This window comes from Melanerpes formicivorus, unplaced genomic scaffold (assembly GCF_026170545.1).
Source record: "Melanerpes formicivorus ecotype bairdi unplaced genomic scaffold, bMelFor1.0.p_v2 SCAF_27, whole genome shotgun sequence".
In the NCBI taxonomy this organism is placed as follows: Eukaryota; Metazoa; Chordata; class Aves; order Piciformes; family Picidae; genus Melanerpes; species Melanerpes formicivorus.
Genome location: NW_027142379.1, coordinates 356,864 through 589,383, shown reverse-complemented (window position 1 = coordinate 589,383; position 232,520 = coordinate 356,864). Strand labels below are relative to the sequence as shown.

General features: G+C 50.8%; 5 protein-coding genes and 1 long non-coding RNA gene across 17 annotated transcripts in view; 4 read left to right on the top strand and 2 right to left on the bottom strand.

The window, feature by feature from the left end:
* Positions 1-1,349: 1,349 nt before the first annotated feature.
* SEPTIN11 (septin 11) lies at positions 1,350-55,742 on the bottom strand. 4 transcript variants are annotated; one of them, XM_068153792.1, is made up of 11 exons: positions 55,634-55,742; positions 26,277-26,391; positions 24,920-25,115; positions 22,708-22,894; positions 20,745-20,906; positions 19,018-19,114; positions 16,854-17,022; positions 12,267-12,399; positions 11,208-11,395; positions 8,953-9,015; positions 5,794-7,393 (listed from the first exon to the last, which is right to left on the bottom strand). In XM_068153792.1, the coding sequence occupies exons 1-10, from the start codon at positions 55,658-55,660 to the stop codon at positions 8,982-8,984; spliced, it is 1,308 nt and encodes a 435-aa protein (XP_068009893.1). In that variant the 5' UTR covers positions 55,661-55,742; the 3' UTR covers positions 5,794-7,393; positions 8,953-8,981. The 4 variants fall into 4 exon arrangements, with proteins under 4 accessions (XP_068009895.1, XP_068009893.1, XP_068009894.1 ...); XM_068153794.1 differs by lacking the exons at positions 5,794-7,393; positions 8,953-9,015 and adding an exon at positions 1,350-3,010; XM_068153793.1 differs by lacking the exon at positions 8,953-9,015.
* Positions 55,743-60,594: 4,852 nt separating this feature from the next.
* Positions 60,595-62,959, top strand: SOWAHB (sosondowah ankyrin repeat domain family member B). The gene has a single exon (XM_068154087.1). The coding sequence runs from the start codon at positions 60,595-60,597 to the stop codon at positions 62,830-62,832; it is 2,238 nt and encodes a 745-aa protein (XP_068010188.1). The 3' UTR covers positions 62,833-62,959.
* Positions 62,960-79,135: 16,176 nt separating this feature from the next.
* LOC137449004 (16 kDa beta-galactoside-binding lectin) lies at positions 79,136-81,695 on the top strand. The gene is made up of 4 exons (XM_068154086.1): positions 79,136-79,244; positions 80,507-80,586; positions 80,695-80,866; positions 81,322-81,695. The coding sequence occupies exons 1-4, from the start codon at positions 79,236-79,238 to the stop codon at positions 81,463-81,465; spliced, it is 405 nt and encodes a 134-aa protein (XP_068010187.1). The 5' UTR covers positions 79,136-79,235; the 3' UTR covers positions 81,466-81,695.
* A 4,179-nt stretch (positions 81,696-85,874) lies between these two features.
* Positions 85,875-93,925, top strand: LOC137448879 (uncharacterized). Of its 2 annotated transcripts, XR_010989251.1 has the most exons (3): positions 85,875-88,186; positions 90,558-90,638; positions 91,275-93,925. It is a non-coding gene; the product is annotated as an uncharacterized lncRNA (long non-coding RNA). The 2 variants fall into 2 exon arrangements; XR_010989250.1 differs by having other exon boundaries at positions 85,875-90,638.
* On the bottom strand, positions 90,665-220,955 carry SHROOM3 (shroom family member 3). 8 transcript variants are annotated; one of them, XM_068153779.1, is made up of 11 exons: positions 219,881-220,955; positions 191,859-192,013; positions 122,555-122,674; positions 113,786-113,917; positions 107,717-110,957; positions 103,772-103,848; positions 98,387-99,304; positions 96,736-97,236; positions 95,961-96,111; positions 92,418-92,690; positions 90,665-91,705 (listed from the first exon to the last, which is right to left on the bottom strand). In XM_068153779.1, exons 1-11 carry the CDS (start codon positions 220,037-220,039, stop codon positions 91,349-91,351), a joined length of 6,084 nt encoding a protein of 2,027 aa, XP_068009880.1. In that variant the 5' UTR covers positions 220,040-220,955; the 3' UTR covers positions 90,665-91,348. The 8 variants fall into 8 exon arrangements, with proteins under 8 accessions (XP_068009880.1, XP_068009879.1, XP_068009883.1 ...); XM_068153778.1 differs by having other exon boundaries at positions 96,736-97,239; positions 219,881-220,954; XM_068153782.1 differs by lacking the exon at positions 219,881-220,955 and adding an exon at positions 166,572-166,637 and having other exon boundaries at positions 96,736-97,239; positions 191,859-191,878.
* A 5,074-nt stretch (positions 220,956-226,029) lies between these two features.
* CCDC158 (coiled-coil domain containing 158) overlaps positions 226,030-232,520 on the top strand; it is a 20,962-nt gene continuing 14,471 nt past the window's right edge. The window contains 7 exon segments of the mRNA XM_068154040.1: positions 226,030-226,197; positions 226,582-226,691; positions 227,939-228,266; positions 228,562-228,644; positions 229,499-229,579; positions 230,004-230,118; positions 232,377-232,496. Coding sequence (XP_068010141.1) covers positions 226,030-226,197; positions 226,582-226,691; positions 227,939-228,266; positions 228,562-228,644; positions 229,499-229,579; positions 230,004-230,118; positions 232,377-232,496 — 1,005 coding nt within the window.

The window sequence follows — 232,520 nt, the reverse complement described above, 5'->3', positions numbered from 1 at the left end:
CCTTAGGACTCTGTTCCCCATGACTTTGCCTTTCAGCAACACCCATTAAAGCCCCAAACCTCCTGCCTCGGCAAGCTGGGATGAGCAACTCCCGAAGTCCTCTGCAAAGGCTGTGAGGCAGCTTTCCCTCTAGATCTAGCTGTGATGATGCTGTAAGGAGCAGGTCACCATCATAACTTGGGGACTTTGACACAGCATCAGGAATAAATTGGGGCTGCAGGGACCTCTAGAGGACATCTGCTGCAACCTCCAGCTCACAGCAGGGCTGCTCTCATCTCTCAGCCTTTCCCTCTCCAGGCTGCGGCCTCCAAGCCTTTGTGGTCTCACCTGGCTGGCTGCTGCTCCTTCTCATTTATCATTTAGTGCCCTTCTCTACCTCCACTATGTCCTTCTGGAGATATGAAGTCCAGAGCTGCATGCGGGACTCAAGACACCAGCACAGCAAAACTAGAGCTGCAAAATAAAGGCAGTTTGGGTGAGCGTTGGGCTTTGGGTTGTGCTGATCTCCTTCTCTTACAGAAAGCGTCACAAAACACATCTTGGGAACTTGAAAGTCAGCCAACAACAAGGGGGTTGTCCTTCTTCCCAGCCTTGAGACACAGCAGCACTGCTGGTGGGTCACCTCTTGCTGAGCCCCTCCAGCTGATGAAGAACAACCTCCAGGGACAGCCCAGCACTTGCAAAGGGCAGAAGAAATGCCCTAAAAAAGAAGGGCTCAAGAGCTGCTTGAAAAGCCCAGGGCTGACCCAGCAGGCAGGGGTCCCTCAGGATACCTCAGTGCTGCTGCAGATTTGGGCATGACTAAGAAGTCACACCCAGGATTTCAGAGCCCTGGGGCACACCGCGTGGGTAAGGGCAGGGGTTAGCAGCACTTGAAATCCTCTCTAGCTGCCAGATTAAAACACCTCACTGCCACCCAGCTTTTGTGCAGTAGAGCATGCCACAACTGAGCCTGGGTCCCCAGCCCAGGGCTGGAGCTTGACAGGCTGGAATCCTAGCACCAGATCAACCCATACTGCAATTTTTGTATGGAAACACCCCACAAAAGTCCAAGGAATGAGAGAAACACAAGGAGAGAATTCCCTGTCCCCAGAAAAGTGGCCCTGGGAAAGGTCTGACCATGCAGGATGCTGCAGGAGCCACCTGGGTGGGATGGCCTCTGAACAAGTAACCAGCAGGGTGTTTTGGCAAGTTGAAGACTCCCATGTATGGAGTTGCAGAAAGGGGGCACAGCAAAGCCAGGGATGGGTGGCCTGTTGAGCCCTCTCAGAAGGGACAGGACTCCCTCCTGCAAGTGGTGCTGCTTGCTCCCAGCTCACAAAGCACCCAGAGTTCTGCAGAGTAAGAAAAGAATTCACACAGCTAAGGTTTAATCCAGCAGCACCCTCCAGGCCTCAACCCATGAGGAACCAGCTACCTTGTTTGTCCTCAGAAGGTTGAGCCTGAGTTCTTCAGATCTGGGCTCTCTTGTTGCAAGCACTGGTGGCTGGCGAGCAGAGCCCCCAGCAGCTATCACCTGAGACCACTGAAGCCTGCAGAGCAGGCTCCATTTTTGGTATTACTGCAAATTCTGTGCTAAGCTACATTTGTGCAAATCCTCAGATCCCTGCAGCAGTTCCCAGGTAGGTTGCTCCAGCACATGCACAAGGCCAACAGTCAATCACCTTCCCAAGTGTCTCTAGAAAGTCACTTGGCTGAAAAAGGTTTCCAGGACACAGAGTTTTTTCTCCCACTTCAGAACAGCAGGCACCTGGCTGGAGTGAGCTCCCAGTGATCCAGCCCTGAAAACTTTTGTGCTGCTGAAAGAAACCCAGCAGGTCTCAGCAGCTTGTGCTTCACACCCAGGTTGGAGGAGGCAAACCCTGGATGATTTAACAGTCCTTCTCCCACAGCAGCTTGGAGGAGGTGAATTCTTTGATTAAGAGTTCACAGGTGAGAACAACAGATCACTAGTAGTCGGTTAAAACAAAGGCAAGTGCATCACCTCAGCTGGAGAACATCCAAAGAGGAGCAGGCTGCATCCTTCCATCCCAAACCAGCTGGAGGTCACCACACACCAAGCTGAGCAGCTTTGTTTTTACCTTCAGACAATGCCTTTGGCACCTCTCAAGCTTTGTGACTGAATTTGCTTCCAAAGTCAGCCAGTCAGAAAGTTGAGCAGCAGCCCTGCACTCAGCATCCTTAACGAGCAACAATGCTATTTGCTAACTGGGCTCCAGGAGGCTAAACCAAAGCCCTCAATCCAAGTGCAGGCCCAGCTGGACAAGAGAAAACACTTTCTTTGTTTCTCATAAAGAGGTAAATTAACCTGAAAATTGTGTTCATTGGTTGCCCAGGGAGGTTGTGGATGCCCCCTCCCATCCAAGGCCAGGTTGGGTGAGACCTTGAGCAGCTGGGTCTAGGGTGAGGCGTCCCTGCCCATGGCAAGGAGGTGGACCTGGATGATCTTTAAGGTCCCTTCTGACCCAAACCATTCTATTGTTCTATGAAAGTAAGGCCTTGAGAGTCCAGAAGAGGCTCCACCAACACATCAGCCACCTCCACACAGCTGCACGCTGAGAAGTCCCCCAGCTCTGAGGACTTGCTCTCAGCCCATCAGAGGAGCAGAGGCCACACTTGTGATGGAGCTGTGGTGTCCCAAGTGGCCAGATGTCATCTTTAGAGGCAGAAATGAAGTCGTCCAGCCGTGCACTCGCCCTCACCCTCAGTCTGCGGCTGGATTTGTCATCACAACACGGCAAAAGGCAACGGGGAGGGAGGGATGGCACAGCCAAGGTCCCTCCTGCAGCCGTTCCCTCGGTGACCTCTGGGAGCCGACAGACGCGCAGACAGACAGCACAGCGCACCCGCGGGGTGACAGACACAAAGGGGAGGAGAGTGATGGAAGAATGAGATGGCTCTTCTCCTGCCAGGGCTGCCCGGAGCAGCAGGCTCTTCCAGTGCCCTGCTGTCCACTGGGAGAGAGAGGGTGTGGGGGCTCTGGCAGGATGGTGGCTACATAAAGAAGAAGCTACAGAGAAAAGAGAAAAACAGAAAAGAAAAGAAACAGAGGTTCAGAATTGAAATGAGAAAGGGAGAGAGGAAACAAAAATGAGGAATAACATCTTAAAGGAAGTGATTCATGAAGGGAGGAGTGCACTGAGGAGGTGGTGTACAAACCAACTGCACCTCTCCACGTAGCTAACAACAGGACAAGAGGAAATGACCTCAGGCTGCACCAGGGAAGGGTTAGAGATCAGGAACGATTCCTTTGCTGCAAGGGCAGTCAGGGATTGGAACAGGCTGCCCAGGGAGGTGGTGGAGGCCCCATCCCTGGAGGTGTTCAAGGAACAAGTAGACATGGCACTTCAGGACATGGTCTAGCAGTCATGGAGGTGCTGAGTTGATGATCTTGGAGGCCTTCTCCAACCTTAATGATTCCATGATTGAAGACACCGTCCGACGTGGAGGGCAAGCTCACAACCACCACAAAAAGCAACAGAACAAACAGCAGCACAAACCTACAGAGGCACCTCAAAGGCACAAAACCACCTGCTGGGAATCCTCACAACGCTCTCAACCCTTCCTGTCACAGCCTCCCAAAACAGCAAAACCAAGAAGTCACAAAGGCCAGGTGAAGACCAAAGCATTTGGGTAAAAAGTGTATTTCCTCTCCCCTCTTCAAGCACTGGCACTCTTTGTACAAGGGACCTACAGCATGGGCAAGGAAGAGCTGAGCTGATGCTAGAAGGGTGATGATGCCATCTGTAATTCAATCCTCCCCAAACATTTTCACATCAGATAAAGTGACAACATCTGCCAGAGGCATACAGAGGGTTGGCATCAACACTGCACAGGGGGTACAGAGGCATTCAGTTACAAACAGTGTGTGTGGGGGGGATTTTCCAATAGCAAGGTAGGAAAGTACTACACCTATGGTTTAAGGCAATCAGGAGGTTTAGAGTGTGTACAGATACAACATTTCTACTGCTGTTCATAGCTTTATTCTCTGTCAGTTAAAAGAAAGAAAAGCCAAACGCAGCCCTTTGTCTTTGTGCAGCTCCGTGCTGATGGAAGTCACACGCTGCAAATGCAACCAGGGTGCTTGGAGAAGGGATGAACACACCCAGGCTTTAACACCACCTGGGAAGGGCAACTGGATTGCAATGGACAGCTCTGGTCTGATCACACACAAAAAAGCCATCTCCATTCTCCCCTGGACCTTTGAGGAGAAGCAGGATGAGACTACCTGGAGCAACACCAGGCTTGTTGAACAGAGACACTTCAAGAGACACCGAGCTCCTGGAGGGGATTTCAGGCTGTCAGAAGCACACAAAGGGGGTGGGCAGCTGACAGGAATTGCTATTTCCAGGCTGTAAAGCAGCCCAGGCTGGGTCACTGCTCGCTCCCCTCCCCAGCAGCACCATTTGGTGCATGCAGCTAACAGCCATAGGTTCAAAGGGCACCTTCTGCCCTCCCAGAAAGGAGCCAGGCAGCCCCAGTGAGGTTTGGGAGCCCAAACCTTTGCTCATCTCCACCCCTCTGGCTGACTGCTGGACACACACCTGCCCACCTCTACAGAGCAATCATGGCTGCTCTCAGTGAGCTGGATTTGGGCTGTTTTTCCATTCTGAGGAGGTGTTTTGTGCCCTGGGGGCACCAGCATCCCAGAGATGTGTTTCAGTGAGTTTTCCTGCCTTTTTTATATTATTGTAGGCTCTGAAACCCACCTGTGAGGACCATGCAGCATTATCAGCCAGCTGTGGTCACTGTGCCATGCACAGGGAAGGCTGCAGTGCCTCTCAAGCAGGGTGTCTGCCCATGCAACCCCGTCACAGCTTCACCAGCTGGCTTGCAGAGCAGCTGTGGTGGGCTGCTTTAGGAACTGGATGCTGTGCTCCCTGTGGCTCCTTCTCCACCATCTCAGCAAAAGCAGGTTACTGCAGAGGTGTGATGCTGGGTGAACCATGCCACTTGTAAAGAAGTGGACTCAAAAGCCAGCCTCCCCCCAGCCAAACACAGCTGGTTTCCTATCAGCAGTGAGGCAGGAAGGGTGAGCTCTCTTACTGCTCTACTCACATGCAAAGGTGAAAGCACACCAGCTAGATTGGAGTCCATAATTCACTCCATGCTGGGAAAAAAGGCATAAAGGAAAGACAAGAAGTGCAGCATCAGCAATAAGCTAACCATGGCCTAGGGGGTTAAGGGGAGAGTTATCAACATCTCCTTTGGCAAGAAAACCCAAACCAGTACCTTTAACTTGCACAAGTTTCTGGCTTATTCCCAGCTTCTCCAGAAGAGTTTGTTTTTTTGCTGGAGAAAGCAACTCAATCAAGAACACATGAATGCACTTGGCCTCAGCTTTCTGTCCAAAGGAATGGCAGAGAGTAGCTGGACTCAGCTGACTTCCCCTAGCAAACGTACCTCCAAGGGCTGTTAAATGAAGCAGGACAAAGAAACGTGAAAACGAAGTTTCCTTCTTGGCACCAGCTGCTGGTAATTAGGAGGAGGACATGCACAGAGACAGCTGAAGCAAAGCAATCTGCCACAAGCACTCAGTGATGTGCAGGATGATGTGGCTGTGAAAACCTCCTGCCAAAACCCAAGCTTCTTCCTTGACAGCTCGAGATTTAAGGAGCTGGCTTTGCCAGAAGCCTCAAGAACCAGCTGAGTTTTTCCTAGCAAACCTATTTATCCTGACAAGATGTGCATCATGGTTGGGAAGAGCCAGGAGGTGTGATGGAGAAAAAAAACCCCAACAACACAACAAACCACCACCAAAACCAGCCCAAACAACACAAACCCAACAACAAAAAAAGGGAAGAAAAGGCTCAACTGTTTTATTTCCAGCTTTTTTCATCTCCAATCAGTCAGGTTTTGCTGTCTGTCCAACACATGACATTTAGATATTCTCTTCCCAAAGCCATGTTCAAGCAGGGAGGGTTAAAAAGCAAGACAATCCCCAAACACACTCCCCAGTTCAACACTTCAGAGATGATCATTCTGCCTTTTGGGTTTGGTCTTTCCCTCCCCTCTCCCAGAGAGACAAGACATTTCATTCCAGAAATAAGAACTGCAGGGTGTGAGGCTTGGGTAGGAAGAGTGGTTTTTAAGGAAAGGAAGAGGAGACTACCTAGCTAGGAGGAGTGGAACGCTGGCTGGGCATCAGCAGAAGAGAAAGAAATGCATAAGGCACAGGGTAAGCATGGCTTGCCACTTCTTGAGAAGGATGGGAAAGACTCTGTCCAAAAAAGCAATGGTGTAGAAAAGACATTGATCAGACTCATCTCCACACCACGAGGGCTGGTTCTGCTACATCTCCTTTGCATGCTCAAAGGGCATTGTCCCTGGTGCAGGAGGGCTGGTGGGGAGCACAAGGTCCAGGCCCCCTCTCTGCCTTGCTGTGAAATTCTGGACTCTGCAGCTTTGCAAGCCTGTCTAGGTGTGTGTAGGCATCCTCCCCAAAAAGCTCTAAGAGGCCTCTGAAGGATATCTTCCACCCCACCCAGGCTTTTGATTCCATATGGGCTGCTCAGATCATGCACACTGGAGACCAGGTGCTCTTTGAAGTGAGGTTTCAATGGTCATGGCCAGGCAGGTAACAGATGGAAGGGGCAGTGAGAAGTGGTGCTGCTCCCAGCACCTGCAGTGCCGCTCGGCTCCCACCGCAGCATTCGGCAGGTAGCTGCTGGCCTGAGCTGGAGGGGTGGCTGCAAAGACAGGCCAGCAGGTGACAACCACCCCAAGCCAACCACTGGGATCAAGGCAGGCAAGGAACCCAGGAGCTAATAAAAACATCATGCAAATGTAATGGCATGCAAGGTCAGTGACAACTGTGGTTATCTACACACACAGCCTCCCCCCCCCCCCAGCAGTGGGACTCCAGTTGCTCTAACATCAGAAGGAGCAGGGGCTGGGTTAAACCCAGGGTCTGTGATCCCTGGGCAGCAGGAATTCCCCAAGGCTGGTTTCTGTGGAGCCTTCAGCACAGGGGACACTGCAGCCAGCTCTCCCAGAGCTGGATAGGCCACCAGCACCAAGGACCTGAACCAGTCAACAACGCTCACCCGAGCTGCTGACATCCAGCCCTGACTCTCAGTTCCACTTTGGGGCCAAGAATGATTTCCTGCTGCTGGTTTTGATGAGGGGAAAACCCATGGGATCATCACCTTGCTCCTTCCCCACCCTGGAGCTTCCAGTTGCATAGAGTCCTGCACCCAATCCTTCTCCCTTCTTGCTCCCACTATGTTATTAGGTGAGTTAATAGTTATTTGTGTTAAAAAATGGAGGAAAAAAAAGGGGGGGGAAAAAAAGAGACTAAAAGGAAAGAAAACAGATGGCAGAGACACATTACTGCAAAAGCAGGTGAATGCAGGAACATCCTTGGCTTGCCAGGCTTTATGTGAAGCTTGCACTGCAAGTTAAAAAAAAACAACAAGAAGAACAAATAAACAACAAAAAAAGAGTTAGCAATACTTGAACTCAAAATAGGAAAAATAAACCCCAAATGAAAAGGCAGCTGAGAGAACCAACACCAGCAACCTGCTCTGCTGGCTGGGCATGCAGGGGGGTGATGGCAGTCCAAAGGAATTAACCCTTGAGGCTGGGCTCTACTCCAGCCCCTGACAAGCAAAAAGAAACCTGAGGGGCAGCAGCAGCAGCGACCAACCAACCACAAAGTTAGCCAAGGTGGTGCCTTTAAGCCTCAGCTTTTCAGCCTGTGCTTGGCTAGGAGGTGTGGTTGGAGGTGCCCAGCTTGGGGCACCTCAGAGAGGTGCTCCTGGAGAAGGCTCTGTGCTTAGTTTAGCTTTACCCAAACTCAGGTATCTCAGCCCTGGGCACTTCAGCTTGCAGACCTGAGTCAGAGCCTTCAGGCAAAGCCCTCTCTCTGCAGGGTGTTGGGCCAGGCTCTGACATCATTTGTGTTGCAGCTCAGATTGTAGCTGTGCTAGGGCTCAGGGGCTGCTTTGGGACCAAGCACAGCAGTCAGTCAGCTCAGGGACTGCTTTGGGACCAAGCACAGCAGTCAGTCCCATTGGACTGGAAGCTGGTGTGTAGAAAGGGAACTGGAAAAAAAAGAGAATTTTCATCTGCTTTTGAAATCAACAGAAACAGAGCCCTGACAGATGGTCCCAGCTCCTGGGGGGGGGGTTTGAGGGTGAGCAAGTAACACAACAGCATGTGCTGAGGCATGCATGTGGCCATCTACCAAACAACAGGCAAGCACCAGAAGGCTATTTGCTGCTTCTAGTTGGTTTTGCCAGGAACCATCTGCAGATGGTTCAGGTTTGAAGCACAGTCCCACCCCAGAGCTACAGCAGGGACTCAAGAAGCACACTTAGCCCCCAAGCAGGAAAGGGTTTGAGTAGGTGTCTGTACTCCAGCCACCCAAATGCCTGAGGCATGCAGACGTGCTGTCCTGAGAACAGCACAGTTCTGCCATCAGCTGCAACAAGTTTAGATTCCAAGCACAGCAACTCCTGGAATCTGATTGCTTAAAGGAATCTGGATTGCTTAAAGAAAAGGGAACAGAGACAACCTGTTCCCACAGGAACTGTCTGGGTATCAAGAGGGCCAAGCTCTCCCTCAAGGAGTTCAGCCAGCAGCAGATTTTGCCCCCATCCTTCCCTCTGGCTTGCACAGCACAGCAGGAAGTCTCTGTTGTCCCAGTTGGAGAATTCTGCTCCCACCCTGAGAAAGCAGCATTCCCAGGAGTGACATTCTGGGGGGCTACCAGGACCGTGCACGGCAAGGATATCCTCTGGCACCTGCGCAAGAGCCCCGCAGTGCCTGTCAGCAGGGAGAGGGGGAGAGCCTTACCTAAAGAACCTGCAGCTTTTGGTTAGAGCACAAGGAGGAAGGTAAAGCCTTTAGGAAGCCCAAGGTGTGCTACAAGGCTGGAGCATCAGCATTCCCCTCTCAAGCCTCTGTTAGTAACTCAGACACTACGAAGAGTTGAAGCAGTTACAGCACCTGGTGTGGAGCCACACTGAAAGGAGACACTACAAGAAGTGCACGTTCCTCACGAGTGGGTTTCTGTGAATGCAGCAGCAAAGCAGACACTGTGTTTGTCCTGGTGCCTGGAAACACCCCTGCCTCACACCCACCACGCTGCACCTGTGCCAGCCAACTCCACAGCAGCAGACAGCACCTAGCAGAAGTCACTCAGCTCCTCAGACCGTTCTATACTGCACTGGTCTCAGACCCAAGGGGTGAAAACCACAACTGACTCCAGAGTTCTCAGATATTAAGCTGCCAACTCTGTGTGAGAGACAAGAAAAAGGGTCTTCAAAATCTTCTTTTCAAGGAATGGCTTGCCATGCCTGAACTCTCAGCTGGGAAAAGACCAATGTCTCAGCCTATCCTACTGAGAGGCATTGTGGCAGAAGGGTATTCCAGCATGCATGGGCCTCAGCTGCCCACAGGTGGTGTTCCTGCAGTGCAGCATGGCACTGCTGAGCCTCTACATGACCACTCTACCCCAGCAGAGCATGCAGCACACAAGCACTCAGTGTATCTCAACAGGCACCCCAGGCCAGGTTCCCAGCTGGCATGAAGCAGCATGGCTCCACAGGAGCTACATCATCAAGTTACATCAGCTGAGAAACCAGGCTGAGATCCTCCCCACCTCCCCTGGGGAAGCCAGGGGCAAAAGCAACAAGTAGCAGGCAAGGAACCAGCAGCAGAGACAGGGGACATGCAGAGAGTGCCAGCAGAGCTTCCCAAAGGACAGGAGGACATGGGTATATGGGCAGCACAGCAGACTCCTGCAGGCTGCAGGACAGCTCACACCTGGTTTCAGTTCATTGGTCAGCAAGGAAGAGAAGGGTCTGGAGCACATCCCTGCCAGCAGCTTGGCTTTCCCAGGCCAGCTCAGTGCTAGTCCAGCAGGTGGCTGCCAGAAGGAACCCAGCCCTTTGCTACAGCTGTCAGAAGCATGTTGCTGTTGGCTGGGGTTGGGAGATGGGGGGAGGTTAAAGAAGTGTTTTCCAGGGAGATTTGCTGCCTCACCATCATTACACCTCTCCCAACTGCAGTTAGCAACTAGTGCAGTGTGGCCAGAGAGCCCAGGAAGGACCTGCATGAGCATCCCCTTGCTAGATATAGAAAAAGCCAAGGAGATTGTGCCAGGAGGCCTGAGAGCAGCCTCTGTCATGGAAACCTGACCTGTTGTGCTGCACAAACCAGCCACACACAGTCCACCTCTGCAAAGTGTGCCTGGCTTCACTCTGCACATCACACCTAAGAGGATCTTGTGTTGTTCAAGCAGGGAGAAGTAGCCAGGATTGTCTCATAAATAGGGATCTCCTAATCAAAGCTGCAAGGAGGAGGTTCCACCAATTTGGACCCATCTAGAGCTTGAGGTTTCCAGCAGAGCTCTGCAGTGACTTAACTCTGAGCTCAAGTCAATGGCAGTGTTCAGTGGAGTTTCAGTTGAAGCAGAGTTAGGTCAATACTGAGGACATCTGGAAATCCCACCTCTAAATAGTGACAGACTCTGTTCACAGGTACCCTCAGTGCCTGCTAAACTGCTGGAGGCTGCAGGGCTATAGCCCCAGCAGACAAAGATGAAACAGTATAAAACAGTGCCCTTATTCTCACCAAAAGGTGTGGGGGGGTTAGCTTATGTCGACTTGATCCCACCACAAATGCCCTCTGCCTGCAATTATGGTACCATGAGAGTTTGGGTTTGAAGAAAATGAACCCAAAAGTTCTTTTCTTTGTCTTTTTTGAAGCTTCCAAGCCTCCACTTTAGGCACCAGCATTTCCCATGTCAAAATAACATGGTGGGTTTGGGTTCTGATCTGCTTCTACTTCCAACTAGAACCTTAAGGGATAGGAGCCAGAAACTGCTCTGGGAAGAAAGGAAGGGCAGGTAGAGAGCCCATTAGCAATTCTAGCTCAGGCAGATCAATCTGGGTGCAGTACATCCCAGAGCTGTTCTGGAAGATGCTGGATGGATCACAGATCAAACTTTCACCATCCCATTGCTCTCCCATAGCAGTCAGACTGTGACATCAAAGCAGAAGGCAGTCTTCTGGAGAACAATTAAGATCATGTCCCTGGCCCACCCTTTAGAAAAAAATACTTTATTTGATCAGGCTGATAAAAGCCCAGTTTCCAGTCTGGCAGTGGGGAAAAGCAAATACAGACATGCAGCAAGAAAGAGAAAACAACCTCCCAAACTGTAACAAACCCTACAAAGGAGGTGGGTGACACCAGCTTACTTTTTCTTGTCCTTGTCTTTCTTGGTTTGTTGGGAACCTGCCTGCTGAGCCTGTGACTGTAGTAGCTGAGCTGCTGCCTTCTTCTTCTGAAAGTTGTTCAGCTCTTCCTCAAGTTCCTTCTTTTTGTCTTCCACTTTTTTCTTCTCTTCTTGGTGAGTCCTCTTTAGATGGTCAAACTTTTCATGAAGCTGCCAGGACAGAGACAATGAGAATTGGATGGGAAGAGGCTGGAAGTTTCATCCCCATCCCTGGTAATGATGCCTGAAGTGGCTCTGCTGCATCACTAACAAGTCACTGGCCTGTGCCAAGTACTTTGTGTGAACAGCCCTGCAATTGACACACACAGATGGTGGGAATTTAGGTTGCTGAAGGAATACAACAGGTCTCTGGACACTTCCAAGCCTCCATGTTCCATGCCTCATTGTTTTGCACCTAGGGACTCTCTCGTGCAAAGCAAGAAACGTGGCCATGGCATGTATCCTCCTCCAGCTGTCCTCAAGCAGGGAATGCTCCTGTTCTATTTCAGAGGCACAGAAAAGTGTCAGAGGACTTGCGTGATGGGCAAGCCCAAGGCAGGACTGGGAACTGAGCTCACACTTGCCTTTTGCAGCTCTTGATGTGCAGCAAGCACCTCTGTGGGCTTTGTGAGGTGGATGCTCACCTCCTTCAGGCTCTCTTGGAAAAGTCCCAGCTGAAATCCTCCCACCCAAGTTACAGTCTACTCACATCTTCCTCTGCTTCCTTCTCCCTACAGTCTACTCACATCTTCCTCTGCTTCCTTCTCCCTACAGTCTACTCACATCTTCCTCTGCTTCCTTCTCCCTACAGTCTACTCACATCTTCCTCTGCTTCCTTCTCCCTACAGTCTACTCACATCTTCCTCTGCTTCCTTCTCCCTACAGTCTACTCACATCTTCCTCTGCTTCCTTCTCCTTACAGTCTACTCACATCTTCCTCTGCTTCCTTCTCCTTACAGTCTACTCACATCTTCCTCTGCTTCCTTCTCCTTACAGTCTACTCACATCTTCCTCTGCTTCCTTCTCCTTACAGTCTACTCACATCTTTCTCTGCTTCCTTCAGCTCTGCTTCCTTCTCCTTCACTCGCATGACAAACATCTGCCTCATTTCATCCTCCTTCTTCTGGAGTTCACCCAGGAATTCGTTCCTCTTTGCTTCATAAGTCTCTTGGAGACTGTTAAAAAAAAACAGAAAGAAGTCAAGCAGTCAGAGCTGTGTTTCAAGTAGAGTCATGAATTTCCAGCCCCTGGTGACATCACAAAACGTCAGAGGTCTGTGACAGGGACATGAGCACCTCCAGCAGAACCAGTCCAAGTTTGCTAGGTGGCAGCAGCGGGAGAGAGCTGGCTAGGACAGAAGGAGCACACTGGTGGGGACGCTATGGATCAGTTACAGGCTGGGTGACTGCTCTCCAAAATCAACAGCCACTAGGTAAGCATCTACAGCACTCCCTGGCTACTCACATGGTTCCTGATGTGTCCTCACTTCCCCCAGTTTTGCACTTGAACTGAGGAGATTCAGGACCAGCAGTGGGAGGGCAGGTGGGACACCTGGCTTTAGGGAGTTCATCAAGCATGACACAGCAAAACTGAATTTTCACTGCTTAATGCTAATGGATTCAGATCAGAGGCTTCATTTAGGCAAGGCCACCTTGGGAGACCTCTTTCCCCTTTAGCTGTCAAGGGAGGCTAAGCCTTTGTGAACAAGCAGCAGTGTTCCTCCTCCAAATGACCACGTAACTGGACTCCTTCAGCCCTTTATCCCCCCTCTGCTGCTTGGCATGCCTTTATTTCCCCAGCACTGAGAGCACAGCAACCATCTGGGACATAAAACACATTGTCCATGCACCCTCTGAGATTTTCAGAGCCTCCCAGGGATCCTGGATGCCAAAATTCCTCTTCATTTCATTCCTTAAATGGATTTGGCTACTCAGCCATACTGACAGTGTAGGAATGAGAACTATTTCCCCCCAGATGGTTCTCTGGAAATGCATTTTTTGCAATGTAAACTTCCCTGATAACCTACAGACACCCTGCCCCTGGAGGAACACATTAACCAGTGGAACATGCAGTCATAGAATGCTCTGGGTTGGAAGGGACCCTCAAAGGTCATCTTGTCCAATCCCCCCTGCAGTGAGCAGGGACATCTCCAACTGGATCAGGTTGCTCAAGGGTACAAGTTTGACCTTGAGTGTCTCCAGGGCTGGGGCCTCCACATCTCTGGGCAAACCATTCCAGTGTCTCATCAGCCTCATTGTAAAGAGCTTCTTCCTGATGCCTAGCCCAAGTGTTGGGTTTAACGCTGCTAATGGAGAGGCACTTTGGCTGCCTCCTCAGACACTCCACAGATGGGCTGCCCAGAGCTGCTCTTGCACTGGAGGATTCCCAGTTCCAGCTGACCATGCCAGCTCCCCACACATGGAAGCAAACATGCTGATTGGATACAAACAAAAGGGACCAAAAAAAGAAGTCTTCTCACGGGAGAAGAGGGCAAGAGGCAGCTTTGGATTCTTCACTACATCACCAGACAGCTCAGCAGAGAAAGAGCAGCAGACTCAAACTGAAACCTCCCTAAAATTCAGGCTTGGAATTAATCCTCTGACCGTGGGCACAGAGCTGAATTCTTCAACCCTTCTGAAGGGTTTGGCTGGAGCTTAGGGAAGGCCTGAGGGCAGCTTAGCCTCAGTGCTCGGTGAAGCTTAATCTGCAATTAGTGACACCCTATCCTAGGGAGCAGCAGAGCCTCAGGGACTGGAAGGGAAAGCTCTGCACACTGCTAACTGTACCCAGCACTGCAAACACCTTCCTGCAAAGCTCATGTCCAAAAACACAATGCCAGGGGATGGAAAAGCAGGACAAGGCTACCAGGAGTTAAATTGTCCCAGATTCACTGCTAATCCCAGCTTCAAGTTCACTCCAAGAACGACAGCGAGGTGCTGGGGCATGTGCAGAGAAAGGCAAACAAGCTGGGGAAGGGTCTGGGGATCAGGGCTGGGGAGGAGCAGCTGAGGGAAGGTGGGGTTGTTCAGTCTGGAGATGAGGAGGCTGAGGGGAGAGCTCATTGCCCTCTACAACTACCTGAAAGGAGGTTGCAGTGAGGCAGAGGTTGGTCTCCTCTCCCTAGTCTCAGGTGATAGAAGGAGAGGCAATGACCTGAAATTCTGCCAGAGGCAGCTTAGGTTGGAGATAAGGGAAAAATGTCTGCTGCAAGGGTGGTCAGGGATTGGAGCAGGCTGCCCAGGCAGGTGTTGGAGTCCCATGCCTGGAAGTGCTCAAGAAACCTGTGGCCATGGCACTTTGGGAGACAGTTTAATGGCCATGGTGGTGGTAGGTTGATGGTTGGACTCAATCTTGGATGGCTTTTTGAACCAAAACAATTCTAGGGTTGTAGACTTCAAAATCCAGCACTACCCTACAGCCAGCAAGCTTAATTCTCTACTGAAGTGACTCCAGCCTCCAGAGGAGCAAAGCTCTCAGAGACAGCAGCCCAGCAGCTCCAGGCTGCATGTGAAAACACACGCTTCCAGCCCTAAGGAACAGCAGTCCAAACCAGCTGGGATCCCTGCAGCTTCTCCCAGACAAAGATGACAAGGGAATGTGCTCCATGAGTGCATAAACATCTGGACCTAGATGACAGGAGTAACTTGACTCCCCACACACTGAATGGAGCCCTTGGAAATAATACTTAGGGAAAAAATACATCTTTGGGGTAAGTTGTTCAGAGCAACAGAGGAACCAGTGCACAACAGAGAGGGGACAGCAGAAGGGTCTCTCTGCAACAGAGGACCCCACTTCAGAACAGATGCCTACAGGAGTGGGCACTGGTGCTCCCTGCAGCTTGGAGAGGCAGTGGAGGCTCTGCCAGCAAGGTGGGTCTCACAACCACCCCCCCAGCCTCTCCCTTTCAAACCTCACCCAAGTACCTACACAGCACCTAAGGTTTGCTGGGGTCTTCTGCCCTACTGAGCCTGGGATTTACTGAAGACTCCCTGCTCTTGGCTGAAGTACAGTGGTCCCTGTGGCTCCCAGGGTCCAGACCCATGGCAAAGGTCTGCTTTTGATCCCTGGTGTCAAAAGGAAGAGCAGGAAGAACCAACCCTGCTGTCTGCCTCCCTCCTTTCAGATATCCATCAGCCTCAGCCAAACAGCTTGGGATCATGGGGTTTGTTTGTTTATTGGAGGGAGAAGGCACCCAGACCAAGCTGTTCTGAACCAGCATGTTCCAGATGAAGGAATTCTGTACATTTTCATTTCCTTTCTACTTATGGCTTGGTCAAGAGAGAGGCCTCATGCACAGGAAGCAATGGAAATTCCTCAGATTCCTCAAAGGGAAGGGCTGAGCCCATCTTAAGCCATGCTCTCCAGAAAGGAAATCCAATAAAGCTTCACACTTGGGCTTAGGAACAGAACTGGGCTCCACTGATGCTGGCAGAGCTCCTGTGCTGCAGAAGAAATGCAGCTGCATCAGCTCAGCAAGTCCCAGATGAAGCCCTGAAGGCTCCGTGTCGCAGCGCAGCCCTCGCTCAGCTCACCACAGAGGGCTGTTGCCCAGACACGTGGACACAGAGCCCCCACTCCTCCTCCTGCTCTGCAGCCCACCTGGCTCTCCCCTGCTGAGGGCCACAAATGAACCATGTCCCTGGCTGCACAGCTGCCATCCCAGGGTTGGGCACAGCTACTCCTGACACGTGGATGGGTGCTGGGGCTAAACCCACAGTGCTGCTCACTGAACTGGGACTGCTGTCCTCTGGGAGAGAGGGGAGCGTGGGATGCTGCTGAGGCAATTATTGGGGAGAAGTTGGGGAGGAATGGGAAACAGGAAATGAGAGCAGAAAACAAACACTCCCTCCCAGTTCCCACACAGCTGTTGTCCCTGGCTAATGGCATGGGCTTCAGACCAACAAAGCTGTCAGACAACATAAACTCTGCATTTAGGAACGAGCCAAACCTCAAGCATCAGAGCACGGCACCCTCTTCACAGCACACCTTGCAGCAGCTGTGAAAGGCTCTCAGGGAGTCAACAATGACATCTCTCCCAGGATCTCCTCTTCAGGAAGCAGTTATGTCTTAACACAAGTTGCCACCCTCTCAGCACAGATACAGCTCTGCTTTTCAAGCCCAGCAACTGTACGTGGCCCTGACTTGGGACTGACAGCTGAGTCTGCAGTGGAGGAAAGGGGGCACCTGACCATCTCAAACCCTGACCCTCAAACCCTCCTCCAAGGGAAAACTGTATCAGGAGGGATTTCTGAAGTGATTAACAAGCTTGCTAACCAGCAGCTTCACTCAAGGCTCCAAGATGCTCATGGTACTGCCAGCAGGAAGAAGAGCCGAAGCTTCCCTCATGACTGGACAGCTGAGGGAGAGTCAGCAGTGCATATTTGATGCAGCAGAGCAAGAGATGCTCAGAGAATGGCACAAAGAATTGGCTGTCAGCCACCCAGGATTTGCCTCTGCTTCCCCTGCACAAGCCCTAGGCCCTGAGGACAAATTGCATTGCAGGAGGTTTTCCCTCCACAGCCACGTTTTGGATCTCAGCTGCCCCAAGTGTCCACAGCTATTCCCTCCCTAGCAAGTATCAGAGCCCCAGCCCTCCAGCCTCTCTGGGTGTGCAGAGCTGCTTCCCCACCTGAAGGGCTTGCTGTCTGGGTCTGTGTCCTTGAAGCCCATCTCCTCCAGCTTGCAGCGCCTGTAGAGCTCGTAGTGCCTGGTGTGTGTCTGCTCCCTCAGGTCCTCCATGTTCACTCGGATCAGCATCTCCCGCAGCTTCACAAAGTCACAGTGGTTTTCATTTTCAACTGCAATGCAGACAGAGCATCCACAGGGAATGTTAACCCCAGCAGCCAGGTCTCCCCATTTCCCTGGACCTGAGCCCCAGTTCAGCAAGCCTTGGAGCTCTTCAGCCTGCAGCTTAATGCCTCGGTGAACCGGGGGTGAAACCACCGTGCTCCAGCACAAGCACCAGTCCCAGGCCTTTCACTTGCAAGATCTCCCTGCTGCCACAGAGCTCCAGCCTCTCCATGCATTTCTGCACCAGCAAGGTGGTGATGATCCACCTGCACACAGGGTTTCACTTCCCACTCTAAATCCACATCCCCAAAAGGGGCCCAGGTGAGGAACCAAGTAGCAGTGGGGACAGGAAAGGTTATGAGCAGACCCCACCAGAGATGCTGCACCCTTTCCATGCCAGCTGAGCTTACCAAGGAGCCCTAAACCCCTGCTCCTGGCATTAAAGGGAGGCAGCACGTGGAGCAGAACGTGGCTTCCCAGAACAGCTTCTATTCTGAGCAGGCTGTGGTGTGTCACCATCAGCCCCTGGGTGCACAAGCTGTTCAGTGGGCTGAAGGCTGCACACTGCAGCACAAGCAAATGGTCTGGGCACCCTTGAAGACAAGGGATAGAAGTTCTCTCTTTAGGATGCAACAGCAAGCAGCAGGCATCTCTGCTGCTAACAGACAGCTCTGGAGCCTGCCTCCAGGGACACAGCAAAGCACTCCAGCTGCTCCCCTTCAGACCAGAGCAGATGCCTCTGCAAAGGGGCAGTTCAGGGTCAGATCTTCAAAGCCACTCTGGTACCCAGCTAAATCTCTTTCTCTACCTGATCCTGGTTTTCTGGGAACAGCAGGATACATGTCAAGTCCAAGGCTTCTTTCCTAGCAGCAGGTTACTCCTGGTGCTACCCTGTGCTGTACACTGGAAGTAGCAAGTCTGAAGCTGCCTCAGGGTCAGCTTGTGAGCTTGTGTTGCTGAGAAAAGTCTCAAGTGAGCTTTGCAGAACTGCCCTGAGAACATTTCCCTGTGGCTTTCTGGGCCATTCCCCAACTCAATACACAGCAGCCCTGCACCATCTCAACAGCCTCAAGCTGTGCCAGGGGAGGTTCAGGTTGGACATTCAGAACAATTTCTTCCCAGCAAGGGTTCTCTGGCACTGGAAGAGGCTGCCCAGGGAGGTGGTGGAGTCCCCATCCCTGGAGGGATGGAAAAGAGTCATGGAGGTGGTGCTGAGGGATGTGGTTTAGTGGCAGCAGCTTCCCAGCAGTGCTGGGGTTGTGAGCTCTGGGTGAGTGGCTGGATCTCAAAGGTCCCTTTCAACCCCAACAGCTCTATGGTTATCTCAGCCCTGCACTACTCAGTGCTGGTTGGGAAGGCAAGGACCAGCTGGGTCTCCAACATCCTGGGTTGCAAACACAGCCCTAGCCCATGTCTGCCCTTGGTTAGACTTTCTGGGGGGTTTCACACTTGAGCTGCACATCCAGTTTCTGATACCAGAACAAGCCACACCAAGCAGCCAGGTGTTGAATTAGTTGTGCTCCCACATCAAGCTGAAAAAGCAGAGCACCTACCAACCTGCCCAGAAAATCCCTCAGCTGCATGTTTGCATTCAGGCTTCTGTGCAGGGTCCAAACCAAACCACTCAGCTGCCCAAGCCCTCCCTGCTGCCCAAGCCCTCCCTGCTGCCCAAGCCCTCCCTGCTGCCCATTCTTTTTTGCTGGCACAAAAGCATAAAGAACAGAGATTTCCATCTTCATTCTTCAAGCTACTTGTTTACCATCTCCTAGCAATGCTACCCTGCTCTCTCCCAAAGCAGCACCTCGCTTGTCATCACCACCCTCCCACCAAACCCCCTCCACATTTAGATCTAGGTTGCAGAGTCTTGATTTTAAGGAGAAGTCTTAGAGCTGTGATCTTGCTTTCTCAAAAGAGATTTTGATAAGGACCATCCAGAGATCAAAGCAGCTTTCATCAGGCTGAGAGAGGATGACAAGGCCTTATTTGAGCTTCCAGTAACATACCCTGCACGACACCCCAGGGGTACTGCCTGGCTTTTGCCATCTTGTTGCCAATCTTCACTTCTTCAGTGCTGCCAACTACAGCAAAAGGAAGGTGGACCTACAAAAGGAAAGGGACAATGAGGTTAGGGATTTCCTTTGCTGCCTTGCCAGGGATTGTTTCTGAAGAAAGCTGTTTACTGTGGCAGCCTTGCTGGGTTGAAGTTGCTAAAAGTCCCTTGCAATTCACCTCATGTTTCAGAAAGAGCACCGAAGAAACCTGGGTGAGAAACCTGCTCAAACTTACAGCCCAAAAATTCTGAAGTCCTAAAAGGACAAGAGAGATTTTTTCACAAGGCATCTTGGAAACTGGAACTGAATTTGAACAGAGAGGAAAACTCACTGCTCAACAATGAGAACATAAAGTACATCCTCCCAAGGAAGGCAGGCTAAAAATGCAGGGGGTTTCTGCTGCTAGAAACAACTGCTACAGCTTCCTCTTAAAGAGGGCAAAGCTGTGAGCAAGGGGAAGAGTGGGGCTGACCCAGCCCTGGGCTGACACATCTGAGTCACTGTCCCAGTCCCTCCATGGGTGTGGTGGTGACAATCTGGGATCTGCTCCCAGAAATGTGGCTGCTGCCAGGGGGCAGCTGGCCTCTCTCTGCCCCGTGGTGCTCTCCCTGCCTTAGCATCCAAAAGGGCTGGGTGCAAGCTCTGGGAGTGGGTGCCTTGCTGGGCAAGCTGTGGCCACAGGCTGGCTGGGAGGGGAAGGAGCTAAGGGGCAGACAAGATGATTGAGTGGTAAAGGAGCTTCCTGGCAGCCAGGCTGCAGCAGAGAGCAAAACACACACTGCACGCTGGCAGAGCTCTGTCTCTTCTCTCTGCCAGCTTCTTGCTGTCAAGAAAATACCAGACAGGGAAGAGAAGCAACACAGTAGTGTTGAGAGAGGCCAACATCCAGCTGGATGGGACAACTGCCCATCTTCAAACAGTGGTGCAGGGAAACTCTTCAAAGCCTTCAAAAGTTGCAAGGAAATTGCTTCACCTTGCTGCCTCTGCTCCCTCTAAAAAGGCAGATAACTTCATTCTTCACTTGCTTTGGGCTTGACATGTCCTCCTGAGTGTTCTGTGCCCTACTAAGGCCACCCAAGGGCCCTGTTAGCACTGCTGTGATGCAAGCTGCTGTCAGAAACCTTGTGCTCAGGTTCTTCCCCTGATGCTCTCAGGCACATTGAGGGGCAAACTGTTTCTCCCTGTAAGCCCCACCCCAGCCCTGTCTGCCCTCAAATCTCATCACTGGAGGAAGGGAAGGAGATGGAAGCCAGAGCCCCTGCTGCTGATGGCCACTGGCCCTGCTGAGAGCTGGAACATCACCAGTGATGCCCTCACTCCCACCGGAAAACAAAACAAAGGCTGAAGTGAATCAGCCCCTGCTAAGCAGCAAGTGGTGCTTGAGACAGGAAACCCAAACCCCAGCCCTTTGCCCTGACTTGTGCTGGGGCCCTGCCTCCCATCCTCTTCCTTCCCCAAGATGGGAATCCTGCACCAGGGGAAGGAGATGAAAAAAAAAGTGCTCAGAAAAGAATCATCTGTCAGACAATGAAGTACTCCAGGCCAAGCAGCCCATGGGTGACAGGGATGTCAGCTCCAAAAGCCTGTGCTCAGACTGCAGTTTTAAAGCCAGAAGCATCATGGTACAATGTGCCCTAGCACCAGGGGTGAGCCCATGCTAACTAAGGTAACAAACATACACTCATGGTGGCATTGATCTCAGCCACTGTCTCTTCATCCGTTGGGAACTGGTAGATCTGGACACCATTGCTGACCAGCTCGCTCATGATTTTGCTCTTGAACTTGTGCAACTCATTCTTGGCAATGGTGTCAGCCTTGGCAATGATGGGGATGATGTTCACCTGCAAGACAGAGACAGCACCTCCAGATGAAGGACTGCAAGACAGAGACAGCACCTCCAGATGAAGGACTGCACGTGCTGCTGTGTCACTGGGAAAGGACAGAGCAGCATGCACCCCACAGCAACAGCCCTGTAAGTGCCACCAGCCACTACCCAGCTCAGCAGAAGACCTTCCCCAGGACTGCTGCTGACAGCACCACAGGATTTTCAGGCAGCAGTGATGATGGCCTTAAAAAGAAGTCAAATGCAATTTGGCAACGTGCTGCTTCCTGTCGTGTTCCCCTCCTCATCCGAATTGGCTGGTCAGGAAATGCTGTCATAGATTAAGAAAAGGAAATTACCATCCAGGCTCTGCTCCACACCACAGCAGGCTGCAGCACTGCAAGAGACACACTCAGACCTAGCAGCCTTTCATGGCTCTTTGCTTGGTTTCATCATCAGGGGTGGGCAGCAGTGCTGCTGTTAACCCCACTGGAGGGGTCTGCATTCACACTTCACACAGGGTAGGGGCTGACACTATCACCAGCATGCTTCCTCCACCTGTATGCCCTCTCATGCTCCCAAACACTGCTCCACTGCAGCACTGGGGATGATTGCTCTCTAAGAGAGGATCCACCAGGTTAACACAGAGCTGAGAGGTAAGCTGCTGCCACCCTTCCCTGGACAGGCTGTTTGCAGCACCGGCAGTAGGATGGCAAACAGCAACATCATCCAGGAGCTTGGTACCCCCAGAGCAGCTGGGTGGACTGAGGCACTGCACAAGTGTCTGCTTTGCTGGGAGAGGACAAGAACACATTAGGAGGAGGAATTCTGCTTTCTTTTCCTTCCTGCCCCCTTCAAGATGGGCAATTTCTCCTTCTGATCTTGCAGGACTTGGCTTTTCCTTGCAACAGCAGAAAGAAATTGTAGAGATGATGTTGATGATATTGACCCATATGAAGGGCTTTTAACTACAGTACTTGAAAATCCTCTTAATTCTGCTTAGAGGATGGCCTGGAGTTATGCAATCCCCCTTTGACATTCATGTTCTGCCTTTTGGCAATCAGCTCACTTTGGGTAAATCTCCATAACCCTATTTTAAGTGGAGCAGAGCAGGCATCCTTCTCCATCACTGCATAAACCCCAATCAATAGGTCACCCTGGGAAATAAAAGAGCCACTGTCATCACTTATCTTCTGCAGAATCAGGATTCAGTGAGCCAAAGGTGCAAGGTGGACTGATTTGAATTGCTTAAATCATGATGTAGAGAAGCACAGAGGAAGCTTAGTTTAAAAACCTCAAGTTTTACATCTGTCCCTTGGGTAATTTCCCCAGAAAAGAGACAGCATCTTCTGGCAGGCATCTGGTGAAAACTCCATGGTTTACACCAAGCCTGGTTCCCATTCTTGCTGGTCAGGGGAGCAGCTGAGAAGGCACATGGTGAGTAATGCATTTATTCAGATTCTTCTTTATCAGCTCATGGTTAGAGTAACAGGAGATCAAATCACTGCTCGTGTCTAGCTGGATGCAGTCAGAGCATGCAAACACAGCATTTTGATTTGTTTTGCATCGATTGGGAAGATGACCTCAAGTGCTTTTGATGTAATTCTCATCTCATGCATGCTTACTGACTCAGGTTTGGTACCAAAACCTAATTAACCTGATGGACAAAGTGAATCAGAGATGGCAACCACGTCTCTGAGGGCCAGAGCCAGCAGAGCCCAACCTCAAACTCTGATTTCACAGGATGCTTGGGGCTGGAAAGGACCCCTGAAGGCCATCTAGTCCCACCCCATGTCATTTATAACATGAGCAGTAAGTACCTTGCTGTCAAGCTTCTTCATGGTGACCAAGTCTAGGGACTTGAGGGAGTGCCCAGTCGGTGCAATGAAGTACAGGCAGGCGTGGATTCGGGTGTCGTGGTAATTGAACAGGGACCGCTTGATCTTCAGCTCCTCCTGCAAGTAGGCTTCAAACTGTGCATCGATGTATTCTACTATGGGCTTGTAGCTGGGGAGAGAAAACCACAGGGCACTGAGGGACACTCACAGAACCACAGAATGCCCTGGGCTGGAGCTCGTCTCGTCCAACCCCCCTGCAGGGAGCATCTCCAACCAGAGCAGCTTGCTCAGCACCCCATCAAGTTTGATGTTGAATGTCTCCAGGGATGGGGCCTCAACCACATTTCTGGGCAACTCATGGCTCTTCTGTGCATTATGGAACAGGTGTTGCTTTCAGGACCCCTCCTGCCCAACCTGTTGCCCCTCCTTATCCAGTGTCTCTCCACTGTGTGCAAAGGGCATATTAACAAGACAAAGTGGCACAGAGCCTGGACTTCAGGTGCATGGAAGCCACACAAGGCTGCTGCTGCCCTGCAAAAGAAGGTGCTTTGCAGTCTCTCCAAGCAAAGCCTGAGCTGCTGCTCTGCCAGTGTCCCTGAGAATTCCCTGATAGAAGGCAATTTAAACAGGACACCACCACCTGCCATGGCTTGTGCAAAAGCCTGTTTGTGATCTTAAAGAAAGGGGAGAGTCACAAAGGAACAAAAGGAGCTTGCAGGAGTTGAAGCTTGCAAGCAAAGCTCAGGAGATAACTAGAGAATGCACTGGGGGGAAACAGTACAAAAAGGACTGGGAATGGCTTGACATTGTGCCAGGGGAGGGTTAGGCTGGAGATGAGGAAAAATGTCTCTGCTGCAAGAGTGGTCAGGGATTGGAGCAGGCTGCCCAGGGAGGTGGTGGAGTCCCCACCCCTGGAGGTGTTCAAGAAACACGTGGACACAGCACCTGGGGACATGTTTTAGTGGCCATAGTGGTGTTAGGTGGATGGTTGGACTCAGTGATCTCACATGGCTTTTCTCACCCAAACAATTGTGTGATTTTATGACTCAAACCAGGAGCAGAGGGAAAATCCCACCCACTACAGTCATATGTGTGGGGACACAGCAGGAAGACAAAAGCTGTCCCTAAGCCCTGCTGCCTGTGACTGCTCCTCTTTCTGAGTGCCCAAGAGAGAAGCTGGAGGGCCTTCACCACCAGCACTGCTGGCTCTTGTCAGCCAGCTGGAGCAAATGCAAAGTGACTGGGCAGTAACAGGCTGCAAAGCATCCCTGCTCCCAGCACCTGCTCCTCCTCCCAGAAGCTTTTGTTCTTGCCCAGAGCATATGGCAGGGGCTGAGGTGCAGAGCAATCCCTCCAGCCAGCACGTGCCCCTCACCCATTGGGCTCTGCAGTGTTAGTCAGGGGCAGGAGCCACAAAATGGGGACAACAGTTGGGGTTTGGTGTCATGCAGGAAGGAGGGGGTACAGAAATCAATCACCGTGGAAGCTGTTGGACATGTCTACAGTTTTCCTCATGGAACAGGAAGCAGATCCTGCTCACTCTCCATGCTAACAGAGATCCTGGAGGGAGCTCTGATGTTAAGGTGCCCTCAGCTTTTGTTCAGTGTGCCTATCCCTTGGCAAGGTGCAGAGAAGAGGATCACAAACACCACTCCAGAGGTAGCTGGGATGACTGCAATGAGGCAGGTATGGCTCCAAGACATGGGCAATGTGTTAATTATCCATGATCACACAATGATCAGTTTTAACAGTGCAGCAAAAGTCCATATGGATGGACACAAGGGACTGTGTAGGCTGCCCAGAATATCTACTTGATGCTCACAAGGTGGAGATCAGCAGCTGGGAACAATGGAGAAGTAAAACCCACTTGGGCATGCCAGGGTGGTATGAACAGGAGCTGTGAGCTGGGTTGCAGCTCTCTAAGAGGTGCAATGTAACTGCAACTTGAACTTGTGCTTTCAAATATTTACACACTTCAGCTCAAGCAGAGACTCCAGCTGAGCTGCACAGAGACAAGGAGGGCAGAAGCACCACTTCTGTAGCCTGGCTGCTCTGCTTGTCCCTCACTTCCTGGTCACTTGTGCCTGTCTGGTGGGGACAGCGACGCCAGCCGCCTCTCCCGGGCCAGGAAACACACCAGGGCACACCGTGCCAAGGATTCCTCCTGCTGACAGACAGACAGACATCAAGGTACCTGTCATCTTTGTTGATCTGATCACCAAACCCAACTGTGTCCACGATAGTCAGCTTCAGCCGGACGTTGCTCTCCTGCAGCTCGTAGCTCCTGGCTTTCAACCTCACGCCAGGCTCGTTGTGCGTCGCAGGCTCGCTCTCAAACTTGGTGTTGAACAGAGTGTCCATCAGCGTTGACTTGCCAATGCCAGTCTCCCCTGAGCAGACAGAGGCTTGGGTTAGTGTGCTCTCACTGCTCCCCACCTGCTTCTCAGACACAGGAGCTGTTCCACTTGGGTAGCAGTGAATTACCCTTTGTGCAGGTGGCAAAAATAATCCCTGCGGGAACAGATGGCTTTGGAGACTGCCTCCATCCTTACCAGTCCCCCAGCACTGAGCCAGGGACTAGCAGCAGGTGACAGGACTAGTATCAAGCATTAGGAGAGGAAATTGTGCCAGGGGACATTGAGGTTGGTGATTAGGAATTTGTTTTTCCTGCAGGAGTGGTCAGGGATTGGAAGAGGCTGCCCAGAGAGGTGCTGGAGTCCCCATCCCTGGAGGGGTTCAAGAAATGTGTGCACATGGCACTTGGTTTAATGGCTGTAGTGGTTCAAGGTTGGACTCAATGATATTGGAGGTCTTTTCCAGCCCACAGAGAGAGGCTGGAAAAAGATGATCTTTAAGACCCTTCCAGCTCAAGCCATTCTATGATACCCATGATTTCCAGCTGCACAGTATCCACAGAGTGCCAAGGGAGCAGGCACCTCTCTACAGCCAAGAGAAGAAGCTGCCTCCCCAGCTTTCACCCTCTGAACAATCTGGGAGCAGTGACACAGTACCTCAGGTTCCAAACCCAATTTGCAGCACCCAGATGAGGCACAGCAGAGAACAGGTGACAGGCTTTGTTCTCCAGTACCTATCTGGAGACTAAACCCAGCAGTGTTTCCAGCTGGAGGAACTAAGAATATAACAAGGTAGGCAAAGCCTGGAAGGGAAGGAATGCAATTTGAGAAACAGCTTCTGTGCCCAACCCAGAGAAAGGCAGACTTAAATTAACATTGCTTCAAAAATACATTGAGCTCCCAAGTTAGCCCAGCTTGCTCATGGGCAGCCCATGGGATAAGCAGAACCACAGGATGATCAAAAGGGGAGATTGCAACAGCTGAAACCATCTGTTTTGAGGCTCAGGGGACAGGGTAGAGCAAAGAAAAAGAGGGATGCTGTATTTTAGCCTGGAGCAGCTCTAGGAAGAAGCTGTCACTTCCCCAGTCCCCACTGGCTAAGACCTTGCCCTCTGCAGGGGGCAGAAGCTGCTAACTCAAGGATTTGTCTGCACCCCTTGGCACGAGCTGACCACTCAGTGGTGCAGGATGACTTACCCACGCAGAGGATGTTGAAGCAGAAGCCCTGTGATGTTGACTTGTTGACCAGCTGATCAGGGAGGCTGTCAAAGCCCACATGGCCAGAGAGGGACAGGTTCCTAAGGTCATCATTCTGTAAGACCAAGAAGAAAAGCATTTAAGAGGGTTACAACACTCCTGTTAAGGAAAGATTGTGCCCAGCCCTGTTAGAGCTCTTCAGTTTGCCTCCTAACCATGCTCTCCTTGTACTTCTATGAAGATCTTTGCTGAGGGACTCAGGAGCTAACAACCCCAATATCAAGGCACACAAACACCACCAGACTGTTTCTCTATGCCTACAACTAATAAACCATGACCCTGCAGCAGCCTGCAACACCCAAACATCGTATTTCTGAGATCTCTGCATCACCTCTCCTGAGGGGTGCCCAAGGATTATCTATGCAGACACTCAGAAAGACACAGTGAAACATGGTCACAGCTGTAGACCAACTCCTGTTCAACTGCTGAAGGAGCAGAGTGTTTTCATGTCCCCTGTACACACCTACAGCAGAAAGCTGCCAGCCTCCCTCTTCAGGAGGGGAGAAAGCAGGGCACTGCTCCTAGTGTTTCCTGCGTGACCCTCAGAGCTCCCTGTGCTGCTGCTCCATGCCTTCAGCAGATAAAAAGTCAGGCCAGGCACTCCAGAGATGCAGATCATCCCTCAAGACCCACTCCTCCTCCTGGCTGCCTGGGGGGCCTGAGCTAATAACATCAAACCCTCCCCAGCTCTCCTGTGGAGGGTAATGAAGCAGCACTGACCGCGCAGAAGGGAGGTTTGAAACAACTCCAAGAGTATATTTAGGACTTTTCCACAACAGCTGGACAGTAATTCAGAGAGACTTGGAACAAGCAGCCAGCCCAGTTCTGTCTTCCCTGACAAACTGCAGATATGCCAACAGAAAACAATGAACAACAAATAAACAAAGAACAAATGCTGACAGCTTGATAGACCTAGAGCAGCTCTGCTGTCATGTCACAGGATCACAGAATGCATCAGGTTAGAAAAGACCCTCAAAGGTCATCTTGCCCAACCCCTCTGCAGTCAGCAGAGACATCTCCAACTGGATCAGGTTGCCCAGGGCACCATCAAGCTTGGCCCCCTCCAAGGATGGGGACTCCACCACATCTCTGGACAACCTGTTCCAGTGTCTCACCACCCTCATTGTGCAGAACTTCCTCCTGACATCCAACTAAATCTCCCCTGCTCTGGCTTCAAACCATTGCCCCTCATCCTATCATCACCACAAGCCCTTCAAAACAGTCCCTCCCCAGCCTTCCTGGAGGTCCCCTTCAGATATTGAGAAATGCAGCTCTAGGGTCTCCCTGGAGCCTTCTCTTCTCCGAGCTGAACAGCCCCAAATCTCACCAGAGGAGAGTGACAGAATCACCTCTCAATTTCACAGCAGTTTTCCTCCAAAGATACTAACCTTTCTCCAACCCCAAACACACTGCTGAGTTAAACACACTCGTGGGCTGCACAGTCTGGAAGCACCAGCTTCTCTTCCACCAACTCAGTGGGCTTAGGACCAGACATGGAAAAAGGACCTGTCTGGTTGTTAGAAGAATCCCCAGCGGAGGAGGAAGACTTCCCACTCTGCACAGTGGAAGGAGAGCCTGGGGTTTGTGCAGGCTGTGAATGGGTTAAATTAAGCAACTGTAGCATTGGTGTTCTGAAAATGCCAGTGGGCTTGGGGTATGATTAAGTAAAAGGCAGCTCAGAGCAGATCCCAGAAAGCAAGAGGTGCTCATGACTCACAGGCTTCACAGAAAGCAGTGGGTGTTGAGCATCTTGCAGCACAGCCCCAGTATCTCTTTCCCTGGTATATTTAGGGAAGCAAGCAGTGCCTCAGCACCAGTTACTCAGCAGGAACACAGCCAGACTCAGATCCTGCATCTCTGGCAGTTATTTTTTGCTGCATACCTTCTTTAGTTTAGTTTCCTCTCCCTCACTTCCCTCTCCCCCCTTCCCTGCAAGTGGCAAACACCAACAGTGGCAAACCCAAACTCTCTCTCCACTTTCTGACACCAAGTGTTTTTCACAAGCTGTGCTGCATACCAGGAGGCAGAAGTGTGGTCTAATATCTGCCCAAACCACTCACAGAAAGCTCAGAGGCCCAAAGCATGTGCACACATGAAATGCAAATCCAAGCCTCCCCCTACCTCAGTATTCCCCAGCCTGCAGCACATCTCCCTCAGTGGATCCAGAGAACATGCCCATTTCTGCTGAGGGATCACAGGCAGGCAGTCCAGACCAGGCAGGACTTGGATTTCTGAACACCTCCCTCCACACCCAAATGGAAGCATCATGCAATGCAACAGACAGTTCCAGCACAAGCAGATGGAGAGCTGGCACTGCTTGGGAGAGAAGGAGGCTGCTCTTCTCCAAGTGGGAGGATTAAAGGTGCATGACCTTCTCCTGTTGCAGCCTGGCCTCTGCTCCTGCTTTCACCCTCTGCAAGGGGATCACTTGCTCCTGCTCCCAGACTGCAGGGATGCTGCCACAAAGACACAAGCTGGACTTCCCTTCTCCCTTCCTCGCTCTCACAGCAGAGGTTTGGGCAGCAAGATGGAAGCTGCAGGACCCCAGGAGGCTCTGCAGCCCCTTTAGCCAAGGCACAGGTCCACCTAGGATGTTACTTATCAAACCCACCAGAGGCACTTTTACCAGTTAGCCCAACTGCACCAGAATGGGCAGTTCTGGCTTTGTCTGCTCAGCAGTGCTGCAGGCTTCAACCCTCAGCTGCCTGGCGAGGGGGCAGGGGCAAGGACTGGAACCTCTGCAAACTCAGGAGAATGCCATGAGCTTTAGCTCTGATCCACATGGAGAAGGCAGCTCTGCTGGAGAGCCACCAGCCTGATTGCTCAGTGTGCAATTAGCGGAACAGGCAAGTGATTCACGCCTTGGCTTTGGCAAAACAGAAGCTTTTGAAAACCAAGGGGCTGCTAAGGCAGATGGCCCTGCTGCTCTGGCTGTGACCAGCTCAACTGCACAGCATGGCACCTCCACACATCCCTGGACCCAGACACCTCCTTCAGATGTCACCCACAACAACACAGGCCCAAGAGACGCTTCATGACCACACAGACAAGTGTCTGTTTCTGCAAGCACTGACCTCTTACAAGCATGCTAACAGAGGAACTGTTTGCCAGGCACCTCTCCTTGTCTGCAGCTTCAGGAGCCATGGACAAGATCAGCTTGGGTAAAAGTGCAGCTCCACAGACTCGCCAGAGATCAGCCCATTCACACCGGATGTGCTGCTAGGCTCGGGGGTCTGGATCTTCTCAGATGTCAGAGAGCTGAAGGCATCCCAAGAATGCTTTACTCTTCCTTACTCATGTCTCCTTCACTGGACCCCACAGTATAGAATGAATCTTCCCCCCCCCCCCCTTCACATACCATCCAGGCACGGGCAGGAAGTGATTCTGAACTTCCCCAAGACTACAGAGTGTAACAGCAGTATTCACCCCCAATACTGGGGTCAGTTTTGTGCCTCTCGCTCCAAGAAGGGCATTGAGGTGCTGGAGTGTGCCCAGAGAAGGGCAACAAAGCCACTGAAGGGTCTTGAACACAGTGGCCCTTCTCAAGAACAACTGAGGGAGCTGGTGTTTAGTCTTCCCAAGAGGTGGCTGAGAGGAGAGCTCATCACTCACTACAACTCCCCAAAAGGAGGTTGGAGCCAGGTGGGGCTCAGTCTGTCCTCATGTGCAAGAAGTGACAGGACAAGAGGAAATAGCCTCAAGGTGTGCCAGGAAGGTTCAGGTTGGAGACAGGAAAAATTTCTTCCCAGCAAGGGTTCTCAGGCACTGGAACAGGCTGCTCAGGGAGATGGTGGCCTCCCCCTCCCAGGAGGGATTGAAAAGAGGCATGGAGGTGGCGCTGGGAGATGCGGTGTAGTGGCAGTGGTGGGACTGTGAGCTCTGGGTCAGTGGTTAGACGAGATCTCAAAGGTCTCTTTCACCCTCAACAGTTCCATGACCAAGTAAATGCTTGTTTATTAGGAAAGATGCTGCTCACTTTGCATTGCTTTGTGGAGTCCCAGGCATCCCAGGGTTGCTATTCCTTGGGTCAACAACAAGCTTTCAGGCGCTGTTATCACAGCTGTTGGTTTGAAGTCTAGCAGGGGAAGGGAGGGCGTCAGTGAAGCAGAGGCAGGCCCCCAGAGGCACAGCATCAACCACATACCAGCACTAGAGAGAGAGATTCATTGCCAGGACCCCACATCCTGGTGCTCTTAATTTTAGGGTGGGGGGGAAGCCTTGCAAAAGAGCAGAAAGGGCTTGCAACCTCAGAGCCCCGTCACGTCTACTCAGGATCTGCTTTTCATCACACATAGCTCCTGGTGGCAAAGGTTTTATAGGTCAGGCAATGCTGTAAGGGATGCTGTGGCACAGTGGTTTTGCCTGGATGTCATCCAGTGAAGCTTTATAAAGCAGTTTGGCCGAGGAGGCACGTGCAAGGAGAGCATCAGCTCATTCCTTCTAAGCCACAGCAACTTGGCAGAGCTAGCAGGAGTAAGGGGAAACCTTTTTGCCTCACTGGAGTCAGCAAGAGTAGAGGGCTGGGGAGGTGGATGTAAAGGTAGGTCTCATGATTTGAAATGAAGTACTTCTCTAGCATGAAATACAGAACAGTTTGGGTTGGAAGGGACCTTCCAGATCATCCAGTTCCAACGCCCCTGCCATGGTCAGGGACATCTCCCATTAGTCCAGGCTGCTCAAAGCCTCCTCCAGCCTGGTCTTGAACACATTCAGGGACGAGCCATCCACAACTTCTCTGGGCAACCCATTCCAGTGTCTCACCACCCTCACAGTAAAGAGCTTCCTAATGACCAATCTAAATTTCCCCTGCTCCAATTTCAAACCCTTGCTCCTTGTCTTATCACACAGAATCACAGACCCTCGTAATTTGTCCCTCCCCAGCCTTCCTGTAGGGCCCCTTTGCTACAAGGTCTCCTCAGAGCCTTCTCAACCCCAACCACCAACCCAACACCACCACAGCCACTAAACCATGTCCCAAAATGCCATGTGTACACATTTTTAGAACACCTCCAGGGAACTCCTCCACCTCCCTGGGCAGTAGGGATGTCCTTGCACTTCAGAAGGTAGCTGACCTAAGATTTCCTGGGTGGAAAACAGGAGTACCACTCTCAAAAGGCTGCAGTTATTACCCCATTTATTGCCTGCTCTCCTCACTCAGGACTTCACCCCAAGGGTAGCTGTTTCCTCCACCCAAGCAAGCTCCTGGCTGAGCCCCATCTGCTTGAAGGCTGCCAGCAAAATATTCCCCTTCAGCCCCTCCTGGCCCACTGCCGCTAGCAGCTGGGGGTCAGCTTCACACAGCCCCCAAAGAGTTAAAGAAAACACAAAGGAGCCTCAAATTCTAGAGGAGAAAAATGCTGGTATGCAAAACATTGAGTTCAACCACAAATATGAAGCAAGTGTTTAGTTATTTGAGGCCACACGACTTCAGAGGCACCTTCAAGAAACTCTGAAAGATTTTATTGTCAGCAGCTCAGGCCAGTTACACTCTGGCCCCAGTACCAGGAGCATGTTCCTGGGAGTCTGAAGTAATCTTAGATGCTGCACCCAAAGCCAGGGAACTCTCAGAGATGCTTCAGTCTGCCCAGATAGAAAGGTGGCTCAGGACAGAGCAGCGAGCACAGAAACAAGGAGTTCAGAAGAGATGGATCTATGGTATCCTCTTCTGATGTTGTTAAGTGTGAGGCCCCTGCTGGCAGGGCATAAAATATTCCCAGAGACAAGCTGACAGTTGAAGTTCCCTGAAACAGCAAAGCTTAGCCTTCCTTAGACTTCAGTGACAGTTAAACCCTTCATTCTCCGATGAGGAAACTCAAGTAGAATAGTATGGGGTGAAGACAAAAGGAGAGAACAATTCCTTTCCCCTCCTTGCCACAGTCATGCCCCAAGGAGACAGCCCATGGCTATCAATCAGTTAGTGAAGAAAGGAAAGGAAGGACTTCTGTTGTTATTTTAAGGCTGGGATAACCATCAGTATCACCAGCAGAGGAGGGACAGTTCCTGTCTCCATGCTGCTGCCTGACTGCAGACTCAGGCAGATGTTTCACAACCTACTCAAGGCTGGGAGGTTTTCTCCCACCCCTCTTTCCCCCTTCCCCTTCTCTTTCAACTCACCTCCTTGGGAAGACACATCCTCATTCTGGAGGTTAATGTGTCAAGCAAGCCATTAAGATGGATCAGGAAGGCAGGCAAGCTACCACCAACCCAGCCAGTGACTCACTGCTGCAGGGGCTGGACCTCAAACTGTCTTGTTCTTCTGGATAAAAGCTGGCACCACCACCAGCTGTAGTCCTCCAGCAACGTCTAAACCAGCAAGCAGCCAGGTCTCCCTACGCCCAGTAACAGGAAAGTGCTATGCCACAGCTGGCCCCCAGCTCAGTAGCCATGGAGGTGGCAGGGAAGACACAAAGGCTCTCCTTGAATCCGTGGGGCTTTTTCCTTTGAATCTCAGAGAATCAGGACAGTAGAAAAGGTAATTTTGTGGGAGGAAGGCTGGAAGCAGTTTGGACAACAAAGCACCCAGCAGCAGATGGAGAAGGGTAGGTGTGGGTCTCCTCCTTGCATGGAATATTGCTGTACTGATACACGAATCACAACCGTTCAGGTTGGGAAAGACCTCTAAGATTGAGTCCAGCCTTCAACCCAACACCACCATGGCCATTAAACCATGTCCCCAGGTGCCCCCTCCAGGGATGGTGACCTCCCTGGGCAGCCTGTTTCAATGCCTGCCCATGAGATGTTATCTGAGGGAAGCTGTCAGCAGGACAAGGCAAGGGGTTACCTTGAGGAGAGCCCCTCAGAGACTGGACATGCTTACAGTAGCACAGGCAATAACACACCAAAGCCATGGGGCAGGGAAGTTCTCTCCAAGGCTGGAATCCCAGGATGACTCCGGGGATGGTGAGCAGGTTTCACAAGCCACACCCTGCCCACGCACAGCCCACATCCAGCACTGAATATCCTGGTGGCCAGCAGCTTGCAGTGGCAGCCTTTGCCACGCAGCAAGGACAGGATCCCTGCAGCCTCAGAGCGTCTCTCCAAGGCAGGCCGGTGGGGAGGGCAGGGGAGCTGCTTACATTGGCACACTGCAGCAGCTCAGCAGGAGGATGGAGAACGGGGAGAGAGTCACATTCTTCTGGGAAGAGGGAAGTCAGCAAAATCTGACCATTCAGAAGTGGCTGCAAAGAGTGGGAATGAACATTTGTCTTCCAGGCAAATATGTTTGGCTAAGGGTCAGCACAAGCTCAGAGCACCAACAGTTCCCTCTGTGCCAAGAGCTGACATAAAAGCCTTTTTCCTCCATAGGTTTCCAAAAACCACCGACCCTTTCTATTTGGAGTAAGAGTGACTAATGCCTCTAGCAGCCCCTGATGTCACTAACTGCTAACCAGCACAAGAAAAAGTACCCAACAAGCATGCTGGACTTTGGGGATGATAAGGACCAGATGTGCATTCCAGCAAGGCTTGTAAACTCACTGAAGGGAAGGGGGGGGGAGAGGAAGGAGGAAGGGAGGGGGAGAAAAAGAAAGAAAGAAAAAACAAGACATAATGTGACAAACAAGAATGAAGACTATCCAAAGGCAGAGCCCAATGAGAACCAGATGCTTGCCTGGCCAGTCTCTCTGACAGGACAGCACAGCATGCAGCTAACTGCTTTTTTGAGAGCTTGTATGAGGCTGATGAAATAAAAAGGGAGTTACTGCTCAGTGCCAGGCTCCCCAGGCTGAAGTGCTCCAAAAGCAGCATGCCACTCACTGCCCTTTCCCCACTTTTTGTCTTCTGAGGTGCCACACGCAGGGAAAGGCAAACACATCCCTTTCAGCACCCCCAGAAGCCCTCTCTCAGCCAGGCATGGCGCAGAAGGTTGGATGGATCCTTCACAGCAGCCCTGAACAGAGCAGTTTCGGTGGGGACCACAGCCCAGCAGACCACCAGCTGCTGCATGGGGATGGAGCATGCAAGTCTGTGGTATTAGGCCAGCTCACACCAGTGAGTACTGGAGGAGGTCTGACTTTTAAAGAGTTAAACCCAGCCCAGATGAGTAGGGCAGAAGCTAACTGGGAGCCAGCAGGAAGGCATGTTGCTATACAACCATCAGAAATACTATTTTTTCCAGGTTGTTTTTTTTCTTCCCCTAGTCCTTCTGGCTACACAGTCCCACACCACCACAGATACAGATCTAGTCCATCAAGACAGTAGAGAGGAAAAGCCAGCAACAGCCATTTCCTTCTGTATTCCACTGACACGCACTTAAAATAGCTCTGAAACAGCTGCATCACAGAGGCTGTTAAATAAGCAGAGTGATACTTTGCTGAGAGCCTTTAGCTGGAGGCACAGCACAGTATGGGCCCTGACAGAGGGAAGGGCCATGTATGAACTGGGCCAGACTCCCAGTTACAGGGGCCACTGGCAGGGAGCTCTCTGGGACACTGATCCTGAGCACAAGGTGGTAAAGTTAACATGAAGCACAGAGCATCCGATCCCACTGCCAAGCTGTCCCTAGAGCAGTCCAGTGAGGGGTGTGAGCAGAGCCAGGGCAAAGCACAGAGACTTTCAGCAGGGAAAGCAGCCCATGGGGCTGCTCTGTAAAACTGGAACAAGGCAGCAGTGTTCCAGCACCTGAGTCACATTTAGGGCCCTTTCAAACATAACAAGCAGCAGCTTTCCTTGCTGAGGTGGTGCAGGCACAGCCCGGTAGGGCTGCCTTGCAGCTCCTTAACCCCACCTTTTCTTTCCTGAACGACTGCAGCTGCACATCAAGGGCACATCTTGCCAGCTCCCATTCAGCAAGCTCCAGGACTGAAAGGTGCCCCACATCGTGCTCTGGATAATTAATTAGCCCTGGGACTTACTGCCAGGATCTGCATCAAGGCTGTGCCCTGCTGGCTTGCTCAGAGGCAGGCGGGGCACCATGGCACGGTGCTGCCCTGCAGTTGTCTGCACAGACTCTGTTTCCAAGCAAGGCACACAGAGCTGTGTAGATAAAAGCTTCAGCTCAGTTATTTAATAGTTCTCTTGAGTCTGGAGTTCAGATTGCATAGAATCAGAGTATTGTTTGGGTTGGAAGAGACCTCCAAGATCATTAAGTCCAGCCACCAATCTAACACCACCGTGGCTGTTAAACCACGTCCCCAAGCACCATGTCCACACTGTTCTTGAGCACTTCCAAGAATGGTGAGTCCACCACCTGCCTGGCCAGCCTGTTCCAATGCCTGAACACACAGCAAAGTACCAAGAGAACACTGACACAAACCTGGTTTCTTCCATGCCCAGGTACCACACAACAGTAGCATGAAAATGGAAATACATTATTGTTCAGCTATGTGATTTCCCATGGTCAGGGCACTGAGAACTCAGATTCATAGAATGGTTTGGGTTGGAGGAGACCTTAAAGATCACCTAGTCCAAATCCCCTGCCACAGGCAGGGACATTTCTCACTAGACCAGATTGCCCAAGGTTTCATCCAACCTGGCCTTGAACACCTCCAGGAAAGTCATATTTGGCCTGGAGTTCCTGCAGGATTGAAATCAAGCAGGAAAATGCACTCCTTGGAAAATCCCTGCCAGGACTCCCAGGCTCTTATGAAGTGCTAGATACACACTGGAAGCCTTCAGGGAAATTTCACTGGTCCAACACCACCAAGGAAGTGCTGGCTCAGGGCAGCTTTGCTTAAATTCAGATGCAATGTGCCACTGAGGATACCAAAACAAAGGGCAGAGAAAACAGTTCTGGTTTTACTCTCACCAGCCACACATGCACTTGGGCATGGTTCTGACAAAGTGACACAGCTGACAAGGACAAAGCAGGAAAACCAGATTTTAGTGTGTTCATAGCATGGTCTGAGAGCTAGGACAGAGCCCTCATACCTGCTTAGGAGAGGAAAAGGGAAGGTGCAGAAGCCCTTTGGGATGTGAAGCTCACCAGAATGGCCACAGAAGTCACTCAGAATTAACAAGAGGAGGTCAGCAAAGACTATAGAAGATGACAGATAATGTTGTTTGCCTTAGTGGGCAGTCTCCTGCCTTCAGCAGGAGCAAGAGTGGGATGAAGCTGAACCGAATCTGCATGCAGAGGAGAAGGTCAAGGTTTACTGAATTATTTAGCTGACAGTTTTGAAGCATTTGTCCTAGACTTGAAACTCTCAACTGACTCAACCACAACAATGCTCCCCACTTGCCTTCAGCAAGTTTTTGCTTTCCTGCCTTTAAGAGGGAAAGCCTACACAGAAATTTTCCTAAGTAGGACATGGCTTCAAGGAGCAATTCCCTGCTTCAGCTGAAGCACTTCCTTCCCTCCGCCTCATTAATGCCAAAGTTTTGTGGTTGCCTTCAAAGACTGTTTTGTCTTTCCAAAAAGTGTTAATTGGCCAGAGTTCCTCCAGAAGAAGATCTAGGTCCAGGGGACAGACACAACACTAGCACCAGGAGGAGCAGATGGGACTGGAAGGCTACCCTACAGCAGGGTTTTTATCCCCTTGTATTTTGCTGCACCAATAGGCTGCTGCCAAGACTTTGCATTCTGGGACTCAAAAAGCAGTGCAAGATAAAACATTTCTCCTCTCATACAGCCTGAAGACAAGAATGTTCCCACAGTCCTCTCCACATCCAGCCCTTGCAGAGGGGCAGGATCACAGAGGCATTTGATCTTCACTGCAGTCCTGGTGATGCTCCAAGTCATAAAGAATCCCTGGACAGGACACCGGCAACTGCCCAACATCCACTCAAAAGCCTCTGAACTGCACATATGCAGAAGAGAGTTGGGCAGATAATCCTTCTGCAGCTTGAATGTTTAACTGCCTAATCACACAAGGAGCAGCTGTACAGCTCCAAGTTTTGGGTTGCTTCACAGGGAAGTTTTATTTCAGAGATCCAAACCAACTTCTCTAGACAAGCAAAATCCCACCCTGCCCCACACCTGCTTTCTCCTGGAGTTTATGCTGAGCTGCCACTCCACACACACCAACCAGGGAGAAGTCTTCCCTTGCACTCTAGCTACTCCTGACCTACAGCAGGTTACACAGTGGGAAAGATGTTGCAGAACCTCCAATCCCCACCACAGCACAGACCACCCATGAGGAAGCACAGCCAAACTCTGAGGCTGGACATTGCTGTCCTCTCCAAGATATCCTCAGCCTGCACTGCAAGTACAGAGTAACAGAGTGGTAGTGGTTGGAAGGGACCTCTGGAGATCATCAAGTCCAACCCTCCTGTTAAAGCAGGGTCACCCACAGCAGGTTGCACAGGAATGCATCCAGGCAGGTTTGGAATGTCTGCAGAGGAGACTCCAAAACCTCTCTGGGCAGCCTGCACTAGGGGTCTGGCACCATCACAGGAAAGAAGTTTCTTCTTAAGTTCAAGTGATACCTCCTGTGTTCTAGTTGGTGCTCATTGCCCCTTGTTCTATCACTGGGCACCACTGAAAAGAGCCCAGCCCCATTCTTATGGCTTCCCCCTCTAGATAGTTCTATGCATTGTGAAGATCCCCTCTCAGTCTGCTCCTCTCCAGGCTGAAGAGCTCCAGGTCTCTGTCTCTCCAACTCCCACGACTATTCTTTGCCTGGGCCAGAGAAGGTAGCTACCCAGTCACAGAGCTGTTTCACCAGGCCAGTGTCTCCAAGAGAGAGAGGAGACAGTAATCACATCTCCTGCTGGTGCCAGCCTGGGCAGCCCCAGCTAAGCACTAGAGGAAGGAAAACAAGCCTTTTTCCTCCCTGTCCCCTCAACCCCTGACATCAGACCTCCATGACTGCAGACACAAAGCATGGGCACCATCAACTTCATCTCCTAATTAACTCAGGAGGAGCCAGTGTCAGCAAGCAAACGAAGACAGCCCAAATGAAGTCAGACACCTCCCATCTGGAACGCATCAGAGTGAGGCTTTGCAGACGCTGCAGCCGAGGCAGAGCAACTGGGGCTGCCTCCCTGCCCTGGGTCATGTCACAGCACAAGAATTTAGGGAGATATGCATGGTGATGCCAGCCAGCAGCAGCAAGGGGCTCCTGCAGCCCCACACTGTCTCACCTCATGCATCACTGGCTGCAGGTGCCCCACAGGCAGGGATAACCCCTCGGAAAGCACTAGGAAAGTGGGGGCCCTTTCACAGAACCATCTCTTACACCATTCACAATGGCAGTAATTTCCTCCCTCCTGCAGACCCTCCCAGTGCTGTCACCTCTGTGTGACCAAGTGCAGTCAACCATAAGCCAAGAGTGGAATTTTCTCACAGGAGACAATCTGGGAACCTGGCACAACAGGGAAGGATCTGTCCCCCAATTACAGGCAATGACACCTGAGGTTAGGCTTGTCTGGCAAGTTTTGTGCAGGACCTGTTTTCCAAGCACTTGAGGCAGGAATTCCTAGGGAATAAACAGTTTCATTGGTGCAATTGGGAACACACTATGAAAGCAGTGAGGCCACAGCACAGCTCACTGGACACAGCAGGCTCCTGAGGCGCTTGACCACAGCTTCTACCCTGGGGCTGGACCCTGGCAAGAGGCAGCAGGTCTGTGCCAGCACAGAGGGTTGAAGGGTCACAACACCACCCCCAGCTTGCTAAGAACAGGAAGGCAGGATAAGCCCAGCCCTGGCACACAGCACCTTCCTGGCAGAGGCTCTGAGCCTCTCTGAGGTCTATTTTGGAGCTCTCAGCCTCCAAAAGGCCAGGCAAGCATGCCCACCAGGGCAAGCTCAGCTCACAGCAGCAGCCTGCAGTTCCTGCAGTTCTCTTCTGCTGCGAGGTAAGGGAAGCTGAGACATGTTTTAGGCCAGCTGCAGAACTTCGTTTCTGAAGGCTACAATTTTATCACCTCGAGTGAGAGCAGCAACTTTGTGTAAGCATTGTCTAGACGCTGCAGGGGAGAAAGGACCTGCAAAAAGCAGACAGCTCCATGGCATTCAGAGTGAGAGCCAGCCGATTTGCCTTTATTTTCTTGCACCTTTGACGGTATTCAGGCAAGAGCAGCTACTGAAGCTACACAAATAACAAAGTCTACCCGATTTGGGGGGAAACCAAACCTTAACTTCCCAGCAAAACGCCCGAGCACAGACAAACCTGTCATTTTGAAGTGCTGTGGCTACACACCCACCTGTTTTGAGTGCTATAAGCAGGCCTGGCAGTGACTAAGAGCTTTGGTATCATGAGCAATTGCCAGTTGTGACCTCAGCTAAAGGTCAGAGACGACTTTTACCTTCTCCCTGTCTGCGTGCTCTCTCCTTTGACACCTCTCACTCAATTTCTAAGCAGATCAGACACCCAGCATCTAGAAAGCCTCTCCTAGGGACCACAGAGCTGGTAACCAGCAGTTTCCTAGCATCAAGGATTTCAAGCAGATTCATTAGTTTAATCCTAATAATGCAAATAAAGCCGAATGCAAATCTGGCATTAAGCCACTGCATGGAGGAAACCTGCCCATGCCCCCCCTTCATGAGCCTCTGGTGACAAAGCTTGTGCAGTTACCCTTTTCCTCCTCTCTCATCCTCTGGGCACTGAGCCAGCAGGATGCTACCAGGGTGGGTGTGTGAGGGTGACAAGGCAGGCACAGGGGCTGTGTCAGTAACCCATTTCTCTCCCAGTAAAGGTACTGAGAGGCTGCAAGTCCCCCTGTTAAGAGAAAAGGCTCTGAAGGCTCAAATGATGCTCCCAAGTTGCACCCTCTTTCCCTTCATCCCACTCTCCAGGGTCAGACCACCACCGCTTAGGGTCCTGCTCACAATGCCAAATGCAAGGAGGCTGATGACTGTTAGCTAGAGGATTCTTCTGGTGGCTGGCATGAGCAAGGGAGGAGCAAAGCCTCTCACAGCCCAAGCAGCTCAAAGCCAGACATAACCATGGAGCACCCACAGAGGCTCAGGTGCTCTGGGCATGAAGCACAGCACCATGGCATTGCAACACCAGAGCTGGTAGACACCAACCATTATTAGAGGTTGAGCTTGCTCTGGGCACTTCCATATTTTACAGCCTGCAAGCTGCTGGCACAAACCTCAAGCTGTGAATAACCCCAGCCAGTTTCTAAGAAGCATATCTGGATTTCAGGGGAGGAAGCTCATTCTTGAAGAGATGAGACTAATCCCACGTTCAGCTTCCCACAAACACCAGCTATGCATCAGCACTCATGAGAGGAGAAAGAGGCACATTAAACCCCTGGGGCTGGGAAGGGGGAAATGTCTTCAAGACTGTCCAAGATGATAGGAGGAATAAATAAACCCAACCTCAAGGTCTCACACTTCCCCTCACGCAAGTGGGCTCAGATGCTACCAGCCCCTGGACCTTCAGCCTGTTTTCACAAGCTGAGCTTTTCTCCAGCAACAATTTTCATCTTTGCTCCAGCAGAAGTGACAGACAAACCCCCAGACTGCAAAGCCCAAGGGGAACAGTGGGAGAATGCAGGGTGTAAGGAAACTAGCAAGAAGGAAAATGTTTTGCTTGTGTGTGTTGCAAAGTTGTATCAAACACCAAGCAACAGGAAACAAAAGCTCTTAAAGGAAAACACTAACAGTGCTGCTACAAACAAACTGACACAAATGGCTGCACTCCAGACACTAATTAAATGCGTCCTGTAACCATCAAATTCTGTTCTTATTTAGACCTGGATCCAAAACCTACTACCAACATTAGAGGGCCCAATGCTTCACCCATACAAAGTCCATTCTATCAGGAAAACAAAACCAAACAAAGGCCTAAAATCCCCCAGACTCAGGATGCTGCACACTAACCCCAGGAAACCAAAGGATCTCCAGTCAGATCTCCAGGCCCATAGTCAGCAAGCCTGTTGTCAGACACCAGTCCCAGGCTACACGTGCAGACACAGCTCTGTTCTCTAGGGGCTGATCCTTGGTTGTCCCCTCCTGTCAGAAAGGGGAATCAGCCCCTGCTGCCCACTCCACAACACCTCCAGTCTCACCCATGCAGTAAGCTGATCAAAGACCTTGCACTCCAGCTTTATGGAGCACAGGGTCTTCAAGGAGCAAGCCATGAACTCACACTTGAGCTGGATACTGACGACCCAAAGGGGCCATGCAGAGGCTCTCATCACTCTTCACACCAGCACAGCCACCCCAGAGCTCCAGCAGCCCCAGGGTAAGGTGGGCAGCAGTTAGCACTGGTTCCTTCCCTACAGGTGACAGCCACAGAATTGCTATGTGCCCCCATTCAGGGCTAACAGCCTAACACCCTGAGGGTCTTTCAGGAGCTTCTGCTTGGCTGGTTTCCATATCTGAGACAAGAAGCTTTAGCTCCACAGACCAACCCGAGACAAGAGTTTCACCCTCCTCTCCAAAGGCCATGTCTCCTCCATTCACCAACGCAGGTGATGAGGCACAAAATGTTCCTGGGCTCTAACACCATCAAAACACCCCTGCAGAAGGCTCCAGCTGCTGAGATATAAGCACTGCTCTATCATGTCACCACGTCTGGAGGCAGAAGGTGCCAAGACATCCAGATAACACAGATTAACTACAGAAGGCTGCAAGGAGACTTGCTGTAATTATTTTCAAAGCAACAGAGATTCTCACAGCTAAATGGTGCACACAAGCTTTGCCAAAGAGAGCAGGACACTGAGAGCTTGCACAGGGGTAGCTATCATCCTAGATGCTCCTCAGCAGGTCTGAGAATACACTTTGTTATTAAACCCAACGAGAGGGGGAAATGCCAGGCTTCAATGGTGTTTTCAGCCCTGCCACAGAGTGGCTGGACAAGCAGAGAGCAAATAAGCCACAGTTAGTGGGAGGCAGGCACTGCCCCTGCCCTACATGCTGTTAAAGGCTTCCCATCCACATACCAGGGCTCCCCAGCGCCTTTGTGAGCTGGACCTTTGGCTTCTGCTATCTTGATCCTGCTCCGCCTGCAGTGTCGCGACACTTTAATTAAAAGCAGGAGGCTGAAAAGCTGGGAACAGGCAGGGAAGTGCTGCTGGGTTCACATCTGGCTCCAGCTTGGTGCCAAGGTTGGCCTTCCATTAATTCAGCTGCAGAAAAGGCACCCAAGGTCCTGAGCCAGGTACCAGGCCTGTGATAGCAGCGAGCTGCCTTGGAGCGGGAGATCAAGCCACCTGGCATGTGCCCAGACAGCCCAAGCACCTGAATGACAGGGAGACTGCAAAGGCTGCTTGGGAAGAGCTGCTAGCTAACAACTCTGCTCTGCGCTGCTTCCCACCTCTTTTCAGTGCATGAGGAAGACTCCTATTTAAGATTATTCTACGGCTCTGCTGTCTCTAGGACCTGAGCGTGACACTTCCAAACATTCCCCTGGCCTAATCCAATGTTATTGTTCCCACAGCAGCCCTCTGCTCATGAGACCATTGGCAGAGATTTGTGAACCCCTGGCATTTACCCATGTGCTCACTGGAGCTGTGTCCTTCCAAATTCATTAATTATCCCCCACACAGGCAGCTGCAGCAACACCCATTAGCTGTGATGGAGCCATGCTTAAAGGTTAAACTGGAGCCAGCCTGAATTCATCAGTGGGGTTTATGTTGGCCACCACATTCTGCTTTGACCATCCACCCCAACCATGCTTGTGTGCAAAAGCAAGCCAGATCCAGGCTTCCTCTCAATTTCTGCCCTGTCAAGATTTGTGCTGTATCAACCCCTGCACTGCTTGTGGCAGACTGGTGTTGGTTAAACCCACACTTCCCATGTTATTCCTCGCTGCACCTCAAAAGTAAACAGAGCAAATTCTCTAGCACATAACCCCTCTGAACAGTCCAGGTGCTCAAACATCTCCCAAACTAAGTTCAAGGAATTCAGAGTCTTGCAGCCTTAAAGAGTACAGACAACACATGCTGCACTCAGCTGAAATACATAGCTCAAGGACAGGCTCTGGAAGGGAGGGATGGACCATGTTGCAAGGCTGTTTCTCCAAATAACAAGCAAGAGGAGCTTGTACCTCCTGCAGCTACTTTAAGTTGTAGCTTTCTACACTCACCTTACTAACATTTCTCATTGTCTTTCTACCCTACAAGTTGTCACTCCAGAGAACTGTGACCTAGACCCCAGGTGCTCCAGCCACCTCTCATCCCACTGCCCTGGCAGGAGAGGGCAGGGGCATCTCAGGGCAAGCTGGATTTGTCAAAGCAGAAAGCAGGCCAACACATGGCCCTGTAAGCTAGGGTCCCCACAGGTCACAGGCTGCCCACACCAGATCCCATTCTCTAGGCTCAATCTCAAATCCATTTTTGCTGGAGGGATGGGCAGCAGGGCACACGAGGTAGCCCTCTGCAAGCAGAGCACTGGGCTGTTTAGCTTGGCCAGATAACGGTGCCAGCACAACAGCCAGGCACGAGTCAAGCACGGAGCAAGAGCAGCTGTGAGAGCTGAGCAGGCGCCGCTGTGCCGGGCTCCAGCTCTCTGCAGCAGCCAGGCTGCAGCACCTGACAGAGCAGGTAAAGCCTGTCACAGCTTTAGGGAGCCAAACCTGAGGATTTGGGAAGACACACACACCCACAGGCAATTCCAGCTGGCTCCAAGCACTTCCTGCAGAGGACCAGGCAGGATGAGGGGCTCCCTGGTTTGACAGCTCTGCTACTCCAGCACTGCAGACCTGCCTGTGCCAAAGTGGGGCACAACTCCCATCTGTGGTGCACATTTCTGCCCAGTTATTTCATGGGATACCAAAGCAAGTGATCTGCTGCTGCAGGTCCCTTCCCACCACTGCGAAGGCTGGAGGTGCAGCAGTCTCCACCTCTGCAGAGCAGCAGGTAACACACGAAGCCACAAGCAGCACTGCAGGGGTGCCTACACTCCAAAGCAGCTAGGCTCTGACAGATAACTGCTCCAGCAACCTGGTAAGCCTTCAAAAAGGAAGGCTAAATCACAGCTCTGCCTCCCTTCCTCTCACAACTGTCCAGCAGAAAGAGCTAGGTTTAGATGCTGAGGCTCCTCCTCAGCATGCCACAGAACCAGTACAGCACACGAGCTGGTCCCAGGGCACACCAGCATGCATCCATCCCAGCAGAGTCAGTGCAGGCAGCAGGGCAGCCCTTCCTCAGGTGCTTGATGGTTTCACTCCCATCTCCTTGGGCCCTTCAGTAGCCCCCAAGGGTGCAAACCAGAGCTCAACACTCTACAGGAGGAAGGACAGCATCCACCCAACTGTCTTCTCCCCAGTCTCAGGTGATAGAAGGAGAGGAAACGGCCTGAAATTGTGCCAGGAGAGGCTTAGGTGGAGATGAGGAACAATTTCTTTGCTGCAAGAGTGGTCAGGGGGTGGAACAGGCTGCCCAGAGAGGTGGAGGAGTCCCACTCCAGTCCCTGGAGATGTTCAAGAGATGTGGCCATGGCACTTGGGGACACTGGTGGCTGTAGTGGTCCTAGGTTGATGGTTGGATTTGATGGAGGCCTTTTCCAACCCAAACAACTCTGTGATTCTATGACCTCCATCCTCCTTCCTACCATTCACTGCCACTTCAACCCGAGACTCTGGGTCACCACCCACCTCTGCAGGGCACAGCACCAACTCAGGCCCCCTGCCCTGGCCAGCTTTCAATTGCCAAGGTATGTCAGGACACCCAGTCCAGAAAGACCAATTTAGCACAGTCATTGCAGCTGGGCACAACATCTGCACACTCCTCTCTTAGGACTCCTCACTGTGTATTTTACACAGGGTAAAGCAGTATTCTACATCCTGTGGCATGCCAGAAACTTTGACCATTGAGCAATGCTCAGCCTGTGTGAGCCTTCTATTTCCCTTCATTGCAGGCAAGCCTGCCTGGATTTATGCTTCTGCCTTTCTGGCTCATCCCACTGGAAGGATGCAGGTTGCTTGGTTAGGCTATAAAAAAAGCAGCTTTCCTGAGGTGATCTCAAACCCCAAGTAATGCACATCCCATGGCAAAAGCTCTTCTCTGAGCTGCAGTGCTGGCGAGGCCAAACCCGGGGGAAACGTAGCTGCGTTCAGGAGCAGACAGCAGCCACACCACAGCATCAAATCATGTTTTTGTTTGAACAACAAAACCAAAACACCTCTGGCTTTGATGTCTAAGTGCTTTTGGCCTGCAACAGAGAAACTCACCATGGCTTAGGAATGTTCTATGTGAAAATTGCCCTCAATTGCATTTATGTAAACCAGGGGAAACGAGGTCAAGGGAGTTACTCCCACAGCTCACTTCCAAACCCTTCTTCCTTAGTGAAACTGCTCCCCAAATCTCCTTGAAAGCATCACTTGCATATTCACCTATTTGAATGGTTGTTTCCATAAGAGTGGGTTTAGTTAAGCACATCAGCCTGGCACTGTTTCTGTGCCACAAGGTGCACTAGGGCTAGGTGTGGAAAGGTGACCCCAGTCAGAGAATCGTAGAATTGCTTTGGTTGGAAGAGACCTCCAAGATCATCCAGTCCAGCCTTCAACCTAACACCACCATGGCAATGAAACCATGGCCCCAAGGCCATGGCCACACACTTCTAGAACACCTCTGGGAGTGGGGACTCCTCCACCTCCCTGGGCAGCCTCTTCCAATCCCTGACCATTCTCACAGCAAAAAACCCAAACTTGTCCTCACCTCCAACCTAGCCCTCCCCAGACACAATTTCAGGCCAGCTCCTCTCCTTCTATCACTTGCTACTAGGGAGAAGAGACCAACCCCCACCTCACTGCAACCTTCTTTCAGGGAGTTGTAGAGTGCAATGAGGTCTCCCTTCAGCCTCCTCTTCTCCACACTGAATACACCCAGGTCCTTCAGCTGCTCCTCACCAGACCTGTTCTCCAGACCCTTCACCAGCTTTGCCCTTCTCTGGACATGCTCTAGCACCTTAGTGATGTTAATTCACCAATCACAGCTTTGCACCTTGCAAAACAAGGGAATGGGCATCTGCTTTGCACAGGGAGAAAGCAAAGCCTGTACCAAAATGAAGTCATTTGCCCAAGACCCCCCCAGCACATCAGGAGCTGAAACACTTGCAGCATGCCAGCCACACAAGCCCTAATCCCAAGTGGCTTCTGTAATTAATGGTCTGATGAACAAGTGCATAACTCCATATGCTGAAGAGCAAAAGTGATTTCCAGTAGGATGAATATTCAGCTACCTGGAAACACAAAGCCCAAGGTCCCCTGACACTACTACTTCTTGGCAAGTATAGATCAGAAATCAAACTAAATCATTCCAATTGTTCAGTGACCATCAACTGCGCATCCCAGAGGGGAAGGCACTTTGTCAAGAGGTCTTTCATTTCCCACTGTCAGCCCAGCTTCTTTGTAACTCATGGCATCAGGAAGGGTCTGTCCACTGCCTTGCTGAAGGGCTGCCCCGAGGCCAAAGCAGCAACTGACATGCAGCATAAAGTAGCTCCCAAGTCTGGAGCCGCTTTCCAGCTCCACTGGACACCAGGGGCTTGTGTTGCTATCACCAAAACCTTCCCCTTCTCCACAAGGCTGAGCCAGGCTTATGAGGAAGGCAGGAATGCTCTGCAAGAGCTCACTCAAAGCTGGGAAAGAAGGCTGCCTGCAGACTCTGGCCAGGAACTCATTTCACAGCTCCTAAAATGGGCCTGGCACAGTCAACACAGCACCCTCTAACCCTTCTCACAGCAGGTCCCCATGGGAATCCATTGTACATCAGCCTTGCAACTGACCAGCAGAGCACCCTCAGGCTCCCAAAAACCTGCTCCCCAAAGATACCTAGCACCTCTCACCCCAAAAGCTGCCCAGAGGATTGACCAGCACCAAGGACCAGGTGTGGGACATGGTTTAATGGCCACAGTAGTTTTAGGTTGAACTCAATGATCTTAGAGGTCTCTTCCAACCAAAACAATTCTATGACCTTCCCAGAAGCAGGCTGAAGGCTCAGAAATCCTGATGACTAACCAACCTCTGAGGACAGATTTGAGGGGGCAGAGGGAGAAGGGGAAAGAGGAAAAAAGCAAAGGGAAAAAACACACACAAACCACCCCACAAATTAGGTCAAATGCTGCTGGAAAATGCCAATTACTTTCTACATAGAGGATCACACTCAGATGCCAGTTAATCTCAGCTTGCTGTTGTCAGATATTAGCTGAAATCCCCTGCTTTGCTTCGGTTGCCGTATCAAAGTGCTAACATATTCAATATTAATGAGCTAGATGAAACAGGATGAGTCTAGCTTGGCATTTTCTGTGATAAAAGATACTTTGTGGCAGAAAAAAGAATTCATTTAAAGGCACTCAGGATTTCTCCTGCCTTGGAAATGGCACACAACATGCAGAAATTAACTAAAGCATTCTCAAGTGTAATTAAGGAATCTCAATCTTCTGATCCTAGAAGCTAACCAAAGGCATAGTTGTGGAATCTTGGTTCTTTTGTTAAGAACAAGGTGAGTTACTTGGCCACAACTGGGGAAAGCTTTACAGATAAAAGCCTGACACAGGACTCAGGGAAAAAAACCCAATCACTTCTCCCCCTCCCCCCCATTATCCACACCTTTGTGCTGACACAGGCAAAAAAATGTCAGAGTGCAGAACCCTGTGACTGGCTCGAGAAGGAAAAAGCACAATGGGACCTGCAGTGGCTCAGCCTGGATGTGAAACAGATTTGGAGGAGGAAGAAGCAGCAGGCAGGGGATGTGTGTGGTGGTGATGTGATTTACCACTAGAGCAAGTCACCAGATGATGCAGCAAAATCCCTGCTCCTCTTGGGGTCTTGACATGACGAGTTGAGGACCGTGCATATGTTCAGTCCCAGATGGCTGTGTTAAGCCTTGTAATCACTGCTAGCAAGATACCTGCTCACAGTAGGATGACCTAATCTTTTAGCCATAAAAGCTGAGAATGAAGGAGTTATTTAATTCTGAAAACATCAGTCTTGACATCTCAAGCTAGGCACAAAACCAAAGACTATTGAAATATCATTAGCCATGCTGCTGCTAAGTTCATCCTGCAGATAGCCAAGAAACTCAGTTCCATCAATGAACACAAAACAAGACAATAGGGAATGGGCCCCTCAGTTTAAGAAGGACATTGAGACTCTTGACCATGTCCAGAGAAGGGCAACAAGGCTGGGGAGAGGCCTTGAGCACAAGCCCTACGAGGAGAGGCTGAGGGAGCTGGGGTTGCTTAGCCTGGAGAAGAGGAGGCTCAGGGGAGACCTTATTGCTGTATACAACTACATGAAGGGAGATTGTAGCCAGGAGGGAGTTGGTCTGTTCTCTCAAGCAACCAGCACCAGAACAAGAGGACACAGTCTCAAGCTGTGCCAGGGGAAGCTTAGGCTGGAGATGAGGTTTTTCCCTGAGAGAGTTGTTAGCCATTGGAATGTGCTGCCCAGGGAGGTGGTGGAGTCACCATCCCTGGAGGTGTTCAAGAGGGGATTTGACATGGCACTTGGTGCCCTGGTTTAGTCATGGGGTCTGTGGTGACAGGTTGGACCTGATGATCTTTGAGGTCTCTTCCAACCTTGGTGATTCTGTGAAGCAAGAAAAGGAAAATCCAACCACATGTATACACCACCCCTTTGTTGGCAGCCCTGCACACTTCCCCCCACACATCAGGAGGATGTGGGGTTATCCACATCAGTGCACAGAAATGCCAAGAAAAGTGTTTGTGACAACCACACACTTTCACCTTTCCAGGTTGCAAACTTCTTCTTTCCAAGCTAGGCTGCTGCCTGCCAAATTTTGGCCTGGAAAAACCAAGCCAGGACTGTCACCCTGCTAGTCATTCATCTGAAAGCTGCCAGAAGATCTCAGGCTGACTCAGACTGGGAGGAGATGGGTTTTCACATGGAGTGAAAGGAGATGATTTGTGTGCTTCTAAACAGAGAGATCTGGCTGTGGCTACAAGTGGGAGCCTCCATCTGAAAGAGCAGCAGGCTTGCAGTTGGATCTCTGCCGCAGTTTGTGCTCTCCTACTTTCACTGTGAATCTGTCTGTGCTGCCCTGTGGAAGAGGGAAACAAGTTCAGGCTGTCACTGAACAAGCCAAGCCCTCTACCAAACATGCTCCTCTCCCACCTTAACTTTCTTTACAGAGAACACCAGAGGCTGCCACCACCAGATTGTCAGAAACCTAATTCAAGCCATGTTAATGTGCTTAAGCAAAGCATTCTGCATGCTCAGTGCTTCCAACACATCTGGCCAATGCTTCCACAGAACATTGTCTGTTCCTCTGTTAACTCCTGGTGAAACAGCCAGACTCTGCACAAGACCTCCAGACCCACAGCCAGCCCCAAACAGTCCTGCAAGTCATTTACAAAGATCTCTCTCAGGATTCAAAACACCATTTCTGCTCTTCCACTTGCACCACATGAGAGGTTAATGCAATTCCTGAATGAAATACACAAGAATTCCAGGAACAAGTCACAGGGATGGGTTCTCAAGAGCTACTGGCAAAGCAGCAACATCTGTGGCAAACCCAAAATGTTTCCAAAACAAGTCCTTGTCTATCAGCTTGTGCCAAATATTCGTGACCAGAGCTGGTAAATAAAGAACTCTCAGCACTTCAATTGCATATTTCCAGCAGCTAGATCCCAGCTGAAAATAACTCTGGGATGCAGAACCTGTAACAGAAAATCCAATTAGAGAATGGATCTAAAAGGAGCTATAGGATGAGATGGTACAACACAAACAAGAAAAGCTCTTTGCCATCACCCTACGTGGGATGCTACTAAAGAAAACAAAACTCCTGAGCCTGCAAGAAAAACATTCAGCTCCTCCATGTTTTCAGCAACTTCAAAAGCTCTAATTGCAAATTCAGACCCTAAAGCTACTCAGCCACTTCTCTAAACACAGGCTCAGTGGGGATTTTTAAGTATGGAGTCCCAAAGATAGCTCAAGTCTTCTGGATTGCAGAGCTCAGCAACATAACTGTGCAAGTGCAAGAGCAAGCCTTGGGACAGCCTCAAGCCAGCGGTGGGCACCACGTGTATTGGATGAGCAGAGGGCAGCCAGACAGAAAAAGCTTGCAGAAGGGCTGGGCATTCCTAGTGGAAAAACAAAGGGAGCTTCTCCTCCTTCCCATGGCTCTTTCTCCACTGCCTCCTGCAAGGAGACAAGAGGGAATGGATTGAAACTGGAGGAGGGGAGATTGAGAATTTCTTCCTAATCTCCAGTCTCAGCAGTGAGGGTGGTGAGACACTGGGACAGGGTGCCCAGAGAGGTTGTGGATGCTCCCAACCTGCTCAAGGCCAGGTTGGATGAAGCCTTGAGCAACCTGGTCTAGTGGAAGTGGGCTGGTACTAGATGATCTTTAAGGTACCTTCAAACCCAAACCATTCTGTGCATCTGTGAAGGCCAAGGGGGTCTTGCCTACACCCATGTCAATCACATCTGCCCAAGATGTGGATGAGAACAGCACTGGGGACTGCTCCAAGTCCTGGCCCACATGCCTGAACCAGGCACCATGGTGCAGAGGGGAAAAGGCACCAGAAGCAGCCAAGAAAGAGCATCCTCTTATTCCCACCTCTCTGAATGCATCCCACACAGCAAAGTACTCAGGAGGAGAAAGAACATTTGGGGTAGGTTTGTGTTAGTGCTGCTCTTAGCCAAGACAGGAAGAGCCTAAACTTGGTTTTCTGACTCTGCTCTGGAGCATTCTCAGCAGCATTAATGCTGAATGCTGCCAGCACCAGGGTGTTTGTCCGAGCCATCATTACACAACTCATAACAGCAGGCTGGAGAGCAGTTCATGGAGCTGGAAGCAAAGGCAGCTAGAGAGCACACCTAAAAAAAACTTCATCTACTCCTGGGGGCTTTTCTGGCTTCTTTTTAAATCACCTACTTGCTCCCAACTGTTCTAACCTGAAACTGCTTCACTCTCTTTGCTACAGACTCACTGTAACTCATGGGGCTGAAGTTCAGAGCCCAACCAAGCCAGCAAAGAGGCTGGACAAAACAGAAACACTTGCCAAGCCAGCAGAAGACCCTGTCCCCTTGGCATGTCTCCTGCAAAGCACACCACCACCTCGGAGCAGCCTCACGGCCAGGCTCCTGCTTTACCTCGAGAGGAAGAGGCACGCCAAGGGCACAAAAGAAGTGACAACCCTCAAATGGCTCCAGAGTGGGCAGCCAGCCAGTAAAGGCATCTCTCTCAGGGGCTGCAGGGGTGGAAAGGGGACATATAAACCATGCCTCAGCTCTGAGTAAATATTTTACTTCTCAGATTCATGCTGCTTACTTAATCAATCCCCATCATTATTTCAGAGGCCCTACCAGACACTGAAATTGATTCCCCATGACCTCATCTACACAAAATAAAGATTTTTCCAAGTCTCTCCATCAGATCCTGAGTTCAGGTCAGCTCATTTCACACTGGAAAAGCCAGAGGCCCTGTGCTCGTGGTGGGCTGGACACATAACCAACGCCACAACCAAGGCAAGGAGGCAGCAGGTTCCCACCATTGTTAGCATGGAGGGGAGCAACAAGAATTGTCTGAAGGAATTTCCTACTGCAAACAAGGCAGCGAGGTGAGTAAAGGAAATGAAGAGTTCACAAACTAAATTACAGCCCTGTGTGCACCGCCCAGGGCTGCTTCCCTGGCACGGCAGCTGAGCCAGCCTGGGCACAAAAAGCCACACTATGCAGCTGAAAACAGGCAAGAAGTCAAACCTACGGCCCTGGCCATCTCGGCAGCCCCTGTGCTGCCAGCCGAGCCCACGACACGACCTCGCTCATTGGAGGGAGAGTCTGCAACCCTGTGATGCTCCCAGGAGTGTACTTGATGGCAGAGACAGCTCAGCCTTGGGAATCATAGAATCCTTAAGATTGGAAATGATCTTGAAGACCATCAAGGCCAACCTTCTACCCAACACCTCCATGACCACCAGACCATAACCCCAAGTGCCATATCTGCTCATTTCTTCAACACCTTCAGGGACAGTGACTCCACCACCTCCCTGGGCAGCCAGTTCCAATGCCTGACCACTCTTGTAGGAAAGGAATTTTTTTCCCTGATATCCAACCTAAAACTCTCCTGATGCAGCTTGAGGCCATTTCCTCTTGTCTTGTAAGTTACTTGGGAGAAGAAGCCAACACCAACCTCACTTCAATCTCCTTTCAGGTAGCAGTAGAGAGCTATAAGGTCTCCTCTCAGTCTCAACAATCCCAGCTCCCTCAGCCTCAGAGTAGCCAGGGTACTGCTGCCCTGTGCCTGGAGGATACCACCTACTCCTTGGGTCCAGTCCCAACCTGCCTCCTCCCTCAACCTCTCTCTGCTCTTCACTTGCAACAGCTTTTCTCCCACCCAGTTGTACTTTTGCCAGGGAAGACCACCAGAAGCTCAGCCAACAGGAACACAGAAACACTCTCAGAGGCAAGGGTGTATCCCCTTTCTCAGTGCTCATCTCCTTGTCTAAAATCAGTGGTCATGGTGGCCCTGCTCCACCCACTGACACATGTAGATGTGGTTTCCAAGAGCACTGCCCCTCTGCTCTTGCTGAGCCTAGTGGGTGCCAGTAGATCTGCTGCTTGGAGACAAAGCACATCAAGCCCTCAGCTCCATCAGCCCCCCTCTACCTTCTTGTCTCTCATTCCCTCCCCTCCATGGAAACTGCCAGTCTCTCATCATCAAGTATTTTTAACACAGATGGAAGAAGACATTGTGCTGTTTTAATCTTTCAGATAAGATTTCTCCATGGTTCCCATCTAAAATTTGTATTCTAGCTTCATTTCCCATCAGTTTGTTTGGCTTGGAGAGAGGTACACATCAGGTTTGTTTCTTTAACTACACCAAGCTATGATTCTGCATACATTTAGGACAGACAAAGAGAAGGGTTGGGTGGCCAGAGCCCTCTTCCATGCTCTGAACTACTGAGAAACCATCCAGCAGTGGTCAAGATTCTGTGCATTCTATGATTCCAAGATGCTGGGAATTAACTCTGGAGGAGGATGGGGGTGCCCTATCTAACACATCTCAACAGTTTCCAGACTGCAAGTGGCTTATCTGAGCCCACATGACCATATGCATCCTTCCACCCTGATGCATATGTTTAAGCATATGCATGGCTTTCATCAGCCGAGAGGTCCCGTGGCAGCTCCCAGCCCCACTCCTGCCAGCACTGTGCTTATGCATGCCTTTACATTTACATACCATGCTCAGGCTCTCTTAAGTCAAACAAAATTAGAGGCAGTGCATTACACATGTGCCTTCACATCTGTGGGATCAGGGCCTGAAAACAAAAGCCACCCAGCCCACCACAACACGCCCTGCTCTGCCACAATTAAGCACAGACACTTCAGAGCAGCTAGCTCCAGCTCTTTTCTATGCATGCTTTTACAATTAACATAATGTCATTTCCTGCCAGGACCTAAAAGGTTGTGACTCAGGAATGTTATCATAGTTTTAAGTCAAACCGACTCGCTTTTAGTTTAATTCCTTTTCTTTCCTCCTACCCCATGCTCTAACAAGGGAACAACTCAGGGCTTTCAGAAAATAAGATTCTGTTAAAAAGCTTGATAAGCAAACCTTCATCAGCCTTGCCTTGCTCAACTGTTTAGTTAACTCTCTCTCCAAACTCCCCCCCATTCCCTAGCCACACAGGAGCAGCATGCAAAGTGGGAGCAGAGGGGATTCGATAAGAAGGCATCAGAGACAAAACGCCCCCAACATCTACTGAATGCCGGCCCACCAGCCTTTCTTCTCTTATCACCTCAAGATAAAACAGTTCTCTTCTCCAAAAAGCACCAGTTCTGGTGGGTCTGCTGCTGAGGAGGCAGCCAAGTGCCCTCATCCCTCCCTTCCTGCAGGCACATGCTTTGCACAACGAGGGATGCTTCATTCTGCAGCCAAGTCCCCTCGGACTGGACTCTGTGGCACACAGACACGAGCCCAGTTTAACTGGTGCAAAACCCTCTGTGAGTGCTGTGTTGGAATTGTTTGTGGATATCAAACCTGCGTGAGGCTGAGCAGTGGCATCAGTTTAATGTCAGAGAAATGAAGCAGAACGCATACACAAAATCAAACTGCAATCCCATCTTGCATAAAGCCACGTTCCTAAGCCTGTGTTGTGAAGCTGTCACCCCACACAAAGCAAACGTCTCTGCTCGACAGTACCCTCCAGCCTGCCCTAAAAACCAGCTCGAAATCCTGATCTCAAGGCATCTTCTCACAAGAGGCTAACTTCAATTTTCATGCACATTTCAGACCCTAAGATCAAAGAATCGTTTCAGAAGCAGCTTTATACACAGATAGTATCATTTACAGGCATTCTGCTGACAAACATCAGCTCCTGTTTTGTTTAGAAGCATAACTTCCCCCACCTCCAGTAACGCTAATAACCCCACCTTCATACATTCGCTTTGCCACATCAGAGGCAACGTACAGCCCTGCAGATCCACAGGCACAAAACAAAAAGAAACTGCCTCATCCCGGTCGCATCTTGAACACAGACCATCTTCCTACTATGAGAAGGAGCCGCACTTAAGGCCCCTGCTCATGGACAACATCTGTTTTACTCGCAAGCACGGGAAAAGTTGCTGGCAAGTCGATCAAATCTCTCTCCCTCCCCCGGCCGATACACAAAAGTGCATTCAGGCTGGTCACGGTGAGTTTCATTCACGCTTCTGCAAGCTGGATGCCAGAGAGACCTTGGCGGGTTTTTTCGGGAGCAGCATCTGTTAGTTTTTGTGGGTTTGGGTTTTTGCTTTGGGGTTTGCTTTTTTCCCCTTTCTTTCTCTCTGTAAAGAGAAAATCTTTTGTCTTTCTCAACGTGAATGAGAAACCACATCCCCAGAGAAACGGTCACGCCAGAGGATGCCAACCACGCGTGCCCCTCGGAAGCCTTTCACGCCGGGATTTTCATGCCTGTACCGAGCGCCCAAAGTCTCTCCCGAGGGAGTGAGTGCACTCCCGTAGCTGTCCCTCTGGCCAAGGCACAGCCCTCTCCGCTCCCAAACGTTCCCATTCATGGGAACCGGCGGTGCAGAACACCCGCCGCAAGTCACCGAGCCGGCCGCAGTCCCGGCAGCAGCAGCCCGGGGAACACTCGCGGTGTGTCCCCGCTGTCCAGGGCAGCTCCAAGCGAAGGACTCCGGGAGAAGCTGCCCGAAGCCGGGCCCGGCTCGGCCCCGCCGCAACAAAGAGCCACGGCCCCATAGAGGGGTGAAAAAGTTTTGCGCGGGCCCCCCACACCCCCCTCCCTGGCCCCAAGAAAGGGCACAGGCGGCGGCGAGGCGAGACCACCGACTCTTCCCATGCCGCATCCCCGCTGCCCTCCGCGGGCACTGCACTCTCCGAGCCCCGGCACGGCATCCCCGGAGATGCACTCCTGCACCGCACGCCGCCGTACCGGAGCAATTCAAACCCAGAACCTCAACCCTACCACCGCTTTGCACTGTTTTGCACGGCCCCCCGCCTCCCCTGGCGCCGCAAGCCCCCGGCGCCTCTCCCCGCCGCCGGACCCACCGCCGGTCTGCCCACGGCCACGGCCATGGCGCTGCAGTCTGTGCGCTCCCGGCCCGCCGCCGCCCGCTCTGCGCTGCCTGCTAGGACTGCAACATGGCCACCCGGCGGGGAGGGCCCATGCGCAATGCAAAGGGGCCGGGCGGCGAGGCGGGACCCCCCCGGCCCTCCCCCGGGGCCGCCGCGGAGCGCGGGCGGGCGGCAGGCACCGCCCCGGCTGGCTGTGGCCCCGCTGCAGCTCGAGGAACCCTGAAAGGAACCTGGAGCCCCGGGGAAGCTGCCCCCGGAGCGCAGGCAGCCCCCAGCAGTAACTGCAGCCCCCCGGGGAGAGGACGCGCTGCTCTGCCCGGCTGGTCTGGGGAGAGGGAGCTGCCGGCCGCTGACACCCGTCCCCGTCGTCTGAAAGGGTCCCTCTCTCTCCAACTCTGGCAGCCCCACTGCGATGGGGGACGGCTGAGAGCAGATACCCTGCCTGCTGCCTTGCAGAATCATAGAACGGTTTGGGTCAGAAGGGACCTTGAAGATCATCTAGTTCCACCCCCCCTGCCGCGGCCACCTCCCACTAGAAGAGATGGCCAACGGAGTAACCATCAAAGTCCTGCTGCAAACAGTTTGGTTAAGAAGGCAGATGAGGATTTGTCAAATAGATACTCTTATGTAATGAGACAGAAGACAAAAATCAGGCACCTTATTTCTCCTGCTCCTCTGAGTGCCCCTCTCCTCCTGGCACACCTATGCTCTGCTTCTAAGCAAACTAGGAATTCCAACCAGCAGCCATAGTGGCCAGCTGCTCTCCCACTCCAGTAATTGCCAGGATGCTGCTCCAGATGGCACAATTATTCCCCTTTACATGGAAAGGTAGGAGTCTTAGGGCTAAATTCAACACACCCACTCTCAAGTATTTCAACCAAGACAGCAACAAAGGGCAGACCTGCTGGGTTGGATCCTGTAACAGTCCTCAACACATAAAACCCCAAAAGGCTACCGAAAACCAGAGAACCAACCCACACATGAACTGCTGAGCCATATCAGAGCTGATGAGCACCCACAGAATCCAGACAGGAAAAAAGCCAAAAGGACAGAAGCCGAGAGCACCTCCAACCAGTAAGTCACCCAGGGTAGTAAGCAACTGGACCTCAGTGGTACACTCACCGTTCACACCCCCTTCAGCCTGGAGCTGTTAACTCTTCACTCTAAGAGCTGTTTCTGTACCACTTCAGGAGAGACAGCGCTGTTTGTAGTCCAGACACTTCCTCCATGTTTTGCAGGACTGAGAAGATGGCGTTTAAGAGTGATCACCCACACCTGCTCCCACAGCCCCCAAACTGAACAGGAAGGGGGGCAAGCCCAGGAGTGCTGCTTGAAGCTGAGGGTTTGCACCTGGGGCAGAAGCTCTTCATTGGGCACAGCTGCAGCCTCTATTAGCAAAGTTGCAGTACCAAAAGCCCTCATGGAGGTTGTCTCAGGAACGTTTTGCAAGCATGGTTGGTGTGGTGCTTTTATTACACTAATGGGTTAAGCATTACTAGGGAGGCTGTTATATTAGACTTATGTTCTTGCTCTTGTGGCAAATTCCTCCCACATGCACAGCTCCAGGTGAGGAGGTGCTGAGTGTGCCTGTACTGGGAAATGTGCTCGGACCAGTGCAGCCTCTGGTGGAAACCTGATGATCATATCTAAAGAGTTGCCTTCATTACACCTGTGGGTGAGGCAGAGACAGCTTCCCCTTGTCTGAATTAAAGGCATGCACGATACTCCTTCATCAGCACAACTTAAAGGACACAAAGATCTTCCATGTTTAGCAAAACCCTGGTGTGACTCACTGTGTCCTTCCTTGGCCTGAAGCTGGGAGAGCTGTGGCCACCTTCCCTCTGTGGTCCTCGTGCATGCAGACCTTCCTGGGTTCATGCTGAAAGAGGAGGGGAGAAAACATATCAAGACAAAGAAAGGTTTGGTATCTTTCTAGATCTCAGCTGGCATAGTTCCTTGCATTCACACTGTTCAATGAAAAGAAGCAGACTCCTTGGTCCTAGGAATTTCACAACTGCTTGTCCCCAGTGGGTGTCCACACAGAGGGCACTGCCAGTGCCTCATCCTGGAGCCCCTGCAGGAACTGTTCCTGTTTTACCAGAGCTGTTTTCCATCATTTTATAAATACAGCGCCACAGTGCTTCAGTAACCTTTTGTATCATCTGCGGGGCAATTGGTCAGACCACATGGTGAGAGTAAACACAGGAGCAGCCCCAGAGCTTGGGTGAATTTAACCTCCTGTCTGAAAACAAACATTCCTTAAAGGCAACATCTTCACGCACAACTATACACAACAACAGAAATATACAAGGCTGAGTGCTGGGCTTAGTGGGTTGTAAATGTTTAAGCAATGCTTGATTCTGCCTTCATTTTGTGATGAGCACGACTCATAACTTACTGAAATTCCACACAGAATCAGACCTGCCTCGTCCAGAACTCCCAAAGAGGGTGAGACCAGGATAAATCTAGCCATTCTGGAGGCTCCTACCCACAGCCAAAGTGACCAATCTGCAGAGAGGGTAAAGCCTAAAGGCAAACAAGAGCCTTTTTAAACCCCTTAGCAGACAATGAAACAGCTCCAGGTAGCAGGGCTGCCCTCCCACTCGCCTGCACGAAGCATGACACCCCCTTAATCCCAAAATGTGATTTGGAGCTCAGGCTGTGAGGGGCGAGACTACCAGCATTTGGTCTGCCTCTGGGTCAACAGGAGCAGCTCTTTCAGCAGACCTCTGCTTCTGCTTACAAAGGGTGTGAGCAGTCACAACCAACTGCTCCGTTAATGGCCCCCACCTGAGCTACCAAGCCAGCAGCGACTGTCAGTGAGACGCCTCTCACTGGAAGAAGCTCAGGGAGGATTCTCCCACCTCAGTAATGCAGAAGCACCAGCCACGAGTGTCAGTGTCAGCCCTGCAGGTACTGCAGCAGTCACTCTTGTTATCTGAGTGTGCTTCACTAACATCCAGAGCAGTTTATAGGGTGAGAGTTGACATCTTCTATACTTTTAGCCAAAGCCACACTTACAGTAAGCAAAACAATACCTCCAATGTTGTAGAAGTTAAAATGTTTCATGGAAAGCCTCCTGCCTTGGTCTATTAAACCAAAACACACTTCCATTTGCCACTGCTATTTAGGTGGATTTTTTTATCTTCCTAATCTACCCTCCTCCACTTTTTCTGTGACCACAATTATATCATTATGCTCCATTAATTTAATCTCTACTGCTTCTGCTGAGAGCATGCTGATATCAAACACGCTTCTGACTGCAATCCAGGGCCCGTCAGAAGAAGAGGGAGAGAGCTATTTATGCCTTGAAGAGCTGCACCAAAAGCATGTGCAAAAGGATAAAACATGAACATTATCCCTCACCCTGCTCAGATGAGCACCACTGCCAGGATGAAGCCATGCTCTCCTACAATACAGACCACAGGGAAAAGCAGAAGCAAGACCTGGCAGGGCACCTAGCGCAGTTTTTCTTGCTGTGCCGCTCAGGCAACCCAAACTTTGGCTCACAGGAAGGGTTCTGTGATACATTGCCTAAACTGTAACTTTGAGAAACTTGACAGTTTCTTTCTCTGGCTGCTCCCACCACCCCAGAGGTTACAGTTTAGCAGTCCTGCAGTTCCACGGGGCAATTTATCCTGAAAAGCACAGATAAAGTCCTGTGACAGAAACGAAGGGCTCAGAGGCAGCAAGCCAAAAGTGTAGCTTGCTCAGCGGAGAGAAACACCACTGCACTCATCCACTCTTGGAAGTGTTGCAGGGGCTGAACATTAAGTTATCCTCAGGCTCTGTGTTACCCAGTTCCCTGGCTGTAGGACAGAAAACCAGCATGCCCTCTGTCCCACACTTTCCACCCACTATTCACTCCCCAAACTCTTTGGGCTGGCACTTGTTTGGGGCATTCAGGGCATATTGCCCCCTGGGGCACTGATCTGTTTCACCCCTCTCTGTACACACTTGTGACAGCAGCATTAGCAGCACAGAGCAGCCTCGGATCCACACTCCAGCAACCTGTGGCCAGCCTATCTCAGCCACACAGTGAACACAGAGATGACAGGAGATCTAATTTGACTTCAGGCACTCCTGGTACAACCCCACACAGCCACCCTGACCCACAGCACATTCATGTGTCTTTATTGCCACTTTCCTTAAGTCACAGGGCAGTTCAGGCTGGAAAGTACCTCTGAGGATGATCTGGTTCAGCACCTGCTTAGGAGGGGTCACACAAAGCAGGATTGCAGGCAGCAGAGTTTTGAACATCTTTGAGCATGGAGACCACATCCTCCCCAGGCAAGATGCTCCAGTCCTTCACCACCCTCACTGTTCAAGAGTTTTTTCCTCACACATGGAGTATTTTGCCTTTGAATGTGTGTTCATCATCTCTGGTCTGTTCCCTGCCATGACTGGATATTAGGAAAAATTCTTTGCTGCAATAGTGGTCAGGCATTGGAACAGGATACCCAAGGAGGTGGTGGAGTCATACCCCCGGAGGTGTCCAAGAAATGTGTGGACATGGCACTCAGGGACATGGCTTAATGGCCACGGTGCTCTTGGGTTGATGGTGGGACTCCATCGTTTCCAACCAAAACAATTCTATGCTTCTACGATGACTGACAAAGTAGTCTTTGCCACCAAATTAGCCTGGCCCTTCTCAGAGCACTCGCAAGACTTCTCCAGCCCCTCTGCCCCGCTTCCCTCTTTTACCGCTGCCGCTTCTCGTCTCCGCCACCCCAGCCGGGCAGCTCCACGGGCTGTCACCCCGGGCAAAGGCAACCGGGGGTGGAGGCCCGGCCGAGAAGGAGGAGGAGGAGGAGGAGGAGAGGCCTGGCGCGGCAGGAGGCGGGTTCCCCGCCGCGCACCTGGGTGCAGCGCCAAGCACCGACGTGCAGCACCGAGCACCGAGGCGGAGCACCGAGAGCCGGCTGGCCCCGAGTATGGCGCGGGAGCTGAGCCAGGAGGCCGTGCTGGACTTTCTCTGGGCAGCCGGGGGCCGAGCCCCCAACGCGGCGCTGCTCCGCCACTTCCAGCGCTTCCTCCGCGACCCGGCGCTGACGGAGCAGCAGCGGCAGGAGCGCCGCGAGTACTTCAAGAGCCTCGTCAATTCCCTGGCCACCGTCCGGCCCGCCGCCGCCCCCGGCGCCTCCAAGGACATCGTCCTTCGCCGCAGGTACCGCGACCTCCTCGATGAGGAGCTGCCGCCGCCGCCGGAGGAGCAGGAGCAGCGGGAGAAAGAGAAGGACCCGCCGCCCCGACACGACCCCGACCGGCGGCGGGGCCCCTCCGGGGAGGCGGCGGGGAAGCGGCCGCCCGGTGGAGGGCAGCCCCCGGGGGCCGCCGTCGCGGGGGGCTGCTCTGCCCGGGGCCGCGGCGGACCCTGCTGCGAGTGCCGCCGGGCGCTACGCGCTGCCGCGGCTACCGCTGCCACGCCGCCCCCCCGGGCGCCGGCCCCCGCCGTGCCGCCGCACTCCCGCTCCCAGCCGCCGCCCCCTGCTCAGCCGCCCCCCTACCGGACACGGCCGCTGTCCTCGGGCCCCTGGGCGCTGCACCCCGACGGACCACCGCGCTCTCAGCCCCCGGCTCTGCCGTCGGGTTCTGGGGAGCTAGCCCCCACCGGGCCGCCCCGGGGCCGATCGCCGCCGCCGCCTCCCGCTGGGCCGCCCCCATATCAGACCCTGCAGCAGCCCTTGGTTAGATCGTCCCAGTCCCAGTCCCCGCTGCTTCCCGCCGGGCCAGCCCCGTTCGAGTCCACGCCACCTAGAGGGTCACCGCCTACCCAGTCCCTGCCACTGCCACCGGGACCCGGGGTGCTGCCTCCCGACAGGCTGCTCCAGCCTAGGTCTCCGCCACAGCTTCCTGCCGGGACGCTCCTGCCTAAGTCCCCCCTACCCTCAGGTGGCCAAGGGGAGCAGCCCACCCTCCGGCCACCCCAGTCCCCACTGCCGCCACGGGACCCCAGGGTACTATCTCCCACCAAGCCACCCCCATCCCGGTCTCTACAGCCACCCCTCGCTGAGCCACCTCCATTCCGGTCTCGGCCGTTGCTGTCCGCCCCGGGGGTGCTGCCCCTGTCCCGGTCTCTGCAGGCACTGCCCTCCAGCTCCTCTCCACCCCCACCGCTGTTCCCAAGCCCAGATGTTCTGCCCTCCACCAGGCTACCCCCATCACAGTCCAGGTCCCTGCAGCAGCTCCCCACCAGGCCATCCCCATCCCTGCCGCGGGGATCCAGGGTGCTGACCCTCAATGGACCAACTCAATCTCAATCCCTTCTGCTGTACCCACACCAACCCCTGCCACTGCCATCAGGTCCTGAGGTTCCGCCTCCCACCAAGCCACCCTCATCCCATTCCCCATCACAGACCTCCGCCCAGACGTCCCTGCAATCGCCTCCTGCCAGCCCCTCCCCATCCCAGTCCTTGCTGCCAGCTCAGGGCTCTTCAGGGCCCCAAGCCCCCGAGAGCGGTCCTCCAGCACCGCTGCCTGTTTTCAGGAGCATCAGGTGCCAGCTTGCTCTGTTGGACAGGCAGGGCATCCCCCCTTCACTGCCAGATAACTGCGGGCGGCAGCCCCGCACCATGCCCTCCAAGAGCTCCCCAAGGAACACCGCAGGCCGGGGGCTGTCGGTGCCACTGGGGCAGCGGGAGCACGCCTGGCTTGTGGCAGTGTCAGCGGGGCGCTGGGCTCGGGTGCGGGAACTCTTCCTGGAGGAGCCAGAGCTGGCCCTGAAGCGAGACTTCATGTCGGGCTTTACTGTCCTCCACTGGCTGGCCAAGCACGGCGACGGGCCGGGCCTGCAGGAGCTGGCGGCAGCGGCACGGCAGGCGGGGCTGGCCCTGGACGTGGATGCCCGCTCGGGCTGTGGCTACACTCCGCTGCACCTGGCTGCCATCCACGGCCACCAGCTCGTCATGAAGGTGCTGGTGCTGCAGTTGGGGTGCCAGGTGCAGATACGGGACAGCAGCGGGCGTCGGCCCTGGGAGTACCTGGGCAGCTCCACGTCGGGGGAGATCTGGCAGCTCCTGGAGGCACCCCGAGGCACGATCATGTTCCCCACGCGGCCCCTGGCTCACAGCTTGTCCTCCGACAGCAAGGTCTCACTGTCTGCTGGCAGGGCAGCGCTTCCTGCTTGCCTCAGGCCGCTGCACGGCCACCGAGCCAGCGTCGAGAGTGACTGAGAGACAGCTCACCGGCATCCCCTGCCAGCGGAGATGGGTACTTGGGGGCCGTCCTGCAAAAAAAAGCTGTGAAACAGATTGAAGGTGTTGAAGAATGTACTTCTAAATTATTCCAATGAACTATTGCCTGAGCTTCTGCTCTCCCTTCCATTTCTTGCTTTTCGACTGGTGGGAAGATGCAACAGCTGCTGGAAGCAGGCAGAACCCTTGCTGGGCAAATCACATGAACCCCACAGGGTGGCTGGGTGCAGCTAGAGCCACCAGCATCAGTCAGGACCATGGGTTTGGGGTCTCAGACTCAGGTGTGAAGCTCAAACCCTGACCCTGATCAGGGCAGAGCGTTTGCTTTCACTTACAGTGACAGATTGTTGTTGGTCCTGGGGTTTGCAAAACACTTGTTTACAGCACCTAAATTCTGGGGAGTAGCTGAGACTGCATCCCTCTGTAATCCCAACAGATTAAGGATGAGTCCCACTTGGAAAAATGCAGCTGATCGAGGTCCAGCCTTCCAGCAGGAGTCCTGAGAGAGTGACTGGCTGTGGCAGAGGGTGGCAGAGCCCTGAGTGGAGGAGGGTGTAACGCTCACCCTGTTCCTCAGCACTCCTTGCCCACCAGCCCAGGCAGGAAGGAATGCAGCACAGCACCCACAACTGCCCCAGTCTGCATGGCAGCACTGACACCATCCCCCCTTTCCTGCACCTCCAGTTCCTTTCCTCACACCTAGGAAGTGGTACCCATGCTGTGGCCAGAGCCCTCTTCCCATGCCTGGGAATGGAAAGTGTCACTACAGGAGTCTGCACTGGGCAGGAAAGGAGATGTGCTCTGGTGTGAGTCCCAGGTTTGGAGGAGAAGGCAGTTTCATAACCAGAGCTGTATTTCCCCAGGTGAAGAGATGCTCAGTGCCATCATTCCTGAGAGCTTACAATCAACAAGCTGGCTTTAAGGATCTCACTAGATTACACAGGTGCTGTAAGGTACTCTGCTCTCTGATTCATTACCAACGAGCTTCTAAGCAGTCAAAAATGCAGCTGGTTATTCTTACACCTGACCTGCCTCTTCTACAGGTCCTTTGTGAAGGCAGGAGGCTGAGTTACACAAGCCAGGGGTGCATCACCACCTGATTGATGCTCCTGCTGCTGGGCAACCCTAGACACAGACCTAGTGGGTACCAGTGCTTGTGGAACTAGGGCTGCTGGTTCTCCTTCAGAGGAGGAGGCTGGGACACTCTGGGGCAGACAGTGCAGGAGGTGGGACTGCTCATGTATTTGAGGCATGTGCCTGAATGCCTGCAGTTTCGGGGAGGAACGGGAATCAGGGCAGCAGAACCTGACCCTTGCATAACCTGCATGCCAGGGAATGCCTCGAGTCCTTGCTCAAGCCCTAATTGAGGGCTCCACTTTGCTTGGGGTTTACTAGAGGGAGGAACTCTTCCCCACAGAAGGGAAGCTACTCTGCCTGACTCTGTGGCCACAAAAACTTGTGGCTTTCTCCCAGTCTGGTTTTCTGCTTTCACAGGGGAAAGAGCTCAGTAAACCAAGGCGGTGTCCTGATCATTGCTCCCTGAGAAGACAACACAAGCTTGAACTCACAAGAAATTCAGCTCTGGGCTATTGGCATGGGCATGTAGGGAGCCCTCCAGGACTCCCCCATAGCAGAAGTAATCCTCTGTATGGCCTGTCCACTTGGCTCCATTTAAGGGTTATAGCCTAGATCAGGGTCACTAAAGCCTTCCATGACCCTCAGATAGAAGCTCTTACAAGCAAGCTGTTGAGAGGGACTGTCAGGGATGCCACCAGAGCCTTTGTTCACAGCGAGCTTCAAGGAGGAAACCCCAAATGAAAGAAATCTGTGAGTGGACTAAGGGTGTCTGGTGGAGAGCACACTCTTGCTCCACAGCCATCTACAGCTTCCACAGATAGAAGGTTTTCCCCTTACTATCTCCAGTGTTGCCAAGCCAGAGGAGGACAGTGGTGCCTTGGCATTCTCATTTTACAGCCTCTCTGTGGCCTTTCTCCGTGACGCAAATCCAAGTGGCACTTTTTTTCCCCTGCACTCTATTGAAGACCTTTGTCTGTCATCTCTTTCAGAGCAGATTTCTCTCCCTGGCAGTGTTTAGTTCAGCAGACAACTGTGAAATAACTCTGTGACCACAGATAAGCTGATTTCTCCAGTTTTTAAATGGTAAAGCAACTCTTAGGAAGTTTGAAACTGAAACTAATCCTTTTCCTACTGGATGCAGTGTGCATTCACTCATGTGTAGCCCCCTAGGATTACTTAGGAGCTCTTGGACTGCTGGTACTGGTAATGCTGCACAGCTCTCACACCACACTCTTAAAAATCTTGTGGGAATATCCCCCAGAAAGCCTCATCCTCCAAGTTTTCTGCTGGTGAAATATGTAGCAGCCAGGGTAAAACCCAGCCCCAGCCCACTGTGGAGGGCAGGGATGAGCCTTTCACCAGCCATGCCTGGAGGAATCACACTGCTGCCCTGGAGAATCAGGTACTGTAGGTTGTCCCCCAGGAATAATCCATCCTTGGACACACACATGCAGTCAGAGCATCCTGTTTGCAGAGCACTCCTGACCTCCTTACTACTTACTCATCAGCCTGCCTGGCCCCTTCCCTGCCTGTGCCTGCTGCTGTTTCCTCATTGCAGGTGGACGTGGCTCACACCCAGGCCTGGCATCTGACTGCACCACCCTGAAACATAGAGCATGGCAAGGATTAGTACACAGCAGGACTCTGCCCTCTCCTCTCACTGCTTTGGAAAACAAACCTCCCACTGACAGCAGAGGATGATAAAGTCCACTTCTCCAAAGCTTATCTCTAACCAACTGCTTTGTCCTCTGAAAGCCATGTCCTTCAAAGGAGAAGGTGGATTTTCACACAGTAGCCTTTGCCCATCACATACTGTCAAGCCTGTGAACTTGGTACAGGTAACCCTGGAAGTCCCCTCCCTTCTCACCACCTCCCTGTTCCTGGGGCAGATGCCTTCACACCTACTCATTAAACTGCAGGATATGGACAGCACAGGAGAGCTGGAACTTTATCTTTATTCATGTGGCTTCTCTTAAGGTCTTGGTTATGTTCCCAAACTGTGGCTCTGACTGGCTTCAAGCTGCAGCCTTTTCTACCAGAGGCTGTGCAGGTGAGCTGGCAGTCTGATGTCATTGCCCAGCTACTGCTGAAATCTCTCTTTGTTAGTCACCAACTGTCCTTTGCCCATAGGGTCTCTATCACTTAAGCCCAACAAAACAGCTTCTGAAAACATCAGCCCACAAGCCTAGTGCTTAAACCAGCTGAGGGGGTAAAGCCAGCACTGATGGGGAGTGTGTCAGTTTGAGTCCCCTTCTGTGGCAGAGCTGCTCTTTGAAGATGTGAAGCTCCTCCTGCTCAGCAAACCAAAGCTTTCCGTCTGAGAGCAGCTTTGCCCCAAGTGTACACTGAGCCTCCCAGTCTGAGGGCAGCCAGCTGGTAACAAACTGCCAGCTGCAGGCTGGGTTTGTCCCCAGCCTCTGGAGAAGAACTCAATACTAGAGTGATGGTGAGGCTTCAGCTCAGACAGCCCCAAGAGGCTCACATTCAATTCAGTGTTCTTGGGCCAAGCAGATGAGCAATGCAGCAGAACATTGCTAGCTTAAGCTAATGACCAGGCCACCCCTCGTATCACAGCACTTTCTGAGGCACTGAGAAAGAGAACTTGTAGAATTAAACCCACAACACATTGAAGAGTCTTTCACACAAAATGCAGTCCCCCTCCCTGCTCTGACAACTTCCAGTTGACTTAAATTGTTTACACACAACTCCACAGTGAGAGGAATGTCTTGCATGCTTTTAACTAGTAATGAGACAACCCCAATTGCTACTAAATCCTGTTAAAGCTGGAACTGCTCGTGACTACACTTACTGCAAGTGGTAGCAGATGGCAGGTTAGCAGGCTGGATTTGACAAGAACAAAAAGAACCAGCTAACTGCAGGGTTTTCTGCAGTCTGAGTTTCCACATTAAAATGAGGATTGTAGGCTGATCATGGGAAAAGAAATTAATTCTTTGGAAACCCAGTCCCCTTGCAAAGCATTAAAAGCTGAACTCTCAGTTTAGCTGAGTGAATATCCCTCACCCCCTGGGTCAGAATGTTTAAGCAAACAAAACTTGTCTTCCTACTAATAAACAGAAAGATATGTTGATTGTGTCAGCTCCAGCAGAAATATTTAAGGATAATGTACCAAAACAAGCTACCAAACCACTGGTATTCGTTTTCAGCATATGTGAACAAGTCTTTATTAAGTGAAATTGCCTTCAAAAGTCAAACCCATTGAAACAAACAATGAAAGCCTCCACCCCACAAACTTCTAAGAGTACCCTAAGAGCTCCCAGCATGAACACATATGGGAAAAAAAACCCCTAAGTGCCTATAGCCTCAGTTCTGGGTGAGACCTGCTCAAGAGGAGGCTGGGAAAGGCTTTGCTCTTATCACACCTTGTGGTTTTCTGCTGAGGTTAGAGTCTTGCTGGGGCTTACCTGGAGAGCAGCAGGGTGGCAAAGTAGGAAGGAACTAAAACTAGGTAATTTTCTGAGGGCTGTTTTGTGGCTAAGGGGAGAAGGCTGTGTTTTAGTTGTGTTAATTTTGGAGGACAAAAAACAATTAACAGAATAAAGTCAACAGATTTTTACCTCACTGTTAAGGAAAGCTTGAAAAAGGATAAATATGGGGGTACTGCACAGGGCAGAAAATCAGAAGGAACCCCCTGATTTTTTTTCCAAGGGTTGGTGAGTGGGGGAAAAGTGATGCAGTTCTTTGTGTGACCTCAGGGTTGGTTTTGGCTGATGGTGGGAGAAGCCTTGCAGCCTTGCAGCCTTGCAGCCTTGCAGCCTTGCAGAGGTTAGTAGTTTGGTGACCCAAGTGCTGTGGGTGGGACACATTACTCCCTCCTTGGAGGTGTTCAAGGCCAGGTTGGAAAGGGCCTTGAGCAACCTGGTGTAGTGGGAGATGTGGCAGGGAGTTGGAACTGGATGATCTTTAAGGTCCCTTCAGGATGTGTCAGAGCAGCTTGCCCCTTGCTGCTCTATGCACTAGTTGCTGCTTGAAGTGTTTTCCTTTCAGTTTTCCTGGGAGACAGCTCGAGGCTTGAGGAATGTTCTTGTGGACCTAATACCAGAAGAGGTGTTTCATGGTCTTTAACACAGCCCAGAGTATCCTAGTGAAAGTGGAATCAGAAGAATTTGCGCTAGTGAGTGTCTCATGCCCTGCATTCCCTAACTCGGCAGGGGCCAAATGCCTTTGCAGAGCCAAGCACAGAGCAGCCCTTAGCACCCAGTGGCCAAAGTCCATATGGGAGCTGCAAGCCACTGGTAGACAGAAAAGGGTGCTGTGGAGAAATGGGATGGCCTTGGGTCCTGCTTACAGGAAATGCTTCTCAGGCCTTAGTGTGGAGTGCTACTGCCACAAGGACACAGGGCTGTACTCCCCCAGTAACAAGCACTTCACCTTCCTTATCTCCCTGGTGTTTCTCGCGCTGCCTGGCGATGGTATCTCAAGTGCGAGGATTTGGGCTGCTCTTATCGGAGGTTAATGAGTATGTGGGGCTGCTCCCTTTGGCTAAAGGGCTGACAGCAGCCTTGCTGGTTTGGCACCTTGTCCTTGGCTACCAGAAGCCAGCACTTAGTACTGTGGTTTGTTCCTTCTCCTGGCCCTAGAACAAAACGGAGAGCTGATAAGGGTGGGGGCAGGGTTTGTCCCCAGAGCCAGGTGGTTTCCCAGCCTGCTGGTGGCTAGGAAAGACAGTGTGGCTTCAGAGCAAAACCCAAGGGAAAATTGCTCCTCCCTTTGCAGCCTGCAGGGCTTTGGAAGAAGATATGTAGAGGCTGGGGGCAGCCATGGTCTGTCCCCTGTAGTGCTTCCCTCTCTTGCAGCTTCAGTCTCCCTGTGACTCTCTGCCTGTCAGTGTGGAGTATGGCTCCGTGTCCCTGCCTAGCTGCGCCAGCACCTCTGCTTCAGCCCACACATGCAGCCATCTGCACAGGCTTGGCTACCAAGATCAGACCCTGGGCTAGGACCCTGACTTCATACAACCATAGAATGGCTTGAATTGAAAAGGACCTTAAAGGATATTTAGTTCCAACCCCACTGCCATGGGCAGGGACACTTTCCACTAGACCAGGTTGCTCAAAGCCTCATCCAGCCTGGTCTCAAACACTTTCAGGGGTGAGGCATCCACAACTCCTCTGGACAACCTCTTCCAGTGTCTCACCACCCTCACAGTAAAGAATTCAAAGGCTTGACCCTCCCAAATTCCACTACATCCTGTGTCTGGGTGAGACCATGTTCCTTACCCAATGTCTGTGCTTGGGCCAAGTGGCATCAAGTCACCCCAAAGGCAGGAAGATCCTTGCTGGGCATGTGCTGGGTATTACTGAGGAGTGTAAAATGCAAATCCATACAAACACTGGAGGGGGATTAACTCTGACATACAAAAACATGTCTAGAGCAGTCCAACTGACTGCAGAAATAATCTTGCTCTTTTCCTTCCTAGACAGCTCCTTGTGTTAAAATACTTCATCAGCTGACTTTCCAGCTCTGAGTCATCACATCAGTGGCAGAGAAGGTAAAGCCTGGATCTTGCTTTAGCATCTTCTATTTATTTGGTTGCTTGTTTGTTTATTATGCTGGAGGTTTATAAGCCCCAAGCCTGTTTACTTGCATTTGTTCTCATCACCCAAGTCCTGGTCACCACGGTCCATAGGCAAAGGCAAATGTACCACAGCACAAGGAGACACCAGTTCACAGCAAGCCCAAGAAGCTGACAAACCCCATCAGAAATCCATATAAATAAAGCTTCTTCTCTGGAGAGGAGAGGATGAGCAATGTTGTTTCATAACATGTAGAATATATATGTCCAAACAAATCTGTTCCCAGGAAAAGATGAGGCAGTGCATGGCGCCATGCATCTCATTGACTAGATGTGGCTTCAGTGTCTTAAAGGCAGGGGGGGGAGAAAGCTTTGATAAATACCATTGCTAGGTGGTCAGGCAGCCTGGCAGCCCTGTCTGCAGGGTAAGACACACAGATGGGCAGGGAATGGGATCACAGAATCACCACACAGTCAGAATCATGGAATAACAGAATCACAGAATCACAGAATCATAGAACCCAGGGGGGATGGAGTTTGGTGTTCTGCCTGATGGGAAGAGAAATTGCCCACAGCAGAATAAATTGGAGTGAACCTGGGAAACCAAAAAGAATAGGTCAGGAGGCTGAGGGAGCTGGGGGTGTTTAGCCTGGAGAAGAAGAGGCTCAGGAGAGACCTTCTTGCTGTCTACAGCTCCCTGAAGGGAGGTTGTAGCCAGGTGGGGGTTGGTCTCTTCTCCCAGGCAAGCAGCACCAGAGCAAGAGGACACAGTCTCAAGCTGTGCCAGGGGAAGTTTAGGCTGGAGATGAAGTTCTTCCCAGCAAGAGAGATTGACCATTGGAATGTGTTGCCCAGGGAGGTGGTGGAGTCCCCATCCCTGGAGGTGTTCCAAAAAGGCTTGGATGTGGCACTTGGAGCCGTGGTTTAGTTAGTCAGGAGGTGTTGGGTGAGAGGTTGGACTTGCTGATCTCTGAGGTCTTTTCCAACCTTATTGATTCTCTGATTCCCTGATTCTAAAGCTGTTCTCTCTCTGAACCATAGAATCATTGAATCATCAAACCATAGAATAGTAATCATTGAACTGTTTCAGTTGGAAAAGACCTCCAGGACCATTGAGTCCCTCTATCAACCTAACCACCCTGGCCATTAAACCATGTCCTCAAGTGCCATGTCCCCATGTTCTCTGACCACCACACTTGCAGGTTTTCCTTTCCACAAACAGCAGATCTGGCTTAGTCACCTGCTGAGTGACACACTCAAGGGAATTGCAGTTCAGGAGTGATTTGCATCTGATTTGGATTTTTTTTTGTCTCTTTGCTTTATAAATACTGAACAGATGATTCAAGGAAACATCTTGCAGCTCTTCCCTCTCCTCATTTTCTCGCTGCTGCCTCCCAACAAGCTGCTTCTCATCGTGCTTACCCATTGATTTGGTTCCAAGAGGAAGCACTGACACTGCCATGTACAACATGTAGCTTCCTGCACTAATGAAGAGAGGAGAGCAACTACAAATGTTGTTTACTATGAAGATGGTGAGACACTGGAAAGGGTTGCCCAGAGAAGTTGTGGATGCCCTATCCCTGGAAGTATAAAGACCAGGCTGGATGAGGCTTTGAGCAACCTGGACTAGTGGAAGGTGTCCCTGCCTATGGCAGGGGGGGTGGAACTAGATGACCTTTGACTCAAGCCATTCTATGATCCTATGACTGATTTAATGTTGGATGGTTTTCCAGCTGCTGGATGGTCTGTGCTGGAGGTGAGCATCAGTCAGTGACCTGTGTGTCCACAGACATAGCCTCTGCAAAGTCCTGTTCTTCCTGCTTGTGGTCAAAGGGCAGGACAGATGTGCTGGGGCTTCCCTTGGAGACTTTGGCAGGTGTGCTGCTCATCTGTCCTGGGGCTGAGACTCCCAAAAGTGCTGTGGGATTATGTGCAGGAAACTGTCAGACAGCTGCTTCCTCTCTACTGCTGAGCACACCTGGCTGCAGACTCACTTGCCATGGGAGGGCAGTGCCCTAGAGTGGAGTCTGCCACCTTTTGCTGACTCTGCATTAAGGTAGCCAGCTGTGTTTGTGCTCTCCATGGGACCCGAGGGCATCCTGCAGCCCATGGCTGAGGCCTTTGGCATGAGTCATACTCTCCCTAAGTCCTGCTGTTTGCCAGGGTGAGAAATCCTGTCTGCCCTTCTTTTTTTCCTTGCATCCTGCAGCACCCAAAGCTCTACTCTGCTGCCACATTCCAGCATGCTGTGGCCAGAAATCTTTGTATGAAAGCACCCAAGAGCTGCAAGAGAGCACCACAGCCTTCAGGGATTTAGGAGCAGGGTTTCAGATCTGCCCACTGTTAGGTAATGATGTCCTTGCTGCCAAGAGAAGTTACTGAACTACACAAAAGTCTCTTTCTCAGTGTGTATTTCTAACTGGCCATTTCTTCTCAGCTATCAGCTGAGATGTGACCTTCCAGCCAGATGAGACGACAGTGGGAGACAATCAGATGATCAGATGGTCTGCCTGCATTTGATACTGATTTACAGCTGCTGTGTTAAAGAGATCCAGCACTGTTAATCTTCAACCTGAGTGTTTCTTTGTCTATTGCACTTCAACTGCCAGAGAAGATCAGAGCTCATCTCTGAAGCGAGGGAGCCCTCGTGACCCAGAACTCACTGCAGCAACAAAGCAGTGAGGGAGAAGGTGGCAGGCAGGAGGAGGAGCTTCACCCCAAGTAACATCACTTTGAAAGCCCTTTGGTATTTTGGGGCTCAGAATGGGCAGTGTTAACAAAGTTTGTTACAGCTTCTGCTTTCCAAGGCAGTTTCCAAGTGCTTATTGACAAGTTTCTTTTGCCTACAATTGCATTTGGGAAACTGGAAGCAGCTTTAATACAATCCCTTCTCACTGTGGGTGGCTCAAAGGAGACAAATTCTGGCACACACATGTTTTTGTGGGAAAGAACTCCAGATGGCTTGAGTTTCTAAACCACCCTGGCATGTTGTATGTGCTTTATGTCAGGCTAGCAGAGAGCTCTTCTGAATCAGTCCAGTTTAAGGTTGCTGGAAGGCTTCTGTGGACACTGGGCTGATGCAGAAGGCTTGGTCCCATCCTACCCAAAGTCATTGGGAGGTATCTCCCACACTGAACTAAGCAAAACTCCAAAACAAGAAACTGCTTTAGTCTTTCAGTCCAAAGGAGATTTCTGTCTCAGAGGCTTTGCAGGGAGTGACCTAAGGAAAATCAAGCCTTAAAAAAGTCATGAGGGGAAAATAGAAAAGGACCAACAGATATTACTTCTGTCAGGTGCTGGGGAGCTGGGACCAGTGCCCTCTGCATGTCTGATAAATGGAGAAGGGGGAAGGGGTGACTTGAATACTGCTCTTACTGGAAACTGAGGTTATGCTTGCCAACAGATTGCACCAGGTTGGAAGGGACCCTTCAAAGGTCATCTTGTCCAACCCCCTGCACTTCTCCTGACAGCCTGAGGATGCACAGTCCTGGCAGTGTCACTGTACCACAGATGGGTCTGTGGTTAGCCACAGTGGCAGAGCAGACAGCTCCCCAGCTTACAGCAGAGCATGGTGTGCTGTTGCAGAGCAGGTAAGTGATGCTGGCACCAGGGAAGAAGTTTGGGGAATGCACCTCTTCTACAGATGCCTTGGGAAGTGTCACATCAGCTCCAGGGACCTCCAACCCCTGTGCTGCCTCTGCCTTCCAGCCCTGCTGAAGCCAGTCTTGTGTCAGACAATGGAGGAAATAATGTTTCCTGATGTGTCTACTGTGACAACACAGATCCAGTCCTTTGGTCTGGAATGGGGAAACCTTTCAGAAGATCATCCCAGGTTTCCTGGAAAACCCCAGGAGCTTCAACTTTATGGATGGCACTAAGTGGTGGAGGCTGGTTTGTGAGTAGGAAATGAAATCAAGGCTAGCCCCCCAACCTGTGTGCAGTCACCAGTCATAGCTCAAGATTAAAGCTACCTGGAAGGCACACCCCAGTGATGACCCTTCTCCACAGACACCCCTTTGTAACCAGAACAGGATGTGTTCCTTGAAAACATTCTCCTCTTGCTTCACCCACATAGAGTCCAGACCCAGACAAGCAGCTCTGCTGCCCTGCTACCTTGAGGAGGGCAATGCAGATGACCTCCCTTCCAGCTTTCCTCACCCCTTGCACACCATGCAAACAACTTCAAGGCTAGTACAGATTTGATTCAGCTGGTTAAGGATAGGGAAAGACAGAGGTCACCATCTTCCCCTCAGCCAATCAGGAGTCACAAATCAAACCCAGCTTGTCTGGAGGTAGACCACAGGAGTATCTAAGGCTTGGGAAGTGCTGCTATCTTACTGTGGTATCCCAGTGCAGAGTGCTGCCTGCTGCAGAAGTTTGCAGCGTGGTCATAGATGTAAAGCTAACAACAAGGTTGTTAAGAAAAATAAATACTGTAAAGTGTGAGGGCTGGCAGACCTCTGGAAAACACACACTTGGAGGGGCAGTGGGGCAACACATTGCTTTTTGGGGCTGCTTTTGTTTGTGCTTTTTGCTGCTTTTCACTGTTTCCCCCACCCTGTGTTCTTGCAAGCATAACTTCAGAGGAGAGGCTAATCTCCCTGCTGCCTGATGAGCTGCAAAGAGGAGGAAGAGATGTACCCAGATTTGTTAAGTTTAGAGGAGTGGGGACCTCCAGTGAGGAGCAAATGTAAACAGCTCCATTGAGATGAGGCAATAAACTCTGAGGAGAAAGGCATGGGGAGAGGTGCTGGAGTGAAACGAGTCCCAGATAAACAAGCCCCAGTTCTGGGTAGTTAAGAATTTGCTCCAGTTAAATCTGGTCCACTGAGAGATGAGAAAGACAGAGGGACTGTCAGCTTGGGTCAGTGTTAATGAGGCAAAGAAAACGATGAGACATACTTTAAATCCCACTGAAGGGATCAGCAAACTCCTTTCATCACTTGGAGATAGTGCAAGGAGTTCTTTACAATTAACTTTGGTGTATAATTAACCTGGAATAGAGGTGCTTCCCTTTTAATGCAGGGGAAGCTGCAATGAGGAAGCCCTCTGGGGTAAAAACGCTGTAGTGATGTGTGACCATGCAATCCCAGCTGGCATCCAGGGTGGACTGGACCTTCTGCCCTTCTTCCTGCCAAAACCTTCCCTCTGAAGCAGTGTTTTGGGAGGCTCTGTGCCTGCAGGCTTTGGGAGGGCCTCTCAACCTCCTGCCAAACTGGACTGTGGCTCCTGAGTCATCCTTTATCTTCCAGGAGCAGGCTAAGGATTTTTCTTGGGAGTCTGGCTCGACTTCTCTGGGGTCTCCAGACCACCCCTGAGGTTTTCTCCATGGACAGTATAGGCTGGAAGACACCATGATGGTGAGAGCACTATTTTAGCCAGCCATGCATGGAACCTTTGGTGCAAAAGGGTCCAGAGAAGCTGTGCAGCAAAACTCTTCAGGGGGTTATGGCTCTGCAAGATAAAGGCAGAAACTTCTCAGCTGAGACAAACTAAGACACTATGGGAGAAACAAGGAGATTCAGAGACTGCAGCACGATATGAAGCCTCTTGCTTAGCTACACCAATGAGTACCTTAGGGTAGAGAAGTTGTGGATGTTCTTCAACATGTAGCTTCCTGGGCTAATGAAGAGAACAGAGCCACACTGGAAAGGGTTGCCCAGAGGAGCTGTGGATGCCTCATGCCTGGAAGTGTTAAGACCAGGCTGGATGAGGCTTTGAGCAATTTGGTCTAGTGGAAAGTGTCTCTGTCCATAGCAGGGGGTTTGGAACTAGATGATCTTTAAGGTCCCTTCCAACCCAAACCACTCCATGATCCTACACACAGCACCAGAAGCTGCCAGTGTGTGTGGGTTCAGTGCCAGATAAACCAGGTGCAGATACTGATGCGCTGGCCTCTGCATGGGCTGGAGAACAGACCACAGTACTCAAGTTACCAGCAGCAGAGGTGTGTCCTTAGACCTCCCAAAAGCAGGGGTAAGCCATTTCTAATGACAGCAGGGATTAGTCAGGGCTGTGACTTGCCAGGGGCCAGGGTGTATTTCTCTTGTGAAAGATCAAACAGAGTCACAATCAGCATGCGACATCCTTTGGGTATTTACATTTTTCTCAAGCAGATCTGGGGCATTTCTGGGGAGCTGTAAGAAAATCAGACTGGCCACCTGTCTGGCTGCAGCCTGTGCAAATCAACACATGAATTAAGGATTTGGGCTGGGGACCTGCTGCTGGACAGGGCCCTGTGCCCTCAGCAAGGCTGGATGCAGGAAGGGCACCCTTAATTTTCTCCACAGAGGAAAACTCTTCTGGGCATTGCCCTCTGGCTGAGCAGGAGATGACTTTTCTCCCTCTGCTTCTGCCAGAGCTGCCTGGTGAGTGCAACACTCTTCCCCAAAAGCATGTGGGGTAGCAGTGACTCCTAGCAGTGGGACCTAGAGGTTTTCAAGATCCATCTGGATGTATTCTTGTGTGACCTGCCCTAGGTGACCCCACCTTGGAAGGGGGGTTGGACTTGATTATCTCTGGAAGTCCCTTCCAAACCCTACCATGCTATGATTCCATGACCACAACACTATGCACTGTGTACTCTCCCTCAGGACCTGTGCATATTGCAGCCTCTTCCTATGGTCCAGGTAAAGCTAACCTGGCCTCTTCTCTGGATTATGTCTTCTAACCCAGAGTTTCTTCTCAGAGCATCACCTGCTGGCCCCGGTGTGCAAGAGCAGCTTGCATAGGGCAGCATCTCTGCTTCCCCCTCAAGGCTTTTGAAGCACACTCCAACCCTCTGCCTGCCTGCTGTGAGAGCTTTACGTGTTTCCTTAGGCACAAAACTCCCATCCCAGGAGGCAGTGTGTCAGGGCTGGGACTCCTCTCTGCGGGCAGTGTGAGGTGGCCTCTCCCTGGCGTTGTGCAGAGTGGCTAGGGTCACCCTTGAAGGGGTGGGGCTGGGCAGCCTGTCTCCCTTTACAAACCCACTGAAGGGGAAGGAGACCCACTGGGGAAATTGCTGCCACTTTTTCTTCTGCCTCCTCCCCACTGGCTTTAATCCCTAGGAATAAGGGAGGGCAGCTGGCATCTCAGCACTGTAGTGTGAGAATAAGCACTTCAGTGATTTCACAGGGCTCTGGCCCAGGGGTACTTTAAATCAAGGGCAAAGGGTTTGTTGCTAAACCAAGGAGGCTGCCAGTGCAGAGCACTCGAGGAAAGCAAAGAGCGCAGTCTCCACAGATTGCTAGAAAGGTATTTCCCTGTCTGAAGGAGCAGGCCAGAGGAGGAGACTTCAGGCCAGAAAAGCAGCTCAGAAAGCATGTCAGAAGGGAATCAGAGAGGCCAACGCTACGGCATTGCACAGCCCCAGCACCACAAGTCCCCTCCCCAGCAGCTCTGTCTCCAGAAATGCTGCAGCACTGGAAGGCAGAGAGAAGTCTCCAGGGACTTCCCAGAGCTGAACGGGAAACAGCTCCAAAAGCCCAACCGACCCGAGAGAATTTGCTCAGCCCCTCACGCGTGGCAGCGAGCAGGGCAACAACTGCAGCGGAGCTGAGGCACACAGACAGCAGGCGCCTAAAGCCTCTGCAGCACACGATCCCAGCCAGCACCGTGCTGGAGGCTGGGGCACAATTAAGGTGGAATTACTTGGGCCTTCTCCAAAGTGTCCACAGAGGGGCCTGTTCTCAGTGGTGTTCACTACCTTGCACCAACTCTGCTCCTGCAGCTCAGCCCTGGCTTCAGCAGGGCTCCCGTTTATGCACTGGGTGGCCAGGGAGGCAGTTAGAGGAGAGAGCTTGTGCAGGATTTTCCCTGCAGAACTTCCAGTCAGCATTTTGCCCTCTGTTGTACACCCAGGTCACAGGGCTCCAGCTCAGGCTCCTGACTTTTCTAGCTCAGATGCAGCTCAGCTTCAGTGCACTCAGCTGGGATGCTGAAATGCCATGTGAGTGTTCAGAAAGGGGTGCTGGGGATACTGGGGGCAAAGGATGGTGTCAGGAGTCAGGAGGCTGTTCCTGCCACTGCAAACATGCTCTTGTGAGGTTCCTGCAGGGCAGCAGGATTCCTCCTGCCACCCAGCCATAAATTCCTGGGCTGTTTCTTAAGCTGCCCTTCCTGAACTTACCTGCAGATAGGTATCTCATGGGCTAGTCATGGCTTAACTTAGTAGCACAGGGCATTTATATAGCAGCTCTGGCTGAAGTGGGCTTGTGAAGCTGCATGCCAATAATGTCACAGAACCACAGAATTGCTTTGGATGGAAAAGACCTCTAAGATCATCCAGTCCAACCATCAAGCCCACACCACCATGACCACTAAACCATGGCCCCAAGTGCCATGTCCTCACATTTCCTGAACATCTTCAGGGATGGGAACTCCACCACCTCCCTGGGCAGCCTCTTCCAATCCCTGACCACTCTTGTGGCAAAGAAACTTTTCCTTGTCTCCAATCTAAATCTCCCCTGGCACAATTTCAGGCCATTTCCTCTCCTATCACCCAAGACTAGGGAGAGACCAACCCCCACCTCACTGCAACCTCCTTTCAGGGAGCTGTAGAGAGCCTCCTTTTCTCCAGGTTGAACACCTCCAGTTCCCTCAGCTGCTCCTCTCCATCCCTGTTCTCCAGACCCTTCACCAGCTTGGTTGCCCTTCTCTGGACACATTCCAGCACCACAATGTCCTTGTTGGAGTGAGGGGCCCAAAACTGAGCCCAGGATTCAAGGTGCAGCCTCACCAGTGCCGAGTACAGGGGCATGATCACTTCCCTACTCCTGCTAGCATCATGTGTGAGGGAAACTGAGGCACAGTCCTGAGTTCCCTGCATCAGCTAATCACAGAATCATATGATCATTAAGGTTGGGAAAGACCTTAAGATCACTGAGTCTGACCCAGTCACACAGACCCACAAAGCACTGCAGCTGCTCCGACCTTCACCTCCCTGTCCTGCATGACTCAAAAAGCAGCGTTGTGTGCTGTGAAGGGACAGAGTGGAGGGGGAAAGCAGGCATTAGGGAGGAGCTGGGAAAGCAGTCTCCCTTCGTGCTGGCTGCACTCAGCCCTGCCCAGCCTCCTCTCTGCTAACAAAGCATTTCTCTTTTCCCTCTGGAGCCTTCTGCAGCTGGAATGGAAGCAACAAGATCGTGCTACTTTTCAAAAGCCACAGCCTGAATTCTCACATCCAGTGGAGCACCACACAATCAGCCTTAACTTTCAGGCAGTTTTAAAATGATGATGCAAAATACAACAAACCCCTGGGCCTTCGTTTAAGGGCAAATAGTGAGGCTTTGTGCCCAGGGGCTCCTGTCAGTCCCAGCAGGCAGGAGGCTGGGCTGGGAGGATGCCTACAGACATATTCTCAGTCGCTCTGCAGCAGTAACTCGAGGAGTTCAGCCCTGATTTTAGGCGGGGATCACTTAACAAAACCCAGGCACCTCGCTGCAGGCACAGAGCCACACTCGGGCTCCCGGGACAAGGGCCAGCACAGGCTGCAGAGCAGCTAGGAGAGCTTGCAGTAAGGATTTCTGGGATCACGCAGAAGCAAACAATCACCAGCTTTGAAAAAATCAGGCACGTCCTGCCTGCAAAGAACAGTATCAATAGAGATCTCCTGCTGCCCACTTTAAATGGCTGGGAAAGCTCCAGCTGTAACTGATCCCGTTCTTCCCCCGCCCTCCACCATGTGATGGTCTTGCCCAAGTGATTTAAGCTGCGGGAGCTCAGCGCTGAGTCACGCCGGGTTGTGGAGCAGGGGCTCGGGGGTGTCCTGCCTGGTGGGGCTGGTGTCTGCAGCATGGAGCAAGTGAGTGCCTTCTTCACGCTCGACTGGTGTGCCAAGCAGGACTAGTGTTGGGCTGTGTGTGGGGTTTGGGCTTGCTGCCAGGGGTAGGAGGAGGGAAGGATTAGCTGAGAGGAAACGCTGCCTTGATAGATGGCTGTGGGAGGAATTGTTAGGGCTGATCGTTCCCTATTCCTCCCCTCTAGCACGGTGCCTAGGTGGGGAAGCTGGTCTAATGCATGTCTGTACCCTTCAGTACTCTGAAGGTTTAGGGGCACTGGCAACTTGACAGTTTGAATGTCTCTTTTTGCCCTTTTTTTCCCCCTTTCCTCAAACTTTTTATTCTCCTTTGGGGAAAATGCCTTTTGGGGCTAGTGCTGGGCTAACTCCTAACACACCAGCAGAGGCAAGCAGGCTGCCCCTGCCTTTCCCTTCCTCGAAAGCCCCCCAGGCACGGGAGCTGTTTGAGGCTGTGCTCCAGCACTGCACTGGAAATGGAGCCAGGAGGCAGGTTAGAGCTGCGAGGATAAGCAGTTTAGTGACGGCGAAACCTGACCTGAGCGTGGGCAGAGCAGGCTGCAGGACAAGCACTGGTGGGGCTGGGTGCTAGTCCTTGAGGAGCAATGCAGCTGCTGGGCATGGGCCTGGAGCAGCCAGGCAAGTGCTAGCCCAAGGAAAGAGCCTAACTAACTGTAAGTGAGAGTGACTTGAAAGTCAAGGCCATTAAATTTGGCTGACAGCTACAGCTTGGTTGGTTTGGTTTTCTCCCCCTGCATAGTGAAATAAACCCAAACCTGCAATGGCTGCTTCCTCTGCTGCTTTCTGCTCCCCTTGCCATGTCTGGTGCAGGGTTAAATGGAGCCCAGCATCACTGTGCTTGTAGCACAGGCAGCAAGAGTAGTCTGAGCTAAGCCTGACCCTGCCAAGCAGCAGCTTCCTCTCAGCTAAGGGAGGCTGGTGAAGTTCAAGTGCTGCTCTGGGGGAGTGAATGACCTGGCTCTGAGGAAGGGCTCAAGCCCTCTCCTCCGCTGTGGGAGCTTCCCAGGGGGGTTGCTCAGCTGTGCTGGGCTGCAGCCAGAAGTGGGCTTCACTCATCCCTCCCTCTGTGTGTAGAAGTCAAGGCAAGAAGTGGTTTTGATGTCTCCTGTCACTTCCTAGCCAGGGAAGGAGGGAGGCCTAATGTTAGAAAAGCTGCTGGGTCTGCCAGATCTGGTTTGTGCCTTGGCCCAAGCATGGCTGATGGTCTTGCCTTGGGACACACTAACTCCTGTGGTTTGGCCCTGCAGGGACTGGTTGTTACTCAGCTGGACATCCAGCCTGGTGAGTGCATCAAAGTCAAAGGGAAGATCACGTCTGATGCCAAGGGGTGAGTGAGGAGATGGCAACTGCACTGATGTGGCTCTGGGAGAAGCCTGCTGTGGCCAGCTGGAGCTGCTGCCCAGGCACCTCTTTAGCACTGCCTTTGTTTCCCCAGGTTTGCTGTCAATGTTGGGAAGGACAGTGGCAACCTCATGCTGCATTTCAACCCTCGCTTTGACTGCCATGGGGATGTCAACACCATTGTCTGCAACTCAAAGGAGGATGGCACATGGGGTGAGGAGGACAGGAAGGCTGAATTTCCCTTCCAGCATGGTGACAAGATTGAGGTGAGGCACCAGGGGTATGTGCACAGGGCACAAGGGGTAAGGACACAGCTCTTGAATGCTGCTTTGTACCTCTCTGGTGGAGAAGGAGCAGGCATTAAAAGAGGAATAAGCAACAGGGGAAGTCTTGCAGCTACAGCAAACAAACCATCTTGACCTGCTTAAGTCAAAGCCCAATGGCTCAGGTGTGATAAGTGCCTCTCTCTGGCCTTCCTTTGCAAGCCACAGCAGTGAGAGCAATTCAAACACTGACCCAAGACTCAGACTGGCTCTGTCCCATCCCTTTGCAGAAGCCTGGAGCTGACCTTTGGGCAGAGCAGTTGAGCTTCCTGCCCTCCATGCCTGCGCTGGGCAGGGAGGAGGCTGAGCTAGTGAGCATGGCCACCTTGTGTCCTGCCCCCAGACTGGAGGTGGTGTGGGGCTGTGATGTCAGCTTTCCTTCTTGTGGCTCTCTGCAGATCTGCATCTCCTTCAACGAGACTGAGGCCACAGTGAAGCTGCCTGAGGCAGAGTTCCAGTTCCCCAACCGGCTGGGCATGGAGAAGATCGAGTACCTGGCTGTGGAGGGCGACTTCAAAGTCAAGGCCATCAAATTCAGCTAACAGCTATAGCTTGGTTGGTTTGGTTTTCTACCCCCTGCATAGTGAAATAAACCCAAACTTGCAATGGCTGCTTCCTCTGCTGTCTTCTGCTCTAATCTGCTTGCTCCTGTGTGTGCTACAGGGGTGGGCAGTCTGAGGGGGATGTGTCCATCTCTGCCTACCCTGCAGCAAGTTACACCACGTGCCAGGCTGAGCATGACCTGCTGTAAATAAAAGCCACTTTAGCAGTAGTTGCTTCCTTGACTCCGTTTGCTGCAGCAGGTGGGCCCTGGATGTTTGGTTCCTCAACTCTGGGACCAGTCCCAGCTCAGACAAGTGTATGTTGGGCATGCAGTGTGGCATCTCTGGCCAAGAAGTGCCCCTCCTGTCTCTTTGCTGGGGATGGGGGGCAGACAGGGAACAGGGCATGGCTTGTGCTCTTCAGCTTTGCTTTCCAAGAGCATGCTCAGCAGTTGGGTGCACTGCAGGCTGGCACTAGTGTGCTGAAGGAGCAGGGATGGGCAGGCAAGTTGGGCTAACTGCACTTGTCAGGGGGAAAGATGGAGAGAAAGGCAAAGCCTGATGGAAAGCTTGGGAGTGAGGTTTGGGGAGGATCCAGCTGTCTGTGCTGCATTGGGAACTGAAATCTTCATGCTGCCAGAGACCCAGGGGTATCATGTTGTACTGTGAAGTCAGTCAGGAATGGGTGACAAGCTATGCAGCAGTGTGTGGGTCAGTGTCTCTAAACACTTGGCTGTGAAGCTCCAGGTGTAGTTAATAAGATTACTTGGGGTATTAAATTCTGAGTGCACCAAGCACATCTAGGTGCAGTCAATCAGACACAAGGAAGAAAACCCTTAGGGTTTCAGCAGGAGAGGCTTCATTTACTCTTTGCTCTGCTCATGCAACGCTTTGGAATGTGGCTGCTGCTGCCATTCCCCAGCTGCCTGCTGGCCATGCCTACCCAGGACCAGGCTCAAGCTGGGATGACTGTGGCTTTTGAAGACCTGATGACAGGTAAAGAACTGAATGGTGGAATCTGACTCCCGTGAGCTAATCTCTCTTGGCAGGGCTGTTCTAGACTAGGGCTGCATTTGCTGTTCCTTGAACAGCTGAGCAGTTGGGCCAGCTGCTTGGCCAGGGCCAACACCACTCTGAGGAGCATTTCAGCCATTTGAAGGCTTTATATGGAGAGGCTGACAGGCTGTGAGCCTGTTGCTGCCCTGTCAGCACAACTGCTGCATGGTGGCAATGCTGTCCAGATCTGTACTGCAGCAGCTGCCTCAGAGCTTGGCACTCCCATGAGTGATGGGGGATTTGCTTTGTGCTTTGGAGGATGGACTCTCCTGCTTTGCTGATGTCCTTCTCCTTGCTGACAACCCTTGATATGGAGGCCTTGCAGCTCTGCCAGAGGGGCATGAGTTGGGGCTGTGTCTTGTGGGCACAGACATGGTGACTGTGGATAGACAGGACACTTCCTCCTCACTGTGCAGAGCTGATGCAGCTAATGATAGCAAGGGGCTTGGTGTGCAAAGCAGCAGAGGCTTTCTGGGCACCTGTCCCTCTGGGGAGTTGTGTATGTGTTTAGGACACACACCAAAGGGCTCTGCTGCAGTCTCAGAGTTCAGCAGAAGCTTCCACTGTGCACCTGCTGGGAGCTGTATGGAAGGACAGAGACAGCCTGCACCCTGCATGGCAGGAGCCTGGCTGTGCTGCAGAACTGTCTCATTTGACACACAGGGGGCACAGGTAATGCTGCTTTTAATTCCTGCTTTATTTACAGGCCAGGATATTGGGTTTTAGAGGATGAGGAAGTGTTTAGTGGCCACAGGATGACACAAACCTTGCTGATGCTTTTTGCCTTGTCAAATAAGCCTTAAGATGATTTTTCTGAAGGTTGGTTGTGCTTGCAGTGAGAGACTTGTCTTGTGTAACAGGGGTGGAGGGAAACACTGACTGAAGGTGAGAAATTAAGTGTACAACCACTTAAAAAGTAGAAGGTGAGCATGCAGCTGGCCTCTCTGCTGTCTGTGCTCTGAGCTGCCCTGATTAGACAAGGTGTTTGAGGTGTATATCTCAGCACTGTCAAGAGTGAACCTGATCTCATTTTTGCCTGTTCAGCTGGCAGTTCTGATTTCTAGGTAGGTGAGCCACAAGTGCTCTGACTGCTGTGCTCAGGGTACAAATAGTGCCTTCACAGGGGCTACCCTGCTTTTGTCCTTTCCACTAGGGTTAATGAGGCTTATCCTGCTTTGTACCACTGGCAGCTACCACTAAGGAGCCCAAAAGAAAACCAGGAGAAAGGGGAGGAAGGAAGCATGTCTCTGCCAGCGCTTCCTGCCTCTTGATTTTTGTTCTCCCGTGTCCCACAGCTACAAATAATCCTGCTCCATGAAGTGACACTTGAAAACGGGCAGAGCAAAAGCAGAGTGCCCTGGCTGGCTCCTAGAGCAATGACAAGACTTCTCTGCTGCTGGAGCAATCAGGAAAGTGGGAATGCTATGCCCTGCTGCAGGCAGAGGGGTCACAGTGAATGCAGGAGCAGGGCTGGTCCCTGCCAAGTGTGCTCTCCTGGGAGTGCATGGTGACCTCAGCTTGTCAGTACCTCTGGGAGGACTTAAAGCCTTGCTTGCTTTGGGCAGAAAGCATCACAGCATGGCTTAAGGGTGTGGGTTTTCTGCTGAGAGGAATGCATTTGCTAAATCCTGCAAGTCTGCTAAGGTACTCAGCCTCCACCCCTGGCCGTTCACCAGCTTCATTTCCTCAGAGCATCATGGTGAGGGGGAAACAGCATCTTGGGAGCCCTGCAAAACACCTCTGGGCCTTTGTGCTGTGGCATGGAGATTTAGACTGGGTGTTAGGAAATCTTTCTTTGGGGCTTGTCAAACCCTGGAATGGGTTGCCCAGAAGTGGTGGAGTCCCCATCCCTGGAGGTACTGAAAAGATGTGTAGATGGGGAGCTGAGGGACATGGACTAGTGCTGGACTGGGTAGCTTTAGGTTAATGATTGGATGTGGTAATCTTAAGGGTCTCTTCTAAATGATTCTATGAAGACCAATTAAGTGATGTATGTTATCGCCTCATGCCTAGGCAGAGGAGAACAAACACCCAGTTGTGGAAGAGATTAGTGTGGAAACAGTAGATGTGCCAGGGATACAAAGCTCCTGCAGGACCTGAAAGAGCAGTGATGGCTGTGACAGACCAGCAGCTTTGTCTTCTCAAAAAATAACTTCCCCCTGAGCAGTTCACATTAACTTCACTTGACAGAAAGAGGCCATCCCAGTGACTCTGTCACAAGCACGCATGTGGCACTGCTCAGCACAGCAGCAAGACAGCTGCAGGACACTGTGCACCCACCAGCTGTGTGTGGTCTAAGGATGTGCAGTGTGTGGAAGGAGAGTGCTAGGGAAGCTGATGGGCAATCCAGGCTGTGGTGGGGCATGGGAAGCCAGCTGGGTCGCTTCCCACTGACTGTCTTTTGTTCAAAAGACATAAGAAATTAATCAGCATCTGCTGTACAAAATGACAAGGTGGCCAGCAGGCAGCTCTGCAGGAGCAGTCTGTGCTGTGATGTTCTTCCCTGGGCTCCTCACCTGCTCCCTCGGCCTGGGCTGCAACACTTACAGACCAAAGGGAACTTCTGCCCTGCGCTTTCAGAACTGCATGCCCTGAGAAGTGGCCTCCCCTTCTGGTGCAGAGCATGGCAAACCTCAGCCACACCATTGCCCTTCCCCAGAGCGTGAGGGCAGCCTGTGTGCCAGCAGGGGCTGGGGGAGATAGCAGTGCCTTGGGGAGCAGAGCATGGTGAGCCATCTAGACAGCAGCCCAGGGGTGAGGGCAAGTCTTGCCACGCAGCCAGGGGCCAGAGTGTGCCTGCTGGGCTGCCCTGCATGGGTGTCCCCTCGCAGCCCCACGGGCAGAGGCCCCCCAGGGACAGCCAACCTCCCAAGGTGCTGCCTGTCTGACAAACTGGGATGGGGGTTTTGCCTCAGCCCCCACCCAGCTGCTTCACAAGGGGTGCAAGGAGAGAGGAACTGCCTGCAAAGCCTTTCCATGGGGGGGGGGGGAGAAATGTACTCACCTTTCCTCAGCAGGCTTGGGGGTGCAGCCTCCTGCGGCGCCTGGTCTGTGGGCTCCCGGCCGGCTGCCCCTCAGCACCGCTGCCCCTCCTCAGCCTTGACTGAGGCTGTAAGACCACACCTGGAGGAGTGGGCAACCAGCCCTGCTCCCCTTCGTGGGGGTTTTGGGGAGCTCTGGGGGGTGTCCCCTCGGCCAGCACCGTGGAGCGCTGCCCTCCGCCTGAGGGGGGCTGGGGGCGGTTCGGGCGGCCCCGCCCTGGCACCCACCTGAGGTAAAATGGCGCCAAGTGCCAACCGCCCGGGAGAGCCCCGGCGTGCTTCCCCACAGAGCCACTTTCTGCCCCAAATCCCCCCATGGCACCTGCTCGTTTTCTATTGCCATCCCTCCCAGGCTTGCCTGCATCCCCCTCTTTAACCACAGTCTCATTTTAGCTCAGTAAAACACCCGTGGCACGACCAAGAGGTGCAAAACCAGGTCCCTCCAAAGCTGTTTCCTCAGGGTGTTTCACCAGCTCTTACTCTCCCCAGAGACTTTGTTGGGGTGGGTTGGTTGGTTGGTTTCAGTTTTTTGCATTTCAATCCTAAAAGTTCACTTAGTGTTAAAACTAATGTGGACAAGAGCAGTCCTGCTGGGTTTCCTTGTTTGATGTCAAGGCTGTCTGCTCACAGAGTGACCCTAGCAGAAGGACGTGGTCCCAAGGTGCAAATCACAGAGGAAAAAGCTGTTTGCCTCACAGCTGCTATGTTTTCTTTATGCTGTAGTGGAAAACAAGCCCTTTCCCCCAATCCCAAATCCCCCCAGTCCAGGCAGAGTTACGCTGAAAGCCCCCACACGCCCAGCCCAGGGTGCTGAGCCTGAGCAGCTCCAGCTGCCTGCCATTTTGTGACTGGGGAGGAGATTTTGGGGAGGATTTTTAGCACTAACAGGCAGCAAGCTGCATAAAAGCCAGAGCTAGAGCTGCACAGGTTGTGTTACAGTGACCTGGCAAGCACCCTTCAGGCTACTTGACACCCTCAATTCATAGAATGGTCTGGGTTGGAAGGGACATCCCAAGGTCATCTGTTCCAAACCCCCCCTGTAGTAAGCAGAGACATCCTCAACTTGATCAGGCTGCCCAGAGCTCTGTTGAGCCCCACCTGTTTCTGTTGAGAAGGGACAGCAGAATCTGGCCAAATTGGGCAGGAAGGGATTGTCTCCTAGACTGAGACCACTCTAGTCACATAAATACATTCAGTTGCACAACACAAACCATATTTGTTCACCGATGTATGAGATCTGTACCACACAGTCCATGTGCAGAGAGTACGAGTCTTGTAGGAACTCAGCCAAAGCATAATGCCATGCCATGGTCAACATACACCCCCTCTGGAGGGCACAGGAAGGGAGAAACAGCGCTTAGGTGAATCAATCCCAGGTGTAAGTATCTGGCTTGGTGGATTGTTGAGTAAGGCACAGGGAAACCTTGGGATGAGGTCTCTGGATATGCCCCCAGTTTGCTCATAGCCATGGAAAGCATGGGCTCTCCTGTGAAGAGCTTGCTCTGTTTCCCATTTTGCACATGACAAGTCACTGCTCAGGTCAGTATCCAGGATTTGTGGGGTGTGAGTATGAAATGCTATCCAGTTTGGTTTGCTTGCCTCTGTCAATTTCCAATCTAAACAACCACGACAGCAGCTGAGCTGTCCGGAGGATGGATCAGACCAGAGACACAAACTGTTTTGGTGCTCTGACTGTTTTTATAGGTAGCCTTCACAAAAGATCTGGTGTGTAAACTTCCAACCAACAGACCTGAGCCATGTAAACACTCTTTACTAGACTTAGTCTTGAGGAAAGCATCTGATGTGAATTCCTTGTGAGCATCAACTGCCCGAGGGCTCTGATAGAAAAGCAAATTACAAGTTGGCTGACTAGATTTTCACAGCACTTGCATCATGTGGCACAGCAGAGCAGTCTGTGGGCACAGAATGCTGCTAAGAGCATGTGAGGGCTCACTGAGAGCTGGCTTTAACAGACCTGCTTCAGCAGAGCAGCACGGCACAAGTGTGCACCTCCGTCTTTTGCTGCTGCCCTGCCCCGTGCTGGGTCTGGGTGCCATGACAGCAGAGCACTCTGATTACTTTCAGTGCCCGGGAAAAATGCACCCTGACTCTCTAGTGCCAAGGCTACAGGCAGGAGCTGAGCAGGAGGCTGTGGAGCAGTGATTTATAGCTGCCTTTTTGTCCTGAGATGTGCCTCAGAAACTGGCTGGAAGTTGAAGATGATCATTTTAGGAATGCTCAGGAAAAATGCTGTGTTCCCAACTGTAATGTGCCAACACAACAGAAGAGGCAAGGAGGGACCCTGTGGCTTTTGTTTTCACTTTGACTCTCAATGTATGTCAGAAGTGTCACTGTTTTGTCCTTAGCAGGATTATGCTTTGAGCTAGTGAAGAGAATCTGGGTACTTCCCCCCTGTGCTAGGCACTGACTGCAGCCAGCTGAATGGGCCAGGGAGCTGCCCCAGGATCCTTCAACAGCCAGCTGACTTCTCTGGAGCCTGCTTTGGAGGAGACACTTCACTCAGGTACTCTGAACTGACCTTGGGGGGGAGTCTGATCCACTGTCACCACTGTCACTGACCAGCCAACCCAGCCAGAGCCACTGTCCCTGCAGCAGGGTGGGAGGTAGGGAATTCCATTCCAACCACCTCAATTATTTCAGTTATAAAGATGAGGCTTCTTTTTAGCCAAAACGCCCAGCTGTTGAAGACCACTGCTTGTTGCAAGATGTGTTTGGAATCTTTTGTTTTTAATGTGCTGTAATGTTTACCCCCTGCTGCAGCTGCAAGGGGAAACAGCCCAGGGCTCTGGGCTGCCCAGGGCACTGCATTTTGGGGAGCAAACCATGCTCACTGTCTCGCTTGCTGGCTTTCTCCACTGCAGCCATAACATTACATGTTCAGATCTAAAAACCTCACATAGCCAGGCCCCAGATTCAGGTTTGTTTCAGTAGGTTTACAAGGTCTAGACAAGAAGCACAAAATTCTGTCCAGGGTATTCCTGTCCCTTGAAATCACAGCATCACCCTGGGAATTGAGTTTCCATTACACTGTAGTTCCAAAAACACAAGAGGAAAGCCAGGTGGGGTAGGGAGCAATGGACAGCTTCCCCTTTTTGCCAAAGGCACTGAGAAGCAAATCTATGGCTTGGCCAATCTCAGTGACTTTTAAAGACAGGCCACAACGGGCTTCTACCAGGCTCATGTTTCCTTGCAGTCAGGAGAGAATAGTTGAACAAAGCAAGCTGTGCAAAGACAGTTTGCCTAGTGATAAACTTAGCAGGGCTTTAGGGTTTAACTCATTTCCCACCTGGAGATCTAAGCTGTTATGAAAATTCAGGTAATTATCACTTGCCTCATTAGCTGATGCTGGTGTGTACAGGGGGAGCACGCACAGGACTTTCCCCATCACTGCTTAATCTTGCTGGACTGCTGAGCCATGCCAAACATCTAATTTTCTTCTAAGCCACCATGAACCCTTAACCTCAACATTTTTGGCTGGAAACCTACCAAAAGAAACTGGTTTAGCACAACACCAACGTGCAGAGTGATGATGGCTTCGCTGCATGTGTAGCCCAAGGTGCTCCCCCTCAAGCCAGTGATGGTTCCCAGACCCTGTTTGGATGGGAGGGAAGCTCTTCCTGCCCTGAGGACTTTCTTTTTCAGGAAAGAACTTACTAAATGGAAAATGCACTGTTGGCTGGCCTCAGGCTGTTCAGAGAGGCCTGCCAGGTTTGCCAAGGCTTCCTGACTTGTTTTGGTAAGTGTAGGCTGGGAGGGTGGCTGCAGAAAAGCCATCTAAATTATAACAACCCTTAAATGTAAGAAACTGAAGTACTGTGTAGGATTACATTTTTTAGGCCAAATTCAATGTTTTGGTTGGCTTGAAACAGCTCCCCCCACTGTTCTGAAATCCCACTCAAACAAACAGCTGACCCTCAAAATACTTTTCTCTCCAGTTTTGTTTTTGCCTCAGCTATTAAGATGCAAAAAAAAATCAGTTCTCCTGCTTAGGGTTCTCCTGAAGTGCTGTCTGAGCCTGAGCAGTGTTCCAGCTCAGAAGCAATGAGAAGGATGTGTTTGCTGTCATCACAGCTAATGCTTGATGCTCCTAAAAGCATTACAAACCCAGGTAGATTTGCTTTTAGGGGTTGGAGAATTGATATGACAGAAGGACGCTGGCACTTTCTTTAGCTGGCCAAGCTGCCCCTGGAAGTGATAGGATGTGAGCCCTTAAACAACCCCCAGGCTTCAAACCCAGCCCTGAAAGCAACAAATGCTGTGAATTTCAATCACAGGCTAGGGCTGAAGTTCAAAATAAATGGACTTAGAAACTCCAGAGCTAAAATCTCTGCTCTAGTCCTGTTGGCAAGGATGGGATGAACAATGCAGCACCCTGGAGAAAGGAGAAGCTTGAATTGCTGCCCAGCAGGAAATCTCTGCAAGGTTAGGAGAGAAGCAGCCTGAGTCTGGCTCACTGTCCACAGTGGTGATGTTTTCAAGCAGCTTCCAAGCATTTTGGTACGGAAAAAGGGAGCCTGCCCCAGTCTGCTTTGCTGACTGCAAATTGGCAGCAATCTTCCAGCACTGGGTAAGTGGAGATGGTAAAGTTCAGTGAAGTAAATTTAGTTACCCTGCTAAAGAAATAATCCATCAGTCTTTATGGTAGGCTCCTGTCTATCTAACCAGGGTGCAGGAGGTTATCAGAGAATCAGGTTTCAAGTTAATGCTTCTTCTAGCTTGTAAAATGCTTTCTGATGAAGTGGGTTCAGACAAATGAGGTATTGCTGTGTGGAGAAGGCCCCTCCACAAAAGCAGGCCTGTAGATAACGCTGTCAGAGATCAGTGCATGCAGGCTGCAGCAGACCACCAGTCAGATCATTCCAACCACAGACTCTCCCCACACTCCTGCAGTGAGTCCAGACCTGAGCTCCTTACTTCATGCCAACTGGGGACTCCTGAGATGGTGTTTCTCATAAAAGCTTGTTTAACCTCCAGAATCAGAGGCTGACAAGATTCAGAAGAGGAAAGAATGCATCTTCCTGGTCAACAAAATCTCCTTCCCAAGGCCACTTACTGGTATGTTTAGCACGTGTCGAAACAGCTTGAAGCCTCTTCTGGTAAGCCTTTTATTACATGGAAAAAACCCCACCAACAACAGCAACAAACCCATGGAGTGATGCTCCAAGCTAATGCAGGACTATCTTTGGGGGTCCCTCTCTCTCTCTTTTTGCTGTTGGTTGTTTGTTTGTTAAGGTTTTTCACAGAATACAAAATGCAAATGCCTTTGCTGCACAGGGGACAAAGTGGAATCAAGGGACTGATCAGAGTATGTACAAACCCTTACACATCCTCTCTTGCTCTGTAAAAAATATAAATATCAATAGTGTTCAGTAGAATGGGGTGGCTCTAGTTTTAAGGCTTCCTTCTCTTTTTTTCTTTTAAGATCCTTCATTATTTAGTGAGGTGCCAGGGAGGTGGGAGAAGGGAGGGAGGAGAGGAGCTCATGTTTGCTTACGCAAGGTGACGTGTTTAATTCTCGTGAGGCTCTTCCTTGTCTCTGGTGGGAGGAGATTTCTCTCCACACCCATTTAAGTTTCCAGGAAGCAGAGGTGGAAGGAAAGGAAAAGAAAACCTTTATTATTATTATTGCTATTTTTTTTTTCCTTCATTAAAACCTTGGTTTAAACCTGCCTCCATTCATTGTCTTTGCAGAGAACCATCCGCCACGTCCTCGGATTAAATAGACTAAAGCAGGAGGACCGGATCCCAGGTCCACCCGGGCATGGTTAGAGTGAGGAGACTGCTGGAGGTGTTTTACCACTGACCCCACTGGAGGTAGCAAGTAGTGCAGCGAGGGCAGCTGCTGCTGTTGCATCCCTGGGTGTGAAGTCCGTGGGGAGGCTTTCCATCAGGCACTTGAGCTGCTCCTGACCCAGTTTGATTTTATCATCCAGCTCTCGCTGCTCGATGAGGAGCGCAGATTTCATCTTCACAAAGTGCTGGTAGTCCTGGAGCTGCTCCTCAGACAGGTAGTTACCCAGGATCTCCAGGACCACCCGTTCTCGACGGTCAAGGTTTTCCTTCAGCTCCCGAGCGTCCTCGTGCTGGCCAGCCAGCAGCTTCCTCTTCTCGTTCAGGGAGCTCTGCGCACACCAGAGAGAGTGCTTCAGTACCAGCAGCACCAAACTCACTGAGCCCCCCTCTCCTTCCTCCCAGCACCATCTCTGGGGGAGGCAGGATGGCTGCAAAGCAGTCAAAAGCCTTGGGGAGGAGGATGGATGGGTTGGCTATGAGTCCCACTGGACCACACTCTGAATGTTCTAGTCAAGATGGGGCAGAAAGCATTCCAAGAAGGCAGTAAGGCTTGCTTGAAAGCAATAACTACCAGGAAAACCTGGCTTTGCCTCCCATGACCACCACAAGAATGTTAAAAGGTGGCTCCAGCTGAGGCAGAAGGCAGTGGGTAGTTCCACAGCACACAACACTGTACAGCCCTTCCTCCGGCTGTGCTCACAGATGTGCTATCCTGAACACCCCATTCTGCTAGCAGTCCAAAACCACAGGGTCCAAGACATTCATACAGACTGGGACCAAATCTCCTTCTCTGGAGACATTCAGAACCTACCTGGATGTATGTGTTCCTGTGTGACCTACTCTAGATGACCCTGCTCTGGCAGGGGGGTTGGACTGGATGATCTTTCAGGTCCCTTCCAGCCCCTGCCCATGTGACATCAGCGCTAAGACGACCTGCCCTCCTTGGGAGCCTTTGGAGGTCCTGGCTTAGACAGGCCCATTCTTGTGACTACTGCTGTGCCCCAGTGAGAGGCCACAGCAGCATGGCTGTGAGATACCTACCCGCTCTTCGCTGTTGGCGTTTTCCCCCAGGCTCCTCAGGACGTTCTCCACGCGGGCCAGGCGCCCCGAGAGGGAGAGCAGCAGGTTCACCACCTTGTCCAGGTCGCCGATGAACATCTTGTACTTGTCAAACTCGTTAGGCTTGCAGAGATTGCTGATCAACAGCTCCACCTCCTCCCCAAGAGCATTGTTCATCTTGATGTCTGCAAGCAGGCCCTCCTTGGCTTCCTTCAGGATTTCCAGTTTGCTGGTCAAGCTCCCGATGAGCTCCGCCTGTCAGAAGGGAAACACATGGCCACGTCAGTCATGACCGTGACCACCTTGCTGCTCAAGGACTGTGTGGACATGGCACTTCAGGACATGGCTTGATGGCCACAGTGTTCTTAGCTTGATGGTTGGACTTGATGACCTTAGAGGTCTCTTCCAACCAAAACAATTCTATGATGTCAACAAGAGGATATGGCTACAGTGGGAGGTGTCCCTGCCCCTAGCAGGCCTACTGGAACTGGATGATCTTTAAGGTCCCTTCCAGTCCAAACCTTTCTCTCATTCTATGATTAGACTCTCTGAGTAAGAAGACATTAAGGAAGAAACAGAAACCCCTTAAATTCCACATCTAGGTGGTCATCTGAACACCTGATCAGATTGCATGAAGATATATTTGTCCTACCAACACTGAACAGTATAAATGAGGCACCTGATTTGTTGTGCCACATTTTGACACCCAGCTCCATACCTGATGCCCATACAGGTATGATACTCATAATTTCAGAAGTCTCTGAAGGGAGGTATAGCCTCCTCTCCTCCCTACTCTCCACCCCTTGCCCCAGCCTGAAATGTCTTCCTTGGGTGCTATATTTTTAGTAATCAAGAGCTGCACAGAACAACTGGCAGGAAAATGACTTTTAGCTACATTAATGGCATGAGAGGAGGCTGAGCTGACACCAGTGGCCTGGGGCTTAGCAAGAAAGAATTGCTGCACCTTTCCCCCTCCTGTAGCACCCTGAAACTGCACCTCATTCAGCTGTCTCAATGTTGAGGTGCAAGCCTCAAATTCAACCATGACCAACCCTGCCAATCACTGCCTCACAGACAGAGGCATCCATCAGACATTTACACCAGAGATGCTCTAAATTCACTTAGTGACTGAGCAAAGCCAGGGAGAGCACACACCCCTCCCGCGGAAATGCTGGCAACTGTCTCACTGCCAAAGAAAAGGAGGCCCCCGGGGTTTAGTTACTCCAGAAACAGCAGTGCTGCACATGTGCTGCAGAGCCTCCTTTCTGTCAGGATTTAGGGGGAAGACATATGCAAGAGGAGAAGTCTGTGGCCTGGGGCTTGCAATTCTTGCTTCCATTTACTCAGGGCTGAGAGCAAGAAAAGCTCTTCATGCAAGGGTTGGGTGTTCTCAGCCTCCTCAGTTCATGCACTGCTGAGGCACCTTTCCATGTGTGTGAATCTGGGTACAAACTGCAGGATGAAACAGCAATAAATCACTGAAAATATTCTCTCAAAAGTCTTCTTTCCACCAAATCTGACAGTCACTGCAAGCAGGAAGGCAGTCTGCTTCAAGGGAGAAAGGATCAGGATGAAATAGCAGTAAATTGAGCCTTCCTTACACCAAATTTACAGTAACTGCGATCAGGAAGGCAGTCTGCTTCCAAGGAGAAAGGCTCTTCAAGCCCAAGCCTCTGGGGGCTGCCCTGAATCAGCCCTTTTACCTGGGGTGGCTTGTCAGTGGGGTTTTGAAGCTCTTCTGGCAGCAGGGAAGTGCAGAGCACTGCTCAGGCAGGCGCCACTAGAGGGTAGTCTGTGTGTGCAGCCTCTGGAGCCCAGGGTCTGCTGGCTGCCTCCAGTCTGCTGCAGCCTCCACACACATACAAAGGCCAAGTAAAGTGTGAGTAATATGCTCTTAAATCGGTGCCTTCAACGATTATGATGCTGGGAAGGAAATCTGTAGCAGGACTCTATGGGCTGCACATTAAGTCTGGCATTTATCTTACCAGGCTTCCTGGAGCACCAGGCTGCTCAGAACTGGCAGGTGCTCCTCCTTCCTCTAGGAGCTATGCTCAGGGTGTCACCTGCCCTCCAGCTCCAGCAGGAGGTTACTGGGCTGCTGGGAGTGATGAACCTTTGCCCTGAAGGAATGGGAGCTGGACAGGGTCTGCAACATCCTAGCTTTGTGTTCATTAATTGCTGACTCTCCTGCAATGCCAAATGCCAACCAATATAGCTGCTGCATACCTACAATGGAAATGAGCTTGAGGGTATCCAGAGGACCTTTCAGAGGAGCTGCCTGCTCAGATAATGCCTATGCAAATGTTCTTCCACACAGACCATGAGCAAACATGCCAGGCAGATCTGCTGTCTGGGCCTAATCACTCTCATCCATTTCTGTTTTTCCATGCAAATGTAACCTTTGAGGCCTGGGACTTCTCCATGGCAGGCTCACATCTCCCCACAAGCACATCCTCTGACTCCTTGCCTTGTTTTCTCCCTCCCTACCTTTCAGGCTGGTATGAGCAGGCAGCTGACCTGGACAGCAGCCCCAAAACGGACCAAATGCTGCAGACATGAGAAGGGCTGTAGCTGGGTACTCTACAACCAATGGCTTGGGCCAGATAATTAAAGCAGCAGACAAAAGCTTCAGGCAAATGCTTTTGATGAGCAACACACACATGATCTGCTCCCCAGAAGGACCACAGAAAGAGCTGGCAGGCATGGTGAGAGTCTCTAGCCCATTCCAGTGACACTGTGTGATGTCTCCTAAGGACCTGGAAGTGTCCTATCTGCATCCCAAATGCTTCATCTCCCCACTTAGCACTCATAGTTGGTGCTACAGAGCACTTTGATGGGGGTCCTTGTCTAGCTGTTGTATTAAAGCCTGGCAGGGAGCAGCTAACAATGTGTGGACATGGCACTTAGGGACATGGCTGAATGGCCATGGTGGTCTCAGGTTGAGAGCTGAACTCCATGATCTGGCATGTCTTCAACCCAAACAATTCTGTGAGTCACTTTGTCTAAACTCTGCTGTTGTGCAAACAGCATGAAGTGTGATGTTGTGCTGAGGGATGTGGTTTAGTGGTGGACTTGCCAGTGCTGGATTAAGGGCTGGACTCAATGACCTCAAAGGTCTTTTCCAGTCTAAACCATCCCATGATGTTTCAAATTTGCAGGCAGGCAGAGCTGCCTTTGGCATGGACACAGTAGGTGTGTGAAGGGAGGCACAGACAGACAAATACCTGTCTGGGGCTCCCTGAGATTTGTGAGCTTCACAGCATGTCTGTAATTAGCAGGTATCAATGTCAGACAGCCACAGGGGCAAATTAGAAGGCCCTGCAAAGGCCCTGGAAGTCTGCAGCAGGAACCACAGGGGCCATTCCTCTGGGTAAAGTAGCTGCAATGAGAGAGGAAAGTGTCTCCTCCTCTCCAGCCCTGCTCTCCTGCTACCCAAGTCACCACATCCAGGTTGTGGTGACTGAGCTGCTGAGGTGCAGGTGGCTTTCAGCATGTAACCAGCAAAGGGCTGTGTGCTGAGTTTACCTTCTTCTCATTGATGTCCAGCAGCTCCTCTTCCTCACCAACTTCCTCTGGCAAGTCCTTGATTTTATTCAGCAGCTCTGCTTTGGGTGCTGAAACGTTGTAATAAGCAGGACAGGTGACCAGGGTGACAGGAGCTTCCTTTTCTTCTCTCCTACACCACAGTGAAGAAAAAGGAGGAGTTCAGTCTGAGCCTGCCTTTTCCCCATGCCTAGATCCACAGTTTTCCAGGAAAGCACTGCCACTTTGGGACCTTCCCGGGGTACTAAGCACAAGGGAAATGGCCGATTCCTGCCATCAGAGGGTGCAGGTCAGCTGCTCTCCTGCCTCACTCTCTGCTCCGTTTAAAAGGTTTGCTTGCTGCTAAAGACTCTACAAGATCAGATCCCCACTGCAGGTCCATTAACACAGCTCAGCGCTGCTGGCTGGGCTGGCCATCTGGTCTGGCATGCTGCATTACCACCGATTTCTGTAGGGCCCTCCAGCTGGCACTTGGGAGTCACTATCTCACACCACAGTGGAGGACTTGGGCTGATCCTCTCATCCCCCTGTAATAAGTAGAAGCCTCCATCCCTCCTTCCAGAATTCATCCTCTCATTATCTTACTACCCACCCCTGTTTTGGTCCTGGTTTTACTCTCACATCTCTGTTCCTGTGCTTTGGACCGAATTGCAAAGGTTAAGGGAGCAAAATCAAATGACATCTCAGCCCAAACTGGATTGGAAATGTTCAGGGAGCAAAACCAAATCACATCTGAACCCAGAGGAGCAGAGCTTACGTGTCATCTTCAGCTGCTCTCCTGCTAGCTTTCTTCTGTGTCATCTTCCTTTTCATGCTCTCCTTCAGCAAGCTGGTCCCACTGGGGAAAATCCCTTCCATTAAGTCCATGGTTGTCTTCATTTTGGAATCTGGGTCCAAGATATCAGCCAGAGACTTGTCTTTGTGGACAATTTCTTTTGCTAGAGCCTCTGACTTAATATCCTCTGGGGTCTTTGTCTTTGCCTTCGCTGGAGATGCTGTGCTGAGTGGCCCAGAGTCCAGGCTGCCGTTCTCTGACTCTCGGGTGGCGACTGCTGGCTCTCTGTGGTTACCTTCAGGTGGAGTTATGGGCTGCCTGTCAGCACTCTGAGGTCCTTCAGAAGAAGCAGGTAACTGGTGCTGCTTTTCCACAGCAGATGGAGAGCTGGTCCTCTTTGATGCATGTGGTGAGAGGGGCCAATTGCTTTCACTGATACTGGTGCCCTCCCTCTCGGCCAGGGCTTTGGGAAAGCTTTTGAAGCTGCTATGGACAGAAAAAGCCTGTGAGATGAAATGAAACTTACCACACAGAACCACTGTGAGCCTAAGACAAGTTTTCCTTCTCTCTCACTTATTTTTGTGTCTTACTCCTCATTTCAGGGCAGAAAAGTAGGAAGCTACTGGCACCATATTGTCCCCTCAGCCTGGACACTGCTGTTTTGTCATCCCAACACAGAAAGAAGCAGTGAGTGACTTTGGTTTCTGCTCAGAGGCTGGGGACATTGCTTCTCACCACCTGGGAGCACCATCCTGAGCAGTCATGTGTCCTTGTGGTGGTTTTAGGTGGTTTGCATTCCATTGTGGAGTGTAGATTCTGCTTGTAAATACAACTCCATTTGCTTCTGACTGAGTTGGTCTGGCAAAGTTAATGTTGGGGGGGGAAACTTCAACCCACCACAGTCATTTACATGTTGGAAAAGCCAATCCCTACCAGATCTGGCCAACCCCTGGCCTGATTCTTCCCAGCTGGAAATCAGGGCAGCTCCTTGGGAGAGAGGGAAGCTGTGTGAGCTAACCCAGCTGGGCACCTAGCCCAAGGTCCTGTCCTTCAGGCAAAATTCACCGTAGAGTCTGACTGTGACATATCTGCATTGTCACTTCTTGGCAGATGGTCACTGTTTCATAACAGCCTTATCTTGTGCCAGGTCTAAAATGTATTCTGGGGAATTCTAAGTGTTTGGAAAACCCATCATGGATCTTCATAGTGCTCTCTCAAAACTTACTAACTGGAAGGACTCAGCAGCCATTTGAACTCTTCAGACTGGAGGGACTAAGAAGCAAGCCCACTCAAATCTACTCAGCAACTGCAGGGAGATCAAGACCAGAATAGTTTCTCACCCCTAGCCCCTTTGCCTTGCTAGCTGAGCACCTGTCACTGCAACTGCTGATGGCCCACAAAGCTTTTTGCCTTCTTGCTTTGTGCCCTGCCCTGGCCACAACACTTGACCGCATGCTTGGCAGCTAGCAAAGCTTAGTGGCAGTGAGTCTGTCTGTCCCTGTCCCCTTATAACACATGCAGCCCTCTGTGAGCTTCCTGCTCAGCCAGCAGCTGTGTGTGGACCGTGGTGGCATGAGGAGCTCAGTCCTGTTTGGCTGGAGCCCCACACAGCTGCCTGTGTACACTGCCTTACCTTGCTTTGGCCTCCTCCACCAGCTTGGGGGCTTTGTCTCCAGCTGCCCCGGTAGTCCCCTCCAGTGCCAGCGGTGGGGGAGGAGGTGGGAATCCCTCTGTGCTGTTTGCAGAAGTGCAGGAGCTCAGCTCAGGAAGGGGATGGGATGGCAGTTGGGGTGAGAAGGGTGGAGAGGCGACGGCAGGCTGGGAGGCTGTGACAAACACTTCGTCGTCTTCGTCGTCCTGCAGCGCCGGTGGTGGTGTGAGCTGCAGGACCGACTCGGAGATCCGGAGGTGGGTTGTCCCCTGGGGAGAAGGAGTCTCTGGGTCAGAAGAAGTGCTGCTCTGTGTGGGCAGGGACTGCCACCTCTGGGAGAACTTTGGCCCAGCCGCTGGAGGAGACACCATGGGCCTTGGGTAGCTGTTGTCTTTGAGCGAGTGAGCCCACAGCGCCTTGGGTGGCAGGGATCTGTGAAGCAGCCCGGCTTTTCTTCTCCACATCATTTCTTCTGTGGGAGTCTCAGGGGATCTGTCCTGGACAGCACCCAAAGATTGTGCCTGAATGTCACTGTTGCCCTCAGGGGGAGCAGCATCTCGTTTGGCAGGGTGCTGTCTCACAGCCTGGCCATCACCTGCATTCTGGAAGTCTGAGAGAGTCTGGGCAGGTATGTTAGGGGAGGACTGGCCAGCCCCAGGAGAAAGGTTAAGGAACAAGGGTTTAAAGCCTTGCTTTTGTTCAGGACAGTGACTCCTTGCCTCTGTTGGGCTTAGGACAAATGCAGAAGTCCTGCTGTCTGGCCTGGCAAGTTCTGAGAGCCTGTGGTTCTCGGTGAGCGTGGCAGGCCCGGTGACAGCCTCGCTGCTGGGCTGAGGATGGGGATAATAACTTGTGAAGGACATTTTTTCTGAGGGACTTCTTTCTTGCTTGCTGAAAGACCTAAATACCAAGAGACAGACCATGATAAGATTAAAAATTAATCAATGAGCAAGCAAAGCTATTGTGCACCTACTTAATGAGCAAATTATGCAACCATATCAGAGGCCTGGGTCAGTGCCTGCTGGTCTAGGTTAGGCTCGGTTGTGCTTTGAAGCTGGTGGTAAAATCCAGTCTACTGATGCTAGGGAGACAGTGCCAGATCCATTCCCATCGTTTTCAGTGTGCCCTGGATCACACACACCTGTAGCAAGCATCACAGCAAGAACTTAACAGGAAAAATTAGGGAAGTTTAGGAAACTGGAGGTCAGAGTTGATGATCTTAAAGCTTTCTTCCATCTGAAACAGCTCTGTGATTCTATGAAAACCTAAGTGTCTGTCTTCCTTCCCAGCCTTGCTTCACATTTTGGTTGCTACAGGTGGGGCTAGTGGCCACCTTCTGTAAAACCAACCACTGGGTATTATCTGCCATCAACCCCCATTCTCCTTTGCTGACAATGTTAGGGGTTTCAGTTTGATGGGCCTAAAAACATTCCCATAAGGTTATTTGCGGCTCCTTCTGGAAAGGTGCCACTAAAATGATCCAGCTGTCTCCAAGAACAAACTAAGGCCAAAAAATTCACTATTATGACTGCAGAGGGGGAAAAAATAAAAGGAATTCTTAGAACCTTGGAATCTTGTTAGAAAAAAGAGCTCCACTCAGATTTTACAAACCCCAAAGCCAATCCTCTTTGACTCAAATGGATGCTAAGGCTGCAAAGCCAGCAGATGCAACTACTTCTTCCTGGCCTTTTAAGACACTCTCATCTGAGTCTGAGCAGCAGAGTCTGGCCTTTGAAGTGAGGATGCTGCTCAGAACACTTAGTCAAACTACTTGCCCATATGGCTGTTTAGCTGGAAAACTAAATGAGCAGCAACAGCAGGGCTAGCAGATGCTAGAGAAGAAGCTCTGAACCCATGAGGCCATACTGCAAGACAGCAAAACCCAGTGAAGCCCTGCTGCTGATCTATTTTCTGTGCTTGAGGTGCATTGTTCAAATAATCATCATGTTTGGAGGCCTGGGCCCCAAATTTGCTCTCAGATGGGCTGGTACAAATTAAGAACAACCCTGCCCAGGAGATGGGGAGTTCTGGCTGTATTCTGGTGTAACTGAGAATAGAATTTGGCAGCCCTTGCCTGGGGGTGGGGAAACTTCCCAGACAGGCTGCTCTTGGTATTGTCTGTGGTTCCTGGACAGTAGCAATGTGTACTCTTTTCAGATGCTCCCTGTTTGTCAGAAAAGCCAGATGGTGGTTCTCTAATTGAAAGATCTCTCCTACTGTGGAAGCAACTGTGGATTCTGAAACTGGTGGAGCAACAACTGCCTCCAACAGTGCTTATGACACAGCCATGGTATCATAGAACCCCTGGATCCCAGCATGCTGGGGCTTGGAAGAGACTCTAGTCCAACCCAATGGCACCTAGAGCAGGTTGCTCAGGACCACAATGTCCAGACAGGTTTTTAAAGTCTCCAGAGGAGACTCTGCAACCTCTCTGGGCAGCCTATTGCAGTGCTCCAGGACCCTCACAGCAAAGAAGTTTTCTCCTATGTTTAGATTGAACCTCCTGTGCTCCAGTTTGTGCTCACTGGCCCTTGTTCTATCACTGGGCACTACTGAAGAGTCTGGCTCCACCCTCTTGACACTCAGGGAGTAGTGCCAGGGCATGGAGTGCAAGCTATGTGTGGCCAGACTGAAAGACTGCTGATCAGGTTTTCCATCAATCTCTCTTTCACAAGAGCAAGAGAGGTAGTGGGGATGGTCCCATCTCCTCCCCAGCACATTAATCAGCTGTATCCCCATGCAACTTAGAAGCACAATTCCCACTGCCTGCTATTGCCTTCCCTGAAGGGCCCATGCCATTGCAGACAGTGACAGGATGGTGATGGTCAGATGGGAGAGGACCAGATAGATGTCACAGGACAGACCAAGACTGCATCTCTACAGGGATGGATTAAAGATGCTGCAACAATCCCATGTGAGGCAGCCTATGAAATACTCACACTGGGGCAGGAGAACATCCAGCAGCACCACAATGGTAGAATTCCTTCTGTGAGCCATTGGCACATGGGTGAGGTCCTGATCTACCTGGTCTTTTTCAGTCTGTGGAGGATTCAGGTCTCCTGCTGTCTTAGAGTTAACTGTAAAACTTCTACCAGCTTCAGCAGTGCACAGTGGGAGCCCTTTGGCTTCCAAAGCTCATGCCCATTCTCTTTCAGGGCATGTCAGGAGCAGTGATACAAGAAAAACCACTCAGCAACTGAGGCTGGTGGGGAGTGATTTGCAGCCTGTGTAGTGGGACCCTCAGTCCTCACAGCCAAGGGCTTTTTTCCTGTCTTCTCCCATCCTTTCATTCTGTCTTCTGGGAAATCCAGTTCTGATCATGAAGGGAAAGCAACCTCTTATCTCTCAGAAGAAATGGTGCCTGCAGAGCATGCAGGGTGCCTATGCAGCACAGACATCACAAAACTGTTCATACCAACAATCTCTGTGCAGTCAAGCAGGAAGATGACAAACCTACATTTTGTGCCCCAATCAACTTGTTTGCAGGCTGGATGTTCAATGCTGCCACTTGGAAAACAGGATGGGGAGAAAACAAAAACAAACAGAAAAGGAAGCTGCAAGTAGTTATTGAGAAGAAGCATGAAGTGCCACCTCTAAGAGAAAGACAGAGGCAGGCTGAACTAACTAACAGTGCTCTCCCAGGGAGAAAAAAAATGGGAAAGCTCAACAGGAGCCAGCAGTGAGCACTTGCAGCCCAGAAACCAACCACATCCTGGGCTGCATCAAGAGAAGCAGAACCAGCAGGGCCAGGGAGGTGATTCTCCCCCTCTGCTCTGGTGAGACCCCATCTGCATCACTGTGTCCAGTTCTGGAGCCTCTATTACAGGAAGGATCTGGAGGTGCTGGAGTGTGTCCAGAGAAGGGCTATGAGGATAATTAGAGGTCTGGAACTCCTCTCCTATGAGGACAGACTGAGAGAGTTGGGGCTGTTCAGTCTGGAGAGGAGAAGGCTCCCAGGAGACCTCATTGTGGCCTTCCAGGATCTGCAGGGGGCTACAAGAAAGCTGGGGAGAGACTTTTGAGGGTGTCAGGGAGTGATAGGACTGGGGGGGATGGAGCAAAACTAGAAATGGGGAGGCTCAGATTGGATGTGAGGAAGAAGTTGTTCCCTATGAGGGTAGTGAGAGCCTGGCACAGGCTGCCCAGGGAGGTGGTGGAAGCCTCCTGCCTGGAGGTTTTTTAAGGCCAGGCTGGATGTGGCTCTGGGCAACCTGATCTAGAGTAAGATGTCCCTGCCCATGGCAGGGGGCTTGGGACTGGATGCTCCTTGAGGTCCCTTCCATCCCTAACAAGTCTATGATTCTAAATCAAACCAGCTGAGTGGGTTTTGAATAATCATAGAAGGATGTGCCTGAGGGCAGACTGCATCCCTCTAAACCAACATTTAGGTCTTCTTAGGGGCAAAAATGGCTGGTCAGAAACAAGACCTAGCTAGAGTAGGTACCTCTCTCCACTTGGAGCTGTCACTCCCTGACCCAGAGCTGTGTGGAAGAGCCTTTGGAGACAGCAGCGTCCTGTCCTGCTGTGACAACAGAGAGTTTGTGATAAACAGAGCTGCTCTGGGAAGAATCCTTTTGGTCCCTCTTGATGGCTTTTACTGTAATAGGAGTTAGCTGTTTGAGCACTCAGAGCTTAGGGCAAACATCTATTTATTATTTAAATGTAAATAGAGCAAGATCAGCTTCAGTTCCAGTTAACATCAAAACAAGGCACTGCTAAGTGGATGGTTACATAAGTCCTAATATGAGGAGTTTTATAATTGCACTTGCCTATTTTTAAAGCATTTCCCTCTCCCATGCTGCTGAGCAAAATGTTCTGCCTGCACCAAGGAAAGCAGCTTAAAGGCAAGCTCCCAGTTCAGCAAGAGAAATGAAAGCTCCTGGGTTTAGTCCACACAAATGGTCAGCTGCTTTTGGGGAGGCAGCATCCTGGACTGGAGAAAAGCAGAGCAGGATATTGAGAGTATTCTCTCCTTCAGCTATGGCAGCATCTGGGTGTGAGTTCTAGCAGCACACCCAACACACTTGGCAAGCCAGGTAACTGGAAATCTGCTGCAGAAACAGGCTGCAAGGTGACCTGATAGTGAATTAATTAATGTTATAGTGAAAAAACCCTTCACAACATACTCCTCCCACCCCAGCTGGGCACAGCACACCCACAGCTGTGTCCATGCACATGACTTCTCTGACTTGTCATAGAATCATTTGGGTTGGAGAAGACCCCCTGAGATCATCAGGTCCAGCCAAGCTCACCACTGAACCCTACCACACCATGACCCATCCCTTCACACACACAACACATGGCAACAGCTGCAGGGTGGCAAGAGCTGATCCTGCAGTGACAAAGGGGACATGAAGAGACACCCACCTGGGTCCTGCGCTGACCACGTAGAAAGGGTCTCTCACCATGGGGCCAAATTCACTGCTTTCCCTTCTCAGTGGGTCCTGGAGTGCAAAGACAGTGTCAGCAGTGAGCAGCAAGCAAAACAAACCAACAAAGCCCTGGTGAAGAGAGCATGGCATAGGCCACAGAGAATCACAGAATCACCTCCAAAATCACTGAGTCCAACCATTGACCTAACACCATTAAACCATGTCCCCAGGTGCCATGTCCACACATTTCCTGACCACCTCCAGGGATGGGGACTCCACCACCTCCCTGGGCAGCCAATTCCAATCCCTGAGCACTCTTGCAGCAAAGAAATTTCCCCTAGTCTCCAACCTAACCCTCCCCTGGCACAATTTCAGGCCATTTCCTCTCCTTCTATCACCTGAGACTAGGGAGAGACCAACCTCACCTCACTGCAACCTCCTTTCAGGGAGTTGTAGAGAGCAATGAGCTCTCCCCTCAGTCTCCTTTTCTCCACACTGAGCACCCCCAGTTCCCTCAGCTGCTCCTCACCAGCCCTGTTCTCCAGACCCTTCCCCAGCTTGGTCACTCTAGCACCTCAGTGTCTTGGAGTGAGGGCCCCTAAGCTGAACTCAGCAGAGGGGAGGACAGCTCCATCACCCTGCTCCTGCTCAGGGGACTCCTCTGCCTTTTTGTCTGGATGGCTTATGGAGCAGCAGGCAGACTTACTCAGAGAAATGTCTGTTTAAAACCTCCTGGCCTCTTCTGAAAGCATTCTTAATGGTACCAGTGGGACCTGGCTGTTCCCCTCTGCTTTACATGAAGCTGGGGCATCATTGAAGCTGCCTTAACAGGAAACCAAACTGAACAACCTGTGCACGAGCCCAGTGCCAAACCAGGGCTGAAATGCTGCAGAGATGCTGAATGCCACCAAGGAAACTCCAGCCACAGGCAGAGGTGCTGAAAATCATCCCAAAGTCTGGCACTTGGCTCTTTTGGAAGTGCAGGAGCTGCCTCCTCCTCAAGCATTTATGGCAGCTACAACCAGACTGATTTTGCAGCTCAAATACTTTTGTGGATCTGATTCTGCCCTAGAGCTCCCACCACAGGACACCAGGCTATTATGAGAGACAAAAGCAGATGCTAAGCCTGCTTTGAAGAGCTTGGTATTCTGTCCCAAATGATCTTCCCAGCAGACAGCATTTCAGTGTCCCCTTCCCCACTCCCTTAGCCATTTTCTTTTTTTGGGCAGGGTGGCTGCTGAGGGAGGGTGAGTGCAGACCTTGATTTAGGAGTCAAGGAGCTGGGAAATGTGTAAGCTGAGACAGACTGCAAAAGCAGAGAGGAAGGGAGGCAGAGAATGTGCTGTGGAGCCTGAGAGCTAATCATTCCACATGGCTATCAATTCCTCTGCATCCTTAAACAAATTCCTCCCCTGACACCAGAGTGTGATTTATGTGCAGCCTGAAAGGAACATCAGACACCGAACACGAGCCCCTGAAAAGCACAGGGGGAGGCAGAGAAGTCTGCTGCTAAACTGGGAACAAACAGTTCCCCCCCAAAAAGTCTGAGAGACCAAAACAATTAAAACCAATCACCCTGGTTGGGACCCTTTGGCTTTGTCCCCTGCTTTTCTAGTTGTGGTTTTGTCTTAGAGACAGAGCAGAGACAAAGCTAATTGAGAGAGCACTCAAACACACAGTTCCCTTTCAGACAGACACCCATGGGCTGGAGTCTGTGTTGGAAGTGGAGCATGCTTCCTGGAGTTGGGATTTAAACCCGAGATTTTCACAAGTGCCTGGCTGCCTGTGGGACCAGATCACAGCTTTCAACAGATTTCATTGTGTTGGAAGGGACCCTCAAAGGTCATCTTTTCCACCCCCTCTGCAGGCAGCAGGGACACCTCCAGCTAGATCAGGCTGCCCAGGGCCAAATCAAGTCTGATCTTGAATGTCTCCAGGAATGGGGCCTCGATCACCTCCCTGGGCAACCTGTTCCAGTCCAAGAGTGGACCACCCAGGGAAATGGTGGAGTTCCCATCCCTGGAGAAATGTGTGGACAATGCACTTGAGGACATGGTTTAATGGCCATGGTGGTGTTAGGCTGATTGGCTGCACTTGGTGGTCTTGGAGGTCTTTTCCAAGCAAGACAGTTCTATGATTCTAATCATCATCCAACCTGTCACTGAAAAGTACATTTTAGTGATTTTTCTTCTCCTGGGTGCTGGTTTTGTCACTTCTTTGACTCTTCTGGGAGGCAGAGAAAGAGTCACAATTTGTCCTTCACCCTAACTGTGTCTTAGGGCCTGTCTGCTGCCTGGCTGGGGCGGAAAAATACTGCTGCTGGGATGAGGCAGCAATGGTTAGGGGAATGCATTCCAGTCACTTGATATTCACAAGCTGCTTTTTAAAGTCTCCCTGTGTAAGAACATGGCATGGGATCTGAGCTCTGTTGAGGGAGGACTTTCAGAGTGAAGCACACCATGAGTTTGGGAGGATGGCTCCTGCCCCCACCCCTTTGAAGGTTCGGCCTGTTTCAGAGGTGCTGCCCAGAGCCTGCTTTATGTCACTTGACTTTGCTGCACCCAGACTTTGCTGCTCTGTGCCAGCAGCAAGTGCAAGAGTAGAAGAAGATGTCTTGGATCTCAGCTGCCCTGTCCAAACACTCAGAGCCTGTCCACACATTTTGGCTGCTTCCTCTTTCTACCCATGATGAATGGAGCCTGGTGTGGAGACGAGGATAGGGGCAGCAGATCCACCACGGCTGTAAATCTGTGTGGCTCAACCCTTTGCAGTTACCTAAACAGGTCTGGACAGATTTCAGCTGGCTAAGAGCTGGCCTGGGCAGTTGGTCTTTAAGAAGGGAGACTGTTTCTACTATTTACCATCATCAGAGTGAGTCAAATTCCCCACTTGTGACATCAGTGCAATGTTCCCAGACACCAAGCAGGGGACATGGAAAGAGCGGCCAGGGTCTCCACTAAGTTTTCTCTGCAATGTTTCCCTCCAGGGCTGGAGGCAAAACATAATGGTTACTTGGCAGAGCCTCCACCAAGCCTTTCCCAGCACTGCCAGGCACAGTGGGAGCCTGAGCAATTCCAAGCAGGCTTTCAGCCTCTCTCCTTTGCACCAGGAAAGTGGGCTGAGGCAGAGCAGCGCAGCAGCGTATCGCCACCACCTTCGTGGTGCTTGGTGCTTCTCTGGTCATGCTGCCAGCTAAGAGCAGGACACCTCAGGTGGGATGTCCAGAGCTGCAAGAACACCCACACACAGGCACTGAAACCCCAGCAGCTCTGAAATCCCTGAGCTAGCCCCAGCAGTGAGAAAGCTCAACAGAAGCACTGAAACATGCAGGTTGGAAAAGACCCTCAGGATCACCGAGCGCAACCATTAACCCTGTGCTACAAAGTTCACCCCTAAACCACACCCCCAAGCACCACACAGAATCATAGACTTGTTAGGGTTGGAAGGGACCTCAAGGAGCATCCAGTTCCAACCCCCCCTGCAGGGACACCTCACACTCAGGTTTGCTCACAGCCACCTCCAGCCTGGCTGCAAACACCTCCAGCCAGGAGGCTTCCACCACCTCCCTGGGCAACCTGTGCCAGGCTCTCACCACCCTCATGGGGAAGAATTTCCTCCTAACATCTAAACGACCTTTAAACACATCCAGGGCTGGTGACTCAACCACCTCCCTGGGCAGCCCATCCCAATGCCTGACCACTCTTTCTGTGAAATCTTTTCTCCTAATGTCCAGAAGCAGCACCCCACCAGCCAGCATCTAGACCAGCATGGTGGACATTGAATGCAGTAAGCGAGAGGTCCCCTCCAACCCAGTGCAATCTGTGATTCTCCAAACTGTTCCTCAACAGGCATTTAACCCCTCACCAGCCAGTGGAGTCCCTGCCATGACTGAAGGCCAGCCCAGGCTCTGACACTCCCCCTCACCCCTGTTCCCAAGTACCTGGTGCTTCTTCTCTGCGGTGGGTGACGACCTGGAGCGTACATGCACGGGGACTGTCTGATGGTCGTACCTATCAAGCAGGTCCTCCACAGACACGGACTTCCCAGACTTCCTGCTGCTGGAGGGCATCTCCAAGGCCTGCTCCTGCTTCCCATAGCGAGCCTGGCCCTGCACACCCAGTGGGTCCGTCTGTGTGCCTTTGGTGAGCTCCGTTCTGGCTCTGTACTCCCAGCACCTCTCTGCTTTGGGGCGGCTTGTGGCTGTGCTGTCCTGGCGCCCCGGCTTCTTCTCGTCTCCACTCAGATCAAAGTAGCCCAGCAGCTCAGGAGGAAGGGTAGAAGACATCCTCCCCATCCTGGATATCCGCTCGAAGGACTCTCTCCGGCGGTAGAGGTTCTGGTCCTGGAGGGAATTCATGCTGGAGGCAGAGGAGAGGCTCTGGCTGTCTGTGGCGCCGGGCTGCAGGTAGGAGCTGTGGGCGCGCTCCCTCAGCAGCCCCACGTCCTGCGAGGACGGCCGGCGCCCGGTCTTGCGCTCGATGTAGTCGGCCAGGGCGCTCTGCTGGAGCTGCTTCAGCTCTGGCTTGGACAGGCAGGCGGTGGAGGAGGCTTTGCCGTCCCGCTCGAAGATCTTGCGCCGGTCGGCCACGGTGTTCTCCGGGAACACAAAGTGGATGCTCTTCTTCTGGATGGAGAGAGGCGACGGCTCCCCGTCGGAGATGCCCACCTCGTTCATCTTCTCTGGCTCTGAGTACGACCTCTTCTTCTGCTCCGCCGTCAGCCGCCGCCGGCCCCCGATGCGTGAGATGTGCTGCGCCTTGCCGTAGTCCAGGGCAGAGAGGCTGCCTTCTGTGGGTGTGATACTGTGCCTCTCCTTTGGGGTGTGGGGAGAAGCTGCTGTGCTCCTCACGCCCATGTGGGCCGAGGCAGGCCGCTGGGATGTCCTCTTGGATGCGTTCCCAAACGGGGGGCTGATGCGACGGAAGGAAGTGGCCCTCAGCACCCTGGACTGAGCGTCTTTAATGCTGTTCCTGTAGGCCCTGTTAAATGGTGTGTCCAGCCCGTGGGCATCCTGGATGTTATCCTTCCAGAGGATCTCCTTCTCAGGCTCACCCCCCAGCTGGAATGTGCTTTTACTCCTCAGGAGCTGAGCTGCCCTTGTTTGCACCTCATTTTCAGGACACAAGCTGTAGTACTCGCTGGGTCTCGCCTGCTTCGCCGAAGCCACCATCTGCAGCTCTATGGTGCGCCAGTCAGCCTCCTCCAGCTTCCCATTCTTGATGGAAGGGCTGGAGACCCTGCCTGGCTCACTGGGCAGCTTGCTCCGCATGTCGTCCAGGCTGTGCAGAGAGCACCTGGTGCTGGAGGGCTGGCTGGTCCTGCTGGGCCCATAGTGCTGGCCGAAGCTGGGCACGCTGGCACTCTGGGGTCGGGGAGCGCTTTGCTCTCGCTGCTCAAACTTGGTGACCTTCTCCAGCACGGAGCAGCGGGGCTTGGCGGCCTCGGCTTTGCCATAGGGAAAGCTCTGGGTGCTGCTGGAGCTGAGCCGGCTCCTCCCAAAGTCAGAGGTCTTTGGGTGCTGTGGAGATGAGGGCTCTTCGCACTTCGGTTCGCCAGCGTGGAACAGAGTCACGCTCGTGCCCTCCTCCTCCTCCTGCCTCACAAAGGCCTGCGGGTCCGCACCGCTCCACTGTCTGTGCCCCTGTGCCCTGCGGTCCTTCTCCTCTTTACTGCTGCTGCCCAAGCAGGGCAGTTTGGGGATGGAATAACCCTCACCCAGTTGCATCTCTTTTAGCTCGGAGCTGCTTTGCCTCCTGGAGCTCTCTGGGATGTTCTGCAAGGAGGAGAAGCCATACTGCTTGGCCTTGCTGTGACCCCACTGCTGCTGGCCTCCAGAGTCTCTCTCGTTGATCTGTGTGTTGCCATTTTTGTCCTCTGGGGACTCTGCTGTCCAGTCCTCCTTGGGCTGGAAATGGGTTTTTCTCTCACTAGCATCCCTCACCTGGGGCTGTGGAGTTTGAAAACTCTGTTTGGTGGCCTGTGCAGGACTTGTGGTCTCTCTGCTGCTGTGTGCCACCTTGTAGGGGGGCAACAGCTCCTCCTTTCTCAACGTGGTCAGGCAGTCTTCTGCACCTGCTGTGCCAGGAGGTTTCTGCTGGAGAAGCATTGCCACAGCCTCGTGCTTTCTCTCAGCTGCTGGGGGCTGGTAGAAGACGGTTGATCTGTTTGTAGTGCTTTGGTTTCCATTCTCATCAAAGCCCAGGGTGCTGCTGGCTACAGTCTTGTCATAGGAGACTGGAGGAGGTGGAGAGTAGCCACTTTCTTTGGCCAGAGCTGGATAAAGCGTCCCATTGCTGCTTGCAGAGGGCTGGGGCACCTGGGCATAGTGCGGCTCTGGGGAAGGTACTGGGTAGACACCAGTAGGCAGCAGGGGCTGGCCTGGCTGGGCTGGCTGGGAGTAGCTCTGCTTGGGCTTCACAGTGGGGCTGCTCTCTGGGCTCTTCTCCACCACGGTGTGCAGGTGCCCCTCTCCAAAGGGGCTTTTCAGTAGCGGCCCCTGGGACAGGGTGCTGACAAGTGGAGACCAGGCCCCTTTTGGCTGGCTCCGACCAGGCTTGTTCAGGTCAAGGCCAGCGCAGGAGCTGGGCCTCTCGTGGTGCCTGGTGGCTGCATAGCTGTCGCTGCGAGCGGGAGGTAAGGGAGGTCCCTTGTGGAGCTGGCTCTTGCTGTCCAGGGAGCCCTGGCCCGGCTGTGCCCAGGAGGGAGCCAGGTTGTGCCGCAGGAAGCCGTGGAGCCTGCCATGGCTGCGGCCCTCCTGAGAGGCCCTAGCCTCAGAGCTGGGGAGCAAGGCAGAGGACTTCACCTCATACTCCTTGGAGATCCCACGCTGGGCATCATAGACAGTCTTGACGTACCTGATGTCAGCCTGCCTGATGCCCTCCTGCAGGCCTCCTCGGGGCTGCAGGCTGTCCGTGGAGCAGGAGTGCTCCTTGCTGAAGGGGGTAGCAGGATACTCGGGGATGCTGGAGTTGGTGGAGAAGGAGCTGTAGGCAGAGTCTCTCTTGCTGTGGAGGTGGGAGAGCTGGTCGATGCTGTTGGTGGATTTGGCTGGGGACAGGTGACAAGAGTGGTAGCCAGGGGAGGGGTGGTCCAAGCTCTCCATGCTGCCCCGGGAGCTGTACTGGTCGGGACTTCTCCTCAGGTAGCCATGCTCATAGCCAGAGAGATCGCTGGTTGAGGAGCTGGGGAAGAGTGAGAGAAGAGTCAAACCCTCCTGTCCGCAGAGGAGAGGCACAACCACTTATAAGTGAGCTCAGAAGCAAGATGTTTAGTTTTGAGGAGTGCAGATGAAAACCCATATTTGGGCCTTACTCCATCCCCTGCTTGCAGTCATCCCAGTTCACAAAGAGGAACTGCCTGACATTGCAACACATGGCTCTTATTTACCACAGAAGGGTGGGAGGGGAATCCAGCCCGAAAGACAGGGCATGGCTGGAGCCAGGCAGCAGCGACCCCACCCAGCAGACCTATCCAAAGCACTTGGGAAGCTGAATGAGCGCCGACGCCAGCAGGGAGGAGGGAAGCACGAGAGGCGTTCGGGGGGGAATCTAATCTCTTCCTTTTTTCCCCATTTCATTTCTTTTTATGGAGATGAAGGCTATGCCCTGGCAGGCTTCCTGGAAATTCAGCTGTCCCAAGGATAGTTTGTTTGCTGTGAGAAAACTAAACTGACAAGACAGAGAAGAGCTGCGTGTGTTTGTGCATGGAGGCAAGCGAGGTGCAACAACAGGAACAGCTTAAGAACACCTCAGGAAGTCTTCTCAGCCGTCTCCTGATGATGCTCAGCAGGTGCAGGGACACCTTAGCACCTGCTCCAAGGTACAGGGGTGTCAAAAGAGGACTCATGGCCACCAGAGATGTGTTCAAAAAGGGATATTCAGAGATCTATCAGTGGGAAGGGAGCTCCTTGTGCCAGGCGCAGCTCAAAGAGGGTATCACAAGTTACTGTGGATTTTCTCTAGCAAATCTCTGCTCCCAGGTTCAGGCACAGAGGACTGGGAAGTGAAGCCTGAGGGTTTCCCCTTTCTTGCCTCTGTTCCCAGCTCCCCTCCCTCAGAGAGCATTTCTCTAGGTCCACGTGCAACTGCACGCACTGTCCTGGCAGAGCCGCAGGAAGGCACCAGGAAAGGAGAGGCTACTGTCCCCCGTGCAGCGTGGCAGGGCAAGGCTCAGAGCTGGAAGCAGGAGTGGAGAGGAGCCTGGGTTTGCCAGGGAGCAAGCTGCAGCCTCAGCTGACACACAGGGAAAGGCAAGCTCCATTTCTGTCTGCTTTGCTCCACTGGGATAACAAACATAAATCCTTGGTATCCTCCTTCCTAACAAGCATCTGCTGAAGAGCCTAAAGCTTGCTCCGGGTCATATCCCAGCCATGGTCATTTCCACCCTGCTGGATTAACAACAAGCCCAGAGGACAGATAGAGGAAGGAGGCTGCTAAGGATGAGGAAAGGCAGAAGGAAGTCTGTCCACAAGGGGAAAGAGCAGCATCTCTGCAGAGGAGCACAGAGACAGGCAGAGATATGGCAAACCTCAGGAGAGAGCTGGTTCAGTAATTTACAGGCACCACTCGATTTTAGTTTCAGATAAATCACCCTGGCAATGCCCAGCACAGCCCTGGCCAGCTGACCACTAGATGCTCCCCATGCTCCTCTTCAAGCACCCAGGAGGCAGAGCCCTGCTGCCAGGGGCTCTGCCAGGAGCCGTGGCTGGGAAGCAAAGCCCCTCGGTGGGGAATGAACGTGCTGCAGCAGGATCTGTGCTGAAGGCCAGGGACAAATGTACTTCCTTTTTTTTTCTGCAACCATCTCCTCACTTTTTAATGCTCTGTTTTCTTTCCCTCCCCTCTGCCCAAGTTCAGTCTCACCTGTAGAAGAAATGAGGAAATCCCAGTGGCTGCAGGAGAGCTTTCTGCTCCTGCAACCCTTCAGAATCTTCCAAGGGCAGAATTTAAACTTGTTCCCCTCCAAGCTGCCCCAGGGCTTACCACCAAGCACCTCTTGGGGCTGTTCAGGGATGTGTCTGAGCCCAGACAGCTCCCCTTTCCCACACCCACCACCCTGTGTGGCCTCACAGAAACAGCCCCAGCTCACTGGGACTACATCACTGCTTCCAGCCTGCCTCAGCCAGAACCAAAGGTGCTTCAAACCACCTCCTTCTAACAGCACTAAGGTGACCAGTTTAGTCTTTTAGGGCCTGATAAGCCCCTGCACTACCCTCTTAGTGAAACAGCCAGACACACAGAGTTAGGATAAAGCTGACCCCTGCAGAAAGTGACTGCCAAACCCAGGAAATCCCTGGCTGAACTTCTCACCCTGGGAGCATCGTGGCTGATGCACTGCCGTTGGCTGCTCCTGAGAACAGCACAGCTGAGCTGAGGGGCACAGCTGCCTGCTGCCTACACCCTTCCCTTCCTGGTGGTTTTTTTCATTTAATGGACTAATCCTGACTTTGGATTTCTTTCCCTTTGCTGGGGAAACAACCACACTGAGTTTCTACACGGGAGCAGTCTATGGGATGCAATGCAGGACATCTGGATCCACAGCATTAATGTCCTGCCAGTGGGCTCCCATTTTGGAGAGATAATGAGGGATTTTAAAGGCAATTCATTAATCACCTAAAGAAGGGAATCACAGCCACTTCAGCTGGGTAACCAAACAGGAACAGAAGCCTTCCCAGTTAGGACTAAACTCTGGATGCCTGTGAACCTGTCCAGCCTTATGGAGGTGACTGGTAACATTTTCCCACCAAATCTCTTGTCCCCTTCTTTCACTCCTGTGCTCTAGATTTAGGCCTATAGTCAGCACCATAAAACACAACCTTGGATCCAAGGCAGAGCCTCCCTGAAACCAGTATGACACTAGGAAAAAAGGAAAGGCACAGGCCTGGGGGGTTGCTTTAGGAGCATGCCAGCTTGGGAGCCTGGTTTCTACACCCATGGGAGAATAGGGCAAATAATACTGAATGGAAACCACCCCCTGCTTTACAGCTCTGCTTATGCTGTGTGGTGCTTACCTGGAGTGGTAGGACTGATGCCAGGGGGTGCCAAGCGTACCCTGAGATATTTGCATCATGCTGGGATCGGGTTGGTTCTCCACGAGTTTGGTTGAATGCCAGGAGTGAGGTCGGCCTGGAGCTTCAGTCCGCCTAGGTGAAAGCAGAAGGGTTGGGCACGTCAGGAACAGCCCAGACTTCCAGGGGAGAGCAATGTGAAGTAACACCAACAGCCACATCTAGACCTGCTCATGCTCACATCTCTTCCACTGCTGTATCCTCCTCTGTTCCAAGCAAACCAAGCCATGATCACACACCTGACACACACACACCTGACACACACACACCTGACACACACCACACGCTCGCCCTCACATCTGCAAGGCAGCAGGCATGGTAAGACAAGAGGGTCACCACCAAACGTGGGGCTCCTCTGCCCCCCCACCAGAAGCCTTACTCCTCTCAAAAGCTCCCCTTTATTTTGAAGTGATGGATGGCAAAGCTGTCTGAAGAGTCAAGTAGGGGGTGGAAGCCTGCATAATGCTGTTCTGATCTCTCCTCAGAGCTGAGGAAAACATAGGAAGAGCTGTGACAACCAAGTGCCAGCTGTGTGAGTCCCCTGCACCCCTCAAGGCTTCACAGCCAGCAGCTGTCCCCGTTGAAGCATGTGAGCCTGGGTTTGTCCCTGGGCACAGCACAGCTGGCCTTTGGTTGCTTCAGTCCCCAGTGCTAAGGAAGGCTTCTGTCAGCTCCCAGGAGAAAAAAACCCTCCACACCAACCTTATTTAAAGCACTTAATGGAGCAATGGAAAGTTGCAGCAGGGGATTAGAGATCCCTGAACGTGTCACAGAGTCTTCTTCACCCCAGCCTCTGAGCTCATCCTTAATCCTCCCTCTGCTTTTCATGGGGGATCTCATCACTCATCTTCACAGTTTCTAACTCTACAAGAACAAGGAGCAGCTCTGGACCTGGGGACCATTGAAGTCCCAGATGTGACAGACTGCAGGCCAGCCTTGTCTACCTATAAAGCAGGACCACTGAAGCCGCAGACGTGCCAGCCTGCAGGAGCAACTCGTCTCCCTCTACAAAGCCCTGGTGCAAGAGGAGGATGTGATACATCTTTAAAGTGTCTCACTGAAATCTTCACAGTACATCACGTCCTGAGTAAGTGAAGAGATTAAAATGCCCTCTGCAGATGTAAACCAGACACCAAAAAAGGACTCTCCTGGCACTGGCCAAGACTGGGAGGAGAAACTGTATAGGAAAATGTAGAAGGTAAAAAATGGTTGTGAGGGTCAAGTCCTTCACTAGCACAAGCTACTACTGGCAGCAGGTGATGTTCTGTGACATGGAAAAGCATTGGCAGGACGTGAGAGAGAAGCATTCCACCAGCAGCTTTTCCATATGGATTTCAGAAGCACAGGTCGTTCCCTCAGCAGCAGCTAAGAGGAGAAAGGAAAAGGACATTCTCTTCCCTTTAACATTTGCTGTGATGGGATTGTCTCAAGGAAAGCTGAAGTGGAGGTTTACAGAGGGTGAGCACTGTGTAGGTGTTTAAAGAGAGCTCTTTTGGTAAGCTCCTTGCCCACAGAAACAAGGAAGCTCAATGCTGCTGGGTGGGAAGTTGCCCAAAGTGTTTATCAAGAGCAATTCACATTCCTGCTTTTTCCATGGCAGAGATTTAAAGACTCCCTTTGTACTTTTGAGTACTGTGAGCCCCCAGCATTAGTTTCCTGCTTGGGATGATCACTGAGTGGCCACAAGCAAAGAACATTCTCCCTTGATTGAATCAGTTAGGAACTGGAGGGGAGCTGTGTGGTCAAAGTTCTTAGCCACAGGGAGTTTCACAGAATCACAGAGTGCCAGGTTGGAAGGGACCCCAAGGGTCATCTGATCTAACCTTTCTAGGTGATATTTGAGTTTAAATGAGCTGGCCCAGCACCCTGTCAAGCTGAGGCTGAAAACTGACCAGTGTAGGAGACTCCACTGCTTCCCCTGGGAGATGATTCCAGTGTCTGACTGTGCTCATGGGGAAACATTTTCTTCTGGAGTCCAATGGGAATCTCCCCAGCAGTGACTTGTCCCCATCCCCCCTTGTCTTCTCCATGGGACTCCTTGTGAAGAGGGAGTCTGCATCCTCCTGGTAGCCACTCTTTATGTACTGGCACATGGCAATAAGGTCTCCCCTGAGCTTCCTCTTCTGCAGGCTGGGCAAACCCAGCTCTCTCAGCTTTTCCCCATGGGGCTGGTAACCCTTCTGGCTGACATCCTTGCACTGACACAAGCTGTGGCCGTTGAGGCTGTGAGTGTGAGTCAGCAGCCATGATGTCCCAGCTCAGCACAGGATCACCTGGCATTGTTTCCACACCTACCCGATCCTGGACACGTGGATTAAGGGTAACCCAATCTCAGCCGAGCCTAAGCCGAGGGGGGAAGCGCTGCAGGACACACGATCCCCAGCTCGGGTTGCAGATCACACAGGGGATCTCCAGGGAGGTGGAAGGATGGGAGTGCAAAGGGGCTCTGCACAGAGCATAGGGGGCCTGACCCAGACGCCACAGAAGCAGCTGAACAGCTCCTTGAGGCTGTAAAAGACACAGTTGACGCTGCCAGTGCCTGTGTGTGGGCATTCAGGGAACACCAAGAAGTGTGCTTTCCTCCTCCTCCCCGGTTAAGGGGCCTACAAGAAAGTTGGGAGGGATTTCTTAGGCTCTCAGGGAGTGATAGGACTGGGGGGGATGGAGCAAAACTAGAAGTGGGGAGATTCAGATTGGATGTTAGGAAGAAATTCTTCCCCATGAGGGTGGTGAGCCACTGGAGCAGGTTGCCCAGGGAGGTGGTGGAAGCCTCCTGCCTGGAGCTTTTTTAAGGCCAGGCTGGATGTGGCTCTAAGCAATCTGATCTAGAGTGAGGTGACCCTGCCCATGGCAGGGGGCTTGGGACTGGATGATCCTTGAGGTCCCTTCCAACTCTAACAATTCTATGATTCTAAGTTCCTAGCTTCAGCCTTCTGCAACACCTTGCTTCAGCCTACTTACTTAAGCTTATCATTATTATTGCCTAATTAGGGAGAAGGTCTGGAAGTGGAGTGCAGTCTGACAGCGAGCACCACAGTGTCTAAAGGAGAACAGCTCCTGAACATGGTTAAGCTTTACAGCAGCTCTTGGTTCCACCTGCTTTGCTGCAGAGCACAACTTGCATGAGGCAATCAAAACCAGTGCAAGGTTAAACTCTTCTGGCAAGTGCTGCAGCACTGTTGTGGAAAGTTCAAAACATCAGACCCCATTCATCCCAGACAAGCTGGCTGGGTGGTAAAACTTCCAAATGCAGCAACTAGTTGCTGAACTGAGTGAAGATAAATAAATCATTCCATCTTCTAATGGGTATACATTTAGTATAGCTCAGCTGCCTTCAGCAAACCCAGGAGCAGCAGCAGGAGGTTGTAAGATTTCAAAATGCAGCATTGTAGCTAACAGCAACAGACCCAAAGTGACCTCATCTCCTTATCCTCTGTGCTACTTCCTCAAGGACTGCACCTGCACCATGCTTGCCAAAGCGTCTGGACAACCTTATTACTGAAAAACTCTCCACTTCAGCTAATGGAGAAAGTGATCCCTCTGTTACAAATGCCAAGGCTGGAAAAGAGACTCCTGGTTCCTCATGGACACCTCCAGTGATCAGATAACCTGGGCATCCAGGTCAGGTTGGCATCACGACAAACGCCTCGGAGTGAAGATAGCTGGAGGAGTCAGCGGACCTGGATGCAGTGCTGGCAGCTCTAACACTGCCCAGGTAACACACACTGCCAAATTCCCTCTGCAAACTGGAAATCCCAAGGGAAAAGAATAGGCTTTAATCCTGGCCAGCTGCTGTTATCTGGGTGCTCCTTGCTGCTGTACTGCTCCCAGCATTTCCAGACAGAAACGTGATCAGTGCATTCAGCATCTGCTCCAGCAGGGTCTGGCAAAGGCTGGCTGCAGTCTGGGCTGCATGGCCCCTGCTGATGTTTCTGAGGCCCTCACCATCAACAGCTCTGTGCCTGTCTCTGATTAGGAAGAGCTGAATGTGCTCTTCTCTGTGATCTCTGTAGATTATCACACTCTGTATGCAAACCAGGGATGGAACATTATACAGATACCTTCGCACTAGCTCCTGCAAACCAGTCAGCACCTAAGGAGCAGCTGTGTGGCCCAGGTGGCTGTGTGGGAGGTTGCTGGAGCTGGAAGAGATTGCCATGGCAGGGAAGGGATGGAGGTCCTGCAGAGGGGACCCTCCTTCTGTAGAAGAGAAGAAAGATTTGGATGCAAGCACCAAGTTTGTGCCTCTTAGATCAAATCCCAAGCACTGAGTCACAAGAGTGAAAGCCAGGAAGGCAGCTGCCTATCCTTACCACATCATTCTTTGAACATTGCAAAGCTGGGGACACTTCTGAGCTGACACAGAGTCTGTGGCAGAGGTGGAACATCCTGAGACACACCCTGCTGCATGGTGCAGGAGAGATCCTGATCACAGTGATTGAGGTGCCCCCTCCCGGGTCGACAGAAGGCACCAACAACCACCTGGACTTTCACTGCTCTGGGGCTGTCTGCACATCCAAAAGGAGTGCACACACAGCAAGGATCCATTCTACAGCATCCTGAGGGGCTGCAGCAGTCCCTATGCCCAGCTATTAAGCAGGAGATGAAGGGGAAACTAAAGCAGTCAGAAGCCTATTAGGCTTTTGACAGAGCAGGGCCAGAAGCTACTCAGAGGGACGTCGCTCTTAATTACGAGTCAGGAGCGCTCTAAAAATAAGTGCAACAGACGAGGCCAATCAGAAAGAAGTGGGACCACGGTGGTGTCAGCCTGATGTGGCTGCCACTGGATCTCTCATTTTAGGCTCACACAGCCCCTCCTGGTAAATTTTGGGCCAAGGGATAGCTGGAGTGAGCTCTGTCCCTGCATGATTTTGATTCAAAAGGAGGAGGACTCGGGAGAAAGACCTGAAGCACATGAAACGATATTTCATGGCGTGGACCTTGGGCAAGATCCTGTGCCTCCAAAGGAGCATTTATCCATTTTTCAGAGAAGGACACAAAGGCCTCAAGAAGTGAAGTGACTTAGATCAAACCACACAGCAGGGCTACCACAGGGCTCAGTGCTAGGAAGCAGGCTCTGCAACACTGCTTCATTTCCCTTCTGCCCAAGCACATCTGGCAGGGAATACTCTGGGTCCCACTGAGCCGCTGCCACTACCCAGACAAGAGGCTGAACAGTGGGGTTTGCTTAGCAGTGTGAGAGGTGAGGCACACAAGCTTCATTCTTCTTGATTACTGGCTTCAAGCACTTTGTCCTGCCAGAATCTTCTTTAACAAACAAAGCATCACCAAGCAACCTGTGTGATCAAAATGGCAAAACAAGGAAACATTGCAGATCTCTGTTTTGAGAAAGTGCTTGCTGCCAGGACAGTCCCTCTGTGCTGTCCACACAGGACTGCAGCTTGGATGTGGGGAAGCCCTGTCAGCCTTCTGCCTGGTTCTGAGAGCATGTGCAGGCTGCAATGAGGAGCTGCTGAGCACTGGGTTAAAGACCCTCTGCTAAAATGGAGAGCTGGTGAGCACTGGGTTAAGGACCCTCTGCCAGAATGAGGAATTGCTGAGCACTGGGTTAAAGACCCTCTGCAACTTTCCTTTAGTCTGTTTCCTTGGCTGGAAAAAGAGGAAGAAAGAACAGGCAGGGGAACAGAGAAAGCTGACTGACAGTCTTGGAGAAGGACCCTGTTATCTCCTGTCTTCTCAGGACATTACTTCTTCTGTCTTCACATCCTTACATTATTCTTCCTGTCCTCACACCATTTCCCAGAGCATTGGCAGAAAATCTCAGCAGCCTGCCCCTGGCTCTGCAGAAGTCAGAGAGCTGCTTTGATTTACCTGAACTGATGAATTGTCCCAAGGGGCTTAATTCAAATCGGTTTTCCTCATTCTTCTCCAGTCAGTAAATTAGTTAAAAAGACAGAAAAACAAGCATAGCTTAGATTCTTTTGCACCCTGATATCAAACACACAGCAACTTGCAACAGGAGAGACTTGGGAACAATGGAAGGAATGTGTTTTGCTGGCCTGCTCTGGAGGAACTGGGTGCTGGCAGCCACCTCTGAGCCCGGTTAGCCAAAGGCAGCACGGACAATGAGTCACGGCAGGTAACCAAGGGGATTTTCAGGGCAAGCCTTTCAGACAGTGCCTGGCTGCTCCTCAGAGCTGCAGGACTACAAATCAACTCAACAGCAAAGTGGCAGTGTGGAAATGATAAATAGGAGGAAAGAAGAAGAAGGTGCTTTAGGTGTGTGTGTGTGCTGCGTGTATGCAATCCCTACAGATGTCCCTGTGTGAGGATCTGGCCACAAACAGACTGACTGGGGAGGAGAATGAAAAGCAAAGGAGGAGTTTAAACTTCAGCTGAACTCAAGATTTACTCCTAGCTAGGAATTCCAAGAGAATGGAGACTCTCTTTTCACAAGGAGTCCCATGGAAAAGACAAGGGGTGATGGGGACGAGTTACTGCTGAGGAGATTCCCACTGGACTCCAGAAGAACATTTGTCACCATGAGCACAGTCAGACATTGGAATCATCTCCCAGGGAAGCAGTGGAGTCCTCTGCATTGGTCAGTTTTAATCCTCAGCCTGACAGGCTGCTGGGCCAGCTCATTTCAACCAGACTGTTACCTAGAAAGGTTGGACCAGATGGTCCTTGGGGTCCCTTCCAACCTGGCATTCTGTGGTTCTGGGAATTCACCTTGCCACTGTTCCTGCAGGAAGCAGGTGGGATAGGTGGCTGTCTCTGAGTGTATCACTGAGGCTTATACCAGAAGGTGAGAGAAGAGCAAACCTGCAGTGACCTAACTCAATTCAAGCCTCTCCCCCAGGGGAACTTCTAATCACTTGAATGAGGAATTCTGGTGAAAGACCTTCCTGTGTCTGATTTCTGCACCTAATCATTCCTTCCCCTCTCAGAGAGTGAACTGCAGGCTGGTGCTGTGCTGCTCCTTTCCATAGATGCTCAGCTGCAGCACCTGAGAAGCCTTCCTGGAGCTCTGGATTTCCCCTCTAAGGGAAATTCATTCATCACCCCCAGTTCCAGAACTGGACTGCTGACAGCCTGTCGCCTTCATTGCCTCAGGTGAGGCTGTGGGAAGGGACCAGGTAGGGGAGCTGCACCCTGCGCTGTGGCCACAGCAAAGGCTGCTGAGTCTCAAATGCCCTCCCACACTCAAATTCTTATACATTAAAGCAGCTTCCTGTTTGTAATCGAAGCTTCAGCCCCAGTTAAACTGGGATACACAGACACAGCCTCCAACACTGCTGGGAAAATGAAGCCAGACATTGGCTCTGCATCCAGAGACAAATGGATCCAGTGAAACACTCAGCTTTGGAGCTTCTGTGAAGATCTGCCCCTAGATCAACAGGCAAGTGGGATTTACAGAGGGTATAGCTGAATGACTCAGTGCTATAGGGAGGAGGTGGATGTATGTGAGCTCCTTTCCCTCATTCACTGTGGGTCCCAGACCTCAGGAAGTGCAGAGTCCCATGCCCCAGGCAGAGATCATCTCTGCCTGATAAAACTAGCTTGAGGAGAGATCTCATTCATGAGGGAGAATTTATGGTGCAAATCCTCACCTGGAGGAGAGCAATACAATGCAGTGAGGTTCCACACATGGATGCTGGTGGAAGAGCTGAGTCCTTTCTCCACCTTTCACAGCCATCCAGGCCGGGCAGGGTCATTACTGGGACCTGTCTGCAGTGGCTAAAAGCAGGAGCAACTCCACCAAGGTCAGTGAGTTTGCTCCAGAAGTGCTTCCTTGCTGATAAGATCAGAACGTGACTTCACATGCCACATTCCCTTCCCAGCTGCTCACCAGCAGGCTCTGGGCCACGTTTCCTCCAGCTATAGGAAACCAGTGCAGCTTGGAATAAGTCAAGGTCTGGCCAGACCTCAATGCTGCCAATAAAAGTCACTGCTTTGACTCCATGGTGCAAATCTCAGAAGACTGAGACACAAAAATCTCTGAGGTCATCCAGATTACCATCTGACTGATGCAAAAGGCTCTTTTAATGCCTGCAAAAGCTTGGCCTGAGTAAATGCTGCAGAATTTGGCCCTAAACTGCATGGAAGCAGCAGAGGAAGGAAATGGGGCTCTGCCACAGCACTGCCTGATCCAGAACAACTCAGGAAAGTGACTTCTGGAGACATTTGATCATTTAAAATGCAGAGAGGCACTCAGCAAGGCTGCCAGGAATGCCAAACCTCCACTGAAGCCCACAGACATGGAAGAAACCAGGTGATTTTGGAAAGCCAGGCAGCACAGCAGGCTTACACCAACTCTGTGAAGGTATTTTGGTCCAGCATCTCTGCTGACCTTTACCACCACTGATGAAAGATTTTGAGGAGAAAGGACACCTCTTGCAGGACTCCTTCTCAGGGAGTCACCCTCAGGCATGTCAGCAGCCAAAGCAGCAGCTATTTTACACCCAGCCATGTGCAGCTGTTAACTGACATGCTGCAACATTGATGCTTGACTCAGAGACCAAAGGGTGAATTCATTTCCCTGGCTCTGTGCTGAGGGCAAGGAAAACCTTGAGAAGAAACCATGCTGGACCTCTTCCATGGACCAAGCACCACAGACACTGGGGATTCACACTGCTCCACACCAGCATCACTCCCACAGGAGGGAAGTGGAGTCTGCCAGCCACTCTCCAAGAACAGCAGCCACAAATCCCACCCAGCAGAGCTGGACACAGATGGAGCTGCTCTCACCTGGTCTTCACCCGTAGCTTAACTCCTCCTGTCCACGAGGTTTTGCTGGGCTGGAAGTCAGCGGTCACACAGTCTGGGCTGGGGGACAGGTCAGTGCATCCCTTTGCAGCATGTGTATCCCTGCCAGAAGAAAGCAAGGCTATGGAAACACCAACACACAGCAAACCCAGATCTTCTGTCCTACATTTAGGAAGGACTTTAGGAAAGCAGGTGCCACACAGAGCCAGGGGCAAGGCAGGGGCATCAGCCTGGCTTTTAAAACGTGCAAAGAACATGTCCCAGAAAGCCACCTGCGTGGCTATCTTCTTGATGTCGTTGCCCTGGCAGGCTAAAGGAGTGAGACTTTGCCCTCCTTCACACCCAGGCAGTGCCCAACCCCTACAAGTGCCCCTCAGAGCTGTTTTGGAGGAGCTGCAGAACAGCACAGGGCTGCTTCTCAGCACACAGCAGTAAGGGCAGCTGCAGCATCCACAGCACAAACCTCAGTATCCTGCACTTTGGGACTCTAAACCCCCAAGTGTGGAGTTCTGGGTGCTGAAAGGTGGTTACAAATGGTGACAAGGGGTTCCACTGTGGGATGTCCATGCAGATCATGCCCAGTCCTGCATGGATCTTGGAGCACATCAGGAATACTTGAGCTGAAAGAAAACTTCAACGGAGTTCTAAAGGAGCATAAATTATCTGCACATTTGTGTCAGGTTGTGTGTGCTGACACTTCATCACACAGACTTTTCTGTCTCACTCCACTAATCCACTACTTCCAGTAGCATTAGAAAGCCATAAAGTTTCTTTTATGGGTTTCTGTTAATTTCTTTTATGAACTCAGCTGCCTGTGTTTGCTGTGCGTTAGCAAACCCTTCACTGCGGTGGAACAATGTTCCCTTTCCACACATAACCACCTCAGGAGAGCTCGGGGAACGCTCTGAACACACGAGAACAAACCTAAGAGAAAGCTCCAGGCAGTGAGAGCAAGAAAGAGAAGCCTACCCCCACCTCCACCGACACCTCCACGAGGTTAAGGAGCAAGTATTTACCGCGGTTCAGCACACGCACGCTGCCGTCACCCAACCACCGCGGAACCATCGCTCCAGCTCCTTCCTTCCCCCGGGCACCGCGGAGCCTGAAGCCATCCAGCATTCCCACTCCTTCCCCTTTTCAGCAGGGAAAGGTGGACGAGATGCGACCTTTGTGCTTGCTGCGGGGCTGCGGCGGGCCCCGGCTCGCCGGGCGCTTAGCGGGCGGCGGGCTGAGCGCGCAGGCCGGCAGCATCTGGGGCTTTGGATGGCTGAGATGGCTTGGATGCCATTCCGCTGAGCCCGGCCGTCTTTGTGTCCGGCTGGGTCCTCCCCCAGCTCCCTCCCAAGCCCCCACGTGCCAGGCAGGAATGTTAAGCCCCACATTGCAGATGAGATAGACCCGGGAAGCCAGCAGCACTTTCACCTAGATTAGGGGGAAGCCACTGCTCCGGAACGGCTTTTGCTGTTTGCTTTTTTGGTTTTCCTCACCCTGCTTATCTTCAGCCAAATTTTACCCCAAATCCTGCCTTAGCTGCCTTCTCCTTCCGTGTGCTTTGCTTTGTCTCTGCCAGCCCTCTCCTCTGAGATGATGTCAAGCCTCCCATCTAAGCCGGCAGATCCCCCTCCCTGCCGCTACACACAGCAGCGGCACAGCCTCCTTTAGTGCGGCCCTGCCGAACGCCAGCGCCGCTAACTGCTCCGATTGCCTTTGCTTGCCAAGTTTACCATGAAAAATTGCTCATTTTCAGAGGAGTTTCCATTGCAAGACAGAGAAAGGACAGGAGGCCTGCGACAGATGAGGATTTAAAAGATTGCAGAGAAACCATTTACATATAAAAATAAGAGCAGCCTTCGGTCAGCCTGAGACATCTCCAGCTGCAGTGATTGGAGGCTCTGATGGAAAGCCTCTCTTGGAGGCTGTGATGGAAACACCAGACAGATGGTCCTAGCCACAGAGAACTGCATTTCTGCCTTTCCAACCCTGCTCCTGAGACATTTCTGTGACAAGAGGCCCAAGCAGAGCCCCTGGCAGGGTCTGAGCACAGCTCAACTTTGTGACAGGGTTGCTGAAGCTAAGGAAAGTGTCTCGCTGACAGCATGGGGGCAGGATCCCAGCGAAGGGGAAAGGATCCCAGGAGAGGTACTTGTCTCAACTCAGGGCAAACCCTGCCCTCCCTGCTCAGGCCTTATGTCCTACACCATCCAGTGGTGGGATGAAGAGAACACAGAGTTTACCTTAAGATCCTTCACAGGAGGTACTGTGTTGGGGTGACAACCCCTTAGGCTGAAGGGCAGACACTTGGCTGTGACCAGCTCACTGACTCAGGGTAACTGCAATGAGTCAGAACTGGAGGGTCACTACTGGGGGCTGGCTCAGCTGTGGCTCCTGATGACTTTGGGGGACAATGCAGGTGCTGAGCCCTTTTGGAGAGGGCATCTGGATGTCCCAAAGTGCCACCAACTGCCAGAGTGTTCATCAAACACCAGAATGCTTACAAAGTCAAGGTGCTTTCCTTGAGACAAACCAGCTTTTGAGGGAGGGGGAGAAAGCAGAGACCACACAGACCAACCTCTGGAAAATGTTTCCCCATGAGAGCAGTTGGACATTGGAATCATCTCTGAGGGGAAGCAGTGGATTTCTCTGCACTGGACAGTTTGAATCCTCAGCTCAACAAGGTGCTGGGCCAGCTTGTTTCAACTCCACTATCACCTAGAAAGGACCCAGATGGTCCTTGGGGTCTCTTCCAACCTGGCATTCTGGGATTCCCTGCTGAAAGCAGAGCTCTCCCAGTAAGCCACTTCTAAGTGTTCCCATGAGGGCCATCCTGTGCAACCTGCTCTGGGTGAACCTGCTCTGGCAGGGATGTTGGACTGGATGACCTCCAGAGGTCCCTTCCAACCCCCACCACTCTGTGATTCTGTGACCCACACAGATCCAAGCCTGGCCATCAGCAGCTCCCAGCAGCAGGAGGGTAAGCAGCTTGGGTGTTCCCCTGGCCTTGCTTGCCAGCATGCATAGCTTTGGGGTTTACCTCACAGAGACAAAGAAACCTTAATTAGTGTCTGCATGGGCTCTGGGGGTGCTGGTCAGGGGTAAGAAGGAAATGCAATGGAGTTTTCCCCGAGCCTCTTAAAAATCTCTTAATTCCTGAGCTCTGTGTGGAATGGAGGGCTCAGGAAGACACTGGAAACTAATCAGCCAGTCTATAAATAACACCAGTAATCAAGCCCAGTGGGGAACACAAGGCATGAGGAGCCCTCCACCAGTGAAGCACACACACATAAGGGCTGGAGCTCAGCAGCTCTTCAGCAGCAGCCAGCACCAGGTGCTTTGCCAGGGGTGCTTCCAGTGAGAACAGAGCTGCCTGAGCAGGGAAAAGTCCTGTGGCCAACATCAGAGCTGAAGAGGTGGAGACCTCCTCCAAGCAGGGCCCCTAAACCCAGCACCTTTCCTCCTCTTGCAGCTTCCTGCCTCACACTCAGTCAGGTGACCTGACTGCTTATCCCAGAAGATTTCCTGAGACATTCCAAAATAGTTTTCTACAATCACACAGAATGGTTGGGGTGGGAAGGGACCTCTGGAGACCACTGAGTCCAACCCTTCTGCCAGGGAAGGTTCACCCAGAGAAGGTCACACAGGAACACAGCCAGGTGGGTCTGGAATCTCTCCAGAGAAGGAGACTCCACCACCTCTCTGGGCAGCCTGCTCCAGGGCTCCAGCACCCTCACATTACAGAAGTTCCTCTTCATGTTTAGATGGAACTTCTGATGGTCAGGTTTGTGCCCCTTACCCCTTGTCCTGTCCCTGGGCACCACTGAACAAAGCCTGGTGCCATCCTCCTGCCACCCACCCTTGAGTATTAATCAGCATGGATGAGATCCCCCCCCAGGCTGCTCTTCTCCAGACTAAGCAACCCCAATTCTCTCCATCCCTCCTCACCAGAGAGATGCTTCAGTCCCCTCAGTATCTTTGCAGCCCTTTGCTGCACCCTCTCCAGCAAGTCCCTGTCCCTGAAGTGTGCTCATCTCCACAAAGATTTTTTCCCCACTGTAACATGCAAAGAGCCACCCTAGTACAAAGGCACCGAGGGCCTACCTGGTGTCTTTGCTGTCCCCACTCGCACCTTCTCCTCAGAGTGACTTGACTGCTCTGCTGTGGGAGAGAGAACCTCAAGCAGCTCCAGCCCAGCACAGCCTGGTGGCTCTGCAGCAGCTCCCAGCCTGCAGCTTGGGGCTGCACTTTATTTTGGGATGCTGCGAAGAGCCTCACAACTGCATAGCTAAAATGTACCCCTGGCAAGGAGGGGCCTGCAGTTGTCCTCTCTGTTAGCCTCTTGCTGCTCAAGCTCCTAAGTGGGAGACAGGAAACCTAGCACAATCTATTTAAAACTCCTTTCCCTCCCACCTGAAGCTGGCAGCTGCCTCTGCAATCTTCCCTTTTGTGCCCAGTTTGTGTTTAATTATGAATTGTTATTTAGACTTGCTGCTGCCACAGAGCCTTTGGGATTCAATATCACACATGGGAATGAGGAGCTGTACAAACAGCCTCTGCCCAGCCTTTCCCTCGCCTCAAAATGCAGCCTGCTAGGTTTTGGTTGTTTGTTTTCCTGGGTGCTTGCTCTCCTAACAGTGAAAGAATACTACAGATTTAAGCCTTTTTTTGGCAGAAAAGCCTGCTCCCCAGAAGTCTCCCTGCCCCACAGCTTGGTTGCCTTCTGCAGAGGGCACATTTCTTGACCCACACAGCAGCATCTCCTCTGCACATCCTGAAGCAGACATCTGCAAAACCATTCCTTGTTCTTCACCACCCTCTTCAGAGCTCTGCAGGTAGGCTTGGGTGGCCTCATCTTGTACTATTCACCTCCCTTCAAGCCTGGTTTGTCTGTTGCTGCTGTTTGATGCCCCATGCCCTTCTCAAGCCACCACAATTCCTGCAGAACTCACTCACTGTTTTAAGGAGCTCCTTTGCCTCTGACCATAGATGACTCTGACCTCCTCTGGCCACCTTATCTGCCTCCTGTGCTGACCTCCTGTTACCTGCACACTTGAAACTTTTCACACTCTTTCTCTTAACCTTTTGGGCTCTTGGCTTTTCTTTTCCATTTTCTTTGTTGTTCCTTATCCTTATTTATAATCTTCACATTCCAGTAGGGATTGGGTTCCTAAATCAAGCCCAGACAATAAGTGGGGGTGCCTGCCTCTGCCCAGGATCCCCCAACAATTACATCTGAACCAGCTGACCCATTTCAGCCAGGGTCTGCAGAGATATTATTCTCAATGAAGTAACCTCCATGGGTCATGAAAATAGTTCCCTGGGTACTGGAACTAGCATAAATCACTGCTCTTGTTGAGGCAACTCTGAGTCGTGGGCTCAGCTGCCTGGCTGCAGCTCCCAAAGAGGAGAAGGATTTTGCACAGCCAAGCTGCTCAGGTTCTGTCTGCTCACAGCATTTGTTTTCCAGCACCTCAGCCTCACACTTCTGTCTGCACTGGCATCCTGTTTTCTGCTCAGCTGCCCACAGTTCCAGGTATGAGTCTAGGACATAGACTCACAGAATTGTTATGGTTGGAAAAGACCTTTAAGATCATGGAGTCAACCTAAGACCACCATGGCCACCAAACTGTATCCCCAGGTGCCATGGACACCTCCAGGAATGGTGACTGTTCCAATGTTAAGAGCAGCCATAAACAGCACCTGGAAGTGTTTTTAAGTGATTAGGGTGGGCCTGGGTTTGGTTTTGTTTATTTGTTGGGGGGTTTATTGTTCTTATTTATCACAATGGGTATTGTTCTAAATGGTTCCACTCACTGGAGCCATGACTGCTTGTTTTTTAACTAACACCAGGTTTGCTGCCAGGGTAATAAAAGAGCAAAGTCCCAGAGGATCAAACCTCTAAATGTTAATAGGTTTAGTAATTTTTCATGTCTCATTACTTCTAAGCCTGCTGTTATTCTTAGAAGAGAGGATGGAGCTTAAATTCTGATTTTTAAATCATTTGGGATCAACAGGAGTGTTTGTAGCCACTACCAGGGTGAAAAGCTCTCCTAGAAAAATAACTGTTCACATGCTGACACTTCTGACATTGAGACTAAAGCAAGGAACTCCCCTTCCAAGCTCTACAGCAATTTCTGGTGATGTTTTCTCCCTTTGTCTTAAATCAGCACGTTAAGAGGTGACCTCCTGCACTACCGACCCAGCCAACAGCACAGCACAGCCACAAAGGTAAGGAGAAGCACAGCAGCAAAGCAGAGCCCTGCAGGAAGGGAGATGAAGGGGTTAAGGCTGCTGTTTTATCCTCACAGCACCCCTGGTTACGCAATGGCACTGGGTGTCCTGAGATCCCCAGCTCAGCCAAGTGACATAAGGAGAGTTCAGCAGCTTCACCTCTGGCGATCCTCATCCCGCAGGCTACAGGCAGGCTCTGGGCAGCTGCTGAGCTGGAGTCATGGCTCCTTGTGAACGAAGACACCACCTCCACAGGCCCCCAGTGCTTGGCAAACACCAGGCCAGGGATGCAGGAAGGGGAGAGAGACCACACTCATCCCAGCACCAACCTCAGGCTCACCAGTGGGGCTTGCTGCCTGCAGATCCTCCTGCTCCTGCTGCAGCGAAGAGACTGGGCTGCTTACGGATTCCTTCCTTTGTTACCTCCTGTGGCTGGCCCAGAAATAGCCTCTAATCCCCTGTCTGTCACACTCACAGAATCTCCTTTAGCTCAAGTGGAAGTGCCCTGTGTGTCAGAGCACCAGGGCCCTCTCCTGCATGGAGCACACGTGGGTCTTAGCTGGTACCAGCAGCGTCTGGACTGGTTTGTTAGTCTATGCTCAGGGCATGCCTGAGCCAGACTGAGAGCTGGAAACATGTGGGCAAAAGCATTTTGTATCAGAAAAAATAATGTCATAAATTGAACTGAAACTTCTCCTTGGAGAGCTTGCAGTTTGGACTTGCACTCCTGCTTTTGGCAGGAGGTGTCTCTCAGTTCCTGGGTAAAATGTCTCCATTCCTGGGTACAATTTCCAGCCTGCCACTTAGGAGCCTCACCTGAAATGGGGAAGAGCCAGGTTCAAGTCCACAGCCTAATAAGGCAGATAAGGTACTGCAGGCCATTCCATGGACCCCTCAAAAGACAACAGGCTCCACCTGTGAAAACCCCTGGAAGGACAGGTTTTGAAACCTCAGTAAGGCTCAATGAGCACAGGAATCTTGGGGCCAACTGAAGTACTCTTCCCAGAGTTCTGCAGCAAGATCCAAACCTCAGGTAGAGATATTCCATGTCTTGGCTTCAGAGGGCTCAGGGAAAAAGCCCACACAACTCAAAACCATTCTGAGTGCTGCTAGCTGCTGCTTCTGAGGAACAGGACTATTTAATACAAGTGTATGCATCAGGGGCACATCCATGCTGAGATCCACCAAAGCAGGATGACCAGAGCTGATCTTCATGCCACCAGCCAATCACCACAAGACATTCTCCAGGAGCAGGGCAGAGGCAGCTTGTGCTTTTCTAACTGCACAGGCCGCTGCTTGAAGGCCAGCTCAAGGAAAAAGGAATCATCTTGGGATGATAAATTTGAGACAGACACAGCCCATGTTCAAGTACCCATCACTTTCAGACTCAGGGCTCCTCTGTGGTCATGCCAAGCACGTGGTGTTTCAGGGTGAAGAAACACAGAGGCTGAGAAGAGGCTGAACTTGGAATGAATTCAGACTCACAGCTTTCCTTCAACCCTGACTTAAACAACTTCAATGAGCACTGACCTTCAGGTCCACTGAGAAAAAAAGTCTGGAGAGAGGAGCCTGTGTTTTCACTGTGCAATACCACCTAGTGCTGCTCCTTCCCAGCCTTTCTGGCTTCCCCTTTTCTCTGAGTTTGGATGGGTTCTATCTGACCTGACCTCAGTCCCACCATCCAGCCAGGCTGTGTTTGCACAGCCCCACAGGGAGCAGCTGCTTCGGCGCCATACCTGTGTGCAGGCAGGGATCTGAAAGCAGTATTCACATTCACTGGGGCTCCTCACTTCAGTTGGTATTGGCCAAGGGATCTTTGAGAAAATGAACTCCCTCTTTGTCCAGGAGAGAGACCTAATCCTGGTTTTGCCCTGGAGGATTACTGGGTACTTAGAAAGGCACTCACATGCACATTTTTGGTTGGTGCCAGCTGCATTTGGGTCCACAATACATAGCGTTGGCTTTGGTCTTTAGGTTTGACAATAGGCATTCCACTGCACCCAGACCTTGACCCTGCAGAGTGCCAGCCACCCTTTTGAAGCCACCCTTCTGCAGTCTGGGCCTGCTTTGCACCAGCAGCTCTCCCCCAGACAGTGCTGTGAACTCAGCGTGCGGGTGGCGGCTGCCCATTTCCCTGGAGGTGTTCAAAGCCAGGCTGGATGAGGCCTTGAGCAGCCTGGGCTGCTGGGAGGTGTCCCTGCCCAGGGCAGGGGGTTGGAACTGGCTGATCTTCAAGATCTCCTCCAACCCAAACTGTTCTATGAATCTCTGAATCATTAACACATCTGTCCCTTTAAGGACCACAAGGCCTGCTGACAGGTACAACAGCAACCTTATCTTTACAGCTCCTGGGGTATCCCTGAGCAGAACCATGCTGATCAAAAGTCACCCTGCATCAGTTACAACATTTAAGGTTTCTTACATAACACAAACCAAAGCCCAAGCTGCTCTGAAGGACAAGCCTCACTGAATGCCCAGAACTGCAGCGCCCCCAAAGAGAGGCAGCAGAGAAGGAAGCAAAATAATTACAACAAGGACTGGTTTCCATCTTAGGATTAGAGAGTTAGAATGATCCCATAGGAAAAGACTGCAAGCCCTCCACACTGCAAGAAGAGCTCTGCTCAGGGAGTCACTAAGCAGAAGGGATTGTCCCAGAATTGCCCTTTGAGCACTCACCCTTCAGAACTGTGACATTTTCTAGGTGCAAAAGGGCCATCCTAAGGAGGGCTCTGAACGTCAGGCACAACATACCCCACCTGGAACCTGGCCACAGGGTGCAGACTTGGACCTGAAAGGCAAGACCAGCTCTCACTGGGAACCTTTTCCACCAGCTGGGAAGAGCTGGGGTCAGGCTGGACCTGCTGGGGCAGTGCTTTGTGTGAGCACTTCCTAATATGTTAGAGGCAAACCAAACTAGGTCAGTGCAGACCAACAATTTAAATGGTTTAAAGCTAAAGATTAAGGGAGTGCTTACAGGAACTGTTCCAGTGGCAGATGGATGAGAACCCTGGCACTGATGAGCAAGCAAGGGCATTAATCTCTTCCACCAGCACAGCTGGAGCTCCCTTCCTGCCTTGCTCACACACTGCACCCTGAGGAACACATCCTGAAACCTCACCCTAGCAGCAGCTCTCCTTTGGAAAGGGGGATGGCACTGGAGTACTGGACCAGCAGCTCAGCTGGTGTTTGGAAAACTGCTCTCAGAGGTTGGCACTGAGTGAATGACAAGCTGAGCATCCACCCTGCCAGCCAGCAGCCAGATGAAAGCCTTACATTCACAATTGTCAGAGGCATGGGGGACATTCAGCATCACAAGCAGACTCAGGTTTGCTCTCTAACCTGATTGTTTTGCAGTGTTTCCCCATGTGGCAGATTTTTAATTGCAGTAACTTGAGGGGTGGAGTGCATTTTACAGGCCTAAATCACCTCCAGGTGTGTAGCAATGCCTAATCCCCTGAATATGAGCTACTTCTGAGCTGCTTCCCCATCCCGCTCACCCACCTCTTCCTGGACAGATTCCCAAATCCCTTACTCAACACAGCATCCATTTATTCCCTCAGGACTCCAGCAGGAGATTGCTCAAGTGAGAAATGAGTAGAGATTGGGGAAGGAGATAAGGGTTTGGCCAGCTGCTTGACAAAACACAGTCTCTGCAGCACCTGCAGCATCATTTCACACAGAGTTCAGAGTGCTGCAGCTCTCAGGAGCCACAGAAGTGAAAAGCAAAGAGAAAAGTATGGTTACTACAGAAGCCACCTATGCCTGGTAGGTGTCCATCCATCCATCCAGGAGGCATGGAATCAGAGAATGGTTTGGGCTGGAAGGGGCCTTAAAGGTCATCCAGTTCCAACCCCCCTGCCATGGCTAGGGACACCTCCTGCTAGTCCAGGTTGCTCAAAGCCTCATCTATGCTATCTTTGGTTCATCCTAACTCCATGTTAGCTCGACAGGTCCAATGGGAAACCAACTTACTGGGGCAGGGAGGACACAAAAGTAGCCTGGCAACAGCAGAAAGGCTGGAGCTGGAGGTACCCAGAGCATCCACAGAGAGCAGTATAAGCAGAGAGCAAAGAGAAGCCACACAGCAGTGGCAGTCTGGCTGCTCATCTCCTTGCAGCTGCACTTTGAAAGAGTTCAGTGAGGTTGCTGTGGTCAGTGTCCCCCTGCAGCAGCAGTAGCACAGCTTTTTGACAACCTCAGCCAGAAATGCAGCCAGAAATCAGTGCAAAGCCCATGGCAGTGGAGCCACTGGAGTTACAGCAGTGTGCCCAAGGCTCTGCCCTCTTTGGCTTTCAATGAGAGTGCCCATAGGTGAGATACTGAAATGCTAAACCCAAACCAATACCTGCTTGTCACTCAAATTACTTTCAGCATCTGCCAGGCTGGCAGAGCCAAGAGCTATTGGACAAGGGTTTGGAAAAGGATGAGGCCTGCAGCTGTGACAGGATGCATCAGATGAGAGAGGAAGCCTCAGCTCCATTCTCCTGGCACTCTGCCTCAGAGCATCCCCACTGTGCTCACACAAACCACCTCAGAGGAGGAACCATCCATTCCAGCTCCAGTCCTCCCCAGCAGCCACGGAGGCCCCCAGCACCTGCAGCTCCTCCAACAAAGGCAAGGGCTGGCCACCTACCCCTGCCCTTTGGAGCCAGCTGGAGCGGTGGGGGCCGGCCACCCCAAGCCCGGTGCCAGCGGTGTGTCCCACCACACATTCCTGCCCTGCACACAAAGCAGCTCATTCTGAACATCAAGCAGGAGGGAGGCGAAGAATAGGGAGCAATTATTCCAGTTTCAGCGGGCCGAGGAAGCATTGTAAGGGTGGAAAAGACAAGAGAGGGCTTGAGTTGTGTGATTAGCACCGAAGGGAGATGGATGAAAACTAACCCCGGAGCCACAAAAACCTGCCCAGCTGCCAGCAGCCGGGGCTCAGCCCCTGGTGGGACACTGCCTGTCTGCACGGCACAGCTAAGTAAAGAATTCTCTCTCTCTCTCTCCCTGTGATGAAGTCTTGCACAGCCTACACCAGAGCAGGATTAGTAACATCATCACTGGGACGTGAACAACTGCTAAGAGCAAACAAGTTAAGAACATTTTTCTGTTAACCACAGGACTGGGGAATGCAGAGATTTCAGGGCATTTAGGAGCATAAATAGACCTCTGCCTGCCTCCTGCTGAAAAGATACTTCAAGCATCTCTCCTGTACACAGCCCTGCTGGGGACAGCCTCTTCCCTGCACTCTACCAACAGAAAAACTCTTCCCCATCACCTTACCTACTGTGTTTTGGTCTGATGATCCTGAGTCTACACACAAGGCATTCCTTGGGCTCAAAGCAAGATCTGAAGTTAGGACTTGGGACGTGCAGGGCTGGATTAGCACCCATGGAAGCTGGGGGAAGCTCACACACTCCCCTGGGTGAGGTCAGGGTCTTCCCTAGTGATGCTGCCTTTGAGCAGCAATAGGGCAAAGGACCTCCAGGAGCAGCTAAGAGAATTGGCACCACATGAGGAAAGTGGGAGGAGATGACCCTCTACTGCAGTGCCACCTGGCAGGCTGGCTTGAGGGCTTCCTCAGCTAAGCAGAAGAAGACCATTTAGAAGTTAAGGAAAGGCAGCTCACATGAAAAATTCCTCTTCTCTAGTGTGAACAGCAGCACCTTCTCGAAGGAAGCCACATCTTTGCCAGAGACATGCAGTGATCTGCAGTCACACTCTGAACATCACTGCTCTGCCACCTGAGAGGAACACGGGGAGCAATACATATCCCCAAGCTCAGCCTCTCCTCATGCACAGGACATGCTGTGACCATCCTCATTAAAATTAAAACCCTCCAAAACGAAGTCTTGGTGGAGCCAGTGCCCAACACAAATGGCCATTTAAATCAGAAGTGCCAAACTTTCAGAGAGTGAACAGCAGACCCAAATCCTATTAAGCAGCCATCGGTGTCAGTGTTTATTCCTCACAAATCAGGGACAAGGAGCCTAATAAATGGTGTCAGGCTGTGCCTGGTGAGATGGAAGAGGAAGGGGATAGCCCTGGGGAAAGGACATGACATTAATCAGCATCACCCCTGCAACCCCCTTGACAGAAACAAGGTAGTAAACTCATTAGCCACTTAGAAACTAAGCTCCTTCCTTGCTCTGCTCAGTGACAGCCCACGGATGGCTTCCAGCCTGCAGGTTTGGCATCCTTCACAGCTCTTCCTGTCCTGTGATTCCATGATTCTGTGCTTGGATTTGTATTTGCCCCTTGCTTGAGACACACCAAAATTTGGGGGTTGTTTATAGGCTGTTGCTAGATCTTATTTCCCCTCTGTCTTCTTGTTTCTATCTCATTTTTACTACCCTATTCCCTATCCTCTTCACCTGGGATCTAATCATCTGCAACACCCAGGACCAATAATTCTATGATCCTATAACAATCATAGATTCATAAAATGGTTTGGGTTGGAAAGGACCTTCAGGATCATCCCGTTCCAATCCCCTGCCATGGGCAGGGACACCTCCCACCAGCCCAGGTTGCTCAAGGCCTCATCCAACCTGGCCTTGAACACCCCCAGGGAGGGAGCATCCACAACCTCCCTGGGCAGCCTGTTCCAGTGCCTCCCCACCCTCACTGGAAAGAATTTCTTCCTAATCTCCAGTCTCAATCTCCCCTCTTCCACCTCAAAGCTGTTGCCCCTCACCCTATCACAAGCCCTTGGTAAAAGTCCCTCTCAGCTTTCCTGTAAGACCCCTTCAGGTACTGGGGGCCTAGAAGAAAGCTGTGGAAGGACTCTTCAATAATAATGCATAATCTTCAGAGCCAAACTGGGGGAAATCCACTTCAAGAAGTACTGCTGAGCTGCATAACAATACACTTCCCTTCTCACTACCTAGGTGGGAAAACACAACATTAAGACCAACAAACCCCAGGCCTGACCTTTCTATCAGGTTTCACCATTCATTTCCACCAGGTTTCATCATTATTTTCCACCAGGTTTCACCATTCATTTCCATCAGGTTTCATCATTCATCTCCATCAGGTTTTTAGAGCTGTGCTGGGAGGCAGAGGTCTGCTCCCATCCCTCCCAGGAAACCTAAGCTGCCAGAGCATGCTGAGGATGCAGCCATCTTGCCCGGGGGCCCTGTCCCCACTGCAAGTGCAGCGGGCAGCAGCCTGCAGTTATCATCACGTACTTTGCTTAAATTAGTCTGAAATGGAGCCTGTCTCCAGCCTGGAGCCTGCTGGTAACTGGAAAGGAATCTGTGCCCTGTGCAGCACACAAGACAGGATCAGGTCACTGCTGGAGAGCACTTGGCTTGGCTATTTTTATTGTCTGCCCGAATACTTTTCTCCAGCGCCGTTCGGAGCGGCTGAAAGAATGGTAGAGATGAGGAGGTTTGACGGCCAGATGCCCTGCTCACCCACAGCAACCATGGCCTCCTCACTTTTGGATGTTTCTCAAATATTTGCCCCTGTTGCCAGGAGGCTGAAGGCATTTTGAAGTTGCAACATGATGAAATCTAATCAGGGTGAAGTGGGATGGTTTCATTTTCATCAGATTCCTCTTTCAAAGGCACAAATTTACCCTTCTGATCCTTCTCCCTGCAGCTAGGACTGAGCTGAGACAGAAAGCACTGCTACATGAGGAAAAGAACCACCCAACCCCTCTTCCATCAAGACCAACTGATGGCTGAAATTCTCCATGTTTCACAGAATCATAGAAATGCTTTGGTTGGAAAAGGCCTCTGAGATTCATCAAGTCCAACCATCAGCCTACCACCACCTTCAGGGCAGTATGTGTTACCCCCTGTGCAGCCAGCTCCTGTGCCCCCTGCTAGAGAGGTGGTCTTTGTGTGGTGAGACTCAAGATTCCCAACTGCATCTTCCAGGAATCCAGAGTTCAAATAAGCTTCCACCTGGGGACATTCCTGACTCAGCATTTGTAGCAGGCAGTTAGTACTTCATTTGCAGTGTCTGACCTGCCACAGATTTGGGCTTAGGTCTGCAGCTAACAGATCATTCAATCATCAGCTTCATTCCATTTCCACACTGATAGCAGGTTTTCCTTCCCAGCAGCTCCAGCTCTGCTGTGGATCATGTGGATCATGCTGGGCTGACCATGAGCCATTCTCTACTCCCACATCTGTTAAAGTCAGCCAGTTTCCCACCGCCAGCACCAAGAACTCATCCAGTCAGCTCTGCTTAAAACCATGCTAAGGATGAAGTTGGCCTACCCCACGTTTAATTCGTCTGTGTGGTATTAAATCAGGGCCCTCCAACCAGGGGTGCAGCCTTCACCCCTTCTCCTACACCCCTAACACCATTCCAGAAGCAGCAGACTGCTGTCTTCACCTGGATGTCCAAGCCAAGCCCTGGTCCCTGGTTGCAAAGCGCCAGTGTTGGCCATGGCGACTCTGGCTGCACAAGTGTTAGCTAAGCCAGATCTGGTGGCAACCACACAGGGCCAGGGAAGAGTGATGTTATCAAATACCCTGCTTGATGTCATATCCTGCTTATTTATTTACCTACACCACCACTGAGCTGAGGAACCACCAGTGGACCAGGCTCCACTGCTCCAGATGCTCTGCAAACACCACGGTGAGGGATGACTGCTCACACAGAGGGTTTACCACTAAAGCAGGGTCCACCCTAACTAAACAAACACAGGAAGGATGTCTTCCCCAGCACTGCTGCTCCCTCAGCACCCTTCTTGAGCCTGTCTGCTCCCTGATGCAAGAAGCATGGCTTTGCTCCTTGAGCTAGGCTGCTACATGGAAAGAGAAGGGCTCTGCATCGCACAGAAGGGCTCTGCATCACACACAAGGGCTCTGCATCGCACAGAAGGGCTCTGTATCACACCACTTCTCTTCCCATAAATAATCCAAGGGCTGCATGTTGCCAGCTACTGAACACAGGGACATCTGAGGAGGCTCTTGGCTGCTGCAGGGTCACAGCTTGCCTGTCCCCCAGAGGCAGGACTCCCACCTGCCATGGCAGCAGCCCTTGCAGAGCGATGCTGAGGAGGCTGGAGCTGACTCTGGGTGTAATGGTTGACTTCTTAGCAGTGCTTTCCCTCTGAACTCCTGGCCTGCTGCTCTCTGGAAGCAAAGCCTCTGTGGTTATTGAATGACAGCCTGAACTTGCCCAGAAAAAAAAAGTACAGTAATCCTTATTTCAGTCAAACTGAACTTCCCTCCTCAATCTAGGAACCACAGGTGCCAAGCACCATTCAATACAGGCCAAGAAGCTCTCAATCCACTAAATCCTTGCATTATGGATCTACAGGAGCACCCCAGTGTAGGGCTGGCCTGGATTTCACCTCTCTGAGCCAAAGGAATTTCAAGGGCATCGATTTTTTTTTCTTCCCTAACATTGCATCTGATGGAGAAGAGGAAAATCTGGACAAGCACCTAGCAGGACCTGCCTCAGACCTCCACTGCTCAGAAAAACCACAGAGCTGCTGAGATCCACCCCACTGCTTGCTAGGCAAAACAAGACTGGGATGAAAAATGCACATTGCTTCAGCAGGGGCTGCTGGTGTCCCCTCAACAGGCAGCAGATACCTAAAAGGAGGTCAACTACCTGAAAGGAGGTTGGAGTGAGGGGAGGGTTGGCCTCTTCTCCCAAGTACCAGGCCTGAAATTGTGCCAGGGAAAGTTTAGTTTGGAGATGAGGAAGAATTGCTTTGCTGCAAGGGTGGTCAGGGGTTGGAAGAGGCTGCCCAGGGAGGTGGTGGAGTCCCCATCCCTGGAGGTGTTCTAGAAATGTGTTGCCATGGACACGGTTTTAGTGGCCATGGTGGTGCTGGATTATGTTTGGACTTGATGATCTTGGAGGGTTTTCCCAGCTGAAACAATTCTCTGATTCTATGAAACGTAAGGCTGGCTACAGGCAGAAGAATGTGCAGAGGTCAGCCTTTAAAAGGTATTGTAGCTGAGTAAGAAAAACCTCTGAACCTTCTGGGCAGAAGCTGAGGAGAAAATTGGAGTGAAGGCAAATGAGGTCTGCTGGTCACATTCCTCCCAGATCCCCAAAGAAAGATGCTGGCTGACTCTAACTCTGTTCTTAGCCATTTTAAGGACCTGTGGGTCCATTCCAACCAGATGATTAAACTTCTGTCCCAGTATCAAGGTGCCTGCCAGCAGAACTGCCTCCAAGGACACCACACTGCTAACTCAAACATGCCACAGCCATGTGCTGTGTGCCAACAAGAAACCTCCTGCTCTGCAAGATGCCCGGCACAGAAAGTGATGTGAGGGGACCCGTCAGACCCTGAAGAACAGTTGAGTGCTGGGGTCCCGGAGCTGTGTGTGCCACGAGAGCTGAGATGGGCTCCGAGGGCTTTAAATCCTACCGGGAGAGTCTCTCCGGTTAACTTTCCTAAGCGGAAAGACGGCAGCACAGCAGCACCGTGGGGGGCTGCTCCCGCACCCCTTCCCTCCCTGATCGCTCCCCCCTGCATCCAGAGGCTCCCGAAACACCCAAGGAGGAGGCAGGAGCTGGAACGGGGAGGAGGCGGCCGGTCCCAGCCGCCCGCCCCCGGTGCCAGCCGGCTGCGGGGCCGCCGTCCTTTGTCAGCTCGCCGTGCCCGGCTCGGCCCTTGCGGCACGGACCGGGCACCTCCCGCCCCCGGGGCAGCCCCCGCAGCCCGGGAAACCCGCACCCGCTCTGCGACCGCCGTTTCGCTCCCGGTCCCCGCGCACCCCCGGCCGCCGTGCATGCCCCGGCGTGTCCCCACCCTGGTGCCCTCAGCGCGGTTCCTCACCGTGCCCGAGGCCGCCGGTGAGTCCCGCTGACGGCGGCGCCGCCGCACTCACAGCCGGCCGAGGGCGCCGGAGCCCGGTGGCAGCGGCGGCAGCGGCTCCGGCCGCCCCCGGCAGGTGCCGTGTCGGGCAGCCCGCCCCCAGCACCGCCCCGGGACTGCCGCGGGAGGGCTGCAGCCCGGAGCTGCCGCCGCGGGGACCCCTCCCAGCATCCTGTAAATCAGCGGCGACTGCTCCTCGGTCCTGCACGATCCCAGCCCTGCAGTCACGGAATCCCCGAATCCAGCGTGGTGGAGGTCAGAAGGGACCTCTGGAGATCACCCAGTCCAAACCCCCTGCCAGAGCAGGGTCACGCACAGCAGCTTGCCCCAGGATCACAATGGCCAGGCAGGTTTGGAATCTCTCCAGAGAAGGAGACTCCACAACCTCTCTGGGCAGCCTGCCCCGGGGCTCCAGCACCCTCACACCAAAGAAGTTTCTCGTTAAGTTCAAGTGAAACCTCCCGAGTTCCAGCGTGTGCCTCTTGTCCCTTGTGCTATCACTGGCCACCACCAAGAAGAGTCCAGCCCCATCCTCATGACCTCCACCCACTAGCACTGAGAAGTTCACCTCTCGGGCTGCTCTTCTCCAGGCTAACCAGCCCCAGGTCTCAGCCTTTCCTCATCAGACACAGGTTCCAGTCCTTTCAGCATCCTTGTAGACTCTGTTGGACTCTTGCTAGTGATTCCCTGTCCCTCTTGAACTGGGGAGCCCAGAGCTGGACACACTACTCCAGATGTGGTCTCACCAGGGCAGAATAAGAGGGGAGAAGAACCTCCCTGGACCTGCTGGCCACACTCTTCTTAGTGCACCCCAGGACACCATTGGCCTTCTTGGCCACATGGTTGGCTCATGGTGAACTTGTCCTGCCCTCCCAGGTCCCTCTCCACAGAGCTGCTTTCCAGCAGGTCCTCGAGAGCAAGCCTCCCCTTGAACAAAAAAACCTTTCAAGCTGTGGAATGATTTGCATGAGGCACAGGGGAAGGAGTTAAAGCTTAGAGCAGGAGTTTGTACTTGTAATGCCCTGTTCTTGGCTGGTATGAACCCAGCACACAGCAATTACTGAGCTGAGCTGCTTTATGTCTAGGAATTAGAGGGGCCAGACTTGGTGCCACGGAAGCCTTTCTGGCTGAAGGCTGCAGGATCTCACTTTCCCATTCCCAGTGATGACAGATTGTGCAGGTGAGATGAAATCGGTTTCTGCTTTCCCTCCCAGCCCCTTGTCATCCACCTGCCTGCCCTCCTGGTGCCTGACACCTTCCCCTCCCTCTCAGCCCTGCATGGGCCTTTAGGATTCCTGGGTTTTGTCCAGCAGCTGTTTCACGGAGTCCTGGAAGGCTCAGGTTGGAAGGGACCTCAGAGATCATCTACTCCAACCTCCCTGCCATGGGCAGGGATTCCCCCCAATGAGACTTGGTTGCTCAAGGCTTTACCCAACCTGATCCTGAACACCACTGAGGACGGGGCATCCACAGCCTCTCTGGGCAACCTGTTCCAAGGTGGTTCCATGTTCACCCCAGCTCTTTGGATTTGCACACAGAACATTGCACTTGCCCCTGGCTCTAAGCCTTTAACACCCCTCAGATCCAATTCCTTTGCCTGGGAGCAGCAGAGCCCTGCAGAAGGAAGGGAGCAAATCCAGGGGGAAGTCTTCAAAAGCCAGGCAGTGGCTCTGCTGAAGCTGCTTATTGATCCACCCACTGCTGAGCCATCATAAAAGATCACACAGATAATTTTATTTCAGTTCATAGGTAACTTATTCCATCTTATCTTAACGTGGCTCCTGCTGTTCTTGTTTGAACTGAAATCTTCTGCTCCCGAAAAATAGCAGTGCCTTAATGGCCCTTGGCACAGGTGCCTCTGTACCAGGCTAAATGATGCTCAGCCAGGGCTACCTTCCATGCTGGCATCCCTGTCTCCATCTGCTAGCTCATCACCACCAGCCTAGGTGGCCATCACCACCAGCCTTAAATGCTCTCCCTGTGAGGAGAGGCTGAGAGAGTTGGGGTTGCTTAGCCTGGAGAGGGGGAGGCTCAGGGGAGACCTTATTGCTCTCTACAACTACCTGAAGGGAGGCTGTAGGCATGTGGGGGTTGGTCTCTTCTCCCAGGCAACCAGCACCAGAACAAGAGGACACAGTCTCAAGCTGTGCCAGGGGAGGTTTAGGCTGGAGGTGAGGAAGAAGTTCTTCCCAGCAAGAGAGATTGGCCATGGGCATGTGCTGCCCAGGGAGGTGGTGGAGTCATCATCACTGGAGGTGTTTAGGAAGAGCCTGAATGAGGCACTTGGTGCCATGGTTTAGTTGATCAGATGGTGCTGGGTGAGAGGTTGGACTCAATGATCTCTAAGGTCTTTTCCAACCTGGTTTCCATTCCATTCCATTCCATTCCATTCCATTCCATTCCATTCCATTCCATTCCATTCCATTCCATTCCATTCCATCCTACCCTATCCTATCCTATCCTCAGCACTTAACAGGATGCATAAATCACAGAGATGGGAGAAACCAGAAAGTGAGATGCAGAAGAAACACTTGAGGTGATGTCATAAAGGCAGCAAGAGTGAGCTGTGAGCCTTCATTATAAAGCCCATCATGAAGTAGCTCCTCCCCCAGCAAAACCCCATCTCCCCTGTTTTTTTCACAGAGTTGGACGCAGCCCAGCCCTGGTCTGTGATGATTTGGAGCACGCCACACAGTTAGCATGGCCACCATGGTCAGATTTCCATGGGGGAACAACAACGTCCTCCTCCTGTGCACCTCACCAAAAGGAGATCCTAATGTCAACACCACCACTCTGTAGTGACACCAGGGCCAGGAAGGCAGATTAGACCTGGCAGTAAGGGTGAGGAGAGATTCCTTAGGGGATGCCTGCACCCTGGACCCCTTCCTGGGTGAGAGTCCCTGCCTGTTCTGAACCAACACACCCAGCATAGAATTGTTTGGGTTGGAAAAGCCCTCTACGATCATCCAGTCCAACCATCAACCCCACCCCACCATGGCCACTAAACCATGGCCCCAGGTGCCATGGCCACACATTTCTTGAACACCTCCAGAGATGGGGGCTCCACCACCTCCCTGGGCAGCCTCTTCCAATCCCTGACCACTCTTGCAGCAAAGACATTTTCCTCATCTCTAAGCTAACCCTTCCCTGGCACAGTTTCAGGCCACTGACTCTCGTTCTGTCCCCCGGGGGAAGGGACCGACCCCCAGCTCACTCCAGCCTCCTTCTCCCATGTGCGTCACCGGTTCAGGAGCGTTTCAGGAGGAGCCAGGTGGATCCACAATCGTTTGCTTCCTGTCCTGACTCCAGATGGTTTTATTGATGCTTGAAACACTTGGAGTGTACTTTGCATGTTGGCCACGGCTCAGAGATACCGAGCAGCAAACAGCTTCCCCGAAGTTACCAGGCAATGAAACAAAGTCCCCTGGGGGGATGTAATCATAAAAGCTCCTCAACGTTTGTCCTCCTGTGATAAAAACAACAACCAAAACCTCACCACCCGCAGCTCAAACCCATAACCCTGCAGCATTTATTGTAGCTGTATGTACTTATGATAGGTCCTCACCCTGACGCAGGTGACAGGCAGGCAGCCAGCCCAAGAGGGAACGAACTAGGAGGGATCCTGAGGAGCTGACAAAAGGAAGCCTTCCACACAGCTTCCAGCCACTCCACCCCCGAGCAATGAGCACAGCTTCCCTTCTAGGCTAAAGAGATGAGGGGAGGCTGTAGCCAGGAGGGGGTTGGTCTCTTCTCCCAGGCAGCCAGCACCAGAACAAGAGGACACAGTCTCAAGCTGCACCAAGGGAAGTTTAGGCTGGAGGTGAGGAGAAAGTTCTTCCCAGAGAGAGTTGTTAGCCGTTGGAATGTGCTGCCCAGGGTGGGGGTGGAGTCACCATCCCTGGAGGTGTTCAAGAGGGGATTGGATGTGGCACTTGGAGCCATAGTTTAGTAGTCATGAGGTGTTGGGTGAGAGGTTGGACTTGATGATCTTTGAGGTCTCTTCCAACCTTGTTGATTCAATGAGGGCCAGGCAGACATCCACGCTGGGAACCTGAGGTGCTGCAGGTAGCTCTGGCTGATGGACAGCCACAGAGTCACAGACTCACAGATTCACAGACTCACAGATGGCATTGGGTTGGAAGAGACTCTCAAAGGTCACCTTGTCCAACCCCTCTGCAGCCAGCAGGGACACCTTCAACTAGATCAGGCTGCCCAGGGCTACATCAAGTCTAATCTTGCATATCTCCAGGGATGGGGCCTCAAGCACATCACTGGGAAATCTGTTGCAATACCTCACCACCCTCCTTGTGCAGAACTTCCTCCTGATGTCCAAACTAAATCTACCCTGTCCCAGCTTCAAACCATTGCTCCTCATCCTTTCACCATGGGCCCTTTTGGACAGTCCCTCCCAGCCTTCCTCTATGTCCCCTTCAGATATTGAAAAGAGCCACATCTAGGAGGTGCTAATTGCCCACAGCTCTCCTTGTGTCTCTCCTGCAGCAGCAGCACTATCTCACTTTTGGGTCAGGCAGCACAGACTATTCTCCTGCAGGATACTGCCAGGCAGGACCACCTCCAGCACAGTTCAGACCCCACTGAACAACCTCTGGAACTTTTCCCAGCCAGGTAGAGGCTAAAAGCTGAGCCCTTCAGTGCTTATTCTGGACAGAAAAGCCTTTCCATACCCAAAATTATCAAGAACAGATAGAGCAAAGCCTGATCTCTCAAGGGTGTAACAAAGCTGGATTTCTCCACCAGCTGACTCCTGTGGTAGCAGTATCCAGTGACAGATCCTGCAGGGACTAAAGGCTCAGGGGGAGGACCCAGAGGGTTGTTTTTAACATTTTTGTTACAGGATTTTGGGTTCTTGCTTGGTGTTTGCTTCTAGTAGCCATTTAATCCTATTTAAGCCCAGGAGCAGAGGTCATGCAGTCTTCCTCATTCCTGCTGGTGTTCTCACTGCCTTGGAAAACATGTCCTTTGACTTACAAGCAGGAAGCTAGAGCTCTTCAGCACCCAGAGGGCTTTCTGATGTGCTCCCCCCAGCTAAAGCTGCATTAGAAGCTGAGTGAAATGCAGCAGAGAGCAGCACAAGCACGGGTTCAATGGGTGTAGTCAAAACCTTGCCCATCTCACTGCCCCATCCAGCTGGCACTGATGGGAGATGCATGGAAAGGCAAGCTCAGAGTGAACAGCCAGGATATGTGCTGAGGACATCAGCTCTGGGGCCTGCCAGCTGGATCTGGAGCAGGGGGAGACAGCCTGGGAAAAGCTTGTACACACCACCTTGATGGTGCACATCATCATCATCATAGATGATGCTCTCTATGCTTGCCTTAGGGAGCAGGGGCAGACACCCTAGGGCTGTGCTTGCAGCACTCCTGCAAACAATTGCTGAGGACTGGTTGCTCTGGGTGGTAAGGGGATCAGAGAATTATTTTGGTCGGAAAAGACCTCCAAAATCATCAAGTCCAACCTAACACCACCATGACCACCAAACCATGTCCCCAAGTGCCATGGCCACAGGTTTCCTGAGCACCTCCACCACCTCCCTGGGCAGCCTGTTCCAAGCCCTGACCACTCTTGCAGCAGAGAAAACTTTCTTGGTCTCCAATCTAAGGCAACCCATGGGCATGATGGTTTGAGGGCCAGGTGCCAGCAGCCCACTTGCTTGTCAGAAATTTGTTCACTGCCAGTGGCCACTTTGAAATAGAATCTGATCAGTGGCCCCCATAGCACGAGCTGCACACCTTGTCAAACACAGAGCAGGGGCATTCTGAAGGGTCAGGGAAGCTGTCAAGCTATTATCTGCTTCACTTCATGTCACTGATGCACTTGGTAATGGAGATGGAAGAGTACACACAGCATGTTCCTTGAGCTGAGACCACTGCATTAGCAGGAGGAATGTGTCTACATGGTGAGTGGGTACAGCCTGCCAAGAACTACTCCATATACCTCCCCTTCCCCATGTATTATACCAGAGCTCATAGAATGGTAGAGCTTGGAGGGGACCTCTGGAGTCCATCCAGTCCACCCCTGCTGCCAAAGCAGGATCACCTAGGGCAGGCCACACAGGAACACATCCAGATGAATCTTGAAAGTCTCCAGAGAAGGAGACTCCATGACAGGGGTAATTGTGCTGGGGGAAACAAAGGACTCAGGCATCCATCTGGGAGGTCTTTCTCTTTGTTTTTGGTCTGTTGTTTTTTTTCTAGTCACCACAAAAAACCCTTCCAACCCCCAAGATGGACAGCAGGAAGGGAGATAAATATTGAGAGACTCTCCAGAGAGCCAACAGCAAGTTAAATACAGTGGCAGAAGGAGGAAGCCCCTGCAGCACAGGAAACAGGAATGCCAAGAGCATTTGCTTCACCAGAATGGAAAACAGACCTTATTTGAAGGGTGAAAGGACAACATCAAATGTCCCAAAAGGAAACTTTCCTGTGCCTGTAATTTATGTCAGGGGGTTGCTGGCCAGCAGCTCCAGTGGCCAAGCTCCAGTGAATCTGGCCTGGTTCATGCCACTGCTCAGGCAGCTGGTGTGAAATGCAAGAGCTGTGTCCTGTTTGCTGGGGAGGCAGGGGAGGCGTGGGATGGACAGAGGAAATGAGTTTTTGACATAAGACATGGGCTGCACTGAAGAAGGGTGAGTTCCTCTGAGCAGTTGCTTGCCATGCTGACCCACCCACACACCATGAAGAGGAGGGGCTGGAGCCAGGGCTATCAATCACAGCAGAACAAAACTCCAGGGCAGGCTCAGGTTGTGCAAATCGTGGCCACTCGCCTTTGGAGTTTGCAAACCTGAGCCCCAAGTTGGTCGGAGCCAGGACCATCTGAACCCCAGCCCAGAAAGCTGGGGGAAGTTTAGAGAAAGTCCTCAGCTTGGCTCATCTCCAATTCAAATTAACCCCTGGAAGGTGAGGAGGTGTTCAGCTAACTATCAAACCCCTCTCTAAAGGGTCAAGGCCATTTTCCCCAGTGAACAAAAGTGATTCTCCTTTCATCTCTCTTACACTGCATGTAGCAGGGCAGGGGGGTGGGGGGAAGGGTTGGACTTAATGGTCTCTCAAGGTTCCTTCCAACCCCTACCATTCTGTGACTCATCTCTCAGAGTCAACTTCAGAGAGCTGTGAAAAGAAAATTAAGAGGAGAGGAAGTCCAAACCCTGCAGCACTGCACAAAAGCCATTATTAAATATTCTCATGGAGGCTCCTCCCAGATCAAACCAGGGGAAAATCAGTTGAAGACTGAAATGAATCTGGGTGCCAGAGGTTTGTGAAAGGAAGCTCAGAAAGAATTTAGACAGAAAGGACATTTCCATCTGTGCCAGCTCAGGGAAGTTAACCCTGGGTGTTTTTATCCAGCTGCCCTCTCCTCTGCAGTGAAACCTTCCAGGTTGTGTCCTTAAACTTTTCCCTGGTTCTTGGTACCGCAGTCAGATATCTCTAAGGTCTGAATGGTGCTAACAATGGAAGCATGAAGAGGAACTAGAGGAAGGCTTCTTAAAGATATCAAAGAGAAGGGAAAAGACAGAAAAGAGATCTGCATCTGCTTCTCCTCCAGCCTCCTGGAGAGGTGAAAGGAAGGCAGAGAGAATGGCTGTGAAAAACCTCCTGTTGCCTTCAGAGCTGCTGACAGGCAGATTTAGGGAAAAGAAGAGGGGGAAAAGGACATTTATACAGAAGAGAAAAAAGGAGAAGGCTTTGAACACCTAATTAACAGACTCTGTCCCAAGTCTCTTCAGTTCAGCTGCATCACAAAAGTCTGACAGAGATCCATGGGACCACAACAACCTGCCTAAGAGAGTAAGCCACAGCACACAAAACCAGGCACTCCCCAAACCCACCCCCTTCCAAATTCAGGGGGCTGGGAAGGGGAGGAGGCCACAGCTGAGGGCCTGTTTTCCCTGCTCACTAATAAATTTAGTTTACAGAACCTTTTGTGAGTCCCTTTTAAGGTTGTTTGTTGATTAAAGCAGCAAACAACAAACTTACCCTTAATTTATGCTTCTTTTAACATTTCCAGCTTGGGGGGGGTGGGGTGGGTGTTGCTTTTTATAGGAGTTAATGAGGCAGAATAGGTTCTTTCTGGGGAAGATATTTTCTCACCAAATTAAGACCTGTATTGACCATAAAATAATGAGATGAAGGTGGCTTTTCTTTCAGGAGTAAATAAATCTCTGAGGAGGAAACTTCTCACGCACTTGGGACTGTCCTTATCGGAGAGATCTGAGAACAGCAGCCTCACAAGATGTTCTCCCTCTCCCTCTCTCTCTTTATTTTCTTTCTTTCCTTTTTGCCTTCCTCCTTTCAGCCAAGGCAGCAATAAAGCAGCAGTTGCTGGAAGTGTGCAAACAGCTCCAGCATGTGAGCACAAGTGAAAGAGAAAACCACCTAACTCCCCTTGGCTGCAGCAGGGCCACCAAAGTCCATGGCAGGGACTCCCTACAAGTGTTCAAGGCCAGGTTGGATGAGGCCCTGAGCAAGCTAGGCTGGTGGGAGGTGACCCTGCCCACAGCAGGGGGGTTGGAATTGGATGTTCTTTAAGGTCCCTTCCAACCCAAATCATTCTGCCAACCAGGGAGGTGGTGGAAGCTTCATCCTTGGAAGTTTTTCAGGCCAGGGTGGATGTGGCTCTGGGCAACCTGGTCTAGTGGAAAGTGTCCCTGCCCATGGCAGGTGGGTTAGAGCTAGATGATCCTTGAGGTCCCTTCCAACCCCAGCAATTCTGTGAATCTATAACCATGAGGGTCCTCCAGGCAGGACAGAGAAATGGGTCACATCACCCCCCCTTAAACACTCATTTTGAAGTAGCTCCTAGCAGAATCCCATCCAAGAGAGGATTCTTCAAATTAAAGCTCCCTTGCTGCCTCAGATCTGCTGTGTTTTGCCAGTCTGGTGTAGGAGGACAAGCCAAACTACCTGAGAAGGACTGGAAGCTACTGTGTGACACCAGTAATCAGCACAGGATGTTATTAATTAGGGACACACAGACAGAACAAGGTCCCTGTGTGACAGGAGAGCATCAGGCCTGGTTCCTCTGAGGGATGGGGAAGAAAGGCTTCTTTTCACTGCAGGCTTCAGGCACTCTCAAGGGTGATAACCCTGTTTGTCCTCACCGGAAAGGCTGAATCAAGGCAGCTCTCACAGCTACCCGAACTGGTTGGTGCAGTCTGTGCTCTGCGTGGTGCCGTCTGGGCAAAGGCACTTGGGGGGATTCTGGTGTTCAGCATCAGCCTTTGCTCCAGAGAGAAGCCTACCTCGTGGCTTATTTGCTGCCATTTGGATTGTGCTGATTGCTTAATCACCCCATTTTATGGGTAAGGACAAGGCTGAGCCTGCTCTGGAGTGCAAGTACAGATCAGGAAGGCCAAGAGCTGCACCTGGCTCACAGCAACCCCACACAGTGTTCTAGGCTTTGGGCAGACTGGCTGGAAACTGCCTGGTGGAAAAGGACCTAGGAGATTGGGTGACAGAGGCTGAAGATGAGCCAGCAGTATGCTTAGGTGGCCAAGAAAGCTACCAGCACCCTGGCCTGGATCAGCAATAGTGTGGCCATCAGGAGCAGGGAAGTGATTCTGCCCCTGTACTGGGCACTGGTGAGGACACATGTCAAATCCTGGGTTCAGTTTTGGGACCCCCACTCCAAGAAGGACACTGAGGGGCTGGAGCAGGTCCAGAGAAGGGCAACAAAGCTCTGAAGGGGCTGCAGAACAGGGCTGGGGAGAAGCAGCTGAGTGACCTAGGGTTGTTCAGCCTGACGAAGAGGAGGCTGAGGGGAGACCTCAATTGCTCTCTACAGCTCCCTGAGAGGAGGTTGCAGTGAGGTGAGGTTGGTCTCTTTTCCCAAGGAACAGGCAGCAACACAAGAGGAAACAGCCTCAAGCTGCACCAGGAGAGGTTTAGGTTGGATATTAGGCAAAATTTCTACCCAAAAGAGTTATCAAGGCCTGGCTCAGGCTGCTCAGGGCAGTGATGGAGTCCCCATCCCTGGAGGGGTTTCAAAGCCACGTAGCTATGGTGCTGAGGAACCTGGCTTAGTGGAGACCTGGCAGTGCTGGTTACCACTTGGACTCTATGATCTTAAAACTCCCTTCCAACCAAAGCAATTCTGTGATTCTATTTTCCCTTCCACTGCTGGCAATCTGCAGACAAGACAGCACTAAGGTCTTTAGTTACCCCCAGGATGCCAGGAGCTGTGCAGCAGCGACAGGAACGCTGTCCTTAGTCTCACAGTGCTGCCAGGCTGACCCAGGAGAGAGCAGCTCAGTGCACCTGCAGCTGTGGCAGTGCTGGTTGCCCTTTTGCAATGGAGCAGCAACACAGCTCCAATTTCAAAGCAGCTACAAGACCCAGCCCGGTCACAGACTGGTTTGAATGGGGCAGTTTTCATATCTCCTATGCAAATGTCTGTTAGCACAACAATGTTATCCCTTGTTATCTGCAAACAGCAGGATTTTATCCAGCTCTCCTCTTCCTCCCTGATGGTGGAAAATGTATACAAAGTATAGTCAAAGAAACCTGAGCCACGGGGCCAGCCACTCCCTGTGAAACCACAGACTGCAGGAATGAGAAAAGGAACTCGACAGGCATCAAAAAGTCAACACCCAGGGAAATTCCTGCCTTTGGTAAGGCTTGGGAAGATCAGCCCCTGCAGACCCAGATGCTGTGAGAGACAAATCAACCAGAGAAGGAATAAGAGCTGAAAGAAAAGAAGTGATGAGCTCATCCTGCACCCCGCGAAAGCGTAGCAATGGTACATTGGAATTAGCTACAAGTGTGTGTCCATGGAGAGGCAGGGAAGCACTTCAGAGGGAGGAAAGCCTCAGCAACTCTCCACAGAGAAGTCCCCAAAGTCAGGCAGGGAGCAGATCAGGTATCAGAAAGAAACAGGCTGTCTGGATTGAGCTGTGTAAGATGGCAGTGCCTGGGTAGGCAGCAGAAAGGTTTGTGAGCTGCGAGACCACACAAAGGGGCGATGCAAGAGACAGGCAGGGCAAGGGCAGATACTCCAAGGGTTAAGTCACACAAGCTGGAAAAAGCATTTCCAGCATGTTGCAGTTTGGAGGAGTAGGAGGCAAAGCTTCTCCAGGGAGGCGGTGGAGTCATCATCCCTGAAGGTGTTCAAGAAACGTGGGGACATGGCACTTGGGGACATGGTTTGGTGGCCATGGTGGTGTTGGGATGAAGGTTGGACTGGGTGGTCTTAGAGGGCTTTTCTAACTGAAACCATTCTGAGGCCTCGAACAACCTGGTCCAGTGGAAGGTGTCCCTGACCATGGCAGGGGGGGTGGAACTGGATGATCTTTAAGGTCCCTTCCAACCCATCCCATTCTACAGCTCCATGCAAAGGACAGACAGAAAGGTCACTGCACCAGCTCTGAGCTGCCACAGTTCTGCTTCCAGGACAGCTGCAGTTTTGCCTCGCTGTGCTTGGCTACCTCTTGTGAAGAGGGAAGCTCAGCTTCAAGCCACATCTTATAAAAATGTGTTTTAAGCATCCTAGCAGGAATGAAGAGTCAGTATCTGAAACTAGCATGCAAACAGGCTGCTACAGGAGGAGAGAGGCTGCTGGTTTGGACAGCAAGCAGTTGCTATTTAAATGAGAAACCAGCTCTGGAGGGCTCTGGTACAGCCCTCCACCTTGAGTAAATACATGTGGTGTGGACAGGGCTTCTGATAAGTTTAATAGGCCAATGGATGTCACTGCTGCTCTACATAAACCAAAACAGGAAACCAAAAAATACAATTAAAAGAAAACAAGTTTATAGGAGAGAGCTCTCAAGGGCTTGCATTTCATACTCTATTACTCAATGGGTGCTGCTCAGGCTGGACAGCTTCTTCAGGGGCTTCCTAAGTGCATGTCTACTGTTAACTACAGAGATAAGGCCAGGCTAATAGCTATGTGTAAAAAAGAAGGCTATTACCAAGGCTAACAAAGATGCAGAATGGAAATCAGAGACATCTGAGTACAAGCAGATAGGGCTTGCATAGCAGGCAGGCGAGCAGCTCCTGCTCTGCTCCACACTCCATCACTGCTGCAAACTGCAGCCTCACAGAGAGGAAGCACCAAGCAACTGCTCCAAAGGCTGCAGCCCAAGGGAGATCTTTATGAGGATTTTGCTTCTTGAAAGCCTCCCTTGTAATGTTTGTGTGGTTGGAAGAGCAAACCACCCAGCAGCTCTGGGATTAGACAACAGGTACAAGGTCCTGTTGCCCAAAGCATCCAGCAGCTTGAGTGTTCACAGTTTCAACTGCTCCCCTGTGAAAATTGGGACCTGGTCATTCCAACCTGAAGTTGTTGGTTAGACACTGAAGAATGTCCCTCACAACAGAATGATTCTTCCTTTAGAGGTTTAACTAACACCAGACCTTTCCAAGGAGCTGTAAGCCTCCCATTGTGCCACTTCATTTGCAGCCTCCCTGAAACCTCAGTGGCAAGAAGCATCTGTTGATTAGTTTGCTAGGAAGGACCCAGGCTTGTGCAGCAGGATGCTCATAGCTAGGAGAAACTAGGTCACCAAGAGGCTATTTTAATGATTGCCAGAGATGCAGCTGCCCCATTTCTAGGTCAGTGGTCACTTCTACTTTAATGGCTTTGGGAAGGTTTAGAGCAACAAGTGGAGTTTTGCATTCTTATGTGCAAGTCAGTAGCCTAACATTTAATGAGAGGCAGCCTTCAGCTGGCTCTCACTGTTTCAAGGAGGGGTGGTTTACACTGAATTAGTGACTGCCAGTAGAGAAAGGCAGAGCCAGCAGAGCACAGAAAATAGGTCCCATCCTTGTGCATTTGCCCTTACAACATCTTCAAGGTGAGACAAGATGCAGGTCTGCAAACAGCCCCATCAAACCCACTACCTGGCCCCTAACTGTTTGAAGTCTCAGCTGCTTGTTCAGGGCAGTCCCAGAGTGAGCTGCCCAGAAGCAGAACTGCCTCATAGAAACCCTCTGTAAATCCACAGCCTGTGTCCTGTTGCTGGAAGCTCCTGGACTTAATTAATATAGCCATCATCTTGGGTGCATCACAGCCTCTGTGTTTTACAGCTATGGTACATTACACAAGCAACATGCCCTCATGGTTTGCTCTGCCAAAAAGCTGTTCTGCTTTATAAGCATGTTTTTGCTGCTGCCATCTCTTCCACCCTCCATCAAATCAAGAGGTGTGTAATCTAATTTAGGAGCAAAGAAGGAGCACTGGCTCTTAATCTGAAATTAATTGCAGTTTGCACAACTCAGATGGAAACTCATGATGGTGAGATGCCCACCACCTCTGTAAGCTTTAAACCATGGGGTCACCATGGAATCACCCCCAACCAGAGAGAAGAGGTTGAGTGGTGTGAGAGAAAACAAAGGAAAACACTTCAAAAGGTATCAGGAACGTGAAGCTTCTGATCCAGATCTAATTCTGCCAGTCTGAGGGAGCTGTGACCTCAGGTGCCTCACATGTAGATGGACCCTACCAGTGTGGCAAGGGCTCAAGTCAACTGGAATTTGTATAGATAAACCTTACCAGTGTGGCAAGGGCTCAAGTCAACTGCAATTTGTATGGAAGGAAAAACTTTATTTAATCAGCAGGGAAAGGCAAGTGCCTGGGGCCTGGCCCAATATCACAGGTCTAGATGTTAACATTTGCCTGGGTTCCCTCAAAGTCTTGGCACAAGAATAATTCCATTTCCTTCACATGCTCCCTCATACATAACCACCATGCAAACCAATGAAAGCAATGAGGGAGCCTCAGCTGCTAATAGTCTAGCTACAAGCCACAGAAGTGAAGACCTCTAAGCTAGCAAAGATGGACTCAGGTCTGCAAATGATCACTACGTTTGCAGGCCCAGTATCTTCTTAGGAGAGAATTGATGTGCCACTGAGCCACTAAAACACATTGATCAGGTCTGCTGTCCAGCAAGGAACTCAGCCTGAGACATTCTGAAGATGCTGAGGAAATCAATCCATTTGTTATCCTGTCAGATCCCTAAGGAAAAACTTGTTGCTCTGTTTCAGAACAGGCTGAGCTCATTCATGGCTCTCCCAAGCTCAGGAATCCTGTGGGCTGCCTGAGCAGGAAGAAGCCTGTGGTAAAGTCTGTGTCATGGCCTGCTGGCAGTGCTGTTTATGCCCATTCTGAGCACACAGCTGGTTCACAGAGCCATGACTCCATCTGCTTTACCCTGTTATTTAGTCCTCTATGAGACATCCTACCAATTACTTCCTGACATGAGAACTACACTTAGCACACCTGTAAAGGCACACTTAAACCAACTTGGGGGGCTTTAACCTTTAAAACCTGCAGATGAACATTTCAAGTGCCCACATTCTCTTTTACAGGATGAAGCCTGGCTTAGAGGCTTTCTTCCCACTGATGATGTCCCAGGCAGTACAGCAAGGCATGACTGGCAACAATTTCCCTCTGTTCTTCCCAGGGAAGAGCTGACCTCCAGCTCTGAGCACCATTGAGGTATTAAGTACTATATGGTTGCTGCTGAGCAACTATCCTTGCTGGGCTGCTTCACCCCCTGGTGGGAGGTGAGAGCTCAAGAAAGGAAAAGCACAGATTTACAGAATCATGGAATGACAGAATCACAGAACTGTGGGTTGGAAGAGACCAACTGAGGTTAGAAGAGACCTTTGAGATCATCAGCTTTGAGCCCAACCACTCACCTAGAGCTCACAATCTCACCATAGTTGCTAAACCAAAGGAAGGCTGTGGCTAACAGCTGCAGCGTGGCCAAGGCTCAGTTCAGTTTAAAGGCAGTCCCCAAGGAGCAGTGCTGAAGGATTTTGTCAGTTGTTCAGCTGTTCTGCAGTGGCACTTTCAGAAGCTCCCCTGCCATTTCCCCCTCTGTTAACATTCAGCCCTGTGGTCTGACAGAGGGAAGAACCCCCATCTACAGCTGTCCAGGAAGCTGCTCAGCATTGCAACACGATGTGGTGATCCCATGACGTCAGTCGCCCTGTGCTGTCACACAATGAACCTCTGGTGAGCTTCCATCACTGAAAGACATTGTGGTTTATTTACACTGGAGAAGGCCAGGTAGAGGAATTCACACTTCACACTTAAAGTAAAGAACAAAAATGAGACTCTTGAGTTTCTGAGTGGTAGTGAATGACTTCATCTAGAGCTAGGTGTATCACCTAACATCTTAAGACACCTGACTTAAAATGCCTGGATCTAAGTGCCTCTACCAAGCAACTCAGGATGGTTTCCTTGGGGCTGTCTGAGCCACTCAGTGTTTCTGAAAAGCCAAGGCAGTTATATTTGAATTTCCAAAACACCTGGATCCCAAGAAAAATAATCACCTGACCAGTGCTGTCTTCAGGAATCACACAGCTGATTCAAGGCTAGGTGACAACAGAGCTCTACAAGAGTGACCATTTATTCAGCAGCCCCTGAAAACGAGCCTGTGCTCTCAGTCTGCTCCCAAGAAGAGAGAGTCCACCCTCCAAAACACCTCAGAGCATGGTGATACTGGCAGGCAGTGTGCTAGCAGCACAGGAAGGTGGCCTGTAATTTCATGAGATTAAGATTGAATTACAAACTACTCTCCTGCCATAAAGCAAGGCTGCTCCACACCTGATAGCCTTCTGTCCTACCTCCTGGTGGGTGAAAATACTCAATCCCACCACAGTCCTTCCTGCATCTGTGCACAGGTAAAGCAGATTGTTTCCTAGAACTGAATCCAGAAGCTTGCAGATTCAGATTCTGGAAAACAGATCCCTCTGCAGCCTCTGGCTTCATCTGACTGCTGAGCCTCACACCCAGCCCCCGAATGAACAGAGCAAGGGAAAAGGAGCAAATTTATGCACTTCATATGACTGCAGATCAAGTATGCAAGGGAACACAGGACTTGTCTGAATACCACATTTAAGCTCCCAGCATGATACAATGCTGTTCTGATCAATTTATCACATGGCCACAGCCTGCATTGGGTTGGAAGGGACCCTCAAAGGTCATCTTGTCATCCTGCAGTAAGCAGGGACACCTCCATCTAGAGCAGGTTGCCCAGGACCACATCAAGTTTCACCTTGAATGTTTCCACGGATGGCACCTTCACCACATCCCTAGGCAACCTCTTCCAGTGTCTCACCACCCTCACTGTGCAGAACTTCCTCTGGATAGCCAAACTAAACCTACCCTGCTCCAGTTTCAAACCACTCCTCCTCATCCTACCACCACAAGGCCTTCTAAACACTCCCTCCCCAGCCTTCCTGCAGGGCCCCTTCAGATACCATCTATGACAATACATTAGACAACAGAACCATAGAATCATTAAGGTTGGGGAAGATCTTGAAGCTCATCAATTCCAACATGCATTGTCACAACACAGAGACTATGCAGAGTCTTTGCAGGGACAGAGCAGGAGAAAACAACTGAAGAAGGAAACATCCCCAGGTTACTGCTAGTGGGCCTGGGGTAAGCTGGAGCTGCTTCACAGAGAAATGAGAAGGATCTCCTAGAAACCCTTCACAGAGACATGAGAAGGATCCCATTTGCTAGGTGGAGCAAAACAGATTCAACTGGGTTGACCTGCACAAGTTCATGCTTAAAAGAAGCAACACAAAACAGAAGGAGAGGTGAGAGCAAAACACAGCAGCCCAGCTCACCATGCCTGAGCGTCCAAGCCCTCATGAAACAAGCCAGACAAACCAAGCAGCAGTGAATTGCCTTCAACTGTCACCAAAGGGAGCAAAAGTTGGCATGAGAGATGAGGGAGCCACAGCAGAAGGGCTGCCAGGGGAACACTTCACCCAGGATCCAGCGTGCCCCAGGGGGTGCCGAGCCCCAGGCGGGCTGCAAAGGGGCAGGAGCTGCCGGAGCCTGCGGGGCTGGGGTACGAACCGTCGCGATGCCGTCCAGAAGGCCAGGAGCTTCCTGAGGACGTGCAGGTTGGACTGCATGGTGAGCTGGGCCAGGGAGCTGCTCTCCACGAGCAGGGAGCGATGGGGAAGGCGATGCAGCGCATGGGAAGGCAGGCCAGGGGCAGGAAGAGAAAAGGAAGGAGCCAGTCCTGCTCAGCCTTTTAAGAGGCAGGCAGGAGTAATGACAGAGCTCCACGCAGCAGCAGTCAGACAGCTGGGGCTCGCTCTGTGCTCCCATCCCAGTAATTGCCCTTGCTGCAGGCACTGAGACACAGGAGGAAAGCAGAGCAAGGTGACTAAAGCAGGGGAAGGCAAGCAGAAGGGATGCAAGAGAGGAGCTAGCTTGGTTTGTTAGCCCACAGAGAAGCACTGCTGGCCACTATCCACTGAGCTGCTGGAGCATGTCCAGAGAAGGGCAGCAAAGCTAGGGAAGGGTGTGGAGAACAGACAGGGTCTGGTGAGGAGCAGCTGAGGGACCTAGGGTTGTTTAGTCTGGAGAAAGAGAGGCTGAGGGGAGACCTCATTGCTCTGTCCAACTCTCTGAAAGGAGGTTGGAGTGAGGTGGGGGTTCCCAAGGAACATGCAGTAGGACAAGAAGAAACAGCCTCAAGCTGCACCAGGGGAGGCTTAGATTGGAGATAAGGAACAGTTCATTTGCTGCAAGAGTGGAATGGAACAGGCTGCCCAGGGAGGTGGGGGAGTCCCCATCCCTGGAGGTTTGCAAGAAACCTGTGGCCATGGCACTTGGGGACATGGTTTAATGGCCATGGTGTCCTTAAGTTGAAGGTTGGACTCAATGACCTTGGAAGTCTTTCTCAACCAAACAGTTCTGTGATTCTGTGAAGCTGGTGGCAGGGGCCTGTGTTTTAGTGATCCTGAGCTGTCACAGCTCAAACAGATCAGTGCTGCCTCATAGACCTCCACAAAGACCTGATGATGTATCCCAGCCCCACACTGACACTGTCTTCAGAGCCTCAAAGTTTCTTGTAAGGAACTGTAAAAGCTCCTGTTTCAGTTTCCCAGTGGAGTCCTGGCTGGGAAATGTCAGCACAAAGGCACAGGCCGATGGCAGCAGTTCTCACATCTTTGCTGGGTTTGATCAGTTGGCCTGGGTGATCTCTAATACTCCTGGAGAGAGATTGGAAACAAATTTTACTGCCAGTTTCACAACCACACCTACAGGTGCTCTCAACCCAGCCCTGATGTTGGGAACTAAAGGCTGCTGTTGGGCAATAGCTTGGCTCAGGCACTGCCTCCTCAGATGCTGCCTTTTCTCCTCCAGCAGTGAGAGGCAGCCCTGCAAAAGTCCTTTGCTTCCCTGCACTGAGCAACACTGCAGGGCTGATGACTGGGCTCATGTCACGTGGATCCCTCTCCTTCTCTGCTGCTGCTTCTCATCTGCCCCAGAGGGGAAGAAAAAGAGACGGAAAAGGCAGGGAGCAGTACAGTAGAATTCCTGAGGGAGCCCAAAAAGAAGTGAGAGAGAAAACACAGAGGAGAAAAAGAAAGAGACCAGAGCAAAGCAGTCAAGGGAATCCTCATGAGAAAAGGTCACTGCTGAGTCACACCTCAGAACCTTCCTATGCAGGTTTCACAGAATGCCAGGTTGGAAGGGACCCCAAGGATCACCTGCTCCAACCTTGTCTGCCGTCCTACCACAGTGCATCATTCCTTTTCTCACAAGGGCTGCTTTAAGACATTTGTGAAAAGGATTTCATCCCTTATTATGTTCTGAAAGATAGTGCCTCAGTTAGGCCCATCGTGTACCCAGCCCAGATTAAGTGAAAGAGGATTTTCCTCTCAGATAAGGACATTTTAACCTCACTCCTGAAGAGAGATTCAGACCCTGAAGAGAGCAGGAATTGTTTGACCTGTCACACGGATAGGGAAGGGGAGGCACTGCTGGGTTTAGAGATAAGGATCTTGAAAAAGCAGGTGCCCAAATTCATGGCCTGAGTTTCAAAAGCACAGAGCACTTTGCAGACCCCACTGACTTCAAAGAGTCCTGCTCAGCCCTTCACACCAGTTTGGAGAAGAAGGGAAAAGATAAGGACCCCTTCTGACTGAAAGCTTGGCCTGTAGGTCAGGGGTGGGATGGGAAACAGGGCTGAGCAAAAAGAGGCAGAAGCACACCACAGGCACTGGAGCTCACTGTAGTGTCCACCAATTTACCCTAACCTGCTGTGCTTGCTCTGGGGAGAACTGCTGGTTTTCCCAAGAGAGCTGTGCCCTGCCCTCTCCCTGTCCTGTGCAGAGTTTGCTAAATTCAGGGCAGTTTTCCCCTCCCCATGCAAAGGGGCTCTGTCCTCTCACTGTATCTACCTCGAGCTTCACCCAGGATGAGCTGAAATGCAGCAGGCTTTCTTCAGAGAGGACACAAGCAGCAGGGCAGAGCTCCCCTTTGATCTGCAACCTGCTCACACCCCTTCCTGCTCTGCTCCTTCCCTGATCGTTTCTGATACGGAGCTCCTCTGGATGTCACCCAGAATGTGCCACCATAAAAGCCAGAAGCAGGGAAAGTAGCAATAATCCCACTCCAAAACCAATATATCCACCCAACATCTTTAATTACAGGCAGCCAGGACAGCTTCAGCAGCCTTGTGCTGGAGACAGGAATGCTTTTAATGATGTTTGGTCACTAGAGTGCCAGGTAGCCAACTGCTCTATCACATTATCCAAGTGTGGTTCCTCCCTCTTCATCCTGTGCCTCTCTGAAGCTGCTACACCCTTGGATTAAAGCTCGCTGTGGATGCCAACCACAGCCTTGTTAATCCTTCACAAGGTGGTTTGCTGCCTGGGCTCTCCTCAAACACTCTGGGTGTTAAAAGGCTGTCTTGACTGGATGGATATCATCTGCCCACACACTCGTGAGAGCCACAGGGGCCCTGCTGTCATTAAACACAGACTGGGCAGCAGTGGCAGAGTGTTTGTGTCCCCTCAACACTGTTGGAAGGGGCAAAAAAGAACCCCAAAGACATGGAAATCTAAAAGCCAAAGTATTTCTGTTATAGGTGATTTGCTCTTCCACTCTCTTTAGCAGCCTGGGGTTCATGTCACAGCTTTCCTAGCAGTTACCTGTCTGGAGAGAGGAGGTGGAACATCACGTGAAGCTTCATAACGTCACATTAAGTGACACAAAACTCTCCACAAGCTCTGTGGATATTACAGTGTCAAACTCCTGCCCACTTCTTTGGTGGCTTTCTTCAGTCTGCCTTGCTGCCATCAGGACAAAATGCACACAGGAAAATGTTCCAAGTCACCTGGCACAGCCAAGTTCCTTTTATGTTTAGAGCAAGTTCAGGGGGAGAAAAAAAAGAGGGCGACTTGGCATTCCTCACTTCTAAGACACACCACAAGGAAGCACTGGTGTTAACCTGAAGAGCATGCCCAAGAGCTCTGCTTGAAGCAGGACCAGGACTCAGACCTAACTGATGTTGCATTAAACCCTGTCTGTTAATTTGGCAGAATATTAGCTATGAACCTTCCTGCTTCCTGATGCCAGAGGTGCTGCACGGTGACCTTCAGCCATGCTGGCAGGAGCTGCTGATGTGCTGGTAAGGTTCAGCAAAGGCCAAGTCACTGGGGGCTGGCTGCTGAATGGTCCTGTCCCAAAGTTTTCAGGTGCTTTCAAGCTAAAAAGTCAATGCTTTGTTTGGAGCAGAAAATGGTGATTCTTATGAGGACAGCCAGTGGTGTCCCAGCACTGTCATGGCACTGGGAAAGGACACCACACTGTCCTGGGAAGGTTCAGTTACCAGGTTTGGTCAGGCAACATCTCTCATCATGTTCCACCTCCTCTCTCCAGGCAGGTAACTGTTAGGAAAGCTGTGACATGAACCCCAGGCTGCTAAAGAGAGTGGAAGAGCAAATCACTCATAACAGAAATGTTTTGGCTTTTAGTCTCCAGATTTCTGTGTATTTGGGGGTTTCTCCAACAGGGTTGAGGGGGCAGCCTTTATGAGATCCAGTCACGGTGTCTTGTTTTGTTGGCTGGGTTCTGGACTGCCAAACCCACCAGTGAAGGACACAGAGCTGGTGGAGTGAATCCAGAGGAGGCCACAAAGATGATCCAAGGGCTGGAGCAGCTCTGCTGTGAGGACAGGCTGAGGGAGCTGGGGGTGTTCCACTTGGAGAAGACTCCAGGGGAACTTTAGAGCTGTCTTTCAATAGCTGAAGGGATCCTACAGGAAGGCTGCAGAGGGACTTTTCCTGAGGGTGTCTAGAGATAGGACAAGGAGGAATGGTTTGAAGCCAAAAGGAAGAAGTTCTTCATTATGAGGGTGCTGAGACTCTGGAACAGGCTGCCCAGGGAGGCTGTGGCTGCCTCCTCCCTGGGGATATTCAAGGCCAGGTTGGATGAGGCCTTGAGCAGCCAAGTCTGGTTGAGAAGTGTCCCTGCCCAAGGTGGGGAGGTTGGAGTAGATGATCTCTGAGGTCCCTTCCAACCTAAGCCATGCTAGGATTCCATGATTTACCGTTGGTTATAGATAAATAAAAGATAGATAAAAGAGTCTAACTTGGAAATGCAAGCTCTTGGGGCCTTATCAAAGGAAACAACCTGCCTCCAAGTCTAAGGGGTTTCAGAACTGGGGCTCTGGGTCACTTGCAGTGTTTTATTTGAGCCATTAAGCAAATGGTTTGGGTTGGACTTTGCAAGTTTAGACCTGTGACTATTTCCAAAGTCCAAAAGTGAAGCTTCTTAATTTCTGCCAGAAGTGATAGTGGTCTTGTGAGCTGGGGCTGGAGAAGAAATGCAGTGCCAGCAGTGAAGCCAGCCTGGGGGGTTTTGGTCATCTGATAGATTCTTCTAACAGTTCTAAACAGCCTCCTTTTTGATTCATTGGTCTGCTCTCCAGTGAGCAACTGGAGGTTTTTACAAGCTTAGCAAATACTCCACTGTTCTATTGCCTCAACCCAAGCTGTAACAGCAGTGAGCTGTCCCACTTTGATGGCTGCTGCATCTACAGAGCTGGGGCTTGGAGGGTTTCCCCCCACCCCTTTCCTCCTGTTTTTTATCCCTTTTGGGGAGAGCTGGGGGAAAGCAGGGACAGCCAATCTTGTAATGTGCTGACTTGCTCTGCTGGTGTCTCTGCCCCTGCAGCTTGCCAGCTGTGTTTTTCAGCACTCCTCAAAACAACCCTGTGGTGCAAAAGGTGCAGGCAGTGACTTTCTGACACTTTTCAGGAATTGCCATTGCTTGGAATTCTCATGCCCCACCACCCACCCCTGAGTAACCTTCCTAACAAAACAGGGCTGAGTGAATGCCTTCAGAAATGATCCAGGTCAAGAGCAAATGTTGCTCGTGTTTTGTCACCCAGGAAACTCAGAAACTTTCCAAGAATGAAGTTATGGGAGCTGGGCAAGGCAGGCAGCTCCAACCTGCTGCCTGTTGCAGACAACAAGGCTGCAGTGTCAAAGCAGCAAGACCAAGGGCAGAGAGGAAAAGAAAGCTGCCCTGAGAACCTGCAGGATGCTGGTTACAAACAGGTGGCTGGAGGCTAAAGAAGGAGACACAGAGAGAACAAGCAGCAAGCCACAGCCGTGAATGGAATATATTTTACAGCCTGGCATGAGGAATCTAAGGAATTAAGAGGGTTCTTCTTTGTTTTGCAGCTTAGCAGAAATATTCAGGCTTTAATTATCACTCATCCTGTTGATGGGACATAAATCCCCAAGAATCCCCTTCTGGGGCACTCTGCACTCTTTGACTTACCTGACACCCAGAAGGAATTTGATTTTGTGCCTGACATTGCTGTCAGCAAATATGAGGAACTGGTGTTAGAGGGTTTAGCCTCCTTTGTTGAACTCAGTTTGAGGACTTCAAGCAGATTGGCATTAAACAAAGACTTTCCTCCCCCCCCTAAATCCCAGGGTGCTGCTCTGTGGCAGGAGAGCCACAGGCAGCCTTCTCCCTTCCTCCAGCACATGGCCTCCCTCTGTCCCAGGGCTGGGTCCTGCAAGGCTGTGTGTGCTGTGCTGTCCCCACGCCAGCACAGGGGTAATCCAGATCATTTCAGTGGAACAACTCACATTCTTAAAGCTGATCATGATCTTAAAAGCTTTGCTGGATCAAACCAGAATATTTGGCAGTGCACAGGACTGAGTCACTTGGGAACCACTTCTTTCGGTGAGCCTTCCCATCGGGTCTGCTGATCACCTTCACGAGAGCACTGCATGCAGAAGGCCTTTCTGAAGTGGTTTGCCTGCTCTCTGCATCCTGCTGTAAAGTCCTGGTGGCCCACAATGGGCCCCTTTGCTTGAGCAGCCCAACAAACACCCCCAGTAAGTGATAAAGGCAATGAAAGCTCAGAATCACAGGATGACAGTGGTTGGAAGGGACCTATGGAGAGCATCGAGTCCAACCCCCCTGCCAGAGCAGGTTGCACAGGACAGCATCCAGGCGGGTATTGAATGACTCCAGAGATGAAGACTCCACCACCTCTCTGGGCAGCCTGCTTCAGTGCTCCAGCACCCTCAGAGTAAAGAAGTTCCTTCTCATGTTGAGGTGGAACTTTCTGTGTCCATTACCTCTTGTCCTGTCCCTGGGGACCAGTGAAAAAACATTATGGTCTCCAATGAGAGGAAATTGAGTGGAGCAATTTCTGAACTCCAAAGAGGTCAGAGGCAGACTGAAGTGTAAATCATGCATCTGGCTTGAATAACTATGTCAGTTCTTATGGGTAAAGTGAGTAAAGAAAACCTCATGACCTCCAGGCTCGGTGCAGCTCCCTGGACTTACAGGGACTCACCATCAAAGGCACATTGCGGGGCTGAGCCCAAGGTGAGTATTAACATCTTCAAAACCCTTTAGCTCAGGTTTCAAGGAAAAAATCTCCCTCTAATTCACCTGCCTTTCTGTTAGAGCCCAGCTGGGTTTAAAGACAATGTCAGGTGAAAGATCTGCAGGGAGCTAAAGCCCCTATTGTCTGCCAACCTGACTTTAATCCCCCAGCCCTCAGAATGTGTTTTGGTCTCTGCTGAGGAGCCCTGACTGTTCTAAGCACATTGCATGAGCTCTATTCTGCCTCATTTGCTCAGCCTGCTTTCTCCACCACAGCAGCAGGAATGTGATTGAGAATAAATCTATCAGCTAGGCAGAAACCTCCTCTTTACATCTCTAAGGCCCACTGCAGTTTACACACAGGGTTTAAAGCAGTTTGCTCTGTTGTTCCTGTGCCCTTTGGCAATCCACACTCAGTGCAGAGCCAGGTTCTATAGCATAAACAAAGCAGGTTGCTAAATAATTGAGCTGACAAACTGGTTGGAAAAGTTGTGCTTCCAAGCTGGCAAAGAGGCAAGCTGGTCTCTTGACCTCAGGAACAAACCCTGCCCTTGCTTTTAGGGAGTAGATATAGCCACCACCCTCCCGTCCCACCAATGTGTCAGGTGATAAAGGCAGGAGATCAATACATATGGCTCAGAGAGATTAGGCTCTGAGACATCAGGAATCCTGCTTGGCTTAAGTTTAAAACACACAGGCTAGCAGATAAATAATTGCCTTTTTGACTTCAAGGGCATAAGATGTGGGGACAATTCCCAAGGGCCCTTTTTCCAGCCTCTACTCCATTCCTCTCTGTTTCTCCAGAAGAAGGACCTAGCAAGGTGCTGGGTATTTGCCTAAAGGCGTAGTCAGTAGAGCCAGTGGCAGAGCTCAGAACAGGGAAGGGCAGCATGGCTGGGCACCATCACAGTGAAACCTTCCCAAAGGCAATCAGGGAATGCTTCTCCTGGAATACTCTCACAAGCTCCACTCATTCCTGCCATAGCGATGTCTCCCTCCAGCCTGAACTATGATCGCTTTGTTCAGCCAGCAAGCAATCACAGCAGCTATTATACTCTGCTCCTCGTTTCCCTGGAGGGAAGCTGAAATGGCAGCCACACTGAAAGATAAAAATCTTCTCATCAAGCAAATTTTATCCTTGGTGAATCCACCCCTAAGAGTAAATGTGGGTAAGGAGCCTGAAATGTGACAGCAAGAGCTCGGAGCTGGCGTAAGATTTACACTGGAGTCATTTTCATTAGAAAGATAAGATCCTGCAGAATTCTTGGGCAGCTTATGGTAACTAGGAACCTTTATTCACTCTTTTAAAAAGCCATTTGTTACAAATTCTCATAAGCAGCCCCCCCTCAGGGGTAAGCCAGATGAAAGATGTCTGCCCGTTAAGCTCCATGGCAGAAAGCATTTGATGGACTTTGAAAGGGAAGGGAGAGCCTCAGCTATGGGCAAATCAAGCTCAGCTCTGAGCTCTTCTCACTGAATCACAGAGTGCCAGGTTGGAAGGGACCCCAAGGACCATCTGGTCCAAACTTTCCAGGGAATGGTGTAGGTGAAATGAGCTGGCCCAGCACCCTGTCAAGCTGAGTCTTCAAACTGGCCAATGTAGGACAATCTACTGCTTCCCTGGAGAGATGAGTCCTCTGCTGATGTCTGACTGCTCTCCTTGTCTTTTCTTCAGGCTAAGGTAAAGCACAAATCCAGTGCTACCCTGGAGAGAAGTTGAAGAGCTGGCAGAGGAGTGGGGTCTCCTGTCTCTGAGCCTAATGAGGAGATGAATAATCACTGCAGAGCATCTCTTCATTTATCTGTGAATTAGTTCTTTAGAAATGGGGAAGAGACTGAAGCATCTGATGAGGAAGGGCTGAGAGCCCTGGGGCTGTTTAGCCTGGAGAAGAGAAGCCTGAGAGATCTTATTAATGCTTACAAATATCTGCAGGGTGTGTCAAAAGGAAAGGGCCAGGCTCTATCCAGTGGTGTCCTGTGAGAGAACAAAGGGCACTGGACACAAACTGGAACCCAGGAGGCTCCCCCTCAATGTGAGGAAAAACTTCTTGGCTGTGAGAGTGCTGGAGCCCTGAAACAGGCTGCCTAGAGAGGTTGGAGTCTCCTTCTCTGGAGACCTTCAAGACCTGTCTGGATATGTTCCTGTGTGACCCTCTCTAGTGGTCCTGCTGTGGCAGGGGGGTTGGACTCAATGATTTTCCAGAGGTTCCTTCCACCCCCTTCCATTCCATGCATGAACAGTGCAATCAGCACAAAAACATTCAAGCATCACATTGCCTCTTATCATGAAAGAGAAACAAGAAGATTCTGGCAGAGGATGGAGAGCCTTTTGCTCATCTATTTCAGAAGATAAATCTCTTGACCAGATCAAGGCTGCAATGGCCTCTTCCACAGCAGCTCCCAGACCAGCCCTGCTGCCATGCTGCTCCACACTTTCCAAACACAAAACCTTTACACCAAACATCAAAAACAAGGGACAAGATAATTGCATTTGGGGCAAACAACTCCACACTGCCACTTGTCACAAATCCAGGTGACCTCCTGAATCAGCCCTGAGGGCTGCGCGCTGCCCTTTGGGCTGATGAGGAGCAGCCAATACCACAGGGCGTACCTGGAGATTCCTGCAGCCTCAGGGCCTCCCTCTGCCTTTTGCTCTGGTTTATGGCAGCCTGTTGGTTCCTATCCCAGGAGCAGGGCTCCTACCAGATACAGCCATGCAGATAACAACTATCAATAACTAGAAACCAGTCCCCACTCCAAGGCCAGTGCTGTACCCAGCACACCTTGCTGCCTCCAGCTCACCTTGCTGCCTCCAGCTCACGTGCAGGGCATTGCTTGGTTATTTGGAAGATGTTTTGGCTTAATCCTCCTCATTTCAGCTCCCTCTTTTCAACACAGCCTTGCTGGACTAGATTTGATCCAAAGCATCCCCTGGATAGGAACCAGGCCATGAAGCTGAGCAAACCATTGATTACAAACAGATACAGGACATTGCAAAGGAGTTGCTCCATCTGCTGAAGCTGAAATTCAGGAGCAGTCATTAGGGCCAAGCAAAGCTGACATTGCCAGACCCTTCTCCATTATCTGGGCAGCACTTCAGCTCCTCAGACTGGTTGCTCCTCAGAGGCTCAGACAAAACTGGGACAAGGAACAAAGCACCTTTCACCCCAGAGCATGTCATGGGTCAGAAGGTCAGAAGACAGCTCAAATTATCCTCGCAACTGCGGCTAAAAAGTTCAGGGCCCTGGAAAACTCTCCTCTGCACATCTCCCAGGGTGCACTCAGTGGTGGGAAGAAGAAACATGAGTGTGGGCAACACTTGGCAGTTCAGGCCTGAGAGCTTTTACTCACATGAGTAATCCTTATTGTCTGATTAGTCCCACTGCAGTCATGAGGGGAGGGGCTGCCCATGTAAACCTGCAGAAGGAGGAGAAGAGGCCTTAGCAATGCAAACTGTGCCCAGATACACACGGTGCTGTTTGTGCAGCCCCTTCCTCTGTCGTGGCTTTTCCACGTTTCCCAGGCCATCCCATTGATTTTCCTCTTTCTTTTCCTTGCCAGTGAGGCAAAAGCCCTTGGAAAGAACTGCCAGTGGATTGCTGGTGGCCCACAGATGGCAGACTGGATGTGTCATCTTGTGGCACTGCGTCACAGAGGTGCACACAGGGGATGTAAAGGCACAGAAACGCCCTCAGGAGGGGCTGGGAGTGATAAATGTGTGACAGGAAAACCTGCTTGCAAGCAGGGTTCCAACTCACAGTTGCAGACTCATCATCTGCTCAGGCTCTTCAGGTCTGTTCCACCTCCACAACACCTCCCACCACTAAGTGCTGCCTCTTTGACCAGCATGTGTGGAAGAGGAAGTTGCTTTGTCACCTCTACAGATTCCCAGATTGCACTGGGTTAGAAGGAACCCTCAGAAGTCATCTTGTCCAACCCCCCTGCAGCTAGCAGGGATATCTCCAACTACATCAGGCTGCTCAGGGCCACATCAAGTCTGACCTTGAATTTCTCAAGGGATGGGGCCTCAACCAGATCCCTGGGAAACCTGTTCCAGTATTTCCCCGCCCTCATTGTGCAGAACTTCCTCCTGGTGTTCAGACCATTGTCCCTTGTCCTATCTCCATAGGCCCTTCTAAACAGTCCCTCCCCAGCCTTCCTGTAGGTCCTCTTTAGGTACTGAAATTGACCTGTTGTCCACTGAGGGATGAGCCTCACCTGCAGTCTGCTTTTACTGACTAGCTGCACTTCTGTGTGTAAACCACCGAGCAAACAAAACACCCCAGGAGACACATGGACAGTCTGCAGAGCAAAGCCACCCTCCCTGTGGCTCCTCACCGTTTCTTTCCCAGCACAGATCTCCTAAACAAGCCCACAGAACAAAGATGGCTCACTTTTGGTTTACTCAGAGGCAATGCATGTGCCCACACCCACACACACCCATTCCCACACCACGAGCTGGAGAATGGCTTCCAGCCCTCTGGCTTGTGATTTATCTGCAGCCTCAAACAAGCAGATAGCCGTGGAGGCAGGGACAACGCCGCCTTTCCCTGGGTGCTTTCATGGTACCTCCTGTGCCTCCCCATGTGCTCTTCAGCCCTGGTGAGCCCTGTGAGAGCTCAAGGGTGGGGAAATGTCACAATTTTAAGTGTAAAAGTGACCTTCAGCAGAGGCCCTGAGTGAAGAGGCAAGAGTTTGAGACTGCTGGGATGGCAGGGAGCAGCACACAGCCAGGGTGATGGATTCCAACAGCTATGGGGAGCTGGAGGTGCTCAGGTGCTCTGTGTTACACACACACAGAGGCACTGCAGGCACAAACCAAGCTTGTGGTGCTCATAGTACCAGCCCCACCACAGAGACAGAAGGGACTGTTAGGCAGTGAGGAACAGGGGAAAGGGAAAGGTGGAAGTCACAGCTGCCTACCAGCACTGCAGCCATGGCATCCTTCCTGCTACATGGGGCACAGAATCATTTGGGTTGGAAGAGACCTTTCAGATCACTGAGGACAACCATTAACCTAGAACTGCCAGGTCACCACTAACCCATGTCTTTCAGCACCACATCTCCATGGCTTTGAAATCCCTCCAGAGATGGGGACTCCACCATTGCCATGAAATTCAAACACTGCTCCTGCCAGCACCAGCAAGGTCCTGGGTACCCTTGCCTGTACCTGGCAGCTTCCTTCTCCTGAGCACGTGGGGCTGAATGGACATGGAGGCTCCCACAGGCTGGATAGGAAGGAGAAAGATGAAGACTGTGTTTCTCTTTTTAGCTTCAAAAGGCTCATTCTTGGCTGACTGAGGCTGAAGGTGGTGACATTTTTCTTCTGCTAAGAAGCAGTTCTCACACTCTGCTTAGCAGGAAAATCTCCTGGGCTGCAGTTACAGCAACCAAGTCAAAGTACAAAGACATTCCTCTGAAAATTAGAGAGAATGCCCTTGCTTTTTTTTCACTTTTAATTGCCATTTGGTACCTTCAGCAGTGCAAAGTGCTCTGCACGTGGTGATTAAGCCTCCTAACATCCCTCACCTCAGGAAGGGCCCTCACAGGCAGGCTGCCCGGACACAGCAATGCAAACACACTAAAGCAAACATCTTGTCTCTCATCTCACAGTGAGGATGTGGCACTGGCAGAAATGAAGCCCAGGCATCCTGCTCCTCTAATATTTGAGCTTGTCTCTTCCTGACACCTCCAAGGCTGGACCAGACAATCCTTGAGGTCCCTCCCAACCTGGCATTCTGTGAAAGAAAGCAGAAAACTCTCTTCTGCTCAGCAGTGACAGTCTGGTTGCTGTTCCACTGCTCTTCTAGAAGCCAGCCCTGCACACAGAGGGCACTGACACCAAGCTGCTCCTTCAGCTCTACAGGTGCTCCAGCCTAAACACATCACTAAGAATTTCACACTGATAGAAGACCTCAGTTTTCAGAGGCTGCCAGTTTTAATGCTGGCCAGCTTACTAAGACCCAGGCTGTTCTGCAGCTCTAGGGCCCATTGCCAGAGGAGGACCCGCCCAGTGGCACTCTCTTTGCATTGCTGAGTTGCCCCTGCACCATGTCTCTGCTTCCAGCCAATGCCTGCACAAAGCAAAACACCAAGCTGCACAAAACTGCCCCAAGAGGAAACAGTTACCCATCATTACAGCAACCCAGCAAGAGTCTGGATGTGTGTACACATAGCAATCAACTTTGCACCCTCTAACTACAGCCTGTATTTGCATGTTTCCTCCCAGGAAGGAAGTGTGCTTATGAGTTTTCAGAAGTAGATGCTGGTTAATAATACTTTCCTCAAGTTTCCGCAGTAACAGGCAGCACAAAGCTCCCATCCTCATGTGCAGCATGAGGGTCACAGAGATCCAGCCCTTGGAAACCTTCTTCAAAGAGGCTGGGAAAGGGGGAACATTTCCTGGCATTTCCATATAGACCTTGCTAGCAACCCAGGAAGCCAAACAGGACAAGGCCACAGCACCCATGTCTCCTCAAGAAGCTGCAGCAGCAGCGCCAAGAGAACCAAGAGGCTGTGTCCCACACCACAACCAAAGCTAAGCTCCTGGCACACACACTGCAGCCAGCACCTCTGGCTCCTTCCATTGTACAACCCCTGCTAGTTGTTCCTGGGAAGCAGTCATGGTCTGGAGAAGATTAGTCCAGAGTATCAATCAAGATCTCTTAAAAACCAGATCATTTTATGGAGTGTCAGCATCTGCTTCCATGTTGTTAAAGAGAGGGGACAAAGGCTACCTTTGTTTGCTCTGAGATCACTTCTTTGGCCCTGCCAGGGTCTGATTCCTTCAATGGAGCTTCTTCAAACAACTCAGGGAGCTTTGCCCCTCCTACACAGCTGTATCCTGATAAACTGGTACCTCACTTTGGTTCATGCTTATGTACAGTAAATATCCAGAGCTGAAGTCCCTGGTATTTGTTTCCAGAAGGGTAAGGTCACTCCTTGCCTTGACTCCAAGCCTGGAGCAACACCACTTGCTCTTGTTTTTAATGACATCACCAAGCTTGTGCCCTCAGAAGACTTCTTATCAGCAGCAGAAAAAAAGGAGCCATGCCTAGGAGGTTCCAAAACCTCAGGTCTGAAGGCTTAGTAGGCTGATTTATGAGGCTGGGTCTCTCCCAGTGTGGCTCAGAGTAAACGTTCAGTTATGATTTTGCTCAGGGCTGGCTGATCATTTCCTGCTTTGTCAGCTTTACTAAAAGCAGCAGCCTCTGTTCCTCTTCCAGAAGCACGGCCTTTCTGATAAGAACAACTTGAAAAAACAAGAGCAGTTCAAATTCCAACAGAGCTAATTCATCAGGGAGCCCAAACTCCTTTTTGTTAGATCATTTTGAGCCAGGCAAGGAAGGCAGAGCTAAACAACACGGGCTAGAGGTGCTTGGATCCCAAATGAGACATGAAAAGTGCTGCTTTGGCATTGGAAAAGACCCTCAGGATCACCAAGTCCAGCCATTAACCCTGCTCTAAAAGTTTCATCCCTAAACCATATCCCCAAGCACCACATCCAAACCACCTTGAAACACCTCCAGGGCTGCTGACTCCACCACCTCCCTGGGCAGCACATTCCAGTGCCTGACCACTCTCCAAGAAAACATTTTTCCTACTGTCCAGGCTAAACCTACCCAGCCACAGCTTGAGGCTTCTCCCTCTTGTTCTATCACTAATTACCTGTGAGAAGAGACCAGCACCAGCCTCTCCACAACCTTCTGCTGTACAGAGCAATGAGGTCTCCCCTCACAAGACCTTCTAGTACAAAAACTCCTCTTTAAAATGTCACAGGGTATCTGAAAGTGTCCATACATTCTTCAGCATCATTCAAGAGGCATTTCCACATGTAAATAAAGGAGCTGTGCTGGCTTGCATCATCAAAGCCCTGTGCAGGAACAAACTTAGTCAGCTCTGATAAGGGTACAGGCTGGTTACATAAAGGTGAGTGGCCCCACAGGTGGCATCTTGTGAACCAAATGAGGGTTTTAGGGCACTAACCTGTGGTTCTCCATGCAGAACTGAGATGGGTAGTGTAAAACTCAAGCAATTCAAATTGCCATAATCCAAAGAGTTTGGGGTTGGACATGCTGGACACATTCATGGGTCTATCAAGTCACCTCATGATGATGAAGTTGGTGAAGGGTCTGGAGAACAGGACTGGTGAGGAGCAGCTGAGGAAACTGGGGGTGTTTAGTCTGAAGAAGAGGAGGCTGAGGGGAGAGCTCATTGCTCTCTACAGCTACCTGAAAAGAGGCTGCCCAGTGAGGTGGTCTCTTCTCCCTGATATCAAGTGATAGAATGAGAGGAAATGGCCTAAAAGTGTGCCAGAAGAGGGTTAGGTTGGAGATAAGGAAAAGTTTCTTTGCTGCAAGAGTGGTCAGGGATTGGAAGAGGCTGCCCAGGGAGGTGGTGGAGTCCCCATCCCTGGAGGTGTTCAGGAAATGTGTGGACATGGCACCTGGGAACATGGTTTAGTGGCCATGGTGGTGTTGGGCTAATGGTTGGACTGGATGATTTTAGAGGTCTCTCCCAACCAAAGTAATTCTAATCTTCAAAAGCAGGCATTTTAGAAACCATTTTCACTTCCAGAGCACAACGAAAGGAGCTCCTGCAAAGATCAAGTCCCAGCATTGCTTGTCTGCCGTGCATCAAGGTTTGTGCTGTACTCTGGAGCTGTTAAAAGGGCATAATGGAACTGCAGGCAAGCTTGTGATACCAGTTCCCAACTTTAATAAAGCAGGAGTCACCTACATCAACACTATGGGAGGTAAGTTAGGCCAAAGAGCCAGACCAACAGGGAGACAGAGTGAACTAACAGGTTTGGAGGACTAAAGTTCACTCAGGGCTCACAGCAGCTCTCTAATATCCTTGGAGCTTCCCCTGGCCAAATCTCTGAGCATCCATCATGCTCTGGAAAAGCCAAGGTCTCGCTCAGAGGCTTTCCTGGCTGCAACTTAAAGGGCCACATCCCACAGCTCCCTTCAAGGTACTCCAGGGGAACTGGAAAAGCAGCAAAGAAATGGCAACATGAAATGAAAAGATGAGAATTACTCACACTGACTCGTCTCCCTGCAGTTGTCACCCCCAACCTCCTGCTCCAGCAAAGCAGAGTCAAAAAACTGCACTGCAAACAAAGGCCTCCTTTTGTTCTCTGAAGACTTGAAGTCTTTTTATATTTAAATGAAAATCTGTCAAACTAATTAAGTGAATATGTAACGGTCTCATTTTGTGCTCATTAGAGAACATGGTAATGGCCATCAATTCCTCTGGCGGAGCGTGGATGTGTGAACATGAATGTCTGCTGATGCCTCATAAACCTCAGGCTTGGACCAGGCCTTTTATCTTTAGGTTAGACCTTGTAAGGCAAACAAAAGCCCCAGTATTGCTTAAATTAGATGCAAAGTGCTGTGTTACAGCAATATCAGGAGCATGAGTCTTGTGCACACAAACCAAGCGGGGGGACGTGAGGGACGGTTCCCACCGTGCCTGCGCCGTGGCCCTTGTGTAGGTCTGCAAGGCCAGGCATTGTCCCAGCTGATGTCCAATTTTCTGCTTGAGGATATATGGGCAGTACAGCTGTTGCTGTGGATGGCTCTGAATGTGCTGGCAGCACAGCTCCAATGGGATGTGGCATTCCTGGCATTTTTGTTTCTTTTTGCTATCCCTAGATAAAAGGAAGAGAGAGAAGCAAAGAATCAGGGCGCAGCAGCGCCGCGAGGAGCCGGCGAGCATTTGATCTCGACTGTCATTCTGCTCCGCTCCTTTCTCTTCAGCAAAGAAACTTCCCTCGTGCTGAAGATGGATAACTGCTGAAATAAGACTGGGATGGAATTAAATCAAATCCCATTCTGAACTACACTAACTGGGGGGGGGGGGGGGGAGGGAGGGAAGAAAAACCAGCATGAAAGACCAACTGATGATACACGTTGGGGCTGAGACAGGAAACGTTCAAGGATGTTAAGGATTCTGGAGAGCTTCTGCCTCATGCCTGCAGTTCAGGCTGGCAACTAACAGACCATGGTCCCCAGCTACTGAAAGTATGTTTCTAGGGAGGAAGAAGAGGATGAACCATAGAATTGTTTCAGTTGGAAAAGACTTTCAAGATCACCGAGTCCAACCATCAACCCAACACCACCATGGCTATTAAACCATGTCCCCAAGTGCCATATTCCATTTCCTGAACCCCTCCAGGGATGGGGACTCCACCACCTCCCTGGGCAGCCTGTGCCAATACCTGGCCACTCTTGCAGCAAAGAAATTTTATCCTCATCTCCAACCTAAATCTCCTCTGGTGCGACTTGAGTCTGTTTCCTCTTGTCCTGCTACTTGTTCCCTGGGAGAAGTGACCAACCCTCCCTTCACTCCAACCTCCTTTCAGGGAGCTGTAGAGACCCATGAGGTCTCCCCTCAGCCTCTTCTTCTCCAGACTGAAGATGAAGGGAGCACTGCAGAATGGAACAAATCTCCTGTTCTGCCTCACTGAAGGAATAAGCATGAGTGACGACACCAAGTGCTTGATTTCAAGTCTTGTTTTGTAAGCCTTACTCCTCAAATTCTTCTGCAGGTCATTTCCTAGAAGGGCTGTAAGAGCCTGGGTATAACTCAGTAAGCTCCTGATTAAAGCTCAAGCCCCAATCTCTTGTTGCAGAAGCAACTCCCTCTCCCTGAGTGAGATCAAAAGTAAAAGAAACAGCATATGAGGGGGTGAAAGGCTAATGGCTCCTGAAAATGGTTTGGTGGTGATAGGGCTGAGATTATTTCTCTGAACAACCTTCCTCTCATTAAAAGCAGGTAGGTATCAGGTTTTAATGACTTGGGTTTTTCCCATCTCAGTAGGACCAGAGAGACTTTGCTTCCCTGTTCTCCACAGCCCTCCTGCAGAAGAAATATTTTACCTGCCTTCTTATCACAGTCAAATGATACCTGCACTTGAAAGCAGGATTTTTGCCTTTCCCTACAACCTTGGGTTCTCAGAGGGCTGACAGGAAGGCAAATCACCTACTGCAAACTGGCAGCTGTCAAGTGATAATAAATACCTGGAACAGGGAGAGTTTCTTCCCCCTCATGCCCCTGTATCAGCTTTCACTGAAATGATCTCCCCCTGCCTGTGATCAAGCCACCATAGCTGTGTGCCCAGCTTCAAACACAGCCTTGAGCACTGGGGAGGGGGGTCTGCTGCTTTTCCTTCCCTCTCCTCTTGCATGGCATCTCTTCCCAAATGGCATGAAATGCCTGAGTGATCATAGAATCCTAGGATGGGTTGGAAGAAACCTTAAAGATCATCCAGTTCCAACTTCCCTGCCATGGGTAGAGACACCTCCCACTAGCCCAGGTTGCTCAAGTCCTCATCTAACCTGGCCTTGAGCCATTTCTTTGGGATTGCCAGTTCCCTGACTGAGGAGAGGAAAAAGGAAAGGAGAGGAAAGAGAAAAGGTGAGAGGAAAAGGGGGGGAAGGGAAAAGGGGAAAAAGGAAAAGGGGAAAAAGGAAAAGGGGAAAAAGGAAAAGGGGAAAAAGGAAAAGGGGAAAAAGGAAAAGGGGAAAAAGGAAAAGGGGAAAAAGGAAAAGGGGAAAAAGGAAAGGGGAAAAAGGAAAGGGGAAAAAGGAAAGGGGAAAAAAGAAAGGGGAAAAAGGAAAAGGGGAAAAGGAAAAGGGGAAAAGGAAAAGGGGAAAAAGGAAAAGGGGAAAAGGAAAAGGGGAAAAAGGAAAAGGGGAAAAGGAAAAGGGGAAAAAGGAAAAGGGGGAAAAGGAAAAGGGAAAGAAATGGAAAACGCCTCCCCAAGCCAAATCCAAGCTGGGCTCTAAAAGCCCCTTTTCTCCTGCAGCAAGCATCACTCTGTAGCCGGAATCCCAGCCCCGTTCCTGTGTATTCATGAGTGAGCGTCTGCAGGAGCCGGGAAGAGGGCAGGGAAGAATTTCTTTATGAAGACAAAAAAGAAGCAGCCCCATTCCTGAGCCGCCGTTGCTATGGGCCCGCGGGGCTCACAACAGATGGCAGCGAGAGCCATCCCTGGGCTGGCTCTGAAGCTGTCCACTCAAGCATGCCCTGCGCATTCCCCGCATTCCTCCGGCCCCGTGGCTGCGGCGCAGGGTGGCTCGGCCCCCTTGACGCCCTGCCGACCTCTCTCCTCCAGGTGTCTGTGCCAAGCTGGGCTGGGATGCAAGCAGTGGGCTGACATTTAGTCCTCCTGCCCTCTGCCTACCAGAGTCCCTCTCCATCCCTGCATTCCCATCTATCTCTATCCCTGAATTCCCATCCCTCTCTGTCCCTACATTTTCACCCCTCTCCTTCCATGCATTTTCCCCCCTTTCCATCCCTGCATTCCCATGCCTCTCCCCAGCAGAGCTGTGATAGGCAATATCAGCATTTTCTCTTCTAAAGGTTTGAATCACTGGGAGGAAGTGGTTTGTTGACGGGAGCCTCAGTCTTGGACGCTGCTGGTCCCTACATCCTCACAGTGATCTGAATCAGAGCAAGAGAGAGAACAACCCCTTGATCCAAACCAGGGCTGGGCACCTTCCTTCTTCAAAGTCTCCAAAGAAGGAGGCTCCACCACCTCTCTAGGCAGCCTGCTCCAGGGCTCCAGCACCCTCACAGTAAAGAAGTTTCTCCTCATGTTGAAGTTCCCACCTGTGCTCTACTTTGTGTCCATTGCCCCTTGTCCTATCACAGGAACGAGCCTGGCTCCTTCTCCTTGACACCCACTTGTCAGATATTTGTAAACATTCTTAAGATCTCCTCTCAGTCTGCTCTTCTCCAGGGTAAACAGCCCCAGGGCTCTCAGCCTTTCCTCATCAGACAGATGTGCCAGTCCCTAATGTGCAAAACCCTCCTGAGGAGACTCCATCGATGGGGGGGGTGTGGGGGAGGTGTGTGTCTCATCCTTCCTCTCTGTGCCTTGCATGATCCTGCCTGAGAACCGGAGCCTTTGCTCAGCCTGCCCAGCAAAGGCTCCCCAGCTCCCAGGGCACGGGCAGGCTGAGGAAAGGGCAGGCCCCACCACTGCTGCAGGCACGTTCCACGCTTGATGGTACCGTTCTGGTCTCCCACACCCAAACAACAGCCGTGTGGGCTCTGCAGGCAGCACTCTCACTGTGCCCTGCCTGGTGCTCGCCGGTCACACATAAGAGGGCTCTTTGGGCCTTATTTGCATTTGGCTGCGGGAGTCACCGGGGTGTTTTTCCCCTTTTTGGGGGGTGTGGGTGTTACAGCAAGGATGGAGACAAAGCAGCAGATGCTGTAGGCCAGCCAGGATAAGCAGTGCTGGCCGTGTGCAGCTGGCTGTCGGCATTGTGCTGAGCTGCAGGGCTGCTCCCAGGGAAGGGAAAGCCTGGGAAAAGTGCTCCCTGCTCCCAGGCAGGTTCAGCCAACGTCTTTCTCCACTCTCCTTGCCTCATCCTCCTGAATGTTGCCCTCCCAAAGCACTGGTGGAGAAAGTTCTTTTCTGGGTCGTTTTTCTCCTGAAGCAGAGAAGGAGCAAGCATGAAGTCTAAGAGAAGAGTGTGACTTTTGCTCCAGGATGGTTTGTGGGCTGCATGTGCAGCCTTTTCTGTGCAGGCATGCAGGAAATTTTCCCTCCCTCTCAGCCACACAATGCTTTAGATTTGGTATTTATGAGCTTAAGTTAGAAATAAAGGAGGAATGAAGTTTCCAGGTGGCTCTTTCTTTCTTTAATCTTTCCTATGTTGCTCCCTCCCTTTTTCTATCAGTCTTTAATCAAATTCCTGCTGTTACTTTTATTGAACAAAGGAGATGCTGGCACAGCCCTGAGGTGCCTGAGCACATGGGTTGCCCTCTAACAGCCAAGTTGCTACGATTCATTGTTAAGTGGTCCCCGCGGGCTGTCATTTAGAAAAGGCAGAATAAAATATCCAGGCTTTGGCAACTGAGGTAATTGTTAATATCTGGGATTTCTTCAGCCACTTGGGTTTCTGTGAGGTATTGCCTTTAACCCTTTGAAGGCTTGAGAAAGCTTTCTCTGACACAGACTATAAAAGGGAGCAGAGCAAAGAGTAACATCACTCCACCATGGTTTTCTCCTTGTCAGTTCACTTGAAGGAGGAGATCACCAAACCTCTCTAACTCAGGCATCTCTTCCAAGCTCAGATTCTGTCTACATCACCTCTCCTCACACTGTATACCACACAGCACTGAATCACTCAAATTGTTCACAGGAACAGAGGAAAAAAAAATCTATGTCTGGCTCATCTACAACCTGATATGAAGACCACAGGAGATGTCAAATCACTCAAGCAGGCAGTGGATTAGGACCCTTGCCCATACCTGATTGTCCACACCAATTTATAGCTGAATGCTTTGTTTGCAATGCTGCCTGCAGTCCTGCTCAGGAGACTTACAGTACAGGAGAGATGGAAATGAGGGAGAGCTGATGCCATCCTTTGCAGAGCCCCCTGCAGCCTCGTGGTGTTCTACGTGGGTCCTCCAGCAAAGGACAGGAGGTCCCTCAGATCTCTGGAGCCTGGGAACATGCCTACCCCTGCAGGCACCAGGCCATGCCTCAGGGTGATGAGATCTGTGCTGTAAAACAGCCTCTCCTCACATGCTGTGGATTTCTGTCAGCTCCACTGCCTCAGGAGTCCCTAAGGCTACTCACAGCTGACAAGTTTTGCCCTTGATGACATCTTCTCAAGCAAATGAGTGAGCAAATGAGCAGGCAGGCAGGAACACAGGCTCACTGTGCATGTGTCTTCCTCAGATGGCCAGTGGGTGCTCCAAGGACTGAAGCTGACAGCACCTGAACTGTTTTTCCCTGGCTAGGTGATGCTTTGAATGTGATATTAAAGAGCTGGCTCAGGCAAGGTAAATGGAGGACATTGAGGGTAACATAAAGGGACTGGGAATTCCCCACTGCAACTAATCCTACTGTCAAAATCTCCCAGCCCTGTGGAGAGTGGAATAGTGACAGCATACTAGGCAGGGCAGTGTGTTGCATTTCCAAGTTGTGGCTGCATCTGTACTTCAGAACAGGCTGTTTCAAGCTGATTTTCTTAGCTAGATAATCTACAGCCAGACCCCACAGACAAGGAAAGGGACTCCAATATTCCACTGGCACCAGGAACTTCTTTAATTTCAGGGTGATGGAGCACTGGGGTAGGATGCCCAGAGAGAAGGTGGAGTCTCCATCTCTGGAGACACTCAAAACTCACTTGGATGTGACCTGCCCTAGATGAATGTGCCTTGGCAGGGAGGTTTGACTTGCTCTCCAGAGGTCCCTTCCAACCCCTACCATTGTGTGATGGGAACAGAGACCCCAGTATTCCACTGGCACCACTTCAACTTACTTTCATAGTATCATAGTATCAGTCAGGGTTGGAAGGGACCACAAGGATCATCTAGTTCCAACCCCCCTGCCATGGGCAGGGACACCCCACACTAGATCAGGCTGGCCAGAGCCTCATCCAGCCTGGTCACCCACACTGCCAACCTTCCCTAGAGGGACTGCATCACCATACTGTAGAGAACCCACAGAATCACAACTATTCCAGCTGGGAGGTTGACCCATATTCACCAAACCCCCTCCAAACAAACCTCAAGTGAGAGAGATCCTAACAGCAATGCAGTAGGTGAAGAGTTGAAAGGCAGTTAGTGGCTTTACTAAAGGAGTTAATATCTCAGGAAATAATCAAAGTTCACTGAACTTAGTTTTATGATTCACAACTAATCTAGAAGGGCGTAGAGGTTTGTATAACACACAACAGGTCTCCAGTGAATAGAAACTTGTGCAGGCCCATACTGGAGCTGTGCTGATTGCCATCTCTCAGGAGCCAGCCTCTTGCACATTCCCTTTCTGCTCTCTGCCATGTTACCACGTTAATCAAACAGGAAAACATCCCAGACCCTGTGGCTAGCCCATCTGTACTGAACAGTGACAGCAGGGGCTGGTCTGGATGACCCCCACTTTAAACAACCCTCAGCTTATAAAAGGTGAAGGCCAAAGAGAGAGACAGAGCAGAGACTCTTCCAGACCATAAAACTGTAAAAGGCAGCCAACACACCACGGTGTGTATGTGAGTCAGACCCTCTGCCCAGGAGACTTGGCCTCCCAAATGCATGGCATTAGTGCTAGCACCCTTTGACACCAAGGGGACAATGGCCTTGAACATGCTGTACCACTCTGGAGGCTCCTGAAGCTCACCTCCTGCAAGCCTCTGGTACTTTTCTAGCCTAGAACCCAACAGAATTCCTTACACCTCCTCTACAGGATTTTTGAGCTTTCCTGCCCTAGAGCCCCGCAGGTTTTCTTACATCTCCTCTGTGAGCTTTTGGTGCTTTTCTAGCCTAAATCCTAAACCCCAACAGATTTCCTTACATCTCCTCTGTGAGCTTCTGGTGCTTTTCCAGCTTAAAGCCCAACAGATTTCCTTACACCACTCCACACCTCCAGCATGACAGAATCTGAGCAGTGGCACAGCACTGGCTCCCCGGCTCCCCATTTGCTGTGAGCTCACTCAGAGCAGAAGCTCAAAAGGCCCCCGTGGCACACCCAGACACCTATGTGCTCTGAAGTTTATGACTGTCATGACATTTAGGACCAATAATGCCCTCAAGACTCCTGTCCTCCCTCTCCCAAAGCCCTGCTGTGAGGTCCAGCTGCCTCCGCAGCACAAAGCCGTGGCCGGCTTGCAGAGCTGTAGCTGTTGAGAGGCTGCTTACCTTCAGAGACACCAGCCCACCAGTCTCAGGTATTCCCATCCCCGCAGCAGAAGCAGCCTGCCATTTGGTGGGCACGGTCCTGGGACGGGAGAGCAGCAGCACCTCTCCGGAAGGCAGAGGAGGAGCAGTAGCACGGCGAGAGATAAGTTGCAGATACAGGTGCTGCGCGCTGAGGCACCTCAGCACTAATCCCGCAGTCAAAAGCTGGAGGTTCGCTCAGCAGAGGCAGCTCAGATTACTGCCCTCCTACCAAGCAGTCGTCAGCAGGCCTGACAGACAGGAGCAGGGAGCGTGAGGAACGGGGAAATGCGGAGTGAGAGTGCCCGGCAACTGCGGCCGGGCTCCCCGCCGGCTGCCGGCTGGTCCCGCTCAGCTTTCGCGGGGAGAGGAGCAACGGAGCCGAGCTGGGGAAAGCAGCGCTCCTGGCCAGCCAGCAATGAGCTCTGGCCAGCATTCACCACTCACGTGTCACAGAACCACAGAAACTTCCCGGTTGGAAAAGACCTTCAAGATCATCAAGTCCAGCCGATAGCCCTACCCTACAGAGTTCACCCCTGCAGCATAGCCCCAAGCACCACCTCTAAATGAGCTTTAAACACATCCAGGGTTGGTAACTCGACCACCTCCATGAGGCACAGCTCTCCTGCCTGTGGGGCATCAGGAAGTTACCTGCATTGAAGGAGATGAAGCTTTCAAACTCCTGAAGTAAAGGGGACATTGAAGTGCAGGAAGTGTGGCTGAAGTTGTGGCTGCTGTGTGTTTTCATAGGGGGAAAGGTCAGGGTGAAATGGGAGCAAAATTGTGTGTTTCATTTGGCCCAACAGGAAACATTTATATTCAGTTAACAAAAGCATGTTAATTTGGGACAGGTAGCATATATTTAATGAAGAGGGGGCTAAAGGGAGGCATCATTGCTCTCTGCAACTCCCTGAAAGGAGTATGGAGTGAGGTGGGGGTTGGTCTCTTCTGCCTAGCATCAGGTGATAGAAGAAGAAGAAATTGTGAGGTTGAGGTTGGAGACTAGGAAACATTTCCATGCTGCAAGAGCAGTCAGGGATTGGAACAGGCTGCCCAAGGAGGGGGCAGAGTCCTCATCCCTGGAGATGCTCAAGAAATGTGTGGCCATGGCACTTAGGGACATGGTTTAGTGGCCATGGTGGTGTTAGGTTGATGGCTGGACTCAATGATCTCAGAGGTCTTTTCCAAGCAAAACACTTCTCTGATTCTGTGATAATAAAAGCATGGAAGAAATGCTGAGCCATTGTTTCATGTTGCTGGGTAACTTAGTGTAGCTGAGCACTATGAACACTTCACCTAATGCACCTCTCAGTGCCACACAACTAACCAACCCCTCAGAAGTCAAAAGTTCTGGTCAGCTCTTGAAATTAAAGCTATGCAAGCACAGCTTCTCTCAGGGAAAATGAGGAAACCCAGCTCTTCCCAGTTGTTTCCTGGCAGCTGCCCTGTGAAGCTGCCACCCTGCAGCCCCTGCACCTGGAGAGGTAACCAGAAGCTCGCAGAGCTCCAGGTATTTGCCCGATTGACTAGAGGTCAGCTGAGACAGAGCCACCGAGCGAGGAGCGAGGCACCGAGCAGGGACAGAACACTTGCCTGTTTGTTCCAGTTTCCACCCTATCGTGATCTGATCTCATCCAGCTCCAGCCTAATCCTCAGGAAATTCCAAAAGGAGGAGATTCACACCCTAAAGCCCACTTTGTGTGGTGCTGGCAGAGATTTCCCAGCTTTTCCAGTGTCAGTCTCTGACAAATCAAACCCCAGCCTGAACATTGCCTGAAGAAGGCCAACTAATCCGAATGCACTTGCTGAAAGGAGCAGCTAATGCAGAGTGGCAGTGGCTAGAAGTGGCTGTGGTCCTGGTGCAGCTTCAGGTGAGGGGTCAGGCTTTAATGTCCCATCCAGGATAACACAAAATGGTGCCTGGCTTCTTCTTGTCCCCAGGCATTTTCCCACTGTCCCCATCAGTGGCCTAAACCTTGTTGTCAGATATTGTGTCTGGATCTTCTTCCCATTTCCCACTCACTGTGGGAAGTTTCCTAGGAGCCTGGCAGTCCTGAGCTGTAGCTAATTAAATCCTAGACAGGAAAGCTGGTGCCAGTGATTTCAGCATTAAATTCTGTTCACCTCTCAGCTGTCTGCCCCTGCCTTGCATTGACCCTTTCTAATGAGAGAGGAGCTGCAAACATTTTGATGAAGCACAGAAAACTCTGCTAAGGGGAACACTGATGCATGAGATAGTTAAAGACTTGCCAGTCTGATCCAATGCAGAGCCCAGTTTAAAGCCTTTACTTACCTGGGAACAGGCTGGACAGACATTGGAACCACTGTACAAACAGTGGCTGAAGACCCAGGTGGACTTGAGCTGGTGGCAACCATTTCCATCACAGAATGCCATGCTGGAAGGGACCCCAAGGATCATCTGGTCTGACCTTTCTAGATCTCCTGGTGTTAAGAATCCAACTGAAGGCTCCTGGTTTTTTTGAATGTGTTAAAAGATGCACTTTAAAGACCCTCTCCCTGTCTCAAGATCTCACATGGCAGAGCTGCTAGGGAGCTGAGAAACAAGGAGGCATACCATCCCTGCAGGGTCCTAAAACACATGAAGATGTGGTGCTGAGGGACATAGTTTAGTGGTGACCTGGCAGAGCTGAGTTAATATTGGCCTTGATGATCTGAAAGGTCACTTCCAACCAAAATTATTCTGTGATTCCAAGACCAAGGGCACAGTGGGAAGCTGTGGAGGAGCTCACCACCACCATCACGTCTGCACATCAGTCAGACCACCCTGCTAACCCCCTACCAGTGTTTGTGCCAGCTTCAGGCTCTCAAGCTGTCAGTCCTGAGTTCCACGAGCACCAGACCTTCCTTTTTCCCTTTACCTCAGTCATCACCACTGAACAAAACCATAACAGCAGCTGTCTGGAAACATGCTGCAGAGCAGGGTGGGAGCCAATGCCTCTCCTCATTAATTTCATTCACAAAACTTGGATTTATTCGATGCCAATTTTTGGCACGCTGTCAAGTCCAACACAAAATTACATTAGTGTCAGAAGAGGGAAGGATTAGGCCACTGAGGTCTTTGAAGAACTGTGCTGGCACTTGCCTTCTTGTAAGAATGCCAGCAGCTTCCCCTCTCTCTAGGAACAGTCCATTTTCTCCTGGTCAATGAGGGAAAGCTCTGCTCAGCGAGGGGCTGAGCCAAAGCCTTTGGGAGGCTGTGGGAACCTTTCCACCAATTTCCATGGGCTCTGAGCCTCAGGTGTCAGGAGCACTAACATCTTCCTCCCACACTTCCTCACAGCAATGGGCTCATTTATCAGCTAGACTGGAAGACTTTCCTCCCCCCCTTTTTTCTTTTAAAGCCTTAGCTGTAGCAATTTGCTGCCAAGAGAACAACTTTGTAGCTAAGGCATAGAATCACAGATTCATAGAATGGGTTGGGTTGGAAGGGACCTTAAAGATCGTCCAGTTCCAAACCTCCTGCCACAGGCAGGGACATCTTCCACTAGACCAGGTTGCTCAAAGCCTCATAGGTATAAGCTTTCAGGAAATCTGGATTTAATTCCTGATCTTGCCACAGAGGTCTTTAAATGAGTTGATTAGAACCAGGTCTGTCTGAAAACACAGCACTGGCCATGCAGCCTGGTCTAGTGGAGGTGTCCCTGCCCACAGCCCCTCTCAACCCAAACCATTCTATGATTCTATGCTACAGCAGAGTGCAGACCCATGGAGCCCAGCACCTTCTCCCTGACAGCACCTGGAAGCAGAGATCTCAGGGGGAGGATAAGAGCAGAAGTAACATACCCACATGTCCAGTGTCCTCCCAGCCCCACCAGCTTGCAGTGCAGTGACTGCCTGAGCATGAGATGGCTCCTGGCACTTAGGGGCAGAGTGTTGGTGTTTCCAGGGGGTACATATCCCTGGGTGAATTCTCAGCCAGCTTCCCTCTGAGGGGCTGTAGGCTGCTTCTCCCAGCATCTTCCCCAGGTCTCATGGTGCAGACAAGGGGGCCTGGGGACAGGGGTGTGCCAAGAGAATAAGCTGCCTAACTTGAGTGCCAGAGGGAATCTGTAGGGGAGCATGAAAACGAACACGCAGATTATGGTTGTGGCCAGGGATAAGCTTAATCCTTTCTTTTTGTACAGTTTGGAGCACAACAGGAAAATGAGGATCATGTTTTCTATCCCCACTCCCCCTTTATCTGCCCTGTATTTTTAGCCTAAGGCTCTTTGAGATGGAGAAGAATTGCAGGCACTGCTAAGCTGGAGGCAGACACCAACCACCAAGCACTAACCCTGGAAACAGAAACCCAACTGCCTGGAATACTGATCCTTGCTGTGTCTTTACCTCTTTGCTTCTGTCTCACCACAGAGAGAGATGACAGTCAGATGTCCTTCCCCCTATGTAAAACAGAGGATGAGAACTGGGCAAAGGCACACTCTGGGACAGGTGTGAGGAGCAGCAGCAGCCATGTACTGGAGTGGCTAACACCGAGCCCAAACCATTAGATCATAGTATAGTATCGTAGTATCAGTCAGGGTTGGAAGGGACCACAAGGATCAGCTAGTTCAACCCCCCTGCCATGGGCAGGGACACCCCACACTAGATCAGGCTGGCCAGAGCCTCATCCAGTCTGGTCTTAAACACCTCCAGGGCTGGGGCCTCAACCACCTCCCTGGACAACCCATTCCAGGGCTTCACCACTCTCATGGGGAAGAACTTCCTCCTCACATCTAGCCTGAATCTCCCCACCTCCAAGCTCCTGCTGATTTGTATGAGCAGAGGATTCACTCATGGGTGGCTTTAGAGAAGAACAAGGCAGAGGGATGGCTTTTACAGTGGTGGTCTCAGAAGGACCAAGCTGCTTTGCCTTGAGCCTTAAGTTGGTGAAGGTTTTGGATGACAAGGCTTATAAGAAGTGGCTGAGGGAACTGGGGTTATTCAGCCTGGAGAAGAGGAGGCTAAGGGGAAACCTCTTTGATCTCTACAACACCCTGAAAGGAGGTTGCAATGACGTGGGGTTTAGTCTGTTCTCCCTAGTATCAGGTGATAGAAGGAGAGGAACTGGCCTGAAATTGTGCCAGGGGAGGCTTAGGTTGGACATGATGAAAAAATTCTTTGCTGCAAGAGTGGTCAGGGGTTGGAAGAAGCTGCCCAGGGAGGTGGTGAAGTCCCCATCTCTGGAGGTGTTCAAGGAATGTGTGGCTATGGTGGTGTTAGGTTGACAGTTGGACTGGATGACCTTAGAGGGCTTTCCCAACTGAAACAATTCTCTGAGTCCATGATCTCTGATATAACATTGTATATAACACATCAATACTACTTGAGCAGGCTTGCTCATCCCTGTATGATCTGATAGAAGCTAAGAACATGTTGCACACCTTGGAAGCATGCAGTCTTGCTGCAGGTCACAGCCCTTTGGAGATTCCTGCTTCACACCATCTCCCTGGCTCTGCAAATCCAAGTGTTACCATCTAAGCCCCTCACATCCCAAGCCAGAAGCTATGTGCTGGCCTGAACCCTAAAAATGACAGCCCAGAAGAGCTCTGCAGGACCCCTGCAGGTCAGCCTGCGCAGGGTAAGGGCCTAAAACACTGGAAATCCTCCACAGAATTGTTTTACTTGCTGCTCCACTAGCAAATTTTAATAGAGCTTTGCATTCATTAACCAAGACTGACTCTGGATCCAAGAGTTTAATTAAAGGCCCAAATTCTGACCTGAGGTACCTCATCTGAATTCCATCCAAGTGAGTGGAGCTGCTTTCCACCCGCCAGCAGCACGGAACCCAACCGCCCGTGGCAAGCTCACTTCACAACGTGCTGTGGGCTCAACCAGAATGACTTCATGTCTCCACCTCTGCCCTCCCTGCACCAGGCAACAGTGAATGCCACAGCAGCTCTAAGCAATGGCTTGTAGGAGGCCTTAGTTCCAACAATGTTTGTGTTAGAAAGGGCGGCTGAGAGTTGTTGTCCCCGAGCCCAGGGCTCCCTTCAGCCCAACAGGCGCGGAGCAGGACGTTTGCCACCATGCCTCAGTGATCTAATTGCTGCTGTTACCAACACGTTGAATGTAAAACTGTGTAAACAGTGTGAGGCTCTGACAGCCATTCCTGCTTACTGACCTGTGCAAAAGGCTATTTTTGGCAACTGCTCGAGGCCACTGTGGTCGCTGTTGTGAAGCAGAGGAGGCAGTGCCCATGTTCGGAGCCTTATCTTCCGCTGATGCAAGCACGCGCAGCACAATTAGATGCAACTGATAGCACTCAACAGGCCTGGCTCTGTCCTCAGAGCTCTGCTTTAGACACTCAACTCTGCTTAGATCACAGCATCACAGCGTGATAGGAAGGGACCTCTGGAGATCATCAAGCCAGTGAGATCCTGAGCTGCATCAGGAGAAGTGTGGCCAGCAGGGCGAGGGAGGTGATCCTCCCCCTCTGCTCAGCTCTGGTGAGACCCCACCTGGAGTACTGCCTCCAGTTCTGGAGCCCCTAGTACAAGAGGGATATGGAGGTGCTGGAAGGTGTCCAGAGAAGGGCCACAAGGATGATCAGAGGGCTGGAGCACCTCTCCTATGAGGACAGACTGAAGGAGTTGGGGCTATTTAGTCTGGAGAAGAGAAGTGACCTAATTGTGGCCTTCCAGTATCTGAAGGGGGCCTGCAAGACGGCTGGGGAGGGACTGCTCAGGATCTCAGGTAGTGATAGGACTAGGGGGAATGGGATGAAGCTGGAGGTGGGGAGATTCAGGCTGGATGTGAGGAGGAGGTTCTTCACCATGAGAGTGGTGAAACCCTGGAATGGGTTGTCCAGGGAGGTGGTTGAGGAGGTGTTTAAACCCAGGCTGGATGAGGCTCTGGCCAGGCTGATCTAGTGTGGGGTGTCCCTGCCCATGGCAGGGGGGTTGGAACTAGATGATCCTTGTGGTCCCTTCCAACCCTGACTGATACTATGATACTACTATGATACTAAGTCCAAACCACTTGCCAGAAGAGGCTGACTTAGAGAGGGTTGCACAGGATGGCATGCAGGCAGGTTTTGAAAGTCTCCAGGAATGGAGACTCCACTACCTCTCTGGGCAGCCTGCTCCAGGGCTCCAGCACCCTTAAAGAAGTTCCTGTTCATATTTAGATGGAACTTCTTATGTTCAAATTTGTGCCCATTTCCTCTTGTCCTGTCACTGGGCATCACTGATAAAAAACCTGGTCCCAGCCTTCTACCACCCTTTCAGTATTGATGAGCATTGATAAGATGCCTCTAGAGCTGGAGAGGAAGTATCAATGAAAGACAAGTAGGAAAAAAATAACCTGTGTTCCACAACTCAGCCTTATTCACACAGCTTGCAGCTCTATCTTCCAGCCTCCTCCAGCTGGTCAAAGATCAACTGAGTATCAAAAGGTACCTAAGGCACTTTGCAGAGGATGGTGGGCAAGCCCACTGCCACAAAATGAAACCAACTGGTCTCAAATTTCTCACCATGATTCACACCAACTGTTCCCAAAGTGGCACACCCTGAGCAAAAAGATCAGCATCAGCCTCTGGCTTCCTCAGGCTTGATGGAACTGGTTCTGCTCATACCCACAGTGAGAGACATTTGTCACCAGCAGTGACATTCTGAAAACGATCATGGGAAAGGCTTGTGGAGATCTCTCTCCTGAGGACCAAGCTTCTTGGCTCACTCCCCAAGGCTGTCCCCAGCAGAGTGACACTTGCCTGTCCTTCCCTGGAGCACAATACTCTTCTCACTGCCCAGTGGTGACCTTAAAGTCTGCTTTCCTCTCTCAGCCTGGTTACCTGGGGCAGCTGAGCGCTCACACAGCGCTGTGCTGTTGCATGATTGCTCAGGTATGAAATACATCAGACTGAAATGAAAGTGCTTGCTCCTGGGACAGCAGAGGACAGCGTCCTGAAAGGACCTCTGATAAAAAGTGGGGAAGCAAAACCAGGTGATTTTGTTGGACAATTCCTTAAGAATCAGATGACATAAAGAAAGAGCAGAACAGACCACCAAGCTAAATCTACCTTGCTGATGGCAAGCACACGAGAGACACTGGCAGCAGGGTTTGTGAGGCAGGAAATTGTCACTCAGTTTAGGTGGAAAGTGTACCTAAGGTACACTCAATAAGGCTTTGTAATTCCCTGCCATGCAGAGCAGCTCTTTCTCTGCCTTACTCTGGCTCCAGCACAACGAAGTGTGAAGTATCAGCCAGCTTCCTCATAGCACAGCAGTTACAGAACCGAGGGCTGCAGGAATGAACAAACACATACATGCCTGAGTCTATTGTCCTGCAATCCAATGGGCAAAACAGGCAGAGGGAGGCAGTGAGGAATAGGAACTAAGAAAGGGCCTGGCTAAGGAATAGGAACTAAGAAAGGAGCAGCCCTTTAGACAGGTTAGACATGAGCAGCCTTGTTTAAGGAGCAGAGAAAGCTAAACACTTCAAAACTGACACTGAGATGAGAAGGGGAGACACAAAATGCAGCTAGAGAGCATCTGTGACAAACCATGTCACACTGATCTCCCAGACATGGGAGATATGGAGCTCCTATGGAATAGGCACAGAATTTACTGAACACCAGAGTTCATTTGCTCATTCTCTGCCCTGCTGTGAGTCCATGAGCAAGGAGGCAGGAAGCATTTAAATTCATAACCTTACATGCCTCTCCTGCTGCAAGTTCCTGATGTCAGCAGGATGTCAGAATACAGAATACAGAATTAACCAGGTTGGAAAAGAACTTTGAGATCATGGAGTCCAACCTATGACCCAACACCATCTAATCAACTAAACCATGGCACCAAGTGCCTCATACAGGCTCTTCTTAAACACTTCCAGTGATGGTGACTCCACCACCTCCTCCTGTCTGGACAGGAGTGAAAGGCTGTGGTCCTTTGGTACTGGTTACTTGTTTATAGCCATATTTGTTGATATGAAGTATTCTTGTGAGAGGCAGTTTTCCTCACCTCTATGAATGTTAGTCTTTCATACTGAATTTTCTCTGATTTTTTCCACCACATTCCCTTCATTGAAACCATTCCCACTCCTTTTTCCCCTGTTAAACTGATCAGTAACAGACTGATGAAGACTGGCACCGAGGCATCAGCACTGAGCTTTGCAGATGACCTTGCAAGGGACTCAGACACCATTGCATCAGCCTGCCTGCAGACCTCGTAAGGTGCTCTAACGTCACACTTCTGTGGAGAGCTCCTGAGATTTTCTTTTGAAAAGCAATCAATCAAACCTTCAAAAACATGCTGGCCTTGAGTGTGCTTTGGAAAGAACCAAAACCACATACCCCAGGCAGACTTTGCTACTGTTTGCATAGGACTCTGAAGGGGTAAAGTCCGAGCCGGTGTGAGCGTGCGTCACTCCTTAGGCAAGAGCTCTCGTGAAGACGGAAATCACAGGTCACATATGACTGCTCAGTGAGTTTTCAAAGTGCTGGTTATCTGCAGCAAGCAGCCCTAACCCACTTCACTTACAAAAATCACCATCTCAGGCACTCCAAAAAGAATTTCTTGGCAGGTGATGTCGTACTGCAAAACATCCTTCACACAACGAACCCCAGCCCCAAGCGGGAAGCACACTCAGTGCTTCCTTTGCCAGTCTCAATGGCTGGGCTAAAGAGAATCTGCACATCCTTGGTGCTGTAGCCTTGCTTCAAATCTGGCTGGCAATCCTTTGTTTGCTCACATTTCAGCACACAGATATGCTGCCTGCCCTGCAGCATCTCCCTAGCTGAGATGAAGGCTGTGTCGAAGGAGACGACTGCCACAAGGCTCCACATGGCTCAGGTTCCGTACTGAGCTGCTGTCCTTCATTTGTTTCCTTAGCATCTTGCCTCATGTAATTTCAGATTCTTTGAAGCTTTTATTCAATGCAGAAATTCACTCCCCCCTTGCTGCTTGCTTCTTTCTCACCATCCACCTCTTCTTTTACCCCTTCATAGAATGACACTCACAGAATGGTAGGGGTTGGAGTGGACCTCTGGAGGTCATCGAGTCCAACCCCCCTGCCAGGGCAGGAACACACCCAGGTGGGGCTTGAAAATCTCTTGGAGAAGGAGACTCCACAACCTGCTCCAGGGCAGCCTGCCCCACGGCTCCAGCACCCTCACACCAATGAAGTTTCTTCTCATGTTGAGGTGGAACTTCCTGGGTTCCAGTTTGTATCCACTGCCCCTTGTCCTGTCTCTTCTCATCCATTATCCTTCTAGCACTGGAGCCAAAATCTTTGTCTCCTACCTGGTGCAGAGTCTTTGGTGATAGAAAATTCAGACCATCTTGTGACCTACTTCCCACAAAGCAGCGAGGACCTCACAGTTTTATTCTTTAGCTGCTTTCATGCCAGCACTGCAGGGTCAGCTGGGACTGTCAAATTCCCTGCACTGAACACTAAGCTCACAGCTCTTAAGTGGAATTTTTCAGTTGGGAGTTTCTGGGTTGTCCCTGAGCTCTAAATGTGCAGCAAGGGCTTAAAGCACCTTGGGACAGGAATGGTGTGTGAATGTTACACCTCTTGAAGTTCATGGGCTGGGTCTTTCTAGTGGTGATGAAATGAAAGCCTGCAAGGCTCAGAGCCACACGGTCTTCAAGATCACTACAGCATTTCAGACCAGGAAAACATCAAACACTCCTTAAAAAGGAGAAGAAAAGGTGGAAAGGTCTTGGGAACTTCAAAATAATGCTCTGCCTCTCAGGATTCCTGCTGGTTGTGAAAAAGTACTCAAGGAAATTTACAAGTAGCTCTTTTTTTTTCTCTTTTAGCTTGGAGAAAGAGGCCTCAGAGCTTTCTAAGAGATGTGGTCAAGGGATTCAGGAATCCCCAAGGAATTTGTAAAGTCACAGTATCACAGAATGGTTTGGGTTGGAGGGTTTAAGATCATCCAGTGCCAAGCCCCTGTTCACGTGTGCCCTGCTCAGACATTACCGCTCAGGTGTGAGTCGGTTGTTCCAGCTTAGCCACCCAGCTGCCACCTTTTGTCTGCCTAATGACTGCTCCTCAGCCCTGCTGGTCTTGACCCAGATTCCTTTCTGGTTAAGTGTGGAAATTCAGGACAGAGCACTCCACAAAGTGATCTCAGCTATCACCTAACTGGCACAGGAAAGACTGTTTGGACATGCCTACAGTGAGGAACACACAAAAGCATCTCTGTTAAGGGCTTAGAACTGCCTACCCAGTTCTATTCCAGACCAAAACATATCTGATTCAAAACACATATCAAGATCCAAGTTCTGTGCCCTGACCCTGAGCCAAACACATTCATTATTGGTGCCACCAATCTGCCCAGCTGAGTCACACCCAGCACCCCATCAAACCCACCACCACGACTCATAACCATTTACAGGGCCTTTCACAACCAGGGAAATGGTGACACAGGACATGTAAGAGGTCATTCATTCATTCCATGGTAGCACAGAAGCTGCAGCTCAGGAGATGCAGATGAAGTGGCTGCTCTTCCCCCTACATCACATCCTGAACACAACATTGATCAGGCTGCTCTTGGTCCACTCTATCACTCACCTGCATGGCATCGAACAGCTCCAACCCTTGCTGTGGCTGGTGGAAATCTTTCTGCTGTCACAACACCAGTGATAACATGCAGCAAAGAAAGCAAGAGCTGTGTAGAGAGCTGGCAGCCTTTCAGAGGGAGCCCCAAACACTTGAAGGAAGTTGGGGCTGCTTGTAAACCACTGAGCAGGAATTCTGGGCTGCCATGCAGCAGGGGACCAGTAGAAGAGATTTGGATAAGGATTTCACATGGCTGGGGGTACCAGTGGCAAACGAGTCATAGAAATCTCAGCTAAAAGAACACACATTTGTGCTTGGGCTCATGCTTGTGAGCTTAAACCCAGGCTTTGGTGAGATCAGGGCAGGTCCCAGGCTTTCAGCTGGAGATATGAGGGCAATGGCTGTGACATCCTGCAGGGCAGAAGAGAGAGGGAAGCGTTGGATTGTGCCTACCTGCGGACGACCAGCTTCAGTTTCTTGTAGGACCCTTTCACCAGGGAGATGGCCTCTCTCCTGGAGCTGCTCAGTTCCACCTCATTGATGTTCACCACCTCATCACCAGCCTGCAGCTTGGAAGGCAGGGAGTCTGCTTTACCTCCTTGTTCCACCTGACAGGGAAGAGGGGAGACAGCGACGGTGAGACAGGCCTGCCACAGTTTGGCTGTCACATGCAGAGCTGAGCACACATTCCCATTGAAGGAATGAGGTCTGCCAGCCCCAAACTCAGCTCTCTGACTAACAAACATTATCTGTCCTTGCCACTCAGCTGCCTCAAAGCCCTCTGCTTGCCTCCTTTACATTTCCTATAGATGGAGGCTGGGGACTGGAAGCCAGATTTGTTCTGCCAGGAAGCATTGCTCTGAATGAGTCTTTGGCATTTGGGAGCAGGAAACACCAGCAAAAGGGCCATGGAAGGCCTCCTGATAAGAGCAGTCAGCCACAAGCCCAAGGGCAAAGCTGGGACTAGAAGAGCTTGGATGTGATTTTTGTGTTCCAGCTCTTCATGCTCTAGCTGGCTGCTTAAGGACAGCTTCCTGCTTGCTGGCCAGCAGCAAGGCAGCTGCAGGTAGGTGTGTGCAGATAATGACACACAGCTCCTCTGCAGGGGGTTGCAGCCCGGGATTTAGGGAAAGGAGGCAATTCATTTTAGCAGCCTGCTCAAGGCTAGGTAGTGGCAAAGCCAGGAGGAGAATCCTGGGCCACTTTCCTCCATTTCTTATGATCCATCACACAGGTAGTGTGAGCGGTGAGTGCCAAGAGGATGGAGCCAGGCTCTGCTTGGTGATGCCCAGTGGCAGGACAAGGGGCAATAGTTGGATGTTGAGGCATAGAAAGTTCCATGTGAACATGAGGAAAATTTTTTCACTGTGAGAGCAACAGAACACTGGAGCAGGCTGCCCAGGGAGGTTGTGGAATCTCCCTCGTTGGAGATAGTCAAGATTCATCTGGATGTGTTCCAGTGTGATCCTGCTCTGGCAGCGGGGTTGGACTGGATGATCTTTCAAGGTCCTTTCCAGCCCCTAACATTCTGTGATTCTGTGGTTCATGTACAGTGATTCAACAGCAGAAACACACCAAGTCTGCAAAGAAGTGACAAGGTTGAGGAGGAGGAAATTTGAGGCAGACTCCCTGAACCTCAAGCCTGTGCACTTTGGATGGAAAAGATCTCTATGATCATCGAGTCCAACCTTCAACCTAAGACCACCTGTCTGCAAAGAAGAGCTAGCAGAGCAGAGGGCAAGGTAACAAGTTGGGCAGCACACTGCAAATCAGAGTCTCTGGAGACTCAGGAGTGCATATTTTTGGAGCTCTCATTGCAACACTTGCCACCACAAAATCTGATATTCAGTGCACCTGGCAGACCTTGCTCAACAGAAGCTGTTGTCTGTGTTAGCAGATGTCAGTAGCCCACACTGAAGTACAACATTCGACGGTACATCAGGATTATAACCTCTTCCCTCAGGCTTTCACCTTGCCAGACACCATATTGAGACAAAGAAATGTATCTGCCTCAGATGAAGTCTCTGACCCAGCCAGGGGAAGGGCTGCTGTTTGCAGGAAAACCATTTTCTGGGCAGTGGAACTGCACACACACTTCTGGAAGTTACTTTCATTTCAAGCCATGCCAGGGAAAGTGTAATTGAGCCATAATCCAGACATGTAACTCAGCACATGCAGAGGCATTACCCAGATTTTTACCAGCACATTAGTTTCAGTGTTGAGTGGTGATTTCTCACAGGCAAAGCTACTCTGTTCCTCTGAACAATGATATTCCACCTTCTGAAACCTGACATCCACAAGCACAGGCTCATGAATCCTCTGAACCCCCAACAAAGCTAGGTAGAAATCATTGTCATTTGTCCTACCAGGAAGTTATTCCACAGATGAACGAGTTTTTTCTTTTCCCCTTAAGAATGGATGAAACCACAGGAATGAGATTGCATAGAAAGAGCCTTGTACCACAATTACCAGGAAGGGTGAGAGATGAAACGTTCGACCTTGCTGCCAGCATCCATAAATAAACCCAACAAAGAGCACTGCTGCATTTTGTTGCTGCTGTGGAGGAAAACAGGTTGGTATCATTTCAATGCCCTACAATGGAGTGGGGCTCTGTGGGTTAGATGAACTTGTGATACAGTCAGCAGAAAGGGTTGGTTTGGTTGGGTTTGGCTTGTTGTGTTAGATCACATCATGATGGAGAAAATACCTCCTGTGGCAAACAGCAGCTCCCTCAAGGGCTGGGGCACTCAGCAGATGTGTTTGTGTTAGCTTCTGCCTCGATGAACCTTCAAAAACACCAACAAAATTATCATCTGTGCTGTATCCTCTAATAATCCTGCCTGAACCACCCTGGATCTCTGATCTTCTGTCCTTTCAGCATCTCCTCCACACCACTTTCTTTCTTCTGTTTTCCACAAGCATTTCGAGCTGATCCCTTCAGGTTCTCTCAGAAGAGAACAAGATCTTCCTTGCCAGGCTGGCCTCTCCTGAAATACCTCCACTTCAAAACCCCTCACTAGTCTCCCAGCAGCCCCCTCGCTTGCCTTTCCTGCAGCCAAGCCTTCCATTCCATGCCCACTGCCCTTTCCTGAGAATCCCCAAGGCCACCCCTGGTCCTGCTTTGCATTAACGCTCCATTTTCTTCCATCAGAGGAGGCTTCTTGCCATTCAACAGATCCTGCAGCAGGCTTTGAACCCATCTGTTCTCCCATTTTTTGGCTTACTGTAAAAGCAAGAAGTTGCTGAAGCAGATCACCAAGGATACATAAGACTTATTACCACTGCCTTTTGTTGGGCTCGCTATGGTTACTGTAGGTTCAGAGAATGCTGCCTCACTGAGAGCCTTTCTGGGTGATTTTAAAGAACTTTCCTTTATTTATTCCTCTTTTCTCTTCCCTTTCTTTGAGGAGCTTTTGTAACAACAAACTCTCTGTAGCTTTCAGGATGGATTATTCCATCTTTGTGTCTTTTAGGCTATGAATGGTGCCTGTGATTCCTAAACTGCAAACCTACTCCCTGAAGTTTCTCAATCAAAATTAAAAGAAGAGGAAGCAAGCAGATGTGTCTGCACCCTGTCTGCAGTCACACCAGAGAGCAGGGTGGGACAGCTGCTGAGTGACACCAGGAGATGCCCAGCAAAGCCCAGTCAGCCAGCAGAGCTGGGTGTTGACAGAAGCAGCAGCAATTGAAATGACAAACTCCTGCCCTTTCCGTGGCAGTATTATAATGCTGGGAAGGGAAGCATCACAAATGAACTGCTGGAGGTGGCTGTCCAGAATTCCTGAGCTGCCCCAAAAGATTTTACAGGAACTGACAGGGTGAGAGAGGAAGAAATTTTGCTCCATGAAGGAACTGAGAAAGGTAGATCCTCTGCTGCAGGCAGCCTAGGGCTCACCCAGGACTTGCATCGCAGAGGAATGTTCTCTGCCTTAGACCTCTTGCCTGCAAATATTTCACTACAGCAATGTTCAACCTTTCCAGTGGAAGGATGCATGTCCAGTGAGTGTGGGGTTCACCTCTTCCTTGTCCCTCACAAGGTCATTAGCACTGGTGCAGCCTGGGGGAAAGGTGTGTTTGAGAGCAAACAGATTGTGTCCCCTTCCAAATCAACAGCCAAGGTTTGGATCACTTAGAATCATAGGACTGGTTTGGTTAGAAAAGCCTTTTAAGATCACCAATCGTCAACTCAACACCACCACAGCCACTAAACCATGGCCCCAAGTGCCATCTCCACACATTGCTTCAACACCTCCAGGGATGGGGACTCCACCACCTCCTTGGGCAGCCTCTTCCAATCCCTGACCAAAAAAAAAGGTTTCTCCATCTCCAGCCTACCCTTCCCCAGCACAATTTCAGGCCATTTCCTCACCTGCTATCACCTGAGACTTGGGAGATACTTCTTATTGCCCAGATTGGAACACCAGGTCAAACTGGAATCTTTCATTTACCTGTTCCCTATTGGGTGTAACTCAGCCACATCAGACCAGTTCACATTGCACCCAGGACAGAGCAGTGCTGGGTGCAAACTGGGTTGCTCAGTGAAGTCACTGAGCAGCTGATTGGTTTCTGAGATGGAGATTTTTAAGTCCCTGTTCAGAGATGGTTCTCAAAGCTAGACCCAAAGTTGTGGAGCTGCTGAATGATTCCAGAGAACATGCTGCTCCCCTCATGCAGACTTCATGCCATGTCACAGCTTGGGGGCAGCGAGTGTTTCCCATGCAGCAGACAGAAATCCTTCCCCATTGTCCCCAAGCTCTGTGCCAGCGTGACAGAGCAGTGCAGACAATTCAATCAGAAAAGTAGTTGAGTCAAAGGTCTCCCCCTGGAGCTGTGTCTCTGCTGGATCTCCCCATCCCTGATGCAGACATGCATCTGGAGAGAATTTGGCTATTGACATTCACTCCAAGCCACAGACAGTGCTCCCAAATTAGTTATTGTTTTATTCTGCAGGGAAGCAAGGAAAGGATTCTTTCTCATAGGGCTCTGGATTGTTCTGCAGTCACATTTCTGCTCCCAAGCACAAAGAAGAGTAGTGGAGAGGCTAATTTATTCCAGGTGATCATACAAGGTTCACACAGAATGAAGTCACTTGAGAGACTGAACTTCATTCAGGAGAACAAGTCAAGCTACATGGTTTTGAAGGGTTAGCAGTGCTGTGAAATCTTTCTGATGCTTCCAGGAGCACTTACCAGGGGCAGGCCAAAGCAGCAATCCAGCTGCAGAAATGTCCCTGGCATCCATGCAGGCTGGATGCAAGTTAGGGACAAGTGATGAGTATTCAAGGTCACTCTTTGGACTGTGCTGCAGCAGCACTTCCACACCTTCCCATTTCCTGTGAGATTGTTTCCTGTCCTGGGAGCAAGGCTAATCTCAGCAGTCAGCCCCTCAGCAAAAAGTGGCAAGAAGTGAATGGAAACCAGATTGCAGGCTTCAGCAACAAGTGATAAGAGACCTGCTCCCATGAGCCTGCATCTCACCCCTCATGGTGACTCTAAATTCCTAAGCCAGCAGAGGGAAGGCAGCTTAGCTCTTCAGATAATTTTCCACCTTCTTAAGCACAGATCTGTTAGGCTCCCACAGAGAGCTTTACATTGAAACACTAGCATGGGCAGGGAAAAATCAAGTCTTCTTTCAACTAATGCACAAAGAAAGATGGGCTTGTGCTACAGCCTTGATTCAGGCCTTCAAGAAGCCTCCAGGATCATCTCTGTAACAACAGGCAAAACTAACAATGCTTTTTCTCCACCCCTCTCCATGTATACAAGACAAGGAACTAATGTGTTTGCTCTGTGGTAACACCTAGAGTCAGAGCAGGTCCCTCCTTGAGAGGCATGGCACAAACACATCATTACTGTAGAGATGGACAGGTTAGACAAGCAGAGGGACAGGAAACTGCTGTGGAAAAGCTGTGAAGAACAGCAGGCAGAAAGACAGCAGCAAAGCCTGCTCTCAGCTACACGGGGACGTTTGGGAGTGAACCTAGAGGAGAGGAAGAGCAAGAGCACCAGCAGGACAGGGGGAAACCAGCTTGTTTTGAACCAGCATAAAGCCAGCTGTCACATGCCCAGGGACCAACTGCACCACAACGTTCTGACATGCTTTACATGGGCAGCAGAGAGATAGGAACGAGGTGGCTAGAGGACAGGAGCTGACTTTTCCCTGCTGCTCTGTGTCAAGGTGCCCAGGGACTCAATATCTCAAACATCATTCATGCTTCTTCCTACCTTTCCCTCCTGTTGTTCACAGCACACAGCAAGCAGAGAAGGCAAGGGGGAAAAAACCCCAATCAAACAGCTGAGTCACAGGCAGAGAGCTAGAGAACAGCAGCACCTGTGCAGCTGCAGAGTGCATCAAACCTTGAGGGACTGCTTTCTCCTGCTCCTTCTCTGTTCCCTGCAGGAGTCCAGCTTTTATCCCAGCAGAGCCTTGCCTGCAGCACACACCCTGCCCCTGCACGTGGGAATCAGAGAGATTTCCTTCTTTGTTGGCTGTGTGGTTTTTGCAAACAATCCATTCCCTGCATGCCACAGAGAGTACAGCACCAAGTGATGCAAACTCTGGGGCCTGGAGCACCTTAGCCTGATCCTGTTTGGTCTGCAGCCATTATCAGAGCAGTATCAGCTCAAGGGGCTACAAGAACTCATTCCCTGTTACTCCCTGTTGTAGCTGATACAGCTCACCCCTCTCCAGAGCACACAAAGCCAGTAGCTGCCCATGTCTGGGAGTTAATATTTGCTTTGCAAGGGGAGAGTTAAAAATAGCTGTTTGTCAAAGAGTCTGCTGGCAAGGCCTGCTCTCCCCCAAACACACCGAGGTTTCCACGCTCAGGACTCCATTTTCCTCCCTGCTTTGCCATCCTGCCCCCAGCTTCCCAGCCCTTTCTCACATCTCTCACTAGGCTTCAATAATTCAAAACCCAGTTCCTATGACATTTAGACAGTGAGCCCATTGCTGTCTAGGTGAGGGGCTATCAAATATGTGGCCACCCAACATAGGAGAGAGCACTGCCCCAACGCTACTGCACGGGAGCTGAGTCCATCGCAGCAGTGGAGCTTCAAAGAACATGGCAGCAGGGGATCACTGCCAAACCCACATCTCCTCACACACTCCCAGTCCCCAGCCCTTCCTCCTCCTGTTGTGCTCCTGGTGTGCAGGCTGCCACTCCTCATCACCAGCTCTAACCTGATCATTGTGGCAGGAGCACAAGCTTCCCCCTGGCAGGAGCACAGGCTTCACCCACAGAGATGAATAGAGCCTAGCATTTAATGTTTCTCAACCAGTGCCATGCCCCAGACAGCACTGGAGCTGGCTCTGTTGTCATCATTACACCTCAGGTAAGGTACTGCTGAGGGCCAGCCTGAACCCTACAAACCCTAGGGTTTTCTGCTGCTGACACCAACAACTCTCTTACTCTTTCCAGGCACATGTAGAGCCCTGCACATCATCTCCAAACAGCCCTTCTTGGTGGCTGGTGGAGCACTTGGTGGAGCACTTCTCTCAACCTGTGGGGTGTCACAGACCCATGTTCACCCCCAAACCAAACTGTAAAAGCTGCAAGGACTGGGCCACCTCAGGAAATGTCACCTTCTGCACTGGGTGCACAAGGCTAGGCAGAGGAACATGCTCTCATTTTTCTGCTGTTGGCAATGCCTTTCTCTTTGCATGCAGCCTCCTCACAGCATGACCTCAGGTACCCTCCCTCCTCCTGGCTTTGATATCTAGGAAAACAAACCAGTTGGAGATGTATTTACAAAACTATTTGTTACCTACTCCTAGGACAACTTTTAAAGCCTAGGGAAAGGCAAGCCTAGCAGCACAGGAACTGCCAGAGTAGGGAATCTAGTTATTTCTTTAACCTCCCTCCTGCCTGCTCTAAAAACAGGAAGCCAATGGCAGCACCTGGAACTTGCCTTTCAATCCTGGTGACATAGCACTGCCTTGTGCCCTTTTTAACAGGATGCTTTACACATCTTCCCAGACTTTAGTAGTACTTTTCCATACCAGCTGTTATGACTTACATTGCCATCACCCACTGAGGTTGTAGCTTAACCAACTGCTATGAGGCTTTCTTTGGATTGTGTCTTTGGGGAGCAACTGGAAAGTATTTCCATGTGAGAAAATACAGCTGAGATGTAGACACCTGCAAGCAGTTCTGAGGAGAAAGATGACAACCTGCAGGCTCTTGAAGAGCTGTTGTTGAGGGCTGTTTTCACCACATGATTAGACCCTGAACTTCCTGCTTTGGCATGTTGCTGGCATGGATTCAAACCAGAAATGTCAAGGAAATGTGCCCTGCCATCAGGTAATTCCATAAATTAGGTAAGCCCAAAACTATGGGGGGGTTTTTGGCTACTGCAACAGGCAGTACTTATCTCTCCTGGAGACAGATCCTTGGCCCCAGCATGGCCACTTACTGCTTTTGATGTCTGTCATTTCTCCTTCCCCTGCTTCCCTTCCCCAGCATTAACACTTCCATCATACCTGTTCTAAACAGCAGTAATAACAGTAATGAAAGCAGGAGTAATGATCCCCAAGAACTTTCCTTCCATTAGCTAATTTGACCTTTCAACACCATGGGAAGACAGCAGGAAGTATTGTTCCCAAATTAGAGAGGAATAAAAACAGAAGCAATGTTTATGTAACTTTTCCAGGGTCACAGAAAGCATCACACATTAGGGCTGGAGCTGTGCTCCCTCTCTGACTGCCAGGTCACACTGTACTGATGCCAGTCGAGACTTCCCCCTTGTTAACATCTCTGCCCTGGGCCCAGCTTTCAGCCACCTCCTCTCATGGCAATTTTTTTTTCTTCTCTAGAACCAAGAGGAGCTGCTCTTGGATGTCCTTCCATCTGTATTTCTGGTGCCCCACTTGTCTACATAGTTTTCATTTCCTGTTTTTAAACCCTCTCCCAGGAGGTGTTCAAGGCCAGGCTGGATGAGGCCTTGATCACCCTGGGCTAGTGGAAAGTGTCCCTGCCCATGGCAGGGGGATGGAACTGGATGATCTTCAAGGTCCCTTCCAAGCCAAACCATTCTATGAATCTATTTGCTGTGGCTGTCCTCTGCCTCATTGTGCCATCCCATCCCTTTCTTCCTTTTGCCCTATCTTCACCATGCTCCTCCTTCCCCCCTGAGGAGAAATACAAACTAATAACCACTAAATGATCTATATCAGAGAGGAGAACCCCCAGATGATGCAGTAGAGCCATGCTTGATGAACTGACAGGAATTCAGCAGCTGCCTAAGGGATCCATGTATTCACTTCTCACTCATTTTAATGAGAATCAGACATCAACATTTCCAGGGACTCTTTGAAGATCGAAGCTTAGAGCACAACAGCAATTAAAAGACAGTTGAACATCAAGAGAGGCATCCTTTAGGGCAGGAGAGTGCTGCTGGCATCCCTAGGCAATGAGCAGAAATGCTAACAGGCTCTCCAGGAGTAGCTGGGCCCGTTGCTCTCTGGTGGCTGGCTGGGTTTTGACTCAGTGCCAGGTCACGATGGCTGAGTGCCGCGGCGAGCACTCCCCTTGGACCAGCTAATGGCAATGGTGCAGCTGGAGTGCCGGGGCCGGCACAAAGGAGGAATCCCACAGGCTGAGCCATTCTCATCACAGCACACTTGGCAAACCCTTTATTTAGTCTCCTGACCTTCTAGAATTATTTAAAAGTCTTCTCAAGTCAATTTAGTGCCCATGAAAGATGCCAGGCTCACAGCCCTGGAGATCTATTTTCCTTGCCTACGGATCGGCTCGCCACCCTTCCTCCCTGTCCCCTTCTCCCCACTGCACCTCCAGTGGGTTTTAGTGAAGGTCCCTTCCACTCCAACCCATTCTCTGATTCTATAACCTCCTTACCACCAACTCAGGTGAAGGTGTGCAGTCTTAGACTTTGTGCAAAAGTGTTGTTCTAAACAGACTCCTGGAAGGCCAACCGTGTGGAAAAGAGCATGACGACTGGAGAGGTGGTTCTTGCTCAGGCTTTGTGGATGCCTTGCAGGTTTTCCTGGGAGCAGCTGGGAGCTGCAGCAGTAAACTGCGAGGGAGATGGACCCAAAGCTGCGGTCGGTACGTTCACATCCCTCAGGCTGCGGTCGCGATCCTTGTCCCCTGCTGCCACCCTGCGGCAGACCAAAGTTCAAGGGACAGCTGCTGCTCCCTGCGCTGCCATCCCCTGCGCCGCCGGTGGGACTCAGCCGTGGGGTGCTCTCCTAACGAGGGCCTGAAAGAGCAGCTCATGGCGCGTTAATGAGAAAGGACTGAAACCCTGCCGGCTCTGACTGTCACCCTGCACGCCTAAGGGCAGTTCTGTTTGCAGGTTCTGCTTTCCCTGTTTGGATCCTCTGAAGCTGAAACGTCTTGTCAAGCGCTTCTTGTAGGGAAGGGGATGTACAGCTGTGTTTCCAAGCTTAGCAATTCACCAAGCCAAAAACTGCTTGGCAAAAGATAGCTTTTAGCAAAACAGAGCTTCTAGCTGCAGCAGACACATAAAGGAATTTAGCTGCAGTTCAGGCTGGGGAAGGTCCATGTTTTCAGAGCTAGTGCTGCAGTGAGGTGCCATGGAGGTGGATGAGGCAAACACCCCTGTGAAGACACCAGGCCCATTGCCCACTGCCTTCCTCCTTCCTGCATGCCAGAGAGCTGCTTCTCTTAAGCTCATCTTTTGAAACTGTTCTCTGCATGAAGAGAAACCTCAGCACTCAGCCTGGATGGCTAAATGGAAGCTTGCATTTACACCTTGTCCTGCTTACACCCACCAGAGTGACCTGGAAAGGCCTTCCTGGAGCAAGGCTTTCAAATTCTCCTTCTGCCACATGTGCCAGGGCAAAGTCCACTGCAAGCATCTCAAATCCAAACTGCAAACACGAGTTCTGTTCCTGGTCCCTTGGTACCATTTCCTGGTTTCTCACAGCTCTCTCCATTCTTTTGCTGCTCTTCTGTTTCCAAAAATGTCACTGAAAATAAACTGTCAGGACAAACAAGCAGGAGATTCATTCCCACTGCCAAGGGCAATGTGGAATGAGATGTTTGGCCATCAGCAGTGCGTGGCCCTTGATCTCAGGAAAGAGCTGCACTACAAAGGCATGTGTGCTGTGAGCACTGCTAAGCTCCCTCCAGTTCTGTACCTAAACTAGTGACCTAACTCCTGGAAGACTTGCTGGTCTCCCCTCTTCTTGCCTGTGGAGGTACCAGCATTGAAGACACAAGGTGACATGACTGTGTATGGGCTTAACTGGAGCATGGGCAAGGAGCAGTCTCTCTGCACACTGCACAAGCTTTTTGTGTTCCTAGCTTTGTTTTTAAGCACTGAAAAATCATCATCCTGCTTTGTGCACAATGGGAGCAGTAAAGAGCACCCACAGGGCTCTCATTCCCTAGCAGAAGGCAAACCAGACAGCCAGGGTCAGGCCTTCTCAGAAGGGCCACAAGAATGATCAGAGGACTGGCAGAGCTGCTGTGTGAGGAAAGGCTGAGAGAGCTGGGTTTGTCCAGCCTGGAGACTAGAAGGCTACAGGAAGACCTTTTCAGCATGTGCCAGTACATACAGGGTGGCTACCAAGAGGATGCAGACTCCCAGGGAGTCCCATCAAAAGAGACAGGACAAGTCACTACTGGGGAGAATCCCATTGGACTCCAGGAGAAAACGTTTCCCCATGATTCCAGGCAGAGACTGGAATCATCTCCCAGGGGAAGCAGTGGACTTCCCTACCTTGGCCAGTTTTAAGCCTCAGCTTGACAGGGTGCTGGGCCAGCTCATTTCAACTGGACTGTTACCTAGAAATGTTGGACCAGATGATTTTTGGGGTCCCTTCCAACCTGGCATTCTGTGATTCTCAGAGATGGTTGCCCTCCCACGCTCACTTGATTGAGTTTCCAGAGCTCACTTTGGTCACTGTGCAGCTCCACGAACACTGCAGGCTCAGAATGTGACCTGCATGGGACACAGGGACTCCCTGCCTGTGCTGTATACACAATGCCCTGGAAATTTGCATCTTAGGGATGGGGAGCAGAAAGAAGGGGAAGGGAGCAGAAAGAGCTAGAATGAAGGGAATGTGCCTGCTAAAGGCATTCCTGACACACTGGCTAAGAAGCATTTCTTTAATTGCCGTGCTCCAGGGGCTAAGGCAGCAGGCAGAGGTTTTTCTAAGCTGAATCATACATGGATGCAAATCCCAGGACGTTCCTGCAGGAGCAGAGGCATTAGTGGTAGCTGGGACGCTGGCCAAATTCCAGGGAAGGTAGCTACATTCCATTTCCCTGTGGTCTCCCTGCCACTGCAGTGAATAAACTCAATTGTGCCAGCTCCAAGTCGCTTCGCAGCATCCCTGAGACCAGCTGCTGCACCCCACAGCATCCCGTGCTGGTCTCTGGGATCTCATTCTCACCTCAGGAATTTTTGTGGAGTTTATAAATAGGTCCCGTGGATGAGGAAAATGTCCCTCCTGGCAAACAAATCTGCAACAAACAGCTCTGAGTCAAAAGAGCTGCAGAGAACTCTCAGATTGCGTAAAAGTTCTAAGAGGAAAGAACAAAAAGTCCCCTCCAAGCTTTGAGGCAGAAATACTGTGGCAGAGACTGCTGAGGCTGTTTGGAATTAGCTGAACTAATGTCCTCCTGGGGACCTGGGCAAGGATTGCTAAATTCAGAGAGCTTTTTCCCTTTCATCTTTCCTACCCAAGGATTTTTCAGAGAAAAAAATGATAGAATCATGGAATTGTTCCAGTTGGAAAAGACCTCTGAGATCCCTGAGTCCAACCAGCAACCCAACCCCACCATGGCCACTAAACCATGGCCCCAGGTGCCACATCCACAGGTTCCTTGAACCCCTCCGGGCACGGGGACTCCACCACCTCCCTGGGCAGCCTCTTCCAATCCCTGAGCACTCTTGCAGCAAAGAAATTGTTCCTCATCTCCAACCTAACCCTCCCCTGGCACAGCTTGAGGCCACTGCCTCTTGTCCTGTCATTAGTTACTTGGGAGAAGAGGCCAACACCAGCCTCACTCCTACCTCTTTTCAGGGAGTTGTAGAGAGCACTGAGGTCTCCTCTCAGCCTCCTCTTCTCCAGATAAAGTAATCCATCTCCCTCAGCCTCTCCTCACCAGACCTGCTCTCCAAGTGCCTCAACAGCTTCATTGCCCTCTCTGGACCCACTCCAGCACTCCAATGCCCTTCTTACACTGCAGTGCCCAAAACTGGGCACAGTACTCAATGTGATCTTGGACCTACATATCCAGGGGGTTGACCACCCAATACCTCACAGAGAGGATCATTTTTAAAGCGACCTTCTCTCTCAGGGAGTGTCTTTAGCCTAGCAAGTGAAAAAGAGGCACTCTCTACTCTGTATCAAAGCAGGCTGTGTTGAACATGTGAAAAGCCTGGATGAGCTTTAAAGACTTCAGATCACGTTCAAAGGGCCTGGCAGGAGAAGAGCAAAACCACAGAGAAAGAGGACAACAGAGTCTGACTTCCCAGCTGTCCCAGCAGAGACTTTTGTGAAGGCTAACTCTGAACTGCTGCTGTTTACTCTCACTTTTGCCAACACAATAATTAAAAATGTACAATGCTGGCCCTTTGGAAAGCTGCACAGAGCCACACTGCCCATGAAAATCCCAGCATCTGTCCCTCAAGCTGAATAAGGACCAGAGCCAGCTGACCCCCTGTTTGTTCAATCTTCCTTCTGCTGGCAGGACAGGCCCCAGACTCCAGAGAATCACAGAATGGCTTGGAAGGGACCTTCAGGATCATCCAGTTTGAAACCCCTGCCATGTTCAGGGGCATCTCCTACTAGTTCAGGTCACTCAAGGCCTCATCCATCCTGGCCTTGAACACCCCCAGGGAGGGGGCATCTCTGGGCATCCTGTTCCAGTGTCTCCCCACCCTCTCTGTCAATAAATCCTTTCTAATCTCCAGACTAAATCTGCCCTCCTGAAGCTAATTTATATGTACATTTAAATCAAATTGTAAAGTGTGAAGCACAAGGTTGGCAGTGTCTTACTGGAGTTGTCCCTGAATGTCTCCCAGTCAGTTAATCTAATAAACTTCTGCATCTAAAGGCCAAGTTCTCAGCATTGTCTGCAGCCACTAAACCTGGCACACCCTCCTAAAGCACACGTAGGAAGCCACAGGCGTCACAGCCAAGCTCTGGGCTGACTCTGGGCTGCTCTATGTGCTCTAGAAGCTGCTTATTTTTCAGCTGGCTGAGCTTCAGATGTGAACTAAATTGACTAGTAAATGAAAGGGCCCTTAGCATCCATTCCTTTGCTCACAGGCCCTGAACAGTTTTGCCCTGCCACTGGCCAGGAAAGCTGCAGCAGCTCCTAAGATGAATCTCTTCCAGCCCCAAACCGAAAGTGAGACAAAAGATGGCATGGGTAGGGGCTACAGCTGGAAGGAGACTGCAAGAACCAGCTCCATGATCCTCCCACATGCCCTCTGCTCTTGATCCACAGTGCTTCCCTCACCTCCCTGGAATTAAACCACACAAACCCAGAGTGGAGGAAGGATCAGGCCTGTGATCTGGTTTCGCTTTAATGATTTGCTCCCAATCTGCCTCCAGTTCCCAGGCAGGTTTTGGAGTATCGATCACCCCACAGAAAAAAGCTTCCAATGAACAATGGACTCGTGGTTAATGAGTTTCAGCAACTCTGTTCACCTCACTTGAGCCCTTGGGGTGAGAAAGTTAAGTGCTCCTGCAGGAGCTCAAGTGACTGCTTCGCCATTTCCTTAATATTTCATCTCTTTGTATTTTGCACTTTGCCTTTTTCTGAGCTCATGTTTATTCTTCCAGAGAGCAGTTGCTGTGGTAAACTGATATCAGGCTGGCAGTGTGGGAAGTAAGATTTCAGGCCATTCATCTCCTGGACTTCAATACTACATTCAGGAAGTCAGAGGAGGAAAAAAAAGAGTCAGTCTAAAACCTTTTTTTTTGTCTTTAAGGACAACACCCTGCTGCTACTGCAATGATGACATCTCCAGAAGCAGAGAACTACTCAACCTGAGTAGCATTTGTGTTTAAACTAAAGAATGGACAATACTGAGAGGCAATGTGAGCTGTAAGATGGTCTTCAAAAGTAGGAAGAGGTGATGCACTTGAGAGTGAGCCTCCTGATATCAGTGAAATGACACTGACCTGCACCAGCTCAAACCTGACACAGCCTGCTCATCCCATCTGTGCACGATGCAAGCCTCAGCACTATTGCTTCTGTGTCCAGTTCTGGGCCCCTCAATTTAAGAAGGACATTGGAGACTCTTGACCATGTCCAGAGAAGGGCAACGAGGCTGGGGAGAGGCCTTGAGCACAGCCCTGTGAGGAGAGGCTGAGGGAGCTGGGGTTGCTTAACCTGGAGAGGAGGAGGCTCAGGGCAGACCTTATTGCTGTCTACAACTACCTGAAGGGAGGTTGTAGCCAGGTGGGGGTTGGTCTCTTCTCCCAGGCACCCAGCACCAGAACAAGAGGACACAGTCTCAAGCTGCACCAAGGGAAGTTTAGGCTGGAGGTGAGGAGAAAGTTCTTCACTGAGAGAGTTGTTAGCCATTGGGATGTGCTGCCCAGGGAGGTGGTGGAGTCACCATCCCTGGAGGTGTTCAAGAGGGGATTGGATGTGGCACTTGGTGCCATGGTTTAGTAGTCAGGAGGTGTTGGGTGACAGGATGGACTTGATGATCTTTGAGATCTTTTCCAACCTTATTGATTCTGATTCCCTATTGTCTCTTCATTCCCAGGCCACATTCCTTCCCCTTGTCCTTCCCTGATGCTTACTGAGTCCCTCTCACCAGCAGTTCTAGCAAGAATGGTTTAGATTCCAGCATTTTTTTCCTACTGGAGGAGATGTTGCATTCCTCTTGTTTCAGTGTCAGCACCCTTTGGGCACACCAACATCTTCTGGTGTCATCTGGCTATTTGGACACCAAGATCTCTAGGAAGATGATTCTTTTCTGTTAGCCATCTTATTCACACCCTTAAGCATGCTTTAATTCACCCAGTTAAGTAATTTTGGAGACAATAATGGGATTTCTGAGCTGAGAGTAGACCAGGGGCCATTTGGGTGCTTGGAGAACTCTACCATTCAAAACTGTGGAGGGAAAAAAATCTCCTGTTGCAGTTGTGGAGGGAAGATGGTTCTTTCTGGTGACTATCACTCTCTAAGAATGTTTTCTATTCTAATCCTGCTGACTAATCTTTCTCCTTCCAAAGTTTTAACCTTGCTTAAGGAGCCAATGTGAGCTCGTGTTAGCCACTCCAGCGCTCAGGCTGTGGCTGGGAAGCAGGGCGAGTTCCCTGTTGTAGAGGCTCTTCTCAAACAGGATTGCTCCCCCAGTGTCAAATTCCATGGATTTTAGCAGCTGAATGGGTACCAAAATTTGACATGGTCAGAAACGTGTGCTTCTGAAAAGGCAGGCTGGGTGAATAGCTGCTGCATTCTTGGTGCACTCATGTGCAAAGCCCACGGCGAGCGGGCTGGCAGGCGGCAGCGCCAGGCCTCATTAGCGCGCACGCACGCAGCCCAGGGAGGCCTTGCTTGCCCTCCGCCCTCCTCCCAAATGCCCTGCCTGCTGTTCCCAGGTTTCACGTGGGCAGGGGATGCGTGAGGCCAGAGTGGAGCAAGCCAGCACCCTGCATACAACAGCTGTCCTCAGCTGACCTTGGAGCTGGCCGAGTTGGTTCAGTGCCAGGACTCCTTCGCCAAGGCAAGCCCTGAGGAGCTGGGCAGCCCTTGAGGGTGCCCTTAAGGGCAACCAAGCTGGTGAAGGGTCTGCAGGACAGGTCTGGGGAAGAGCAGCTGAGGGAACTGGGGTTTTTAGGCTGGAGAAGAGGAGGTTGAAGGGAGACCTCATTGCTCTCTACAACTCCCTGAAAGAAGGTTGCAGTGAAGTGGGGGTTGGTCTCTTCTCCCTAGTATCAAGTGATAGAAGGAGAGGAAATGGCCTGAAATTGTGCCAGGGGAGGGTTAGGTTGGAGATGAGGAAACATTTCTTTACTACAAGAGCAGTCAGGGACTGGAAGAGGCTGCCCAGGGAGGTGGTGGAGTCCCCATACCTGGAGGTTTTCAAGGACCATGTGGACATGGCACCTGGGGACATAGTTTAGTGGCCATGGTGGTGTTAGGTTGAAGGTTGGACTCAGTGATCTCAAAAGTCTTTTCCAACTGGAAAAATTCCATCATTCTAAGATTCTGTGCCAACTCAGGAGCTGGGAGTTAGAAAAGAACTGCCAAACAGGTGACAAAGTCTCAGCTGCCCAACATTCATCCTGGCTGAGGGATGTCTGCATCCCCCTAACACATGCCTGTGGTGCCACTTCAAGTGGAGCTTCCATAGGTGACTGTAATGCTGGCACAGAAGGACTCAACTGGTGTGGACAAGCCAGCTTTAAGCAAAGCTGCTTCACTCTCACAAGCTGCTCCACTGACAAGGACTTACACTACCCAAACCTCTTTCCCTGGATTAGTGCTACCCCTCTGTTTAGAGCCAAATCTCAGAAGTTATTTAGAATAGTTGAAACAACAATGTTTTGGAGCTGTGGGGGAAGGCTAAGCACCAACATTGAACACACAATGTCTCCTTCCTGGCCTTACCCACCTACACAACCACAGATTTGTTTTGGCTGGAAAAGCCCTCTGAGATCACCCAGTCCAACCATCAGCCTAAGACCACCACCATGGCCACTAAACCAGATCCCCAAGTGCCATGGCCACAAGTTTCTTGAACACCTCCAGGAACCTTCATGACCTTATGCTTAGAGATGAGCCTTTTAGCTCAGGCCATAGGAATTTCCCTTCTCCTGTGGAGATCCCCTCACCAGCCCAGGGGATGATGGTCATCACAGGAGAGTAATTTCACAGTGCTCTTTCTCTGTGCCTCTCTCCACTGTGGTATTCATGGGCAAAGGGTGGAGAGAGAGCATGGGTGAGAGCTTCTGAGTAGTAATGAATAAGAGCAGCAGCCAACAGGGAACTTGAGTCAGATTTTTAATGAGTATTCAGTCCTACAACTTAGGACCAGGGAACCTTCCCTGGATGCTGAGTGCTCCTGCAAAGCTTTCTTAATGCCTGTGTGACTTAGGTGATGACATCCTGCTGGTGAGATGTTAGTAGTGGGAACACTTCCCAAACACATGCTGATTCTGATAAGACATTCACACTCTTGGTTAAGCCCTGAGTCTCTGAACAGGGGCTTGGTGGCTGGACCTCTGCCAGCAGGAATCCAACTGCAAACATGTCTAAGGGTTAGAGAAAGTGACACTGCCTGTTTGACATCAAACAAGCCATTTCCAGGTGCTGTGTGCATCAGCCAGAGAGCAGAATGCCTACCAGTGCAGAACATTTGGCTAAGCAGCACACAGCCCAAATGTAAATCAAGAAATATTTATCCTGGGGATGCCATCATTTGCCTATAACTCAGGTCAAGTTAACCAAACTCCTGACACCACCTGCTCCAAAAGCACTGTTCCCCACTCCACTCTCCTCAATCCAGCAACACACAGATACAGGCATACAAAAAGACAAAAGGAGTTTCAAAGTCCCCAGGCCAACAGAGTTCTTCCTCTGGTCTCCTCCTGCCCAGGGTCTTTGGGCTTCTAGTGTTTTTCTTCCTCTCTGCTGTTGGGTTTGGCAAGAACAGTAATACCACTCAGAACTTACAGAACCTCCAAACCCAATTTAGCTAACTTAAACCAGCAAAAAACCTCAAAACCATCTCCTTGGCAGTTGGAATTTCCACAAGTGCCTGAGGGACAGAGGAAACCAGAAAGAAGGAAAGAAGGAAAGCAAAAGTCACACTGCAACCCAGCAGGAAATATTTCTGACCATGATTAATGCTTCCTTTAGCAGCACAACAGAATCCTTGCAGATCTCTGTGGATCCTTGGGAGAGCTCCCTTTAGTAGCCTCCAGGCCATACTTTGCTGGGAAAACCTTATTCCATAACAGAAGCCTGAACAGATTTAGAAGAAAATAAGAAAAGATGCATTATCCTAAAGATCTGGAGAGCAGGGGGACCAAGTTAAGAAAGGCACACATGGTTTTCCTTTCACTCCATCTGATTATGTTGTGATAATGCCCTCTACAGACCTGTCCATCACTTGTGCACACAGGTCACAGAAGCTCCCTGACCCGACCAGCTGGGTGACACAAGCCAAACAATGACAAATTCAGCTTCAGTTGATCTGGCCAGAAAGATCTCAGAGTTGCCTGTTGAGCAGCTAGGAGACAGCCACACTCTCTTTTTGTCCATCTTCTCCTTTTGCCCCTTTTTATTTTACCCCCTAGGTTCTTGTGGGATTTTTTGGTTAGGGACTTTGCAGGGTGCAGAGTTTGAGAAGCCACAGTCTCTCAGGTGCAGAGAGATGTCTTTCTAACTTGGCCTTCCTTATCTACCTGACACTGCCAACACTTAGAATAATAGAATCAGTAAGGTTGGAAAAGACCTCAGAGATCAACAAGTCCAACCTGTCACCCAACACCTCCTGACTAACTAAACCATGGCTTCAACTGCCACATCCAATCCCCTCTTGAACACCTCCAAGGACTGGGACTCCACCATCTCCCTGTATGTATGTATGCCCCCTCCCTGGAGGTGTTCAAGGCCAGCTTGGACAAGGCCTTGAGCAACCTGGGCTGGTGGAAATGTCCCTGCCCATGACAGGGGAGTTGGAATTAGATGATCTTGAAGGTCTCTTCCAACCTAAACTATTCTATGAAACCATGAACCATCACAGACACCCTGCAGTCTTTGCTGCTTTTCGGCACTGGCCACAGGGAAAAAGGCCCTGAAGCCCTTCCAGTTGTTGTGTCTGATCTCCACAGTTGGCTACCCTAAAGGCCTGGACTGTGTCTTAATCATCATGTAGGTCATGAAGAGAAGTCAGACTGCAGCTGAGTCCTTAGCTTCACTGAAAACCCAAAGCAATGTTAAGATATGCCAGAGAAAAGCAGTTCTTAGACCTGCCCCTGTGAACAGGTGAAGACACAGGGACTGCCTGGTAGGCCAACATCCAGCTCTAAATTAGAGGCAGATTTGGGTAGCAGCACAAGGGCTCCTTTTCTCCAGGTAGAAGGAACTGTTGCTAAAATGGAAATGAAGAATTTTCCAAGGGCTGTGAGTGGCCCCTGCAGAACAGAAGGGGCAGGGGGGAGGCAATTTCCAGTGACTAAAGAGCATCTTGGGCTGGCAAAAGTGGCTGCTTTGCACTCCTGGACAGGGATGCCCCCTGCCATGTCTGTGGCTGCCTTTCTGTGCTGATATAAAGAGCAAGTTGCCCCTGATGAAGCTGTGATGGAAAGCTAATCCTCTGCAACATCCATGAGAGAAAGCAAGGACCCCTCCTAAGGGCATTTGTTTCTACATCAGCCTTTTGTTGTGCTTCTCCCACTCACCCAGGTCCTTCCCTGCTTGGTTATTCCAACACTGATTTGCAGAGACAGGACAATAAGAGAGGTCTGCTTGGGAAGCCAGCAGAAACCTCTTAGCTTGAAACCAGAAATGTGCAGAATCCCAAAAGGACAAAAATGTTTGAACTTGCCTCCCCAAAAGTGTTGTACTCATTGACTTGCAAGCAGGGGGAACAGTGCTAGCAATTTAACCTAGGGAAGAGTGCCAACAAGTTCTTTAATTGCAGAGCTGGTGCCAACACCACCACAATACAACTATTAATACAAGTCTGCACTACAAGACTAATTCTACTAACCTTTTGCTGTGGCCTTACAGTCAGGTCAGTGGCTGCATCCCTTCTCTGCTGACACTGTTCAACAAACACTGGCAACTGCTTTTAAGCAAACATGAAATGGAGCAGGGCAGGAGGGAGGAGAGTGGGATCATTGATAAAAATGAAGATTCCCCCATGACCCCATCCCTCTCTGCCCAAATGTTTTACATTTCTTCCTGTATTTGAAGTCTCTTTCTTGAAGCTGGAAGTGCATCTTGCCATGGATTAGCTCCTGGAAAAGAGCCAGATCTTTGGTCTGAATTCCATCAGCTCACTTCCTAGGTTCTCTGAGACTGCACCTGAGAAATGTGGATGTCTCAGTCTCCTGGCAAGATTGGTCATCAGTCAATATATAAAAACCATGAGGCCTGATCTTGGAATCACAGAATGTCAGGGGCTAGGAGGAACCTCTAGAGAGCATCGTGTCCAAACCCCCTGCCAGAGAAGGATCCCCTAAGGCAGGTCACACAGGAACACATCCAGGTAATGGATGAAATGAAGAACTCAGGCTGGAAACACACCAGAGAATTTGCTGCCTCAGATACCAACAATGCTGTTTGGAGCTGCTGCATTATTTACTGTTGGCTTTTAAGATGCTAACCATGGCACAGAGCCACCGGATGAATCACGACTCCACATCACCTTCGCGATGACAAACTGTCCCTCTGTGCCCTCTGCATCTCACCCCACCGCTCATACTGCCTGGTGAAGCCCAGTATCTCTTCTATCTCTGCTGGCTGCCGTTTCAACCATTTGAACTGCTGCTATGGGCAGGCCAGAGCTGCTTACAGCATCGCTGGAGAATGTGTGACTGAATCCCAGGAGAGCAGGGAGCCGGGACATTGGTCAGCCAAGCTCGTCATTCATCCGTGCCTCGGAAAATCCCCATTCTTGAGGCAGAATAGGCAACGGCTTTCAGGCTGGCAGATTATGTGCAAAGGTCTGTGGGAACTGCAAAACACTGCACCTGCCTCCAAAATGGCACCAACTCAGCACAAGACGTTTCCAGAGGGGAAAGTTAATATATGGGAGGAATGCACATAAATCCTGTTATTTCTTAATGGGATTGGGGAGCTTATTCCTCACCCTGTGCTTTGAAATGTATCCCACAGCCCATTCTGCTAATGAATTTAAGCACAGTCATTTTCTTATCAGCAGGAATCAGTCTGCACTGGGGCTTGAATTTATTTCACTACTTTTTTTTTTTTTTAAGGGGGGGTGGGGTGGGATTTTTTTTTTCATGCAAGTGTGAAAAATTAATATTATGCTTGACTAGCAGTTAGGATGTTAACATGCTGTGTCCTGGATAAGCTGCTCTTGGCTGTTCCTCTTTGTCCTGTGCCTAATTTCAGTCGACCCAGAAACATGGAAGCATTTATTTGGTTGGGGGTGGGGTGGGGGGTGTGAGTTGATGGTAAAGTACCAAGAGCTGTGGAAACAGAAACAGGCAGTGTCTGGCTGGAATGGGGAGGATTTCCAACTGAGCCATGCAAATGAACCTACAGGAGTCCTGTCCTGCTTCAAACAAACTCACAGTTAATAAAAGGGTTTTTTCCCCTCAGGTTGCTAAGAGCGATCATAGACCTAGACTGTACTTCCACAGGGGAAAGATGCTTCCTGGCATTTAACACCCTCTGACCTGAGTCTCTTTGAAGAGCTAGGGCTCTAGCAAGGCCATCTGAAGCCCTTTTATACAAGGAGTCCCATGGAAAAGTCAAGGAGTGATGGGGACAGGTTACTGCTGGGGAGATTCCTGTTGGAATCCAGGAGAAAACGTGCCCCTGTGAGAACAGCCAGAGATTGGAATCATCATGAGTTTTAAGACTCAGCTTGACAGGGTTCTGGGCCAGATGATTTCAACTACACTATCACCTAGAAAGGTTGGACCAGATGATCCTTGGGGGCTCTTCCAGCCTGGCATTCTGTGAATTATACAGTCCAGATTGCCCTCAGAAACAAGGACCTAGTAAGGGAGCCAGTGCTGAGGGGTTTAAGTGGAATTACAAAGAAGGCAGGAGCACTTTGGATGAGACACAAACACAGATGTGGGAGTCTAAGATGAGATCATAAGGAAAAGGAGAAACATGCTTAGTGCACTTAAAATCTTCACTTCCAAATTCTATTCATCTGCCACACAGCAAGGATCAATATCCTGCTCCAGCCAAGACACCTTTTCAGGGCACCTCCAGACCATGACTGGTGAGTAAGTTTGAACTACCCAAGGGGCTGATTTCCACATCTCAGGTGCACTCAGCAGGCTTGGTCATGCTCAACACCCACCCTGGCAGGCATTCATAACACAGACCACTCTGATAACTTCACAGAGAGAAATCCAAGGAGTGAGACTGATGTGGTTAGAGGAAGCCAAATCTTCCTGCAGACAAGCTAGTCCTGGGGCTGAACTGTGTTTTTCTGTTATTAGCTGGACATTCCCTGTTCCAAGCATAAGGACATGTCTGTGTCAGGCAGAAAAAGGAAGCCTCTCCTAGGCAGGATCAGAAATGCAACCTGAAGACTCCAGAATGAAGGCAGCACACCCCTCAGTTTCTGTTGTTCATGCTCAAAGGCAAAGCCTATTGCCTCAAATGGGGGGAGGGAGAGATTTGCCTCCTGGACTGATGGATTCCAACAATTCCAGGGGTTTCTGACACTGGTTTTGGATGCTCTCTGCTGCCACCAGATGGGAATCCACTCAAGGCTTTGGAAACAAAAGTGACACAGATTTTATAGTTTATCAATCTGTTTTCCAAGGCCTCTGGAGATTTTTTTTCTTTGATTATCAATACCTATTGGAAAGCAAATTACAGTTCATCTCATTGTCACCCTCAAACATCCCTCCCAAAGTCTGAGTAGTTCACACACAACAGATCCACCCTGCAATTTTGAGCTTCATCAAAAGATCCTGAAGGCAAGCACTGATGAAATTGGAAACAAGATTAGCTCAGCTCCGGCTCTGTAATCAACGGTGGGTTTAGTTCCTACTCCTTGGGCTCCCAGGAAGCATGGGAAAGGTTCAAGGTAGCAGAGCCTTTCACAAGCAATCATCTATTCTGCACAAACACTGCTTTAAAGAGAGAGCTCTGTGCTTCTCATTCCAGGATCAGCGTAAATCTTAACTCTGGTTACACCTGCAACAGCCAAGAGAACGAGGAGACATGGCACTTCTCTAATCTCCTCCGTGTCAGCTAAAGCCAGGGCAGGATTTATGAAGGCTCCATTTATTGACCCTGAAGATTACAGGTTGTGTTTAGTCACACAGAATTCCTCTCTCTCCAAGAACCTGAGAAGAAAACATTTCTCCTATTACACCTTTTTGTGACTTCAGAGGACATTACATTGCACATGGTCCTCTCTAAGTCATGCAGTTGCAGTGTGGTGCTGGAGACTTGATCTTCCACAGCAGCTATCTCTGTGGATTTGGACCTAAACTTCACAGCTTGAGATGATCTCTACTAAAGAGGCAACCCTAAAGCATGACTGGTCAGCTGGAGACAGACCCTGTCAGCCTGAAAAGCTCCTCCTGACTTTGCTGGTGCAGCAGCAATGCCCAGCAAGGCACTGCTCACGTCAGCCAGTCAGTTTGTCTGTGATTGCTAATTCAGGGCTGGGAAAGTGAACAGAAGTCTTTTTGTGCTAGAGGACGATGGGCAGCCTAGTGGAGGGGGCTGACAATAGAAGCCTTTTCATCACACAGCTCCTAGCTTTAAGAAAAGGTAGATGATCCTGTCCCTTGTGCTGGCATCAGCAGTCTTTCGTGGGGCCCTAATCTGAGCCCTGAGAAACAAGGAAGAGTGGGGAGGAACTGCTCTTCTGCTTTCTGAAACAATCACAGCATCAGCTCCTCTCTGCTTCCCCCAGAGCATAGGTCTGCAGCGTCCAGATTCCCTCATTCTCTGCGGCCTGGCAGCTCCCTGGGGCTTTGCCACAGTCCAGCTAGAAGAGTCAGGTGTGCAGGCAGGTGATTTTACAGGGTGAACCCCACAGCTCACCAGCAGACAGAGCACACCTTTCTCCAGTGGCAAGCCTAGGAGAAGCATTGGAGAGAAGGGAGAGGACACCTGGGAAGAAATCATTTCCACTGACCAGGCTGGTTAGGTCTTTGGCTTTTTTCACTACAGGTCAGACAGGATGCAGCCAGTGCAGGCCTGTACCTCTTTTTGCTCACAGGAGCATCTTTTTGCTCCCTGTGGACTGAGGCCAAGCACAAGCAATTACATTATGGTTTAGTCATAGACAAATTACTTCCCACTTACTGCTTACTTAGTGCTTTCCCAGTGGATACAGGTGGAGGACTAACAAATGTGCCACCCCTCCCTGTCCTGTGAGAAATCAGCACTCAGGTGGCTCTTCTCTCTCATTCTTGTTCTGTCCTTACAGAAGGCAAAACACATTTCTAAGGGTCTGCTGCATTATACACCTGTCTTTGATCCATACCTATGACCCTAAGTGAATAACCAGTGTGTAACATGGCTTTGAAATGGAACCTTCAACAGTTCCTTCCCAGTGTATCAGAAGAGATACAGGGAAACAGTGGGAGGTGTCCCTGCCCATGGCAGGGGAATTGGAACTAGAAGACCTTTAAAGTCCTTTCCAATCCAAACCATTCTATGACTACAGCAAATGTCAAAGCAGCTTCCTGTGCGGAGAAGGGAAAAATGTGGGTTGGATGTAATAAATTTGTTTATGGTCTGCCATCAGCTCCAGCAGAACACAGTATGAGGAGACCTGTGCTGAGGACTCTAAATTAGCTGCCATAAAACTGCTTCAACATAGATTTGTCTTTCCACAGGGAAAAAGAGCCTGAGCATTGAAAGTTAATCTCTTTTAACTACCTAATTTCATGTTAGCTGCACAACCAACATTTCTGACAAGTTGATTTAGCTTTGGTTGCCTGATGTGCTGAGCATCGTGGCTGATTCAGCAAAGCATTTCCTAGTGTGTTTAATGTCAAGTCTGCCTCTCTGTGCACTCAGCCACACACAGCTCAGGCTGCCTCCTTGCACAGAAGCACAGCAATACAGCAAGGGGGCTTTGGCTGCAAGGAGGCAGATAACTTCTCATTTTGAAGCATAAACCCCTGGTAATCAGACCTCTAACCCAGCACCTTCTTCCAGCTCTAGGTTTTGCAGCTGAGCACTTCCAACTCTTGCTCCCATTGCTTTGGGGCAACTTTTTGGTGTCTTTCAAATCTGCCTTTTGAAAAGAACTGCACAGGGCTGCAAGAATCAGCTGTCATGCATTTGGGCCTCTCATAAACCCACTCATCATGGTTTTAAACTTCTATTACAGTCTTTGCTCTGAAGCTGAGTCCAAACTTCGGGTCCCAGATGAGCACCAGCTCCTGATGGTTAGAAAGAACTATGGCATTCAAACAGATTCTCTCTGTGTCCTGGACTCTGTAACAATACATTGATGTTACCTGGATTGATTTAAGTCATGTTGCAAGCTTTCAGGGGCACCAGCTTAGATATTTGCTGAAACCAACATTTTTATCTACACTAAATAGCCATTTAACACCACTCTGTCAAGGCAGGCAGGCAAAGCAGGACAGGAGGTGAAACAGACATAAACCAGGCACTGTCACCTAGAAAGGTTGGAACAGATGATCCTTGGGGTCCCTTCCAACTTGGCATTCTGTGGTTCTGTGATAAACCTCCTACCTTAAGAAATTAAAATTGACATCCAGATTTCCTGCTGTTCATAGGTGACATTAGTCAGAACTGTTATTGCCTGTAGTGTGATCTCCAATGGTCTCTTCCAACCCAGACTTTCTATGGTTGTAGAAGAATTATTGTGAGTACAGAATTCTGTACAGTGAGGGTGGGGAGACACTGGAAGAGGTTGCCCAGGGAGGTTGTGGATGCCTTCTCCCTGGAGGTGTTCAAGGCCAGGTTGGATGAGGCCTTAAACATCCTGGGCTGGTGGAAGGTGTCTCTGCTGTGGTAGTTTTAGGGTTTCAACCCACCACACACTGCCCATAGCAAGGGCTTGGAACTGGATGGTCTTCAAGGTCCCTTCCAACCCAAACCATTCTAGGATTCTATGAATTCAACTTATAGCATGACTCAATTCATCATTTCTCCACAGTTCCTCATTAAGTCTTCTGATTATCCTGTGAAGTAATTAGCTAAATAATACACAATTAGTTGTGGAGCACACAGTGAATTCAAACACCAGAGGAATTTCTCAGCTGAAACTGGAAACCAGGGAACAGCTATAGGGTGCTGCATGAATTCCAGAAAGCACAGCTTGCACAGGCAAGCCATTCTCCAGCTTTGCACAAGCAAAACAACAGAATGCTAACACTGACAGCACAAAGTTGTGGGGGAGAAAACCCAACCCAACACCCACTCAAAAAAAAACAACCCCCCAAGCCACCAAAAACCCCCAGCACATTTTTTCAGCGTTGTTTCACAGAAGGCAGGCACAAGTCACACAGCTCCCAGTGGCACTATGCACACTCCAGGCATGTTTGACATTAAGGGGCCTGGTTGTTGTGGCAACCAAATCCCATAGATTAATTAATGTTCAGCAGCCAGAGCTATCTGGCTTCCTCTCTGCCTCCCTGCCTCCAATTAAAAAGAGGGTGAAAAAAAAGTGAAAATAAGAAGGGAGTGGTGCTTTCTGCATCACCAAAGAATGGCAAAGCCAAAAGGAACTTTTCCCCCTCACAAATGCAGCACACTACCAATCCAAGTGAACAACCTGGCTGAAGTGGGAGTCCCTCAGGTTTATAAAAGTAGCAAAACTAACCATTTCAGGCTGGCTAGTTTGGCTTTAGGTGGCTAGAGCAGACTACCTCCAAGGAGATTCTGCAAGAAAGATGATTCTGTGAAGTTTCTGAACTCTGTTTCTGAGGAAAGAACTGTTATGGAGTCCCTCTCTGCATAAATGCAGGCTATAAGGCAGAATGCACCAGACATGACAAGGCAGAGAAATACAGTTACAAGCCACCAGAGGTCAAATTGCAGAATCACTTCAATCCTACCTTCAAAACAGCTTTAGGGACCCCAGGTCAAACCTCTTGTAGACATTCAGAAATTCAATCTCATTTTGAAAATCAGTTGTCTTCACTATCTGCAGCTTGAGGTAGCTGGGTACTTTTAACAGCTCAGTTCTGACGAGAAAAATTAACTCCCCCCTCTCTTCCCCCTCCCCAAAATATCCTTGTGAGCTGTGCTGCTACCTGCCTGTTGACAATACTCAATGACACATAATTAAAATGCCCAAAATCTTGCAGGTGCCTCATATTTAATAGATATTCAGCAAGTAGAGAGTATGTAGGGTGAGAAAGCTGCTACCACAGCATAAAACACACACATACCAACCAGGCACAGGCATTTATTATTCTGTTTCCACACATGTTTGTAGTTAGCCAACATCCCACCCTGTGATTGAGAGCACTTACTGTTTGTCCTCGACAGAAGTGCTGCTGATGGATGACTGAACCTGCTCAGATATGCTCTGTGACACAAGCTCACCCCCTCAGAGTCCTCTACTCACTCCCATTCCCAGCAGTGAAATATAAAAAGCCAGTTTCATCAAGGCAGGACTCTTCCTGCACTTTGGGAGTTACACCGTGCCGAGAGCTCTCGTGTTTCTCAGAGGGGCAGCTTCTAAACAAACCTCCTGACTCGAATAGCTGCTCAAGAGCTTGCAAACCCAAGCCAGACACAGTGTCAAATCCAACATTTCAGTGTTATTTTACAAGCCTCACCCTTTAAATCCAAAACCCACTCCCCACCTGTATTCCATTTAAAATAAGAGAAATACCTTTGAGATGATTAATGGCTCCCCGTGCTCCAGCCCTCCTTTCAGGGTGAATCCCCATGGAGCACCTCCTTGAAGCAATGCCTCCAGGTAGATATATCTTCCTTGGTGGGTAATGCTGGCCTCTGGAGAGGATATGCTGGTGTTAATATTGTCTAACATCCTCAGCTGTCTTATCTCATAGTCAGTCAAATACACAAAACCCACTCAGGCAATCACAGAGCAGAGCAGCTGGCCACTCGACTCTCTAGCAGCCCACCACAAGTCATCCCTCAGCACGTGAAACAAGAAGAGTCTGAAACAGGTTTTTTTGTTGGTGGGTTGTTTTTTTTCTTCCCTTCAGAGCTGAGTCCACGGTGATGGGTTAAAAACATTCCCCACCAACATTTCAGCAGGCTGATTCTCCTCCAGAGCTGTGATGTTTTACTGGTGTTTCAGCACTGGGCTTTCCCTGTTCCCAGGTATCCTGGGCATGTTGGTTTTGTAAAGCTTTCTCTTCCTGGCTTCCAGATATCAAAGTTGCACTTTTAAGGAGGAGGGGGGTAAAAAAATCCCCCCCAAGAAAAAACAAACAAACAAAAGACCCCCAAAAAAGTGTATGGATTTAAAAGCCCCTGGGCAGCAAGTTGCCAAAATCCAAAGGAATGCTTCATTTGTGATTGATTATCGGTCTTTTCTTCCTTTCTGCGTGCCGTTTACCATTACAATGCCCTTTTTGCCTCAGCCCACTGCACTAAAAGAATGGCAGCGTCTTCTCCCTCCGCGCTCTCACTTACTCTGCTGCTTACTTCACGAATTTCTGACTTGTCAAAAAGGAGAGAGGAAGGGGAAAGAAAAAAAAAAGGCTGGGGGAGGAGAAGAGAGCAAGTCCATGCCTGAGACTAGTTAGAGGGGCTTCAAAAGGTGAAGTCACTCCAATATTTATTGAATTTCAAAGTGCAGAAACGTCTACCAGGAAAGCTGGAGAAGCAGGTGAAATGAATCCTCCGGGGAAAACGTTGAGCTGAGCTCTTCTCATTTTCCGTGCTCTCCACGATGAGCTGCCAAAGTTGCAGCAGCCACTGCTGCTGTGAGGGAGGGTGAGGAAGTGAGAGAGAGCGTGAAAGAGCTGGATTAAGGCAAGCAAGGCAGTGCTGCCCAATTGTGCACATCAAGCATGCAATTATAAAATGCAGCCTGCGAGAGCTGGGGCTCACCCTTTTATTATGCCCCCCGGAAACCACCATCTTTCTATTGTGCTTGCCAAGGAATTGTAACAATCCAAACTGCCAGCTGCTGAAAATACAATGGGCATGTTCCAAACCAGCACAGTGGAGCACTGCTAGTGATTCTGCTCTCATAAAGTGCTTTTCCTCCTCATGGAGCCTACCAACTTCCCTGCATTTATTTCTTCCTCCCATCTACAGTAGCAAAAAAAAAACAGCCCCAAACCAACAACAAAACACCACCACAAACCCAACAACCCAACACTTCAGTGCTGTCCCAATACATGGAATAAGAAGCACACTAAGAACTCAGGATGGTTTGATTAATGTAAGCAGTGGCCAGTGATTGCTGTAAAAGTTATTGGTGTGAGTGGATCAGCTCTTGCACATCCACACAGAGGCTGAGGCATGTGAGTTAAAGAGACATAGAAGTTTAAGGCTCGCTTAAACAGGGGCTGACAGCATATATCACCAAAAGTGTTTAAAAAATGTTTGCTTTCTTGATTTTATGAGCCCTTGAAGAGGATGATAGAGAGGGTAGCCCTCAGACCACTCCCTTTCCTCCTGAGTAAACAAACAGTAGTGCCTCTGCCTCTCAGAGGCTCACACTTTCGATCTTATAGTCCCTGGGATGTGGATTACTTCTCCATTGGGCTTTGAAAGCTGTGAAGATCTTGTGTTAACAAAGCCATGGAGAACTGTGGGGGGAAAGCTGACTCTAAAAGCAGAGATCTTCACATTTGTTCATGCCCTTCACACTGCCCCATTCCGTTTAAGATGTCACAGTTTCCCCTTCTCTTTGCCCCATGTCTCCCAGCTCTCACTCCCAAAAGCCATGCAGAGGAATTCAGGGAAGAGGCCCCTCCCTTTATTTTTCATGGTAGATGATCCTCAACCCTTGCTGATTTTGAGCTTTGTCCCCTCTGCTGCCCTCCCAGGGGCTGAGTTTTCATTAGCCTCACATCCTGGTCAGGCTCACGGATTGCTTTTATCCAGAGCTCACCCTTTAGCCTGACTCACATCAGATTTCTGTAGTTTTACACTGCTAGTGTTTCACTGTCAAAACCCTCAATTTCAAGTCACCACAAAGAGCAATTCTTTTCTGTCCCTCCACAGGCCTTCCAGAGACAGGCTCAGTCTCCAGGAGCTGCCTCTTGGGGCCATACATCCTTCTATCTATAGCCATCAGGACTATTTAAGACTGTGTAAGAACATGCCAGCCTGTTAACAAGCCAAGGCCCTTCTCTGGATTTTATCAGCTTCTAAAGCAAGATGTTGATCATTGCACCAGCCTGCAGACACCAGCATTGCAGTAAGAGCTGTATTTCTCTCAGTGCCTGAAGTGATGATGATTAAAAGTTATCCTCAGCACTTCTGAGGTCCAGTTTTTACTCTGCTCCAGCACTGCAATTCATTTCAGCATCTTTTTTGCCAACAACTACATCAAACTCATCACCACTGCAACAATTTTCTCCTTCTACTTCCAGATTTTCTGTCCTTTATACTGCCAATCCAGCTCTAAAACCAGAATCCTAGAATGGTTTGGGTTGGAAGGGACCTCCAAAGCTCATCCAGTCCAACCCCCCTGCAGTCAGCAGGGACATCCTCCACTGGAGCAGGTTGCTCAGAGCCTGGCCTTGAATATCTCCAAGCATGGAGCCTCAATTACCTGCCTGAGCAACCTGTTGTAGTGTTCCAGCACCACCATGGTGCAGAACTTGTTCCTCACAACCAGTCTAAATCTCCTCTCACTTCAAACCATTGCCCCTCGGCCTATCCCTGCAGGCCTTTGGGAGCAGTCCCTGTGCAGGCTTCTCACAGGTCCCTTCAGGCACTGCAAGGCCACAGCCTGTCCCCACTGCAGGGCTGCTCCAGCCCCCTGATCGTGGCCCTCCTCTGGACCTGTCCCATTAGGTCCATGTCCCTCCTATGTTGAGGGCTGCAGAGCTGGACACAGCACTCAAGTGAGGTCTTACCAGAGTAAAGTGGCAGAATCACTTCTCCCCATCAGCTGGCCTAGGATGCCATCGGCCTCCTGGGCTGTGAGTGCACCATCTTCTCATCCACCAAAACTCCCAAGTCCTTTTCCACAGGGCTGCTTCCCACCACCTCCTCCCCCAGCTTGTACTGATACTGAGGATTGCTCCAGCCCAGGTGCAGGATCCTGCACCGGGTCTTGTTGAACATCATGAGGGTCACCTGGGCCCACCTGGCATATATCAGAGATCCACTAGCACCTAAGGAAGGAGGCTTGATCATCATCTAAAAAAGGGCTGACAGACACTGTCCTGCTTCCTCAGCCAGCTCTTACTTCACCCAGGGGTTAGAAGTCTGTCAGGTGCTCAGAGAACTCAGTTCCCATCCATGTTACTGACACACAACCTGTGGAGAAGACTGCCTGGGCTATTCTCACAATGCTAACCTCTTGGTGATACCCAAAGAAACCAAAGGGGTTTGGAACACTAGAGATAGCAGCAACTTTTAGGCCACTCACCTATATAGAAACATTTCAAACTATTAAACACAACCCTTATTTTGCTCATCTTGCCTCTGGCAAGAGCCTCAAATAGCACAAATATCTTGGCACCATTTGCTATAAGGGAGGACTACTTCTACAAGGAGTTCCTCTCAGGACAGAGCTAAGATACTCTCTGATGGGGTGCAAGAGAAGTGACCTGGGTTGAGAAGAGTGCTGTCCACACAGAAGAATATAATTGAATCACAGTTTTTCACAGTTTCAGTGTAAAAGAAAATCAATTTAGAACAGAGTCATGTCAGAACCCTTTCCCTCAGACATCAAGCACCACACTGCTAAAGCAGGAGCAATGACCATTGATTTCTGCTTTCAGAGCTCACAACCAAACTCTGCATTTACCATCAGTAAAGACTCTGCTGCCTTGCTGGCAGCTGCTCTGACTTTCCCTAAATTCCTTCGAAGTTCTTTGGCAAATGGAGTTCATCAGAGCAACACTGCCCCCGTCTGCTCCCACAGCTGAAGTTCTTAGATTCATACAGTCGTTTAGGTTGGAAGAGACCTTGAAGATCATCCAGTTCCAACACTGTGCCATGGGCTGGGAGCCCTCCCACCAGCCCAGGTTGCTCGAGGCCTCATCCAGCCTGGCCTTGAACCCCTCCAGGGAGGGGACATCCACAACCTCCCTGGGCAACCTGCTCCAGTGTCTCACCACCAGCCCTGTGTCTGAGCTCAGCCTGTAAAGAGCAGGGCAGATTCTGCAGACATTCCTCTTTGATATGTAGCATATGAAGAAACACAGAATGTTCAGAAAGGTTCATTCCCTGAGGAAAATAAAACTATTCTTTAACTGTCTAAGCCATTTTAAAACAAAATCTGGAAAGACTGATGAGTAGGGGCAAGGTATTTTAGAAGCAAAGCCCCTGCTGGCATAAATTACTCCATTACCTTCCTGTGATGCTACAGCTGCCCTGAGCAGTCCTCTCTGTGGGTTATTTTAGACACAAAAAGTTCATATTCACACCTTGCTGGCAAAACCTGTGGTGATTCTTCAATTTCTCTTCTCAGAAATATTCCCCAAATAGGAGAAAAGTTATCAAGGACTTACATCCTAAAAGAGTAATTCTGTCCCCAGGCTGTAATTGCTGTCTCAGGAGTGGCAGGGGGAAGCAGGAAAGAGTGCTCAAGACCAGGACTTCCACAAAAGAAAACCAAAAGTGCAAACACCTGCTTGCCAGGAGAGACAAAACTCCACAGAACGCAGCCTGCCAGGGCTCTGATGGAGGAAAGCTATCAAGTTTCCCGCTGAAGACGGATTTTGAATGACACTTTGTGAAGAAATCGAGCGCTCTGCGGCGGATATTGGCTCCCCCCTCCCACAGAGCCCCGGCTCCAGAGGAGGAGTTTGTTCCCAAGGATACAGAGTCGGTGAAAGGGGCTGGGGTAAGGGGCAGGTGGCTCCCAACTGCTCCGGCTCCTGAGGAGGGGGTTTGGGAGCTGGCTGTGCAGCCCCCAGCACGGCAAAAGGCCCGCAGCAAGCAGCAAAAGCGTCCAAAATCCAGGAGAAACAAACCTCGCCCGTGTCTGTCAGAGGTAGGTGCGGGCTGCCTCCAGGATGAATTTTCACCTTTTCTTGTCCTCTAATAGATTTTTCTTTTCTTTTCTTTCTTTTGTTGTTTTTGGTTTTGTTTGTTTGTTTGTTTTTTAATCAGTAGCATCACAGAATGAAACCCCAGCTTTATCAGGCTGCATTAATACAGATGCAGAGAGGCAGCAGAACGAGGACTTGTTGCATTGTGGCCAAAAAGTGCTGCGTGGGCAGAAATCGACCGTGCGTGGTGTAACTGGGTCACTGTGCGTGTCACAGCCCTGCTGCCTGCACACAACAGTACTGCTGCCAAAGGACAGCGAGCTGCTCTCCTCACTGCTCTCAGATTCCTCCCTCACCTACAGACTTAAAATATTTCTCCTAACTTTCAGGCTCTTCTTTCTCAATTTTTTTTTCCTCCCCCCTTCAGCTTAGCAGTGAAAAAAAAAAAAAAATCTGTAAATGGAAGAAAATGAAAAGGAAACCCAAAGACAAAATAGTTGAGGGACCCAATTACAACATGCACAGAAAAAAAAATGGTCAGGGGAACAAAAAAAATGCCTTTTTTTTCAGCTTATTTGAACAAGTCTTGTTGACAGAAGCCCAAGGGAAAGACAGAGCAGTTTAGGAGTGTTCTCCTCTGAGCACTGTGGCATTTCCCACCCAGTGTGCAGCCTTAGAATTGGCTGGGTTTGTTGTCCTGAGGAAAGACAGTGCCTAGGTTTGATAGACACTGAGAGACACTAATGCCTGCTTTGTACAGGTCATTCTTTATGCCTGTGTAACAGCTCTTATTTTAACACTTAAATTTATCTACCTTTCAGGTGCTGCTAGCCCATTTCTCAGCAAGCAGAATGTTTCAGCTTCTTCCATCCTCAGCACGGTGATGGAAAAGTCTGCCTCTTCTAGTACCGGTAGCAGCCCATCCAGTAGTGTCTTCTGTTCCAAATATGAAAAGCATACTGATTCTGAGGAAAAAACCAAAGAACATGTGGAAAACATTCTGGAAGAGTACTCACAGGAAGGTAGAGATGTGCAGAAGAGGCTGAATGAAGTGAGTTGCAAATTTGGGGCAGCTTCTTGAGCGTCGACGAGCTTTCTGTCAGTGCTGTGTCTCTGGAGAGTTTCTCCAGCATTATTCTTGAGGAGCCTCTTCTCTGCTGAAAATTGTACTTGGCCATTATCAATGACTGGAATTTGTGATCTTAAAGGTTGCCTTCAACCACAATGATTCCGTGATTCCATGATCATGATTCCCACATGCCATTTGACAGACAGAAAGAGGCAATGGGTAGTATTTTGTGACACCTGCTAATTCCCATACCCATGCTGCTCTCAGCCTCATTTTGGGAGGGCTGTGTGCTCAATGTTTTGATTGATTTAGCTTGGTGGTTTGATTTGTGTTTTGGTTTTGGTTTGGTTTTTTTTTTTCCTTTAGACCACTTTGCTACATGAGCAACAGAAAATCAATTTAAGACTGATCATTGCTGATTTGCAGACCAAACTGATGGAAGTGCAGCTGGAAATAGAGGCACTTCAGGACGCTAGGTAAGAAGGCCAAAACAGATCACAGGATGCTGGGGGTTGGAAGGGACCTCCAAAGACCATCAAGTCCAGCCCCCCCTGTCAGAGCAGGAGCAGAGAATCCAGCACAGCTCACACAGGAGCACACCCAGATGGGGCCTGAAAGTCTCCAGAGAAGGAGACTCCACAACCTCTCTGGGCAGCCTGCTGCAGGGCTCTGTCACCCTCACAGGGAAGAAGTTCTTCCTCATGTTGAGGTGGAGCTTCCTGTGCTGGAGTTTATATCCACTGCCCCTTGTCCTATCCCAGGGTGCAAGTGAGCAGAGCCTGTCCCCTCCCTCCTGACCCCCAGCCCTCAGATATTTATAAACATTGATCAAATCCCCTCTCAGACTTCTCTCCAGACTAACCAGCCCCGGGGCTCTCACAGGGCGGTGCTCCAGTCCCTGGATCATGCTGGTAGCTCTCTGTTGGACTCTCGCCGGCAGATCCCTGTCCCTCTGGAGCTGGGGAGCCCAAAATTGGATGCAATATTCCAGGTGTGGCCTCACCAGGGAGAGCAGAGGGAGAGGAGGACCTCCCTTGATCCGCTGGACACACTCCTGTGTGATATGTGTTATGGGAGGTTTATCTGTGGGCTTTGAGAGACGCGGGGAGAAAATGGCCCCCAGGCAATGAGGCACTGGCACCTGGGCTCAGAAAATGGCCTCCAGTGCTTGTGGTAAAAAGCAGCAGCTATTCACCATGAATATTAGAGCTGCTAGGATAAAGGGCATGGAGCTGATGGAAGAGGCCCAGAGGAGGGCGCTAAAATGACGAGGGGGCTGGAGCAGCCCTGCTGTGAGGCCAGGCTGAGGGAGCTGGGGGTGATCAGCCTGGGGGAGAGGCCTTGCAGCTACCTGAGCGAGCCCCACAAGAAGGCGGCAGAGGGACTGCTCCCAAAGGCCTGCAGGGAAAGGCCGAGGGGCAATGGTTTGAAATGAGAGCAGATTGAGACTGGATGTGAGGAAGAAGTTCTGCACCAGGATGGTGCTGGAACACTGCAACAGGCAAGCTGGTGGTTGAAGCCCAATGCCTGGAGATATTCGAGGTGAGGCTGGAGAAGGCTCTGAGCAGCCTGCTCCAGTGGAGGATGTTCCTGCTGAGTGCAGGGGGATTGGACTGGCTGACCTGTGGAGGTCCCTTCCCACCCAAACCATTCTGTGATTCTATGATAAAAGTCCTGTGATGAATCCTGTTTTCTATGGTAAATCTTTGGTTTCCAAATTCAGACCAAAGGAGCCTCAGAGCCAAGAGAATGTAAAAATACAGATTCAAAATACTGCCCAAGAGCTGGAAGCTGCTGACCAGCCCCAGGAGGTGTTGCTGAGGAAGGCTGACAGCCAGACTGAGCATCTGAGAAAGATGGTCCACAGCCAGGAGGAAGTGCTTCTGGAGCTACGTGGCATCCTGATGCACTACGAAGACAGCCCAGGAAAGAAACTCTGGGAGTGTGGGAACACCACTAGCCTCCACATCCACACCCTGAGCACAGCACTTGCTGATGTCCTGAGGGATTTTGACTCAGAGGTGGCATGCCTCAAAGGAAAGCTTGCCCTGGTATGTCAAGAAAGTGCTGCCTTGCCTTCCATTTTGTGTTCTGTTTTAGATATCATTATGTAAACTCCTTAGGCCAGCTTAGGTGGGAAATGGTTCTGGCACAAAGAGGTCCAAGTGCTGCATTGCAGTTAAGATGGCAGGTGCTGGCACATCCCCAACCTGAGACTGGGTTTATTGTTGGAATTCAAGCTGTACTGTGCACATTTCCAAAGTGGGAGCAAAAGGAAGGCACTTACTCTTTCAGCACTGCTGTTTAGACCATCTTTTCTTTAGCACTCTCCTCTGTTTACAACAGGTGGAAGAAGAACTCCAGACATTGAAAAAGGCTTCACAGGCCCCAAACCAGCTTCTGCTTCAGCAGCACCACAAAAGGTACCTGTTCTACAGTTATTTATTCATAAAGCACAAATCAACAATTTCTTACATGTACCACACAGAATCCTTTCCTGATTGTGATGATACTGGAGGGGAGAGGTGAGAAGTGATGGTTGTGAGGGCTTCAGAATTGTTCCATTCCTGATATTTTATGCTCTTTCTGCTGCTGTTCCCTTCCCTCTGGACAATTTTCTGGTTTATTCCCTGCCTTCAAAATACTGTTTTGGAAGAATCTGTAAAAGTTTGTAAGTGTGATTAGTGACTCAGGTGGACATCTAGAATTTATTGGAAGACTAAAAAGAAAAGACTGGAAGTAATCCTTTTTTTTTGGTGGCTAAATCAGCTTATTAATTTCAGCAGGAGCTTTGTCTTTCCTTGTTTGAAAAGTCTGAATTTCTTAAACTCCACAGTAACCAGTTCAAAATAAAAGGGTCAATAATTCAATACAGCCAATTTCACCCCCAATAAAATCAAAATGATTACATTTCTGACTGCTGAAAAATGTAATTTCCTCTTCAGTGAAGGCCTCCAGTGATAGGCCAAAGGGAAATGCATTGAAATTAGAGAAAAGGGGATACAAATTGGATGTTAGGAACAAGTTCTGCACCATGAAGGACCTGGAACACTGCAACAGGTTGTGCAGGGTGGTAGTGGAGGTCCCATCCCTGGAGATACTCAAGGTTAGGCTGGACAAGGCTGTGAGCAACCTGCTCTAGTGGAGAATGTCCCTGCTGACTGCAGAGTTTTTGGACTGGATGACCTTTGGAGGTCCCTTCCAACCCAAACTGTTCTGTGATTTCATCTTTCAGCTACTCTTTGTTAAGACTAAGACGATAACCAGGGTTTTCCTCTGGGAGCAGGACTGAGCAAGGGCAGGAGGTGGCAGCACTGCTAAAGCTAACGGTGCACACAGCTGTGCAAATACTCTCCAATACCAGGTTATTCAGGGTGGGGTTTTTTTTATTATAGAATGTCCCCAAGTGCCATGGCCACAGGTTTCTTGAACTCCTCCAGGGATGGGGACTCCACCACCTCCCTGGGCAGCCTGTTGCAATGCCTGACCACTCTTCCAGCAAAGAATCTTTTGCTAATCTCCAACCTAACCCTCTCCTGGCACAATTTCAGGCCGTTTCCTCTTGTTCCATAACTTGATACTAGGGAGAAGAGACCAACTCCCACCTCACTGCAATCTCCTTTCAGGGAGCTGTTGAGAGCTATGAGGTTTCCCCTCAGCCTCCTCTTCTCCAGACTAAACCACCCCAGTTCCCTCAGCTGCTCCTCATAAGATTTGTACTCTAGACCCTTCACCAGCTGTCATGACTCTCACAGCTTCTAATTTCTCCACCTAAAACTTTATCTTAGAGAGCAAACAAGAACCCAGAATTCAGGAGATGCACATCAAATTGGTCACCTGGAGTCGACAGTTTCTCAGCTGCATTGTGAATTACAAGAAGCTAAGAGGATGTACAGAGACAAGGTGTGTATGGGGTTATGTGTCAGCCTCAGTGCCAGTGACACTGGATATCTGCATGTCTGAAATGTTCTGGCTGCATAAGGGAATCCTTTTGAGAAGGGATTGCTTCAGAAAATCTGTGCAGACAGTAAGCTAAATGACATCATTTTTAACTCTATGTCTTCCTATTACTGTTTAGAACAAGTTACCTTTCTCTAATGCAAAACAGCTTTGCAAAACTTGCTGAACACAAACCAGTTTGGCCAAATGTGCTGAGCATAAGTGATGCCTTCTGGAAGTATATCCATCATTCTGCACTACAAACAGGACAACACTGTTCTATTATACCACTGGAGAATGTATCAGCAATAAAAAACCCAGGCAGTGAAAAATAGCTTCTGGTTTTGTAATGGGTTGGGGCAGCCTAAACCACCACAGATTTAAGTTGTGTTTCTCAGATAAATCATTTGGTTGTCTTGCAACATGAAGGGATTAGAGCAGGTGCTTGAGAAGCAGACAGGTGCCCAGAAAGTGAGTTAAGAATCTTTTAACATTCATTGGAATCCCAAAGGTTCTTAGCAGCACAATATAAGAGAGGCCAAAAAACATAGAGAGAGAGAGGCTGGCTAGCATCTCTGTAGCCAAATAATTTCTTAATCCTCTTAGCCTTGACAAACTCTTTTTGTCTATGTTTCTTCCAACTGTTTTGCCAGGTTGGACAGCAGGAATTACTGCAGACAAATGGAGAAAGCTTTACTTACTGCCCCCCCAGCCCAGCAGCTCTGCCACCTACCCCATTTCTGCTGTGGTTTATTTCACTGCTTTGGATTCTAGTTTTATAAACAGTTTCAGTATCTTTACTCTCTCTCTCATTTTTAGTGAAAGACAATTCATTATTTTTTTTCCTTAGAAAGTGACCTGAAAACAGTTGCTCTCCACTCCCTTTAAAGATTAGTGAGCCCTGCAGAAGTGCTTGCTGGATCCAGGATTACATCTTAGATTACAAGTCAGGAGGATTTAGGCATCCTTCCCCTACATACTGCTGGAAAGGGAAAGTTCAGGTCACAAGGTTGCCATGAAGTTTGGCAGAGCTGATAGTCTCTGATCCAAAAAGGTCTGAGGATGGAATGGCAGGGATGTGCAGGTTGAGCCTGTGAAGCTGTGCTGTTCATGTGCTTGCACTGTAAGCAGAGCAAACCATTTCCCTTGATCATTGCTGCAGGCTCCCACTTTTATCAGCTCAGTTGTTTCACTTGCACCAAAACTCACATAATTCAGTTCCAAAGAGACTTTTCATGGCAGCACAACTGAACTATGGAGAATTTGCAAATTTAATCTCCACTACTCTGCTTCATCCTCAAGGAAGAGTAGGTATTCAGCATGCTTTTCATGTTAGATCTTGCTACCTGACTGAAATCATGCACTGCACAGCATAACGTCATATCACACACAGAGCTGCAACTGTAGTGTACATTCCTCAGGCATGTTCCCTTTCATCATGTTTACCTCAGAGCAGATGGAGAGTTGGAAACTGGGAATCAATTTCAGGCTGGTTTTCAGCCTGCCCACTCCAGAAAAATGTTTGGTTTGTGTATCTGTGAAAGAAAAATACTACTGGCTCCAATGAAAACTGCTTTGGAATAGGTAATGTGCTGAACTGCTCACTTGAGTGAGAGACAAGCTGATAGCTGGAGGGGATTTGATCTCAGGCTGTTATTTGGAGACATTCCTGGGGAGGTGCAGGAGAGAATCTAAATAAAGCTTTTGTAACTGTAAGTCCCTTTTCTACAACAAGCATAACTCCACAGCTTCTCTGTCAGGAAAACACCTTAGGAACTAAAGCTTGAAAGGAGTAGGAGATGTTGTGTGCTTTCTCATTGAATGATTCCAACTGTATTGCTTTTTATTTGCATTGTATTGGCTTTTCTAACTAGCAGTACTGCAAATCAAGAAAGGAGCTGGAACTTCTCCTCTAAAGTGATCCTTTTCCCATTCCATTGACTGTTTATGGGGTAGGTAAGGAGTTTTTGAAGAGCTGTGGGGCAGGGTGGCAGCCAATTCGTTCTGAGGAACCTCAGTTCACTGCAGTGAAGTGGAGCTTAGTGCTTAAAAGAAGGCAACACAATTCTGAGTGCACCCAGGGAATAACTCTGCTGAGCCAGAAGATGACATTTGGGCCTCTTGCAAGTAGAACCTAGAAGAAAAGTAGAAATAAATCTAATGTACTGTTTAAAATAGAAGGCATTGAAATAATTCTTAATGAATACTCATCTTTATCCTAGGTCAAAGCTCTTGAGAAGCAGTTGCACCTAGCTCAGTGTGAGAGCACAGAAGCTCAGGCAGAACAGGATCAGCACAGCCAGGAACCTGGCAATCTGAATGACCAGACTCATCAACTGCTGGTAAAACCAACTGAGAGGGTTGGG

Bases quoted from the DNA above. Each gene is read 5' to 3' on its own strand.
- LOC137449004 (XM_068154086.1), top strand. The intron at 80,587-80,694 runs GTGAGTGAGGAG...TTGTTTCCCCAG, and splicing joins ATCACGTCTGATGCCAAGGG to GTTTGCTGTCAATGTTGGGA. The intron at 80,867-81,321 runs GTGAGGCACCAG...GGCTCTCTGCAG, and splicing joins AGCATGGTGACAAGATTGAG to ATCTGCATCTCCTTCAACGA.
- SOWAHB (XM_068154087.1), top strand. From the start codon at position 60,595: ATGGCGCGGGAGCTGAGCCAGGAGGCCGTGCTGGACTTTCTCTGGGCA.
- SHROOM3 (XM_068153778.1), bottom strand. From the start codon at position 220,039: ATGTTAGACAATATTAACACCAGCATATCCTCTCCAGAGGCCAGCATT. The intron at 122,675-191,858 runs GTAGGCACAATC...TTCTTCTGGCAG, and splicing joins CTGAAGCTGGTCGTCCGCAG to GGATACACATGCTGCAAAGG. The intron at 110,958-113,785 runs GTAAGCACCACA...ACTCTTCCCCAG, and splicing joins CATCAGTCCTACCACTCCAG to CTCCTCAACCAGCGATCTCT.
- SEPTIN11 (XM_068153791.1), bottom strand. From the start codon at position 55,660: ATGGCCGTGGCCGTGGGCAGACCGGCG. The intron at 20,907-22,707 runs GTACTTACTGCT...TCTGTCTTGCAG, and splicing joins TGAAGAAGCTTGACAGCAAG to GTGAACATCATCCCCATCAT. The intron at 12,400-16,853 runs GTGGGGAAGCAG...TTTTTTTAACAG, and splicing joins CCAGACAGCAAGCCCTTCAG to TCTCCAAGAGACTTATGAAG.